The sequence below is a fragment of the Elgaria multicarinata genome, chromosome 9 (genome assembly GCF_023053635.1).
Source record: "Elgaria multicarinata webbii isolate HBS135686 ecotype San Diego chromosome 9, rElgMul1.1.pri, whole genome shotgun sequence".
Taxonomy (NCBI): Eukaryota; Metazoa; Chordata; class Lepidosauria; order Squamata; family Anguidae; genus Elgaria; species Elgaria multicarinata.
In genome coordinates this window covers 14,418,827-14,655,658 of record NC_086179.1, presented here as the reverse complement: position 1 = coordinate 14,655,658, position 236,832 = coordinate 14,418,827, and the positions used below count along the sequence as shown (strand labels likewise).

The following is a 236,832-nucleotide window of genomic DNA, read 5'->3' as shown; positions in this document are numbered from 1 at the left end:
TTGTCATGGTCCTACGATTTTGAGGGGGCCTACTCCAAGTCCCCCTGGTAGAGGCAAAGGGGGACCCCTTAGTAAAGATTTGATACAAAGTAGCTCAAATATTGAACTTGAAATTGGGCAATATTTTCCCAAATATCCTCATTGCGTTGCACATTTTTCTGTCATTGCCAGCAACAGTGGCCTCTAATGAGAGGAGCTTGAGTGTCCTAAAATGAATCAAGTCATACTTTTGGTCCGCAATGGTCCAAGAACGTTTGAATGGATTAGCAGTTTTGAACATTAACATTGACAAGGCAAAGCGGCTTGATTTTTCTGTTGTTGATGATGAATTTGCCCAAAGAAAAGCCCGTAAAGCATTTCTGAATGTGAAGAAGTGATGTCTTATATACATCTTGAATAAAAGTGCTTGCCATTACCTTTTTTTATATAAATTGTTCTAGTTCATATGTATTTAGAACTGATTTCAAATACTTAATGGGCAGTTTGAAATGGGGCCTACATTTCCCATCTGGCCTGGGCCTATTACCAGCTTGGCCCGGCCCTGCATGTGCCTATATTGGTTAGTGGTCCTTGACACAGATGAATGTTGATGTATTTACTGGGAGCGGCTCTGCTCTTTGGCATGGAAGTCTCTTTTGCTAGGGCTTTGGATTGGCCAATTTATACACACACACACACACACACACACACACACACACTTGGTTGAAAGAAGAGCTAGGCATAATTTGCATTTATCTGGAGTTCTCTTACCTCTTTATATTATGAGCTTCTCTAAACAAGTGGTCTATAGCATGCTCATGATTGGCCACTCACTGAAGTTTTCAGTAGGGCTGTGCACGAACTCCCCCGAACCACTTTGTGGCCCGATCCGGAACTTTCGGATCGAGCTGATCCACTTCGGGTCGATCCAACCCTTCCCCGCTCCACATGGGTGGATCGAGATTTTGTCTCCCTTCCCTGCTTACTTGCCTCCGTGGCGGGCGGCAGAGGCAGGTAAGTGGGGAAGGGGGGCAAAATGGGAGCCAAATAGGCCCTATCCCCACTTACCTGGCTTTGCCGCCATTGCCGCAGGTAAGCCCCCCTCCCTCCCCACCACTTACCTGCCTCCATCACAGCCCAGCGCTGGCTTCAACTGAGGGCCGGGCCTCAGTTGAAGCCAGAGCTGGACCACAACAGAGGCAGGTAAGCCCCCCTCCCTCATGCCCCCTTACCTGGCTCCATCGCCGTCGCCACACGGACTGTGGCAGCGCCGCCAGGTGAGCCCCCCTCCCCCCTTACATGCGTTTGGAGCTCAGGATGGAGGCAAAACACTTCGCTTCGATCCACAGCTCCCCTGACCTGATTCAGATCCGCCTTTGGCGTAGGTGGACCGGGTCGCTCTGCTCCGGATTCGCGATCCGAATTGGAGCGGAGCACAGCCCTAGTTTTCAGGTTCATTTCATGACATTGTCAGCATTCAGGGCCCTTCCTGTGCTATTCCCTGGAAACTGCGGGTTTAAAAAGCCCTGGGAATATCCAGGAAATTGCACAATTTCCCAGCGTGTAATCTCAGCCTTGTGCTATAATTATGCCAGCAGTTGGCGCTGTCTCATCAATGTGAATTGAGCACATGGAGAAAGCAGAGAGAGCAATTATTCAATTTCAAACCACATGGCTGCCCGTGTAGTGGTGCTGATCACATCCAAGAAAGGAGGCGGATGCAGAAAGCCACAGTAAGGCACTGAAATTAAAAAAAAATGTAGAGAATGCCTATGAGGGTAAGCCACCCTGGTGTACATAAGGTTGGGTAAGAAATTTGTTGGCTTTGCAGTTTTATGTGAGAAACCCAGTTTGTACCTCCGGACACTAAACATGGAACGGACGACATCTCACCAACGAAATTCATATTTTTTCTGAGTCTTGCAATGAGTTTCAGGGCTGGGGGGATATGTACATTTGAAATGTGCACACAAAGAATGTATACAGTTGAATATGTGCACAGAGCCACTATTCTCAACAAGGTAAAAATATGTACCCTTAAGAAATGCATACAAATAATGCCAACATTTTGAAAAATGGGCGTGGAAATACAGGCACATTTCCATACAGGGAGAAAAAAGGACTCACAATCCCATGCAGGCCCGAGTCAGAATGAGCTTGGAAGTGGAAAAACATGAACATCCATGAGATTGAAAGATTTGCCCATCCCTAAGGATAGTATACAATTGTGCTGGGCCAAATCCTGCCCCTATTTTTGGGAACTTTCTCTCTCCCTGCCAAAGGGGCATTGCTTTTTCTGCCTCTTTCACGGGAAGGGGATAAAATTCAGAGGAGGGAGACAGGGGACATGTCTAGACCAGCCCTATATCCCAGGGTAGCCCCTGGATCATCCCTGTACATCCAAATGATGCACAGGGGATCCCGGGGAAACCCAGGATGACTGAGGACTTTCCCCAGGATATCATGAACCGTGGAAAACCTATTTCCACAGTTCTAGGACCATCCCAGGAGTGTGGGCCATGTGGCCACTGCTCCCAGGTCATCCCATCCTCCCCATGAGTAGCAGGGCACTTGAAATGGGCACAGAGCTGCACAGTGACAGACCATACCCATAGGGGCTGGGGGTGGGGAATGGAGTTGGGTGTTGTTGTTGTTTTGAAAAAACTCACTTTTTGTGCTGGAGCGCAGGTGCATGCTTCCTTATTCCCACCCACCCAAATGGCGGCCATGACGTCCTTCTGGGATGTTGCACAACCATCAAGAAACCCAGGGAGGATGGTGGAATCTGGTAAGTCTGCGATCCTTCTCCCTCCTTCTGCTGGTTGCTGAAGGGCCCAGCATTTGGAGGAGACCAGCAGTTCTTAGTGAATGCCTTTTGGAGGCCATGTGACCTCTCCCACTCCAATAAGCATTCAGGAAGAACTCCTGGGCTCCTGAAAATGCCGGGGGTGTTTTTTAAAACAATAAAAAGAAAGAAAAAAGACCTCTCAACAACTGGCTACATTTAAAAATGTACACAGAAACCCTGTCCCCTCCCTAAGGAATTTCTCTCTCTCTAATTCTCACCTCTTCCAGCCTCTTTCATGCAAGTTTTCATTCCCCCCACGAAATGTCAAAAATGGAATGGTCAAAATTTTCGTCACAGCACTAGTATAAAATGAGGACAGGAAGTGATCTTGCCCTGGCTCAGGGCATAGCTATAGGTTACGGCTGATAAACAGGCAGTGGTTAGAATACGTACCATCTCTAGACTAAACATACCACTGAAATGAGTTTTTCTTCAGCATTTCCAGCCTCAAGACCCTCGATATGTTTTGTTGATTCTTCCTGAACCAAAGGTCATCACAAGCGGCTTTCTCTTTTGAAAGAAGCCCACTGATTTCATTTGTTCCTGATGCTGTTTTGTGTTCTTTAAAAAACACGAACAGGTGAATGTCTTCTGGTCTAGAAGTAAATGAAATTTGATATGACATTACAACGAATTTCTATTTTTAAATATTAGGAAACATCAAATGTTTTAGTCATCCTGGCAGCTTTCACAAGGAGTTGACATTTTCAACAACAAAAAAGTAAAAGTAAAGGGTGTACCCAGTTTTAGACAAAAAAAAGCTTGCATCTGTGTTCCACAAGATCTTCTGTTCTGAGGCACACTGTGTGTACTTTTAAAAAAAAGTTTCACGAACAAACATGCGTAAGTTTGACTGACAGTTCAAAGGCATCAGTGTTTCTCTTGAGTCCTCTTCTTCTCCTGAAAATGCCATTAAACTCTGATTCATCAATCAATGTTTTATATAATCTGATAACATTTCCATTTTGTTATCCACCAGGTCCCTCTTCTGAAAATGGGGGCATCAAGTCTTTTCATGGGCAGAAATTATCATTGGCATCTGGTGAAATTCTAAGTAACAGAAATGGGGACTGTTTTTCTTTAAAGTGGGGTGCAGACTAGGGCTGTGTTCCCGTCCGATTCGGATCGCGAATCCGGAGCGGAGTGACCTGATCCGCCTCCACCAAGGCAGATTTGGATCAGGTCGGGTGAGCTGCGGATCAAGGTGAAGCGGTTCAACTCCATCTGGAGCTCCGAATGCAGGTAAGGGGGGAGGTGGGCTCACCTGGCATCGGCACCTCCGCAGTCCGTGGCCTGCTCTTCTGGTTTGAGCCCTGGCCCTCAGTTGAAGCCAACGCGCTGGACTGCAATGGAGGCAGGTAAGTGGGGGGGCTTCCACCGCTGCTGCAGTCCATACAGCGATGGTGGTGGAGCCAGGTAAGGGGGCAGGGGGAGGGGGGCTTATTTGGGCCCCATTTTGCCCCGCCCCCCTTTCCAACATATCTGCCTCTACAGTCCACTGCAGAGGCAAGTAAGTAGGGAAGGGGGGCAAAGTCTTGATCCGTCCCTCTGGATCTCGCTCTGCAGAGCAGAGCGGGGGAGGATCAGATCGACCCGAAGTGGATCAACCCAATCCAAAAGTTGTGGGTCGGGCCACAAAGTGGTTCAGGGGGGTCTGTGCACAGCCCTAGTGCAGACTTCTCTAATTGGAAGCAAGCCAGAAGGTCTCATTACCTGTTACCTGTTCTATCAGCTGCCTTAACTACTGTTTTGGAAGGTTACAGGGGAGGCATAATTGGCTAAAATTAAGGATATCATGGGCTGGGGTTACGTTAGTGTACCAACCACCCCCACTGCCTAAGAGATGGATGGATCTATTAGTTTCACTCTATAATGTTTGCATTTTTTTTCAAGCACAAGTTCATTTGGTCCACTTTCTTTATCAATCTGCAAAGGTTATTTTTTTTAAAGTCCACATGAAAATTCATACACGTTTTTCAACACACAAAAATTCATATATGTTTTTGTATGCAATTTTTTAAAATGTACATAGTCTTTGCAAGCACCCCCACCCTAAAATATGCCTTCTTTCTAAACAGTTTCCTCTAACGTATGTATTTGTGTATGCATTTTTCCCCAATGGAAACATTTCTTGGTGAATTTTTTGAATTTTTTTATTGGAGATCCGGATTGCAAAATTTGGAATAGTGTGGAAACAAAAGGAGAATTGCATTCCTGTTCATGTCATTGTTCAGGAAGTATGAATTAGGTTGATTTCTATTAAAAGGTGAACCAAATTAATCTTGCTCCTATCTCTACACTCATTGTGAAGATACAATGAAGGTGAAGTAAGGTACAGGGTTATGGCGCTTCCAGTCCTCCCTGGAGGGTCTTTCCCAGATGATGGTGCTGGGGAAATGCCTGATTTTCCAAGCGAAACACCTGGAAAGTGGCAGGGATTAAACACGGGATCACCCATATGCAAAGCATACGTTCTACCGCTGAACTATGGGACATGGCTAGATGGGGTGATATCCTGGGGATCGCCCAGGGATCGTCCCTGTGCGTCCACATGATGCACAGGGGATCCTGGGAGCAAGGAGGGACGATTCCTCCCTTTCCCCAGGATACCACCCTACCCTTCTATCCCAGGTTTTCCTACGGTCTCAGGATGTGGCCCACCATCCCAGTTTGTCCCGGCGCCTCGTGAGGAGCCCGGTTCTGGGCACGGGGCACAGGGGGTCAGACTCGATGGCCTTATAGGCCCCTTCCAACTCTACTATTCTATGATTCTATGCCCATGGGGTGTGTGGTGGGGGGAAGTATGAGGTTGTTGTTTTTAAAAACAACAACAACAACCCAACAACTTACAGTTTCATTCGAGCGGTTGTGCACTCATTTTCCTTTTTAAAAAACCAAAAAATGGCTGCCGCAATGTCCTATGTTCTCTTGGGATGCTATGCCATGTGTAGACTGAGGGGGAGGATCTCGCGATCATCATATCGCAAGATCATCCCCCTCCACCCCCCTCGTCCAGCCATGCCCATGGTCTCGTCCCCAAACATGTCCTTCACATCCCCTTCTGTTCACTTGTGCTTTGCTTCAAATCCCACCCCCATGCTTTATAGCAGGATGGGAAACCCATAGCCCTCCAGAGGTTGTTGGACTACAACTCACACCATCTCTGACCATCAACCATGTTGGCTGGGGCTCATGGGAGCTGGAGTTCAGCAACATATGGAGGGACACAGGTTTCCCACCCATACATTCTAGGGCAGCGTTTCTCAACCTGTGGGTCGGGACCCCTTTGGGGGTCGAATGACCCTTTCACAGGGGTCGCCTAAGACCATCGGAAAACACATATTTCCAATGGTCTTAGGAAACTGTATTGACTGAACTATGTCATGTATCATCTTTTGTATTATTAAACCTATTGTTATGTATTATTTTCATTAGCAAACCATCCCATGACAATGGATCGTGTAGAGAAGAACGAAAATAATTTTATGGTTGGGGGTCACCACAACATGAGAAACTGTATTAAAGGGTCGCGGCATTAGGAAGGTTGAGAACCACTGTTCTAGGGATTTGCAATCTCATGATGACTTCCATTATAAACTGTTTATTTGCAAAGGTGCACCCGGCAGAAAACAAGCAGGTAGTACAAGGATGTACAAGAAAGTAATTCTCATCATCAACTTTATTACGGTCACTGGCATGTGAAAAAACAGCATGCAGGGAGTTAATTTAATAGAAAAATAGGAAGCAAGGGTTAAGCACCTTCTTCCCACTCACTAACATTCACTCTTGATTGAAGCCTTCCGTGGCTGCTTTTCATATATATTTTTAAAGAAATGCCTATGGGAAATTGACACGCAATGTGTAATATGCCCTTAAGTTCTATTGAAGTTTTCACTGACGTATATAACTTTCAATAGTCAGGATTCCTTTCCCTCCCCCAGAACGCACACAATTCCAAAATCTGAAAAAGAAGAAAATAAGAAAGAAAGAGAGAAAAAAAAGAATGACAACGTGTCTTTTTATAAGACGCTGCTGGGGGATTTTGGATGAAACTTCCTTGACACTTCTGCTATTAATAGTGTCATTTTCTCCGTGGTATGGGGTGAGGAGGAGGCAGGGAAAGAAAGCCGAACTACGAATCAAGAGATGTTCGTAACAGATTTCTGCCTGCAGTAAAGCAAGCAAGCAAATAAATAAATACGCAGTCGCTCATGTAGGTGGAATTACAATGCCAGGAAGGACTGTAATATTTTTTGCACTCTCTATTTCCCAGAGTAGAAGGAAGTTGGAACTATAGTGATGGCCACCAATTTGGGTGGCTTTAAAAGGGGGTTAGAGAAATTTCTGGAGGAGAAGGCTATTTATTTATTTATTGCATTTATATCCCACCTTTTTTCCTCCAAGGAACCCAAGGCAGCGCCAACCCTTGGGTTCATCACTAGCCCTGATGGTTGTGTGCTCCTCCAGTATTCAAGGCAGTAAGCCTGTGTGTACCAGTTGCTGGGGAACATGGGTGGGAGGGTGCTGTTGCACTACAGTTCCAACTTCCTTCTACTCTGGGAAATAGAGAGTGCAAAAATATTACAGTCCTCCTTTTCATATGGTCATCCTACCTTTGGGAGACTGACAGAACTTGGCCTACTTTGCTGTTAGTCATGCAAAACAAGTGAGGCTGAAGAGAAGTTATCTGTAATTTTCAGTCACAAGGGGCAGAGCTGCACGAAAAATGTGCATCCGTTTTATACTAGTTTAAATGTGACTTCCATATAGATTCTTGGTGATCTTTTTTATTTTTATTTTTATTTTTTTAATAAAAGAGAAATGGCTGTCATTCCCTTCTCAGTTAAAAAATAAATAAATAGCTAAAGTTGTCCATTTCAGTTTCTCGCTGTTTGTTCTGACCTATTTCTACATTATCTTTTGATTTATTTATTTATTTAGAAGTCCACATGGAAATTGATCAGGATTTTTGTATGCACTTTTGCCTACTACAGTAGGGTGATCATATGAAAAGGAGGACAGGGCTGCTGTATCTTTAACAATTGTATTGAAAAGGGAATTTCAGCAGGTGTCATTTGTATATATGGAGAACCTGGTGAAATGTCCTCTTCATCACCACAGGTAAAGCTGCAGGTGCCCTGCCCTCTTTTAAATCTGGTCACGGTATAGCTGCAGTATAGCTCCTGCAGCTTTAACTGTTGTGATGAAGAGGAACTTTCACTAGGTGTGACATGCATACAAATGACACCTGCTGAAATTCCCTTTTCTATGCAACTGTTAAAGATACATGAGCCCTGTCCTCCTTTTTGTATGGTCACCCTAACTACAGGCAATTCTTTTCAAGCAGTTTTCCCTTATTTAAAGGCACAATCCTGTCGGAATGGCCATACTCCTTTCACTTACGGCCATCCAATGCAGAGCAAGAAGAGCATTTTAGCTAGATGGGCTTTTTGCCCATCTAGCTGGGGTGTGTCAAAAGGACAGGGAAGGAAGCTGGAGCATCCTGGAGATAGAGCATAACCCGGCCTCTCCAGTCCCAACCTAGTTGAATACCCCTTTCTTTCAGTAAGAAGGGGGAGGAGGGAGGGAGTGTAGATCCCTGCCTCCAAGTTTGAAGCACTGAGTGCAAACTCAGATCTAGGAATCTGAAATATCCTATGGCCCCTCCAGATGCTGTTTAGGGAGGGGCATAGTATTGCTCTTTAAATCTTTCTCTCTTTTTTTGCTAAGTTTTTTTCACTAATATACACATGCTTGTATGCATTTCCCCCTAATATACACATTTTTGTATGATTTTTATGTTACAACAACTGCATTGCAAAATCAAGAGAAGTGCAAATATCAAAGGACAACCGCATCCCAGTCCGCATTATTGATTTGGGAGAAGTGTGAATCTGGTAAGTTTGCATCAATCTGTGAACTAAACAAAATTCTCCCCATCCTCGCTTCTCAGCGCAATCCTCACACTAACCTCAATCATACAACAACAGTAATATGACACCCACTGAAGATGAGATGTGATGTAAGAGATCCATGGATTGAAGGGCCCATCTTAAAAATATATACATGATTCGTGGCCATAGGGAACTCAGTTTAGATCTGTTCCATCTGGTTTGATGGTAGTGATTGGGGGGATTTAACCATTTCCTTTCATGCTGCTTTCTCAATCTGTAATCTGCGTCATCCTGGAGCTATTTGCCCAATGGCGTAACTGGCAGTTTTAGGAGGACAATTTTCCATTGTACAATTGTGTACAGGAGAAAAAACTACCTACCATCGCCCCAGCACTATGATCCTGATCCAAGTCACACGTGCACATCCCTGCATTGGCTTCTCCTAGTCAACGACCCAGTGAACCATCTCAAGGACAGCTGCTGTTCAGAGTGAGAGTATGTGGTGCATTGCTGTGAAGGAACACAAACCATGCATTATTGTTTTTTGTTTCTGGGGTGTTTAGGGGTGCTGCTCCCCAAACACCAAGAAGGTGTTTCAGGTAATCAATCAGAATCAGACTCTGAAGTAGAGGAGTTGGCGCCAGACACAAGCCAGCCTGTACCAGTGGGGGAGAAAGCTCTCACGGACTCTTCACCAGCCGGAAGCGAACCATCTCCAGAGCTTATCTCGTCAAGGGCAAATAATACACAGTCAGTGGGAAGACAACATTCTTCCAAAGGAGAGAACGCAGACAGGTTAGCCAATCCTAGAGTACGTCACAGGCTAAAACAGGCGGAGCGAAAAGAAGGTGAGAGAAAGACGGCCTGGCTCGCATCGCGTCAGAAACTGCCTCAGAACTAGTCTCTCTGAAGTTAACACATTTTGGGAAAAGGCTTTCCGTTCTTCTTGAAAGGACAATTATCTCACTTAGTTTTGCATAGTTTTGCCTAGGGGAAAGTTCCTAGAGATTAGACTCTCTTCAGATGGGAAGAGATGTTTATTACTTAAATAAAGCTTTGTGGATTACTTAGTAGGCCTCGTTATTGTCTCCCAAAAAGGCAGGAGGTTAAAGGGAAACACGACACCATGTTTGGTTTAGCAAGGGAAGCGTTCACCTTTTAAAGAACTAAAATGTGTTTTTTTCAATGGCTTTGAAGCCCTCCCCCAGAGATAGATTTAAGTGATGTAAGTGACACCGCACACTATCCAATGGATGGCCATGACACAGTTGAGCAACCACATTATATAGTATATAAACCTGAACTCCGAATCTCTCTCTCTTTCTCTCTCTCTCTCTTTCAGTCACTGTGCAGCTCCCCATCCTTGGACCGTAAGAAGCGTCTTCATAATGTGTGGGCCACAACACATAATATAGGGATAATCATATTGGCCCAGTGCACCTGGGCTTTGTCCCTCTCCTTGAACAGAAGCTCAGTATTTGGACATTCACCACTTGGGGCCTGTTCAAACAACACTCTAAGCCATGGTTAGGCCGCTAACCCTGTTGTGGCAAAGGGTTAGTGAGCGTGTTTAAACCGTGGTTATGTCGCCACCATGTTTAGGAATGGCTCAAATGACACACTAAGGCCGTAGCTAGACCTAAGGTTTATCCCAGGATTGTCCTGGAGTCAAACCTGTTCATCTAAGTGCCACACAGGGCATCCAGCGCTCAGGCAGGGACGAACCTGGGATGATCCTGGGATAAACCTTAGGTCTAGCTACGGCCTAAGTCATGGTTCACATGAGACGCTAAACCTTAATGTTTAGCTCAAAATGCTTAACTACTGTGGCTTAGCGTGTCGTCTGAACAGGGTCATTGAATCCTTATTGGACTGTTTGATGGGAGGAGCACCCTCCTTGTGTTCTAAATTGTTTTGTGTGTACTTTGTTCTCTGTGTGTGTGTGTGTACTTTTGCAAACCTTGGGATTCACTTGAGCATGCTGATACCTCCCTATTATTTCTCAGTGGCCACAATGCTGTCAGCACTCAACACCTCTTTTTGCAATTATATAGTGCGACGTGTGTGTGTGTGTGTGTATGTGTATCTATGTATCATACTTATTCATTGTTATTGTGGCCTTTTTTCTTTTCTTTTCCTTTTGTCCTTAGAGAATTTCCATCTATTTACATTTCATTATCTCTGTATCCTGCCTTTCATTTCCACTCGCTTCCTTCATAATTCCTAAAAATTCTGTTTTGTTACCTTATTTAGCTGTAGTCAACGCCCACAAGAACAGTTACCTCAGCTCTTCTCTTAGACGTGTCTTGAAATGCTCACATTGGTTCTGGTGTTGTGGTACCTTGGCTTATTAGCATCACTTCATGAGTACTTCCGGAATGGGCTTGACTAAAATTACTGATGTGTAAATGTAGCGGTGACCTATCATCCTTTGCTCTTCATTAGGGAACTTTCTATCTATAGGGATAGAAGTTAATGACAGAATATCTCTCTCTCTCTCTCTCTCTCTCTCTCTCTCTCTCTCTCTCTCTCTCTCTTCTGCCTGATGTCAGAGCTCAGAAAGAAATGAGGGGTATATAAGTGCTGTATTACATGCTAGCGAGGAAGGTGGAGACAAGGAATACTTCAGACTCAGAAGCAAGTGTGAGATTGTTCCTGCACTATTCCTTCTAATACAGACACTTGCTTGATTTCATCAGCTAATTCCTCAACCACCAAAAGGTAACTCAGCAATAAATGATTATTCATATAGAGGGGGGGGGGGGAGAAAGGGGTTACAGAAAACTCTAAAATAATGCAACTGATAAAAATTTGACCAGCTTGATTAGAAAACTCTTGCCTTCTCATTTTATATTAAAAATAAATGAATAAAACATTTGGGGAAAACAAAGAATATTATTTCTAATCCACTAGATTGGAAAGGGGGCATATTAAATTGTTTCATATAAGTTAGGACACTTCATTTTCCCTCTCTCTGTTCTCTCTGGATATTATTTCTATTCTCGCTGAATATTCATCGTGGCTTGTGGCTTCAGGTGCTGCTACAGTTATTGCTCAGTGTATAATGAAGAACGTATGTTTTAGGCTGAAGTTTTGTTTTTATTATTTTTTCTTGTGGTTCTCCCCACCCCACCCCCCCCCAGAAATGCCCAAAGGAGAGATGTGCAGCCTCAAGGGACCTTTTCTTTTCATCATATTGTCTATTACTTTAAGTACCCTGGAAGCAACGCCTGTTGAGAGGTCAGTAACCATCGAGTACATCCTACTTCTTCAAGGTCAAATGATTTATATTGTATAGATGCACGATTCATCTTTTGCTGTGTAGCTGTAAGAGACGTTAGCGGGGAAGGGTGAAATGGAGGGGAAATGTTAATGGGGGAAAAAGCCATTTTGCTTTTTGTTTTTGTTTAAAGACTTCTCACTTTGGCTGATGATTTATCTGATGGGACTCCCAACAGACAAGAGTGGTTCTTACCCATCCTGTCCAGAAGTACCGGTTACTTGGGAATTAATGGTGCACTACTGGGGGAAGAAGTGGCAAAGCCCAAAAGGTATAGATTGATTTTGATTCTAATGCAAAACATGCACAAAGAGACAACATGTTGTAATTTTGCTTTTGAGGTTTCCTTAGCTTGAATATCTTCAGTTCTGTTCAAATGCCTGCGATCATTCATTCATATCTCAAAACAGCGCTTGCAGTATTCTCAGGACTATGAATCTCCCATTGCAAATCCCCTAACTTCAATGGAATTACTCCGTATTCAATGGGTTTGGGGATCTCATTGCTTCTGTATTAGAGAAGACAAGCTAATAATAATAATAAAAAACAACTCAGTGTTTTCTAAGATTTTAACCCTCATTGCCTTTATTAAAAGTACTTTACTAATCAGATATTGGGATCAAATAGATTCCAGATTAAAAATAAGTAAGAAAATGAGATGCATTTAACACTGACTACGATGTAATGTCAATATAAAATAGTATTAAGGGTTTTTGTTTACACTACAAACGTAGAATTATACTATCAAATGTATCATGTTTCCCTTCAACTTAAAATCTCCTGAAGGTATGGATAAAAAAAATACAAATAACAAATCATTAAGAGTGGCTGTAATCTATATAAAATAGTTAATGTTAAGTGAAAAGATTCAGGGTATTGGGGTTATTTAGGCTCTAAAGTCTTGAGTATGGAGTACTTCATTCTCCCAATCCCAATCCACTTTAATTAGAGTCTAATTGATCCCAAGCCCATTTTAGACTGTAATCCTATGCACACTTACCTGGTGGTAGTTCCCATTGAACTCGATGGGATTTACTTCCAAAGAGATGTGCATAAATTGGCACTGTTAATGAAATAAAAAAAAGAGGAATGTTAGACATGCAGACATATTTATGGGAATATATATTTTTTTTATGAACCACCCAGAGAGCTTCGGCTATTGGGTGGTATAAAAATGTAATAAATAAATAAATAAATAAATAAATAAATATTAACCATCAGAAAAGTCATGAAATGAGACACAAAACTTTTGATATAATTTATTCGGTCTGTGGAAGGTTTTGTTTGGAGTGGAATTTCTCAGTTCTCTTGATTGTTGAAGGCTAATATTAAATAAGATTTTTCTTTCCTCCTTTGCTAAAGCAAAACATAAAGTCATTGTTCTGAGGAGGGTGCTTAACAGGCTTGGAAATAAGTATTCCTTGTTCTGTGAAATGTACAATTTCACAGAGAATCACTGTAAGCTGCAACAATTCACACAGAGTTCCGTACAGTTCCGAATCCGTGTGCATTTAAGGAACTATAAATGCCATTTTCTTGTGAGATTTTAAATTGCTATTAAAAAGCATTTTGAAAAGGTATTTGGAGTGATAAACAGAGATTGGCATGATAATGGGGGCGCCCTTAATAGGCTTGTTACATTTCAATCAGAGAATAGCAAACAGACTCAGGCCATGCCAGAGAACGGTTTTTTAAAATTTGCAAATGATTTAGGCAGCTGTAAATGCATTCAGATTTTTGAAATTATTCATAGCAAAACCCTCTTGATTTACAACAAAACAAACGGGTGAATGCAGATGGGTGTTCTTACAAGTGGTGACATTATTTATTCTATGTTATAGGGAAGAAAGAGACACAAGACTGCCATTTTTAGCAGCAGCAACATATTTTTTGTTTATCTAACTCACACATTTATTACATTGATATGTATGACATAGGGTGACCATATGAAAAGGAGGACAAGGCTCCTGTATCTTTAACAGTTGTATTGAAAAAGAAATTTCAGCAGGTGTCATTTGTATATATGGGGAACCTGGTGAAACTTCCACTTCATCACCACAGTTAAAGCTGCAGGTGACTTTTAAATCTGGTCACTCTAGTATAGCTCCTGCAGCTTTAACTGTGGTGATGAAGAGGGAATTTCACCAGGTTCTTCATATTTACAAATGACACCTGCTGAAATTCCCTTTTCTATGCAACTGTTAAAGATATAGGAGCCCTGTCCTCCTTTTCATATGGTCACCCTATATTACATTTGAGCTGTATTGTAGAACTTGATGTCATACAGGATTTTGGACTGTCTCTCATCCAGGGACTGATCAGACCCAGACCCACTTAGCTTCAGCAAGATGGAACTATAATGTACCTTGAGACATGTCTTTACTGTACCATAAGGGCTAGTACAAGGGACACTCCTATCAATTAGCAAAACTCCCTTGCCCACGTACATAAAAGGTTCTGTGTAGATTTCCTCTCAATGGGAACACAGAAAATGGGGATTGTGAACAAAACCCATTTTATATTACCAGCTTCCAACAGTCCAAAATTCAGCTCCTTAATTTTCCTCCTTTTGTTATCTATGAGCCCAAAAGCACTAGAATGGCCATATGTCCTTTACAGAGGGCAGTCCTCTATCTGAGGGACTGTTCAATCTAAATCTGGTTTAAGAAGGGAGAACAGGCGGAGGCCTTGAAGTTGTCCATCCAAAGTTAGCATGTGGGCAGGACACTGAATAAGCACATAGGTCATCCCAACTATTGTGAGAGGTATTATTATCTAGGGATGTATGAGAAATCTGTTTCAGTTCATTTTTGGACAGGATTTACCAGTTCATACCTTCCAAACTGAACACGGACTCGGACACAATCTCCGGCTGAAACCCATACATTTCTGATCTTGCAATGGGATTTGCAGACATTCGACATAGTGCATTCATTTGAAAAAGGTGCATGAAAAAATGTGTCCTTTTGAAAAATGCACACAAATGTGCTTTATTCAATGCGAGAAGAATGCGTACATTTCAAAAATGTGCACAATGGATGTGTGTGTTTGGGAAAATGCACATGCAGAAAGAAAGAAAAACCTAAGCTCACAGTCTGACACAGACTTGAGTCAGAACGAGCTTCGAGATGGAATTCGGAAAAATATATCTAATTTATAGGAATTATTTCTAAATTTGCACCCAGATATCTAGAGTAGCATATGCAACTTTTGTGCAAGTCTCTGTCCTCTTGCGTCCTTTTTCTCTTTTTTCTCTTTATAAATATCCCATGGCACAGCCCACCCTGAACTGTATCACTGCAGGCTGCAGGTGGGGATGACATGATCAAATCATCACCCACTTGTATTTTATTTATGTATGTATGACTCTCCTTTTGGCCTAAATTGAACCCCTGACGTGACTTACACTTTAATAAATGATGGTTTCACTTGAGGGTGGGGGGAAACATATGTAAATCAAATGACTGAGTGATTTTAGGTCTGCTGCTATATCCTGACAAATAATTTTTGAAAGGTGAATGTCAAAATACACACTGCCCTACCACTGAAGGCCTTGCTAGACCTACCAGATAATCCGGTCAGGAGTCGCCCCTAGCACGCGTGCTCCAGGTTTTTTTCTCTTAAAGGGCCATGTGCGCAGGAGCGCACCCATGAAAAAGGTAAGTGGTTTTTTAAAAAATAAAGGGTTCCCCGCTCCCCCTGATTTCCCCCCACGATGTCTGATGCCCCCCTGCCCGCTCGCTCACCCATCTTCCCCCCGTCCGCCATGCCCGTCCCCATCCTCCATGCCCTGTCCCCGCTCGCCCGTCCTCCCCCTGTCCACCATGCCTGTCCCCCGTCACCGTTCTTCTTCCCCCACCCCAGTCCGCCATGGCTGTCCCCCATCCCCGTCCCCGTTCTTCTTCCCCCGTGATTCCCCCCTCCGGCCTGATGGGCACAGCGCTCCTATGCAATGCTGTGCCCAGTCCGTGGCTTCTCCCAGCTACTCGTGAGCGAGCGAGCAGCCGGGAAAAGCCACAGACCCTGCTAGACCTTCCGCAGCCCCGGCCTCAGGCCGGGGCTGCGGAAAAGCCGGGCCATAAGTGGATCCGCTTATCCCAGTTCAAAGGAGGACTTAGCCCAGCCTGACCCCGGGATCCCCTGTGCGTCATCTGGATGCACAGGAGGGAGACCGGGCCTCACACCGGACTAACTCCTCGTCTAGCAACGGCCTGAGTCTGAAAGTCAATCAGCTTTTCCCAATCTGATACTTTGCAAATGTATTGGACTGTAACTCCCATTATCCACAGCCAGCATGGGGATATATATATATGGGGGATGCTGTCAGACAGGCCTGATCCCATCCCAGGTGTAACTGCTAGCACACTGGTCGGCAGCTCTGCTATTTTTTTATTGGATCAATTCTTGAAAGCAGCAGGCTGATAGGAAAGATTTTGTGGAGTTCTACTGCTTCAGAAGTAGCTGACAGGAGCAAAGGACTGATTGTCTTGCTAATCATTTGCATGATATCATCAAGTTCCTTAAATAGCCCTTAAAAGCATCTGAAAGCGAAACACTGAGTCATTGTTGTCACTTAGTGACTTAACTATACTATAATTATCCTTTTCTGGAGGTGCCATGGAAGCGCTACTTTGAAAAATCAAATCTAAGGTGTTTTGTATATAACCTGCTTGTATTATTATTAACACCTATCACTTTACAGTGTGTTTCTTCCTGAGAGTTTCCTGGCTGCTCTTTTTCTCTCTCCCTCTCTCTCTCTTTTCTTTCCAAGTATAACGTAGATGTTGAGTGAATGGTAGCATTCTCAGACTTGCTCAAGAATCAGAATTTCTTGACATGATCCCAAGTAAAAAGGAGAACATGGGAACTGCCCCACCACATAGACCTCCCTTTCCCAACCGGGTACCCTCTGGATGTATGGACTACAAGTCCCACCGTCCCCAGCCAGCACAGAAGACGTAGTCCAACACATCTGGAGGCCACCAGGTGGGGGAAGACTGAGATGAACTGAAGTTTCAGTTAGTCCAGTGTTCTCTTTCCAAATTTGCTCGAAGATGCTACAAAAATTCCATTGGAGCATTCCATGTCAGCCAACACATTTCAAACCTGTTCAACTCTCTGTCAAGGAATGTAGAGAGATACACTTCTTCTGCCTCTCTCAACTTACTGAGTATCTTACTCCCTGAATTTCCTCTTCAACAAGGCTTGCTAAATGCCTCTGGGAAGCTCACGGAGGCAAAGACCATCACTTGTTCTTTTACTTGGCGCCTTAGGGCCGGATCTACACCAAACAGGATATGACACTTTGAAAACAGTTTGAAAACTGTATATGCACTGTGTTCTGGGCCCCAACAGTTGTCACTACTATTATAAACCGTTTTAAAGCAATAGTGTAGATGCTACCCTGCTGGATATCTGTCGATGATATCCCTCACCTCTATACATTAGTCAAAGCCTTATCGAATTCTCTCATCCCAGCAAATATGGGGGCGGGGGGGATCACTGGAAATGTTTAAGAAACAACGGAAAATGTTCAGTCCGGTATATATTATTATTCATTGCTGCTGCTTTTAGTAATTGCTGTTGATGCTTTAGCTGCTGCCGCTCAATTTTAAGGGGGCGTAATGCGGTTTTAGTTGGATAATTATTTTATTGTAGAAGTTTTATGACTATTATTGAATTTTATGACATCTTGAATACCGCCTTGAAAGTGTGTGTGTGAATAATAATAATAATAATAATAATAATAATAATAATAATGCCAAGTAAGCCACCATGTTATGTGGCACCAAATGCCATAAGATGAGTTCTTAAACAGTCCATCTCAGATCTGAGGCCTTCTAAAATGAACACATAAAAAAATACATGGAGACTCTTTGAAAAGGCAAAACCTTCACAGGTTTTGTGGTTTTGGCATTTCAAGGGAACTAAAACATTATGGTCAACGTTTTGGAGAATGCTTTTAAAACTTGATGTTGTGCAGACTTCTACTGTTACTTTCTACTGTTAGTTTTTCCCTACCCTGTGCCTGCTTACCCTACCCTGTACCTGTTTGCATTCTCTTCCCCTCCTTATTGTTTTACTATGATTTTATTAGATTGTAAGCCTATGCGGCAGGGTCTTGCTATTTACTGTTTTACTCTGTACAGCACCATGTACATTGATGGTGCTATATAAATAAATAATAATAATAATAATAATAATAATAATAATAATGTGTGATATTGAGATCCTGTTGATCAAGGACCTAGGGAACTGCCTTATAGCAAGTCAGACCATTCATCCATCTAGCCCAGTATTGTCAGCACTGAAGGGCAACAAGTCTCTCGTGTCTTAGGCAGGGTTTTTCCTAAGCCCTACCTGGAGATGCCAGGGATTGAATTTGGGACAGGCAAAGCCTGTGCTTTACGACTGAGCTATCCCAAAAAGGCTAAATCAACTCTCCCTGGACTAGCGAACCATCCAACTGCAATGCCTCTGTCTTCTTTAGATTGAGGCCTTAGGTAGACCAGGCTATATCCCAGGGCAAACCCCGGGATGGTCCCTGTGCATCCAGATGATGCACAGGGGATCCCCGGATCAGGGAGGGATCATCCTTCCCTTGCCCCGGGATATAGCCCTTCCCTTGGGGCCCGCTTTTTCCGTGGTCTCAGGATGAGCCCGAGATCATGGAACATCTGGCCCGTTTCTGTGGCTTGACCCCGCTCCGCGCAGTTACTTGCGCGGAGCTGGGATCACTGCACTCATCGGGGTTAGGGTGGGGTGGGGGAGCAGGGAAACCAAATTAAATTTTTAAAAAAGACTTACCTTTAGCGCACGAGTGGTTGTGTGCTGCGTCCTCTTTAAGAAATAAAAAAATGGCGGGCGTGACACCTCTCTTCCTGAAGTCGTCGCACCTTACGTGTAAATGGGGCAGAGATCTCATGTTAATCCCAATGCGAGATCTCCCCTCCTCTGCCAAAAGGTAAGTCTAGCTAAGGCCTGAGTTTCCATTTATTAGCTCTCATCCAAACCATTACTGAGTTCAGTAAGCAATAGGCAGTGGCAATCCTCTTAAAATATAAAATAACCAAAAGGATGCAATCCCAGGCATGTTTAAACAGAAAAATGTCCTACAACTCCCAGCATTCTCCACCCAGCATGGGAGTTGTAGGACTTCTTTTCTATCTAAACATGCATAGAATTGCACCTTAGGGGTCATTTAGAGGGTGCTCACCCCCACAAAGTTATTCTTAACGATCTCCCATCAGGGCCAGATCTACATCTTGTGTCAAATCATTATGAATGTGGAACAAAAAGCAGGAAATAATACTATGAAAGCAGTATATGGAAAGTGAATTGTACCCCAGCAGTTATCAGTGCACTTCATTACCACTATAAAATAGTAGTGTAGATCCCTGGTCAATTTTAGCAATATAAAGAACTATATTTGAGTTTCTCTCTCTCTCTCTCTCTTATTATTTGAGAGTAAGAGAGAGCAACTCATTGGGTCTCTATTTAAGAGACCCAAATACTGTATGTAATGGGACCCATTTGAATTGCCAATTGTTAAATGTTTAGATGGGGATCCTGGTCCTTGCCCATGAAAGAAAGAGCAGAGCAAACGTTATTTGTTTTTAATATTGCTGATATTGTTTGTATAGAATCTCATGTTGTCTAATGGTACAAACTAGAACAGAGGTCTCCGTGGGCACGTTTTGAGTTTTGAGTCCATGGGCACATTTGGAGTTCTAGAAACCACCATGTTGGAGACCTCAACGCTAGTAGGGTTCAATAAATTCAAGTAGTAATAATAAATTTTATTCATGGCTACCCTGAATGGGTTTTAGCCGAACACATATTATCACATATTATTACATATAAAAAAAAATTAAAATGAGCCGAGCTCTGTACAGACATCACTGTCTAGTACCTCATTGTAGGTAAAATTACATTCTAGGTAAATAGGATCTGAATTAACCACATTCTTTCAGTGTGGGGCTAAATAAAAGGCACAATTTTGATCCACTTAATAAAATTTGTAAGAAAGGAATATTTTTTCTAATATACTGGAAATATCAATAAATATTATAAAATGCCTTTTCAGCATTGATCAAGATGGGTAAAGATAAGGTGACCATATGAAAAGGAGGACAGGGCTCCGGTATCTTTAACAGTTGCATAGAAAAGGGAATTTCAGCAGGTGGCATTTGTATGCATGCAGCACCTTGTGAAATTCCCTTTTCATCACAACAATTAAAGCTGCAGGAGCTATAGTATAGTAAAGACCACTTTTCATCTGCTCGGTTCCCAAAGCCAAGTTGACAAAGTGCCTTATACACGCTGGCCCTTTTTAGGAATGACACACATTAAATTTATGATTTTATTTTGTATATTTGTAAAAACAAAAACGACTGGGGGGAAGTCCCTTTGAATATATAATCCTGCCCAACTCTGCCTGTGATGATGCTTATTTTTCAGGCGGATGACGAATTACTTTGAAATGCCAGAGTGTAAACAAACATTATCATCTACAATCATTGATGACATTGACCCAAACCTGGAACAAGATAGAATGCCTTATCTGGCTTTAATACAGTAGAGATATTAGCTTCATAGACTGAGCTTCATACTTTGTTAACCTCTTCAGCGTCTTATTCACCTTTAAGAGGAAAAGGCATGAGAAAACCTTCCAAGGACTTATATCGCTGTGATGAAACTCCATCAGGTCTCAGAGTCTTTCCTCTTGATCATGCTCCTTCTATTGTTAGAAGAGTCTTTTGAAGATTGTATCTGGTGGAACAATCTTCTATTGAATCTTCTATAGAGATCTTAATAGAAAGATAAGGCAATCTTACATCTTTGAAAAGAAATACACCCCACAAATTCATATCTATCTAGGTTGGACTGATGTCAGGTTAATATACATCTGAACACAAATGTCCCCAAACCTGCACTGTAGATAAAAAATTATTTCATTTTGAACAATTCTCCCTTAATGGCACTGTTGTATCATTTTGTAGTTTTTCTAGCTGATGAATTAATTATTTCCAGATTCCAAAAATGTACTTTTCACAAATCAAAGTGTCATTTATTAACTTGGTATCATAATTTAACTCATCTGCCTTGTCCTGATGGAGAGGTAGCATTTCTAAGACTTAGGTAATCATCAATTATGTGTTAGTTCCTATAGCCGCCGTTTCTTTTTATTGGAAGTGAAATAATGTGACACAAAATTTCTTTTGGAGAGTTCCATTTAGATTGCCTTTACTATGAACTTTGCCATGGCCTATTGAAAGGTAAGGTGTTAGATCCAGAGAACTGTGAGCAAAGAGGATTTCACAGGTAATACTGTTCAGCAAATGCTTGTGCAAATCCTAACAGAAGAATCACACTGTGCTGCAATAGGTAGGCTCCTTACCAATTCTCATGCTTCCATTTGTGCAATAGCTTGCACAAACAAAAGAACATCTTGTTCAGAGTTCTGATGGAAAGTGTAAAACAGATCTTCTGTGACTGGAAGATATCTTCAGGTTACAGAAGGGCACCAGCCCATGATATTAGTGAATTTGTATTTTATCTCCATCTAAACCCTTTGGAATATCCTCCATCATGCGAATATTTAAAATAATAGGTACATGACCAGAAAGTATTATTGGACGTATATCACTGGCACACTGTAGAGAGGTCAAAGATGGTCTAATGAAAGGTAATCCAGCCTAAAGCAAGTTTAATATCTTTTAAAAGAATGCCTCACCCATCAAATTAAAAAGTCTTCCAGATATCCTTCAAACCCAGATCTTCCATAAAATCGTGATTTGTAGAACAGCGTTTAGACAGAGAAGAAAATATTTTGGAGTTTGTGTATTTTCCTAATATAAAGGGCCAAGGCGGAATCAAAGTGTCCTAAGAACTTTGGCTACTGGGTATATAGAAATGTAACAAATAAATAAATAGAGATAATTGAGAACCTTATGGGGAAATGGAGAATTGTCTTTACAACCAGGACTTGCAACAAAGTATTGCACCAGAAGTGCTCCTGTTCAGGATTCTAGACAGGCAGCCAAGCCCTTTTCCAGGCTACTTCATTCCATTCCCCACAATGTTTTTCTCCATTACTACAAATCTGAAGCATACATGTTTTCAGGATATGATTGCTGCTCCAAAGAGAAATATACTACCCCATCAGATTTATGTAAGAGGGGGGAATCTTTTATGTATTAGGATTGCAATACTCTGGGTTTCTTTAAACAGGCAATTTATAGCACGCTCGTGACTGGCCACTCACGAAGTTTGCAGGTCATTTTGATGACGCCGTGAGCCTCCTGCAAGTCTCCTGCTCATTCCCTCAGTTATTCCGCTTGGAAAACCTGATTCTTCTGAAATATCTCGGGATTTCCTGCCATGTGCTGTCGAAGTAACACTACAAAAACACCCACTAGGGGGGCGTTATCCCATTCAACTCTATGAACTGGGAAATTTTAACTTACAGACCATGTGGTCACTGCTCTCCTATGTAATTCAGCTCATTTCAAATGCAGAAGAGGAGCAGGAAGCAAAGCAACGGAAAGCAAACACGACTTCCCTTTAATCTAAAGGGCTTCTCTTGTCATTTTAGACAAAAGAAAAGAAGAACGAACATAGACACGAGTTGTGTAAATAGCTGTAAATAAATGTCAAGGGAATGAGGAATAATGGGCAAAACTCTTTAATATCTTGCGGCTTGCTTGATTCTTAAATCCACTTGTAGAATCTTGTGCAGTCCAAGATTGCATTCCAGCCATCGTTATGAAGGTTAATGAGCTTATGTGTTCCAGATAATATCTTTCTAGGTTAATAAATTAAACGTGAAAGTCCAAAGTCATTTCAAAGTGCAGCAGCATAGAGTCAACACAACACGCAAAATTTGTGTGTTTGTTTGAAGATGACAAATAGGGAGGAGGGACAGAGCTCTGTGCCCTAACCACCCCCACCCCTCAAAACTAGGAGGTCAATTTTAACTGAAATAGACAAGTCTCCGGTCTGATTCTCATGGATGATTGCAGAGCTTGGGCGTGCTGCTGCTGCAAATGTAGATGCCACTTTAGATATCAAAGGGATGAACATAAAATACAATGGCATGAAAACAGCAATAAATATGACAATAAAAACAATGCCGTACAAATTAATCAGTAATGAAATCGTAGGCGCTACTGTTTGTTTCACACTATAGCTGGCTGGGTCACACTTGAGGGAAAGCCTACGGAAAGAGATGGGTCTTAAGAAGACATCTCAATGTCAGGACTGTGGGGCCTGTCTAACGTCAATTGATAAAAGTGTTCCAGAGAAATGCGTCCAACATCTTCCTCCCTTAATGGAGCGTTCACAACTAAAGGCTATCATAGAATTGAGGGATTGGAAGGGACCACAAGGATCATCTAGGGTCATCAACCCTCTGCAATATGCAAGAAAACCAATTAAACCATGAGTGGTGGCAGTCCGTGTGCAGCAGACGGAGGTGGTAGAATTCTGTAGAGACAGAAATATGTGGAGGTCATTTTTTCCTTACTACTTCCTACTGTAAAAACAACTTTCTTCCAGTGGAAAACCAGAACAGCAAGGAATGGGCTAAAACCTTTCTGTTAGTTTCTCTCACGTAAGTGGACATTAAAAAAACAGAATTTGTACCTGCTGTCTGAAGTGGTGGAGTCCATTCTACCATCTCACGCTTCTGCTACCTCATTCTGCTGTACATCTAGACCAGACCTAAGATTTCTTTCATTGAATGTCAGCTCTAGAGTGTCATCAGACGAGCATTTTATAGCACGCTAGTTACTGGCCACGTATGGATATCCACGGGTCCTTTTGATGATGGTGTCCGCCTCCCATGCGTCTCCTGCAGCTTCTGCTCTTTTTTCCGTGACAAAAAAAGACCCAGAAAATCTGACTTTTGGGGGTTGAAGCAAAACGTACCGCCATTTCCTCCTGTGTGCAGGAAAAGCAGTGCAATAAAAATGCCCACTGAATGGGCCATGCATAGGGTGACCAACTGTCAGGATTTCCTCGGATTTGTCCTGGATTTTGTTCTTTCCATGGTGTCAGGGGGGATTTTCTATCATTTTCAATAATGTCCTGGAATGACACACCTTCCCCTTTAAGGCTGCCATTAGCATGGCAGGAGCGAATGACATGCTTTCTTGAGGCACATCATTCCCCCACTCCAAGCTCCAATTGAGGTCTTAAAGGGGAAAGTGGGTCATTCGTGGACATTATAGAAAAGGCCCCAATTGGAGTGGATGGTGGTGGTGCAGAATGAAATCCTTTCCCCTCCTCCACTCCAATCGGGTTCTTTAAGGTGGAGGGGGAATAACGTACTTTCTGCAGGACTCAGAAAGCTGCTTCCCCACACACACATTAGGTGTCCTCTTTTTTGGTTTCCCAAATATGGTCACCCTAGCCACGCAGTCATTGTATACTTCCTCTTTCTTCCCTGTGTGACGAAAGAGGAAGTATTGTGGGACAGAAGCTTGGGGGTGAAGTGACAGTGGGGACATGTGATTTCCCCCCATCTGATGACACTGCTACTCTTACAACACTGAACATGGCCCACTTCGAAAGCTAAGCAGGCCTGGATAGCATTACGATAGAGCCTGTATAGGAATCCCACATGCTATACTGAGTGCAAGGATTGTAGCTCAATGTTAGGAAAGATAATTTGCACACAGAAGGACCCATGTTTGCTTATTTAAGTATTTTTATCCTGCTCCTCAGCCCAAATGGCTCCTGGAGGGGCTCATAGACAATCAATCAAACATGACAATCCCTGCACACAGACCTACAATCTAAAAAGACACAACACGCAAGGAAAAAGGCATAGGGAGGGAAGAGGGAAAAATGCAATAGTCTTTCAATAGGGCTGGGGGATTGTCCCTACCTCCTTTCTCATCTCCTTCTGTACAGCTTGCTAAAATGTCTGCTCTTAATGACACCGGAGGGAGCATCTCCAGTTACAGGTGATAAGTGATAGGAAAGACCTCTTTGGAGACTGTGAAAAGCTGTTGTCATTCAGATAGATAATACTGGATAAGATGGATAAACAGCATGACCTGTTATGAGGCTGGTGGCTCCGGTGCCATGGAGTGGTGAATCCGCTCTGGGTTTCAGTCAGAACCAGCCAGAACTCTAAAAAAGCTGTTTACAATGCTGAACCCTATCCCCCAAATAGGTTCAGCACCTTGGATAACTCTTTCAGAGTTCTGACTGAAATCCAGAGCAGCTTCACTACCCCACTGACATCTGAGCCACCAGCCTCCACTGGCAAAAAGACCACATTGCATATGAGACTGAGGAGTATGAAACAGAAGAAATACCTTGCATTTTGTCTAATCGCCCTGAGGAACACCCCAAATGTCCAAAACCCGTCGGATTTTTATCATAATAAATAACATCCTTTGTTCTATCCCTTTGGCTTGGTTTGCATCTCTGGCCTTAGCTAGTCCTAAGGATTATCCCAGGCCTATGGAGGGGTCGTCCCTGCCTGCTCCCGGGATCCCCTGTGTGTCATTTGGATGCACAGGGATGATCCCGGGACAATCCCAGGATATAGGCCTGGCCTAGCCATGACCTCTGTTGGGATTTCCTTTTTTTTTTTTTTCGGTTCCTATGTTTCCCAAACAGTTTAGTCTTTCCTCTTTCAAGTGATGTTCTAACCCCTTGAGTTAAGCTATCCTTTTCCAGTTTTGGAAGTTCCCTTTGTGGTGTTGTCCAAAAGTCAAATTTGTACACACTTTTTCAAATGCAACCTCACCCTAGATTTATAGAAAGGTGTTATGATGCTGGCTGTTTGATTGTCAAACTCTTTCATAATAATCTCTGTCTTGGGATTTGCTTTTTTAGTGGTTGGTGCACACAATCATACGTCTAAGGTATTTATTGTTTAGTATTCATGTATATACCACCTTTTTAAAAATTAAAATTAAAATGCCAAGCGTTGTTCAGCAAAATCAAATTTTAAATTAGATTTCACTGTACATCACTTTGCATATATTTTATATTAAAAAGTATATACATACACAAACATGGCACCATAAATTTAGCTGATAGGCTGTGTAGTGACGGGGCGTACACATATATCTCATAACCAAGAATGCAAAAGAAATCCACCATAAATCAGAAGCGACGGTAATGGGGAAATGAAACTAAATAGGGAGGAAAAGCTCTCTCCAGAGGCAGGATTTCATTTATGAGATTTAAACCCCATTTCCCAACAAAACTACTTGCAAAAATAAAAATAAATACAAATTTCATGCAAAAGCATGCAATGGAATACACCACAAACAGCAAAGCAGTACATTGGACAATGACAGCAATCCATCCAGATCTACACCAAGCAGGATATAACACTTTGAAAACGGTATATATAATGTGTCCTGGGCCCAAACCATTGTCAAAACCGTTATAAACTGTTATCATAGAATCATAGAATAGTAGAGTTGGAAGGGGCCTACAAGGCCATCGAGTCCAACCCCCTGCTCAATGCAGGAATCCACCCTAAAGCATCCCTGACAGATGGTTGTCCAGCTGCCTCTTGAAGGCCTCTAGTGTGGAAGAGGCCACAACCTCACCAGGTTGTCGTACTGCTCTAACAGTCAGGAAGTTTTTCCTGATGTCCAGCTGGAATCTGGCTTCCTTTAACTTGAGCCTGTTATTCCGTGTCCTGCACTCTGGGAGGATCGAGAAGAGATCCTGGCCCTCCTCTGTGTGACAACCTTTTAAGTATTTGAAGAGTGCTATCATGTCTCCCCTCAATCTTCTCTTCTCCAGGCTAAACATGCCCAGTTCTTTCAGTCTCTCTTCATAGGGCTTTGTTTCCAGACCCCTGATTATCCTGGTTGCCCTCCTCTGAACACGCTCCAGCTTGTCTGCATTGAATTGTGGAGCCCAGAACTGGACGCAATACTCTAGATGAGGCCTAACCAGTGCCAAATGGAGGGGAACCAGTACCTCACGTGATTTTGAAGCTAGACTTCTATTAATGCAGCCCAAAATAGCATTTGCCTTTCTTGCAGCCATGTCGCACTGTTGGCTCATATTCAGCTTGCGATCTACAACAATTCCAAGATCCTTCTCGTTTGTAGTATTGCTGAGCCAAGTATCCCCCATCTTGTAACTGTGCATTTGGTTTGTTTTTCCTAGGTGTAGAACTTGGCATTTATCCCTATTAAATTTCATTCTGTTGTTTTCAGCCCAGCACTCCAGCCTATCAAGATCACTGTGAAGTTTATTATTATTATTATTATTATTATTATTATTATTTATTTATTTATTTATATAGCACCATCAATGTACATGGTGCTGTACAGATAACACAGTAAATAGCAGGACCCTGCCGCGTAGGCTTACAATCTAATAAGTTGTAGTAAACAATAAAGAGGGAAGGAGAATGCGAACAGGCACAGGGAAGTGTAAACAGGCACCGGGTAGGGTGAAGCTAAACAGAATAGAGTCAGAACAAACTCAATATTTGAAGGCTATAGGGAAAAGAAAAGTTTTTAGCTGAGTTTTAAAAGCAGTGATTGAGTTTGTAGTTCTCAAGTGTTCTGGAAGAGCGTTCCAGGCGTAAGGGGCAGCAGAAGAAAAAGGACGAAGCCGAGTAAGGGAAGTGGAGGTCCTTGGGCAGGCGAGAAGCATGGCATCAGAGGAGCGGAGAGCACGAGCGGGGCGATAGTGTGAGATGAGAGAGGAGAGATAGGCAGGAGCTAGACCGTGAAGAGCTTTGAAGGTCAGCAGGAGAAGTTTATATTGGATTCTGGAGTGAGTTGGAAGCCAGTGAAGAGATTTCAGAAGTGGAGTGACATGGTCAGAGCGGCGGGCCAAGAAGATGATCTTAGCGGCAGAGTGGTGGACAGAGACCAGCGGACTGATGTGAGACGAAGGAAGGCCAGAGAGAAGAAGGTTGCAGTAGTCCAACCGAGAGATAACCAGTGCGTGAACGAGAGTTTGTTTCTGTCTTCCAGGGTATTAGCTATCCCACCCAATTTGGTGACATCTGCAAATTTTATAAGCGTTCCCTGCACCTCCTCGTCCAAATCATTAATAAAAATGTTGAAGAGCACTGGGCCCAGGACTGGTCCCTGCGGTACCCCACTCGTTGCCTCTCCCCAGTTTGAGAAGGTTCCATTGAGAAGTACTCTTTGAGTCTGATTCTGTAGCCAACTGTGAATCCACCTAATAGTTGTTCCATCTAGCCCACTTTTAGCTAGTTTGTTAATCAGAATATGATGGGGCACTTTGTCAAAAGCTTTGCTGAAGTCAAGATATATGATGTCCACAGCATTCCCACAGTCCACAAGGGAGGTTACCCGATAAAAAAATGAGATCAAATTAGTCTGACAGGACTTGTTCCTGACAAATCCATGTTGGCTTCTAGTGATCACTGCATTGATTTCAAGGTGTTTACAGATTGACTTCTTTATAATCTGCTCCAGAATTTTCCCAGGGATGGAGGTCAGACTGTCTGTAGTTCCCAGGTTCCTCCTTTTTGCCCTTTTTGAAGATAGGGACAACGTTAGCCCTCCTCCAGTCGTCCAGCACCTCACCTGTCTTCCATGATTTTGCAAAGATAATAGACAAAGGTTCTGAGAGTTCTTCCGCTAGCTCCTTCATTACTCTAGGATGCAGTTCATCGGGCCCTGGAGATTTGAACTCATTCAAGGAAATTAGGTGTTCTTTGACCATTTGTTTATAATCTCAAATTGCAATCCTGCCCCCTCAACTTCTGCTTCACTTTCTCCAGGGGGGTCATAGAACCGCTTTTGGGAGAAGACCGAGGTAAAGTAGGAATTGAGCACTTCAGCCTTTTCTTTGTCATCTGTTATCAATTTGCCATCCTCATTAAGCAGTAGTGTAGATCCTGCCCATGTTTGGATGAGTGCCCGCTGCAAAGTTTTCATGGTGGTCTCTCTCTCTGTCTCTCCCTCCCTCCCTCTTTGTTTTGATGTCTCCAGCCACCGCTTGGAGAAACGGAAGTGCAACACCGCTACGTGCGTGACACAACGCCTGACTGACTTCTTGGTCCGGTCCAGCAACACCATTGGTACTATCTATTCACCGACCAATGTAGGATCCAACACCTATGGCAAGAGAGACCGAGAACCTCCCAACTATCTACAGCTTTAATGTCGCAAGAAGGTGATGGCTGCGGTCCTTCTTAGGAATTCCTCCTCCTCTCCTCTCCCTGGTTTTTATGTACAAGGCCCTAGTCCTCAACATTTGTCCATACAAATTCTCTTTGTTTTCATAAGGCCGCAACTTTGGCCGGTCATTTGAGGACTGGGCTGCCCACAAAACCCCTTTGGTCATTGACTACCTGTTTATTCTTAACAGTGCCTTGTTTTCCTTTGTGTGTGTGTTTTATGTACGTGACTTTTCATGGATTTGTCATGCTGCTACATGTGGGGGATGACCCGCATAGGGATTCCAAGTGGTGACGCTCCTGCAGTCAACGTGCTTGTGAAACTCCTCTGTTCAAAAGAAAATAAACCTCACACACCCCACGCCACAACGAATCTGAAATGTCTTAAGTGTCACAGGTGTTTGGGTTGTTTTTCTTTTTTTAATTAAAACTGTTAAAAGACAAAACACGTGAGGTGTACATCTTTGTAGTACCAGCTGGGTGGAGTAGTTTTCTGCCAGTGAAACCTGCCATTATATATGGAGATTAGACCCTTAGATTTGCAGCAGTTCAAAAATTGTTAGAAACCCCCCAGAGGGGGACAAAAAATATTTTAAAAAATCCCACGCTGAATGAGGACTGAGCATGCTCAGTAGGCACAGAATGCTAACTGGCCAATTGGAAATGGGAGAGAGAAATAAATTAGGGCAGTCAGAAAGGGGTGGGGCAAGGGGCGGGGGCCATTTGGCAAACCTCAGGGGGCCATAAATAAATAAATAAATTGGGATCCAGGATGAACTGGACTTGGCCCACAGGCCTGGGCTAGAGCGATGAGAAATTAAGCAAGGTTTAAGAGCACATGTTTTGCATGTTGAGAATTGCATGTGGCTCAATCCCCCGTAACTCCATCTACAAGGATCGAGTAGCAGGTGATGGAGAAGACGTCTGCAAAAGATTCTAGAACCAGAGTCCCAAACCCTTTTAGATCCATGGGCACATTTGCAGCCATTTTCTTCAGCCAAAAATGGTTCCCAGAGCAGCTTAGAAAGGTTAATAATGAGACCGTTCCTGCCCTCCTGGGCAGGATCTACACTATTCATTACACCGTTGTTTAAGTGCATTGTTGCGTCCTCCCTTGCTACGTTACAAAATGCAACTTGAGCCCAGTCAATCGAAATACCTTTTCTTCTATCGTTTTACCCCGGCACACTCTTCTTTAGAACGTTCTTCATTATGCTCATACCGGCTCTAAAGTAAACCTCCTTCTTCCGGTGACTCTGAGCTAGACCTGCCGGGATAAGCCAGCAGGGAGGCGGGGCGACGCGTAGGGACGAGGGAAGCCCTGCAGCGTCTTAAAGGGGCCACGTGCGCCCCGAAAGATAAGCGTTTTTTTTAAAAAAATTAAGCCTCTGTCCCCTCTTTCACCGCCCTCCCTCCCCCTCCCCCTCCCCCTCATCGCGTTGTGCCAGCTCTCGCTCCCCTCGTCTAGAAAAGCCCTCACTTGTCCTAATCAGGAAGCAAAGACCATGGTCATGAGACATGACTTTGAAAGACGGCATTGAATACAACGAAAGGTTGGGGCACATTATTAGTTTTAAAACGATTTTAACAGAAAGTGGAACGGTTTTAAAAGTCAGAAGAAACGTAACAACAACAGCATCACGTGACTGCTGACGTCATCTCTGCCAACTTGTTACGTTTCATCTAGACAAGTGTAGACGGGCTCCAGCTTACAACCTAAAAGACATGACACAAAAGGAAAAGGGATGAGAAGGGAGGAGGAAAAAAGGAAACCACAGGCAATCGTTCGTAAGGGTTGTTGCTTCCCAGCAAACAGAATTGAATGCTGTGCTTCCTCTGAAACCTGGAGCTTCTGTTGTACTTCAGAGTTCTGTCCTCAGGATGAAGAGGCACAGGTTGGCGATTACTCAGGAGTCAAATGAATCTATATGAAAATATTGTCTTCACTCCAAGATTTTCAGGGAGTAACAGCATGAACTAAGGGCTCTTCTTAGCTCCACCAATCAAAAGGCACTGTGCAGTTATTCAGTCTTTTCTTCTGTCACAGATTTTTTGTTTCCTGGTAAGGAAAAAGAGGAAAGGGGTGATGGAAGAATCGTAGAATAGTAGAGTTGGAAGGGGCCTGTAAGGCCATCAAATCCAACCCCCTGCTTAATGCAGGAATCCACCTTAAAGCATCCCTGACAGATAGGGTCTTCAAACTTGCTACTTTCATAGAATCATAGAATAGCAGAGTTGGAAGGCGCCTACAAGGCCATCGAGTCCAACCCCCTGCTCAATGCAGGAATCCACCTTAAAGCATCCCTGACAGATGGTTGTCCAGCTGCCTCTTGAAGGCCTCTAGTGTGGGAGAGCCCACAACTTCCCTAGGTAACTGGTTCCATCATCGTACTGCTCTAACAGTCAGGAAGTTTTTCCTGATATCCAGCTGGAATCTGGCTTCCTTTAACTTGAGCCCGTTATTCCGTGTCCTGCACTCTGGGAGGATTGAGAAGAGATCCTGGCCCTCCTCTGTGTGACAACCTTTCAAGTATTTGAAGAGTGCTATCATGTCTCCCCTCAGTCGTCTCTTCTCCAGGCTAAACATGCCCAGTTCTTTCAGTCTCTCCTCATAGGCCTTTGTTTCCAGACCCCTGATCATCCTGGTTGCCCTCCTCTGAAAAAGAGAGGGCTACAAATTGAAGCCAACATTCTTTGGAACCAGGGCTGACACACCCTTTCTTGGGGCCAGAACCAGGAGACAACTTGCTCCACTGTTGTCTCGCCGCTACAACCCCCCTCCCACCCTTGTGTCCCCATCCCTCACCCCCTCACCTTTGCTGCCGCACCATGCAGCTAGAAGAAACAGCCTCCCAGGTCTTGAGAGACCCAGCCAAGGTCCCATGAGACTTCATGAGAGCCTTGGTGAGATCTATTCCTCCAGCTGCATGGCTCTTGCTGGGAGCCACAGGTGGCCAGTGGGCGCTCCGGACAGCCCCACGCTGTGGGAGTGGCTGGTGGGGCTCTCAGGGGCACCTGCAGTGGTGGTGGCAGGCCTCTCTTGGCTCGGGTGGCAGGGGAGGAGTAGTGTGATTTGCCATTCTTCTAGCTCCACCGTCTGATCCAGGCACATGAACCCACAAAATGGTAGGCCCAGGCATGTCGGAGAAACCTACAATGGAATCAAATGAGTTTGGATGCCTACGAATACGGCCCATGGATTCTGCAGCAGATCAGCTTTTGCCGAGTCTCATGGATGCCACAGACTTGTGGATATGTGGGGGTTTTTTACCTTCTGGAATTTTACGTAAACTTAGTCGCAGAAAAACAAGTAAAGAAAAAAAAAAGGGGGGAAAGACTGCCAGCTGAAAAATGTGCATTTCCCCTGTAGGCTAAAGCATGGAAATGTACATGGGGGAATTTGCGCTTTTTTGCATGTGTGAATTTGCGCAAATTCAAGGAATTGGGGGGGGGATCTAATTGCACCAATGAGTGTATGGCCTTAGTTAGACGGGGCTTTATCCCGGGGCGAACCCCGTGATCGTCCCTGTGCATCCACATGACGCACAGGGGATCCCGGGATCAGGAGGGATGATCCCTCCTTTGCCCCAGGATATAGCCCTCCCCTTTGGGCCCGCTTTTTCCGTGGTCTTGGGCTGAGCCCGAGACCGCAGAACGTGTGGCCCGTTTCCGTGATTACTCACACGGAGCCAGGAGGAGCGCTGCGCCCATCGGGGTTAGAGTGGGGGGGGGAGCGGGGCAACGAAATTATTTTTAAAAAAGCACCTACCTTCAGTGCACGAGCGTTCATGCACTCCTCTTCCTTTAAAAATAAAAAATGGCGGGCGTGACACCTCTCTTCCTGAGGTCGTTCTGCCTCACGTGTAAACGCAGGAGGGATCTCGCGTTAATCACAATGTGAGATCTTCCCTCCTCCGTCGCGGACTATCAGGTAAGTCTAGCTAAGGTCTATGACAAAGTGAAAGGCACCTGAGAACAAAGTGAAAGGCACCTGACAATCTGCAAAATGCAGATGGAACGAATTCTACGAAATTCGTTCATGCCTAATCTGGACAACCTGCAACTTTCCATGAAAGAAGCACTGTGCTTGCACAATGAACGCCTCATCTGGAAGCACTCTAAATAACCAATTTCATTATACAGACCAAATACACTCTAACACGAAGGAAAGGAAGGAAGGAAAGGAACCTCTCGTGCAAGTACTGAGTCATTACTGACTCTTGGAGGGACGCCAGCTTTCACTGACGTTTTCTTGGCAGGCCTTATAGCGGGGTGGTTTGCCGTTGCCTTCCCCGGCCGTTATTACCTTTCCCCCAGCTAACTGGGTACTCATTTTACCGACCTTGGGAGGATGGAAGGCTGAGTCGACCCGAGCCGGCTGCCTGAAACCAGCTTCCGCTGGGATTGAACTCAGGCCGTGGGGACAGTTTCAGCTGCAGAAACTGCTGCTTTACCACTCTGCGCCACACGAGCCTCTCTCTAACACGAAACCATCATTAATTACAAATACAGAGTTACTGTTATTAGGACTGTGATTAATTTCTCATCTAGCTGGCTATATGCAGAGTAGCACCATCATACAATCGTTAAAACAAGCGGCAGGGTCTTGCTATTTACTGTTTTACTCTGTACAGCACCATGTACACTGATGGTGCTATATAAATAAATAATAATAATAATAACACAAAAAAGGGGAGTGTTGAGGAACTGTATAAATGGGCTGTTTTATCTGTGCCCACCCTGTTTTGATGTAAGCCCTTTCTATTAGAAATTAAGTTCTATAGCAATTTGATCCAGACTGTAACTGAAAATATATTGAGTTCTAAGACCAGAAAAACAATACATAGATGGGTATTGCAATCCTGGAACATCTGTTCCTTTGTGGTTACTACTCTTCCTGTCCTCGCTGGGAGGCTCACACTCTGACTAATGTGTCAACACTTCTTGTTGGTTGAGCAAGTGTTACTCAATATATTTTCAGTTACAGTCTGGATCAAATTGCTATAGAACTTAATTTCTAATAGAAAGGGCTTACATCAAAACAGCCCATTCACACAGTTCCTCGATAGGGGAAGAAAATCTCAGGATGCTGTAAACAAATTTCTTATAAAAATATAATAAATGCATAATAAAAAATAATAAATTTGTCTACAGCACCCTGAGACTTTCCTCCCCTTTTTTAGTGTTCATCTTGGACGCAGAGCAGTAAAGCAGCAGTTTCTGCAGCTGAAACTCCCCCCATGGCCTGAGTTCGATCCCAGCGGAAGCTGGTTTCAGGCAGCCGGCTTGGGTTGACTCAGCCTTCCATCCTCCCCAGGTTGGTAAAATGAGTACCCAGTTAGCTGGGGGAAAGGTAATAACGGCTGGGGAAGGCAACGGCAAACCACCCCGCTATAAGGCCTGCCAAGAAAACATCAGTGAAAGCTGGTGTCCCTCCAAGAGTCAGTAATGACTCAGTGCTTGCACGAGAGGTTCCTTTCCTTTCCTTGGACGCTTACCAGCCTTGTGCCATCAGTAAAGGATACTCAGGTAGTGCTTGACCTGGCTGCAAAGGAGGAGGATTCAGGATTGGATGGTTTTGTCCTGCCTGGACTTTCAATTGACCAGCTAAAGATTCCCTCGAGGGTTAAGGGGTAGCAGGGCAAACATTTGCATCTTTTCCTTGCTTGCAAGACACAACCTTTTAAAAAAAAGATCTAGGAAGAAGCAAATATATTCTTTGGATCCTGTGCCTCTGCAGCTGTGTCAGAACCTTAACAGCTTTCTTGGTATCTCTCTGGCTGTACTTTCTGGACCAAAATGGATTCTCGTGCCAAGGTGTCAGGATAATAAGGAGCAATCCTATGCCTGTTAGAAAGAAAAAAGTCCTACAATTCCCAGCAGTTGCAGGGAGTTGTAGGACTTTCTTTCTGTCTTAACAAGCATAGGATTGCACCTTATGTCCGTGGTGCACAATATACGTCTCACATCTGGAGTTCCTCTGTAATGAATAGTCATGGCAAAAGGATCTAGGAATAATGTGCCTTAGGAAGCCCTTTCCAGAAGCCCAGTTAGGCCTTCCACATAAATTGCCATGAACAATGGGAGGCCGCATTATAGCCAACTAAGCCAAAAGTATTCCTTTCATTGCAAACTGGTTTTGTCATCTTTTTTTCCCCTTTTGGAAAAAGGAAAAAAAAAACACCTGTTCTTCTCAGCCTGAGAACTCACATTATTATATTTCATGCACCACTCAAATCAGAGCGATCTCTCTCTTGAAAGTCATTACATAGTGTTTTAATCTGAAAAGCCAACAAAGACGGAGTCAAATCTCAGGGTGAGATAAACCATTTAAAATGCAAATCGTTGTGCATCTTTCTTCTCCTTTTGTAATGCTAAAAGTTCTCTAACAATAGAAGATATTAAATTATTTCGATCATGCATGTGGGCTTGTGTCACTATCGTGGCACAATGCTGAACTAATTTGCATTATCAGTTCCTGTTTAAATTCTCAAATTACAGATAAGAGTTCCGTTTTCCATTGGGAGTAATATTTTAATGAGTGTTAAGGGGAAAAATGCATACCGTTCAATAGTGTCCACTAGGGTGACCATATGAAATGGAGGACTGGGTTCCTCTATCTTTAACAGTTGTGTAGAAAGGTAATTTCAGCTGGTGTCATTTGAATGCATGCAGCACCTGGTGAAATGCCCTGTTTATCGCAACAGTTAAAGCTGCAGGAGCCCTACTGGAGCCTTCCCCAAATTGCTGCCCATCAGACATTTTGGACAGCAAGCACCAGCATTCCCGAACATTGGGCATGCTGGCTGGGGCTGCTGGGAGTGATAGTCCAAAACTTCTGGGAGGCACTATGCTGGAGAAGACTGACCTACTGAATTCAGAGCAGTGGGTTTCCACAGTAGTTGAACTAAGACGCCCAAGCAGGATGGGGGTGAGATATGGAATGTTATCCAGAATCCCCTTGGGTCAAACCACACCAGATGTACATTAAACAATCAGATTGATTAACAAGATATACAGAACATGGGACTGCAGTCACGTAGGCTGCCCTTAAGGCTGGTCCAGAATCTGGAGCTTCCTTTGCTGAAGGACCTGCACTGACGTGCCTATTTACTAATGGGCCAAGTTTAAGGTTTTGGTACTAGTGTATAAAGCCCGAAACTAAGGTAACCATATGAAAAGGAGGACAGGGCTCCTGTATCTTTAACAGTTGTATTGAAAAGGGAAGTTCAGCAGGAGACATTTGTATAAATGGAGAACTTGGTGAAATTCTCTCTTCATCACACCAGTTAAGGCTGCAGGTGCCCTGCCCTCTTTTAAATCTGGTCACTCTAGGATAGCTCCTGCAGCTTTAACTGTTATGATGAAGAGAAAATTTCACCAAGTTCTCCATATATACAAATGCCACCTGCTGAAATTCCCTTTTCTATGCAACTGTTTGTTTGTTTGTATATTTATTTATTTATTTATTACATTTCTACACCGCCCAATAGCTGAAGCTCTCTGGGCGGTTCACAAAAGTTAAAACCATAATAAAACAACCAACATGTTAAAAGCACAATTACAAAATACAGTATAAAAAGCACAACCAGGATAAAACCACGCAACAAAATTGATATAAGATTAAAATACAGAGTCAGAACAGTAAAATTTAAATTTAAGTTAAAACTAAGTGTTAAAATACTGAGAGAATAAAAAGGTCTTCAGCTGGCGACGAAAGCAGTACAGTGTAGGCGCCAGGCGGACCTCTCTGGTCCTGTTAAAGATACAGGAGCCCTGTCCTCCTTTTCATATGGTCACCCTACCTAAACAACTTGGGACCTGGATACTTGAGAGAGTACCTTCTCCTTTACCCACCGGCCCGGTGACTGAGGTCATCTGAGGGCATGCTCCTGAGGGTTCCGTATGGACCTACGGCCCAATTCGAGTATCCTGGAGAAGAACCTTCAGTGTGCTTCTCCCCTTTCTGTGGAAATCTCTAGTACTGTTCTGGGTGAACTGCTGAGAACATCTTAGTGACCCTGTTCAGACAACATGTTAAGCCACGATGGTTAAGCGTTTTGACCTAAACGTTTTGGCTTAGTGTGTCATGTGAACCATTCCTAACCATGGTGGCTGCATAATCATGGTTTGAACATGATCACTAACCATTTGCTGCAAAAGGGTTAGCAGCCTAAACGTGACTTAGCATGTCATCTGAACAGGGTCTATTTCAAGAAGACCACGGCAGGATCTACACTATTCATTACACCGTTGTTTAAGTGCATTGTTGCGTCCTCCCTTGCTACGTTACAAAATGCAACTTGAGCCCAGTCAATCGAAATACCTTTTCTTCTATCGTTTTACCCGGGCACACTCTTCTTTAGAACGTTCTTCATTAGCTCTGAAGTAAACCTCCTTCTTCCGGTGACTCTGAGCTAGACCTGCCGTGATAAGCTGGCAGGGAGGCGGGGCGACACGTAGAGACGAGGGAAGCCCTGCAGCATCTTAAAGGGGCCACGTGCGCCCCGAAAGATAAGCGTTTTTTTAAAAAAATTAAGCCTCTGTCCCCTCTTTCACCGCCCTCCCTCCCTCTCCCCCTCCCCCTTGTCGTGTTGTGCCAGCTCTCCCGTCCCTTGAAAAGCCCTCACTTGTCCTAATCAGGAAGCAAAGACCATGGTCACGAGACATGACTTTGAAAGACGGCATTGAATACAACGAAAGGTTGGGGCACATTGTTAGTTTTAAAACGATTTTAACAGAAAGTGGAACGGTTTTAAAAGTCAGAAGAAACGTAACAACAACAGCATCACGTGACTGCTGACGTCATCTCTGCCAACTTGTTACGTTTCATCTAGACAAGTGTAGACGGGCTCTTACTTGACTGACTAGCCATGGTTTTTATTGGCATTCTGTTTTGTTTTTTAACTTCTAATATGCTGCCTTATTCTTTTTATCTTTTATTGTTCACCACTCTGGAATCTGTTTAAATACAGAGTAGTATATAAATGTTGTAAAAAAGAAAAAACATAGGCAGGTAGCTTCCCTTACATTGTGCTGATGATTCCCTTTTGGCAACAATAGTTGAGTCTGGAACCAGTGGGCTTTCTTTCTGTCTTGGCAAATGAACAACATGGATTTCATGGAGCCTTTCCAACTCACTCTGACTCCCTGCACAAGACTTGGTTAAGCATTTATAGGTTTTTGCCTGTGAAATCGATGCACTGTCCTAATCTGCTTCCAGATGTTGGTAGGCGTGAGACCCAGGTCAACTCTGATTGCCCATTCAGGAAGGAACACGGCGTTCTGTTGCAGAAGGTCATCTTTTACATAGAAATAGACCTTGCTCCAGCAACTCTCTGCCAGAAAGTGAAAGCTTTTAAACCCGAGTATGCCAAGCCCCACCCAGAGCACAGCTGCAGGTCATCTAGAGTGACCACACGAAAAGGAGGACAGGGCTCGTGTATCTTTAGGAGTTGTATGTTGTTGTTTATTCGTTCAGTCGCTTCTGACTCTTCGTGACTTCATGGACCAGCCCACGCCAGAGCTTTCTGTCGGCCGTCGCTTGCCAGTGCCCAGTGGGGAGAACTGGAGAGTTGTGTATAGTGGCAGCAGCAACCAGAAGGGAGGGGAGTGCCACAGTTCCCCTGCTGAGCTGCCACCATCGCTGCCGTGCAAAGGTGGAAAATCTGCCACTTGCCTGACTCGCTGTAGACCAAATTGGGCCAACTGGCAGATGTTGGATCACAGTCCAGAGGCGGAGCTGGCAAAAACTCGCTGAGCTCCACCCTCCTCCAAACAGATTCCTCCAACATCCCTAAGAATGAGACAACAACATTTTAATCTATAACTCTGCAGGAGAGTGATCTCCTTCAGCTCTACTACCTGAATCCAATTTGAGGTCCTGTTGTTCCTTTTAAATTAGAATTAAAACACTGGGAAATCCTCCCACACACCTCCTACATCTCAGTTCTTTTAGCCCTCGGGATATGAAAGGCAGTAGCAAAGAATTAGGTTGACCCTATGAAAAGGAGGACAGGGCTCCTGTATCTTTAACAGTTGCATAGAAAAGGGAATTTCAGCAGGTGTCATTTGTATATATGGAGAACCTGGTGAAATTCCCTCTTCATCACCACAGTTAAAGCTGCAGGAGCTATACTAGAGTGACCAGATTTAAAAGAGGGCAGGGCACCTGCAGCTTTAACTGGTGTGATCAAGAGGGAATTTCACCAGGTTCCCCATATATACAAATGACACCTGCTGAAATTCCCTTTTCTATGCAACTGTTAAAGATACAGGAGCCCTGTCCTCCTTTTCATATGGTCACCCTAAAAGAATACACTTGAGGCGGGTGGAATGTGTAGAAAACTGGGGTTGTCATAAGAGCATAAGAAGAGACCTGCGGGATCAGCCGAAGGACCCATCTAGTCCAGTATTCTGTTCACACGGTGGCCAAAGATCTAGCTATTGCATGCTTCTGCGGAAGAAACAGGGGGATCTAAGGAGTCCCATTCTATAATTGCGGCCTCCCTCTCCCTCTCTGCCCACACCCCAGAGTTTATAGCCCCATATTCCAATGGAAGAAAGCAAACGCTCTATTTGACAGCGGCCCACTGAGTCATGTCAGTCCTGCTTCCATTAAATGTCAGCGAGGAGATTCTAGTTAGATCAAGAAAGGCCCATAAATGTGGCGTCGCCTCCATTACGTTAGATTTATTTCTGTGGCACCCCCGTTGCCTAAGGAGCAGCGAGATTGGGTAGCTCTGACTAATGCTACGCTTGTGAATTACTAAGAGACGAAATCACCTCCTTGTCAATCCGAAGCACTTTACGAACCCAGCACCTCGCTTTCCACCACCACCACCACCCCTGCATTTTCATCATCGGAATTGTAGTTTTAAGGCGGAGGGGAAGAAAGATACATTGCATTAAAAAAAATGAAAAGCTGTTACACTTTGCTGGTGCAGAACAGACTATCCACGTCACAGAATGGGCTCTCTTCGCTGTTTTTAGCATAATCGCCCTGAACTGTAACTACTCTTTTTATGTCATCTTTAGCTAAAGTTAGAGTTTGTCTTTGTTTGCTGCTGAAAAGTTAGAGAGCTATCATTTTCCTCTTTCAGCTTCGTTATCTTACTGTACCACTTTTATGAACAGCAAGGACTCAGCCTTTATTTATGTAAGGGAGACATGGGGCGTTGCTAGACGTACCGGGTGTTCCGTCGTTGAGGAGCGGTGAAAGCGGCTTTTCCCGTTCAGCCGTGACGCCTCATGATCCACACCTGCCTTCGATTTATGGCGGAAGTTTGCGCCGGTTGTGCTGCTGCCGCCGCGAGCACGGTTGCGCAGCCACACCGGCCTGATTGCCGCGGCTTTTTTTTTCGCTCGCTGCACGGTTTGCGCACGTCCGAAAGACCGCAAACTTGCGCAGCCGTCAGCGATGCCGCCGCCGGCCCTGGCGGCGGCAGCGGCGGCAGTGCCAGTGCCAGCTGAAGTGCTGCTGGTGCTGTTGAGGGTCAACATTGATGCGCTCACTTCCTGATGGGGGTCGTGGCGGGTGTCATATGACCCGAGGTCAATCGTCTGCATGGCCACTCTGTGCCTACATCTCCCATCATGCCTCTGAGGTGTCGGCGGCGATGACCGCCTCTGTGCCCTGTGCCCCATCCCAAGGAGCCAACCCACATCTGGCCGTAGCCATGGCAGCAGCCCACAAACAGCTCTGCCCTCTGCCAGCCTGGTACCCACACTAACAGGCAGCGTACAGCACCGCCATTATGCGGCCACGGTAGCTGCCCACCGCAAGGAGTCACCAGACACTTTTCCGGTCCTCCGTTCCTGCGCAAACTGTCACTGGGGAAATAAAAAAAAAAAGCCGCTCCGCCGCGCTGCCCCAGCTGCCGGACTGCGCGCAAATGGCGGAGGCGGCTTGACCGAAGCCGCTGACCACTCCCCCTTAGCACGCCTTTTCCTGACCAGTGCGGACCGCAGTGACCTCACATCCTCCCACACGTACTCCGAATTACCGCGGGACAGCAGGAAAAGGCGCACTACAACTCACTTTTTTAAAGTCGGGAGAAAGAGGCTTCACCGCGGGATAACGGCGGATCCTCGTGAACGTCATCTGGAAGCCTCGACGTGGCTGCGGAAGGTAACGCGCGCTACAGCCTCGTCTAGTAACGCCCATGGTAGCTTGTCGGATCTCCCCTTAAGGAAAAAGCCCCAAAACCAGTGCTGGCCCTACTGTGAGGCAGAGTGAAGCAGTAGCCTCAGGCGGAAGCTGCTGGGAAGCATCAGCAAGGTATACAGATCGGTGTGCCATGCAGCCTGCTGTGTGCTTCCTTAGTGAGCCTGGCTGCATTCAAGTGCAGTGGACAACGCTGTCCCATCACCTATGTTGAAGGGAGATTCAACTGCTGGTCCAGTTGGCTTTTGTAATGGAATGGGAGGGGGCGCCATCTTGTCCTTTGCCTCAGGCAGCAAAACGGTTTGGGCTGCCTCTGCCGAAAACCGTTCCAAATTGCACGTGTTTGTAAACTGATTCTCTGCTCTTCTAGCCATGATATCTTCTGTAGCAGGGCCTGTGGGTCAACTCCTCAGGCGGCCATGTTTTCTTCCTCTTTCCCCAATCACATTCCCATAACTGCCAGTACTTTGGTGGTTCCTCTGCCTTTGCAGGCTTTTTTCAAAAGAAATACCTCTCCTAAGGCTTAGTTATGAGCAGAAAGAGCTTTAAGGCAAAATATGCTGGTATTTTGGCCCTATTGCTTTGGTCTTTCACCTGCCCCTTTTCCCCCTCAGCGCCGCCCACCATGGGAATGTAGCCCAGAGAGCTTCCCTGAAATTGAATTCGGCCCACGGAAATGAGGTTCAATCAATTATTTATTATGGTTGCAGAACAGCAAAATCAATACAAAACATACCAAGGATAGATAAAAAGTGACAGAAAAACAAAATACAGCTCGGTGAAGTTCCTTCTCTCAGGAGGATTGCAACGTTGTTTTTCTAATTTGCATTGCGGTCATAAGAAACTTAGAGACCCTTTCAGTAATATGGGAGGACACATCCCTTAAACAAATTAATACCAAAGTTGTGGGGTTACATCCAGAAAAGGCTGTTAGTAATGGAAAGATTAGCTTCTTTCTCCGTTCCTCAGACACGTTCCAGTGCAAAACGACACGTTCCACAGATTCTATTGCTCCAAAGCCACAGGGACAGATCCGTTCATTCACCAGGATTTTACTAAATAGTCCTTACAGTAGTAGTTCAACACCCCCTATTCTGCAGCTCGCATCATGGTAAGAGTAGGGTGACCATATGGAAAGGAGGACAGGGCTCCTGTACCTTTAATGGTTGTATTGAAACGGGAATTTCAGCAGGTGTCATTTGTGTGCATGCAGCACCTGGTGAAATTCCCTTTTCATCCCAACAGTTGTATTTATTTATTTTATTTTATTTATTATTGCATTTATATCCTGCCTTTTTTCCTGTAAGGAACCCAAGGTAAGGAACCCAAGTACATAATCATCATCCTCTCTACTTTATCCTCACAACAACAACCCTGTGAGGTGGGTTGGGCTGAGAGTCTGTGACTGGCCCAAAGTCACCCAGTGGGTTTCCATGGCCAAGTGGGGACTAGAACCCGGACCTACCAACTCCCAGTCCAACACTCTAGCCACTACACCACACTGGCTCATCCCAACATTAAAATCTGCAGGAGCCCTGCCCTCTGTACTAGAGTGACCAGATACAAAAGAAGGCAGGGCTCCCACAGCTTAACTGTTGTGACGAAGAGGGATTTTCACCATACAAATGCATACAAATGACACGTGCTGAAATTCCCATTTTCCATGCAACTGTTAAAGATACAGGAGCCCTGTCCTCCTTTCCATAGGGTCACCCTCTAAGACAGCACATCTATGACTTCATCAGTTTTGACATGCACTCGACGTTTTGCTCTACAGTTCGGATCTCAGAATCTAACCCCACTCCAACCTGCGGTTAATAAGGCTGGATGACTAACCAGAATTATTCAAATTGCACTCATTTGCTCTTCACCATTTGACTCTTAACACTCACTGAAATTAATTTGTTTGAAGGAATAGATGGATTTGGGGCATTGGAGGTGGGGGTGGGGGATTAAATTCCATCTAACAGAGCCATAAGATTAAATGGTTGCTCTTTACACAACAAAGCCAGATCATTGATAACTGCACAGGTACATTTACATTCCACAGGTTGCTTTTGGTACACTATGCCAATCTTGAAGTATCTATGCCTTAGCTAGTCCAATCACACCACAAGCTAGACGTGCACCAGCATTTCCAGTCTTCAAGCTCTCTTCAGTTCCACCTTTCCCCAGATCATCTACTTTTTCATGAACCACCATAGTATGTCCAATAATTAAATGTGGTCCTGACAGAGAAATAATATGGTCCCGTATTGACACTTCTGCCACACCTGAATTATTTGCAGTCACATTTCCAAGATCACCAACATGCCTCTCTTTATCCTCTGGTCCACCATGGTTTTTGTGCTCAGGATTGAAGTGAGGGCCTGCACTGGTACATCCATTTGTATTGTCTCCAAATTCATGGCCATGGAACCCATGTTTCCCTGGAGCCAACCCTTCAATACGTCCTGAAAGAACTACTTCCCCACTACCCTCCTGCTCGAAGTGAATGACGCCCTTAACATTGCTCGTGGCGGCGGGGTCGGCGACCAGGATGTAAACGGCTTTCTGCACCGCCATCTTTCTCTCCTCAGCAAAGGTCCTCAAACGCAGGTCTCGCCTTCCAAGCGCTTGCGCCGGGTGGGGGATTAAAATTTAGCAGTAGGGGCAATACCTTCAGAAGGGCCAATTGAAATGTCAGGAACTATTGAGCAAGCTTTTGATTCCTCCAGAAAGTCAAATACAAAATGGTGTGAAAAACAGACAAATGGAGGGTGAGCTGGATATGATGGACAAGCCTCAAAGATGTCAGGACACAACACTTTAGATAGAGTGGAGAAGGTGTTGAGTAGGCTCAGGTAAGGCCGAGCTGGATGTAAAACAGGTTTCAGGTTGACAGGGTGACTATAGGAAAATGAGGACAGGGCTCCTGTATAGAAAAGGGAATTCCAGCAGGTGTCATTTGTATGCATGCAGCACCTGGAGAAATCCCCTCTTCATCACGACAGTTAAAGCTGCAGGAGTATAGCTAGAATGAGCTGATACCAAAGAGGGCAGGGCTCCTGCAGCTTTAACTGTTGTGATGAAGAGGGGATTTCTCCAGGTGCTGCATGCATACAAATGACACCTGTTGGAATTCCCTTTTCTACACAGGATCCCTGTCCTCCTTTCCATACGGTCACCCTAAAGTTGCATCAAAGCTTACTGGGACAAGGAAACACTATGGCTGTTCCTTATTTGAAAATATAAACACCAGCAGTTCTTAGGACATGCCTTGACTGCTGTGCAATACACATGAGCCACTTATAGGGCAGAAAACAGAAATAATAATAATTTTAAAAAATTGGTACTTCTTATATTACTAAAGTTGGAGATTAAGAAAAGTGTCAATAGAAGCCAAATTTGGGTAGTGTTACCTAGTGGGCAGATTTTTAAAATGATTGAAAAACTATACTTCCAGGAATAGTGACTGCATAATAGCTTGTACATCTTATTTTGTTTTGTTTTTTAGTTTTTGTTTTTTAATGCAATATTGTAGATCAGTGCTAACCAATTGCAGCCTGTGGTTGAATGGGGATCTGAACCCATTTCTCCCCAGCCCTAGTAAAAAAAAAATGCTGACTAAAACCTTCCCCACTCTTGTACCTTTCAGGTGTGTTGGGCTGCAATACCCATCATTCCCAGCAAGCATGGCCAAAGTTTCTAGGAAACTCAATTCATTCATTCCTCCCCCCCAAAAAAAACAATAAAACTATCGTGAAAATTGCTGCTATGTTCAGACAGAACACGAATGCCTGATGAAGGAGGCAGGTGATGTCATTGTTCCTGCTCATCAAAAAGTCCCCATGCTGTATCCTTGCAAGCCCTGGCCCTGCTACACCACTGACTCCAACACATCAAGAGGGCACCAGGGTGGTGAAGGCTGGGTGATCTTGATAGGCTGCAGCGCTGGGCTGAAAACAACACAATGACTTTTAATAGGGATCAATGCCAAGTTCTGCACCTAGGAAAAAGAAACCAGATGCACGGTTACAAGATGGGGGATACTTCGCTCAGCAATACTACAAGCGAGAAGGATCTCGGAATTGTTGTAGATCACAAAGGATGCAGACAAGCTGGAAGGGGTTCAGAGGAGGGCAACGAGGATGAACAGAGGTCTGGAAACAAAGCCCTATGAGGAGAGACTGAAAGAACTGGGAATGTTTAGCCTGGAGAAGAGAAGATTGAGGGGAGAAAGGATAGAACTCTTCAAATACTTAAAAGGTTGTCACACAGAAGAGGGCTAGGATCTCTTCTCGATCATCCCAGAGTGCAGGATATGGAATACTGGGCTAAAGTTACAGGAAGCCAGATTCCGGCTGGACATCAGAAAAAACTTCCTGACTGTTAGAGCAGTATGACAATGGAACCAATTCCCTAGGGAGATCAAACTTAAACTCCAAAGATAGCTGCAGTTAGCTATAGATCAAGACAATTTATGACAAAACCGGAAATGTGTTTAATAGCATTGGGCTCACTTTGCTTAATACAATTAGTCATGATTAGAGATAGCACAGTACTTTGAAAAGCTAGGAACTTCAGTGCTGTAAATTGAACAACTTGATTTGCTCATGCCTTATATATCCACTCATCACATAATATAAGCCATTGCTCACTAATGAGACTTTTCTTCAGACTCTTGATTTGGAAAGTTTAATGCAGTTCATCACCTTTTAGATGCGTTGAAACTTCACACATACCTGGTATGCTCTGGACTGATATTCCATTGGCTAGAGGTGACAATTCTTTAATGTACCAACCAAGTCTTATATGAAAGAAAAGGATAATGGACCACGGTCACTGTGACCGATAATTTGAGAGAAAATTGCCACCACACCCGTACTTAATATGACGTCATGTTACTATGGTATTTAAAATAAAATAAAATAAAGCTACATGACCTTTGAACTTCAGTGTTCATGGCACATTTTAACAGAGAACATAGTGAGCCAGAAAGGAACTGGAAGAAATTAATTGACACTTCCTTACTAATGGAAGGACAAACTGATCTGGAAGAGTTTGGATGAGACCGGAAGATTCAGTTTTAGATGTTGCTTCTCTTCTCCAGGCTAAACATGCCCAGTTCTTTCCGTCTCTCCTCATGGGCCTTTGTTTCCAGACTCCTGATCATCCTCGTTGCCCTCCTCTGAACCCCTTCCAGCTTGTCTGCATCCTTCTTGAAGTATGGTGCCCAGAATTGGATGTACTACTCAAGATGAGGCCTAGCCAGTGCTGAATAGAGGGGAATCAGTACCTCGTGCGATTTGGAAGCTATGCTTCTACTAATGCAGCCCAATAGCATTTGCCTTTTTTGCAGCCACATCACAGTGTTGGCTCACATTCAGCTTGTGATCTACAACAATTCCAAAATCTTTATCCCTCTGAGCAAGAAACCTCTCAAAAATGTAAGATAGCTTTTCTGTAGATTCAGCATTCTACCGGATTCCTCTATTAGCAAAGTGATTCAGCAAACGGGGAAAGCTGTTTTCACCTCAATCGTCTTTCCCAGAACTTTACGCACACTGGCTGGGTTCACACAATACACTAACTCACACTCAGTGGTTGGGTGTGGGTAGCTTAAAGACCTCCAATTAATCTTGGAGCTGGAAGAAGAAAGTTGAAATATCCATAAGGTCATATTTCCAGTTCAAAATAAAGAGGTATGGAATTGTTAAGGTTGTTGTCAACCTGCCAAAAGAGATTTTAATTTGAAATGGTGAGGGCCCATTATGGCTGGATTTTTACATTCCCCCCTCCCCAAGGTGAAGAGCAAGCTGACCTTTTCATATAAATCATACAACATTAGAGGAAACCGTTTCTGATAGCTCTATGCTGTCAAACAAACAGACCTTCACATATGCCTGCAAAGCTTGGGATCAAGTCATAACAGTCTGGCTCTTGTTGACCAGTAGCGATAGAGATTCAGGTAGGAGTGATTCATCCCTGTCACCTGAGCAGTGGAATAAAATACTTTAAATAAATAAATCCTTGCGTTGAGTCCAGCATGGCCATGTCTCTTTAAGCTCCATCACCCACAGAGGTCCCTGCAGGGCTTTCTTGCTCCACTTCTGGGGGTTTCTCTCATTCAGGCATCCAGAGGTATACTGAGAATGCTATTATTCTCGCAACTGCTTTCATTTCATAGGCCTTAGCTAGACCTACCTGTTAGCCTGCGACAGAGGAGGGAAGATCTCGTGTTTTATTTATAGTGAGATCCCTCCTCTGTTTACATGTGACGTGCGATGACCTCAGAAGGAGAGGTGTCGCGCCCGCCATTTTTTAAAACTTAAAGGGCAGCAGCGCACGAACGCTCGTGCGCAAATGCTAAGTATTTTTTAAAATTTAAATTACTTTCCTCGCTCCCCCCCACCCTACCCCAAATGGGCGCGGAGCCGTGTCAACCTGCGACACCTGGGACCACAGAAAAACCGGGGCCAAAGTAGAGGACGAGATCCTGGGGCAAGGGAGGGATCATCCCTCCCTGATCCCAGGATCCCCTGGGGATCACCCTGGGATAAAGCCCCGTCTAGCTATGGCCACAGCATCATAAGCGCTGAAATGGGGTGTTTAAGCCATCGAGTCCAATCCGCTGCTCAGTTGAGGGATCCAGTTTCAAGCATCCCTGACAAATGGCTGTCCTGTTTCTGTCTGAATACCTCTAGCAACGGAGAGCCCACCACCTTCCCCAGGCAGCTGGTTCCACTGCCTGACTGCTCTGACTCTCCAATAGGAAGTTTTTCCTGATGTTCAACTGAAATCTGCATTTATTAAATAATAAGGCCATTATTTCATGTCCTGTAGACTTGGATGGTAGAGAACAGGTTGCAATCCTCTTCTGCGGGACAGTCCTTTGGGTACTTCAAAAGTGCTACCATATCCTTTCTCAGACCTCTTCTCAAGGCTAAATATACCTAGTTCCTTCCATCTTTCCTCATAGGACTTAGTTTCTAGTCATCTTTGTTGCCCTTCCCTGAACTCGTTCCAATTCATCTGAATCGTTCTTAAAATGGGTGTCCAGAACTGGATACAGTATTTGAGGTGAGGTCTGACCAGCACAAAGTACAGCTATTCATTCCCATGATTTAGAAACTATACTGCTATTGATGCCATCTAAAATTACATCTGTCAAACAGTGAGTTTAGTTGCATGACAAGACAATATTAAGAGAACTAGAGAGCAAAAGAAATGGAAAAATACTACCAAAAAATACTATCAAAACTATTGGAATGACATGTGCATAAGGGGGAAAGGGATTTTTAAAGGGCTTCTTTTAATATTAAGCATATGCTATAAAATCAAAAGTAAAACATTGTAATATAGTCTTAAGAACAGAAGTGCCATGCTGGATCAGACCAAGGGTCCATCTAGTCCAGCACTCTGTCACACAGTGGCCAACCAGCTGTCGACCAGGGACCCACAAGCAGGACATGATGCAACAGCACCCTCCCACCCATGTTCCCCAGCAACTAGTACACACAACCATCAGGGCTTGTAGCCATTGGTACCGTTCTCAGCCAGGAATTTATCTAACCCCCTTTAAAAGCCATCCAAATTGGTGGCCATCATTACATCTTGTGGTAGTGAATTCCATAATTTAATTATGTGCTGTGTGAAGAAGTATTTCCTTTTATTTGTCCTGAATCTCCTACCAATCAGCTTCATGGGAGGACCCCAGTTTCTAATATTTTAAGAGGGAGAAAAATGTCTCCCTATCCACATTCTCCATGCCATGCATAATTTTGTACACCTCTATCATGTCTCCCCATAGCCTCCTATTTTCCAAGCTAAACAATCCCAGCTGTTTTAACCTTCCCTCATAGGGGAGATGCTCCACCCCTTAATCATTTTTGTTGCCCTTTTCTGCACTTTTTCCAGCTCTATATAGGGTGACCATATGACCATATGCCCGGATTTATCTGGGTTTTTGGGTGGCAAATCCGGGAGGGGGAGGGGAAATCCGGATTTTTTTTTCAAAGAACAGCTCTAATGGAAATTAACAAAAATGCTTATAACTCCGTCATTTTTTAAGATAAAGACATGAAACTTGGCACAATGGTAGCTCTTAGGAAGAGCTTTAGTCATACCAAATTTGAAACAGATCCGTTCATCCATTGATTTTTTAGGATTTTTTTAAAAATTGAGGTTTTAAAATTATTATTCTTTAAATCATTATTTTTAAAGATAAAGAGATGAAACTTTGCACCATGAAAGGATTTAGGTAGAGCTTTAGCCACACCAAATTTGAAACTGATCCGTTCATCCATTGATTTTTTAGGATTTTTTTTAAAAATGAAATTTTAAAATTATTATTTTTTAAACTGTCATTTTTAAAGATAAAGAGCTGAAAGTTGGCACCATGATAGCTTTTATTATTTATTTATTTATTTATTTATTTATTTATTTATTTATTAAACTTATATACCGCTCCCATAGCCAGAGCTCTCTGAGCGGTTTACAGAAATTCTAAAATTGAAGTAAAAACAAGTATACAAAATTTAAAACTCTAAAACACAGAACATACACACATAAAGCATTAAAAACTGATTAAAAACTAAACATGTGGGTAATTAGGATGTGCCGCCATATGCCTGGGCAAAGAGGAAAGTCTTAACCTGGCACCGGAAAGATAGCAGCGTTGGCGCCAGGCGAGCCTCGTCAGGGAGATCATTCCATAGTCTGGGGGCCACCACCGAAAAGGCCCTGTCCCTTGTTGCCACACTCCGAGCCTCTCTCGGAGTAGGCACCCGGAAGAGGACCTTAGATGTTGAACGTAGTGACCGGGTATATTCACGTCGGGAGAGGCGTTCCGTCAGGTATTGTGGTCCCAAGCCGTGTAAGGCTTTATAGGCCAAAACCAGCACCTTGAATTGGGCTCGGAAACATACAGGCAGCCAGTGCAAGCGGACCAGAGCAGGTGTTATATGGTCAAACCTTCTGGTTCCCGAAATCAATCTGGCCGCTGCATTTTGCACAAGGTAGAACTTTAGCCATACCAAACTTGAAACAGATCTGGGGCCAGTAGCAAACCCTGTTAACAACAACAGCAGCTTGCAATGAGTGAAGATACAGTCAGAAAAGATATTTGAGGGAAGGGGAGAATGTAACACACAGAGTATAGCAAAAGCTTCAAAGTACAGCAAAACCTACAAAAGTAGGAGTGAGTGAAGTTAATTTCAGATACATTGAATCTCTCACTTGTTCTTTATTTCAGTGATTTTAACATTAAGATGTTATGTAGAACAGATTTGTCTTAAATGTGTGCTGTAAAATCAGACATGTGACCAAGGCTATGTTCAGGTGGGCACGCCCCCTTGGTACTGGACACACCCCGTTGGGGGCGACCATGTTGTCCTCCTTTTTGGTTTCCAAAATATGGTCACCCTATATAATATTTTTTTTAGGTGTGGTGACCAGAACTGTACACAGAATTCTAAGTGTGGTTGCACAGCTGCCACACACTGGGTGGATATTTTCATCGAGCTGTCCATCACAACCCCAAGATCTCTTTCTTGTTCAGTCATTGCCAGCTCAGATCCCATCAGGTTATACTTGAAGTTGGTCCCCCCTCCAACGTGCATCACCTTACACTTACTTACATTGAACTGCATCTGCCATTTGGATGCCCACTCTCCCAGCTTGGAGAGATCCCTTTGGAGCTCTTCACAATCCCTTTGTGTTTTAACAACCTTGAATAATGTGGTGTCATCAGCAAACTTGGCCGCTTCACTGCTCAATCCTAATTCTAGATCATTTACAAACAAGTTGAAAAGTATTGGTCCCAATACCGATCCCTGTGGGACCCCACTATTTAGCTCCCTCCATCAGGAAAATTGACCATTTATTCCTACTCTCTGCTTTCTGTTCTTTAACCAGTTACTGACCATAAGAGGTCCTCTCCTCTTATTCCATGACTGCTAAATTTGTTCCGGAGTCTTTGGTGAGGGACTTTATCAAAAGCCTTTTGGAAGTCTAAGTAAACAATGTGCACCGGATCACACCTGTCTAAATGTTTGTTGACACTCTCAAAGAATTCTAGAAGATTAGTGAGGCAGGACTTGCCTTTGCATAAGCTGTGTTGATTCTTCTTCAGCAGGACATGCTCTTTTATATGCTTACCAATTGTGTCTTTAATAATGTTTTCAACCAATTTACTTGGAACGGATGTCAATTTTGGGGAGAAAATGGTGGATCTTCCAGTCCTCTGGTACAGAGGCTGAGCTTAGGGACATGTTGCATATTTTTGTTAGAAGGTCCACAATTTCAAAATTGAGAACTCTAGGTTGGATACCATCTGGGCCTGGTAATTTATTTGCTTTCAGTTTGTCAATAAGGCTGCAATATTTGGCCAATTAATTGATTTGATAAATCAATGAAAACACCTTTTTATTGATTAAAAAGGCACTTCTGATTAATCTGCACAAGATATGGAGAGATAGAACACGTATTTTTATAATTACTTACAAAAACCTGAGGTGGTCGGCACATCTTAAGAGGCATTCTGCCTCACAAATAAATAGATGCAACGGCTACGAAAATGGAAACAAATGAATATATAGCGGTTTGATTTTTCTCAAAAGAAAATATTTTTTCAGGGCTAGAATTACATGCTAGTCAATTTGTACTATAGGTTCTCTGCTTTGACATATTGCAGCTTAGTCGACCTACACCACCTGTGTAGGAATTAGAAGTGAGCGTCTGCGAAAGCACAGTGGTCTTGCAAGTTCCGCTGGCAGAACTAATTTGGGTTTCCGTGGACAGACAGAAGCAACGCTGAATGACACTGGTGCAGTTTGATAATGGGCAGCAAAATAGAACTGTCAAAAGCAGCCTCCTCATGGCATGACGAATGATGTCATCTCTGCTTCATCGGAAGGTCTCCGATGAAAGGGCCAAGAATCACAGACGGATAATGACAAGAGGAACTGATTACATCTGAGAATGGAAAAGGCGCTCAAGGTTGCCTGATTTGGTGCTTTAAAATATCAGGGGGAGATTCCCTTTGAACGCTGACAGTTGGGAGATTGCATCAAAGAAGGCGGCAAAATTCATTAAGGAACTGAAAAGACCAGCAGCAGCAACACAGTACTACAGCTACCACTCAGTAGTAGGCAAGAAAGCAACAAAAAGAATCGTAGAATCATAGAACAGTAGAGTTGGAAGGGGCCTATAAGGCCATCGAGTCCAACCCCCTATTTATGGACTGATGTTGGTTTCTTACAACACATTTATTTTATTCAGCCATTTGCTGAATTTATATGTCAGCTTGCTGCACAATCACAAATTAAAATACTTTAAAAACTAACAAGATGCAAAGGATAAAAAAAAGGTTCAATATCTGAATTCTCTTGGGCTATTGGTGGTCTCGTTAGGAGCTGATAGCATAAATGGGTTGGCCTAAGCTGGTTCCCTTCTAATGATGGAACAGTCTAAGCTAGCATTTTGGCCCAGCCTAAAGATACAACCAGACAGAGACCACAAAAGGGCAGAACAATGAAGAAGGCAAAAGGCAAGGAAGGTTTATTATCATTTTTTTCCATTGCTGACATTCAGACATAAGTGCCATGGTTTATGTAGCCACGATGGCTCTACCCACGCAGAAGTGGGAAGTTTTTGCAGACTTGGAGGAGATCCTGAGGTTTGCAGAAGTGCAAAAATATCCCCAAATCCTCCCCCAAACAGGCTAGTGAAGACTGAGCATGCTCAGTGGCCATGGAGTGCTGACAGACAGTTGAGGATAGGGGAATGGAAAACTAGCTGGGAAAAGGAGTTTTTTGAAGGAGGGCAGGCATTGAACAGGAACTCTCCACACTACAACATTTTAGAACATAAGAAGAGCCATGCTGGATCAGACCAAGGTCCATTTAATCCAACATTCTGTTCACAGAGAGACCAACCACTGACCACGAGAAATCCACAAGCAGAACATGAGTGCAACAGCACCCTCCTGTCCATGGTCCCCAGCAACTAATGTACATAAGCATATATAACTGTCTCCGGAGAGGCCACCAGTGAGGGAGGAAGCAGCAGCCGGGCACCTCTCCACCGTGCCTGTGTCCAGCTCCAGCTGAGAGCCCCCTCCCTCCTGCTACCAACTGTCTCCGGAGAGGCCACCAGTGAGGGAGGAAGCAGCAGCCAGGCACCTCTCCACCGTGCCTGGGTCCAGCTCCAGCTGAGAGCCCCCTCCCTCCTGCTACCAACTGTCTCCGGAGAGGCCACCAGTGAGGGAGGAAGCAACAGCCGGGCACCTCTCCACCGTGCCTGGGTCCAGCTCCAGCTGAGAGCCCCCTCCCTCCTGCTACCAACTGTCACTGCAGAGGCCACCAGTGAGGGAGGAAGCAGCAGCCAGGCACCTCTCCACCGTGCCTGGGTCCAGCTGAGAGCCCCCTCCCTCCTGCTACCAACTGTCTCCGGAGAGGCCACCAGTGAGGGAGGAAGCAGCAGCCAGGCACCTCTCCACCGTGCCTGGGTCCAGCTCCAGCTGAGAGCCCCCTCCCTCCTGCTGTCAACTGTCTCTGCAGAGGCCACCAGTGAGGGAGGAAGCAGCAGCCAGGCACCTCTCCACCGTGCCTGGGTCCAGCTCCAGCTGAGAGCCCCCTCCCTCCTGCTAACAACTGTCTCTGCAGAGGCCACCAGTGAGGGAGGAAGCAGCAGCCAGGCACCTCTCCACCGTGCCTGGGTCCAGCTCCAGCTGAGAGCCCCCTCCATCCTGCTGTCAACTGTCTCTGGAGAGGCCACCAGTGAGGGAGGAAGCAGCAGCCAGGCACCTCTCCACCGTGCCTGGGTCCAGCTCCAGCTCAGAGCCCCCTCCCTCCTGCTACCAACTGTCTCTGGAGAGGCCACCAGTGAGGGCGGAAGCAGCAGCCAGGCACCTCTACACCGTGCCTGGGTCCAGCTCCAGCTGAGAGCCCCCTCCCTCCTGCTGTCAACTGTCTCTGCAGAGGCCACCAGTGAGGGAGGAAGCAGCAGCCAGGCACCTCTCCACCGTGCCTGGGTCCAGCTCCAGCTGAGAGCCCCCTCTCTCCTGCTACCAACTGTCTCTGCAGAGGCCACCAGTGAGGGAGGAAGCAGCAGCCAGGCACCTCTCCACCGTGCCTGGGTCCAGCTCCAGCTGAGAGCCCCCTCCGTCCTGCTGTCACCTGTAACTGCTGAACTTTCCAACTAAGATTGTAGTGCCTGAATTTGCTTTCCTTTTCCCCCTCCTCCTCCTCCTCCCTCCCAATCCCCTTTCCTTTTGTGTCCTGTCTTTTAGATTGTAAGCCTGTGGGCAGGGACTGTCAAGAAATACTTTTGTAAGCCGCCGTGAGAGCCTTTTTTGGCTGAATGGCGGCATAAAAATCCTTAAATAAATAAATAAATATAAATAAATAAGCATACTGCTTCTGATACCCATGCCATCAGGACTAGTGGCCATTGATAATCCATGTCCAATCCCTTTTTAAAGCCATCCAAATTGATGGCTATTACTACATTTTGTGGAAGTGAGTTCCATAGCTTAACTATGCACTGTGTGAAGAACGTCCTTTTATTTGTCCTGAATCTCCCACCAATTAGCTTCATGGGATGACCCCTTTGGGTTCTAGTACTATGAGAGAGAGGGCGAAAAATGTCCACCTACTTTCTTCACTTGATGCGTAATTGTGTACACCTCTATCATGACTCCTTTTGCTCGCCTTTTTTCTAAGCTAAACAATCCCAGATGTTGTAACCTTTCCTTGCAGGGAAGTTGCTCTAGCCCCTTGATGATTTTAGTTGCCCTCTTCTGCATTTTTCCCAACTGATCCCCCTTTTAACATTGATTTCTCATGTCCTGACTTGTTTTGAACACACAGGTTCATACTCAGTGGAAGCTATTCACCATATAAATAGCCACCTCAGAAGTGTCTTGTTGAAAGGTAGGACAGAAAGATTTGAAGCAAATAAATAAATAAATAGATAAACTTACACTAAGAAAAAGAATACTATTAATTTCAATCTTCACCAGAAGGATCTGGATTTATTCAATACCTGGAAAGAAACAAAATTCCATTCAAGTTTACAAATCATTAAAATAGCTGCTCACCACATTTGACTAGCTTTTATACCTAGATTTTGTATGGATAATTATTTCTTTAAAACTGTACAGCACCTTTCACCAACCTGGGACCTTACAGATGTTTTGAACTATAGTTCCCATCCTTCCTAGACATCATAACAATGGAACAGAATCTATCTATCTAATGCTAAGGCAATGTGTGGCATGCTGGAGGTTCTGAGCTATGAGAAGAACTTTGTACACTGGAGCTTCTGAGCTTTGAGAAGAACTTTGTGTTGCTAAGTAACAGGATATCTAAACACAGCTGGGAGCGGCTGGGAGCGTGGAGGAGTGGCTGGGAGGGGGGAGCCCAGAGAGGAGGCCGGGTGGCTTGCCAGTGCTCGTGGAGGCCTCAGGTAAGACCCTGAATAGGCAGGGCAGTGGCCGGGAGTGAGGGGGAGCAGGGGGAACAGTGGCATTGAAACATATTGTTGCTGAAGTGGCTTGCATGGAGGCCACAGGCAAATCCGCAGGTCAGTGGGCAGGCAAGCAGTGGGACAGCAGCTGGAGGAGAGGCCAGAGAGGAGTCTGGATGGCTCACCGGCATGCACGGATGCCTCAGGTGAATCAGTAGGCAGGCAAGCATGAAGGAGCAGCTAGAATGGAGTGGGGGAGTCCAATGGACCCCGGTCAGCCTCACACCTGGCTTTTACATGCGCCCGCGGAAAAAAATGGAAAAGTATGATACTGAGCAATAAAGTACTGGCACGCAGATGCTCAGCGCAATTCAAGTTAGTATTGTTTATTCATTTTGGGAAAATGAATAGTATTATTATGCAATGAGAAGTTTCAAGGGCTCCGGAGCTTACCCAGGTTCAGTTTCATAGAAGGGAGTCACTGGAGACTTGTGGTGTTTACGATATAGAAGGTTTATTTGCACACATATACATGCGAAGCATAAGAGGGGGGTTCACAACATTAACACCCCAACAAATTCCCGCTCCCCATCAGATTCCTAGGGGAACCCATCCTGCAGAGAACAAAGTTAGCCGTCTGCCTCCTTTTTGGACTCACAGACTGCTTAAACTACAGGCTTGTATTGTTCTTGCACAAACCTCTGAATTAGCACATTCCTGAGGTAAGGTGGAGAGAAAGGTAAGCCAGCTTCTAGAACAACCAGCCTAAGGCCATCTCTGAGAACAGCTACCAGTCAGCTAACCACCATAACATGAGGGAATCTACCCCGGCTAAACTTGTGCAACTGGTTCCACCCATTCTAGCAGTCCGTTCTCACAACCACAGACTCAGGCGTTTGTGTGTGTAGTGGGGGAGGGGGAGCAGTCCTCAAAAAGTGGTTTAGACCAACCCTCCCAAAATGCATTCTATAATGTAAGGCTGAAAGCTGTTTTCTTATTGTAAGAAACTTAAAATTGTAATATACACAGCCAGAAAGGAAGAAAGTTGTATTTACCCAAACCTGATATAACTCTGTAAACTGAGAGCCAAAGGTTGATTTGAAGAGCTTAGCTACTCATGCATTTTAAAAAGTTGCCCGCCTGTTTATTTCCAAAGCACCGGTATCACTGCTTACAATTTTGTGGTGGTGCAGCTGGGACAGAGGGATTCTAAAACAGCTGAATGTGGATAGTTTTCAGCTCCAAAATTTCCCATAGAGCTGTCGATTCTTTACAAAACGATTTACTTGGATGAAGAAAGGCAAAATCTTTATCGACGTCATGGGTGGGAAACCTGCAAGCCTAATCCATCCCATGGAGTTTCCCCTTCTAGCTCGTGGAAGCTTCAAAGATTCTAAATCTAACAAATCAGGACAAAAAGAAAGAAAGCTATAAACACACTGGCTATTACATTGCAGAATATATTAACACATAAAATGGTTAGTAGAGCTCAGACATTAACTGCACAACAAAAGATAATTTGATGGCAACTGCAGATAGCTGAATAAGAAGCCAGAAGCAAGTTCCTATTTGCCCTTCTATTTATCGTCTTTAAAAGTGTACCATCTATCTGCTTATATGATCTGAAACAATGTCGTCTTAATACAGGCACACAGTATACATCTTTGTTTATATTCTTTTAATGTTCTTTTATATTAGACTATTTACACAAATTCCTTCCATTTCAAGGCTACCATCTGACAGAATTAGGCCTGTTTAAAGCCATGGATTTCAACAGGCTAAAAGCACATTTAACTCTGTGCTGGATTGTGAACGAAGAAACTGGTGCTTCTCATTTCAATAACGGAGGATGAGACCTTCCTAAACACTGCCAATACCGTCTGAAACAATCTCCATTCCTATCCGAGGACAGGAAAGGATAATGAAAAGAAGGTCTCTATTGTAGTGTGCTAAGTTTTAATACATAAAACAAATCTGAGGGTCAGGTTAAGACGTTGGCAATAGGATCAGCATTTGGGGTGGCTGAAAACAATTAACGTAGTTTATAGAGGTTAGGATGGCCACTTATGAATTGCCGAAACAAAAGAGGAATCACCAAAAAAGAGGACAAGGAGCTATCAATTTGCAGGTGCTAATTTATATGTATAGGTGCAAATCTAGAATTATTATTATTATTATTATTATTATTATTATTATTATTATTGAAATAGAAATGCAGTAAATCTCCCCACAGGTCACCATCTGCTTGTTCAGTCTGCTGTCCAGGTCCTATCTGGAGAAGGGCAATAGCTCTTACGGTTCTTTATCTTTAAACTGGAATTGTACAGGACAGCCCTTCAGCCAGAGGTCATTTTCAAACAGAGACGATCATTTGCCAGCCCTTCAAAACAGAGGACTATCCTCTGTAAAAGAGGACACATAGCCACCCTACCAGATGAAAAGGGGTGTAGACCAGTCCTCCTGTAAGGCAAACGGGGAATTTACAGCACTACTTTGAAGCAGATAGGAACAGCCCTGGCCTTATGGTGGCTTAGCAACCAAAGCCCCAATACTTCCCTTTCTTCATATCCACAAGACAGCCGGATTCTGGATTTCTGACTCTATCCAACCAGATTTTATTCATGTTTATACAGAAACAAGTCCCATGAGGCTTACTTCCAAGTTAGCATGCATAGAACTGCACCCCTTATGCTGTCAGGAGGCAGGCCCAGTACCCTTGGAGCAGCTGCCAAGGGCCTACTACTGCAACCACTACTGCCCCGGGACCTCCTTTTCCAACACCAGGCAGCTACCGTTGAATTTGCCCACAATGCTCTGCAAAGATGCTACATCCATCTCCCTTCACATCTGGCAAAGATACACAAGGGCATGGAAGGGCCATTTGCCTACCAAAATGGGGGATATACACACACCAACTTTGAACAGGTACTAAAGAAAGGCCCTGCTCCAAGTGCTTCAGCCAGCTGAAACTGGAAAGGGGACTACAGGGTGTGGCCCTCCAGATGTTGTAGGACAATTCCTACCAGTCTTAGCCAGCATATCCAATGGTGAGGGATGATGGGAGCTGAAATCCAACAACTTCTTGACAGCCACCAGTCCACCATTCCTGCCATAGCTGGTGGACTGGTGGTTATGTTTGCCCTACAGAGAGCTCTTGCTGAAATGTTTCGGAAAAAGTGAGACTTGGCTGATTGCGGATATTAAACCAAAAAGCCTACTTATTGTTAATCCTCATTTCTCTGCAGTCATAAAGTTGTATTCAGCTTTCATATTTGAAGTCTTGGATTCAGCCCTCATAAAAAGTTTAGGGGGGCACTCATTGACGCTCTTGTTACACTGTTGTGTCCAAGGAGGTCTGGTTTTGGTCCCTAGTAAAGGCTATACTTGTCCAAACTTAATATAACTGTGCAACCGGTTATCATAAAGGTTACTATGCAGGAGTGAAATGCATCAATTTACCCAAGTGGAGGAATTTCCTCATTTTCTTCTGAGCGTCCTATGCTGATGAGAAAAACCTCAGAGGTGTATTTCATTTCTTACAATGCACGCCTGTCCAATTTCTTGTGTTATTTAGGTTAGGTTGTTTGCATTGGCAGTAGGCGCCGTGAATGGGGAAGAATAATATTTATTTTATGGCCAAACTGTCTAGCAATTTCTTGGGACTGGGAAATTACATTTAGCCCTGGAAAGCAACGTTGCTTTTTAAACAGTAGTGAACAAAACAAAAGCCATTATGACTAACACAGTTTCTAGGACCATAACACATTTCTTGATATTGTTTTCTGCTTCCCCATCTTTGAAGAGTGAAACCTTTTCTTTGGAGAAAAAGTACACAGGAGACTTTGGGCAAATGCGTAATGACAAATATACAGGTTGAGCAGGTATTATGATGGGTGAGAATAAGCTCACAGGTAGGCAGTATCAGACCCAATGTAATTTTTGTTAAGTCCCTCCAAAATCTAAATCTGCCAACCACATGCAAAACTTTCTACAATCTTCCAGCTACGTATTAGCTATCCGGATACTCAGGCTGGATAAACTTATTTTAGTACACCCCAACCCAGAATATCACCCAAAATACACTCCATTGTGCATCCACATTGCCGGTTAAGGTTCCTGTCCCTGTCACCATGGCTTGCTGCTATGTTTTTTGTTACAGATGCTGTTCATCTTCATCCTTTTGTGTTTCTGTGTGTAGGGGGTTTGGAGGATGATATCACCTCCTAGGAGACATATTTAGATTATTTACACATTAGAAGATTCGGCATTAAAACACATGATTGTCCACCCTTATTTTGAAGGAGTACCATCTATGGGACAACCATATTATATACATAATAACACAAAATAATGAGCTCAAGTTACAGGAAGCCAGATTCCAGCTGAACATCAGGGGGAAAAAAACTTTCTGACTGTTAGAGCAATATGACAATGGAACCAATGACCTAAGGAGGTTGTGGGCTCTCCCACACTAGAGGCCTTCAAGATGCAGCTGGACAACATCTGTCAGGGGTGCTTTAAGGTGGATTCGTGCATTCAGCAGGGGGTGGGACCCGATGGCCTTATAGGCCCCTTCCATCTCTACTATTCTACGATTTCTAAGTATTTTACTCAGAAGGCTCTCCTATCCAAAAGTTGCACGAAGAGGCACATGTGTTCATATTTGGCTTCTCCTATAACTATAAATAGAAGTTGCAACTAGCTAACATCTGCTTTCTATGCAGGTCTTACAGCTCAATTGCATAGTGGTTAAAGTGCTACATTAAGATGAGAGAGATCTGGGTTCAAATCCCCATGAAGCTCCCTCAGTGGCCTTTAGTTAGTCATTCTGTCTTACCCTGAGCTACCTCACAGGGTTGCTGTGAGGATAGAATGAGAGGGGAAGAAGTCAACCTAAGAATATATGAGCCGTGTGTTACATCAGATCACAGTGTGAAGTTAAAATATGGAATTCACTACAAGATGTAGTGATGGCCACCAAAGGGGATTGGACATATTCCTGGAGAAGGCTATCAATGGCTATTAGTCCTGGCGTCTTGTGCTACCTCCAGTATCAGAGGCAGTAAGCCTACGTACACCAGTTGCTGGGGAACATGGGTGGGAGGGTGTGGCATCATGTCCCATGGGCAGCTGGTTGGTTGACCACTCTGTAAACAGAATCTGGGTCTACCTGGACTCTTGGTCTGATTGAGCATGGCTCTTCTTATGTTTTTATGATAATTCTGAGCATGAACGTTTCTGTTTAGCCACCATGGAAAACAGACTATTATTATTATTATTATTATTATTACATTTTTATACCACCCAATAGCCGAAGCTCTCTGGGCGGTTCACAAAAACTAAAACCATAATAAAACAACCAACAGGTTATTATTATTATTATTATTATTATTATTATTATTATTTATATAGCACCATCAATGTACATGGTGCTGTACAGATAACACAGTAAATAGCAAGACCCTGCCGCATAGGCTTACAATCTAATAAGTTGTAGTAAACAATAAAGAGGGAAGGAGAATGCAAACAGGCACAGGGAAGTGTAAACAGGCACCGGGTAGGGAGAAGCTAACAGTATAGAGTCAGAACAAACTCAATATTTGAAGGCTATAGGGAAAAGAAAAGTTTTTAGCTGAGTTAAAAACACAAATACAAAATACACTATAAAAAGCACAAGCAGGATAAAACCACGCAGCAAAATGGATATAAAATTAAAATACAGAGTTAGAACAGTAAAATTTAAATTTAACTTAAATTAACGTGTTAAAATACTGAGAGAATAAAAAGGTCTTCAGCTGGCGACGAAAAGAGTAGTGTAGGCGCCAGGCGGACGAATTTGTCTGATCCTCCTTGAAAGGCATCTAAGACAGCTGTGGAGCACTCGACCTGCGCTCAGAGGCACCTTTTAAAGTCATGACTTGCACGCATTCTGCAGCTGACTTTCGAAACAAGCGCTTTGAAGCCTCCCAAGAAAAAACCGCAGGCGCGCTCCAGAATTGTAATGTCAGCATCTGGCCGCGGGGTGGGGCGGGGCAGCAGAGAGTCGAGTGCCGGAGTCGGAAACGCCAAATGGAAAGGTATGAGCCTCGCGGAGACCCGTAGCCAGGGCGCCGCGCGACGCCGACGAAGGCGGTGAGGCGTCGCTCAGCCAAGCCGGCGACAGAAGCCTCCGGGACGGAAGGAGTCGGTCATGGCGGCCGACTCGGCTCCGCTCCTCGCCGCCGTTCACAGCCGGTTCATTGTGGTGGGAGGCGGCATCGCAGGAGTGACGTGCGCTGAGCTGGTAACGTATTGCCCCCTCGCTCTTAATAGTCTTTGCGCATGCGCCCTAGCCATTCCACACACCCCTCCCTTCTCCCCATAGACTGAGAATTCCATTCTCTAAAGACGGGAATTTCCTGGTTACTTCATAGACTTATAAGAGTAGACTCACACGCAGCGCTTAGCTTCCGGGTCGACTTCGGATGGTGTGATTTGGTCCCTCTTCCCATAGAAAGCAATGGAGAAACCCGGGGTTTTAATGTAACTGGGATTGGACAGCAGCCCCGCCCCCTCCCTAGATAAAAACTTACCTGCAAAGACAGCAATTCCTCCTCTAACTGAGGTCTTAATTCATGAGTTTGTTTGTATTTTAAACCATATAGTGTCATTCTTTTAAGGTGCAATCCTATGTATGGTTAGACAGTGGGGGAAAGCCCTACAATTCCCAGCTGCCCCCAGCCAGCCATGCTGGAACTTGTAGGATTGCACCCTTATTAGGGCAATTCAACAATCACATAAAATGTGCAACCTTTAAAGATCTCCAGATCTCTTCATCAGGAAAGATAAACATTGCTGGTACCTAATTTAGCTGTATGTATGTTTGTTTGTTTGTTTAATCTCGTCATTTAAGATTATGCGTGGCCCTGGGGCTTTATGATCCAGATTACATAGGGTGACCATATGAAAAGGAGGACAGGGCTCCTGTATCTTTAACAGTTGTATTGAAAAGGGAATTTCAGCAGGTGTCATTTGTATAAATGGATAACCTGGGGAAATTCCCTCTTCATCACAACAGTTAAAGCTGCAGGAGCCCTGCCCTCTTTTAAATCTGGTCACTCTAGTATAGCTCCTGCACCTTTAACTGTTGTGATGAAGAGGGAATTTCACCAGGCTCTCCATATATACAAATGACACCTGCTGAAATTCCCTTTTCTATGCAACTGTTAAATATACAGGAGCCCTGTCCTCTTTTTCATATGGCCACCCTTGATTACAAGGAACTATCATGTACAATTAATTGCATAACTTCATTTCACCTGGACCTTTTCATAGTATAGTATAGAAGCTCAAAGTTAGCCTATATGGAACCACCATGGCGAGAGCCAATCTGCTATGGAGTGCCAGTTATGGGTGAGCAATAGAAGATGATGTTAAAAGAATTGCTTGAGGGTCTTTAAGAACTTGGGCTTTGTGGGTGGTTTAACATGAACTGACATTGAAAAATAATCACATTCTTCCCCCCCCCCCTTCTCTTTTACAAGCTGGCTGCAGAGTTTCCTTCTGACTATATTTTATTAGTTACGGCGTCTCCTGTTATAAAAGCAGTAGTGAACTTCAGGCAGGTAAGACAGATTTAATGCTGCATATTAGGGGTTTAGGGCAGTGGTTCCCAATTGGTGGTCTGCGGACCCAGGGGGTCCTCGTAATACACCCAGGGGGTCCGTGGCACCATTCACATATTCACCATTCATTTATGGAGTCCACTGATGATGAATTCCTACCAGAAGTAAAATATAACATCACTGAGCACCTGCAACTAGCTTCAGCGATTATTTCCCTGCCACTAATCCTGAAAATTCATGCATAAGGAATCCTTTTGAATGTGGTGATGTACAACTAACAACTCTATCTGCGGAAGAGCAAGATGTGACTTGTTGATGTGACTTGTGATGGTTCATTGAAACCATTTTTCAAAGAATATAGACTGGACCAATTCTGGGTAAAGGTTTTTCCTGATTATAAGAAGTTAGGCGAAAAAGCTTTGAAACATCTAGTTCCCTTTTGTTCCACATATCTTTGTGAACAACATTTTTGACATTTTGTTATATGAAGAACAAGCACAGAAATCGGCTCAATGTTGATCCAGATTTGAGATTAAAAGTAGGAAATATTGAACCGGACGTGGAAGGGATTGTTCAGGACAAAAGGAGGCATGATTTCTCCCTTCACATTTAGGTTTAGTAGCTGCTAGACAAGTCATAATTTGTTCAATTGTAAACTAGACATTAGTAAAATTAAATTCATCTTTATATTCCTAAATAAATCATTGTCATTTTTGCGTGGTAATATCACAAATATCACAAATTTTATGGTCTGTTTTTTAGTATACCTAAAATCCTTTGCTTGTTAGGGGCTACCCCTTATTTTCTCCAAAAAATTGCTTCGCACAGATAACTACCATAGAGATAACATTTTTTTCAAAAGGAGGGGGTCCATGGCTTGGCATTTGAAAAACAAGGGGTCCGCAGTACTTAGCTAATTGGGAACCACTGGTCTAGGGTATGACGGCGTTACCTCCTGTGCTGATGCAATCCCCTCCCAGTTCCAGCATGTGCTGCCAAGCTCAGGCCTGTTGGAGATCTGGAGGTATTGCATGGGCCAGTTTCCCTGCAGCAACAGCTGCTGAGACTCCTTGCAAAAGGCTTGCCAGGTGAGCCAGAGGCTAAATTGGAATTGAGACTGGGGCAAGCCAGGCGGACCATTGGGCAAGTTCATTATAAACTTACAAAGCAGCTGTGAGTTTTGAGGTAAAATGTCTCAAGCAGTTAGTCCACAAGTCCATTTACTGGATCACAATAGCTTTGTTTTGTTTAAACATAGTGGAGGAGAGGCCATGAATGACAGAGTTTTGCATGTCTCTGATGGCTCATTTTGCTTTATGATGCCTTAAGTCCAGTCCCAATGGGAAGTTACACTCACACTATTAAAAAGGAATGCCTGTTAATAGATTCTGTAGCCAATCATTACTTTCAGCAGCAGCTTCCTAACATTTTACTTTTGGTTTGATCTTGGTACTGTCTTATTCAGTAAATATTCAATCTCCTGACATTGACCCTGTTCAGACGAAACACTAAACCAGAGCTTTCCAAATTTTTCATGTTGGTGACACACTTTTTAGACATGCATCATTTCGCGACACAGTAATTCAGTTTTACTAGCAATCTGGAGGTTAAACTAACCCCTTATAAGAGATACGGACACATACATAAATTGTAATAACGAAATGCATGGGGACACAACATGTCTCATAAAAACCTTTCATTGATATTTTTTAAAATATATGATTTGCAAGATAATAACATACATTTCCAAGACTTTTCACATTGAACCAATTTTGTCGAGCTGCGATCAAGCGGCGGTTGAGACGGTGTTCTATCAAAAAACTGGACCCATGGAATTTCTCGAATGCGTCACTTCAGGTGCAGCCGCATCACCGGAAGTGACGCAGAATCAGCTGTTTTGACCCGATTATGCATACTGCGCATGCACAGTACCCGTATGATCCCTCGACCGTGGTGCACATACACGGTGTATGGTGTGCATACACGTGGTGTGCAGACAGAAGGGGAATATACTAGTGCACCATACTAATCGGCACCTTTGCTGGGTAAAAATGCATGCTAGTTGGTATTGCTTATTTCACATAGACTCAGAGGTTTCTCGTTACGTTCGCGTGACACACCTACACACTACAGCCGACACACTAACGTGTTGCAACACACAGTTTGGAAAGCTCTGCACTAAACCATGGTGCTTAAGCATTTTGTGCTAAACATTTATTTATTTATTTATTTATTTTATTGCACTTATATACCGCTCCCATAGCCAAGGCTCTCTGGGCGGTTTACAGAAATTCTAAAATTGAGATAAAAACAAGTATACAAAATTTAAAATTCTAAAACATAGAACATACACACATAAAGCATTAAAAACCGTATTAAAACCGTATTAAAAACATAGCTTAACATCTCAAGGCCCAGTATTGGGCAAAAGGCAGGATACAAATAATAATAATAATTAATAATAATAAGTGAACCATGACTTAGCATGTCATGTGAACCATTCCTAACCATGGTGGCTACCTAATCATGGTTTAAACACACTCACTAGCCATTTGCTGCAAAAGAGTTAGTGACCTAACCATGGCTTAATGTGTTGTCTGAACAGACCCTTTGGTTAATGAAGCCTTTATGAAGATTATCTGGTGTGTTTGTACATTAAAAGATCCTGATTAGAAATGTGAAGTGATGTGTTCTACTTTTTTGACAGGTTTCCAGAACTTTAGAAGAATTTGATGTCGAGGAACAAGCAAGCAGTGTCTTAGAAAAGCGCTACCCTAACATTAAAGTTATACAGTCTGGAGTAAAATGGCTGAAAAGTGGAGAACATGTAAGAGAATCCCTCACCCTTTGGTCTTCATGTGGAATATGAAATGGCTTTCCCTTTCAAGAGAAGAAGAAGACAGAAAGATCTTGAATCTTGCACATCATTATCTTGTCAGTCCAAAAAAGCCTTTCCTAGCGAAATACTGAGCGCTGCTATTTAATGATCAGCTTAGATTTTAGGGGGATGTGAGAGTCAATTTAAACATGATGTGAGAGATATGTGATTGGATCATCAGACATCTTATAAAGCACAGGTAGGGAGGGCTGTTTGGTTTCGGGCCAGTTCAGATTAGTTTTGAATTAGAGGGAGAAATTCCTTTTACTGCATCGTATATGAGCTACTAAAAACTCTAGAGAATAATCTGGCACTTCTGTTCATGTTTTCACAAAGCCCCATACTGCCACCAAGAGGAAAGGTTTATAACTTATGTATTCTATTTGGTGGCTTCCTGCATGAATCGATCTCTTGCGCATTTATACATCCAGCTGCATGGCTCAGCTCTTGGGCTTGAAACCAGAAAACATGGTGCCTTTCTACTGAGAAAGTAGTTTCAGAGGAGAAAACTCAGATGGATTGTTAGTGAACTGCTAGAGGGATAATGCTAAATTGCAGATGAGAAGCAGTCACTCTCCTTTGTGGTGCATTTCAGAAAGTATTTAAAATGTGCAGACAACTTGCTTCCATATACATTTTCCTAGCATCTCTTATTCCACCCTTCTGTGTTGCTCAGCTGCTCAGTTTCACAGCAGGCCAGTCTAGACAGGATAGTGGCAGGTCAGTGTTGTTTTAAAGAAGAAACTGCTCCACTTGTGTAGAAGTCAGGGTGGATCCAATTATTTTTTAAAAGCGAAAGCACGTGAGTGAGGAGTGTAGAACCCTCCCATCACTGGTCTTTCTAGAGTCCGATACTGGAAGAGAGCTTAACTGAGAGAAAAGGCACTTGGGGAGAGCGACTGCGAGGAGGTAGATTTTGGAAGGGGGAGAGTTAGCCCCTCTCACATGCTTGCTTGCTCACCCTTTTTGCTTTTAATATTGAATCCCATGTTGACAATGTCAATTATACAACGAGTAAAAATATGTTAGTCCTTGGGCTTGCTGCCTCTTAAAAAGTGTCCTTTCTAGAGGCCTTGCTGAAGAAGTGTTAGGATCCCCATCGAGTAGACGTGTACTATTCTTGGTAATGCAAAAACCAAAATCAAAACCATTTCTGAATGGAGTTGGAATTTTAACTTGTGTGGTTTGATGAAGGCAAGAGCATTGGTCCTAGAATTCCTGCCAACACCCGTGCCAGGGGTGGGCAACTCGTGGTCCTTCACATGTTGTTGGATTGCATTGTTGGACACAATGGCCTTGTAGGCCCCTTCCAACTCTACTATTATATGATTCTATAAGGCCATTGTGTCCAACCCCCTGCTCAGTGCAGGAATCCACCCTACAGCATACTTGACAGATGGTTGTCCAGCTGCCTCTTCAATGCCTCTAGTGTGGGAGAGCCCACAACCTCCCTAGGTAACTGGTTCCATTGTCGTACTGCTCTAAGAGTCAGGAAGTTTTTCCTGATGTCCACTTTTTCCTCCTATCATCCTCACTGGCTAGGGGTGATGGGAGTTGCAGTACAATACAATCTGAAGGGTTACAAGTTGCTCACCCTGATCTAAAGAGATCCATGTGTATAAACAGGCCTCAATGCATGCCAGATTGGGAACCACGGGCATAAATCGCTTGCACATCCAAACCTGAATGTAACCTATCTGTATTGCACCATGTTCAACAGGATGCACATTCGTATTTTCACTCACATTTTGACACAACTAAATGAATTTTTAAAGCAACTGGAACAGGATTGGGATGATTGCAAATCAGTAACTTTACAAGCAAGTTCTGCGACAAAATGTTACAGAGTTTTGGGGGTTCTCACAATATGGGAAATCTGGGGGTTACTTTTACGTTGGTTGTTTCCCATGATGCTAATGCTCAGTTTGTAAGTGACTGCTGTTAATTCACTGTCATTTAATTCTTTTGCTTTTGATCCACCGTGACATAGGTTCAGTTCAAACAACACATATCTCTACGCAGTGGGAAAACTCCACTCAGCGGTGGAGTTTTTAGGGGGCACTCACCACGCAACATGTTCTAACTCCAACATTGTGTGACTGTGGGCTACCATGGAGTTGAGTAAAATCCATTGCAACGTTTGATTGGCAGTTCCTCCACCCTCTTTCCTCCCCTGTTCCTCCCAATGGTATCCCATCAGCCATTGCTGCAAGAAAAACCCAATCCCAGCAGCTCTCCTAGAGTGGCAGTCCCTCCTTTTGCCACTCTTGCCAGAGAAGTCTGTAGCCAGTGGGAAAAGTCCACTCAACACAGTGGGAAACTCCATGGAGCCCTCCATACAGCACAACGGTTGTGCAGGAACTCTCCTCTGCACAGCATAGATATTCTGCGTAGAGTGGTGTTGTTGTTGTTGTTTTTAAAAAAAACCACCTCCACGATGGGATGGAGTTTTCCCTCCAGACAACACATTTCTCAACAGTGATGTAAAAACTCCACCGTGGAGTTCTAAAACCACCGTAGAGAAACGTGTTGTCTGAACTGAGCCATAACCTTCTGCTGTCCTCTAGCTTAGGGGTGACTGCTGACGTCAAACCAACAACCTGCTTTGAGTAGACCGTGTGTACTTACCCTTCTCTCATTTGTTTCCCATTTTAAACCTGGTTACAGAAAATAATCACAGAAGCTGGCGAGGAGCATGCCTACGAAAAGCTTTGCCTCTGTGCTGGAGCAAAACCGAAACTGATTACTGAAGGAAACCCATTCGTGCTGGGAATCCGAGACACAGACAGTGCTGCGGTAATGCTGTTGGCCTGCATGCGTTGAACCATCAGGCTGCAATCCTATACGGGTTGTGCTCCCTATAGACCGAAGGCTCCAAGTTTGGAGCCCTCTATCTATCCCACCCCTCTCGGTGAGAGCCAGGCAGAGCAAGTGGAGGACAGAGGCCTATTTCACCTTCCCCTCTGTTTAAAATCATAATTAAAAAATAGCTTACTTATGGGGAGGGGGCGTGGCCATTAGATATTGCGCAACTTCTCCTCTCCCCTCTCGGCCGAACCCCACTCCCCGCTCTTCTCCGACTCCTCCTAAGTTGTGACCCCTTAAAAGAAGCTTTTACTGTGGCAGTTGGGAGGAGGGGAAGTGTGTGGGGGACGGAGGATCCATGATCAGATCTTCACCTCCGCGCTCTTAGCTCTGTCTACGGACACGGAGGAGGCGGTCTGCAGCATCCTGTGGCGTCCCAGACCCTGTCTAGGGGCCTTAGGATTGCTCTCCCCATTAATAGGTGTATCATGGCTGAGAACCCGTAGTCAAACATGGCTATGAAATATGGGCTGCTAACGTCTACTGTGTCCTATTTTGGTCACTCCCTCAGAAAATGATACTGTCGACTCTACGATCATGTTTTTGAGACGGAGTGACCAAAACGGTAGAGTTACTAGAAACGGCGCAGAGCTAGAAAATGCGCAGGAAGGGGCAACTGAAATGATTAAGGATGGGAGGACCTTACCTACGAGAGTAGAATCATAGAATAGCAGAGTTGGAAGGGGCCTACAAGGCCATCGAGTCCAACCCCCTGCTCAATGCAGGAATCCACCCTAAAGCATACCTGACAGATGGTTGTCCAGCTGCCTCTTGAATGCCTCTAGTATGGGAGAGGCCACAACCTCCCTAGGTAACTGGTTCCATTGTTGTACTGCTCTAACAGTCAGGAAGTTTTTCCTGATGTCCAGCCGGAATCTGACTTCCTGTCACTTGAGCCCGTTATTCCGTGTCCTGCAGGGAAGTCATTTGGGGCAGTGTGTGTGTGTGTGTGTGGGGGGGAATGACTAAAGAGGGAACATGATAGTAGAGGTTTATAAAATTATGAATGGAGTGGAGAAAGATATCTCTCCCCCACCCCCCGTTGAATATTTAGGGTCACTTGTTGAAATTAATTGGCAGGAGGATTATGATTGCCAAAAGGAAACTCAAGATACTACTTGCTCACACAACACATAATTTATTTGTGTAATTTGCTGCTGCAAGGCGATATTTATGCCCACTAATTTAAAAGGAGATTAGACTGCATAAATGGAAGATAGGCTGGTCAAGTGCTATTGACTAGCCCAGACATAGATTTTCTGGTTCTGTAAGAACTAAGCCTCAAACAGCCCCATAATCCAGCCTTCCCCAACTTGGTGCCCTCCAGATGTTTTGGAATGCAATTCCCCATTATCCCCAGCCACCATGGTAATGGCTGGAGATGGTGAAAGCTATAGTCAGACGTGCCTGGAGGGCACCAGGTTGGGGAATGCTGCCACAATACAAAGAGAGCCAGGATCATTCTCTGAAATCACTCCTAAACAAAGAGGTTTTGATTTGTTTTTTAAACCAGCCTGCCAAAAAGTCAAATGCATCTATAGCGGTGTTTAATGCAACTGAAAGATTAGAGACACGTGTTAAAACACAGAGAGGAAAATGGTAGCAAGAGGAAAAAGGAATTTTGCACATCCTGGCGGTCTAGAAAGGCACATCCTAGATAGCGCTGTTCAGAGGGCGCTTTCGTTCGGCTGTCGTCTTGCAGTGGGGCGGAAGAGAATAAACTGCATGTTGACCTGTTTATAACGATCACGCTCTCTTTAATATAGGAATTTCAGAAACGTCTAGGAAAAGCTAAAAGAATAACCATTGTAGGAAATGGTGGCATTGCACTGGAATTGGTGTAAGTTAAGATTATTATTATTATTATTATTATTATTATTATTATTATTATTATTATTAAAAAAAAAAAGATAAATGGAATTAACTCAAGTGATAACCTTGGCTGTAGATCCAATGGTCCTGTATAATACCTAGCTGCTTTAAGTGCTTAATAAATAAATATAAATACTTTTTTTATCTAGCTTCCACATCTTTGCTTGCCATAGCAAGTGTGCCAATGCCCTCTGATGAGTGCCGGCCTTACTCCCAAATTTGGAATTGCAAAGGTGGGCAGGGATCAGCCCTGAAGTTGTGCAGCCATCCCCGCCCCATCCCAGCGTTGGGAAGAGATTGTTTGGCTGCTGCATTGCAAAGAAACCCTGAGCACTTCTGCTCTGCAGTGTCAAATCACCCTTCCATTTCCACCCTTCCAGAGCAGGGAAGGGTGAATGGGCTTCCCCGGCCACTGTGTTGCCAAGGTATCGGAAGCACATCAGCCATTCAGGGCCAAACCAGCAAGCCCCTCCCACCCTTTCCAGCTGGAAAAGCACAGGGACCTGGAAAACAATGGCTCACTATCTGTGCCTTTGGGGGACACTGATGGGCGATGACCTGGTTCCCACATCATGGCAAGCCACCGTGGGTTAATGAACTCACAAGGCTTCACGATGCGTGTTGACCACCATTTTGAATATGCAAGCTGTGGCAGGCACGTGCCAAAGCTTGCTGTGTTGTACGAAGCTGGACAAACAAACCTTGAATAATCCTAACACAGTCCCTGGCATAACCCACGCTGCCTGGATTCACACGACACAACAAATTATGGCACGCACACACTGTGGCTTGTGTATTCAAAATGGCTGCCAGTACGCATTGCAAAGCCTCAAAGGTTTAATTTACCCATGATGTCTTGTGATGTTTAAAGAGGCCCAGTGTGAGAACTTACGATTTAATAAAGAAAGCAAAACCAGCTCATCATTAGAAGAAAAGGCTACTTGGACCTTTTCTTTTTTTTTAACTTCCTATCAAAGTAACAGACCAGAACCAAAATAGTTCTAAAGAAATAAACAAGCATGCCTTTAACGATTGTTCTCCCTGATTTAAAATTGGCCCTTTCCACTTGCCTGAGTGGATCTACTGACTACAATGTTCAGCCCTAAGTGTAGAAATTAGAGGCAAACGTGTGTGTGTGTGTGTGTGTTCTAAAAATCCTTTTCAGGTACGAAATTGAAGGTTGTGAAGTGATTTGGGCCATCAAAGACAAAGCGATTGGGAATACTTTTTTCGACGCGGGAGCAGCTGAATTCCTGATTCCGAAGCTGAGCGCTGAGAAACCAGAGCCCCCGCTTGCTTGTAAAAGAACAAAATATACAACCTCAGGAGGAACTCCCGGTATAGCACACAGCATTCTAATTGACTCTTACATGTACATTGAGATCTAAAACTGTATGAAAGCTGTGACATCAGCCCAATCCACATACTTTCATTATTATTTTTTAATTAACGGAGCCGCCGTAGTATAGCGGCTAAACCTATGAACTGGGAAGAGCTGGGTCACAAACAGAACGGCAAGGAGGAGAATCCCAATAAATAAATAAGCTACGTTGTTAACTCTCATCTTCGCTTAGGATATTCAATACTGGCCTACCTTGCAGGCCTGTTGTAAAAAGTCCGCTGTAAGAAAGCGTGCAGAGTTTCCTTTGACTATCCTAAAGTGTTTTTAAAACACTAAATAATGTCTTATTTTTTTATAACCACAATCTTAGTTTGTACACAGCGTAGTGAATATAACCATAGAGTCAGCGTAAAAACCACCCTGGGATAAATATTATGAAGGGTGATATATGAATGCCTTAAATAGAGACACTGAGATCTGAACTCTGTATAGCCTCTGAAGCAAATTTGCCAGCCTTCTGATAGCTTTATCACATTGAGGGTGCCATCCCATGCATACTGTATCTACACAGAAATAAGTCCTACAACTCCCATGCTTGCTGGGGGGATGCTGGGAATCGTAGGACCTATTCCTGTGTAGGTATGCACACTATTGTGCCCGAAGACTGCAATCCTATACTCACTCACTGAAAGGAAACTCTACTGAAAATGACACTTCTGAGTAGATATATGGGATTGCATGTGAAAGGTGTGTGGTTTTTAAATGCTTAAATTAAAAATTAATTAAATTAAATTAAAATCAAATTAAAAAGTTTAATTTGAAAGGGAAAGAAGCAGTAGAGCTCCATATATTCATTGGTAGCATCCACTTGCCTTTCCAGAATGCACATAAGGACATCAGAAGAGCCCTGCTGGATCAGACCAAGGGTCCATCTAGTCCAGCACTCTGTTCACACAGTGGCCACACAGCTGCCCACGGGGAAACCCACAAGCAGGACATGGTGCAACAGCACCCTCCCACCCATGTTCACCAGCAACTGGTTTATATCAGCTTACTGCCTCTGCTTCTGGAGATAGCACATAGCCATCAGGAAATGTATTAGCCCTCTGTCCCCAGCTAATGGGACCATCATGTCCATGTGCTCTATATCTGTGTCGCCCTTCTTTCAGGGATGGGGAACCTACAGCCCTCCAGATCTTGATGAACTACAGCTCCCATCATCCCTCACCATTGACCAAGCTGGCTAGGACTGATGGGAACTGGAGTCTATCAACATTTGAAAAGCTACAGTTCCCCCAGACCTGCCTGACAGTTAGACGATACCAGCGATATAAGCCCTGACCATCAGTGAGAGATCAGTTTGTTCCAGCCCATAGCATAGTACCTGGAGAATACAGAGTTGGGCCACCCCTGCTCTGCAATATACATTTTGATCTTTACCTTGATTTTTTTCTCTCCCCCAGAAAGTGAGATGGAAGAGGGAGCGGCAGCAAGCCCTGGGAAAATAGGCAGTGCCTTAGGCCCTGATTGGCACGAAGGGTTGCATCTCAAGGGAGCAAAAAAGGTATTGTTTGTTGTTATTTGGAATATATTTAGATCTCCCCTCTGCTCAATGAGTGCTTCAGGTGGTGGAGGTTGGTGGCTCCAATGTCAGTGGAGCTTTGAATCCACTCCGGGTTTCAGTCAGAACCGCCAGAATGCTAAAGGAGCTCTCCAAGGTGCTGATCCTATTTTGGGCTGGGATTAAGCACGTTGGATAGCTCCTTTAGAGTTCTGGCTGGTTCTGACTGAAAGCCAGAGTAGAGGCTCAGGGTGATGTAAAAATCAAAGCAAGGAAAAGAATACAAATACATAAACTGCAAAAAGCCAAACTTTTTTTTTTTGTACAATAAAAACAGATTAATAGTAAAGCCAGAGAGTGGGATCAACTATTGAAAGCTCAGGGGAGCACTTGTCTTCACCAATTGTGTGAAGGACAATAAAGAAGAAGCTAGTCTAGAATCGTAGAGTTGGAAGGGGCCTATAAGGCCATCAAGTCCAACCCCCTGCTCATTGCAGGAATCCACCTTAAAGCATTCTTGACAGATGGCTGTCCAGTTGCCTCTTGAAGGCCTCTAGCGTGGGAGAGCCCACGACCTCCCTTGGTCATTGGTTCCATTGCTGTACTGCTCTAACAGTCAAGACATTTTTCCAGATGTCCAGCTGGAATCTGGCTCCCCTGTAACTTTACCCCCTTATTCTGTGTCCTGTGCTCTGGGATGATCGAGAAGAGATCCTGACCCTCAGGAGGGAGTTCCTACAAAACTAGCCAATCATCCCTGGTGAGAAAATAATTTAAGGGTGGATGAACAGCTTGACAGTCTGGGGTATATTTGAGAGTTATTTCGTGTCCCAGAGTGCAAGACACAGAATAACGGGCTCAAGTTAAAGGAAGTCGGATTCCAGCTGGACATCAGGAAAAAATTCCTGACTGTTAGAGCAGTACGACAATGGAACCAGTAACCTAAGGAGGTTGTGGCCTCTCCCACACTAGAGGCCTTCAAGAGGCAGCTGGACAACCATCTGTCAGGGATGCTTTAGGGTGGATTCCTGCATTGAGCAGGGGGTTCGACTCAATGGCCTTATAGGCCCCCTTCCAACTCTGCTATTCTATGATTCTTTGCAAATAAAACTTTTGTGTTTGTGTATTAGTCTTCACATACATCCTGTCCATGTCATCTGTCCTCCAGAATGCTAGACTAGATGGACCTTGGTCTGATTTGGCAAGGCAAATCTTACAGTTTTAATGTGTCTGGGGGTGGGGGGAATCCTTTGTGTTATCCTGTAGGACAGCTTTTAAAGAATGTATTGCTGGTACGTATGGTACTAATGAATGTCATACTTAATTTTCAATGTTCCTTAGCTTTCCCATAAAGTTCATATTGAAAACCTGTGTGAAATAAAGAAGACATACCTCCAGGAAGAATTCCAGCAGTTACAAAAGAGGTCCCTGGCTTTCCCCAAAGCTCAGCAGGACAAGGGGGATGCAGAAACAGATGAAGGTAAATAGTATAGGTGTGGGGTTTTGAGAATGCCTCTGTGGTACACAAGGCAACGTGGCCTGATTCACACACCAGGCCTAAACAGGCCCTCCTTATGGTTGGAAGCCTCTCTGACTTCCGCAGCCATTGGAACTGCAGTCAGTTGGAGTGGATGGGGATTTTTCTTACAGAAACAGAAAGGAGCAGGGAAGTAATGATTGAATACATATACTGGGTTGTGGTATTTCAGATCATAGGTCATTGCCAGAAAAATGGAATTTCATGTCTTACCTGCTCTGTGAAATTTCATGACCTAAGATGCGGTGGCAGCCAATAATATAACTAGATTTGTGTGTGTGTTAGATCTGAGATTAGGAGAGTAAAAAATAGCCAAAGGCAAGGGTGGAACCAAGTAATCTTCTACAATAATATTATTAGTAAAAGTTTTATTAAAGTGCCAGGTGCCTACGCGTGTCGAACGTGGTTGCGTTCTTCCTCAGGGCTTTATAACGTTAGTGCAGTTGTCTGCAGAAGCTGCTAGGTTGCATTCAGATTTGGATGTGCAAGCGATTTATGCCCGTGGTTCCCAGTCTGGCATGCGGCACATGCATGGAGACCTGTTTATACACATGGATCTCTTTAGATCAGGGTGGGCAACTTGTAGCCCTTCAGATTGTGTTGGACTGCAACTCCCATCACCCCTAGCCAGCATAGCAGCTTCTGCAGACAACTGCACTAACATTATAAAGCCCTGAGGAAGAACGCAGGCATAGGCACCTGGCACTTTAATAAAACTTTTACTAATAATATTATTGTAGAAGATTACTTGGTTCCACCCTTGCCTTTGGCTATTTTTTACTCCCCTACAGGGTTTTCCTTGCTTTCGCACTTGAAGATCTGAGGTTAGGACTGATCTGAAAGGTCTCAGAGATGTCCTTGATCCCACCAACAGTTTTCTGTTCTTGTTATTTTATGATAGCATCAAGGGTTCGTCTATTCAGGAAGCATTGCCCTTGCTCTCAGTTGGCTTTGCTTGTCCTCAGTGGCTTTGACTATATGTACAGCGGTGGCCAAAATTATTTATTTATTTATTTTTATTTATTACATTTCTATACTGCCCAATAGCCGGAGCTCTCTGGGCGGTTCACAAAAATAGGCTGATAGGAAATTGTGGACACTTTTTGAAATTTTCATGTTTTGCAACTTTGCATGCTTATAGAAAATGTTCTGTTTCACGAAATTCAAATGTTTATATATCAATTGAAAGATAATTTAATGCTGAATTCAATACAAAAAAACAGAATGCAAATATACGCAGTACAATAAAAGTTGTTGTTACTTTAGTCTAAAAACAAACACAGGTGTGATTGAGTGAAGAAGCGGATTGGAACTGTAAACCCTACTGGCCAATCACAGTCCTTGTTCTGGGGACCAATCACATGGCAGTAGCTGCGATACATCATGTTTCAAGTTGGGGAAAGTCGGTTTTGCTGTTTGTTCTGTAACTGAAGTGCAATTGGGGATGGTGTGAATATTTGAAGTATTTCTTGTGAAGGAGCCTGCCACCTGCTCCTCTTCCCGGTCTGAGTCCAGCACCCAGGTATAACAGCCACACCACATAAAGGTCAAAATACTTTATTAATTACAACTAAACTCTGGTGGAATTCCCACGTCCCAGGGCTGGGACAACACATAAGGGGAAAAGACACAGCACAGAAACATTTAAGGCAGGAAGGACAACACAACACCCCCACAGTCATACACTCTACCCTCCCCCCCCGATGAACAAGCAACCACACTTTTCCCAAGACATCCAGCCCACACTAACTTTCACGGACTCCACCTCTGCGGGCTAAAAGGCTCGCAGACAAAAGAAAAGATTTCCCTCTCAGCCTAAGGCACCAGAATCCGAACTGCTGCAAGAAACCGGATTACTGGCGCTGCCGGGATCTTTTATCGGCTCGGCTGCACGTACATGAGATCATCCCCCAGGTGCAGAGCTGGACGGTTCGAGATAATCCGTGTTCAAGGGCCTTGGCAGAACGACCGCAAGTCTGCCCAGAGGCTAGCTTCTTGAGAACTCTTAAAGGGACCTTAAGCTCCCTCAAGCCCATCACATTTCTCAAACTAAAAGTGTACGTAAGTACATCATAAATAGAACAATGGCACCAAAGAAAATAGTTGGACTCCCAGGAAAAGAAGCAGGATTGTTGTATTACGTGAATCAGGTCTTTCCACTGATATATAAACATTTGAATTTTGTGAAACGGAACGTTTTCTATAAGCATGCAAAGTTGCAAAACGTGAAAAATTCAAAAAGCATCCACAATTTTGGCCACCACTGTATACTTGTGCTACTGTTACTTGTTCAAGTGATACCTGAGCGGCTGGAATTTCCCATGTGACAAATCCAGGAAGAAATGGATGCAGTTATTGGAAGAAAATAATGCCAGAGCATTAGCGGATATGGGAAACACTAGCAGTAAACAGTGGCTCAGTTCAGACAACACGTTTCTCAACGGTGGTTTTAGAACTCCATGGTGGAGTTTTTACACCACCATTGAGAAATGTGTTGTGTGGTGGGAAAACTCCACACAACGGTGGAAGTTTTTTGGGAAAACACTCCACACAGAATATCTACACTGTGCAGAGAGTTCCTGCACAACCGTAGTGTTGCATGGCTGGCTCTGTGGACTTTTCCCACTGGCTACAGAGTTCCCTAGCAAGAACAGCGAAAGGAGGGCATGTCGCTCTAGGAGAGCTGCCGGGGTTGTTTTTTTGCAGCAATGGCTGATAGGATACCATTGAGAGGACCAGGGGGAGGAGGGCAGAAGAACTGTCAATCAAACATCACAATGGATTTTATTCAACTCCACAGTAGCCCGCAGACACACAACGGTGGAGATAGAACATGTTTTGTGGGGAGTACGCCCTACAAACTCAACTGTTGAGTGGAGTTTTCACACTACGTTGATTAATGTGTTTTCTTAACTGAGCCAGTATCAAATAAAAGGTGAACAAACACTCTATTTAAGGATTTCCCCCCCAGAACTACCCACCACCATTCTAAGTACTGCATTTGGTTTGCAAAATGAAACAAGCACCTTGATATACACCTCTACTGAGTTAGACCAGTATTGGTGACATGTTCTAGGACAGTCCTAATGAAAGAGTAGAATAACGAATTCGGGGGCTTCTGAGATTCTGTGTCCTGCTGGGCTGAAGTCAGCAGGGCAGAAGGAGTGGTGGTGATCTTCACATCCCTGTCTTCCAGTTTCCTTTATTTTTGCTAGATGGGCTTTTCAGCCCATCTAGCGAGAGCACTTTGGAGGGAGAGGAGGATCAGGAGAAATCGTATCCTAGCCTCTCCAGTCTCCGCCCCTCTCTGTCCACCAGAGTACCACCTTTCCCCCCTTCCCCCAATTTTCTGACCTCTTTCCATGCGGCCTGTGAGGGCAGGGGGGATGGTCAGATCTCTGACTCCCCCTTCAGAGGTCGGAGTGCTGTCTCCAACCTTGGAAGGGTTTTTTTTAGCCAACCTTTGGACGCTCACTCAGATACCACAAGATTGCTGTATTAATGCCTAGAGACTTCTTGTTCCGTGCCCAGTTTCATGGCTGATTTTCACGTAACTTGCAGTGTGTATAATCTTATGATCTTTGAATCTTTCAGAGCCGTGGCCTGTATATGTGGAATTAACCAATGGGAAGATATATGGCTGTGACTTCATTGTTAGTGCAACTGGAGTTGTCCCAAATGTCCAGCCATTCCTTGACGGTAATAATGTAAGGGTTAAATGTTGAATGCGATTGCTAACACTGTTTTTCAAAATATAGCTTGAATTATTTTTCCATCTCCTAAGCTACATGGCTTTTAAGAATAGAGGGATCCAATTCCTTTAAAATTAGATAAATATTTTATTTTAGAAATGCCTGAAAATAAATTTAGCTGGGATGGATCACTAAAGCTGGACTGCATAATGTGGCAATTTCATTTTACTGGTGATTTAGTTGAACAGAACGATTGAAACGTCACAACAGAAAAGGATCTCTGCATAAGAGCCATTTTCTGGTACATGATATCTAACAGATCCCACATTGTAGGAAACTGGAAGGAATCTTCCAAGTCAGTATGTCTGATGCATCTAGACTTGCTTGCTCTTTTGAACTCTCAGTAGATTTGATGTTCAATGTATCTGTGATATCACAAGCACCTGCGACAGAGCATGCTCTGTGTCTTCCTGTTATTTGCCATACTGCTGTCTGAATAGTTGGGGGTGCGAAGGATGTAAAAACACCCACCTGGTTTGGAATGGGAGGTGGATTTCCAAGCCATTTAGCCCTATGGGTCTATAAACTGGGATAGTGGTAACTAAATTGGGACGTGTGGCTTTTTAAAATAATTGGTAAGATGCCTTTTTTAAAGGGGGAAAAACAACACTGACATTTCATTATTTAAAATATGAGCAAAGTCATGCCTTCTGCTTTTCTTCTTCTCTTTGTGGAAATGCACATTTACCTGTTCAATATTTAGTTTGCTTTAGGTGAAGATGGAGGTCTAAAGGTGGACAAATGCATGAACACGTCACTACCAGACATCTACGCAGCCGGTGATATCTGCACTACATCATGGGAACCCAGTCCAGTTTGGCAGCAGGTAAAGCCAACGTTGATTGTGCTCCTTGCCTGGGTTGAACCCACTGTTTCTTATGAATGCACAACGCTCCACCAACCACTAGCAAAAGAGAGGTGTCGTCAGGTTTGGGGGAACCCCATGGTTTGCAAAAGGATAGAAAACCTTTAGGAAAAAGACCCTGTATGGGAACCCCGAAAACAGCCCAATGAAGACAAAGCAGGCTCAGTGAGTTGTGGATGAAAAAGGCGCAGAGAAAGGAGAATGTAATGGAGTATCGTGGAAGAGGGCATGACTGATTCACTGGAAGCCTGAGCAGTTCTTAGTGTGAAGCTTTGCTTGCCATGTTTTTAGCATGGGACAGATTTTTAAAGTAGCTTCCCACCAAGCTGAATGCTTGAGCCTGAGCTTTAGGAACACATGGTCATAGACCCAAAACAGCTACCTGCATCTTGATGGCATTTATCTGCTTTGTTTTTTCAGATGAGGCTTTGGACCCAGGCAAGGCAAATGGGCTGGTATGCTGCAAAATGTATGGCCGCTGACACTTTGGGGGAACCCGTAGACATGGACTTCAGCTTTGAACTCTTCGCTCACGTTACAAAATTTTTCAATTACAAGGTAACGAACTGCATTGAAACCAGGGGAGAGCAACCTCCGTCCCTAATCTGGCCCACAGGGGCTTGGGTTTCTTAGCGGGGCCCTCCCTAAACTCTGCCCCCTGGCCTCAAGGTGGTTGAACCTTGGGAAGGGGGCTATGGGGGAGGAGACACCTTGTTATCACCAATATCAGTTCTGAGATAATATGGGAATCGGGGGAGCCGTGACCTCACCTGCCCAGGTTGAGATGATCCTCCCCATACAGCCGCCAAGAACCAATGATGTCGCAGTGTGTGGCCCTGTCCCTTTTCACCGCAAGAAAGAGGTCATGGCCCCTGACATCATACGGCCCACAGAGGGGTGGAGTGGGGAGTTATTCACCACAACGCCCAGATTATGGTGGCCTCTCCCTGATTTAAACTATTGCAACTGAAGAGGTGGGTGCGACGTTACACCTATACTAGGCCCGCCACATAAACCCTTCTCAGGCCAAGCATCACCACTTGAAAACCTGAGGGAAGGTTAAATAAAACCTTTCCCCTAGCTATGAGGGAAACAGGTTAAATATAGGATCTGTTTTTAAATGTACTGTGGGTATATTCTGGGTAACTGTGAGGCAAGTAAATAATGCCAAACTGACACATGGTAATTGGCAGCTAACAAAATAAGTGTATTATAATGTTAAAAGCTTCAAATGAAAATATAATGCTTCCAATCCTGCCTAATCCAAACTCACCACACACACCAACCACCTCTCTTCTCTCCACACCAATCCTAAATCCCTAGCAATTAATCTCCTCTCACCCACAAACAATTCCAACCTCCACTCCCAATTTATTTATTACATTTTTATACCGCCCAATAGCCGAAGCTCTCTGGGCAGTTCACAACCCAACACACTAAACACTACACCCCAGCAACAACCGTACTGCTGCTCCCCTCAATCACTCTTTATATACTCCTTCCCCCCCACGCTATTATGTCACAAACCACACCCACTCAGTTCTAACATTCCATACCCACCAGACATACTAATCTAGATGTATACAGGATACTCAATTGTGGGGTAACACCACAGCGGGCTCCCATTTTGGAATGGCTTACTTGCAAACGATTGCATTTCAATGCCGTAGGTCAGCTAGAAAAACTCGGGTTCACATCTTAGGGTGCGTTGAGACGCACCATGTTGCAATCCGGAACTATTTTGTTATTCCTCCAGGTGGTGCTGCTGGGAAAATACAATGCCCAAGGGTTGGGTTCAGACCATGAACTGATGTTGAGGTGCACCAAAGGGCTGGAGTACATCAAAGTGGTGATGCAGAATGGACGAATGCTGGGAGCAGTATTGATCGGAGAAACGGATCTGGAAGAAACCTTTGAAAACTTGATTCTAAATCAAATGGATCTTTCACGCTACGGCGAACATCTCTTGGATCCAAATATTGACATTGAGGATTACTTTGACTGAAGTTATGGAAAGATCAGTGTCTGTGGCTTCTTAAATGTTTGGGGTTTTCAGAAAAGGGTTCCCTAATGCGCAGTAGAGACAGAAGGGTATTCAACTGCAGTTAACCTAAATGCATGGTACGAGTGCTTTGAGGCGATGCTGGTCTATACTGTGTCCAATTGGAAGCACAATAAAGTTGGACACTGAACATTGGTAGAGAAAGTGTAAATATTTTATAACTCCGACTTTAATTGGAATTTACAATGCCTCCATTTACCTTCTCAGGTAGCTTACAAGCCAACTCCTGCTCTTGCACAATCTCCATTTCAGTGAGGCTTGTACATAAAATGATATCCAAGTGAATTAAATTCATTTTATTTATTTAAATCTACATGTGTCCTAGTTCTCATAGCATTCAAGGCAGAATACACCAAGAGAGAGTATTTTGTTCAAAGTCAGTTATTGTAATCCAGCAATGTTAAAACTACATACGTGATCCAGCCCAAGTTAAGTATTCTGAAATGCTTCAGAAGTGAATGCTGAAATCTCTCTCATTGAAACGGAGATCTGAACATGCTTAACTTAGGTTAGATCATGCCTTATTTATCTGAAGTGACTTGCTTAAGAAATACTCGCCTGCCCAAGGGCCTCTACTTCCCTTGCTCGGCTTCGTCCATTTTCTTCTGCTGCCCCTTACGCCTGGAACGCTCTTCCAGAACATTTGAGAACTACAAGTTCAATCGCAGCTTTTAAAGCTCAACTAAAAACTTTTCTTTTTCCTAAAGCTTTTAAAACTTGATGTTGTGCGGACTTTATACTGTTAGTTTTACCCTACCCTGTGCCTGCTTACCCTACCCTGTGTCTGTTGGCATTCTCTTCCCCTCCTTATTGTTTTACTATGATTTTATTAGATTGTAAGCCTATGCGGCAGGGCCTTGCTATTTACTGTTTTACTCTGTACAGCACCATGTACATTGATGGTGCTATATAAATTAATAATAATAATAATAATAATAATAATAATAATAATAATACTTTTAAATATGTGTGCTCTGGAGCGGACAATGGGCACTTTCACACTCCCACATAGCAGGATGCTGTCCTCCACCCGTGTAAAGGTGGTTACGGTGGCAAGTGTGTGAATACAGCAGCCAGAGGTGGATCCAAACATGTGGTTTTTTTGTACCTACTTACTACCTTTCCGGGAAATGTACAATTATAAGCGGTTAATTGGAGTTCTAATTTTTACTGTAATGAAGTTTCCTGACTAGTTAATCCTGGACATTAAATGACAGCACATTCTGAAAAAAAAATCCAGTTGTCTAGAATAGCATTCTGGGTTTATTAAATAGGAAAGGAACCTCTCGTGCAAGCACTGAGTCATTACTGACTCTTGGAGGGACACCAGCTTTTGCTGACGTTTTCTTGGCAGGCCTTATAGCGGGGTGGTTTGCCGTTGCCTTCCCTGGCCGTTATTACCTTTCCCCCAGCTAACTGGGTACTCATTTTACCGACCTCGGGAGGATGGAAGGCTGAGTTGACCTGAGCCGGCTGCCTGAAACCAGCTTCTGCTGGGATCGAACTAAGGCCGTGGGGAGAGTTTCAGCTGCAGAAACTGCTGCTTTACCGCTCTGCGCCACACAAGGCTCTTTTATTAAATAGCACCACATTTAATAAACCCAGATTTCTGCTTGGTTAGAAAGCTCCTTCTATGTGACTTGTTTCTATGCTGCATCCACATAACACAACAAAATCTGTTTAGGGCACAATCCTATTCATGGAGTGTATATATGTGGCTGGGAAATGCTGGCAGTTGTAGGACTTTTTTCCTGTGTAAGCATAAAATTGTGCCCTAAACGGAGTTTGAGCTACTCCCATAGGCAGCTATGTTGTGGTATGCGCAGGGAGCAGAGACAGATCTGTGTTTCACTTAACAATGCTCGTAGTTTCCACCCCTTTCTGCGCAACCCCAAGAGAAGTCACCTTTTCCTTTTGAATGTTGGGACAATCCTTTTCAGATTTCCAAGGAAGCCTCTGTGTAACTAATGTAATGTGTCAGTGTTCCCCACCTGAATCTGAGAATACAGAATGACTGTTCTATATGTAAAAAAAAAAAATGTAAAAAACGACACTCCTTTCAGATAGACTTTAAACAAATACCAAGACTCAAGCCATATGTAAATAAAACCTTTTATGGACAGTACTCTTTGTAGTAAACAAACTTCAACCACGGTGCCAACATGATTCACTACACTACGGAGAGGCATATTCTAAATCCTGAATGCACTTCTGACATGTAGTTGAGACTGAAAGACAATGAGGGGCTACCTCAATAGAGTCCTACCTATACAGCACAACTTCATCTTCCTGGAGCTGAAAACTATTTGTAAGTTCACATTTAACCAAAAGGGCCTTTTGTAGGTCTAAAAAGGAAACAGGGAAGCTTGTGCACCATCAGTCACATCTGGAACATAATGTGCAACAAGGATGATACACACAATCTTTCACTTCTCATATCTACAACTGGCACCTGTTATGTTGTAAGTATACCATGTTATACAAGCATGGAAGCTTTCACACATACAAGGAGTAGCTAATGGGTCCTCACACTTATTCACCATTTATAAAACACTGGGCCCATTTCACTTGAGGTTCCTCAACAGAAGCAACATCATCGTGTATAAATACACTCAGGTTCTTGTCTTTCTGAGAGATGTAAACCAGTGATCCCATAGTGACTTCCCAGTCAAACAACTATTCTCCCAAATTTAAGCTTTCTTCTAAAGCAGGGATGGGTGACATGTGGCCCTTCAGATGTTGGATTGCAACTCCCATCATCCCTCACAATGGGCTATGCTGGGGAGAGCCACACATACCCCACCCTTATTTTAAAGGCAATTGATCCACTGTCTCCCAAGCTCTGCATTACTTCCAAATCTGCTTCAAAATGTAGGTGAAGTGTCAAGACCATAGGAGAAGTCACTTTAAGCAAAGGGTAAGGAAAGGCAACCTGAAAGTCTGCGGGAATGTTCAAACCGTACATCTAGGGTACCTTTTTATTTGAGCAGCAAAGAAGAATATTGTATGAAAACGCTGAATTAAGCATTCCTGGAAAGCCAACACTTTTTTTTTAAAAAAAAAAATCTCCCCATGTTTTCAAAAGCCCTGGACAATGACTTAGTCTCTAGTTCCATTATGCAATAAATATTGTGCATTTTTAGAATTATACAGGTTACAAGAACCTTAATTAAAATCCAAAGGGTATCCTTTCCTGAAATGACTGTACAGGAGTGGAAGCAGCTCATGACAGGCAGTGGTCAACTTGTCACTGTTTTCTTCAGCCGCTTCTCCCTATAGTGTTCTTGTTTCCTTGGGTTTTCTTGCACATCGTTCATTTTTGGGTTTTTTTTTAAATGTCACCCACCCACCTGTTAATCCCTGGCCTGTCCTCCATATAGGCAGATAATACAAGACACTGAGAAATCCACCTTCTTAATCTTCTATTATCACTAGTTCATCTTCTTCATCTGCCTTAGTTCTAATCTTTTTTGCTTGGATAGGGTTTCCTGAATGAGGCCGCTTTTTGTGGGTAGCCACCAGTTTTTTTCCAGCTGAGCTTCCCCGACTGGATAATGGAGGCGATCTGACCTGTTGATCAAACACAGTTAACATGCTAACTGGCTCAGTTTAAACATCACCTGAAATTCATGGGCAATGCTGATCTGAATAGTTTCCTGTATCTTTTGGCAATGGGACACTTGACATTCGGTCTTTCCCTGTGCCATGCGGGCAGTGCTTTTATCTAGAACGATGTTACCAAGTGATGTGGGAAACAGATACATATCAGAGGTGACCACACCTTTCAAACATTTATTTTGCATTGGGCTGGCAGAGAGCCAATCTGAAAGGTTGTAAGATTCACTAAGTGTGAGAAACCCAGAAGTGTGCGCAGCCATAAACAGGCTGTGATGGTCAGAATCTACTACACATTCATTTAGCTGATGCAGAATTCTATGAATTTGTGTTGGGGCTGTTTAAAAAGTGAACTCCTTCCTACAATCATTCTCTAGCGTACTTCTGCTACTAGTCGCGCACACAAGTAATCTATCTTTGTGAGCAGGGCAACAGAGTTGAGATGTCATCTGGGCTCACAGCTACTACACTAACTCAAGTAGTCACTGAGCAGTTATTTGCACAAGGTAAGAGTTGGTCTGATGTTCATACGCATATATACCAAAGCAGCCGGGGGGGGGGGGGGGCGGTATACTGATCTAGAGGCCTGATACTGCCAGGTCTGAGTCAAATTAGATTCTTTTGGTTACCAAGATGAAATTAAGCCACTTGTGCAAAAGGATGACAGGCCATCGATAGAAAGTGGATGCAAAGTATCTAGGCAAAGAAAGCTAACGCCTTCCTTCAGCCGACAAACCAAGCAGCTGATACGTACTCAGCCCCCACAACAGAATATGAAACGCTGCTCCTCGGGCCATGTGTTTCTTCAGGCTGACTGTGCGCATTGCCCCCTGGAGCGAGACCAGGGACAACGTGTACAGTCAGCCTGAAGAAACACATGGCTTAAAGAACAGCATTTTATACACTACATTTTATTCCCACCTCCTCCTCCCTCCCAATCCCTTTTCCTTTTGTGTCATGTCTTTTAGATTGTAAGCCTGTGGGCAGGGACTGTCAAGAAATACTTTTGTAAGCCGCCGTGAGAGCCTTTTTTGGCTGAATGGCGGCATAAAAATCCTTAAATAAATAAATAAATAAATACACTTGTTAGGCATCTTCAGAATTAACCAGGTTAAAGACATAGCAGCAGCCTGAGTGCCTGTTTTGTTAACAAAACGAAGGTGTGAGCTTTTCGCACAAGTGGGCTTTGTTTCTTTTTGGTAATTAAAAAAAATCTAATTTAACAGGGCAGTATCAGGCCTCCACATCAATACAAAAAGTACAACGATTTAGCATTGAAACAGGCCATGTTCGCATTATAATTTCCGTGCTGAAAGTAAAATTCCTGCCACCGCAAAATTCACATTTAATCTGTTACCTCCTAGAAAATTCAACAGCAGGTTGAACCTTCTTGGGAAAATAGCACCAACACTGCCTATGCCAGAATTCAGAATTATTTCTTAGATACCTCTGGAAAAAAGGTTCAGCTGAAAGCCCATTTTATTATCCATGGAAGAACAACAATTAATTTGTCTCTTTATGACGTATTTATAAAGCATACAAAGTGAACACAGGAACAGGCAAATCACAGCAGATCACATAGAAATAAAATAGGTGATTACCATAAAATTGGAAGAAAGGGGAGGGGGATATCCCAGAGCTACGGCTATAGATACGATTAAAAATTACATAGAAAAACATCACTTTTAATGGCATATGATGGAGCACCTGTGTCAGCTGTCTGCTCATGTCTAGTATTTTATTGAAATTGTTTTTAGCTGTTTAAATTGTTTTAAATGTTGTGTACTTTAAATTTCTATCCTGTATGTTATCAGTGAAACGTTGTGAACTGCCCAGAGAGCTTTGGCTATTGGGTGGTATAGAAATGAAATTAATAACAATAACAACCATAATCATGTATAATGAAACCTTACCTTAGCAATACTGTTTTTGTTCAATATCACTTGCATAGTGATAATGTGAGCCTCGTTTTTCAGAAATTCCGCTCTGGGCCCTATCTTCACATACGATATTGTAGCAAATGCAGTAAAACTGAAGTCTTCCCTGAAAGAAAATTGGAAAAGGAAATAAAACACAGTCAAGTCAAGCAGAGCAGAAAGGAGAAGTCTTTATGGACCTCTGGCTTTGGCAATAAGTAGCAAAAAAGCTTGTACTCTGTTTTGGGTTTTCCTTTGAGGATGCACAAAGCATTAATATTGTGCTAAATGAAACATTCCTATGAGTAGGGCAAGATGGTAGACAAAGAGCTGTCCGATTCCGTACTTACTTCAGGTACTGCTGCAGGATCAAATGGGCAACGATTCTTTCCAGCGCATCACGGGGAAGCTTAGGAGCCACAACATCTACTCCCAGTTTTGACAAACCCTTCCCTAGCCAGGCGTCAATCAGTTTCAGAGGAGTGAATTTCTCTCTCATTTGGTCCACTTGCTTTAAAATCTTGATGAGGTCCCTGCAGTGCCCTGTCACATCCATCTTCTCAAACGCTGAGTGCCAGAGGAGGGCGGAGGTGGAAAAGGTGGGAACACAGAAGCACAAAATATTAGTTGCAAGTATCGAAATGTGTCGGCAATAATAAATCCTTTCAGACACACAACTCCTGGTTCCACCCCTTGCCTTTGGCTTTTTTTGCTCGTAAATATCGTAGGACCAAGAGGGATAAAAACAATGATCAAATTAAGAACGTAACACCAGAAGAGCCATGTTGGAACAGACCAAGGGTCCATCTAGTCCAGCACTCTGTTCCTACAGTGGCCAACCAGCTGTTGACCAGGGACCCATAAGCAGGACATGGTGCAACAGCAACCTCCTGCCCATGTTCCCCAGCAACTCTGTCCCAGACAGGATCTTCTACATATTAGCAGTAACACATATCGGCTCTGGTATGCCACAAGCAAAGAGCAAGGATAAAGGAAGTTCACCAAACCCAGGGGCCTGCACACTAAAAGTTGCAGGGTGGCAAGCTAACTGGCCTGCGGGCCATCACCTTCCAGACTCCCAATACAGAGCTCAGTTAAGAACATAACAGCCATGTTGGATCTGACTTAGGGTCCATCTAGTAAAGCCTTCTGTTCAGCCAGTGGCCAAACAACAGCCCACGGGAAACCCACAAGCAGAGAGTGAGTGTTCATTCACACGTGGGCACCCTCCTGCCCATGTTCCCCAGCAACTGATGCACGTAGGTATATTGCCTCTGATACTGGAGGTAGTATATAGCCATCAGGACTATTAGCCACTGATAGCCTAATCCTTCATGATTTCTTCAATCTCTTTTTAAAGCCATCCAAACTGGTGGCCATCACTACATCTTGCAGTAGCAAATTCCATAGCTTAACTACCGTATTTCTTCGATTCTAAGATGCACTTTTTCCCCTAAAGTAACAGCTCTAAAAATGGGCTGCGCCTTAGAATCGATGGCGCCTTAGAATCAAAGAAATACAGTAGATGCAAAAAGACTCTATTCCATTAAAAAGGGTCTGAAACATCCAGTCTCCTTAGCTTTATTGCTTTTAGAAAGCTGAGCAAGCAGGGCTTTCTAAAATTGCTTTGCTGGCTGATTGGAGCCTACAGCGCGCCCCGTGCAGCTCCGGCCCTCGTCAGGTGCACCGGGACGACACAAGAGGCTCCAAGAGTCAGGAGGCTCACCCCCCCCCCAAGCACCGGGTCCCCCCTCCAGCCGCCGCGCTGGGAAGCGTGCGTCCCGCCTGGAACCCCTCACGCCCGCGGAAAAACCTGTGCTGCTCCACCGAAGCTGCTCTCACGTGGCAGCTCCAGCTCCATCCGTCTCTCTCCTCCACGTGCAGGCAGGCAGCCAAAAGAGGAAGTTCCTGCAGCAGCCGCAAGCCGGGAGGAGGAGCTGGGCGGGTAAACGCCTGTTTTTTGCTTACCCCTAAGCCCCTCCCAGCCCAGTGGCGCCAAAATCCAGCTGCCCAATAAGAATTGGGCAGTCTCTCCCGTTGCTCTGCCTGCAATCACTTCCTCACACCCAGGCTATGCCGTAGTCCTTAAAGTGGAGCTTGCTCAGTGACAACTAGGGTTTTCTGTTGGTGGTACTGAAATTAGTGTGCATCTTTTTTTCCCAAATAAATAGGTCTAAAAATGAGGTGCGCCTTAGAATCGATGGCGCCTTAGAATCGAAGAAATACGGTATGTGCTGTATGAAGAAAAGTACTTCCTCTTATCAGGACTCAACGACATCTGCAAACCCAAATACATGGGTCAAACAGCAAACAAACACATTTTTTTGTTTGTTTTAATATTTGTGCCGTATGTTTTCAATGTATTGTGCACCGTCCAGAGAACTGTACAGTGGTCAGGTCTAACAGGAAGTACCACATTTTGCCACTTTGTTCACTTACGCTCCTCACGGCAGCAGTTATCACACATTTTATTACAGTTGGCGGAATCCCAGGCCTCGTCGAAGTGATGCGCTATCAGGACTCGACGGCATCTGCAAACACAAACGCGGGGTCAAGCAGGAAACGAAGGCATGCGGGTTTTATCCGTTGTTTTAATATTTGTACTGTAGGCTTTTAATGAATTGTACACCGTCCAGAGAAATTCAGTACAGTAAGTAAATAAAAGGAAGAAAGACTCTGATTAATAGGGCAAACATTGTCCATGGTTACCATCCTTACAGGTGTAATGCTAATCCACAGTTAAGGCTAGCAAGGAAAGGTGTCACCTCCACGGGAGACTTGCAGAATGGCCTTTATTATTATTATTATTATTATTATTATTATTATTTATTTATTTATTTAGCACCATCAATGTACATGGCCTTTCTCGGTGGCAGCCCACCAATTATGGAATGAACTCCCTAGCAAAGCCTGCCTGGTGCCAACTTTGTTATCTTTTTGGCACCAGGTTAAAGACTTTACTCCCAGGCATTTGGCAGCATAAGATAGGTTTTTAATCAGGTCACGGCTATTGTTGGGATATATGTGTGTGTGTGTGTGCTCTTTTTATATGACTGTAGCTAAACTGTTTTTATATTACCTGCTACCAACTGTCTCTGCAGAGGCCACCAGTGAGGGAGGAAGCAGCAGCCAGGCACCTCTCCACCGTGCCTGGGTCCAGCTCCAGCTGAGAGCCCCCTCCCTCCTGCTGCCAACTGTCTCTGCAGAGGCCACCAGTGAGGGAGGAAGCAGCAGCCAGGCACCTCTCCACCGTGCCTGGGTCCAGCTCCAGCTGAGAGCCCCCTCCCTCCTGCTGCCAACTGTCTCTGCAGAGGCCACCAGTGAGGGAGGAAGCAGCAGCCAGGCACCTCTCCACCGTGCCTGGGTCCAGCTCCAGCTGAGAGCCCCCTCCCTCCTGCTGCCAACTGTCACTGCAGAGGCCACCAGTGAGGGAGGAAGCAGCAGCCAGGCACCTCTCCACCGTGCCTGGGTCCAGCTCCAGCTGAGAGCCCCCTCCCTCCTGCTACCCACTGTCTCTGCAGAGGCCACCAGTGAGGGAGGAAGCAGCAGCCAGGCACCTCTCCACCGTGCCTGGGTCCAGCTCCAGCTGAGAGCCCCCTCCCTCCTGCTACCCACTGTCACTGCAGAGGCCACCAGTGAGGGAGGAAGCAGCAGCCAGGCACCTCTCCACCGTGCCTGGGTCCAGCTCCAGCTGAGAGCCCCCTCCCTCCTGCTACCAACTGTCTCTGCAGAGGCCACCAGTGAGGGAGGAAGCAGCAGCCAGGCACCTCTCCACCGTGCCTGGGTCCAGCTCCAGCTGAGAGCCCCCTCCCTCCTGCTACCAACTGTCTCTGCAGAGGCCACCAGTAAGGGAGGAAGCAGCAGCCAGGCACCTCTCCACCATGCCTGGGTCCAGCTCCAGCTGAGAGCCCCCTCCCTCCTGCTGCCAACTGTCTCTGCAGAGGCCACCAGTGAGGGAGGAAGCAGCAGCCAGGCACCTCTCCACCGTGCCTGGGTCCAGCTCCAGCTGAGGGCCCCCTCCCTCCTGCTGTCACCTGTAACTGCTGAACTTTGCAACTAAGATTGTAGTGCCTGAATTTGCTTTCTTTTTCCCCCTCCTCCTCCTCCTCCCTCCCAATCCCCTTTCCTTTTGTGTCATGTCTTTTAGATTGTAAGCCTGTGGGCAGGGACTGTCAAGAAATACTTTTGTAAGCCGCCGTGAGAGACTTTTTTGGCTGAATGGCGGCATAAAAATCCTTAAATAAATAAATAAATAAATATTATGCATACCACTGTATTCTTAAGGTTTTTAATCTTTGTAATCGCCTGAAGGGCCTTGGATATTGGGTGGTACAGATAGCTAATAAATGATATGAAATGAAAAAGGGGAAGGGGAGGAACCATGCATTTTAAGGCTAGCTTCCGATTTGCAAACCATGGTTTGCCTGGAGCAAGCAATACGTCAGCCTTGGATCAAATTGACCTAGAAAACACAATGCTCAGCAATGTTGGGTCCAGAACTTTTCCTTGGGAATTCGTTTGTGCTCAGAAACACAGCTCCCAGTGCAGGCCTTACTTAGCAGAGTAAGTTTATTAGCTTCAGACTTCTAAACAGTTCCGTGTCATTGTGCAGAGTGACAAAAGCAAGAGAAGCTATACACATATACATATATACACAGTTCTTATCTATATTACATACAGCTGTGATTAGGCTAACCCAGCCTCAAGGATCTTTAGTATATTCATATCATTAACACCATGCTATCTTACAGAATCCTGGCAAGGTTCCCAGTACAGCTTCTATCTCAAGGTAATTGCTCACAGATAGTCTTCCTCTGTTTAGCCTTGAGATAGCCACACACACAATTTTAATGACTACGCAAGCCTTTTACTTTCTTATACTTAACAGATCTTCCAGCTTTTAAAAAACGTTGAGACCATGACCTAGGTAGGCAGTGCAATATTTGTTTGGCACAGAAGGACCCATCACAAATTTCTGCAACCACTGAAACTATCTTAATAATTGGGAAATTAAAAATAAATGTAAACAAATAAATATTAAAGCCAAAATAAGTCACGATTCTACCGAGGATCACTCAAGGTGATCTTGGAGGCTTCGTGTGCCCTGCCCTGTAGGCCAGCCAATAAATCTGCAGTACATATATTTGAAATTAATACACCACCTCTCATACACAAACTTTGTCATACCCAAGACTCTAGTTGCCAGCACCATTTCTACAGTAAATTCAGCAACATGAAGTAGCAAATTTAGAATCTCTCTCTCTTTCACACACACACACAAATATAAATCACTTGCCTGGTCATGTTGTGGCAATAGGAAACCATATCATAAAGTTTCTTTTGCCCTACGTTTTCCATCACCACCATGGTGCTGATTCTGAATATGTCCCCAAAACCGTAATACAAAATGCAGTCAGCTTTCTGGTCATCCCGACCTGGAATGATATTTTTTTTTTTTAATTAGGTTTCCCCCACCACCGTTAGGAAGTACATAGAGATCAACACAGAATCCATCCTTCCTTAGGTTGAGCATACCTGCACGCCCACTCTCTTGGTAATAGTTCTCCATGGATTTGCTCATTGAATGATGTATTACAAACCTCACATCCGGTTTATCGATCCCCATGCCAAAGGCGACTGTGGCCACTACAACCTGAAACACAAAGGCAATAAAGATCAGGTCATGAGTGATCGAAGCTGAATAGAGAAAACTTATGAAGGAACACATAGTTCACCTGGATTTCATTAGCAGACCACCGCTTGTGAACTTTGCTCTTATCTCTGGGTTCCATATTTGCATGGTAAGTACCTGCTTTAATTCCCAGTTTTTGTAAATTCATAGTAACTTGTTCAGCATCCTTCTGTGAAAAGCAGTAGACAATTCCTGAATCGACAAAATGAGTAAGGCTAATGAGTCCAAACGACAGGCACTGTAGCCCATATGAAGCACAGCTGAACTTAAGCAGGGCTCAGCAAGACTCTGGAATGCGACCTTGCAAGGGTGGTCTCCTAGAGATGCTACTGTGCTTTTAATTATTTTCATTATAGAGTGTTCACCTGAAAGGCCTTTATATCTTCCATTGATGAGTTTAACAATATCCTCGATGAAGTTCTGAGCAGTTGATGGCTTTTGCCGAACCTGTAAATATTTTTTAAAAGGGAAGTAAGTAGTTTGAACCCACAAATTAATTTTATCTCCTTGGGCGTCTACCCACTTTAAAGTGATTTGAAATTAGAAACAGCCTCCTGGTATGGTTTGTTGAGCCCAGCTTAATGCAATGCTCTGCATGCACCAAATAAGAACAGTAATAACATAGAGGATAGAGGATAGAGAACATGTGTGTGTGTGTTGAAATACTCTCCCAGCCCTTCACAGGTCGGACAACATCAAGGGTACAATCTCTGGCTGAAGACATGACAGAGGTGTACAAAATTATGCACGATGTGGGGAATGTGGATAGGAGACACTTTTTTCCCTCTCTCAAAATACTAGAACCCAAAGGGGTCAATTCCATGAAGCTGACTGGTGGGAGATTCGGAACAAATAAAAGGAAGCACTTCTTCACACAGCACATAGTTAAATTATGGAATTTGCTGCCACAAGATATAGTGATGGCCACCCATTTGGATGGCTTTAAAAGGGGGTTGGATAAATTCCTGGAGGAGAAGGTTATCAATGGGTACTAGTCCTGATGGTTGTGTGCTATCTCTAGTATCTGAGGCAGTGAGCCTGTGTGCACCAGTTGCTGGGGAACATGGGTGGGAGGGTGGTGTTGCACCATGCCCTGCTTTGTTGGTTGGCCACTGTGTGAACAGAGTGCTGGACTAGATGGACCCTCGGTCTGATCCAGCAGGGCTCTTCTTATGTTAGGTTTCAGCTGGAACTCCAGCTGGTGTTCCAGCCAGAGATCAGATTTCCTGGGCATGGGCTTTCCCCAGCTGGGGAAAGTTCACAAGCAGCAATGCTGCCCTGACTGAGGCAGGAACTGGATTAACACTTCAGCCGCCCACTCGGCTGGGGCCACTTCCCCCATTGGGAGGGTGTCTACAGTCACCAGCAGACTTGCCTGCACTGCAACTTTCCCCATTGGGAAGAATGCGGCATGGGTGAAGGAACCGTGCTGGCGATCTCATCTCCGCTACTACGCCTGTGCTACATCCTCCCCAATGGGGGAAGTCACCGCAGGGCGAGTCCCTGGCTCCAGGCAGTGTGCAAAATGACTGAGCCTTTGCTGGGAAGAACAGCTCCGACACCCCTTTCCGTCCGCAGTCCCACTGTTACCTTCTGTTTCCCAAAGATAAAACAGACTTGACAGGGATACCTCATAATACAGGTTGGGGCGGTTGAACGATGCCGTGAAAGTGACGCACTTCTGAACGCAAAGGATCTTCTGAGCATCTTGCAGGACGTGGCTTGTCGCAGTCGCGGTCAATCCAATCAGGGGCGCATTGGGAAACTGCCGCTTTAAGATCCCAAGCAATTTGTAATCTGGACAGAGCGAAGGATGAAAGCAGAAATGTTATATATAAATTAAAAATCCCTAATACTTATCACCATTGTATTAAACTGCACTTAAGGATATTTGTAAGCAGAAACACAATGCTAGATTTCCAAACTGACCAAGTACAGCAGAAATGGGTGGATTTCAAAACTGGGTTCTGAAGGGGGGGGGGGGAAATCTCAATACAATCATTAATGGTTGACAAGTGGGGGTTTTCCCCCTGAAAGCGGGTGCAGGATACGGTCTAGGGCAAGAGTGGACAAAAAGTAGGATCTAGATGTTTTGGACTTCAATTCCCAGCATTCCTGACAAGTGGCCATGCTGGCAGGGGCTTCTGGTCTAGGGTTTACTCTTGGTTCATACAGGGGAATCGTGAGACCCAAACAGTATCCCAGAATCCTCTTAAATGTAGAGGGGTTTCTAGGGCAGACAGGCAGATGTGGAAAGGACCCTGTGAAAGGACCCAGACAAAGAACTGGGCATGTTTAGCCTGGAGAAGAGAAGACTGAGGGGAGACATGATAGCACTCTTCAAATACTTAAAAGGTTGTCACACAGAGGAGGGCCAGGATCTCTTCTCGATCCTCCCAGAGTGCAGGACACGGAATAATGGGCTCAAGTTACAGGAAGCCAGATTCCAGCTGGACATCAGGAAGAACTTCCTGACTGTTAGAGCAGTGCGACAATGGAATCAGTTACCTAGGGAGGTTGTGGGCTCTCCCACACTAGAGGCCTTCAAGAGGCAGCTGGACAACCATCTGTCGGGGATGCTTTAGGGTGGATTCCTGCATTGAGCAGGGGGTTGGACTCGATGGCCTTGTAGGCCCCCTCCAACTCTGCTATTCTATGATTCTATGAAAGTAGCAAGTTTGAAGACCCTATCCTAGAATGTAAGGTAGATAAATTCAGACAGCACCCTCTATACATATAACAGATTTGTGGTATAATTTAGAGAACATTTCCAGGGAGGGAGAAAGAACAGCAGTGGAACTGAATGTTGCTAGCGGAGCCAAGTAGAAGCTCTGCCTGCTCACACGGAGTGCTGTCTGGATAGACATACCAGGCCTGAAGTCGTGCCCCCACTGACTGCAGCAATGGACCTCATCCACGGCAACGCGCGTAAGCCTTCCTGCTTGGTAAGCTTTTTCCAGCTTTGACATGAACATCTTGCTTTTTGCAATCTTCTCTGGAGTCACGTAGATGAGTTTGAGCTGCGAACTGCGAGAGAGCATTTCGGCATGGACCCACTTCACGTGCTCCTAATTGCGAAGAAGGGAGGAAACACACTTGCCACACATTGGAGGGCATAAAAATGATGGCAGACCATAACGGCCTTCCCAAACCTGGTGCCTGCCTGGTGTTTTGGATTCCTTAACAACTAGCCATGCTGCATCGGGCTGATGGGAGTTGTAATCCAATACACCTGGAGGGCACCATGCTGGGGAAGGCCACATCATAATATTGACTGCTTCTCAAGTCAGTTAGAAAAATGCAGAGGCATTTTACTCTGCTAATTATGTGTCAAATCCAGAATCACGTTTCAGAAGACAACCTCTGTCAAAGGCAGGAAAACAACTTTCAAATATTTAAAGATGTAAACCAGCTCTAAATTAATGTATTCTGGTGTAGTTCACTGACCTACAACCACTGAGAATTAGCATCTGATCTGTTCGTATCATGAAGATGGCAGCCACATTTCTGCAAGCCTGCTCAAGTTCACCAACAGGCGAATATGGGAGGTATTATGAGAACACACATTACAAACTACTTCTAGTTCTTCTCTATTGAGATGCAAAAAAACTGTGTGTAGATTTAACATACATGCAGTTGCACATCAGTGATTTGTTAAACTGTGGCCCAGAGACCACCAGGGATAGATATTTTTCCAACCATGACAAAAATAGTTTTGCTTTTAATGAATCAAAAATATCTTTCAAAGGTGTGATCCCACTGATCCAGGCAGGCCTACCCAGTTGAATTTTAAATTTGCCTTTTAATAATGTGCTGCTTTTAATAATGTATTAGTTTTAAATGTTTTAATTAGTTATATGATGTTTGCATTCCTGTTGTACCCCGCCTCGATCCAGAGGGAGAGTTGGGTAACAACAATTATGATGATGATGCATGTTTAAACAGAAAAACGTCATTTAATTCCCTGCATCCTCCCAGCCATGCTGAAAATTGTACAACTTTTTCTTTTTCTAAACATGCATAAGAATGCACCCAAAACCACCAACTTGGGTTAGGGACTGCCAAGTCCAATTCTCTTGTCACTGGCTCTCATTACCGGGCCTACCAGCCTGTACTGCCCTTAAAATTATTACTCCTCACATGAGGTGTATCTAATGCCCAAGCACTCAGGACTAGCTATTCCCAATCCAAGATGGAAAATTATGGTGAAGACAAAGGTAGGGTGGGCCTTTTCTTCTTTAGTATGTGGGATGCTGAGAGCAGGAACAGTAAAATAGGGCTCAGCTTCCAAGTGGCCCATTTTAGAAATTAACCGCCAGACTCAACCCCATTTATTGCCACATGCAATTAAAAGCAAACCAAGACCAACCACTGTAGTAGATCACTTTAGTATCAATACCCAAAGAGGGTTTTCAAGAATATTCTTTTTCCTGTGCGACTCCAGTTTCACGGACAACTTGGGAAACTCATAAATAGAAGTCACCTAATCACATATGGCTGCAGTTTTCAAATAAGAGGCAGGATGCCAGCATCTCTGCTGAAGATGCCAAGAGCCAATGTCCACATTGGGCAGCTAGCCACTTGGCATTCGGCCCTACCTTGCTGCTTGAGGCGTTTAGCAAAGTTGCAGAAACTCCTAGCTGGTCCAACATCATTAGCTGATCCTCCATAAGTGAAATGAGAGGACAAATCACAAGCGTAAAGCCTGAAACAAATGAAAATTAATTGCCTTCGTCATTGGAACAGTTCAGTTACACTTCTTGCTACCTTCAGCACATCTTGAGACCAGTACTGCAGAATGAAAGCTAATTAAGAATTCCTTCAAAGAGCGTTCCATATTCTAGGATAGGGAAATGTCCAGAGCACTGATTAATATAGATACACAACATGCAGTCACCCTCTGGGGGCAGGTTGTGCTGCTGAAAGATGGTATTAGAAATAGTTGAACATGGCATGTTGCCTTAACTATAGTTAAGAACCCAACCATACAGTGCCCCTGTTCAGACAACACGCTAAGCCACGGTGGTTAAGCATTTTGAGCAAAACATTATGGCTTAGCGTGTCGTGTGAACCATTCCTAACCATGGTGGCTACATAACCACGGTTTAAACACACTCAATAACCATTTGCGGCAAAAGGGTTCTTGGCCTAACCATGGCTAGCGTGTTGTCTGAATAGGCCCAGTAAAACAATCATTTAGCTTCTTGAACAAGAGGCAGCAGGACAACCATCTGTCAGGGATGCTTTAAGGTGGATTCCTGCATTGAGCAGGGGGTTGGACTCGATGGCCTTGTAGGCCCCTTCCAGCTCTACTATTCTATGATTTTATGATTCTAACTACATCCCGCCCTCAAGGGGTTTGATCAGCTGGACGTCCTGCTCAGAAAAAATGTATTAGAATCATAGAATAGTAGAGTTGTAAGGGGCCTATAAGGCCATCGAGTCCAACCCCCTGCCATAATGGCACATGTAGTTTGCCATAATGGGACATGTTTACTGCATAATGAAATGAAGCCAACTTTATAGCTGCAATATTTTTGGCACACTGTTGCCACGTCCCCAGGATCTAGTATAAGCAGGTAAAGATTGTGCTGACCACACAGTGTACTTTTGTACTAGCCAAACGAATCATGCTTACTGATAAATTTGCTCCTTCCGCAAAACACGCAACAGCAACGACTCCCCAATTAATGAGAGCTATTTAACACTCAAAATTGTCATGCTGTATGTAACGCCACAGCGGTAAGACGCTAACGGCTTAACCATATGCATATATCTTAACTTTTCCATAGCAAGCGTGCAGAACGTCCCAGGTTCACTCCCTGGAAGCCTTTAAACCACTTGGCCATCTACTGTAGCTGGCAGCAACTTCCTAAGATCTTCTCCAGCCCTCCTCCCCAAGATCCTTTTCTAGATGTCGTTTCCATGGAGTGAACCTGGGACATTTTGCATGCAATGCATGGTGTGAATGTTTGAGGCCTACAGAGGCAAAGTAAAAAGGTCAGGCCTTAGAGGCCTGGTGTTACTCTGTTGGGAGGGGGTATCCCTGAGAAAAGTAGTTTCATTTCCCAGTTAAGTTTCATTTCTTTAAGGTTCAAGCAGTACTTTCTGTTTTAGGGGAAGAGTGTATAAAAAGAGAGGTGAGAAGCAGCCAGAGAGAGCTAGAAAAGAACAGAGCAGGAAAAGATGAGATCATGAGGAAGAAGCAGCTGGAAAGGCCTAAATGCAGCTAGGGTAAAGGACTTGGGTTTTTGCAACCTCAAGTGCCTGGTGTGTCATTCACCTGATTACAGTCTAAACCCCACGTTACTGGAAAGGAGAAGGTAAAGCAAGGAAGGTGGAGACTCTTGAGGAACAAAGATCCTGAAGAAGTTGCTCAGGGGGTCCAGGTCATTGAACGAACCCTGACACGTGCTCCACCACTGAGCTATGGACACACAGGTTTACCTTCCACTGGCTTCTTGCCCCATACCATCCCCTCACTGTAGTACTTTGCTTCCACTAATCTAAATCAGTAAAAGGAGGGGTGAAATCACTCATGAGAAACCCAAAATGGTCCCTGACATTTCTCCCTCCCCCAGCCTCCTTCTGTGCCTCACCGAAAGAATCTTTCAGCATTTCCCCAGAGCACGAGGGTGAGAGCTACTACAGCCCAAACCAAGGGAACAAACACAAAAGCACAGCGCTAAAGCAAAGGCATTAAGTGGGAACCCGGCACTTTATACCAAGCTTTGCTACATAGGAAAAAGAGCAAAGTTTACACATGTGCAAACTTAATTTATTTGCTATAGGAGTTCATATCCTGCTCTTCAAGTAGATTCCTGAGACAGCTTAAATACAACAATCAGGAGCACAGCTTGCACTATTAAAAGCCACGAATGCTGAAATAAAGTAAATCACACACAGACTATGAAAAGTTATGGAAGTGGGGAGAAGAGACCCTCAGCCCAATAAGCCAAATGAGGTTCTTTCCATTCTCCTTTTGGCCATGAACTATCCTCACTTAACTAAGGAAGATTAACTTGTGGAATTTCTAATGGACAAGAGAAGGATGTGACAGATGCTTTAGGGTGGATTCCTGCATTGAGCAAGGGGTTGGACTTGGTGGCCTTATAGGCCCCTTCCAACTGTACTATTCTATGATTCTATGAGTGGTAGTAGTAGTAGGTGACAAAAAGGAGGAGAGACTAGCTCTGGTGCTGGTGAGAAGGTTTTGTATTTTGTATTTTTCTTGTTAAAAAGTTTTCAAAACTTCACGGATAGCCCAACTTTTCGGATGATGACAATCCTTCTTCAGGGGCTGTTTTGAAAAGTTGGCTGATATCAATACTGCAGCTTGGAAAGGCAACTCCCTTGAAAGAAATCGCCAGCATAGTTTTTTTGGCAGAATATTTTACTGTGGACGCTTATCAGCCAACTTTTCAAAACAGCCCCTGAAGAAGGATTGTCATCATCCGAAACGTTGGGCTATCTGTGAAGTTTTGAAAACTTTTTAACAAGAAAAATACAAAATACAAAATCTTCTCACCAGCACCAGAGCTAGTCTCTCCTCCTTTTTGCACATACTTTTGGTGCTTCTCTCTCCCACCCATCTATAGTAGTAGGTGACAGTCAGTATGGTGCACTGTCCAACTTCAGCATGCCCCCCCCCCACCAATTTAAAAGAAATTCTCTATCACTGGTTTACACTATTTGTCATTGCCAATGTGAATGCATAATATATCTCACTTGGCTCACATACATATCTTCAAGATGGGACTTGAAGTCCTTCAAAGAAAAATAAATTTGTCACTGATGTGCAGGAATATTGACGCTGAGAAGGTGAAAATGAAACTCTTCTCTTACGAAAACATTACAGGTAATTCCCTAACAACAAAACCTCTTTAGCCAGCATTCTTTCGCTTATAAAGCACAAGCACATACCGTCAGAACATACTGCTGGTAGTTGGTAACACAGGCTTTTTCCACCCCCGGTAGGCATGACAAGGAACACATCTCTTCCTGCCATTGTTACATTGATCGTTTCCAGTTGCAAAGGCCTAAATTTTGCGAGCTTGAAGTTAGTTTGCAACACATCTCTGACCTTCGTGGACCACGAAAAATCTGTGAGAAGGAAGCAGTACAAACAAACCTGAGATTCATTTGAACTAAAAGGATCCCCCACCCCTTGCAAAGGAGCAACAGTGACCCAAGTCTTCCAAAGTAACTATTTATCCCCCAAATTGTAAGCAGTGACTGCATTTATTTATTTATTTATTACATTTTTATACCGCCCAATAGCCGAAGCTCTCTGGGCGGTTTACAAAAATTAAAACCATAATAAAACAACCAACATGTTAAAAGCACAATTACAAAATATAGTATAAAAAGCACAACCAGGATAAAACCACGCAACAAAATTGATATAAGATTAAAATACAGAGTTAGAACAGTAAAATTTAAATTTAAGTTAAAATTAAGTGTTAAAATACTGAGAGAATAAAAAGGTCTTCAGTTGGCGACGAAAGGAGTACAGTGTAGGCACCAGGCGGACCTCTCTGGGGAGATCGTTCCACAGCCGGGGTGCCACAGCGGAGAAGGCCCTCCTCCTAGTAGCCACCTGCCTCACTTCCTTTGGCAGGGGCTCACGGAGAAGGGCCCCTGTAGATGATCTCAAGGTCCGGGCAGGTACATATGGGTGGAGGCGTTCCTTCAAATAACCTGGCCCCAAACCGTTTAGGGCTTTAAATATCAATACCAGCACTTTGAATCGGGCCCGGACCTGGACTGGCAGCCAATGAAGTTGTAAAAGGACTGGCATAATGTGAATGCACACAGGTCCATGGTGGGCAACTGAATTAACCTTCAGGCCAGCCTTGGGGAGAAAAGAGATGGGGGTGGGGCCTATTTGTCTTTTTCCTTCCTTCTTCCATCCTCAACATGTTCACTGTGGGATGAATACAAGAACTTAAGGCCAGCAGGCTAAGCCTATCCTGAAAAGTCAACCAGAAATGCAGGAAAGATGCATTTCTGGTAGTTTCTTCACTAACCTGAAGTCAAATGTGAAGAGGGCAGCTAAAGCCAAGCATCTAGAAAGGCATAAATGATTGGAGGACAAACTGGTAGCCATTTGTGGGCAAACTTCATTGATAGATGCACTGGGGAAGAATATCTGCCCAAAATGCAGATTTATTTGAATATACGGGAGATAGAGCTACGTTAACTACATTTTTTTTCCTGTAGCTATGTTAATTGGACTTTTTTCCCCCTGCAGCTATAGTAGCTTTGGTGCTTTCACCTCATTTAAAGCAGAAGCACATAAAAGGCAATGAAACGTATCTTCACACACTTACACTTTTCAAATATGCTATAATTGTTACTTAGAAGGAACTAGCATCCATGCTGCCTGGGGAATGCTGGGAGATGTTTCGACAGAAAAAAAAGTCGTACGTGCACAGGACTGCACTGTATTTACTGTTTGACACCGGTTTCACTGAGCATATCTACACCAGCCATTTATCCCAGGGTCAGCTCGAGATCATCCTTGTGCATCCAAATGATGCACAGGGGATCCCGGGGTCAACTGGGGACAACCTGTCAGTTGTCCCAGAATAAAATGGACTGGATATATGATTTTTCCCACAGTCCCAGGACAACCCCGAGGACCACGGGCAGTGTGGCACGGGCTCCCAGGTCCTCTCTCCTCTCTGCAAGTAGGGCCTCAGCAAACAGGCACGGAGCTGTCCAAGGGGGCTCCATGCCCATCGGGGCGGGGGGGGGGAAGCAGTTTCGCCATCCCTTGGGTGGCTCTCAGCATCTTTGGTTGCTGAGGTTTGAGGTGCTTTTTTAAAAAAACTTACTGTGGCGCATGATTGCGCCCATGTTGCTGTGTAAACGTCTTTGTTTGGGGCAAAAAACGCTGCACAGGAATGTCCCTCCTCACTTCTGGGATGACATGCAGGCCTGTGCAGGCTTGGGGATGATCCCAGAAGCGGGAAAGCCCAAGATGCTCCCCTCACCCTTGTCCCAGAAAGCCCATAGGTGTAGACATACCCACTGACAGCACAACGACATAGTAATAATTGAACGTGACCTAACAGACCTTCCTTGTTCCAGTCTTCAGCTGCCAATTCAGCATCTTTGCTGCTCCCACTCTCCGTGTCAGAAAACTGTTTTATTTTCTTCTTCAGGACTGCCTTCTTCTGAAGAAGCTCCTGCTGATGTTCAAGGAGTTCTTGGACTTGGATCTCCAATGCCTGCAGCTCACTGTCAACAGAAGTCAGTTCCTCTTGCAACACTAAAGTAGGAAGGAAGTGCCATACATTCCAACATTTATTTTTTCACTTGTGCTGGGCCGTTAACGCAACCAGGAGTCCTCACACACCTCCCCCTGCCTGCCCGCCGGGTCTTTCCCTCTCCTGTCCTTGCTTTATTCAGGACAGGGAGTTTTCCTTGGCTGGCCTGCCTATCCCTCCTTCGTCCCACACTCCAGCTGCCTTTGAAGAAAAGGATGTTCCACATGGCTGAACCCGTTAGCCCTGATCTCTGACAAGACTTCCATGCCCAGTTTCCCCCCTGAAATTGCCAGCTGCTGCTGCAAGCCTCCTTAATCGCCTGCTTAAATTCAGGTTTTTACATGGAGTGGCTCCAAACCAAAAGAACAACCAAACAATCCATGCACACAGCCATTTCTTTCCCCATACCTTTTCTAGATAACAGAAAACCAAAAGGAGGTAAGCATCCAAAACCTGCCAGAAAGAAGAGAAACAGGTTCTCAGGATGCAAAATATTTCTCCTGATACTATGGGCCTGCCTGGAGGGAGCACTACTCCCTTGTGAGTTTTTGGCATACACAGGATGACAAACAGTTACTACGAGGGGAAATAAGAGTGAATTCTGAAATTTGAAACTTTGAATCCAAGTGGCCTAAATGAAGATCTCTGGATCACTAAAATTTAAGCACTCTGGGTGCAGTGGAGGATGTCTCGAGCAGATGTTCACGTTGCCAATGCTTGTCCAGTATTGGCTCCATTTCACATACTGGCAAGGTTTATTTTGAATGGCTGGTAAAAAATACCTTGTCCAAGCTCACACATAACGCTAAATCATGCTGTGGTTTGTTGAAATCTGCCTTGTCATTGTGTCTGGACCCATCCCTGCAAACCAATCATGATTTGTTAAGAAGCTGTAAACCACAAATAGAAGCCATGCTTTATTACTAGCTGACAAAGTCTGGTTTATTTAAAACGTGGCTTGTTGTAATGTGGCTTATGCCTGGCTTATTTCCACTGTTGCCTGGCCTGGAAAAGAGGCGCCCAGTAGAACGAAACTGCCCTGACTGCTGTCAAAATGAGCGGGAGTGAAACAAACTAGAAATATTGGATATTGTTGTTTTTATACTTTCAGTGCTTTTAAATTTTGTATATCTGTTTTTAATGTTCATTGTTTTTAACTTTTGTAAACCGCCCAGAGAGATTCGGCTATGGGGTGGTATATAAATGTAATAAATAAATAAATAAAGATCTGGAATTTTTACCACTGTGACTAAAGACCAATTTGCAGACACTCCCCTACAATCGCAGCCATGTCCCACTATGAGAGACCTTGGACTTATCACAACTATCACAGGGGGTTGGACTCGATGGCCTTTTAGGCATCTTCCAACTCTCCTATTCTATGATTCTACATGGAAACAACTGGCAGAGCACCACAAAAAAGAATTAAGAATATAAGGATGGATTTGAGGAATATTCTTTTCATTCACCATAGATTACCACTGGAGACAATTATTTTGCTAGAAGAAATTCTACAGACACTACCTTCTAACAAGTAAGGATTGATATATTACACTTCTGCTATAGAACAGTTTCATATGATTTTAAATACTATATATACATAGGCCCTATTGGCAATGTGCTTAATTAACCTAATAGCACAAACATATTTTTATTATGTGTTATTGTATTTTATTGTATTATTGTTACAGCCCCCTGAGGAAGGTCTTTGAATAAATAATAGGCCAAAACGCGTCAGGCTTCGTGACAATAAATATTTTGCATCCTGAGGACCTGTTTATCTTCCTAGATAATAGAAAGATATAGGCCATTACTGATGGTACCAAATAAACTGTAGTGGAAGATCCAGTTACCTGAAAGTGTTGTCGTCATCTTCAAATTCCAAAAGGTGACTTGCTTGATGAATGAGTATTGACCAAAACAATCCTTTAACAATTGCTACCTAAAAACTAATTTGAAAAGGACAGAAAGGTCAAAATCAAAGTCTGAAAGCGAGCAGAATAGCTTCTCCAGAGATACAAGCAATATTTAAATCTCTTTGGAACATTAGAAATGCCATGCAACAAAATACAGGGTTAGAAATGGACTGGAAAAGCTCAGGGTCAAATCCCCACTCAGCCATACAGCTCACTGGGGGCTGCAATGTTATGCACACTTACTTCTCAGTGAAGTCAGTGGGTTGACATGCATAGGATTGTATTCTTTGAGATCCTGGGCCAGTCACTATCTCTCAGCTTATCTCTCTCACAGGGTTAACAGTTTATGCTACTCCATGGAGAAAGTCCGAAATAAAATAAGCTGCTGTCATGTTGCCTTTTGCAGCTTTTAGCCTGTGGCCATCAGTTTTAGTCCACATATAGTTATTAGGACCAAACAAGATAGCATAAACTAGTGAGCAAGCTTCTGAATTCTCTAGAATCTTTCATCAGACAGGATATTAAGCACATCACAAGGGGAGAGGAGAAGAAAAAAGCCATCAAGTCTACATTGGTCACAGCCTTATGATAGGATGTAAGAAGAGGATGCAGACTTAGATGAATTAGGCCCTCCTAGGTGCTGTGCAGGTTTCAAATTATAGCTAGGGATGCTCCACCGTTTACCAGTTCTACTCGTAGGATATATTTCAGCCACTAGAGGGCATTACACACTCCCATGTCTCACCCATAGCAGCATCAAGGGTTACCTTAATCCAGAGCTTTCCAAACTTTTCATGTTGGTGACACACTTTTTAGAGATGCATCATTTCGCGACACAGTAATTCAGTTTTTCTAGCAAACCGGAGGTTAAACTAGCCCCTTATAAGAGATACAGACACATACATAAATTGTAATAACGAAATGTATGGGGACACACTGTATCTCATGAAAACCTTTCATTTATATTTTTTTAAAGTATATGATTTGCAAGATAATAACATACATTTCCAAGACTTTTCACACTGAACCAATTTTGTCGAGCTGCGATCGAGCAGTGGTTGAGACGGTGTTCTATTAAAAAATTGGACCTATGGAATTTCTCGAATGCGTCACTTCAGGTGCAGCTGACGCGGAATCAGCTGTTTCGACCCGATTATGCATACTGCGCATGCGCAGTACCTGTATGATCCCTCGACCGTGGTGTGCATACACGGATACAACGGAAGGGGAATATACTAGTGCACCATAGTAATCAGCACCTTTGCCGCGTAAAAATGCATGCAAGTTGGTATTGCTTATTTCACATAGACTCAGAGGTTTCTCGTTACGTTTGCATGACTCACCTACGCACTGCAGCTGACACACTAACGTGTTGCGTCACACAGTTTGGAAAGCTCTGCCTTAATCAATCATAAAAGGAATTGAGTAAGTGTCCATAGAACTGAAAAGTCTAAGGCACAGTACTGCTATGCCACTACATGGTGCAAAGTGCACTACTGAGATGGCAAAAGAGGAGCAACAAAATCTGGTTGTTTTTAAGAGCCAAGCACTAAAGGTGAAATACTTTGTTAGGCATTAGTTTGGGGGCTGGATAACTAGCCTCTTCAGCCATCAAAACTGTGAAAATGAGAAGATTTGTAATGCACTGTAGAGAGGATAATATTTGACAAAACCAAGGCAAACCTTGTGATATAAAAAGCGGGAACCTATCAAACTGGGCTATATTAATTAAGAGCAAAGCAGTGGAGATACCATCGTGAGGATACAGCAAAGGAACAAAAGCCCCACACTCCTCTTAAGAATTAAATGTTTAGAACAGAATGTCTCAAAATTCAGCTTCAAACTACAGGTAGGGCCTCACACACAAACCAGGCCAAAGCCTTCGTTCAGAGGCTCTCCTGCAAATCCAGCCAGAAGGCTTTCTCAGTTGTGGGACCCCATTTATGGAATGCTCTCCCAAGAATACACGACTACTCAGAAGTAAGCCACTGTGAGTAATTTAGCATAGGGCTGCAGCCCTAGTTGCCCAGTCCTTCCAGCATGTTAGTGCAGCTGATTTCTAAATTAACTGTTCTGCCTGATTTTATCATAATGTGCCTAGCTGCATTCTGCAGTTTTTAATACTGAGTTTTCATCACATTCATTGTTATTGTTTTAATTTGGGAGTGGTTCTGGGAGGTTTAAAACTAAATAAATAGACCAAATAAATGACTGAATGCTCCTCTGAACATCAAAATAAGAACATTGCTACCTATAGAAAATTAGCATCTCAAGGAGGTTAGGCCAGAATCATTCTCCCCAATATCTAGCTTTCTAGGTGGCGGAAATCATTAGTATAGAACAGTATTCAAGCATGAGAGACACCCCCACCCATCCATACAGACAGTCTGTAGTAGAACAGCTAAGACAATGGGTTTGCCACCTACATGAGAACTCGGTCTTAAGACAGGTAGAAATTCAAGAGGCAATGCTACTCATCACTGTATCTCCATCTGTTGAATTTGTGCTTGTTACGAAGCATTTAAAAGCACAGGAACCCAGCTAGAAAAAAAATAAACAATGTATTTTGCAATTTTCTGGATAGAGGCATGATTTTTCAAATCACTGCAATGAAAAGAAGCCTTGAGCCTGCCACTTTTATTTTAATGTCTGCATTAATACCTGTGTATTTGCAACTTTCTTGCCCGACTTTACAGTGGATTCTATTGAGTAGTGAGGAACCAGCTGTCTTGCAAGAAAAGGAAATGCCCACTCCCTTCTGTAATGCCTAGCTTGTGTCTGGTTCAGGGATTGGCATCAAAGACTCAAATCTCTAACCTAGTTCATATGCACACTTTCTTTTAGGCAGGTAAAGTCCCACACGTCTCAGAGGCATCCCTCTGCATGCAGTTCTGAGTGTGGCAACAAAACCAGCAATTGTACAGCTCTGATTTAAACCCAGAGAAAAAAGAAGCCACAACCTCCCTGCCCCCATTCTTCCCCCTTAGCAGAAACTTTGAATAGGTATGCTATCTCTGGATGTGGTGGCTGCATTTAGCTAGCAGTCAATCACATCTCCAACCTAAAATAATGTGTGCTGCACTGCAACACTGTCGTTTATAACATACACTCACTCTCTTTCACCTCCCCCTTAAGATGGACTAGGCTAACACTGGACGCCACTAGAAGGCTGTTATAAGACACTCTCCCCTTAGCAGTCCGCCCACCCACCCACCCCTGAACTATTGGGATGACAATGTCGGACTACTCTGCAAGGATATTGTAAGCCAAACTCTCTCAGCTTTCCCTGCAATGAGAAGATAATTCCAGGCTATATTGCAGGACTGTCATCAGCCCCTTTCTCTCCCTGTTCTCTTTACAAGGAAGAGATAATAACACTGAGGAAATAATAACTCCACATTACAGTACAGGACTCTCCACCTACCTCCCTTCTATGATGTGTGGATAATAACATCACCTACACTGCAGGACTGTTGTCAGCCACTTTCTTTCCTCCCTCCCTCTTAGGCTGTAGTAATAATAATGCCACACTACACTGCTGGCTCTTATCAACCTCTTTCACCCCCTCCTCTTATGAAGTGGAAATAATAACACTACACTACACTGCAAGATTGTTGTCAGCCACTTTCTTTCCTCCTTTCCACAATGTGTATAGATGTAAAATTTCTGGAAATTTTGAAGCAATGGGGGGGGGGGGGTTTTGGAAAAAAACCTGAAATTTTCAAGGGGGAAATAAATGCAATATTAGCACTTGCATGTCCTCGGTGCACAAAAATTGTAATAATCTGATACTGTACTTAGTTTTTAGAAATCATTTGGAGAAGTAAATATATGAACACCTTGTCTTAAATATTTTGTTCACCATGCAAAAATAAAACAGTCTATAATCCATTTTTCTTCATTTTTTCAAGGGAAAAACGTCATTCTTCCCCCCCCCCCCCAAATTTTTCCGGGCCTTCACACCTCTAATAATGTGGTGATAATAATGCCACATTACACTGCAGGATTGTTGTCAGGCATTTTCTTTCCTCCCCCTCATAATGTGGTAATAACAACACCGCCCTACACTGCAGGACTGTTGTCAGCCGCTTTCTCCTCCTCCACCCCTCTCTTTTATGATGTCGGTATAATAACATCACCCTACAGCACAGGATTCTTGTCAGCCGCTTTCTTTCCTCCCCCTTATAATGTGGTAATAACAACACCGCCCTACATTGCAGGACTGTTGTCAGCTGCTTTCTCCCCCTCTACCACCACCCCTCTATTTTATGATGTGAGTATAATAACATCACCCTACAGTGCAGGACTGTTGTCAGGCATTTTCTTTCCTCCCTCTTATAATGTGGTAATAACAAAACCGCCCTACACTGCAGGGTTGTTGTCAGCCGCTCCCTGGGGTGGAATAACACTAGACTACACTGCAAGGCTGTTACAGGCTATTCTCTCCCTCTCTTTCATCCCCATTAAGCCCTTTCCAGAGACTCCCTCAACCGCCACTTACCTGCGGCCCAGCGGCAGTACCACCCATCCTTCCCGGGACAACCTGACCGACTTCCTCACTTCCCCACACACATAAACACGCCAACCGGCATCCTTCGCCCGCCCCTTCCGCTTCCTGCCCTGCGCAGCCAATCCCCGGCAGGCCGTGCTCCTCCCGGATTGGCTGCTGCTGCTCCTCCGGCCACCTCAGCCCAACCAAGGGAGGCGTCTCCGGAGCCTAGACAGACATTCCTGCTGTCGAGGGAGCGACAGGAATAAGCCGGGTGCTGATTGGCTCTGCGCGCTCTGTCCAATGGGACGCCGCTTTGGTTAGTGGCGGCAGCGGCGGCAGGACGGCCGGCAGCCGGAGCCGGGGAGCGAAGGGGCTGCGTGTTTCCGGAAGACGTGGCGGCTGCTGCTGCTGCTGCTCCTGAGGCGGCTTCGTTCCTCCTCCTCCTGCCTCCTCAGAGAGCTCGAGCCGCGCGCTCGGCGCTGCCTTCGCCGTCATCATGATTTCCCTCACGGACACTCAGAGTGGGTGAATTCGGGGAGGGGGCGTGGGGAGGGGGAGGGGCGTGGGGGGGCTGTTGGGTTGGGGGGGCTGAGCCCCTCAGTAAATGGGTCGCCTGCTACTGTTGCTGTCATCTTATATTATCATCTCTCTCTCTCTCTCTCTCTATATATATATATATACATATAATTTTGTAATTGATTATAGCCATACTCTGAATTAACAAAGAATAATTGAGAGTTATTGAGTGTGGAATAAAAACATGGGAAGCTGCCTCACACCAAGTCAGACCATGGGTCCATCAAGCCCAGTATTGCCCACACTGACTGGCAGCAGTGGCTCTCCAGGGTTTCAGGCAGGAGCTTGAACCCTGTTGAACCAGGGACTTGCTGCATGGAAAGTCTGGGTTCAGTCACAACCCCTCACTTGGTGGGAGAACACTTTCTGAGCTTTTTATGGTAACACATTTATTTATTTATTTATTACCCGCCGCTTCTCCACTTTGGTCGAGGCAGGGAACAACAGCGAATATAAAACACATAAAAACTGATTAAAAGCATAGTATACATTATTAAAACATCCTTAAAACATTCTAAAATTCCACTGGATAGGCCTGCCAGAATAGATCAGTCTTTATTGCTTTTTTAAATGCTAAAAGACTGTCAAGTTGACAGTCTTTTAGTAGTAGATTTATAGTAATCATATTCAGGATTTTTTTTAAAAAAACCACAGTTTGGTTTTGTGGAATAGAGCAGTTCATGCAAAAGTAGAATTATTATTTTAATAATACCCTATTTCTTCGATTCTAAGACACATTTTTTTCCCCATATAAACATCTCTAAAAATGGGGTGCGTCTTAGAATCGCGGGTGGTGTTTTTTTTCTGTTGGTGGTACTGAAATTAGTGTGCGTCTTACAATCGATGGCGTCTTACAATCAAAGAAATATGGTAATAGCCATTTTTGTATGGGTTGCTCTGTTTCAAAAGCCCAACGTATGTTTGTATTAATAGTGAATATTGTTACTAAATAGAATAATAACGTGTTGCTTAAAAAATAATAATTAGAAATTGACTTCCCAACACATTTCATGTTTCACATTTCCGTTTTGGAACAATAGGTACATCACAATTGCCAAATTCATAAAAAAAAATATCCAAGGGACACATCAGGATGGTGCTAACAGGAAAACCATCTTTTTAAGTTGAACCAAAGGAAACCAGGGAAAGAACAACACAATGAGTGACTGTAAAGCCCCCCCCCATCTTTGTTTTTGTTTATGCAGCGTTGTAAATAAAACCCACAAAAGTTACATCTACTTACTAGCCTGCTGGCGCTGGCAGAGAGATTAAGGGTTGATCAGTAGTCAACTGCATTTCTCTGCTGTGTGTGGAGTTGCCTGTGGCTAGCAGGGATGTGTTTAAATACAAGGCTAATTGCATAATAATGCATAGTCCATACATAGAATCATAGAATAGCAGAGTTGGAAGGTGCCTACAAGGCCATGGAGTCCAACCCCCTGCTCAATGCAGGAATCCACCCTAAAGCATCCCTGACAGATGGTTGTCCAGCTTTCTCTTGAAGGCCTCTTGTGTGGGAGAGGCCACAACCTCCCTAAGTAACTGATTCCATTGTCGTACTGCTCTAACAGTCAGGAAGTTTTTCCTGATGTCCAGCTGGAATCTGGCTTCCTTTAACTTGAGCCCTTTATTCCGTGTCCTGCACTTTGGGAGGATCGAGAAGAGATCCTGGCCCTCCTCTGTGACAACCTTTTAAGTATTTGAAGAGTGCTATCATGTCTCCCCTCAATCTTCTCTTTTCCAGGCTAAACATGCCCAGTTCTTTCAGTCTCTCTTCATAGGCCTTTGTTTCCAGACCCCTGATCATCCTGGTTGCCCTCCTCTGAACACGCTCCAGCTTGTCTGCGTCCTTCTTGAATTGTGGAGCCCAGAACTGGATGCAATGAGGCCTAACCAGGGCCGAATAGAGAGGAACCAGTACCTCACATGATTTGGAAGCTATACTTCTATTAATGCAGCCCAAAATAGCATTTGCCTTTCTTGCAGCCATATCGCACTGTTGGCTCATATTCAGCTTGCGATCTACAACAATTCCAAGATCTTTCTCATTTGTAGTATTGCTGAGCCAAGTATCCCCCCATCTTGTAACTGTGCATTTGGTTTCTATTTCTTAAATGTAGAACTTGGCATTTATCCCTATTAAATTTCATTCTGTTGTTTTCAGCCCAGCACTCCAGCCTATCAAGATCACTTTGAAGTTTGTTCTTGATAAAACAATAAACATAAAACAATATTACTAATTTTATCATTTATATAGCATTTAATTTTTAATTTAAAAAGAAAATTAACTGTGGGTTCCTACCCAGGAGGAGATTTTATTGTCTAGAATAGACAGTGGGGGAAACTGGGAGAGGGTGGGAAGGGTGGGGGGATGAGTGTGAGCAAATGCCTCATTCATTTAGATCAGGTGGGCAACTTGTAGGCTAAAATATGAGGAGATCCTCAATTGTCATCATCCCTCACCATTGGCTTTAGTGGCGAGTACTGATGGGAATTTTAGGCCACAACATATGCAGGTGAAATTGTTTGGATATTGTATTGCAATTTCTGAAAATTGAGTTGCACTGGCTGGTTCTTGAGTGTGACATTTACTTGTCCAGGGCACAGTAATAATCCTGCTCTTTTCAAGTGAGCCCTCAGGCGCTAGTACCTTGACAACAAGATTTGAGGTAGCTTTTTTGTTTTTTAAAAAATCTTTTGTCTTTGAAGTTTTTGATACTAAAGACTCATGGTGGGATACATGTGTTAATCAGAACATCACTGTATGATATTCATTTTGGCAGATGTTCTTAGTTTCTAGATAAAATTTGATTCATCTACATTAGGGAAAGGGCTTAGATGACCAGTATTTCCATAATCCTAGCCTATTAATTCAGAACTTTCCCTGAGGCATTCCAAACTAGTATGATTAGGTTAGGTGTATTAGTCTCCAATCCTATACACACCAACCTGGGAGAAAACCCCATTGAACTCTTTGGGGTGTCCTAGACCTGCATAGGATTCGTGGAACAATATTTCCTCTGCAGTGCATGATATGCTCTCAATTAAACAAACCAGTCCTGCATTAGTTATTTCTTTATACTAAAATAAAACGAACCCATTATTACTCATCGAAGTTGCACAAGAAACACTTGGGAGGCTTACCCAATAAAAGTGGAAGTAAGAATTGTGCATGTGGTGCAGTGACACAGTTGGAACATGCCTGTAGGAGCAAGTTCATAAATGTGAAACTCATTTGCTATGTTATTCCTTAAAAAAAAAACACTGTGGTGTGCAAATCCATTATAGGGGACTTTGTATTCTCATTTGTTGTACAAATGTCTTGGATAATCATGAGGGAGAAAACTAGACTTGAAAACAGATCGGAAGTATTTGCATCTAACTGCACTATAAGCATAACAACTTTTCTTATATTATGGGTTTTTTAAACTAAGGAGACCATAAGTATTGAGGGGAGGGTGCAAGGGGCTGCAGGCGTTCCAGCCTTTTGAAAATCAGGGATCATACTAGTGTACAGAAACAGCACTGTTTGCCTTTAGTCTTTCCCTTTCAGTGCATTCTGAACTTGAATGCTTTGATGTAGCCTTTGGTTTACAGGTTTGGGTGAACATCCAAACCTGGGATTTCTTCAAATTGTTTGTTTTTCTATCACCTGTAGCAAAGCTTTTTCTATGGGAATGACAGACTAGGTGCAAGTTGATCTGAACGCAGTCACTCCTTACTCCAAGTCTCAGAAGTTCCGTGTCTTCTTTTTTTTTCCAGAATCACTGACCAAGTTAATCTAGCTTCTGCCTGGTTATCATGGGACAATTGCTTTTCAGCAATATATTGCTGGAACCCTACTAAGCAGAGTAGCTAATTTAATGGATTTTGTGTGAAAGTAACCTGAATACAATAATTTTAAATACAGATAAATTGTGTTGAAATAATAGGACCTCTTGGGGGCTGGCCAAGAAGGGCATAGAGCTCCATTTCTTTGCTGGGCATAGAGGACAGGCCTGACTTTCTTTAGCAACTCTCTTGGTTTCTAAGTGGGTTGTAGAGGAGGGACGGACTGCTCCATCCCACCTCTGCCAGTCTGTTCAGTCTGCATGGAGTTCCATGCACTCACCTGCATGCAATTCCAGGTGATCTATGGCTTCCAAGCCAGTGTTTAAATATAAGCCTGGTGTATGCAGAATCAGAAGAAGAACTACTTTCCTTGCAAATGAAAGATTTTTCCAGATTCCCGATTGGAAAAATCAGAGTATTGTTCATTGTGCTGGTCCACACCTTCAGTTAAGATAACTGGGTAACTTCCAACAGCGAAGACATGGTCCATCTCATTTCTGTTGCTATGCATAAAGCAGTTAATTAATGACAACTAGCAGTTCTTGCCAGTTTCATTGTGCAGCTGTTTAGATGAGATAGTGGCTTCAGCGGCTTTGAATCTGTACTCTAAAGCGTTTGGACTGAATGACACTTGCAAAAATAATCTGAAAATGAAATCCCTTTTCTTTTAAACAGAGATTTAGCATTCTGGTGAAACTGATGCTTCAGCTTTTTTATTAAGGACTATTTCTATTTTGCCGTGAGCAAGTACATGGTGCCCCCCATTTTTGTTTCTCTTCCTCACCGCAGTTAGTGGGGCTCTTAAAACGGGCATGGAGCTGCTCAGGGGCGGTCCGTGCCCATCGGGGGTGGGGGGGAACAGTTAAATGGGGTGGTCGTTGTTGGGGGTTTTTAAACTTACAGGCCCTGGATGTCCCTCTTCCCTTCGGGGATGTCGCATGGCCATCTAGATGCTGGGGGAGGTTTATTTATTATTTATTGCATTTCTATACCACCCAATAGCTGAAGCTCTCTGGGCGGTTTGTGGAAGCAGGTACGTCCTCAGTCCTCTCCTCTCCCTCCCTCTGCATCCTTAGATGGACCCTTAGTCTGATCCAGCAAAGAAATTCTTCCATTATGCAGTAGCATCATAGCACACATCCTACCCAAAAGAGGGCCACTGTCATGGATGGAGAAAATATATCAGTGAATGTTGTAACTGCAATTTAATACATAAGGACTTGCAAATTGGATAATTTCCACATGTGCTTGCTGGGGCTGCATTGTTATTAACACCCCTCTTTTTCTTTTTTTCCTTCTTTTTTTATTGCAGAAATTGGAATGGGACTTACAGGTTTTGGAGTGTTTTTCCTTTTCTTTGGAATGATTCTATTTTTTGACAAAGCACTTTTGGCTATTGGAAATGTAAGTGAATTCGCGGAAACACGTGTAGTATAAACTAAAGATGTGTTCCTCTGAATATAGAGTGATGGTGCTGGGTGGCCAAACAGGCAAAGAACCTGAGAAAAAGTTAAATCTTCAACAGTACCTACTCCAGAGCTTGCTGAACAAACATAGGCAACCTTGGCTAAATATACCTGAGAACACTTCTGATTGGCAGCTGGGGCACCAATTGAACCTTGCTGGATTCCCCTCTACAGCAAACTGTGGTATTAAAAGTAATGAAGAATCAGCAACTCCACAACCTCTATCTCTTTGGATTCCCTTCCTGTGAACATCCTTCAGTTTCCCCTCATAAAATCTCCACATTGGCTTCCCCTACCATATATAGTGCAAACTTCTTATCCTTACATTAGAAGCTCTCCTCAGCCTGCCCTCCCCCATTTTTCCTATACCGTCTTGATTTATCACTTTTATCACCTTTTTACTTTTAAAAGAAAAAAACTCACTTTGGTCTACAGTTTTCTAGAAACTTAAGTTACAACCCAGACAGTAATAAGCATGCTTAAGTCCCATCTGATTACATTATAAGAAATGTGTGTCCCACTGAAATCAGTGGGACTTAAAAGTGCTTAACCTTAGTGTGAGCAGGCCCTTTATGTACAGACGAGTCCATCTAAACACCTTTTTGTTGTTTAGGAGATGAGATAGAATAGGGTCGAAGTATTAATATATATATAGTAATGTGTGAGTTGACATGGACAGTACTTCTGATTTCACAAAAATGGAACCAGTGCTTCCCCTACAGAGTGCCAGTAAATTCCTCTTCCAAGTTAGATATTCATTACTGCTCTTGTAGTAGTAATAAACCTGATTTATTTACCCTTTTAGGCATGGTTAATTACCCATCTTCAGCTCATCTTGAAAACTTACAATGATGTTGTTCTGGATTAGGCTGAAAGCCTTGATAACGTCCAGATGCATCAATTTTGTTCTGTGGCCTATTAAGTTACACTTTTTCAGTGAAGGAAGCAATGGTTGCCCAGCACAAACTGTTCTTAAAAGGTCGTGCTGATATTACTCCAGGTTGTTGTTTTCTAATTACTTATGAATTAATTGATTTGCTCCAAACAAAGTCTGCTTTTGCATTGTGCCGATATTGTACCCAAACTGCTAAAGGTGTCTTCGACGTATTCATGTTTTTCCCCAAAAACAAATCAGTGTCATAGATGGAACAAGAAAATGGACTTTAGTTTTGGACACTGGTTTATTTATCTTCTATAAATACTTGAACTCAAATACTTCTTTCTTCATTGAGGGATCTTTTTTTTTTTTTTGGCTCTTACAGGTTTTATTTGTGGCTGGCCTGGCTTTTGTGATTGGCTTAGAAAGGACATTCAGATTCTTCTTCCAAAAACACAAAATGAAAGCCTCGGGCTTCTTTCTGGGAGGTGTACTTATCGTTCTTATCGGTTGGCCCCTGATAGGAATGGTCCTTGAAATTTATGGCTTTTTCCTCTTATTCAGGTAAGGCTTCTTCACTGGTCTATGCTTTTGTTTTGGTGGAGTAATACTTATTTCTGATGTGAAGTGCTTTTGATTAACAGCCGCTGAAAACTAGCTTATGTTAAGTACTGTCAAGTTCAATGCATATGTAACACTTAACTGTGGTTAAGACTAGCAAAAGGAGATTTGGACCTCAGGGCAGAAATATGTGGATCAACCTTGTTTGCATTATATCTCCACCAGCCCTTAAAGTCAATTGTTACATCTTTTTCTCCCCCAACAAGTGGTCTGTGTATGTGTTCAGTTTTTTTGTAGAATTCATCTTGTGAAACAATCCCGCTGTACTTTATATTCCCAAATGGATTATGAATTGGCAAGTCTCTGCTTTGAGACTTCCGTGGGTGCCAACCAAGCCTTGGGTCCTTAATGGGACCTAGGCTGGAACACATGCATGTTTCATTGCTAGTTGATTCAGCACCTGATGCCTCTTTTGAAAAACATGGGCTTAATTTAGACATTATGCTGAGACATGATTTGCACTAATCATAATTGCAAAGGCCTGATCTTGCAAATGAACAGACAATGATTTTAGAGCTGCCTGTCTGCTTTCATTTTTTTTATCTGCTCAGCACTTGGTCATTAGGTACAATGGACCTAACTGTGGTTTGTCACTTGAGACGTCACACCAAACCATAGTTAAGCTTCCTTAACCATTGACCTGTTTTGCATGTCACAGCCATTTATTCTTAGGTTAACTTTGGGTTGTTTAACCCATGAACAACCTAAAGTGTCCAGGTTTGGACACTTTGGGTTGTTCACGAATATATGAACGAGGTGTTTGTAGGTTGTTTCTGAAAGCCAGAAACAGCTCAGATGTGGCCCCGCAATTCATGGGTTAATTAATTAGCTGCTGAATTAGCTGCTGAATGCTGCAACAATGTGTGAACAGCCTCATTGTTTATCATGATGTCTAAATAATCTATTGTTTTTAAAGTTATCTGAATGTTACTTTAGCTGTGTTTGATCTGATGGCTCATTCACACAAGTTAATATTTGATGCTGTGTCCCTAACTGTATAGCACTGGCTTTGTTAGAAGTATTACTCAAATAGGTTTTCCGGTCCGAGTTGCAAGATATGCTTTTGTAACCATGCAAGAGTTTAAAATGCCACAAAATGAAACCTTAGTTTCTTGGGGGTCACACATTCATATGGTTTGGCTCTGAGAAAGTAAAATCTTCAATAATGAAGCATCTCGTCATTTTATTGCTCAAGTAGGAACATGGTTAACTATAAAAATATCCACAGGGTTCCATTGTTTGTTGCAGCAAAAATTTCCCAAGAATCTACAGCTCCTTCATAGTTTACAAATTATTCAGGGGGGCCGTGGCTCAGTGGTAGAGCAGCTGATTTGCATGCAGAAGGTCTGAGGTTTGATCCCTGGCATCCCCAGGTAGGGTAGGAAAAAAGCATGCCTGAAACCCTATAGAGCTGCTGCCCGTCAGTGTCAACAATACTGGGCTAGATGGACCAATGGTCTGACTCAGTATAAGGCAGATTCCTATGTTCAAAATGTAGAACAGCTAGGATAGGTTTCAGTTTGTAATTCCGAACTCCAATACATACGACAAGGTGAAAAGAAACATCCTCACATCCCCTATGTTAATTCGTGGGAGCAATTCATCATTTAGATTTTCTGCTTTAAGCATCAGCATAACTTGAGCCAGCCCTACTAGCTATTGATACTAAGGCTCCTTTCATACCCTTTACCTTTGGGTTGTGTGATATTTTTAAAGATGATATCTTTAAAAAATTATCTTGAGGTAAAAGGAATTTCAGTCTTAATAACAGGAAAGCATTTCATAATTTATTGGCATTCACATTTTGTTGGGAATTAAGTTTTGCGTATGGAATTATATTGCGAACAATTCATTTTTTGCAACCAGCAGCAAATTCTTTAGTGTGACATCTATTCAGATTTCCTATACAGAAAGTGTTTTTCCATGTAGAAAAACAACAACGTGAAGATTGCACGTGGACCGTCTGAGAAGCCACAGCCAGTCATGGCTTCGTAGTTATAAATGCTGCAAAATTAGATGAGTGTAATCTGCGTATGTCTGTCATGCTTTTTTTCTGCAAGAAACAATTTCCTTATGGAACATTTGTAACATTTGAATTGACCTGAAGTATGTAAGGATTTAGAGAAAGGTTGTTTGTTCATTCTGAAAGTTAAGGGGGGCGGGGAGCATATATCATATGAGGTGTTGTAAATTTATGAATACAAAAGCTGAGCAATTTTGGTGGTAATGCTGCCGTATCCTAGTCATATATAAAGTCTAGCAAACTCTTCTAACCTGTGGCATTTACTTTTCTTTAAAGGGGCTTTTTTCCTGTGGTGGTTGGTTTTATTAGAAGAGTGCCCGTTCTTGGATATCTCTTGAATTTACCTGGTATAAGCTCAGTAAGTATTGAAACTATTTTGCATAAACTCTGAAGCCTTGATCTTTCATGCTTCTGTTTATTGGATTATAGGACTTGGGGATAACTGCCTTTAAGTGTTTAGTCCTGTTAAAATGGAACTGCAGACTGTAGGAAGAGAAATGTAACACAGATAAAGTCATGTTTTCTGTTTGAAAACCTTTAATTTTGTGAGTGTGCAGTTCACAAATATTCTAATTTCTGCCCTAAAGAGAAAAATCTAAAGTTGAACAATTACTGGAAGAATCTGGACCAACAGAAGATGTATTCCTTTCCTTGAACAAAGACATGCATTCGAAATATGGATTACCAAATACCTGTATCTGCAGTTATACCTACATTGTTAGGTACCTAAAAGTAAGAGGAGGATTCTAAATTATGCCGGTTCAACATAGGCAAACTGAAGGAATTGTTAGCTATATCATCATGTTACGTTATGATTCCCAAACATTTTAAGAGGAGGGCGTACTAACAGTTTTGTCTTTACTTGGGTTCTACTGTTTGAGTTTCATCCCATGTTCCAGACAGAAATAGATTTCCTTTGCCTTCAGTATATGCTACCAACAGCTGCACCTACAAGTTTCTGAAATTCACTGCTTAAGAATTAGTGTGTAATATGGTGCACCAGAGGCCCAATAATGTATCATGATTTCTTGTACTGTGTTGTTTCGAGATCATTAGTTGAACATGAATTAGTAAAACTATCAAGGTATCTCTTTGTTACCTCACAGCTGCTCCAGAAGATGGAGCTTCACTTTTTGGTATAGGAATTGATTGGTTCCTTTTACTTCTAACGAGTAAGGCACCTGTAGTATTTATTCAGGTCACCTCTGTCAATACAAGATCTTTGCCATTTGCTAAGTCATGTTTATGTTTTAAAATGCTATTTGCTGGAAATTTGACTGAATAGTTATGCGAGCAGCATAGGGTTCCTCAGAACTTTATTGAGGAGTCCTCAATGAAAAGATAGGTAATAGTAGCGAAGAATTCCCTCTAAGACAACTTGCCCAACTGCTGATCTTCCCTTAAGGTGTCCATCCCCGAAGGAGTTTTGGGTGTGTTTTGGGGTGCACTATTCACCCAGGACAATGGAGAACCCCTAGAGTGCACTTTAGAACAATCTCTGGGATTCTCTGCAATGTGCAGGAAACCTGTGAAAGCTGTGCAGGAGTACTTTTGTAGACAGGGCCATGCAGAAAGGGATCTGTAAGGTTGTCCAAAAACCACTGGCTTCGGGCGGCTGGAGAAGATAAAAGCATTTCAAGAACGCATTGGTTTTCAGAGCCAGTCATTTTAATACCCTTAATTGACTTTTGAAAGCTAGTTTTGCATGTACACCAGGACATTGCACTGGAGTAAATGCCATGGTCCTTTGGTTCAGCGTTAATGAAATTGAAGAGAGGGTTCAGGTCCACCCCCTGACCAGCGGTTTAGAGCCATCCTCTTGTCTGGCTCACTTACTGTTCATGCAAGCCACTCAGTCCCAGTTTAGCCATGAAGTTTCCTTGCAGAAGTGGGTGGGTAGTTGGGGGCCCTATGCCAGTGGGCTTTGCTTGTGAAGGCTGAGCTGATAGGTAAAGCCAGGGCCTGCCCCCCCTACACACACACACTGATTCACTCCCACACAAACTCTTGCAGATATGCACATACACACTTTCACATATTAAGGGTGAGGATGCACATCAAGAGAGGAAAGGTTTAATCCTTGCGCCCCCATCCCCTTCCCTGGTGTGCTGACCTTCCTAGCTAAATCACACACCTGCCAGCACACCCAGCAACTATTCAGTGGGCTGTCAGGGGCATGGTTTACAGAGAGGAGGAATTCAACTGTGGGTGGAGGGAGGGACGTATCAGGGTTGCACGGAAGCCTCCAAGGCCTGTGGATTGCCCATACGTGATACAGAGCACATACTTTTTTCAAAAAAAATGGCCCATGCATGTAAACAAACATGGTGTCCTCCTTGTGGGTGCTGCCGTATTTGTTTGTGCCTGTGACTGCTGTTTGTTTGGTTTTTTTGCATTATGCATGCTTGAACACATGTGGTATTACAAACGTAACACCTGGAGCTGGGATTTGGGCAGCTCAGTTGTGTTACAGAACGCGAGGCGTATGGGATTGCACCATGATACCTGAATGTCGTGGCCACAATGCCTTTAGGGTAGGGCAGAGTCAGTTCCACCCTAGCCCTGTGATGCCTCTTCTTTGCCTAGTAGTGTGCCATGCCAGAGTTTTTGCTTCTAGCTTGTGCTGGCTGTAGTCGCTATACCCTAGCCTAAACACTTAACTTGCCAATGCCGTAATTTGTAGGATTGATCCAAAGCCTAGTTAATGCAGATGGATTTTCTTCTCACATTAAATCTATTTTAAGCATTGCTGTCTAAGTCCCTTTGTAATCAGGCTTGACATCTTGCTTATCATTGATCTGTACCAATATCATTTATAAATTGGTCTTTATGGAGTTAAATCCTATTTGAAAAGTTAATTGTTGATGTTTTCTTCAAAGCCTGCGTAGGCTCAGGAGACAATTCCAATAATGGTTAGTTGAAAATATCATCTTCAGTCTATTAATGCATGAATGGCTGATATGTATATATATTTAAAAAATCTTTTTCCTTTGGGTCATTGTATTTATACTTGTATTATTATTATTATTATTATTATTATTATTATTATTATTATTATTATTATTACATTTTCATTCTATTGCATCTTCATGTTGCTCTCTGTCAACATAAAAACATGCCATGCCTAAGCACAGTTGCAATGCAAATTGTGTTACTTTTGTATAATCCACATAAGGCCTTGGTGATTACTATTTGAGTATGCTCACACTCAGGCACTTACTTAAAAGCACAGCAATGCATACATATTGTTGAAATAGCATGTCAGTGTGTTTGGATCTTAAAATTACCATCTCTTCTCTTCCCCTTATCTCACTTTTTCTGACAGCTTGTAGATAAAGCCGGAGAAAGCAACAACATGGTATAATGACAAGTGTGCCGAAGACTGGTTCTAAACTTATGTTATTTATAAGGTCCTCTTGAAGAAAAGATCAGCACAAAGATTCTGTTGTATACAAAGGCAAAGTTTGTAATGGTCTTGACGTAAGTTTTTAATTTACACCATAGTCTACAAAATACATCCTTAGCAAAGAAAAATGGAGCAAGTGTGCGCCCAAGACATGCAGCACCAGGAATTCTGTGAACTAAATTGAAGAAAAGGTCATGGGAAAATCCATTATACTATTCAAGACATAAAGCTTTTGGAGTATGAGCTAAATGCAGCAAGCCCCAACCACCCACCCCTGGGAACTAACAGTGCCTGTAACTTTTACCTCCTCCTTTTGAAGGTGTAGTAGAGCAAACTGGGGTCAATTTGTAAAGCAGGACCCTTCTCTCTTCCCACCTGCCAAACTTCCTGTTTCGTCCCCTGTCTTGGAAGAAAGTAAATCTTTCTGTGTGTGTGTGTGGTTTCTTCTGTTTGAAAGCAAGAGACTCCCTTAAGTATGGTACGCCTGGCGTTTAAGATGGGTTTTCATCTTTAACTATACGCAAGTAGCAGAGGATTTCACTACACTGTTCTGCTGTATAAATCTCTTTGTAAAATGGCTAAAATAAACCTTTGTAGGAAAATGTTTAAAGCCAAATGTAAATTCTGATTAGGTGTGTCTTTACCTTTGGAATATGCAAAAAAGACTATCTTTTTCTTCTTCATTTCTTTTGGTACTAAACTAGTCTTAAACCAATCCTGGTTTTAATATCTGTTTTGTTTGGCAGGGACTGGAGAAACCAATTTTACACTCCTTTTTGGCTGGCTCCCTTGATCCACGTTACACATATGCTTTAGAAACAGGATGTAGCCCTAATTTTGTGCACATCATGTTTAGCTTCTGAAATTACCTGATTTGGTTCAAGGTGCTCGAACAGTTTATGAAATATGACCTACTCAGCTCACCAACCCTTTGAAAGGGCACTCCAGTCCTGGAAATCTTTGCTGCTTTTTCTGCAGGCAACACAATGTCCCTGCAGCATGTAACATGTTTTTACACTGGCATCGCACCCAGTATGCCATACAGAGACATTTAGTTGAAGCATCCTATTCTTATTCTAGGACAGCATGTTACAAATCTAACTTATTGTGTAAATAACTTTTTTTCCCCCTAACAATGAAGTTAAAAATATTAAGTCAGTTGTGTCCTGGGAAGTTTTGGGAAATTGTATTTTAGTAGTATTGATCAAGTGCCACATCTAAATACACATTTTATTCCTGTGGCTTGATTTGTTCTTATCCTGATGATTAGAAAGGGTGCCTATTTTACAAATGGCAAGTTTCAGTGCCACTTTGATTATTCCGATGAAGCAGCGAGAGAAGAAGTGTAAGTGACTTGATCAGGGAGAGGATTCGCACACCCCTTCCCCCCCCCCCCACCAAAGAAGATGCACAAGTGTTGCGGGAGGAATTGTAGGTCACTCATGCTCCCCCTCCCACCACTTCTGGGAAGCATTCTAGGTGGCTCTTGGGTGCATAACTGATCCAATTGGTCTTCAGCGAAGCTGCATATTAATGCAAGACCAGCCTATTTGCTTGGCTCTGAATGCCTAATAGAAGCCCCCATCAAAACAGGTAGAAGAACATTTATAATCTGACTTGGAGTGTGTGAGCATTTTCTGTTTATGCAAGCTGTTTTCTAAACACTAGTATAAACCACGTGTGTCTGCTAGTGCCTGACAGAAGGAGCCATCTAATAAATGGTTATTTAAATAGCTCTTTTTTTATTCGAGACAAGCCAATTTTAAAAGCTTTAAAAATCATTTTTGAATTACTGTTTCTGGTTGCAAATGTAACCTTTTGCACGAGTTTCCACATTTCTTTGATTTCCTCTTGGGGAAAGGAAAATGCCTCTTAAGGATCAGAACAGATTTTTCTTTCCCCAAAAAGGCCTGAAATTGGTGGTCTTCAGTCCTGAAGCCATGTGTGTACCTCATCTTGTCTCTGTGACACACATTGCTGTCTGTAAGATGTAAAAAAATATGGGGCTTTGGATACAACCCTAAAACAAAAAGTTTTTTTAAAAAGTAAATCCTATTGAATTGAGTGGGACATGCTTGTGAAATGAACCTTTGGCACCCGTGGTGCCTGCTTGCCAATTCCCACATGGTGTTTTTAACTACACAGGAGTGCTTTTGTGAATTGCTCCTATGTCTGAAACCGATTAACCCATGTTACAAGCTCCAAGAGAGATGCTTAAGGTTTGGAGCAACTGAGAAATGTCCATATCATTCCTAGAGCTGTAAAGGATCTCTTCAGATGATGCTGTGTCCTTGGGATTCTACCTAGGAGGAACTCAGGAGCAGACTACAGACTTGCATGTTCTCTCCCTTGCCACTCACCATAGGGAAAAGGAGCTGCATGATCTTGGGAGGTCTGTCCCTGATTCTGCAGCATATTACCCGGTTAGGGATAACCTGCATTCAGGTAAATGGAGCATCTCCCTGGTTCCTTATATTCTCGTGATGAGATGAACCAAGGAGGAAACTGCTCCCAATCATTCCTGGGAACAATGCCAAGGAGAAGCATCTTCTGAATGCACCCTGAGACGACTCATTCTCATGGCTCTATCTGGTTTACTTACATCTGGGAGGGACCTTTGTTGTTAAATAGTAAAGGTGGTAGCACTGTAGTCCTCTAGAAAGTAAAGCGAAGACAATTTGCTTCTTAAGTGATCTGGTTTGGTAGGGATCCTACTGTTTGTCTGGTGAGAATCACATTCATCTTCAAGCACCTCTGGGTTGTTGTTTTTTTAAAACAAGACATGGGCAAAGGTGGTGGTTTTTTACGTGAACATTCATTACAAAATGTGAACATTCATTACAATCCTTGTTTCGTCTTGCAACCCTATGTGATTAGAGTACTTTTGTGCACAAGAATTGTTGGGAGACTTTAAAAGAGTGGGTAGTACCTCTCTCTCACTGCCCTTTGATGAAATGGAAAGTTACACAAAACCTTGATTACCTTCAAACTAACATGCTTTGTTTTCAAAGCATTCTGAATGTTTATCTTAGGGCAGTGAATTTTCTCAAGGCTTTGACTTATAATTGGCAGCAGAGATAGAAAGGAGAGCAGCAGAGATAGAAACAAAGCATAACATCTGCAAGTTTCAGGGCAATACACCTTGGCAAATGCAAAATGTTGGGTTGTGTTGTTTTTTTGCAGCATTGGTATTATGATAGAAGAGGTCAGAAGGACTCCTTAGCCTCAAGGCTGCTATCCTACGCATACTTACTTGGGAGTGATTCACACTGAATTCATTGAGGCTTACTTCCAAGTCAACATGCATAGGATTGGGCTGCGTGTGTCGGAATCATTCGCAACAAAAAAGTACCTTCTGTAACAAAATAAGATTCTTCCCATTTAAATGTAATTCTTGATTTCTGCTTTAAGAATCACACAAGGATCTTATCCTGGAGAGAGAGAAAAATACTGTAAATACACTTGTCATACCTTGAATAAATGGGTACTTTTTCTATTAATGGTTGGTGTCATTTTTTTAAAAAAACCTTACTATTGAAATGTTCTGTACATTTTTTTGTTACTTATCTCAATAAGAGGTGTTTTTTTTCAAGTTGTGTGATTTTTGTAGGAAGGGATATTATAACTCCTTTTCCCTTATCCAAGAGAAATTGCCTTATCAGTCCTACCTGAGTAATTTTGGAAACAATATGAAGAATTTATAGAATCATAGAATAGCAGAGTTGGAAGGGGCCTACAAGGCCATTGAGTCCAACCCCCTGCTCAATGCAGGAATCCACCCTAAAGCATCCCTGACAGATGCTTGTCCAGCTGCCTCTTGAAGGCCTCTAGTGTGGGAGAGCCCACAACCTCCCTAGGTAACTGATTCCACCGTCGCACTGCTCTAACAGTTAGGAAGTTTTTCCTGATGTCCAGCCGGAATCTGGCTTCCTTTAACTTGAGCCCGTTATTCCGTGTCCTGCACTCTGGGAGGATCGAGAAGAGATCCTGGCCCTCCTCTGTGTGACAACCTTTTAAGTATTTGAAGAGTGCTATCATGTCTCCCCTCAATCTTCTCTTCTCCAGGCTAAACATGCCCAGTTCTTTCAGTCTCTCTTCATAGGGCTTTGTTTCAAGACCTCTGATCATCCTGGTTGCCCTCTTCTGAACATGCTCCAGCTTGTCTGCGTCCTTATCTGTGTCAGGCTAATCCAGAATCCTCATAGTGCTTGCCCATCACAGATGCTGATATTGCACATCTCTGTTCACTTTTGTGCTTGAAAAAGTCTCTGGGATCCGAGTTGTGTGCACTCCCGTAGTCAAACTTTAAAGACATAGACTGGGTTCAAACAATCATGGGCTATGTGTTGTCTGAATGCAACACATTTTTCTCAGAGTGGGTTAACATGTTGGCTGGACGCAGCATGTTTTTTACAGGGTGGCTTGTTAACCATGCAGTGTGGTTTATTTCTCTTGAACAAGCCACCTTGAGAACCCATGGCTTGTTGCTGGATTGTTCAGAGTCACACTGCCCGGCTAATAAACAACCCTGCAGAAAATGTGCTGCATTCAGACAACACAATAACCCATGGTTCAGCATCAACCCATACTAATAATAATAATATATTTATTTGTTACTCGCCTCTCCCTCTGGATCGAGGCGGGGTACAACACAAAAACACAATAAAATACTAGGTTGTATGAAGCCAGCCAAAGGTAGCAACTATGTCTTTTCCCCTTTACTCAAAAGTAAACCCAGATGGCTCGATTAATATCCTAGTATACATGTGTGATCGGTATAAAATGGGCTTTAATCTTTTGTCCCTTGCTGCAGTCCTAATTTGGATTGGTCCCCTTGCACCTGCAATTTGAATTGTCATTTGTTTTAATGGATCCTTTTTTCTTCTTTGGCAATGCAAACTGCAGGTGCAGGAGGCCTGCCTGGATTGAAAAAGCGGGGTGCAAAGGGTTAAAGCACCCCCACACTAGTTTCCCAATCCAGGCTGGGTCCACCATGCTTACTTTTGAGTAAGGGGAGAAAAAAGACATGGGGACAGGAAAACTCGGGTTCAAATACCCATACAGCCATGGGGCTCACTGTGTCGCTTCCACTGGGCCAGTCACACTCAGCCTAACCTACCTCACAGCGATGTTGCAAGTACACAATGGGGGCGAAGGGGAGAACCATGTGAGCTGCTCACAGCATCTTGAAGAAGGGCAAAATAACAATATAATTAAATTTAAAACTGAGAACTATGAACTTTTTTAAAAACAACAATAGGCAGTCTAATTTAATAATTTCCATAGTCTCCAGGGCCAGGCAGATTATGTTTGTTCATTATCAATATACTTCTATCCTCCACTCTTAAATCCAGGTCATGATGGCGAAGGGAAGTGTTCATTGACAAATCCTTCTCTCTTGATGCAACCCCCTAGATAACCCATTAGGCTCTATTTCCATTTTGTTTTGTTTTCAAAGGTTGTTAGGTCCTCATGTACCTTTACCTGTACCTTTAAATTTACCAAGGGGATACAGCTATTGCCCCTCAGCTCCTGTTTCTCCACCCCACCTACTGCAGCCGGCCGGGCTCTGTTCCGCTACAGAAGACTGGGCAAGGGGTTCATAGAGAAACCGAGCAGAAGATGCAGTGATTGTATCTGTTCTTGCCTCTTAAGTATTTATATGCAGTTGCCACAGCATTTCACCTACAGCCACAGTGTGAGGCACATCTTGACAATTTCATTATGAAATATAGAGGGAAGGCCAAAATATTTTGAGAAGATACAAGGGAGATCATTGGTGTAGAAGATGGGTGTATGGGTTGATTGGTTGTGTGCTTTTCTAGGATTGGCTCCGGAAAAGGGCCTGGCAACCATGCTTCCTTTACATCCTTGCTGCTCCCTCCTGTTCCAAAAAAGCTTTACCTTTAGAATTGGCACAAGAGTATTCCACTGAAGTTTTAAGAGGCCGTGTTTGAATGCTTGGCTGGGGCAATTTGGGCACCATTGTTACGGAAAGCAACAGGATTTATCCGAGGGAAGTGACCCTCCTTATAAGCGTCTGAAATTAGTTAGATTTTCCTTTATCTTAACTAATAATCAAGATTGCTTAATGCAGTGGAAGGTGATGTGGTGCCCACCAAGGTGCCATACCTCTCTGACTTCTTTTTAAAAAATGAACACATTTTCTTATTGCAGCTGGGATTGCTTCAAAACATAGGCTTTTCCGACTGCTCAGATCTTCATGGAATAGTAGAGTTGGAAGGGGCCTGTGCAGGAATCCACCCTATAGCATCCCTGACAGGTGGTTGTCCAGCTGCTTCTTGAATGCCTCTAGTGTGGGAGAGCCCACAACCTCCCTAGGTAACTGGTTCCATTGTCGTACTGCTCTAACAGCCAGGAAGTTTTTCCTGATGTCCAGCCAGAATCTGGCTTCCTGTAACTTGAGCCCATTTTTCTGTGTCCTGCACTCTGGGAGGATCAAGAAGAGATCCTGGCCCTCCTCTGTGAGACAACCTTTCAAATATTTGAAGAGTACTATCATGTCTCCCTTCAATCTCCTCTTATCCAGGCTAAACACACCCAGTTTCCCACAAATGCCCCTTGTCTCCACGATGGGGCTCAGAGACATGCTTACGAAATGAAGGAGAGAGAGAGTGGATGGCTGGGAGTGCAGTTGTGGGTGGTGAACCAGAGTGAGTGTGAAAAAGATGTGGGGAGGAATGAGCTGGCTGACAGAGGGAAAGGATTTGCTGCTGTTATGGTAGGTTCTGAACAGAAAAGTGTTCAAAGGAATTGTTTTCTGTGTGGTAGCTGAGGACCTTACCTCTGCATTGTACACCGTCCTTTGGATAGGTCCTTTGTGACTGCCTATGCCTCCCACGGCAGCCATTTTGTGGTGCTGCCCAAGGTAGGGTGACCATATGGAAAGGAGGATAGGGCTCCTGCATCTTTTAACAGTTGAATAGTAAAGGGAGTTTCAGCAGGTGTCATTTGTATGCATGCAGCACCTGGTGAAATCCCCTCTTCACCACAACAGTTAAAGCTGCAGGAGCCCTGCCCTCTTTGAGTGACCAAATATGAAAAAGAGCAGGGCTCCTGCAGCTTTAACTGTCGTGCTGAAGAGGGAAGTTCACCAGGTGCTGCATGCATACAAATAGCACCTGCTGAAATTCCCTTTTTTATTTAACTGTTAGAGATACAGGAGCCCTGTCCTCCTTTTCTAATAATCACCCTAGCCCACAGCACTTTCTCAAATTGCCAAGTGGGCCCACGGACCCAGAAGGGGCAGCCTACCTCTGGCTAAGTGGACTTTTTACAAAGGGACCCTCCTCCTGTAGCTACAAGGCAGCACTCTCAGGAGTATCGATGAGATTTCAAACAGAGCTTCTGAATGGATGCCAAGACCCCGACACCCAAGAGGGCTGACAGGCAGCATTTGAGGCATGACAAATCAAGCCCAACGTGCCCCTTCATTTCGTATTGACTTCAATGCCATAGTGGTCAATTTCAACAAGAGAGCTACTGCTAAAGAAGACTTTGCAACCATGGAGCTGGCTTCACTGAGCATCAGCAGCGGCCTGTCAGCATTATTTTAATGGCTGGTTATAAAGTGCATGCCAGTTTTCGTTGCGAGGTCTCAGTGATCAAGAAAGAGATTTCATTCATTCATTCGTTAGTTATTACAGAAGAACATAAATAGAGCCCTGCTGGATCAGACCGAGGGTCCATCTAGCCCAGCACTCTGTTCACACAGTGGCCAACCAGCTGTCGACCAGGGACCCACAAGCAGGACACTCTCCAACCCATGTTCCCCAGCAACTGGTATATATAGGTTACTGCCCAATAGCCGAAACTCTGGGCAGTCCACAACAATTAAAACCATAAAATACCAGACAATAAAATATGAATGAGATACAGTACAATATATATTTAAATATATAAATACATTTATTATTATTATTATTATTATTTATTACATTTATATACCGCCCCATAACTGAAGCTCTCTGGGTGGTTTACAAAAGTTAAAAACAGTAAACATTTAAAAAGTATACAAAATTTAAAACCATCAAAAACAACAGTATAAAAACAACAGTATCCATTTAAAAACAAAATTTCTGGTTAAAAAAGAAACTTAGCGTTGTTAAATGCCTGGGAGTTTACAACATAAAAATAACTAATAGAAGCTAGCCACAGTGCAAAACATTAAAATATAATACTAGATCAAAACAAACTGAAAAACTAAAATGCCTGGGAGAATGAAAAGGGTCTTAGAATCATAGAATAGCAGAGTTGGAAGGGGCCTATAAGGCCATCAAGTCCAACCCCCTGCTCAATGCAGGAATCCACCCTAAAGCATCCTTGACAGATGGTTGTCCTGCTGCCTCTTGAAGGCCTCTAGTGTGGGAGAGCCCACAACCTCCCTAGGTAACTGATTCCATTGCCGTATTGATTCCATTGTTTTGCACCTGATTCCATTGTTTTGCATCTGGTGCAAAACAAGTATATGGTAAGGCACCAGGCAAACCTTTCTGGGAAGCTCATTCTGTGTGTGACAGGGGTCCCACAGCAGAAAAGGCCCTGTTCTTAGTAGTCACCTCCCCTCACTTTCCTTGGCAGGGGTTCCTGGAGAAGGACTGCGGAAGCTGATCTTAGGCTCCGGGCAGGTGTAAATGGGAGGAGATGAGCCTTCAGGTAGCCTGGCCCCAAACTGTTTAGGGCTTTGAATGTTAGTATCGGGTTCAGAAATGGACTGGCAGTCAGTGCAGCTGAAAGAGTACTGGCATAATATGATCACATTGGTCAGTCCCCATTAATAGTCTCACTGCCCTAATTTAGACCAGCGGAAGTTTCCGGATCATTTTTAAAGGCAGCCCCATGTATAACACATTGCAGTAATCCAAATGAGAGGTTATCAGAGCATGGATAACTGTAGCTAGGCTATCTCTGGCCATATAAGAACATGACTGCTTTTCTGGTATGGAGGTCAGGTGGGTGTATGTATTTCAAAGAGAAGAATTTTGTAAAAATGTTCGTGGAAATTCACTGAAGTATGTTAAATGCAGTGAGTTTTTCATCTTTCCTAGCCTATCATACATAAGCTGCGTGGCAAACTGATGAATTAAACCACAGTAGGATTCCTCTTAAGTTCTTCTAAGGGGTGTTTGGGTGGGTGCATGCATGATAGACCGATAGACATGGAGATCATTCTCTCTCTCTCTCTCTCTCTCTCTCTCTCTCTCTCTCACACACACACACACACACACACACACACACACACACACTGCTAGAACTTGGGGGTCTCCCAATGAAATCATTTGGCAATCTATTCGGGACAAATAAAAGGTAGGATTTTTTCACACAAGTGTAGTTACTTATGGAATTCACTGCCAGAAGGTGTAGTGGTAGCTACTATCTTGGCTTTTAAATTATTTTAGATAAATCAATGGAAGATCAGTCTGTTACTTGTGAAGATGGGAGAAAACACCATCGTTGTAGGGCAGACCACTAGCAATGTATTGTCCATCTTATTTAGATGGAAAGGAAAGGAAAGGAAAGGAACTTCTCGTGCAAGCACTGAGTCATTACTGACTCTTGGAGGGACGCCAGCTTTCGCTGACGTTTTCTTGGCAGGCCTTATAGCGGGGTGGTTTGCCGTTGCCTTCCCTGGCCGTTATTACCTTTCCCCCAGCTAACTGGGTACTCATTTTACCGACCTCGGGAGGATGGAAGGCTGAGTCGACCCGAGCCGGCTGCCTGAGAACCAGCTTCCGCTGGGATCGAACTCAGGTCGTGGGGAGAGTTTCAGCTGCAAAAACCGCTGCTTTACCACTCTGCACCACACGAGGCTATTTAGATGGACGTACCTGATAATCCAGGATGGAGGAGGGAAGATCTCGCATTGCAATTAACGCAAGATCCCATCTCCATTTACACATGAGGCGTGACGACCTCAGGAAGAGAGGTGTCGTGCCTGCCATTTTTAAAATTATTTTTAAAGGAGAAGCAGTGCACAAACGCTCATGAGCTTGAGGTAGGTCTTTTTTTAAAAAAATTAACTTAATTTCCCTGCTCCCCTCACCCTACCCCTGATGCGCGCAGCGCGGCTCCTGGTGAGGAATCATGCGGAGCTGGGTCAAACTGTGGCAACGGGCCACACATTCCCGAGACTGCGGAAAAAGCAGGCCCAAAGTGGAGGGCTCTATCCCAGGGCAAGGGAGGGATGACCCCTCCCTGATCCCGGGATCCCCTGTGCGTCATGTGGATGCACAGGGACGATCCAGGGCTCGCCCCGTGATAAAGCCTGGTCTAGCTAAGGCCTGGGAATGGGGTGGCTGTGTGTCCTACATTACAGAGGGCAGTCCTCGATTCAAACAGATGGCCTTGAAGTTGCCTAACCACAGTGAGTACCTGGACAGCAAACTGAGACGGCACACAAATTCCCTGGTTACTGGTTTCCCCACTGTGGTGCACTGCCTTGCATTTCTATTAAAATTCCAGTAATTCTTTTTCAATTTGTATCTTTACTTATAAATCAGTATCTCCACATTGTAGTGCACTAAAGACGTTTTGGACCACAACTCCCAGCATTCCTGACCATTGGCTATGCTGGCTGGGTCTGATAGGATCAAAGTCTAAAACATCTGGAGGGCAGTAGGTTACCTACCCTTGCCTATTCTGAAATAATCTAGTGCTTTGCTAAGATTGCTGTTATCTTTAGAAGCTGGCCCAGCTGGTTGGCAAACAGATTCTAGCATCATCATTTACCGCTGGCTTATTATTTGAACGTTTCCATGGCAACCCTCCCTCTCTGCCTTCTGATCTTGTAAAGACTTACTTGCATGTTACTTTATGTGCTGTTAAGGCTTGGCTCATTAAAGAAAAGGGAGGGGGAACACAGATTTTGCTTAACGATGTTAAAGAGTTCAAAGCTGCAAATGGCTGCTGTGCAGAAGAGCCAAACTGCCCATTTTGCACCGATTCAACTATTTTAGAATTCCAATGAGACATCTTGGAATTGTGAACATTGTTTTATTTTATGATTTATTTTTATTTATTTTTGACCCTGCTTTTCCACTTTATCTGAGTGCATAGCAGCAGTGGCTACAAGCATTAAAAACAAAACAAAAAACAACGTATTTTTTTGTAAAACGGTAACATGCACAAAATGGAAAATAACAGGAGACACGGTGGCATAAAACACTAGAACAATGTTCAACTAAAAGAAATTAATAAATAAATAAATATGAAAAGTTCTGGGTGTGGAGGAGTTCTTTACCTGGCTTCAAAACAACATCGGCATAGGTGTTGGATAAGCCTAGCTGGGGAAAGCATTCCAAAGGCTACAGCTGAGAAAGTCCTATCCACAGGGCTACCTACCTCACCTCAGACAGCAGGAGCACCCAGCTGGCTCAGCTACTAGAACGAAACAAGCGCATTTAGCAGGAGTAGTAAAATATTATTCATCTTACATGTCATTCCCTCTAATAGTGTACACAGGTGGTGCGTGCCAACAGAAATGGAATGAAACAGGGGCCACTGAGAAACAAGGAGAAGTTTTCAATATACTCAGGGGAACTCTTGGGTTTAGAGAGGTAGAGGTTTTTTTTTAAGGGGAGGGAACTATGGGGGGGCACCCTTCCTCTTAAAAAACAAACAAACACAATGTAATGAACTCTGAGCATGTGCAGGTGCCATAGGATATTTGTAAGCTGGAAAAGAAAAGCAGAAAACCAAGGGGGTTGTAGAATGGAGTACCTATTGAAACCCTGAACAGGAGCAGTCCTTTTGCAGGGTTGATGTGAAGGAGAGCAGATAGACTGCGCTGGGCAGAGGACAAATAGGTGATGTAGTTGGGAAAAGGTAGTTTTAGTTTGGTATTATTATGCACCAGTTCTAAATGACAAAGGGCCTTGGTGCCAGGAAGATGCTTCTAATCTACTTCAATGCCATGAGTCATCTCAGAGGCCAAAGGAGGTGGGAGACGAAGGTAATAGGCTGAGGCTGAAGGGGGTGGGGGGTGGAGAGAGGAAACAGGAGAAAAGGATATAGTTGGGGACCAGCCCCATACTCCTTGTCTTGTCTTTGCCAAAAGATGTGGAGAGAACGATGGTGTGGGGTGGGAGAAGCAAGGCCCTGCTTATGAGCGAGTAGTCACAGTTAAGATGTAATTGTTTTATCTGTTACTGGGTTTTTATGCTATGCACGTTTCAAGCTACTTTTAGTTATTCTTCCCATGTATCTTGTATTTTATATTGTATCTTATATTGTATTTTATATTATGGTTTTATACTGTTGTTTTATACTTTGAATGGTTTTAATTTTTGTGAACAGCCCAGAGAGCTCCGGCTATTGGGCGGTATAGAAATGTAATAAATAAATAAATAAATAAATAAATAAATATCTACCCTACCTTTAATCTTAATAAAGTGTTCTACCTCACAATTTGTGAGCCCTTTTTGTCTTTGTCTGGGTCCTTGCTAAATCCGGTGGTACAGGTCACGGAAAGACTTGCTCAATCTTTACAATTATATCCTGCAATGTTTTGTTGAAGGTCATAATAATAGTTAATAATATTTTTTATTATTATTATTGAGCATGTATATAGCGCTTTTTGATTTCTCATCATTGTTCATATACATTAAATGTGATGTTGGGTGTACACCAAGTACGTTCCTGTGCAGGCTCATACGTACGTGATACGTACAGAGTTACCACATCCAAGATTTGTGGCCACACTGGCGTGTTAATACTTTATGTCTAAGAAACGTAACCTGCTTTTGACATAAGATATGCGGAGAATCACAGTTATGACTCAAAGAATCATCAAGTAAACAGCAAGAGGGGCAGGAACTTATGGGTCCCAAAACAAAGAGAAAATATTCCCAGGTGCCTAAAACCTCCCACAACCTTTTATTATGGCCAGTGCATTTCAGAAATTATTTCCTTCCTCAGCAACTAGAATTAAAATATTGTTGCAAAACATTATTAATGGTTTCAAACATTCCTAAAATCTGTAAACATGTCTAAACAGTTACACCAAATCATGTACTAAAATGCATCCACACTTATAAGACATAGCCATTAAAAACATGTATTTCCCCCCTTTAGGGTATATAGATAAAATTTATTGCCTTTACCTACTGATATGTTAAAGTGCAGCCATATGTTGAAATAAAAAAGTTTCCCTTTCACAAGACTACTTACATACACATCTAAAGTGAATCTGATACAGTAGGTTCCCTTGGCTGATAAAACAAATGGTTCCCTTGACAGAGAATCTCTATGGCCTTCTTAGCACATTCCTCTGCAGAAATATCTCCCTAGTCACCCTCTTATCTGCCCCCAGATGAGTTGCAAATAATTATTCCAACACTTCTGTCTCAAAATACTCAAATCACATGGGAGACTCACACTGATTTTATAGTCCTACATTGGCTGCAGATGAAATCAAGCCAATACTATTTTGTTCCAGGGGAGATTTCTTTCTAGCGTTTTTCTCCTCTACTCATGAGTAAATAGCAAGGTTCTTACCTAGGGTGACCATATGAAAAGGAGGACAGGGCTCCTGTATCTTTAACAGTTGCATAGAAAAGGGAATTTCAGCAGGTGTCATTGATATAAACGGAGAACCTGCTGAAATCCCCTCTTCATCACCACAGTTAAAGCTGCAGGAGCTATACTAGAGTGACCAGATTTAAAAGAGGGCAGGGCACCTGCAGCTTTAACTGTGGTGATGAAGAGGAAATTTCACCAGGTTCCCCATATATACAAATGACTCCTGCTGAAATTCCCTTTTCAATACAACTGTTAAAGATACAGGAGCCCTGTCCTCCTTTTCATATGGTCACCCTATCAGACCTAAGTTACGGTAATGGTAAGTTAGGACCCTTTCAAAAAAGTTTGTCCAGCTGCAGAGTTTAGAATATCTGTATTCTAAGAAGAAGTTTGGCATTAGGCTTATTTTTTTTTGTCTTTTGTGGCATTCACATATGATGAACAGTCTCCAGAGAAGTGTTTGCAATCACTGGTATTTAGTAGAGGACTCTTTGGCCTCAAACAACAGACCCTGCATGACTGTCGAACAAACCCAAAATATAAAGGCCTGGTTGGTACAATATTTATTTACAATATACTGATGCACCTTGATTGCTATATACCGACCAGCCTTTGAAAATTTTCGTTGCAGCAACAACATGTTATATAAGAATATGGTAGGCTAAGGCTTATTACTCAAGAGCAACCGTTTTGCTCATTTTTGTTTTAAACTAGGGTGACCATGTGAAAAGGAGGGCAGGGCTCCTGCATCCTGTTGTGATGAAGAGGGCTTTTCAGCAGGTGCTGTATTCATACAAATGACACCTGCTGAGATTCCGTTTTCAGTACAACTGTTAAAGATACAGGAGCCCTGTCCTCCTTTCCATATGGTCACCCTAGCCTTGGAAGTCATATAGTCCAACCCCTGTCAATGCAGGGAGTTTGTAACTACAGATATCTGTGCCTCCAGTGCAGGACAGCCCATGATCTCTTCAGGGGGCCTATTCTACTCTGGAACAGCTTTTATTGTTAGGGGGTTTGTGTTAACGTTTTGCTGAAAATCTGCTTCCCTGCAATTTCCTCTCTTTGTTTCTAGTCCTGCCCTCTGGAGCAACAGAGAACATGCTTGTTCCATAATCCATGTGATTATTCTGTGACCAGAAACAGAAAAGAAAACATTCTCAGGCACCTGGGGGGGAAATGCACACTTTTTTTTATTATGCCCAATGCATTTCGGAAAGGCCATACCTACTTCAGGGGCAGGAATTAAAATATGGCTGCAAAACTTTATTGTTTAAAACACTCCAAAAATCTGCAACCATGGGGCTGTCTACACATGGAGAAAGCCCCACGGTGGCTGTGGATCTGTGCCCTGTTGGTTAGACTATGCAAGCGCAGGTTCACAGCCATCAAGGGGCTTCCCTGCGACGCTGCGTTCTAAAAAAGTTGAGTACCCTGACTTTTTCAAAGGGAACAACATTAACACAGCACTTCCGCCATGTAATGTCGCTCCACGGCCAATCCAAGGCCAACCTGGGGGTGGAGCCTTGTGGAAGGCGACCAGCGATTGGTCGCCTTCCACCTGGAAGAGGGCGGGGGCAGTTCTGGGACCCGGATGGCTGTCCCAGCAACCCCACACTCCTTCCTCGACATCAGGATTATCCAACACCAGGGAAAGCACAGGGTTAAGGAGGGAGGCAACGCCAACCTGGTGCCGTGAAGACAGCCCCCATGTCTAAACCATTACATTAAATAATATACTAAAACGCATCTGCAATTTGCACTTATGAGACATAGCCAATTGTCCCCCTTTGGGTCATATTAGATAAAAGTTATAATTTATTGCCTTTACTGATATTTCAAAATGGAGATGTCCTCAGTTTATAGTTAGTGTTGTTATGCACCCAGGGCCAAGGCACAACAAGGAATTGTTCTGTAATCTCAGATACTGGTGTAAAGTCCATGTCACCATGGGCACTAGCAGTCCTTTCCCACTTTTTGCCCCTCAACACACAATAGCTCATGAATAGTGTAAATGTGGCTCATGCATAGTGAATCCCTCTCCCAAATTGGTATGTGGGTCAGCCCCTCTCCCTTTCATACACCGATTGGCTGCCTCTGTCCCCTTTCCCCTCCCTTCTGGCACTAACAGCCCAACCCTGGGCCTGCCTTCATGCCGAACTGATTGGCCAAACAGGGCAGTCCATCAGCCGCTGGTGGAGGGGCTGTCCTGCTTGTTTGGCGCAGGGGAAATTAATGTCTATCAAAGCTCGAGCTTTGAATTGTTTTCAGCTTTCAACATTTTCTGCACAGCTGCATTGCTCGAGCTTAAGGCACAATACTATGCATATTTAGCCTGAACTATGTCCTTCGATTATATTGCATTTTATTCTTTTAAGCATTTGCATATCATGTTATATTTTTAACTGTGTTTTGAAATGGTGATTTACTTTTAAAACTGGTTGCAATGTGCTCACAGAACATTCATTATTGGATTTGACCTGTATTAAATAAATAAAAATAACACAAATAAATACTTATTGTGCTGTCTGAACACACACTGGCGCCGTTCAGACAGCCCGCTGAACCATGCTGCTTAACCACAAAATGGTTAACGGAATGCAATGCATTCCGTTAACCATTTTGTGGTTAAGCAGCATGGTTTAGCATGTTGTCTGAACAGGGCCATAGCATTGCACCCTTCGTTGCCTCACTAAACTCGCAAGAAAGTATCCATCAGATTGCAGACTTAATCGGGAGAGGAAACGGCAGTGTGTTATTATTTCTATTTATTTATTTATTTATTTATTTTATTACATTTCTATACCGCCCAATAGCCGGAGCTCTCTGGGCGGTTAATTATTAATTAATACTTATATACTGCTTAATAAAATCCCTAAGGGGTTTACATATAATATGAAAATTGCCACTTAAAATACACTTTTAAAAACCACGGCTTAAAATGTACCACTAAAAGCCATTTCAGTTATTATTAGTATTATTATTGTTATTTACAGTTGTATACTGGCCCATAGCCAAGCTCTCTGGCCGGTTTACATAAGATGATGATGACGACAACAACAGCAGCAGCAATACAGAGACAGTAACAAGAAGCTGCAGAATGATTAATTTCCCTTAGGGAGAAATTGCACCAGTTGCTGGGGAACATGGGTGGGAGGGTGCTGTGGCACCATGTCCTGCCTTGTTGGTACCTGGCCGCTGGCCACTGTGTGAACAGAGTGCTGGACTAGATGGATGGACCCTTGGTCTGATCCAGCCGGGCTCTTCTTCTTATGTTCTATGCATGTTTATACAAGGGTGGGGGAAGTCCAATAATTCCCAGCATTTCCCAGCCAGCCATGCTGGGAATTGTAGGACTTTTTTTTCCTTTCGAAATATGCATAGGATTCGCTTTGAATTAAAACTGGTGCAGCACCATGGATCGCTCCTTTAGAGTTCTGGCTGGTTCTGACTCAAACCCGGAATGGATTCGGAGCCCCACCAAATTCGGAGCCACCCGCCTCCGATGGCTGGTTGGCCACTGTGTGAACATAGTGCTGGACTAGATGCACCCTTGGTCTGATCCAGCAGGGCTCTTCTTCTAATGTTCTATGCATGTCTATACAGGCAGGGGAGGGGGAGTCCTATAACTCCCAGCTTTCCCCAGCCAGACGTGCTGGGAATTGTAGGACTTTTTCCTCCCTGTGGAAATATGCATAGGATTCGCTTTGAATTAAAACTGCGAGCAAGCCCGCTTAAATAAATGTGTTTTCAGGAGGCGGGCGCAATGAGAAACATCCCATCTTTTGCAGCAGCTGCTGCTGAGTTCCAGGCCAGAGTAAAGGTGTTCGTCTTTCAGGTGCCACCAGAGAGGGCTCTTTTGCCGGTTTTGTTGCAAGCAGAGGAGGCTGGTGGCTCCGATGTCCGTGGGGCTGTGAATTTCCGTAAGAACCAGCCCGAACTCTAAAGGAGCGATCCAAGTTGCCGAACCTATTTGAGGTGAGGTTGAGTCCCGCACCTCAGATCGCTTCCCCAGAGTTCGGACGAGTTCGGACCCAAACCCAGAGCGGATGCACAACCCCACCGACGTCGGAGCCACCCGCCTCCACTGAAACAGATATCTAAGGTGCGGGACGGTAACAAGAAGCTGAGCCCTCTCTTGTGGCACCTGAAAGACGAACACCTTTATTCTGGCCTGGAACTCAGCAGCAGCAGCAGCTGCTGCAAAAGATGGGATGTTTCTCATTGCGCCCGCCTCCTGAAAACACACTTAATTTAAGCGGGCTTGCTCGCAGTTTTAATTCAAAGCGAATCCTATGCATATTTCCGCAGGGGGAAAAAAGTCCTACAATTCCCAGCACGTCTGGCTGGGGAACGCTGGGAGTTATAGGACTCCCCCCCCCCCCCGTATAGACATGCATAGAACATAAGAAGAAGAGCCCTGCTGGATCAGACCAAGGGTGCATCTAGTCCAGCACTATGTTCACACAGTGGCCAACCAGCCATCGGAGGCGGCTGGTTCCGAATTTGGTGGGGCTCCGAATCTATTCCGGGTTTGAGTCAGAACCAGCCAGAACTCTAAAGGAGCGATCCATGGTGTTGGGGGGGGGGGATTGGCTTCCGCCCCTGGGATAGCTCCTTTAGAGGCCTGACTGGTTTTGACTAAAACCCAGGGAGGATGCACGGCCCCACCAGAATCGGAGCCACCAGCCTCCACTGACGTAGGAAGCCCCCCCCCCCCGCGCCAAATCATACTGCCACCCCCCCTCCCTTCTCCCATTCCGGAGAATGTCCGAAATTTTTTCCCTCTGCGACTTCCCCCTAGCGGCGTCTGCGGGGAGCGCGCTTTCCTGGCTGTGATGCAATTGGAGGCAGGCAAGGAAGGAACCAGCCGCCTGCTGCCGCTGCTGCTGCTCAAGGAGCGCCTTTCATTCTAAGCTGTGCTGCAACGTGTCCCACCGGCGGCTGCTTTTTCTCCTGTCCTCCGGGGCTGCTTTTGTAGCGGGAGACCGTGCTCCGTTTTTGCAGCCGTGCAAGAGAGATCCGTAAAGGAAAGAAAGGCTCCCGGGCGATCCCCAGCTCTCTCTCTCTCTCTCTCTCTCTCTCCTTGGCTGCCTGCTTTTTTTTCTTTCTTTTGCTTTTCTTCTTCTTCTCCCTTTTGGAAATTGGGGACTGGATTTTGCCAGCATGATGAAGGTAAGAATCTGCGAGGAGCGATCATGCTATGCCTGCATGCATGCGTGCATGCATCGTGGCCAAGGGACCCGGCGGCCACGTTTGCAAGGCGGGGGTGGGGTGGGGGAAGCTGCCACTTTGAAAGCAATCCCGAATCGGGGGCGATATTGCCGCTCTGTTTCAGGGGTTCCTTTCTCAGCCAGCCGCTTCGACTGGAGTTCTGCCGCTCTGTGATAGCATCCATACGGACTAGCGTTGAAAATCAATAAGATCGCGTGCGTGTGGGGGTGGTGGGGAGGGGGGGTTGGACACGGAGGGACACAAGATCGAAGGTCAGCAATTTATTTATTTACCTGCAGAGAAGAATATTATTATTGCTTTTTGGGGGAGGGGGGGAAAGGAGAGGTTAGATTAAGGAGTTAAAAAAGGAGAGGATGTAGTGGTTAAATCTCTCCTCTTCCCCCCCCCCGCCTCATTGCATTAACTAAAAACCTGTACTTTATGCTTTTGCAGGCATCTTGTATTCTTCATTCTCCCCCCCACCCCACCCCCGGAATTTGGCAATAGAAATGCTAAAATGGAACAATAAATGACAAGAATGCCATTGCTAACTCTAGCTGGAGGATTCGAGAGGGTGTTTTTTGGGGGGCGGGGGCGGGGGAAGGATGTGTGTGTCTGTGTCGGGTAGTTTTCGCGTGTCCGGATTGTTGTTGTTTTTGGATGCTGCATTTAAAGGTTCCAGGCGTTTATTTATAGATCTCCGCTTTGCCATCAAATTTGCACGCCCCGAATCAGGTCAACAGGCAGCCCACGACTCGCTGGTGATGGTTTGGAGCCGCCGGTGATGGGCAGGGTTGGAGTTAATGGAAGATGTGAGTTCAGTTCCCCTCTTGACGTGAGATCCTGCAAGACTGTCACCCCCCCTCTCCTCCCCTTCTCTGCCAGCTAAGCTGTTCTAACAGATGCGCTCTAGATCCTGTTTCCTTTCACACATTTCCTCCAGTCGTCGAATCGGAGAGGGAGACATTCTCCCCTCAAAGCACCACTGTGTAGATTTTTTTTTAAAAAAAAAAAACCTTCCAGGGCAATGCTGATGTTGGGGGTTTGAGAGTGAGGAGAGGCGGTAACGTTATTCCCCACCAAACAGCTACTACAACCTAGGACGTCTCTTTGGGTGGGGCGGGGAGGCAGATTTCAGCGAAAGGGATGGAATTCACATGAGCGTGCTGAGATCCATGTTGGGACGGAGCGCTAGGGAAAAGGTCACGGCCAAGTTGCAGATTTCAGCTGCGTGTCCCCCGTGCTGTTCGTCATGCTACTGGCAAGAAGGGACAGGGTAGGAGTCCAGAGGCTAGCTGGGGGGCGTGATTGACTTTTTGTGGAATTGTTCGGTGCCCTCCGCTACTCAAGGGGAGTTATTTTGCCGCACCAGCTGGAAATGGGGGTGCCACTTAAACACACACACACACACACAGCTGTTTGGCAGGTATTAAAGAGCTCACTGCTACCCGTCCTACCGCTTCATCTCTGAGCCCAAAAATTCTAAACAACACCACCCTTACCTGCTCAATTTTGGCATGTCAGGCTGCTGCTGAGGGCCTCAGGAGCATGGGCAGAAGGAAAAGCTGGCACTGTGAAGTGCAATCTACATCCCATGCTTTGCAGAATTGGGACCTGCCGTGAAATGTTGCAGTTCAGGGTGCAAGCTGGCCAGGCATACCCACTTCCAGAATACTCCATTTCATCCCACCATCCTGGCTTTCTCAGTCCAACGTCTGCCCCAACATTGAGCGTCGCGTGTCCATTAAAACAGCCTCGTTGGGCTGTTTTATGGATATTTTCCCTACCTTAAAAGGGTGGGGGTTGTTCCTAAATATTTTTGTGTGTGCTTTTACAAACGTTGGGGTTCCCACGTTTTGGTGTAGTTTTACCTAAGGATTAACATTCAGAGAAATGTTAATCTATATTTTGTCTATATGAACTGAGCCCTGCTCAGAGTGGCCTGCAGTCTTCCATCGCTGGTCAAGACAGGGGCGGGGGAAGAGGATAGGACAGAGCCGGCCCTATCATTAGGCAGCGTGAGGCGGCTGCCTCAGGCAGCAGACTTTGGGTGTTATGAAAAGGGAGCAAATGATTCATTACTTAATTTGTTGTTTATTGGATTTTTACTGTCAATGTCAGGGAGAGACACTAGTGGGATTTTCTGTCATGTGCCACAGGAATTGGCCTGATTTTGGGTAATATGCACCTTGACTTGTGGTGTTGTTGGTGGAAACAACGCAATTTGCCACTCTACCTCAGGCTGCAAAATGTCTTGGGCCTGCCCTGTTGATGCATAGGGAGCAGAGATGGAGTAAGGGAGAGCCAGGAACCAGACGTATACTGCGTCAGACCCTGGGGCTAATTAGCCTGGTATCTAGCCTGGATGGCTTTTCCCATCACCAGCTACCTGGTCCTCAGGCCCCAGCCCAAAACATTTTGCTGCCTGAAGTAAGGGACAATGTGGCATCCCACTTCCATTCCATGCATGCAAGTTGACCGTACTGGTTGTCAAATCTTACTCCAACCCTTTCTGGGAGAGTGTCAGTCACCACACCAGCGCCTCACCCACCCAAAAAGTTATAAATAGCCAGAGCTGGCCCAAGATAGTTTGCTGCCTGAGGTGAAGGACAAGATGGCGCCCCCTTCCATTCCTTGTACAACGTCTGCCTGGACTGGCAGTTGACTTCCCTCAACACTGGTGATGGGACAACATCCTCTACAACACCTGAAGGCAGCAGGCTAGGTCAGGCCATGAGGCCCACAGCTCTCTCCTCGAACAATTTGCTGCCACTTCACAGCATCTGCCTGAGCTGACTGCCTCACACTGCCTAATGGTAGGGCCGGCCCTGTAAGTAGCTCCCTGGCTCACTCTGTTTCATGGTAAGACTAACCTTACTGGTCCTTTTTTTAACAGGAGATACAGGGGGTTGAATCCGGGATTTCCTGCCCGTGCACTACTTGACTTTGGACACAATCCTACGCATGTTTAGTCAGAAAAACGTCTACAACTCCCAGCATTCCCCTGGCTGAGGAATGCTGGGAGTTGTAGGACTTTTTTTCCTGCCTAAACATGCGTAGAATCGCACCCTTAATCATAGCATGGTTCAGACAAGGCTTCGCTAAGGCTTGGAGGGATAGTCGCGCCTTAACACCCCCTTGCCTGCACCACCGTCGTCTTGCTTCATCTTCTCCTTACGTGCCACCTTCCAGGGTGGGGGAAGGGGCCGTGGTTCAGTAGTAGAGCGCGTGCGGAAAATCCCCGCCCAACGCCTGTCATCTGCGTGCAATAAAACCACCAAGAGGACGTCTGTAGAAATCGTGGGCAGCGCTGCAGGAATTGGTTTGCAAAGCAAGGTCGAAAGTACGACAATGCGTTGCCGTGTGGCGTGCGTCTGTTCTGGGTTCCAGTCACTTATTCCATTTCCCCGCCCGCTCGGTTTTCCATCCCCTTTCTTCCAGTCAGTCGGTCTCCATTCTGTGGCCACCAAGAATACTCCGTCCTCTTTGAGCTGTTTCCTTGGTTCCCCCCCCCCTCCTCTCAGGGTTTTCACCCCTAAAGATATCTGTGTACTTCTGCAAACCGTGGGGTTTCCCCAAGCCAGCTAATACCTCCTTCCCTCTTGTGTGTGGGTGGTGTGGTTCAGCTATTTAAGCAACGGCACTCAGCACCTGAACATCAAAACTAAAGGGAATGATTAAATGGTACATTCGGAACGGAGAGGTGTCCTAGCCATACATGAAGGCAGAACTACGTGCCATTTGTAGTCCTTTGATTTGGAGGGTGTATGTGTGGTGTTCTGTTTTTAAAAAAATGTAATTTGAAGTGGAAGGCTGGCACAAAGAAGAGAATGCCTTAACATTGCATCTGTGCTGTTTTCCCCCCCTTTTTATTGAAAATTTATTTATTTATTGCACTTATATACCGCTCCCATAGCCAGGGCTCTCTGGGCGGTTTACAGAAATTCTAAAATTAAGATTAAAACGAGTATACAAAATTAAAAATTCTAAAATACAGAACATACACATTTATATCCCGCCTCTTTTCCTCCAAGGAACCCAAGGTGGCGTACATAATCCTCCTCCTTGCCATGTTTTCCTCACAACAACAACCCTGTGAGGTAGGTTGGGCTGAGAGTCTGTGACTGGCCCAAAGTCACCCAGTGGGTTTCCATGGCCGGGTGGGGACTAGACCCCGGATCTCCCGACTCCCAGTCCAACACTCTATCCACTACACCACACATTAATCTCTCTGTTACCCCATCCCCACTTTACCTATGCTGGGGAAAAGAGGAGATAAAAACATCTGATAGCCAGTGTGGTGTAGTGGTTAGGGTGTTAGACGGGGGCTTGGAAGAACCGAGTTCTAGTCCCCACATGGCCATGTAAGCTCCCCGGGTGACTTTGGGCCAGTCCCTGACTCTCAGACTAAGGCCTTACATGCCATTTATTCCGGGGTGGTCACGAGGTTGTCCCTGCGCCCCCATTTGATGCACTGATCCTGGGGTGAACCGGGCACGAGCACTCAGTTCTCCCGGGATATCTGGGACTGCTTTCCCCCCAGTTTTTTTCTGCTTTCTCAGGACCATCCTGAGCTCCGTGGATGGTGTAGCTCTCCCTCCCGGGGTTTGCCTCTTTGCCAAGAGTAGCGGGGCTCAGGAAATGGGCACGGAGCTGTTCAAGGGAAGATCGAGGGGGAGGGGGAGAGCATTTTCGCCATCTTTGGGATGGTGCTCGGCGTCTTCCAGCACCGAGTTTGCTGGTGATTTTAATGTACCTTCGCGCCGGATTGCGACCGTGCAGTTGCGCAAATGCTTCCTCTTTAAAAAAATAATGTCATTAGGGAATGTCCCTCCTTATTTTCGGGACAACTCACTGGCGTGTGGCCCCTGAGGGATGATCCCGGAAGTGGAAAACTCCGTGATCGTCCCTCCCCACTCCCCAAAGGGCTGCAGGTGTCGATGAGCCCTAACCTACCTCACAGGGTTATTGTGAGGATAAAATGGGGAGGAAGAAGACCATGTGAGCTACCTTGAGTTCCTTGCAAGAGGGAAAAAGGCGGGATATAAATGTAATGCGAAGTCCAAATAAAACAGTCGGAGATGAAGGTGGAGAATTAGTGAGAATTGTGAATGTTACAACTGGAGAGATCATATCCATCCAAACCATTGATTGCAGAAATAATAAATAAAGAAAAAAATAGCAGGCGGTGAGTCAGCAGTGGTAAAATGGCATGAGGAGAAACAGTTAAAATGCTCCCCCCCCCCCAAAAAAAATACTGTTCTTCCACTTAAAATTGTAGGTTTGGTAGTGTTGAAAAATCCCCAAAGAATTGTGGAGCCACATATAACTTGTAGTTGTGCTCTGAGTCTAGCAACGGAAGTGAATGAAGTTCTGTCATTCATGTCAAGAATCCAGGCGATGCTGCTTGGTCCAGCAATAACCAATCTTAACAGGTTGGTGTTTATATTTGCAGGACCTCATAGGTAAGAATCAATTGCTGTTTGTAGCGGCAATACCAACCTCGCTGTTGTGACTACAATCTTGTGATACCAACGATACCAAGAAATCATTTAGCCACTGCTTTTCGAAACTTCTTGGCGGAATGTCCTTCCCCTGAGGATTTTGGGGGAAGGGGAAATCATAGCAAGAAAAGGAAAAAAGCCAGACAGAAAATAAGATTTTGCCTTCTTCTGTTGTATTCCCTGGGATCAAACACTGCCATCGGTAAACTGGAGCGTTGACTTTGCAATGCTGTTAACACTGTTTTCCTTGTCGTGGTAAAGATGCATGGATGAAAAGGGATGTGAATGGATCTTCAGCAGGGTGGATTGTACATTTTATGAAAGGAGGCTAGAATGAAGAACAGAACAAGAAGGTCTGCACTGGAGCACACTGAAGGCCTATCTAAGCCAGCATTCTGTTTGCACAGTGATAGGGTGACCATATGAAAAGGAGGACAGGTCTCCTGTATCTTTAACAGTTGCATAGAAAAGGGAATTTCAGCAGGTGTCATTCATATGTATAGAGAGCCTGCTGAAATTTCCTCTGCATCACAACAGTTAAAGCTGCAGGTGCCCTGCCCTCTTTTAAATCTGGTCACTCTAGTATAGCTCCTGCACTTTAACTGTTGTTGAAATGACTCAATGGGTCTTTGCTCTGGGCAGTTCTATTAGGACAAATATTCTAATGGTAAGAGCTGTTTGATGGTGGGACACACAGCCATTGGAAAAGGTGGGCTGTCCTTCACTGGAAATATTTAGTGATGCCCATCTGTCAGGAATGCTGTAGGTACAAGATTCATGCATTGAATAAGGGGATGGACTAGGTGACCTCCAAGGTCTCCCCAACTCTACAGGTGTCTTTCCCAGCCCTATCTGTAGATGCTAGGGATCAAAGTCGGGGCCTTCTGCCTGCAGAGATTCTGTTTTGCTACTAAGCTGCAGCCCTTCTCCTAAATGAGATGGGTTCTGGGACTGGTGTTCATCCTGGGTGTGCTAAATTGCCAGGCCAGACAAGCTAGCATTACATCATCTTATGTATGCATTCAGCTAATTGTGACCTTGAGCATTCACGCGTGGTCATTATGGCCTTCAGCAAATATATCACTGAATGGCTCACGTGCCCAAAGAGGATTTGTCAAAGGATAGAATATCTTTGTGGTGGCATTAACGCCTGTCCAGATAGAGGTCAAAGAACGAGGCTGGGTAAATCTCATGTTGGATGTGAATAGATGCCCAATGGTGGTGGTTAATTTAGGGCCCTACTTGGAAGGGGAAGACTTATGCGTGCCATATTATGATGTAACCCAGAAGTCTGTGCCTTACCTGGAGGAGTTGGTTATTAAGGCACCATGAGGCCGGCATAAGGCACTAGTTCAAAAGCTTGCCACTAGGTGGCCTTGTTTTTTCCCCTATAGGGGGAAAAAATCTTACTTTTTTTCTACTGTGTACCTGTATTTTTTCCTCCCTGGAACAAATAAAAACTGAATGGGAGCTGATTTTAATTTGGAAAATGTATCCTTCCATTATGAGGGAGTCTACACCAGCTGTTTATTGCAGGACTGTATCACAGCCGTCACTAACAGGGCACATGATGTTCGCCTGCTCCTGCAGTGATCTCCGCTCCACCTCTAAGTTATACCTTAATATCTCTGATTGCTTTTGTCGTGCTTTTTCCGTCTCTCTCTTGTCCATTCCGAAGAACCTTTGCGGTGTGCTCCCCCCTTTGCGAGGTCATTGATGGTCACCGCGAGTCCCGGGCTCAGCGAACAGCCAATCAGCTGTGAAGGGTGTGTGCATGGCTATCGGAGGTGCGCGGGAGTGGACCTGTCTGCCATTTCCATGACATGTTTTGGATGGGTATCAGTGTGTTTCATTGCCGAGTATCTTTTTCTTTTCTTTTTTTAATGCAAACATACAGTATCTCTGTGCAGGAGTGCATATTTGATGGAGTTCCTATCCCCGAGTCATTAAAAAAATCGCCCTGTGAGTGGGGAAGTGGGGAACATTCAGAAGCATCCCTCTTCCGCAGCAAAAGGGCCGCAGGTGTGATTAGCCCTATCAGGAATATGGCAGGTGAGGACACTTGGAGGGCTTTTTCAGTTGTGGCACCGAATCTGTCTTCTTTGGGAGGCCCATTTGGCTTTCTCATAATAATGGAACCCAGGGTCACCCCATGAAGCCGATTGGTGGGAGATTCAGCACAGATGGATGAAGGACTACTTCACACAGCATGTAGTTAAACTATGGAATTTGCTACCACCAGATGCAGTGATGGCTACAAGGTTGGATGGCTTTAAAAGGGTGGTTAGAAAAATTCCTGGAGGAGAAGGATATCAATGGCTACTAGTACTGATGACTATGTGCAACCTCCAATATCAGAGGCAGTAAGCCTATGTGCCCCAGTTTTGCTGGGGAACATGGTTGGGAGGGTGCTGTTTATTATTTATTTATTTATTATTGCATTTATATCCCAAGGAACCCAAGACGGCATACATAATCCTCCTCCTCCTCTCCATTTTATCCCCATAGCAACAACCCTGTGAGATAAGTTGGGCTGAGAGTCTGTGACTGGCCCAAAGTCACCCCGTGGGTTTCTATGGCTGAGTGGGGGCTAGAACCCGGATCTTCTGACTCCCAGTCCAACACTTTAGCCACTACACTACACTGGCCGTTGCATTCATGCCATGCTTATGGATTTCCTGTGAGCAGCTGGATGGCCCCTGTGTGAACATAATGCTGGACTGGATGGATCCTTGGTCTGATCCAGCATGGCTTATATTTGTAAATCCACCTCTGCCCATCTTTTGCTGGGAGGCAAAGGCTTGGCTCTTCAGTAAGCCTTTGGGCTTAATCCTGTCTGATGGTGTGATTATTCCCCTTGCTGCTGCTGTTGCTGAACTATTTGTAATTTTAATGTGTAGTGCTGAGCCAAACTTTAGCCACTGTTAAAATTTGGGTGAGGGCATGGTGAAAGAGAGAAGCAAAACTGCCTCCCCCATTTCATGTTTGGTGCCAACTTGGCCTGTCATTTCCCTCCTGGAATACCTCTTAGAACGAGGCTGGATTGTGACATAGCACCATTCCAGAAGGCATTCTGGGAATTTTCAAAATGCGGAGAACAGCAGGAGAAGTACAGGGAGGGCCGGTGAGTTATGCCCTCAGAGGTTTCCCCCTGCAAATGGCTGAAATACGTCCCCCCTAGCTTTCAGGGCCTCTGAATGTGGGGTCCCTTTTCACCTCAACTGTAGTCTTTTATCTGTGGTGGGTTCTTTCTTGTTTTTTTTAAGAGTGTTATCTTATACATGTCTACTCAGAAGTAAGTCCTATTGAGTTCAGTGGGGCTTACTCCTAGGTAGGTGCGTATAGTGTTGCATCCTATGCTTGTTTTAGTTTTCTGACTGTGTGTATTGTGTTTTTTAACCACATTGTGGGTCTTCTGGCATGCTCCATTTTCATGCTGTGCTTAGGGTGACCAGGTGGCCTGCTTTACAGAGGACAGTCCTCTATTTTGGAGAGCTGGCAGATGGGCTGTCCAGTCCAACTCTGGTTTGAAGTCAAAGAATACTTAGAACGGAGAGTCAAGGTGGGAATCTTCACTGATGTTATTCTAACGTTTTGAATGGGTTACTGTGACGCATAGCGTCACGTTACCCTGGGTCTCCAACGTTGTAAATGAGTTGTACTTACCGGTTCTATTTCTTAGCTGCAGCGCGGCTACAGATTCATGTGCCTCGTTCTACCGGTAATTTTCCTCTCCCTCTTCTCTGAGAGTAGCAGAGCTGCTGGGTTTGCTCTGCCCACTTCCTGTTCTCCTTCCTTCGCCCCGTTTGCTATCTTATCTGCTGCAGCAGATAAATCACACCAGCGTTATACTGTGCAATCACTGACAATTGCATGCAAAGGACTCAGAAGTTTTCCACCTTAGAATCTGCTTTTATTGTGAAGTACTCCCATGCATCCTGCCTTAATTGTGCTCCTTTTGCAAAAGATTCACCCGAGCCGCTGCTGTGGGCACAGGAGCAGGATTTTAAACAAATGCTTACATCTGCATAAGCTTTATAGATAAAGACACCAAAATTGGTACAGTAATTCAAATACCAAATTTGAATCGAATTGGGTCATCGGTTGATTTTTTATGATTTTTTTTTAACATTTCCCCCCTCTTTGCAAAGGAGCTGAGGAGCGCTCAAAGGAGTGCTGTAGCTCCGTGCAGGAAAATAAACAAGGGTCTCTGGTCCCAGTCCAAAACTCATGACCAGCGGGGCTTAAATGGTGTGTTTGAAATAATCTCAACAGCTGGGGCTGCTGCTAAAACTTTTCAACTTGGTCACTCATCCAAACCCTGACCAGACCCAGCCCATCTTAGCTTCAGCAAAGTGGCTGGCTCGTATGCATTCAAGCTATTCCCAGGGACTTGTATTATGATGTTTTGGGAGGGAGTTTGTGTGTGCTTATGACTATTGCTGGCTAGGAACGAGGCAGGAAGTGGGCGGAGCAAACCGAGTAGCTCTGCTTACTCTCAGGGAAGAGGAAGAATGGAAAGGATTGAATAATGTGCCCCGAAGTACCGTTGCAGCTAAACGTAAGTAACGCTAGTGTGCCCCGTGATACAGAGAACCGATACAGATAACCACGTTAGAAAGGGACACTAGCAACGTTATAAGACTAGGGTAGATTCAGCCAAGGCCTGGAATTTGCTTATCAATTGTTTGCACCTGGACAACAGACAGGGCAGGCACACTAAATCTTCTCTACTATGGTGAGTGAACTTTATTTCTATAAAAATTATAGGGCAGGATCCAACAGTGACATTCCGCTGAATCTTTCCAATGCACAAGCTCTTGTCCATTACATTTGTGCAACCCGGTTGCACAAGCATAACTTTAGTTCGATTCTTCTCTTGCGCATAGTTCAGAACCTAGTTTCCGGTTGTGCAAGTGGTTGTGTCGGTGTAATAGTTGTGCAGGTGTAGTTAGCATAATTTCCTCTAATGGAATGACATGATTAGGGTGACCATATGGAAAAGAGGACAGGGCTGCTGTATCTTTAACAGTTGTATTGAAAGGGGAATTTCAGCAGGTGTCCTTTGTATGCATGTAGCACCTGGTGAAATTACCTCTTCATCATAACAGTTAAAGCTGCAGGAGCCCTGCCCTCTTTTGTATCTGGTCACTGTAGGCAGGGCTCCGCAGCTTTAACTGTTGTGCTGAAGAGGGGATTTCACCAGGTGTTGTACTGCATACAAAGGTAACCTTCTTAAATTCCTCTTTCAATACAAGCGTTAAAGATACAGGAGCCCTGACCTCCTTTGCATATGGTCACCCGAATACTGCCTTTAATTATTATTTCTAAACTTGCACCTCTACATTTAAATGTGCACATACAGATTTTATCCAGATTGGTGGCCTATTTTATTCTCTTTCTTTGGTGATGTCTTGGTGGTCACACCGGGCTTCCAAGAATTAGTGGCCCCCTCACTGGCATGACATGTGGGACATAGGGCCATTTTGAGTTCTACAGCCACTTTTCTTGGCTCGTTTTAAGGATTACTGACCTAATGCATGTGAGCAGGGTTTTGAACCGCTGTGTGAATGTGAAATGTTATCTCCCATCCAGAGATCCAAGGCTGCTAACAAAACAGATATGGCACACAGGTGTCCCCCCCCCCCTGAATTGTATTAAACAATGATTGATTAAAACAACAACAACCAAGATACAACTGTAGTTGTCAAACTGCAGTCCATGTCTATAATAAGAGAGAGGACTAAGTTGTTGTTATTATTTATTTATTTATATAGCACCAGCAATGTACTTGGTGCTATACAGTTGCCTTACTTGTCAGAATAGGGTTCTTTCCTCTCCCTCACTGGAAATCCACGATACTTATCTTTCTAGTTTCCTTGGAATTAATTGCTTTTCTCATAAAGCATCCATTAAGAAACTAGGTTACTGAGTTTTTTAAAAAAAGCAGGATGCTTGCCCTCTTAAATCAATCATTGTTATATTAGAGGTTAAATTAACTTTCCTCCTTTAGAAGGGCTTTGGCAAATATTGCCATATGCCAGTCCAAAGTGAAAATGTGTTGGCTTTGCTTATCTGAAAGAGCAGCGCTTCTGTTGTCAGAGAACCAGGGAAATTGTCCTTTAAGATAATCGATGGTTTTCACTACCTTGCCTTATCGGCAACTGATAAACCAAGTCTAGGGCGTCTGTTTCTTCCTGCGTTCGGTATCCTCCGTTTTCGAATCTCGGGAGTGGGGCTGTTTTGCCTTCCTTTGATGTTTACTGCTCATACACAGAATTTAAATGCCAGATCAATGGTTCTTGGAGTGTAAGATGGTTGCCTCGGTTACCAGGCCTGAGCCTTTTTTCTATTGGTGCATGATTTTTCATCCCTTTCTTTTTTTAAAACTTTACACACTCTGACTCACAGCTGAGATCCGGACTAGACAGCTAGATACTGAACTTGCCACAGGAATTGATCTGTGGAGAGGCCCTGGCAACTCAGATGTATCGTTTAGTACAGGGGTGTACAACCCGCAGTCCGGGGGCTTCATGTGGCCTTAACTGCACCCCACTGGGTGCCCTGATGCTCCCCAATCCTACCCTCACCCCAATTGCACCGTTGTAGTTCTATCGCCACTGGTTATTAATCTTTTCTCCACCTTCTCAAGGGTTCTGATTGAGATATAGAGATGTGTTGGGACCACAAACTCCCATAATCCCCAGCCAGCATGCTGAGTTGGAATTGTGGGTGTTGTGGTCCCGAAGTTGTATCGGAAAGAGAATTTCAGCAGGCGTCATTTGTAGGCATGCAAACTCACTGGCACATTGTTTTAACTGCTTTGACTGCTTTTAAATTATATATTGTTTTAACTTGGTTCATGGTTTAATTTGTTTTAACTGTGCATATTTATTGTTTTATACTGTATGCTTTTATCTGTACGCTGCTCTGAGATCTTAATGATATAGGGTGGGATATAAATGTTTTAAATAAATAAATAAATAGGCATGCAGCACCTGGTGAAATTCCCTCTTCATCTCAACCGTTAAAGCTGCAGGAGCCCTGCCCTCTTTTGTATCTGGTCACGTGGGCAGGGCTGTTGCAGCTTTAACGGTTGAGATGTACAGGGAATTTCACCAGGCGCTGCATGCATACAAATGACACTTGCTGAAATTCCCTTTCTTATGCAACTGTTAAAGATACAGGAGCCCTGTCCTCCTTTCCATATGGTCCACCCTATCCCAATGTAAAGGGTGGTGTAATGGTTTTTCCAGGGAATCGCACAGCTGTAGATTCTGGGTAGGAAATGCACTACGCATAAGCACAGACGCATGTGCTGAATTTTAATTAATGAGGCAGAGGAGAGATGGGAAATGGGCAGTAGGGACGGAGAACTCTGCGGTGAATATTTGTGTTCATTGCCCAGACATAAATGTTTGCACTCAGCCCAGTCCAAGGCATTGTGTTCAAGGTTCTATCAGAGCTGACTGATCTGTGATGGCTCATGCATCTGTGACACTCTAGTGATCAAATGATGAACATGCTCAAGCCAGTCCTTAGTGTTGGGGTTGCCACATGGAGGCCACTTCTTGATGTAGTCTCTACAGGTCAAACTATACCTTAAGTTACGAAACATGACAATGTCTGTCCCTAAGATCCCCTAAAAGTATGTAACTTGGACCAGAAGACTGGAGAATGGCCAATGTAACACCAATTTTTATGGTGTTTTAATTTTTGTAAGGTGTTTTATTATGAATGGGGAAGACATTTTTCTCCCTTTCTCATAATACTAGGACCCAAAGGGGTCATTCCATGAAGCTGATAAAATGAAGTACTTCTTCATACGGCACATCCCTAAAATATGGAACTCACTACCACAAGATGTGGTGATGGCCACCAATTTGGATGGTTATAAAAGGGGGTTGGATAAATCTCTGGAGGAGAAGGCTACCAATGGCTACTGATGGCTATATGCTAACACCAGGATCAGAGTCAGTATGCCTAAGTACACCAGTTGCTGGGAACATGGGCTGAACGGTGCTGTTGCATTCATGCAATGCTTATGGATTTGCCATGATCAGCTGGATGGTCAGAACAGAATGCTGAACACTTTGGTCTGATCTAGAATGGCTTTTTAATGTCCTTATGATTATTAGGACATCTAGAGTATTGTGTCCAGTTCTGGGCTCCACAATTCAAGAAGGATGCAGACAAGCTGGAGCGTGTTCAGAAGAGGGCAACCAGGATGATCAGAGGTCTAGAAACAAAGCCCTATGAAGAGAGACTGAAAGAACTGGGCATGTTTAGCCTGGAGAAGAGAAGATTGAGGGGAGACATGATAGCACTCTTCAAATACTTAAAAGGTTGTCACACAGAGGAGGGCCAGGATCTCTTCTCGATCCTCCCAGAGTGCAGGACATGGAATAACGGGCTCAAGTTAAAGGAAGCCAGATTCTGGCTGGACATCAGGAAAAACTTCCTGACTGTTAGAGCAGTGCGACGGTGGAATCAGTTACCTAGGGAGGTTGTGGGCTCTCCCACACTAGAGGCATTCAAGAGGCAGCTGGAGAACCATCTGTCAGGGATGCTTTAGGGTGGGTTCCTGCATTGAGCAGGGGGTTGGACTCGATGGCCTTGTAGGCCCCTTCCAACTCTGCTATTCTATGATTCTATGATTTATCAATTTTGTATAAATGCCCTCCTCTCAATCTCTGTGACCGACAACACCTACTTAACATTAGAAAATCCATGTTGCTATTATTTTCTTATTGCTCACTGCATAGAATTAGACCCGCTAAGGCAGGGGTGGAGAAAATGTGGCCCTCCAGAAGTTTCACTACAAGTTCTATCATCCCAGACTATTTGCTGTGCAGGCTTGGGCAGATGGGACTTGCTGCACAACAACAACTGGATTGCTCCATGTTTCTAAGCGCTTCCCATGCTGTGGTCATTTTTGCTGCTGTCATTGCTGAGCTGCCACAGTTGTGGTGGCAAAAAAAAAGGCAACAATTTTGCAGTGAAGGAAGGGATGTGGGGGGAGTTGCGCATCGTATTTGCAAGCAGAATGGCACACCCAGAAGCTGCCTGGGAGCTGCAGCAGTTTTAGGGCTGTGGCAATTTCAGCTTGGTGGTCTGCTTCTCCCAGTGTGTACTGGCCGATCAATGTGCATTCCCCCACCCACTGCCAACACCTAGAATTTGCTACCTCTGCTGTAACGCAACCTTTCCTAACTTAGGGCTCATCTACACCAAGCAGGATATTCCACTATGAAAGTGGTGTGAAAGCAGCATATAAAAGGCAGGAGCCACACGACTGCTTTATAGCGGTACTGAAGTGCACTGTAGGATCTACACTACTGCTTTATAGTGGTACTGAAGTGCACTGACAACTGTTGGGGCCCAGGACACCTCTACACCAAGCAGGATATAACACAATGAAAGTGGTATGAAAGCGGTATATGGCATGTGTCAATGGGCCCCAACAGTTGTCAGTGCATTTTAATACCGCTGTAAAGCAGTCGTGTGGCTCCTGCCTTTTATATACCTCTTTCATACTGCTTTCATAGTGGGATATCCTGCTTGGTGTAGATGAGTCCTTAGTGTCCACCAGATGTCTTGTGGGGAGTCTACACCAGCCATTTATTGCAGGATTGTAGCTCAATCATCACTAACAGGCTGCACGACGTTCACCTGCTGACGCAATAATCTTGGCTCCACCTCTCTGTTTTCCCGGAATATCCCTGACTGCTTTTGTCGCAGTTTTTTCAGCTCTCTCCCTTCCGTTCTAAAGAACGTTTGCGGTGTGCCCCCCCCCCTTTGTGAGGTTTTTGCGGTTCTCCACGAGTTCTGGGCTCAGCGAAAGGCCAATCAGCTGTGAGGGGTGCATGCATGGGTATCGGAGGTGTGCAGGAATGGACCGGTCCGCCATTGCCACATGTTTTGAATGGGTATTGCTGTGTTTTACTGCCGTGTGTGTGTTTTAATACAAATATATCTCTGCGCAGGAGCGCATATTCAATGGAGTTCCTATCCCCCCATGTGTTGCTGTGTGTCTGCACTCGTGCACATGCCTCATGAGTCATTAAAGAAACACCCTCTGCCCCGTAGCCGCGTCATCTGCCCAGCACCGCCCACTTCCGCTGATCGCCATGCGTGAGCGGCATAACGGGACACATGTGATCCCACAACAGCACTCCTGAAATTGTGGTACACATCAGTGCCGTGTGCCCCGTGAGTGCCAATCTCAGAAGCAGGGAACATTCAGAAGCAACCCTCTTCTGTGCCGAAATGCCTGCAGGTGTAGATTAGCCCTTGGTCTTCAACTCCCAGCCGGCATGGTCCCATGGTCAGGAATGGTGGGAATTGTAGTCCAAAACATCTGGAAGGAATGAAGAAGAAAACGAGAATGAAGAGTGTCAGCCCAATCCTGAGGCCCTTCCGGAAATCCCCTATTTGGATGTGACCAGAGCTGTAAAAACTGGGCCCTCTGAAGAGAAATTAGGTATGGTTGGTGTGTGGTCCATGGGATGGTGCTGCACTGCCCCCCATCCAGCTGGGTTCCTGTGCTGCTCCAAAGAGGCTTGGTTTGCATCCAGGATGGAAAAGACTTCTACCCCTTTCACCTGCTCCCATTCAACATCCCTGTCCCGGAGGGCCTGTCGGACAACTACATCTGCAGAGACTGTAGGCGTAGCTAGACCTAAGGTTTATCCCAGGATTGTCCTGGGGTCAAATCTGTTCATCTAAGTGCCACACAGGGCATCTAATGCTCAGGCAGGGATGAACCCAGGACGATTCTGGGATAAACCTTACGCCTAGCTACAGCCTGTGTGATCAGGAACCCAGAGAAACCCAAGCTATGTCTCCTGTGCCAGCAAGTACCAGGGAAACCCGCTGGTGCCCGCTTGTCCCAGAATGCCTCAAGGAGCCTGAGCCCTGTTCAGAACGGTGTGTCTCAGCCGTCGCTGCTTGCAACGGTTGCCTTTAAAGACAAAAGATGGACGACAGAGATTAGGAAATTGTACCAGCCCCAAGAAGACCAGGCTTATGCCCAGCAGGTAGATGGGATCCTTTCCCAGATGGCCTGTGGAGAGGTTGGAATGGACTGGGCTTTGCGTCCCCTCCAGTCTCTAGTTTTCTGTTCTCCAGAGCTCCTTTCGATAGATGAGATTTGCATGTAGAAAGTGGGTAGGAACTGGTAAAAGGACTGAGAGCGAAGAGCCAAGAGAAACGCTGTCTCATGTTTTAAATGGATATTTTTTTTTTATATATATATACTTTTGATTGTTTTTAAATTTTGTATGGTATATCTGTTTCTAATGTTCATTGTTTTTAAGTTTTGTAAACCGCCCAGAGAGCTTCGGCTATGGGGCGGAATACAAATGTAAAAAAATAAAATAAATAATAAAAGTTGGGGAAAGGGAAGGAGGAAAATGTTCTTGTTTGTTAGCCAGGCGTGGAACAAAGACAGAACTATCTGCAGATAGGAAACAAGCTTGATATGCCAACTAGATCCTGCCAGTAGCTTTAATATAGTTGTTGTTTTTGCACGTTGTCACCCTGGTAAACAATGCAGTTGTTGAGGAAATGAATTAATGCTGGTTCTGACAAGCAGGTCAACAAAAGAGACACTCAGATCTCGGGATCAGAAGAAGGGAAACAGCTTATTTGGCTATTCCGTTCTCTCTGCCACCTTCCCTCTGCCCAGCGGTTCCAGAGGAAGTGACACTGGGCTGGGATGTGACAACAACAACAGCAGCAGCAACAAATGGAAGAGTTGTTTAATTTTGGAAAATAAGCCCATGATCTAAGCATTAAGAGGTTTGTTTGAGCAGAAGACAATTGAGGTCCCTTTCTGGTCTCACACAGTGATCGAATTAAAATGAAACAAGAGAGAAAGAAGGAGCTGGATCTAGGCCTTTATGGGCAGTATCCAACGTTGCTCATGTATTAGTGGGAATACATGATTCTGGAAGCAATTGGAAATGAGTCGAGATGCTGCTTGTTGGAATGGAACAAGTCAGCAAAGCCCGCAAGAAGAAACTCTCCTGATCTGTCCAGTGTTTGGCCTCATTTTGGGGGGTTGCTTTAGCTTCCTCTTGCGCCAGCGGCAGGTCCCACTGGGGCAACACAACTGGCAGGGGTAGCACTGGATACTGCCCTATGTATCCAGGGCAAAGAAGAGCCTTGAGACGTCTAGTTCGTTGAGCAGGCTGGCAGATAGCACAGAATGCTGGCCCATGGATTGGCCAGACTGAGGGAGAGCAGCCGATCTGGAAGCCTCCTCACAAGCGATGATGTGGGATTGGCTCTCTGGGATCATCTGATTCCCAGGACCTGAGGAGATTCTGGGCCATCATTTGTTGCAGAGTGTGGCTGCCTGGCTTTGCAGTGGTGAGGAGGAGGCCTATTGCCTGGAGATGACATTACAAAGCATAAGTGGTTGGCTGCACAATGGTCTTGGCCCAGTGAAGGTAGCAGACATACAACTTCGTAGTGAGGGCAGGCCTGCTGAATAGTAAAGAGCTTATAGCAGGGGTGCACAGCCTGCGGCCCTCACATGGTCCTCCAAGACCTTAACTGTAGTCCCCTATGGTTGTCTTGACTCCCCTGCTGCTATCCCTAAACTCCACATGCTGCTTATTGCTAGCTTTCTCTCCAGGCCTTTCCCCAGCTGTCTGTATCCCTGCACATACATGGGATCCTCAAGCCAGTACCACAGGGAGCCCTCAGGGCTAAAAAGCTTGTGCACCCCTGGGCTTAAAGGGAGGTAGAGAAGACCAAGAGGGTAAGAACAGAGGAGATGGGAAAATCAGGTAGAAGGAAAGAAGAACCAGTGAAAGAGGCAGAGTAAAGAACCGGAGAGAGATGGAGGGGAAGGGGACCCCATGGCATGGAGAGGAAGAGTGAGTGAAAGCAAGAGGTGGAGGAAGGCCGGGTGTGGGAGCAGGAATGGAGGAGAATGGATGTGGAAGAGGAAGCTCAGGTGGGGCCCATCAAAAAAGCAATGGGAAGCGTTTCACTCTCCAGATGTTCTTGGACTGCAACTCGCATGTGCTGGCTAGAGATGATGGGAGTTTGGGTCCAAGACATGTTCCCCACCAACACTGTAGGCATGGAGAAGTTGGCCGTGCTGGCTGTTACGTCCTCTGTCTCACGGAAGACCTAGCATGGGGCTGGAAGGAAGAACCATGTGCAATTCCCTAGCATCCTGATCTTCCTCCTGATGCTATACCTCCAGAGTGGGCAAACTTTTTTTAGGTCAAGCGCTCCACTGCCTCTTGGGTAATCTACTAGGGGGCGCATGTTGGTGGCGAATGGGCTGAAGCCAGCTATGGGCAGGGCCAAAGTCAAAAAGTGGGTGGGTCAGCCCTTTTCTCTCCCTCCCTCTTCCTTCCCATGCAGCAGACTCCTCCCAAGGAGGGGACAAATCCTTCTTGCCAGATGTCTGAACTGATCACCTGCAGAGGGCATTTGAAAGTAAGTCGAGAGTTGCATGGAATTAGGCTGCAGGTTGCCTACCCCTGCTAAAACTAATAAACAAGCACAGTTCCAGGGTTATTTACCAAGCTGATGGTCCTATTCAGATTGCTTTATTGCCTTTTTAGCCACCCTTCTTCCAAGGAACTCAGGGAGGTATACTAGGTTTAGGCCACACGATGATCCATACTCAAGATTGAGTGTGGGTTATCATTGAACTATGGGTTGTTGAAACAAGGGTTATCATGTTGTCTGAACCCAGCTACAAATAATAGTGTGATAACCATGAACAACCCATGAGGGAAAAAAAGATAGTTTGTTGTTGGGTTGTGAACTGTGGGTTGTTCATGGTTAACAAACCATGGTTTTTTTTTATCATGACTGAGTTCAGACGACATGATAACTCACAGTTCAATGACAACCCATACTTAACCCATAGTCAACCCTTGAGTGTGGTTATCATGTTGTCGGAAGCTAGTTCCACCCCCCATTTTATCTTTACCACAGCCCATTGAGGTAGGTAGGGCTGAGAGATGTGATTAGCAGCTAGCAAGATTTATGACTGAGTGGGAATTTGCTCCTGCACCTCACTGGTCTTTGTCTTATCTCCCAGACAATATGCTCCTGTTTTGAACCTCACCCTCACCCCCATCCTAAATTATTCTTCTATCCCAAATGATCATCCAAGACATGCATTGCTGTAGCACAATGTAGTCCTGAGCAAATCTATCTCTATCGCACTAATCACAACCCCTATTCGCAACTAACACACAACAGACATATTATTTTCCACTAAGGCCTTCTTATTTTCTCGGCTAACCATCCCTGCCTGGTTAACCTAATTATTATGCTGAATAGTTGCTGCGACTGCTTTTAAAGATTTAGAACTTGTGTAATTCCATAATCCATTCTTGACATTATTAACTGAACAGGTGGAGGAGGAGGAAGAGGGCAGAAGAGAAGGAAGAAGCAACACAGGATGGAATCCTATGCATGTTTAGACAGAAAATGTCTTACAATTCCCAGCATCCCACAGCCAACTGGGAGCCATAGGATTTTTTCTGTCTAAACATGCATAGGATTGCATCTGAAGTCATTTATTGTTCATCTTGTCCTTTGCTCCTCAGCATCAGGTGGTGCATCATGAAACACTTCTAATCTCCATGCACATTTCAGGATAATAGTCTAATTCAGGAGTTGAGGACCAGTAGTTCTCCAGATCTTGAAGAACTCTAACTCCCATTAGCTCCAGCCATGGTTAAAGATGATGAAACTTGTAGTCCAACAGCATCAGGAGGCCGAAGGTTCCTCTCCCCTGGTCTAGACAGTGTTGCTGTCCAGTCCCATCTCAACAGGTGGAAGGGACAAATGCTGGCCATAGAGAGCAAGTAGAGTTTGCAAGTAGAATGTCTCAGGTTCAATCCCAGTGCCTTCAGCTCAAGGGATCTCAGGTTGCAGGGCTGGGAAGGAGCTTCTAACAGTCAGAGGACACCAGTTATGCGAGCTGGGAATGATGTGAGTTGCAGTCTGGCACATCTGGAAGGCACCAAGTTGAGGATGGCAGATGTGGGCTCCCGCAGTAGAGGCTGGTGGCTCCGATTTTGGTGAGGCTGTGGATCCTTTCCAAGTTTCAGTTGGAACCAGCCAGAACTCTAAAGGAGCTCTCCATAGTGTTGAACCTATTTGAGGGAAAGGTTTCAGCACCTTGAATAACTCCTTTAGAGTTCTGGCTGGTCCTAACTGAAACCCAAGGATACACAGCCCCACTGAAATCGAAGACACAAGCCCCCACTGGGTTCCTAGTATGATTTATGAACAAATGAAAAAGTTGCAGGTTCTAAATCGCATGGGGAGCCCACGTGGATACAAAAGGCTCCATGCTGCAGGGGTTCTCCCTGATCATGTGGAAAGTGCTGGTGTGCATGTGTGTGCATTTGTGTGGAGTTAGTGTACTCAGCTTTGCTTTCCTGCCTCATGTGTTCATTCTTCCCTAAAGTGGAACACCCAAATATGAGTATGGATGCTGTTGTTGCGCTTGGCCTAGGTTTGCAAGAGAATGAGATTATAGAAGGGACTGTACCACTTCATCGTGGGTGTGTGGATGTTAGAACTCTGAATTCTCTTCTACGTGAAAATTCCTTCCAATAATAATAATGGAAGGAGGGTAAGAGGAGACCTGAGAGAAGTGTATAAAATTACGCATGGTGTGAAGAATGTGGACAGAGAGACATTTTTCTCCCTCTCCTTTAATACTAGAACCCGGGATCATCCCATGAAGGTGATGGACAGGACGTTCAGGACAGATAAAAGGAAGTACTTCTTCACACAGTGCATAGTTAAATTAGGAATTCAAGATGGGATGGCCATGAATTTGGATGGCTTTAAAAGGGGGGTGGATACATTCCTGGAGGGGAAGGCTACTAGTCCTGATAGTTATATGCTACCTCCAGTATCCGAGGCAGTAAGCCTATGAATACACTAGTTGCTGGGGAATATGGGCTGGAGGGTGCTGTTGCACCTGTATCTTGCTTGTGTATCTTGCTACATACAGTAGCTGGTTGACTACTGTATGAACAGAGTGTTGGACTAGATGAACTCTTGGTCTGATCCAGCACGGCTCTTCTTATGTTCTTACGTTTTTATGTTAATAATAATCAGTGGAGGCTGATTGCTCCCAAATCCGCTCTGGTTTCTGTCAGGACCAGTCAGAACTCTAAAGGAGTTATTCAAGGTGCGGAAACTTGGGCCGTTTCTACACCTGCCTTTTCCCCTGGGATCAACCCTGTGCATCCAAATGACACACAGGGGATCCTGGGAGCAGGCAGGGACGACCCCTCCATTTTCTTGGGATAACCCTTAGATGTAGAAAGGACCATGGTGACTGGTTCTGACTTAAGCCTGGAACAGATTCACTGCCCCACTGACATTGGATCTAAATAATAATAATAATAATAATAATAATAATAATAATAATAATAATAATAATAATAATAATAATATCATCTAGCACATCAGGGAGAAAGGACCTAGCCCAACCTATCTCCTTGCAAGGCGGAGTTGTTTTTAATCTATGACAACATTTAAGAATACCATCCTCTCTTTTGCAATCTGAAGTGATACAAATAATTCAATCACCTTATTTAGATGCTCTTTTAAATTTTTAAACAGTATTTCTTTGGCACCATGTGTTAGCTGTGCAGCGGTGAGTGGGGAACGTACATAGCAAGCATTGAGCTTAATTAAATGAATCAATTAATGAATCAATTAATTAAATGAATCAATTTATTAGTTACTATATTTCTATATTAATGCATTGGAACAGTTATTTTGTGGCATGCAGTTCAGAAATTTACTGGAAGATACCTTTTAAAATTATTATTGTTTTGGCTGCTTCACCGTCTTATTTCTTACTGGGACTGGGTTCAATTCAGCATCAAATAAAATTAAAAATATCCGCTTCTAGCTTTTCCGGGAGCCTGGATGTATTCTTTCGCTTCTCCAGATCCCCTTCAAAAAGGTCATGAGGAGTTCCAAGCTTTATGAGCTGGAGTTAAAAATAAGCTGGAGTGACTCAGCATTTCAGCAACATCACTGACTCTGCTTGATGAAATTGTGGTAGTTTATTATTGTCCTGTTTCTCAGAACGCTCTTACTTTCTATGGGAGGCAAATGGTGAGGCTTGCTAAGTAATCTACAAAGCTTTTATTAACGTTTATTTAAATAAACGTCTCTTCTACCTGAATAGAGTCTAACCTCTTGGAAACGGCCCCCTAGGTAAAACTATGCAAACTAAGCAAGACAATTGTCTGTTCAAGAAGAATAGGAAGCCACTTCAGAGAGCCTGGTACGGAGGCAGGTTCTGGCGTAATCGAACCGACTTTCTCACGCCTTCCTTCCGCACCGTGCATTTGAGCTTCTGGTGGACCCTAGCATCAGCTAGCTTGTCGGGACGCTCACCTCCGGAAGAAACCTCACTTCCCACTGAGTGTGTAGGATTTGGCCTCGAGGAGATAAGCTCTGGAGAGGGCTGACTTCCAGCTGGGGAATCACCCGTGAGAGCTTCCTCCACCACTGGTAAAGGATGGCTGGTGTCTGGCGCTGCGTCTTCTAGTTCTGATTCTGATTGATTACCTGAAACATCTTCTCCCAAAACAGGGGCAGTAGGGTTAGACATGACAATTATTTGTGCAGGGTTTTTTTTTTAGCATTAATGTCATCATTTTCTTTTAGTCTTCCTCCGTAACTTCCTTTTTCAAAGTGCGGGTTCGCCAAGAGAGCAATGGAAACTCTTTTAAAAACAACAATAACTCTTTAAATGGTTCTGCCATAGCTTGCTGTTTTAAATTATTTCAAAAATTATTTTACTTTTGAAATTAATTTAAATCAGGGCTGGGGAAACTATGGCCCTCCATACATTATTGAACTCCTAGTCGTCCTGGCCAATGGTGAGGGGAAATGGGAGTCATAGTATGGCAACGTCTGGAGCGTCTCGGATTCTCTAGCTCTGATTTGAAAGGATGTTTCTATTCAAAATGGCGGCATGAATGAGGTTTTGAAAATGGCCGCTTTGGGGCTTTGCAGTTGAAGGTAACATTGCAAAATCATTGCCATGGGAGCTCTTTTCCGGTTTGCTTGCATGTTTTAGGTCAATGTGTCATCCGTATCATTAGCACACATTCGTATGAAGATGGGAGACGCAAAGGCACAGCTGCCGAACATCTTGATCATCTTGATTGTTGCAACAATTGGTTGGCCTGTGGTGGGAAAAATAGGTTGGCCGTGAGCATGGATCCATGGGCTCCCAGCTGCAGCCTCCTGCCATCTTGCTTCTTGGAGGAGAAGGCTGTCAATGGCTACTAGTCCTGATGGCTATATTGCTACCTGCACTTTCAGAGGCAGTACGCCTGTACATACAGTTACTGGGGAACTTGAGCAAGAGAATGCTGTTGCACTCATGTCCTGTTTAAGGTTTCCCATTGGTCATTGTGTGAATAGAATGCTGGACTAGATAGGCCCTTGGGCCAGATCTACACCAAGCAAGATATAGCACTATGAAAGCAGTATGAAAGAGGTATATAAAAGGCAAGAGCCACACCAAGCAGGGTATAGCACTATGAAAGCGGTATGTTTTGTAGGTGTCTTATGGGCCCCAACAGTTGTCGGTGCACTTCAATACCACTATAAAGCAGTAGTGCAAAACAGGACAGCCTGTTTATTAACAGGGACTGGCCGGTGAGATCACATTATGCCAGTCGTTTTACAACTTCATTGGCTGCCAGTCCAGGTCCGGGCCCAATTCAAAGTGCTGGTATTGACATTCAAAGCCCTGGGCGGCTTGGGGCCAGGTTATTTGAAGGAACACCTCCTCCCATATGTACCTGCCCGGACCTTAAGATCATCTACAGGGGCCCTTCTCCGTGAGCCCCTGCCAAAGGAAGTGAGGCAGGTGGCTACTAGGAGGAGGGCTTTCTCCGCTGTGGCACCCCGGCTGTGGAATGAGCTCCCCAGAGAGGTCCGCCTGGCGCCTACACTGTACTGCTTTCGTCGCCAGCTGAAGACCTTTTTATTCTCTCAGTATTTTAACACTTAATTTTAACTTAAATTTAAATTTTACTGTTCTAACTCTGTATTTTAATCTTATATCAATTTTGCTGTGTGGTTTTATCCTGGTTGTGCTTTTTATACTGTATTTTGTATTTGTATTTTTAACCTGTTGGTTGTTTTATTATGGTTTTAATTTTTGTGAACTGCCCAGAGAGCTTCGGCTATTGGGCGGTATAAAAATGCAATAAATAAATAAATAGTGCGGCTCCTGTCGTTTATATACTGTTTTCATACTGCTTTCATACTGCTATGTCCTGCTTGGTGTAGATCTAGCCTTGGTCTGTTCTAGCATGGCGCTTTTTATGTTCTTATGCTATTGTAGACATAGGAAACTGAGTTATACCAGGTCAGACAGTTTGGGCTTATCTACACTAAGCAGGATATTCCACTATGAAAGTGGTATGAAAGTGGTATATAAAAGGCAGGAGCCACGCTACTGCTTTATAGTGTTACTGAAGTGCACTGACAACTGTTGGGACCCATGACACATACCACTTTCATAGTGTTATATCCTGTTTGGTGTAGATGTTAGGGGTGTGCACAGACCCCCCGCTCCGCTTCACTTGCAGATCCGCCATTTTCCGGATCGGGCCGCTCCGCCCCGCCCCCGCTCCGCCCACTTCCGCTCCGCTCCGCCCGGAGCTCCGGATCCGGAGCTCCGTTTCCCCCCCCCCATAGGCTTGCATTGAAAGCTAAAAAATTATACAACTTTTTTTCTGTTCAAGTTAGAAACCTCATGTTTGGCACCATGACACCTCATGGGGATATACACACGCATGCCAAGTTTCAAAGCAATCCCATCATCCCCTGATTTTTGGCGAATTTTTGAAAATCGGGCACCCCACACACAACATCCCTGCGAGGTGGACAGGGGAGAAGGGAGGGAAGGCAGGCAGGCATGCAGCTGGCATTTCTGGGGGCATAAGGAAGTGAGCCAAGGATAAGCCAGTAATGCATATAAAATGGAATAAATCAATCAATAAACAAAGGAGGGGTGGAATTAAAAGCAACAGTGTTGCTCAATAAACAACAAGAAGAACTTTTTTTAAAAGGCTATATCTGTCTTTTACCAGCAATAGGGGGACGTGCCCGGGGGAGGGGGAAGTAGCTGCCAGTTCAAGACACTGACAGCCACAGCTCTGAGAAGAAGTAAAACGCTCACTTCGACTCAGAACAGGCATTGCTCCACCACTGAAAAGTGACCATTCACTTCAACTCATGATAGGCATTGCTCCACCGTTTTACTCTCTTTGGAAGGCTCTAATGGCCTTCCAGTGCAGGAGAGAGTGGGGGCACGTCCACGATGAGATGCCCTAGGGGAGCTCATCCGCTTGCACCACATCGATTCAGTTGTTCCCCAAGGTTAGGGTGGGGAGCAGTGCTGTGTTTCTATCTCTTATTCTTGGCTTAGTATATGATTTCAGGTTGTGTTTGTGCATTTGGTGGGGCTACTGTGTTAAAAAACACGGGGAAAAGCCCGTTCAGATGAAGAAAGAGAAGTTTCCCAGAATCCCAAGTTACCTGTTTTGCCTATGCCCTCCTCCAACTTTGGGATCATCATGACCGGGAGCTGACTCTGCCCCTCAGCCCTTTGAAAAAGGTATTTTTCCCGCCGATTTTTTAAAAACGTCTAGCCCGCGACCCGTACGATGCAGAAAGTTGAGAGTGGTCTCAAAATGACCCCCATCCACGACTCTCTGTGCACAAGAATTTTCAGAACGATAGCTTAACCCCCCCCCAGTTATCCCCGATTCTTTCCCTCAATGCAATCCTATGGGCGAAAAGCCGAAAACGCAGTTTGAGCCGCGCGGTTGACCCGATTTTCACAAAAATATAGCCCGCGACCCGTACGATGCAGAAAGTTGAGAGTGGTCTCAAAATGACCCCCATCCACGACTCTCTGTGCACAAGAATTTCCAGAACGATAGCTTAACCCCCCCCAGTTATCCCCGATTCTTTCCCTCAATGCAATCCTATGGGCGAAAAGCCGAAAACGCAGTTTGAGCCGCGCGGTTGACCCGATTTTCACAAAAATATAGCCCACGACCCAGACAACGCAGAAAGTTGAGAGTGGTCTCAAAATGACCCCCATCCACGACTCTCTGTGCACAAGAATTTCCAGAATGATAGCTTCAAAAACAACGTAGTTATGCGCGATTATTTGCCGCAATGCAATCCTATGGCGAAATGTTTTCAAGATGGCGACCGGAGCGCTCCGCCTGAACTCGGAGCTCCGAAAAATGGCCGCTTCTCTTCGCCTTGCTTCTAGGGGGTCCGCGGTCCGCTCCTACTCCGCCTCTGGGTAAGGCGGAGCAGGCCAATCCGCTACTGCTTCTACGCTCCTAATCGGAGCGGAGCACATCCCTAGTAGATGTGTTATGGGCCCCAACAGTTGTCAGTGCACTTCAATACCACTATAAAGCAGTAGTGTAGCTCCTGCAGTGCACTTCAATACAGCTATAAAGTACAAGTGTGGCTCCTGCCTTTTACATACTGCTTTCATACCACTTTCATAGTGGAATATCCTGCTTGGTGTAGATGAGCCCTCTGTCCATCTACACCAGCATTTGACTAGCAGTGGTTGTCTAGGGGGTCTTTCCCATTATTTGCTACCTGACTCTTTTAACTGTAAACCGCCCAGAGAGCTTTCTGTAAACAGCCCAGAGAGCTCTGGCTATGGGGGCGGTATATACGTGTAATAAATAAATAAATAAACTGAAGATGCCATGGATTATACCTGGAGTGATGGGTTTCATCAAACTCTGGTCTATCCCCAAACTTCCCCTTCCGTAGTTTATCAAGGAGCTGAGATAGAGTGTTCTACCCTTATTTACTTAAAATAATTTCAAATAAATAGGTGAAGCAGATGATCAATCTGGTGGTGCTCATCCTATGCTGAAGGCCATTAATGGCTTCTTTGCAATTTGTGACCCATGGCCTCCCAGGAACTTGGTAAACCTTCGATTTATTGCTTTCTGCAAAACTGGAGAGAGGGGACATTGTCTTTTTCAGACCCATCCTGATACTGCCTTTGTTTTCCATTGGGGCAGGTTAAAGGTGTGTGGGCGATAATCTCAATCGGTTTATAGGAGTCCCAAAGGACATTGGGTAGAGATTTTTATTTATATATATTTTTGGCAACATGTCTTGTCTCCTCCTGCATTTGAAATGATTGAGCTTCGCTCAGGAGTGGCATAGAATATAAAAGGAAGATGGAATGCCGGATCTGTCACGAGACGCAGGCATTGCGTTGCTTACCTCTGAATCATTTTGACCTCTGGTTGGCCTGCAGGCAATATATAAATCTGGAAGTGCAAGTAAATAACACACAGACGCAGGCATACTCCTAATAATACATGCACAGAGGAAACCAATTCCTTTGGCATGGTAATGTTAGCTTTCTTTTTGCAACAGTGGTTTGGCAGCTACTTATATAGATCTTTGATCTCGGAGGCTTCCAGGTATCCAGTGCCCAGTAGGATGGGCGAAGCAATGGAGGTGATTTTTGCCTCTCTGCCCTCTTTTTATAAAATTTCCCTTTAAATGGGCCTTTGTGCCCATCTAGAGAAGGCATACTTCCAGGGCTGGGCTGGGGCTAGAGAGGTCATAGGATTTTTTGTATCCCAGACTCAGCTCTCCCCTCCTCTCCCTGCCCACCAGTACTCCCCATTTCCCTTCCCTCCGAGGCTACATTTGCAATCTCGTGAACAGCCAGTGTGGTTCTTTCTGCGGCGGCAGCGAGGTGGTGGGGGATTGGAACTCAGAGTCCCCCTCCTGAGGTTGCGGCACTGTGTACGGCCTTGGGAGGGGACTCAGAACAAGCCTAAGTTCCCTAGGATGCTCTCCCAGGAACTATAGGATTGTTCTCTTCATTAGTTAGTGAGAATAACTACTGGTTTCATTGCAGGTTACTCATCTAGAGTGCTCTCATGAACACAGGGCTGCTCTTTGAGAAGGGCTGGAGTCTAATGGTGAAGCATCTTTTTTGCACACAGAAGTTCTCAAGTTCAATTCTTGGCATCTCCAGGTAGGACCTAGAAAGTGTCTTATAGGGAGCCCTGGAGAGTTTCTTCCAGTGACTATAGACAATACTGGGCTGAACACAGAAAGCTGCCTTATACTGAGTCAGATCATTGGTCCATCTAGCTCTGTATTGCCCACTCTAACTGGCAGGGGCTCTCCAGGGTTTCATATAGGAGTTTTTCCTGCCCTACCAGGAGATTATAGGGTTTGAACCAGGGGCCTTCTACATTCAAAGCAGGGGCTGTACCAATGAGCTACAACACTTCCCCATAGCTTTTATTGAAACAAGCCAACTTTAAACCATGGTTCATGGTTTGATTCAGTAAACCATAGTTAAGATTAACCACAATTTAGGATTGGACATAACACTAAACCATAGTTAGTTCAAAACAAGAAAGCTTTCCTATTTCCTTTTATTGGCCACCCTGGGAATGGAGGGTGGGGGGGAGAGAGAGGAAGCTGATGAGCCTGGGGCTTCTTTATATAACATTATATCATAGTTCAGCACTGCATCCGGACAAGGCCATTATAAGAGTTCGTTAAGACTACTGATTAAGAGAAAAAGTGTGTGGGTGTGAAACTAAGGAGAAGTTTCTTAGTAGCTTCAGAGAGACCTTAGATGTGCAAGCTTTACTTAGCCAAATCATGGTCAGAAAAAGCATCTGTATTTGAATAAAATGCGATCAGAAGCTTAAAGGGACTTCCATTGAGGAGATAAAAGGAAACCATGCCATCATGACATTTTTTAAAAAATTGGAGTCCCTTGTTTGCTGCACTTGCTGAGGACGTTTGTACATAATCATGGTCTCCCGATAGTGCTATTCAGGAAGTTGCTTGTGAGACTTCCAGTTACGTGCTAGACACGACTTTGCTGTTGCATCAAATTACTTTAACCAGGTCTTTATGCAGGAATCCAAGGTCATTGGGTTTAAAATGGTGAAGAAGTATTGTGGAACTTAGGAAGCTACCTTATACTGAGCCAGACCATTGATTCATCTACCCCAGTACTGTTGACACTGACTGGCAGCAGCAGGTCTTTCAGGGTTTCAGGCAGGATTGTTTCCTGGAAATGCTGGGGACCTTCTGCATGCGAAGCGGGTGCTCTACCATTGAGCTACGACATTTCCCCATAGTGTTCGGAGTTACCTAAACTTATAAATCTTCTGGCACTAATCAGCAACTCTGTTGGACATGCATTTATTTATTTTATTACATTTTTACTCCCCTGTGGCTGAAGTTCTCTGCGCAGCGCACAAATAAAAAACAGCCTGCCAATAAAGCAAATCAGATAAAGACAAGATAAAGCCACCAGCAGCGCATAAATAAAACCAAAATCTATAATGTCAAAGCCTATTATAATAAAAGAGGATGCGTGTCTATCTGTCCACCAGGGCTGTAGCACCAGGATCATGAAATATAGATACCTGAAAATTAGCATGCGTATTAGGGCCCCCTGAGGATGTGCATCTCTGTATTATTAAAAAAAAAATTAAAAAATATATATCACTAATTAACTTCAATCAGTGTGTACATATGGGTCGAAGCCTGCAGTAACATCTTCAGCCACTAGTGGCAGACTTCCCTAACTTTGCAGTTTGAAACCCATAGAGATTAGTAGGCTAAGGGACAAATTATACACCTGCCTCCTCCCCTCTGCTGCCCCCTGCAGGAGAATGGAGTGAGCACACCCCTCTCTCAGGGAGCTATAGGAATGCACCATGACAAGGGCTGTGCCTAGGGGTGCCAGTGGGCATGGCTTCATTTGTACAGGAGTGGGCACGGTATGTCTAACTCTGACAGCTTTACACATTTGTTTGAAGGCTTTGCTGTATCAAACGAAGGGCTCCTCCAACCCGTGCAAAGCTGGGTTCGTTCACTAGTAAATAAATAAGCATAGGATCCATTGACATGGTAGAATTGCATGGTGCTGCTGGCCCTGCCTTCAGCTTTTAATTCGGAAACAATTGTGTTCTTGTTCCCCTGAGTCTCGGGGTCCCAAGCGCTGGATAAAGTCGGATTTATCCAATCCTTTCATGAGCCCAGAAGTGTTGGAGGCACAAAGCAAGCTGTGTGCCACAAAATGGATCATGTAAACTGTAGCTCTCAGGTAGCGTTTTGGATTTTTCTGCAAGCGAAAATCACCTGATTTTGTCTTTGAGTCTGCAAAGCATTCACTGAACAGGTGTTAATCGCTCTGCAGCATACATCACATTCGTGTGTGTGTGTGTGTATGTATATGTGTGTTTCACTACTATCTTTTGCTCCTTGCAGGGTTGTCAAAATGACTGTGCAGCTGGATGTACGGGGGTGGCTGCCAAGCATGTGACCGAATCGTTCAAGGTACGTTGTTTGCTAAGGCAGAAGTGCCTGAAGCTGTTCTCTGCTCAGTGGGAAAACAGTGTCCTTCAGATTGCTAGAGATTGGTTTGGCGTCAGCCAGTGGAGTTATAGGCATGCACGGACACTTCAAGGCTTGAGCATTGGAGGAAACTGCTGGACATAATTCTGCATCAATTAAAGGTAGAGGCTTTTAAGGTTAAATGGAATCAGTGGAGGCTGGTGGGGTGGAAAATCTGCTCTGGGTTTCAGTCAGAACTCCAAAGCAGATATCCAAGGCACTTTGGATAGCTCCTTTAGAGTTCTAACTGGTTCTGGCTGAACCCCGGAGTGGATTCATCAATCCACGGACATCAGAGCCTCCACCTTCCACTGACCTGAAGTGGCAACTTCTTCAATTGCAGCCTCTCTTTCTCCCCCACCCTCCTTTTTTTACTTGGCAGTCCTCTTCATGGATGTTAAAAAGGTGAGACAAAATTGCATGTAGTCCTCATAAGTTCTGGAGTCGACGTCATCGTATATATTCAAGATGGAAGTTATCAGCAGGCTTGGAGGAATCTCAAGCTTTACAGAAGTACAAAACGAAAACAATACCCCTGCCCCCCCCAAAAAAAAACACCATTAGGAAAAACCCTAAGGTAGGAAACCCACAAATAGCTGAGTGAAGATGGCCTGTTCCCCTTGGTGTGGGGGAAGGAGTTTCAGGCTATCAATCAGAATCAGATTCTGAAGCTGAAGCTGAAGAAACAGGACTAGAAAGGTCCCGCTTTACACTGGAAATGGGGGAGGTGATTCTCCCAGGCTTTTCACCTGCCAGGGAGGAATTTTAACCAGGCGTTATCGATGAAAACATAACAACACACAGTCTGTGGGAACTCAGGAATCCTCCGACAGGGAAGGGACTTTAGAGCTGGTTGTTCCCAGGGTCCGCTAGCCTCTCCCAAAGGCTTCTTCAAAGGAATCCTCCTTGAAGTGATAGGGACTCAGGGAAAAGACCACCGTCTTTGTTGAAAGGACAATTGTCTCGCTTAGTTTAGCCAAGTGTTAGCCTAAAGGAAGCTGCAGCGATATTTGTTGCTATTTCCTACCATGTGCTGAAGTTGCACTATAAAACCCCCACTAGAGGGTGCTGTCCCATTCAGCTGTACTGAAGCTGTACAAGCTACGTGGGCGTTGCTCAGTTCCTGCTCTCTTCCTCGTATAATTACAGCTTGTTGCAGAAGTGGAAGAGATGCGGGAAGCACAGCCACGGTAAGGGAATGCAATTCCACCCCCCAACCCCGACTGAAGGAGCTCTAAGGCAGCTTCCAATATTCCTAAGTTAGAAATCTAAAAGCAACTCACAAAAAAAAGTTACTGAAGCTAAGCTGAGCCATTATTCCTTTCTTTACATGTTGACAAATTTGTCATCTGTGTGAATGACCTGTACAAGATTTGCAGGGAAACCTGGGAGGTGGTTGTTGGTGGCTGGGGGGAACTTTGTGAACCGCCCAGAGAGCTTCGGCTATTGGGCGGTATAAAAATGTAATAAATAAATAAAATAAATAAATAAATAGACAAGCTCACGCATTTTCCCCGCACAAACAGTCATTCCTCTGGGCATTGCAAAGAAGTGCCTCTCCCCATATCTGGCTAATAGTGCTTCCTGCATTTCTGAAGCTGGCATCTCTACCTGCCCATCTCTGCTGTGCCCTATGCTAGGATGTCTCATTGACCTCTCATGCTGCCATGTCGAAGATGGAGCTACTTCTGTTTCATCGCGTTCTTTTCCACAGATCCCCTCCATATGTGTCAACAACTTCACCGCTCTCAGCCTGTCGGCCAGACACATAGTCTTGGCTTTATCTTTGACTCGTCTCTCTCCTTTGCTGTGCGGTCGATCAGTTGCTAATTCAATTGCACATTCAATCAGTCTCCTTATGCAGCGTTTCTGAAAACTATCCATTTGTCTCTGTCCACTTGGCTGGAACTCTGCTTCTCGCTCTTGTCACCTCCTTTCTTGACTACTGCAATCTCCTCTCCTGGCTTCCTTTTTCACATCTCAAGGCCAAAGCATACATGACTGCTTTTTCTCTCTCTTTTACTCTAGAGTAAATGCAGGGTTCCTGATTCGAATCAGAAACCTAGCATGGTGAGTAGGGCGGCTTCAACCCTTCTCCCCCTGCTTTTGTCCCAATATGGATTGGGGACCTCATGGGAAGTATAATGCTGGTCCTATGTAGAGTAAACCCATGGAAATGAATGGGACCTAATTTAATTGTGGCTAAGTTAAGTCTCATTCATTTCAATGGGTCTATTCTATGGAGGACTAATATTAGATACTATCCCATGGCTGCAATTTGCTTTAAAAGATCAGTATTTGGACATAGAAAAACATTTTAACTACCCTAAAGGAGGCAGAATGCTGGTTTAAATTATTCTAGACTGTTTCTCTCTCTCTCTCTCTCTCTCTTTTGGTGCTGGAAGGTGGAGGAAGGCAGGGGTTAGAAAGAAGAGTCCCAGTAGAGGGACCAGATGGCCCCGCAGGAATAAATCCTAAAACACACACACACACACACATACACACACACACACAGAGCGCCAGGTCAATCTAAAGTCTTAGCAGTAAGTACTACCATGCCTTATGGCTCTGTTACTTAACTTCATATTAGATGCAGATTCTGGCAATAGCTGAGTTTGGCCTGTGATATATTGCCTGCCTTAGAGAGCCTGTCATTCCAAGTGATATCATAACATAAAGTTTCCTCCAAGCTTAGGCCCATGTTCTAGTAAGCTGATGTCTCTAAAAATGGCTCATTGATTTGAAGACGAAGATGATGATGATGATGATGATGAAGCAGTCATCCTTAAAAGTAGGCATCTGCTTTTACTTAAGACCCACTGGGCCCGTTCAGAAGACACCTTAAACCATGGCTTTAACCACAGTGGTTAAGCCAGAAAGCCAGACCATGTTCAGAAGACACCTTAAACCATGGCTTTAACCACAGCAAATAAAGCTTTTTGCTTTATTCACTATGGTTAAAGCTGTGGTTTAAGTTGTCTTCTGCACACAGCTTGGCTTTCTGGCTTAACCACTGTGGTTAAAGCCATGGTTTAAGGTGTCTTCTTAACGGGGTCACTATCATTTTGGGGCAACACGGTCTGGTTGAGGATGGGCAGCACAGGGATCCACAGTGCTGCATGTGTTCTATCCACCCTTAATTTTCCAACCCGCTATTTTCCAACCTGCTTGTGGGCTCCTCTTTGTCGGTAGCCCGTCAAATATTGTATTTCGGGCCTGTTTGCTTTCTGTGTAGCTCCACCTGCTTTCCGGAGGACAGCGCACCACTTCCTGCATATGATGCGGTTCTGTGCTGTGAAATGGGTGGCGGCAGGGCGATGTTGCTGTCCATCAATGGAGTCATGGGAAATTGTGCCAACTGTATTAACCTGCCTTATCAAATTGGGAGCTTATCTGGAGGTGTTCTGATGTTCAGCAGCCTTCTACAGAGTCGGACTATCGGATCTATCAGACCCCATACTGTTGGAGGAGCCCTTCTCCGCATCCCACCAACACGCGACATACGCTATGGTGGGGCGTGGGAGAGGGCTTTTTCTGTTGTGCCACCCCAGCTGTGGAATGCCCTCCCATGGAGGCCCGACTGGCGCCGGCACTGATTTCATTCCGGCGCCAAGTTAAGACATGGCTTTTTAGCAAAGCCTTTGGGGGCTAGTATTCACCAAGCCTATACATAGTTTGCATTGTTTTAATTGGTTCTACTGTTTTAAAATTTTGTACTGTTTTTAGCTTATGAATGGCTTCATTTGTTTTTAGCTGTGTATATTTGTTGTTTTATATTGGTTGTATGATTTTATCTGTACGCCGCCCTGAGATCTTTATGATGTAGGGCGGGATACAAATGTCATAAATAAATAAATAAATAAATAAATAAATATTGCCCGTTCTGGCTGGCAGCTGCTCTTGCATCGAAAGGTTTCTCCCAGCTTTGTTTCCTGAGATCTTCTCAAAACCATAGTACCTCAGCAGTGCCAGAGCCAGTGCTTTGAGGGCCTTGAGCAAGGCCCCCTCAGTGGGTCCCTCCCTTGATGACTACCTTCTCACTGCCATTGCCACCAGCTGCTGTTGTTTCTCCTCTTTCCTGTGGTTGCTACCACTTGTTTGGTTGGTAGCCAGAGTGAGCCAGGAGGCTGTGGCATCTACTGCTTCTCTTTCTCATCAGCACCATTGTCTGGGCCACAGCGAGAAGCAGTTGAACAAGAAGGTTGCAGCGGGGAAGAGGAAGTCTAGGGATGCTGTGGGGGGCTGACTGGGTCCAGGAGTCCATCCGCCTTCCCTGGACACAGTCAGACAGCCATGGCATGTTTTTGGACCTGCTGTTCAAGCGCCTGCAGAGCCCAACAAGCTCCTTGCACAGCCTTCCTCAACCTGGGGTGCTCCAGATGTGTTGGACTGCATCTCCCAGAATGCCCCAGCTGGCTGGGGCATTCTGGGAGTTGTAGTCCAACACATCTAGAGCGCTCCAGGTTGAGGAAGGCTGTCCTAGCAGCTGTCCGCCCTTGTCCGGAGCCTCCATCGCGCTCAACAAGGGAAGCTCCGGAAATTACATATTTTTGCTGTTGCGTCAATGGAGACTGTAAAGGCCCCATTTATGCAAGAGGGGGGAGGTGCCGGACGAGGGCGGACTGGTTCGCGTCGTCATCGGATGCTGGCTAAGTCTCAAAAGAAGCTCGCGCAGCGCCGCGAATGGGCGGATGGTGGAGGCAGAGGGGTGAGTGTCCGACAAATGTCCCTGCTTGTCAGTGGGCTGCTGCTGGAACATGGGGCCTTGGCTTGTGCCCAACCGTTCCTACTCTTGATGCCAGCTCTGTACCTGGCATCTATATTGACGCTTCCGCAGGAGATCGATTGCTGATAGCTGGGCTGTTCTGGTAGGAATTTAGTGACCCGAAGGTCCTGCCTTAATGCATGCAGTGCAGTTCTCCAATGGTATTTCCTTATTTCCCCAAATAATCGATACGCAGAGGCAGAGTTCACCCTCCGTTATCCACAGCTGCTTCTTGTTCACCAGTACACCTAGGGGTGACCACATTACACCAGTTTTAACATCTCTTCACTGGCTGCCAATTAGTTTCCGGGCGAAGTATAAAGTGTTGGTTATCACCTTTAAAGCCCTATATGGTTTGGGTCCCAGCAACCTGCGGGATCGCCTTCTCCTGTACAATCCGCCCTGCACAAACAGGTCCTCTGGGAAGAATCTACTTCAGTCAGCCAAAACTAGGCTGACAGGTATTACGCAGAGGACCTTCTCTTCTGCTGCTCCCAGACTGTGGAATGGCCTGCCGGAAGAGGTTCGTCAACTTGACAGTCTTTTAGCATTTAAAAAAGCAATAAAGAGTGATCTATCCTGGCAGGCCTATCCAGTGGAATTTTAGAATGTTTTTAGGATGTTTTTAGGATGTTTTAATCATGTATACTATGTTTTTAATCGGTTTTTATGTCCCGCCTTGATCCAAGTGGAGAGGTGGGTAAGAAAATTATTATTATTATTATTATTATTATTATTATTATTATTATTATTAGTCTCTGTATGGGGCTGCAGAGGGAGCAGGAGCAGGAGCAGGTGCAACTTCCCTTTCTCCACACTCCATGGGACAGGGTGGAGAACATTAGGAAGGCAGCAGCCAAAGAATTCTTCTTGTTTGCTTGAGGATTTTTACAATAGTTTTTTCTTTTCCTGGTGGTCTTTTGGTTTTCCAGTTGCAACTTGCTATCCTGGGTTCACACCATGATTGATTGCCTTCTTCAGGTGTTTCCTCTCTTTTTTGCCTCCCTGCGCAATAGGTCACGCCTTTAAAAGTGCCTGAATTGTATCAGCCAAGGTCTGTGGGCAACCCCACCGGATAAGAAACCGTTGCATATCTCGATTAAATGGAAGTTCACAAAAAACAAGCTCAGCGGGTGTTTGTGGCCAACCCCACTGCAGGGCTGCGGTTTTGTTCCTTCTACTCATGTTACTGAGTAGCGTCTGTAACGTCAGCCAGTTGTTTTGCACGTACTTAATGTAGGGTGACCATGTTTTGGAAACCAAAAAGGAGGACAACTTAGTTGGCCGCCAAGGGGGCGTGTCCAGCACCAAGGGGCCGTGCCCACCCGAACATAGAGTTGGTCACATGTCTGATTTTACAGCACACATTTAAGACAAATCTGTTCTACATTATTATTATTATTATTATTTATTTATATAGCACCATCAATGTACATGGTGCTGTACAGAGTACACAGTAAATAGCAAGACCCTGCCGCATAGGCTTACAATCTACGTCTTAATGTTAAAATCACTGAAATAAAGAACAAGTGAGAGATTCAATGTATCTGAAATTAACTTCACTCCTACTTTTGTAGGTTTTGCTGTACTTTGAAGCTTTTGCTATACTCTGTGAAGTGGAAGGGAAGTGGTAGCGAAGCAAAGCCATGATAAGCCAGGTTCCAACATTCGCAGCAACAGGACATCCGCAAAGAAGAGAGCTTCTCTCTCGACTGGCACCTTACTCTTGATCATGAGAGTTTTTCTCTAAAGATGGCCCTTCATCGCCCATGATGTGGAAATTTGAGAAAAAGGCCTCTGGCCCATTCTGTTTTGCCCTGTGGGCTGCTTTGACTGACCTCTCCTTTCCCACATTTTGGTTTGTGGATACCTTGCCTCTGCTGAGCTCCAGGTACCCGACTGCACACCAAATCTGCAACAGGAAAGGTGCCCTTCTTACCTAAAGACTGGAGATCCCCTTAATGCCAAGGGCTGAAACTGCTCAATGTGCAACACCCTAAAGAAGAGGTTTGACAACCTGAGTTTGAAGGATATGGCTCCAGCAGTTTTAAAAAACAATTTTAAAACTTTGAATTTTAAAAAAAATCCTAAAAAAAAATGGATGAACAGATCTGATTCAAACTTGGCATGACTAAATCTCTCCTTAAGAGCTATCATGGTGCCAACTTTCAGCCCTTTATCTTTAAAAATGCCATTTTTTAAAAATAATAATTTTAAAATCTCAAACTTTTTTAAAAAAATCCTAAACTCAATGGATGAGCAGATCTGTTTCAAACTTGGCATAGCTAAAGTCCTTGTTAAGAGCAATCATGGTGCCAGTTTCATCTCTTTATCTTTAAAAATAACATTTTTTAAAAAATAATAATTTTAAATCCTCAAATTTTAAAAAATTCTTAAAAATCAATGGATGAACGGATTTGTTTCAAATTTGGTATGGCTAAAGCTCTCCCTAAAACCTATCATGGTGCCAACTTTCAGCTCTTTATCTTTAAAAGTGATGGTTTTAAAAACAATTTTAAAACCTCAATTTTTAAAAAAATCCTAAAATATCAATGGATGAACAGATCTGTTTCAAATTTGGTGTGGCTAAAGCTCTACCTAAAATCTATCATGGTGTGAAGTTTCATGTCTTTATCTTTAAAAATGACGATTTTAAAAATAATAATTTTAAAACCTCAATTTTTTTAAAAATCCTAAAATATCAATGGATGTACGGATCTGTTTCAAATTTGGTGTGGCTAAAGCCCTACCTAAAACCTACCATCGTGCCAAGTTTCATGTCTTTATCTTTAAAAATGACGGAGTTATAAGCATTTTTGTTAATTCCCATTAGAGCTGCTCTTTGGCTGGGGAAGATTGGAAAAAAATCCAGATTTCTGCTCCCCCTCCCAGATTTGTCAACAAAAAACCGGGCAAATCCGGTCATATGGTCACCCTACTTAATGCACGCAGGGTGCTTGTGTATCCCACGATAGCACTGTGCATGTGTGGAATTTTGTATTGGGCACAGAAATGCAAAATGATGGAAATCTCGGTGAAAGAGGTGAAAGGGGGAGTTGTGGGCTGGGGGAAGAATATGTTCCTATCTGTTTTTCCTACGAAGTTGAACTTGAAAATGTAAAGGCAATGACAAGAAGAAACCAGTTAGAGGGCAGGAATTCCAAGCATGGGTTTTTTTGATAACCTTCTGCCCCAATAACTCCCTTTCCCTCCTCCTGCTAGAAAAACCTGTAGAATTGCATAAAATAAGCAAAGTTGGCATATCATTCTTGCTATTTCTGATGTTTAGGTCCTGAGTGCTGAGGCTTATGGAGCCCAAATGGCACCGCCCATGCGCAAGAGGGAATTATCAGGCTTGAGGGAACTTTGAAGTTTGCAGTAGTACAACAGATCTTCACAGGAAAAAAAGCCCAATGAGGACTGAGCAGCCTCAGTGGATACGCAATTGAAATTGACTCATGACTCATTAGGGAGGGGGGAATGGAAAGCCGGCGGGAGGGGAATGGGGTGGCACAGCTGGAATCTTCAACATTGAAGAGTCCGCACAGCATCATTTTCTGCAGATCCCACTTGTATTTGCTTAACTTGCATGAATGCTTACGAGCTGCAAAATTCAAACTGAAGACACATGCAACCGTTTTAGAGCAGTGTGGCCAAACTAGAAACCCCCTCGCTACATTCAGTGTAAATATACCTTTCCTCTCTGTCGTTGGCTTGGAAAAAAGCCCACTTCTACAAGTTTGAAATGGAATCTGGCTGTGTACAGTGCTGGTTGGCTGACCCTCTGTGATGTCACCAGGAAATCTCTCATACATGCACAGGTTGCCTGAGCTATTGTGCTATTGGGCAAGACTGCCACCTGAGTAAGCATTCAGTGCGCTGATACACATCTCTGTCTTTCAAGCCAGGAGGAAGCTGGGGGCAGTGCCCAATGGTGGGAGATTCAGGACATAAAAGCGCATAGTTAAAGTATGGAATTCACTACCACAAGATGTAGTGATGGCCACCAATTTGGATGGCTTTAAAAGGGGGTTGGATAAATTCCCGGAAGCGAAGGCTATCAATGGCTACTAGCCCTCGTGGTTGTGTGCTACCTCCGGTATGCGAGGCGGTAAGTGTCAGGTATAGGCCTTGTACCTAGTGGTTAGATGTATTAGGAAATGCTTTGGGAATGTCAGATGTTCCCTGCAAGCTTATCTCTGTAAGCAGTTCCCATGGGAGTAGCTGGCTGACTCCTTTGCTTCGGCCTTGAAGTAGCTGGTTCTCTGGGAACTTCAGAGTGTTTTGGAAAAGGTGGTGGATGCTCTTTGAAGCGGGTTGTAACGTCCTGCCCTCTTGGCACGTGGGCATGGTTTACAGGTCAGAGGACCTATCTGTCAAGTGACTTTGAATAGGCCTTAAAGGCTGGTGCAAAGCTGAAAAACTGTGCTAGGTTTCATCTCTCGACACAACGTCTGACTTCCCTCCTGCTTTGGATTCCATCTCCGCTTGGGACTTTGAAAGCGCTCTGCACATGGACGCTTTGCTATTTGGACTTTGGATAGCCAAGAACTGTGCCATGAAAAGTAGTGAGGCTTTTCATAGACTTGGACTTGCATATGCAGTGGATTCTGTGTTCGTGCCCAGACTCAGGTGGCAAGGAGTTCCCAGTCCTTAGCAGAAGGATGGGACTCCTGGGCCTGAGGCTTAACCTTTCCTGAAGTCATGGTAACGGGGTCATCTCAGTAGTGGTAGGCTGAGACTGACAAGTGCATGACGGATCTCTCTGCCCGGCTCTGGTGGCTCAGAGCAACCTTTCCTGGGACTTCGTTTTAGGAGATTGGCCATGGCCATGTCCCTTTGAGGAGCCAGCGTATGCGGCATCTAGAGAAGCTCAAAGCTGTTATTGGTGTCCCTATTCACCCACCCCCCTCTCCGAGTGTTTGCCTTAAGGATCGTTTCAGAAAGAGCCTAAAGCTTCCTAACCATTGTTCAGCTTTAAGTGTGTTTTGGAGACTCTGTAACCATTAAGCTTGTCTACCGTGTGATTTCCTCAATAAAAGAAGTCTCACTGATGTGAGTGTCTCGTGTCAGCTTGCCAGAACGTGTGATTGCCAGAGGGAACAGGCAAGAACACGACAGTAAGCCTGTGTGCACCAGTTGCTGTGGAACATGGGTGGGTGGGTGCTGTTGCACCAGGTCCTGCTTTGTTGGCCCCTGGTGGACAGCTGGTTGGCCACTGTGTGAACAGAGTGCTGGACCCTCGGTCTGATCCAGCATGGCACTTCTTATATTTTTATGTCATTCTGTCAGCGCAAATGATGTTGCCCTAGCAGAAACTCGTTTCTGATCAATGCCCAAGAAAAAAACCCAATTAATGTTATGTTGCGCAAGCGGTTCTGCTTTATCTTTGTGCCACCCAGTGTACAACCCGTTGCACATTCCGCTTGTGCAGACTGGTTGCTCGAGTCTAACGGGAGGCTGTTTTCTCCACGGAACGATTCAACGCAGCTCCGTTAGCCTTGGCTAAGTTTCCGGAATGGCACCGTTAAATACTGCCCTGGGCTTCCGCCTCAGCTGGAGAATTCGGATATTACTTCTGTTTTTTTGGGGACAGGAGTCCTGTGAATATCCTGCAGCCAGGAGGTTTATTAGTCTTATTTTTAAATGCAGAACAGCCAGAGCCCCCAGTGAAGTGGCTGTTGTGTGCTTTTTTAGGGTTCGTGTGACTTTTATTTTGTTTCAGCATTCTGATGTAAGCCTTGGAGTTCCCACCTGCCGAGGCCCTTCATGAGGGGCACTCGCCACATGGTATGTTGCTCTTGTCACATGTATCCACCATTTGTTGCTCAGTGGCAGCATCTAAAATGATTTCCTCCTTTTGTTTGTGCTTGAAAGTGCTGGTGCCAATTTTACATTTTGACAAGTCAGCGTTGAGGTTTCCTCAATAGAGGCCCCTTGTATCATCCTGTTTTCCTAAAATGTTTGGGACATTCATGCAAAATGAATGTTAATTTTGTCCTTGCTTACTCAGCGCACTGTGTGCACTGTGTTAAAAGGAAAAGGAAATCAGATGGTGCTATATAAATAAATAATAATAATAATTGTGTCCCAAAGAAAATTATTAAATTGTGTAGATCAGTTATGCAAATCCCAAACATTGTCATGCATTTGAACAAGAGACTTGCCTTTTGGATCGAGCCAAAGGACTACCAGGATGGCCACAGCTAAGGCTAGTCCAGAACTAACACAGCCCATGCAAATAACTATTTTACTACATGTTCTGCCCCACATTACACTATTCATCCTGTAACCCAGAAGTCCAGAACTTCGGGCCCTGGGGCTATCTGTGGCCTGCCCAGCAGCCAAATCCAAGGTTCCCCAAATGTCCTTGTTCCTTTCCTCTGGCCCCACCTTCTTTGCCTCAACCACTGATCATCTGGTGGTCTTTTGTATCTGGTCAAGAGTGCAGGGCTCCTGCAGCTTTAACTGTTGTGATGAAGAGGGAATTTCACCATGTGCTGCAGGCATACAAAGGCTACCTGCTGAAATTCCCTTTTCTATACAGCTGTCAAAGAATCAGGAGCCTTGTCCTCCTTTTCATATTGTCATTCTATCAAAAATGGAATCCGGCCTTTGGGCTAAAAGAGATTCTGTACCCCTGCTGTACCTATTCATATACCGCCCGATAGCCAAAGGATAAAACCATGAGGAACATAATAAAACAACCAACAATCTAAAAACCCAAATACAAAATACAATATAAAAAGCACAACCAGGATAAAACCACACAGCAGAAATTGATACATGATTAAAATACAGAATTAAAACAGCAAAATTTAAAATTTAAGTTAAATTAGGTGTTAAAATACTGAGAAAATAAAAAGGTATTCAGCTGGCGACGAAAAGAATACAGTATTATGAGCAGTACCTGCTGTGTTATAAAATACTGCATGTCGCTTTGCAGGATGATACAGGCAACCAAACTATCCTAGGCTGATAGAGCCAGGGGCAGCACTCATATCCCCATGCAGCTGCCAGGGCCCACAAACCCCAGCAGAATCAGCTGACAGTGATACGTGTCCTGGGCTGCCATTTTACTAGGGTGACCATATGAAAAGGAAGACAGGGCTCCTGTACCTTTAACAGTTGTATTGAAAAGGAAATTTCAGCAGGTGTCATTGGTATGCATGCAGCCCCTTGTGAAATTCCCTCTTCATCACAACAGTTAAAGCTGCAGGTGCTGTACCCTGCCCTCTTTTAAATCTGGTCACTCTAGTATAGCTCCTGCAGCTTTAACTGTTGTGATGAAGAGGGAATTTCACCAGGTTCCCCGTATATACAAATGACACCTGCTGAAATTCCCTTTTCTATGCAACTGCTAAAGATACAGGAGCCTTGTCCTCTTTTTCATATGGTCACCCTAATTTTACATTCCCTGCAATGCTCTGAGGCACCAGATAAAGCATCACTGCATGTACATGTGTTGGTCAGCTTCAAGTGACCGAGGCTTCCTGACGTGTCCTCAGTGGTTCAGTTCAGACTAGTTCTAAACCGTAGTTTTAAATAGGGTGACCATATGGAAAGGAGGACAGGGCTTCCCTCTTCATTGCAAGAGTTAAAGCTGCAGGAGCTCTGCTAGAGTGACCAGGTATAAAAGAGGGCAGGGCTCCTGCAGCTTTAACTGTTGTGATGAAGAGGGAATTTCACCAGGGGCTGCATGCATACCAATGACACCTGCTGAAATTTCCTTTTCTACACAGCTGTTAAAGATACAGAAGCCCTGTCCTCCTTCCCATATGATCACCCTACTATTACATATTCATAGTCTGCTCAGGCTTATACGCTCCCCACTCCGTTCCCCTCTTCTGTCCTGGCTGCATGGGGGAGATTAGAAGCATCCACTTCATATTTTAAACTAATCAGATTTTGTCATTGCAAGAGATACTCAAGAATTTTGTTTGCTCTCTAATTTCAAGTTACCTGTCCTGATTTTTACTTCCTGGAGACTAATGCAAGGATCAAAACAGAATTATCCTTCATTTTTCATACTCTATGAATTTTGTGATACAGTTCTCGGCTCAGAATTGCACCAAAATGCCTATGAAATGTGTATTTTAGGTTAAAATATAGACCAGAAAACCCCCATATGTCTAGGGAGAAAGCGCACGTTTTTTGTTTTTTAAAAAAATATTGCAGATATATGAGGAAATGGAACAGATCTATGAATGAAGACATGCAAAAGTGATCTGTCCAACCCTAGTCTGAATTAGAGAAATTCTGTTTATTTTTTTTACTTTGGTTTACTGCAGGGGTGGGCAACACACAGTCTGCAGGCCACATGTCCCCCCTGCTGCCCCCTGCTGTGGTGGCTGCTGTGTCAGTGAAATTCATGGCTGCAAGAGCTTGTCTCCAAGCTAATTTTAGACAGTGTAGCATTCTGTAGCACTGTGCTGCTAAAAACTGGTAAGTAATTCATCAGTTTATTTTTGTTGCCACTGCTGGTGTCCTATAGAAATCCTCAATGTAGCAGTGGCGGTACCACAGCCTGTGGGGGAGATTGGGGGTCAAAAATGCCCCCTGGGCTTCCTACAGCTGTCCACCCCTAATTTACTGAAACAAGCCAGGATCAAACCATAGTTTATGATCCTGGCTTATTCACTAACCATAGTTTAAACTAACCAGTGTTGTCCCATATCCCACCAGTTTGGAAGTAATAAGGAATTCTAATTAGTTATAACAGGAAGTGGATGCTTTCATCTTCTTGCTCCCATGCCAGAGAAGGAGAGGTTAGGAACATACAAGCTAGAGACGCATACAGGCTTGTACGCATTATGTCTGAACCAAGCCATAGTGTAATAGAGGTGTGTGTGAGGTGAGTGCAAGTGATATGCAGTTGGCACGCTTTCTTGAAAGTGTATTCTGATTGCACATGCTACAATATCGGTGCTGATGTCACACATGATGCTTTTCATGTAGTTAGCACACTTTTTAAAAATAAATAAATAAAATAAATCTATGCTGAAATGCTATTGATGATAGAGAGCTCTTTGTGTTTGGAGCATCCTGAAGAAAATGGAAAGCCAAAGCAAACGCTCCCATTACACCCAGAGATATTTACAGAAAAGCTCAGTGTATGAGCATTCAGGGCCTCTGCTTGGCAGACGATTCTTGGATGTGAATTAAAAAGGAGAAGTTTCTTATGGCTGCTGAGTTTGGAAGTTGAAACGTGAGAGATTAAGCACCTTTTCCAAGGTCACAGAGGAAATCTGAGCTTGCGCAGGAAACGTTAACCTTGGGCTGCTTCATGTTCGTTAGCCTTGCGTCATGAGAGCGGGACCGCCTTTCTTTACCCCTTTCCTGGGTCAAAAGGATCGGGCTCTTTTATCACAGAGCAATGCTCTAAACTTAGATTTTGCATTTGTTTTGGCATACCAGATAACAAGTTCTCATTGTTTGTTTCTAACTCTCCAGTAAGCAACTTAAGACACTGCACTGGTTTTAAGGTCTTCAGGAGATGCCCTTCTCTTATGTCCTGCTGATATCTAAGTCTTGTTTTTCAGTGGCATGGGGAAGGCTATTATAGGGTGACCATATGAAAAGGAGGACAGGGCTCCTGTATCTTTAACAATTGCATAGAAAAGGGAATTTCGGCAGGTGTCATTTGTCTATATGGAGAACCTGGTGAAATTCCCTCTTCATCACAGCAGTTAAAGCTGCAGGAGCTATCTTAGAGTGACCAGATTTAAAAGAGGGCAGGGCACCTTATCATCATCATCATATGGTGACCATATGAAAAGAGTTGTATTGAAAAGGAAATTTCAGCAGGTGTAATTCGTATATATGGGGAATCTGGGGAAATTTCCTCTTTATCACAACAGTTAAAGCTGCAGGAGCTCTGCCCTCTTTTAAATCTGGTCACTCTAGTATAGCTCCTGCACCTTTAACTGTTGTGATGAAGACAGAATTTCATCAGGTTCTCCATATATTCAAATGACACCTGCTGAAATTCCCTTTTCTAAGCAACTGTTAAAGATACAGGAGCCCTGTCCTCCTTTTCATATGGTCACCCTATCATCATCATCATCATCATCATCATCATTTCTTTTCTTGCTCGCAGCGGTATTTCTAGATGGACATGTCGGGCTTTGCCAAGTCATGCTGTTTTTTTTACTGATTTCCTAACAATTGAGCATATTTTGACTGCTTTTTGGATGTTGGTGTAGATGTATTTTGGTAGGCCCAGTTTTTGAAGGTTTTCTGTATAGTTTTTTGATGTGATGCTGGTGATTGATGTGACTAATGGAATAATTGTGACCTTTCCTATTATTATTATTATTATTATTAGTAGTACTTTTTTTCCTCTTCCAAGGAACTGAAGGCAGCTTACATTATCAGCCTCTTCTCCATTTCAGCTCACAACAACCCTCTGAAATTGGCTAGGCTGAAAGCCAGTGACCGGCCCAAAGTCACCCACTACATCACACTTCTCAGTAGCTGCACCTAGGCTTTGGAACGCCATCCCCATGGAGGCCCATCTAGCCTCCTCTCAGTTTGCATTTTATCAGGTAGAGAAGGCCTTCTTATTTAGATAGGCCTTTGGCCTACTGAGGTGATTCAGTCTTCGCTGTATTTGTTCTTTGGATTTATTTGTTCAATTACTCCTTTGAATTTTAACTTCATTGCTTTTCTCTGCTCTTGTTTTTTTTTTTTTAAATGTATGTTTTAATTGTGATTTTATTTAGTTTATACTGTCTTTGTCTATTATTATTGTTAACTACCTTGGATACCTGGTGCAGAAAGACAGAGCATAAATGTAAAACCATAAAATAAGAGCTGAAGTGGGAAATGGATTTCCCCTCCGTTTTTTCTTTTCTTGGCAAATGCTGCCTTTGTCAGGAAACTCTCTTCTTTTGCATACCTCTATCAGCTGGTTATGGGGAAGCGCTTCACAGGTGCTGCACATCTGATACCCTTTTTGGTGAAAAAACGTGGAATGATGGTGACTGACCAAACCCACAACAAAACACTTTTTAGCTTCTACATTTCTGCTCCTATCAGTGATTGAGAAGTGGAATAATGCTCATTTAATGTTGCAGTATTGTGGGTTGGATTCAGGGAAGTGACGCTTTTGTAAAAGGGTGATTTGTGCACCAGGCTAAAGAGACTCTGCATTCTTTTCTGATAAATTTTGGCCGAGCACTAGACCTCCCCACAGATTTTTCTGCGGGTGGCTGACAAGCAGCCAGCTAGAGTTTAGGGCACATGGGAAATGAAAGACTTCATGAAATGGTTTGGGTTGTGGGATGAAGACAGACAGGAAACAGCTGTCAAATTGCAGCCCTGAGACTCTCTTTTGTATAAGAAAATCTGGGACGCTGCAGAAATATTTACCATGTAAGCCTAACTGTTATTCGGCTGTCTAAAATGTGTAACAAAGAAGTGTGAGTTTGCAGCTTTTGTTTCTGTGGTGTCCATTTTACTTAGGGCCAACTACAAAGTTCGTGTTGGAAGGATTGATTTAGATGTGAAGGTAGGGTGACCATATGGGAAGGAGGACTGGGCTCCTGTATCTTTAACAGTTGCATAGAAAAGAGAATTTCAGCAGGTGTCATATAGAGAACCTGGTGAAATTCCCTCTTCATCACAACAGTGAAAGCTGCAGGAGCTATACTAGAGTGACCAGATTTAAAAGAGGGCAGGGCACCTGCAGCTTTAACTGGTGTGATGAAGAGGGAATTTTGCCAAGTGCTGCATGCATACAAATGACACCTGCTGAAATTCCCTTTTCTATGCAACAGTTAAAGATACAGGATCCTTGTCCTCCTTTTCATATGGTCACCCTAGTTTAAAAGATGTCACATTTTCTGCCTCCAGAGCTGCACGAGGGAGGGTTTTCAATGGGTGGGTGCCACTACTGAGAAGGCCTTCTGTCAAGGTATTGCCTGGCGACATTTCAGTAGTTTCGGAATGACCAGCTAGGCTCCTCTGATGATTTTAAGGGTTGCCTGGCTATGTGTGGGGGAAGGTGGTCTGCTAGTTAGTCCAACGCAGGGGCCAAGATAACAAGACTCGGAGTAGCTGGAAGCCAATGTGTTAGATCAACACATTGATCTAACAACAAATGTGTGATCAGAACCAGGCAGTGGTTAAGTTCTACAGAAGAATTAAGGACCAGGAGCAGACGCAAGTAGAGTGACTATATGGAAAGGAGGAAAGTGCTCCTGTATCTTTAACTGTTGTATTGAAGAGGGAATTTCATCAGGTATCATATGTATGCATGAAGCACCTGGTGAAATTCCCTCTTCATCACAGCAGTTAAAAGCTGCTGGAGTCCTTCCTTCCTTTGTATCTGGTCAAGAGGGCAGGGCTCCTGCAGCTTTCACTGTTGTGATGAAGACAGAATTTCACCCAGTGCTTCATGCATACAAATGACACCTGCTGAAATTCTCCTTTCTATTAAACCGTTAAAGATACAGGAGCCCTCTCCTCCTTTCCATATTGTCATCCTAGACACAGGCTGTGTTGCTAGGACTGAGGAGCAAGGTTTGAAGCCAGGGATTTGTAAGGCCTGTTGGACAGGGATTGGCCTTTTTGGGGTCAAGTGACTTGAGCGCTCAGGTAGGCTGGTACTTCTGCCTAGATGGCTCTTACCAGCACAAAGCTCAGTCTGCCTGATTGGTATAGGCACAGAACTCTGGTGCTGAAGGAGATAAGGAAGTCCCAGTTCAATATAAGACACCCCAGTGCCTTATACTGACTTTACATGGGCTATGATTGTGTCATGATTACATGTTGGGTTTTCCCCACAGCAAATGTCACATGCAAAACCTCCCCCCCCCTTTTTTTTTTGGTGTCCTCTGATTTTGGAATAGTTTCACTGTAACATAATCAATATATCTTTTGTTTTATTTATTTATGAGACCTGTATATCACCTAATATAATCAAATCTCTGAGTGGTTTACCTATATCTGTTCTATATCTGTTTTATGCTTCACTTTTCACTCTTCTCTCCCTGCAGGCTGCTGACCTAGTAATCAACCCGTCTACCACTTTCAAAGAAAAGCCAGACCCCAACGGCTTGGTGTTTGGAACTGTTTTCACAGACAACATGCTATTCATAGAATGGTCGTTAGCTTCTGGTTGGGAATCACCTCTTATTAAGCCCTTGGAGAACCTTTCTCTACATCCTGCTATTTCAGCTTTTCACTATGCCGTAGAAGTGAGTACAGCACAGGATGAAGTAGGGTACTTCATGTTTGTATTTTTTTAAAAAAATAATAATAATCATGACATGTTTTTACTTTTGTTTCAGTGGTTTAATGCAAGGTGCCCAAATCTACGTGGTGGTGGTGGTGGTGGTGGTGGTAGTTGTAGAGGAATGAAGAGTGAATGGGTCCCCAGACTTCACATTATCGAGAGACGTGTGGTTGTTGCTGAACTTTATCTCCCTGGCTATATGTAGTTAAGGGGAGAAATGCCAATGTGATGACATCAAATCAGCAGTTTATAATAGGTTGACTATATGAAAAGGAAGACAGGGCTACTGTGTCTTTAACAGTTGTGCTGAAAAAGGTATTTCAGCAGGTGTCATTTGCAGCACCTGGTGAAATTCCCTCTTCGTCACAACAGTTAGAGCTGCAGGAGCCCTGCCTAGCATGACCAAATACAAAAGAGGGCAGGGTTCCTGCAGCTTTAACTGTTGTGATGAAGAGGGAATTTCACCAGGTGCTGCATGCATACAAATGACACCTGCAGAAATTCCCCTTTTCAATATAACTGTTAAGTAGTAGTAGTAGTAGTTGTTGTTATTCTGCCTTTTCTCCAGTACTGGGACTAAAGCTGGTTAAAGATACAGGAGCCCTGTCCTCCTTTTCATATGGTCAGCCTGGTTTATAGAATGCATTTTACTGGGGAGAAAAATACAGTAGCACCCACACATCACCCCAAAATGTGTAGTATTAGTCTACAATCTTGCCTTGGGAACCTAGGTTCTGCTGGGCTACTCAATAGGTTTCCAGATAATCACATTTACTCTGCGGCTTGTCAACATGGCAGTAGGCTAATTTGTGATACACCAATGGCACCATCTCTTTATTTACGATGGCTGTCTTAAGACCTTTGCGGTTTACTGCTACTACTGTCATCACTTAACATTTGCTTAGTGGCCAAGAATGGGAGGTTGGAGGTATTGGGTATATCAGGTTTCCAGATGTCCCTTGTTGGCATGGTAGGCCTCTAGTCCTTCACAACTGATATGGAAGATCAATCATGGCAAGAATAACCAACCAGATAAGAAGGCTCCTGGAGTCAATATGGCATTGGATCAAACCCACAATTCTAGAGTTAACCCTGTATCATCCCTAATATGCAGTGATTTTGCATACATTTGGCGGGAAACCCCACCCTGTGTAATCACATGACTTACTAGTGTTTCCCATCACCCCTGCCTGCTTCTTATATATTTTTATTTATTTATTTATTACATTTTTATACCGCCCAATAGCCGACGCTCTCTGGGCGATTCACAAAAATTAAAACCATAATAAAACAACCAACAGGTTAAAACACAAATACAAAATACAGTAGTTAAAAAAACTACGAGAATTATTCTGGAGGTAAAATCAAAATGTTGAACACAACAGGTTAAAACACAAATACAAAATACAGTAGTTAAAAAAAACTACGAGAATTATTCTGGAGGTAAAATCAAAATATTGAACACTCCCCCCCCCCATGGCAAATTACACCCAAACATCTGAATACATCCCTACCCATGTTTTATGATATACTGTAAGGCCAGGTCACACACCTGTACACATATTATTTGATTACTCGAAACGGGATGACTTGAAGATGAAGCTGTCCACCAACTCTAGTGAAAGCGTTGCAGTTGAGATCGTATCAAAGTGCCACTTGTCATGTTTGGCCCATGATGGCTCATTTGCCCATACAGTCATCATTTGGTGCTCCGGGGACCAACTGATGAAGGTGCGTTGTGAAGACTATGCCAGTTGCCACCCTGCCAACTTCCCAATGGTTCAGTTCAGTGCCCATGGCTCTTGATTTTTCAGTGCCTGTAGACAAGACAGCTCCTCTGTCAGTGAGAATCTACCTTCTCATTGCCATAGTCACCAGCTGCTATTTCTCCTCATCCTCTTCCTAGAATAATAGACTCACAGAATAGTAGAGTTGGAACAGGCCTATAAGGCCATTGAGTCCAACCCCCTGCTCAATGCAGGAATCCACCTTAAAGCGTTCCTGACGGATGGTTGTCCAGCTGCCTCTTGAAGGCCTCCAGTGTGGGAGAGCCCACAACCTCCCTAGGTAATTAGTTCCATTGTTGTACTGTTCTAGCCGTCAGGAAGTTTTTCCTGATGTCCAGCTGTAATCTGGCTTCCTATAACTTGAGCCCATTATTCTGTGTCCTGCACTTCCTCATCATGGCTACCACCGCTTGCTTGCTTGACAGGCAGAGAGCCATTGTGGAAGCAGGCAGTGGCATCTTCTGCTTCTCTTCCTCCTCACCGCCATTGTCTGGGCCCAAGTGAGAAGCAGATGAACAGTGGTGGTGAAGGAGAGGGGCATCTCCAGGGTGTTCTTGCCAGTGAAGATGCTGGGGTGTGGCCCCATGACAGGTGCCCAACCAGGCCTACCCTTGCCGCCAGCCCTGATTCTGCTGTACTATGAACTCTTCCTTGGTGGCATAGCACGGATGAAGGTTTGAAACCAAAAATGACTTCCTACCTGGAGGACAATGAATTGGTAACCGCCAGAAGCCAGCGTGGTTGACAGTCGAGGCGTTTAGTGCCAAACTTTGCCGTTTCGGTGTCCATAAGAACAACATATGTTATACTTCCATTTGTGTCAGAGCCTCAGTTAAGGGCACGTTTTTGCTGCCAAGGAGCATGTGGAGAAAATGGGTGTTACATGTGGATTTTCTTTTTTAATCCTACTGCAAATTTTAAAAAGGTAAATTCATTTTGGCGTCACGGTACTCCCCGAGCTTTTCGGAGAGTGAGGTGGGAAAGAGAATCTGGCCCCTAACCCTTTCCCCACCAACCCTTTAAGCCCCCTGAGAAGACTCTGCTTGGGATCATTCTACTTTCTTGTCCCCTTTGTTTTTTAATCATTTTTCTAAAAACCTCTTGCCTCCCAAATGCCAGTCTTGTGATTTTTCCGCCCCATGTCTTTCTGGCTGAGGAGATGTAGATGCATTACAGCAGTCTTTCCCCACCTGATGCCCTCCAGGTGTACTGGATGGCAACTCCCATATTCCCCAGCCATTGATCACACTGGCTGGGGATTCTGGGAGTTGCAGTCCGACACTTCTGGGCGGTACCATGTTGGGAAAGGGTGCATTCTGGGCTCCCTGTTTTTAGGCAGAGCAAAGAACCACGCTGAGTCCTGGACGTTGGTCTCTCTCAAAGTAGCATTGTTGCTGTAACACCCAGTATCTGAACTCTTCATTGCTAATAATGAATATGTTCTTCTTCTTTTTATATATATATATCCCCCCCACATTGATTTTCTTTTTCTTTCCTTTTTTTTTTAAACCCTTTTTTGCATCACATTTCCTCTAGCCAAGAGGACTGACAGAGGCGAAACTGCTCCAAATGCTTTGGCTCAATGAATACACAGTGGGTATAACATCAGACGACACTTTTGCCATTCCCTATTCCACCCTCTTTCCATTTTCTGTGGTCTGTGTCTCCTTTGAAAACCCTGGTTCTGCCGGCTATCTACGTGGCCTAGCTTGTGTGTTGCAAACACGTGGCAGAAGCCTGATTGTCATTCGTTTTGTTTGTTTGTGCGGATCCATCCATAACAGCCCTACGTCAGCCTTACCAATAAAACGCGTAAAAACAAGCTGCTGTCCTATGCATGGTCACATGAATAAACATGGTAGGGTGGCCATTTGTCTTCTTTTACAGAGAGCGGTCCTCTATTTGAAGGCCTGCTCAGTCCCATTCCAATTTAAAGAACTGCTGTAGCCCATCAGCGCTTTGCACCTGGACAACAAACTGATCAGGTGGGCACTCATCTGGTCACAGTCTATTTATAATAACTATTTCTAAATTTGCATCTATGCATATAAGTTAGCACATGCAAATTTCATGCCAATGGATGTTATCTTTTGTCCTTTGGTGGTGCATTTCCTCTTTTGGGGCAATTCGTAAGTGGCCACCCTACTACATGCATGAGCTGTAAAAGAAGGAAAGTTATGACAGCTTGATCCTGTACGTGTGTCTACTCATACATAAATCCCATTGAATTCAATGGGGCTTACTCTCAGGAAAGTGGGTGTAGGATTACAGCCTGGGAGCTTTTCTGGCTCTTTGGCTAGGGCAGATCTACACTACTGCTTATAACAGTTTATAATGGTTATGACAACTGTTCAGGCCCAGGACACATTACATATACTGTTTTCAAAACGTTTTTAAAGTGTTATATCCTGCTTGGTGTAGATCGGGCCTAGGCAACCAGGCCCATAGCTGGTCTCAAACTGGCCTTAACGGGTTTGGCTCATCATAACTTTTTAAAGGCTGCCTCCTCCTGTATATTTATTTATTTATTTATTTATTTATTACATTTTTATACCGCCCAATAGCCGAAGCTCTCTGGGCGGTTCACAAAAATTAAAACCATAATAAAACAACCAACAGGTTAAAAGCACAAATACAAAATACAGTATAAAAAGCACAACCAGGATAAAACCACGCAGCAAAATGGATATAAGATTAAAATACAGAGTTAAAACAGTAAAATTTAAATTTAAGTTAAAATTAAGTGTTAAAATACTGAGAGGATAAAAAGGTCTTCAGCTGGCGATGAAAGGAGTACAGTGTAGGCAACTTTGAGATGTACCAAAATATCATGAAAAGGGAACCCTTTTCATGATATTTTATTCATTCATCCAATACTTAAAAAAAGAATCTTTAGTCCTGATGGCTGTATGCTACCTCCAGTATGAACTGCTGAGAGATTTTGCTATATTCACTGGTATATAAATGCCATGAATAAATAAATAAAAACGAATATCAGAGGCAGTATGTCCATGTACACCAGTTGCTGGGGAATATGGGTGAGAGGGTGCTGTTGCACCTGTGTCCTGATTTGTGGGTTTCTCATGGGCAGCTGATTGGCCACTGTGTGAAGAGAATAATGGCCTAGATGGACCCTTGGTCTGATCCAGCAGGGCTCTTCTTGCGTTTTTATGGCTGAAGTGAGATTTGAACCTGGGACTTCTAGCTCACACTCTTCACCCTTGCGCCACTCCACCTCCCATTCCCAGCTCTGTTTCTCTTTGCAGTGGGAAAATCCCTCCCACTAGTAATTGCAAGCAGCTGTTTTCAGTGCGGCCAGCGTGCCCGGAACTCCCCGCTGCTTTCCCCTTCGCTACTGAAAAGGCTGAGTTGGGCGGTGCAAGTTTTGAGAGACGCTTTCCACCCTTCCAGGAGCAGCTGGAAGAGGCCAGAGTAAGGCCTTTTTGTTCTTGGACAATGATTTCGTTCTTGGTTCCCCTCCAAACTCTGAGGCATATTTTAGTAACAGCTAGTAATAAGAATAAGGAACAGTCTGAGATGATGATGTATCTTCCATCAACTATGCAGCTGGGATAAGAAATAACTCTTCAGCTTCACCGAACTGTGTAAGAACCCCGGGGGAGCCATTTAAACCAGGGACACCAAGATGGTCCTAGTAGCAACTTCCTTTCCAATTGAAAGTTCAGCTTTTCTGTCTGTAGTAGGGTGATCTGGTGCAAAAGCAGGCAGGGCTCCTGAACTGTTGCAATGAAAAGGGAATTTCACCAGGTGCTGCATGTATACAAATGACACCTGCTGAAATTCCCTGTTCAATACAACTCTTAAAGATACAGGAGCCCTGTCCTCCTTTCCATACGGTCACCCTAGTCTGTAGCAGAGCTGTTGAACTTCTTTCTGCCTGAGGGGCAAATTCCATATTGGAGAAGCTGTTAGGGCCGTGGTGTCTGGGGCAAAAGGCAAAAGGAGCAGTGCCAAAATACCAGCATATAGTGTAAAGTTCTTTCTGCTGGTAACTAACCTTTAAGAGAGGCATTTTAACTTTTTGGAATGTATGTGGGGCAGGAGGAGAACATGCAAAAGCTGGTCAAGGGAAAGGGGTGGGGCCAGTGGAAGGGGGTGGGGCCTTTGGAGCAATCCCAGAGGGCCATATTGTCATGACCAGGCCTGTTCCCCTTGATGCGGGGAAGGAGTTTCAGGCTATAAATCAGAAACGTATTCGGAAGCTGAAGAAACCGGACTAGAAACGTCCCACCTTACACAGGCAATGGAGGAGGTGATTCTCCCAGGGAGGAATCTTCACAGGACCTTATCAGTGAGAACATTAACAACACACAGTCTGTGGGAACTCAGGAACCCTCCAACGGGGAAGGGACTTCAGAGCTGACCGATCCCAGAGTACAGCGAAGGTTCAAATGGGCGGAGCTAGAGGTAGGTGAGAGGCGGTCAGCTCAGCTAGTCTCTCGCCAAAGTCCTCTTCAAAGCCTCCTTGAAGTGATAGGGACTCAGGGAAAAGACCACCGCCTTTGTTGAAAGGACAGTTGTCTTGCTTAGTTTAGCCAAGTGTTAGCCTAGAGGAAGGTTCCTAGGTTTAAATTCTCTTGAGGTGCAAACAGATGTTTATTTACTGAATAAAGCTTTGTGGATTACTTGGCAGACCTCTTTATTGTCTCACACTCCAGCGAGAGAGCTTGGAACCGCAACACATTTTGGTACCACAGGAGAGCAAGTTCTGCATGCTTGTCTGTAGACTGGGGAGAACGGCATACAGCCTCCGAAGGCTGCGTGTGGTGCTGCTCACAGGCCCTTGTTAAAACCTTGAGGATTCCAACTTTGGTTTACAAATCAAGTAGGTTTCTAGTCCCCATGAATGCAAAGATAGTTTGCAGCTGTGGTGGCCAAAAAAAGGAAGAAAATGTCAAAGATCTGTTGGGATTTTGATACTGAGATACTTAAGGAATTCTGGGAATTTAATAAGCAAAGGTGGCAATTCCACCCTTACTAGGGAGTAAATCCCATTGAACACAGGGCGACTTGGTTCTAAATGATCATGCATAGGATTGCACTGAACATCTACCAGTCATGGTTAGAAAGAGAGTTTCTGTTCAATATATGCTGCTTCATTCTTTTATCGCAATAGTCTACAGGTGTTCACGGAGTGGTAGAGCCCTTGCTTTGCATTCTGAAGTTCCCAGGTTCAATCTCTGGCTTCTCCAGGTAGGGTGACGGTGGAATCCTGCCTGAACCGCTGGAGACAATATGTCAGTGTTGACAATATTGGGCTCGACAGACCAAGGGTCTGACTCATTGTAAAGTACCTTCCTAGGTTCCTAATGTGTGAAGAGGGGGAGTGGGGGGGGCATGTGTCACGTATGTTAGCCCCACCCCAACATCCTCATCCTTAGAAAGGGAGTTCCAGACCTTCGTGCCTTCTGTGCGAAGATCTAAAGGTGGCATCTACACATGGTCGGCTGAATGCATTTTGCCTCTGCTAGGAATTGGCAAACTAGCCCGTTCGAGATGATCGGGAATCTTTGGGCATCACCTTGCCGCTTGCCGTGTGCCCGATTCCGGTTTGAGATCGCTGCTCACTCTGCCCGAGTGGGACACGTGCACAAATCAAGTGGCGATCAAATGGACGGTCGGCAGGCGTTCCCCCTAATTGGCACAACTTTCTTCCAGAGACAAAAGTAGGGCTGATTCAGTCCATAGTGGAAATTTGTGAAAATTAGGAAATTTGCACAAATCGAACCGGGAGTTGGGAATGAGACAAATGCGAGCACGTGTTCGACCATATTTTCGTTGGAGACGAACTCACGTTCAGAGCTTCAGACGGGGCACACTCACTCATGATCAAGAACCATGATAAATGTTGGCTTCCTGATAGCTTGGGGGCTTCTGTGTGAGTTCAATCAAAACAGGCATAGAAATTATTTATTTATTTATTTTATTGCATTTCTATACTGCCCAATAGCCGAAGCTCTCTGGGCGGATTACAGAAGTCCCCTTCTAATCTGTCTCAAGCCTAGTCAGGCATGGGTGGGGCTTGCAGACGCGGTCCCAGTGCCCGCTTGACGTGTTCATTTTGAACACCTGAATGGGGCTAGGGACATACCAAAAACAAAGTAGAGCTTGTTTGGACAGAATAATATGTGAGCAAAAGCTCAAACTCCTTTCTGCCATTGCATGCTGCCTTTTGAATCTTCCTCTTTCGTGGCCAGCTATAGTTTGCCATTACATCTGAACCAAAGAAAAAATGGGTTAGCTCAATCGACATTTTCCTACAGATTAGAATTGGAAATCCTAGTGAGAAGGGGGTACAAGAGCTCCAGGATTGATGATGATGATGATGATGTTGATATCCTGCCTTTTGTCCAATGCTGGGCCTCAAGGCGGCATTACAAAATTTAAAACATATACATTTAAAAACTATAAATAGAAGTATACAGAGTTAAAAATATATTAAATATATTCCAATATTAAAACAGTTAAACATTTAAAATGACAGTTTTAATTGTTCAAATGATGACAAGCCTAGTTTGGTATTACCATTGAACTGGTGACCCATAGCATCAAAAATGGAACACGTGACCCCTAATTTACAGCTCGACTCATTTTAAATTTGCAGTTACGGGTTTAAAATGTACAGATTAACCATCTTAAGGTCTAGTAACATGCAGTGTGTGAAGCCAGAAACTTCCCAGTGTTGAGAGTCCATTCGTGTGTGGCATCTGTTTGCGTTCTTCCCAGAGTTTGTTGCATCTGTTCATGCATTGCCTTCACGTGGTGTTCAAAGCTGGGAACTCAGCCAGCATTAGGAAGCGCAGTTGCGTGTGTCACATGCCACCCAAATGGGGATGATGCACAGTGCGCTAAGTGGGGAGGCCTGGTCAGTGCCAGCCAACTCTCATACAATCAAAGAATCATAGAATAGTAGAGTTGGAAGAGGCCTATAAGGCCATCGAGTTCAACCCCCTGCTCATTGCAGGAATCTACCTTAAAGCATACCTGACAGATGGTTGTCCAGCTGCCTCCTGAATGCCTCTAGTATGGGAGAGCCCACCACCTCCCTAGGTTATTGGTTCCATTGTCATACTGCTCTAACAGTCAGAAAGTTTTTCCTGATATCCAGCTGGAATCTGGCTTCCTGTAACTTGAGTCCATTATTCCGTGTCTTGCACTCTGGGATGATCGAGGAGAGATCCTGGCCCTCCTCTGTGTGACAACCTTTCAAGTATTTGAAGAGTGCTACCATGTCTCCCCTCAATCTTCTCTTATCCAGGCTAAACATGCCCTCGTTCTCCAAGCTGAGAGAGGCACCATCTTAATATGGAGAAAGACAAAATGGGTAGGGTGATTATGTCAGTGGATGGAGAGCCCAGTGGGAGGCAATTTTGTCCCCCGCCCCCTAAACAGGTTACGTACCCAGGGTCTAGCTGATCCACCAATTAAATCTCACAGCCCTAAAGGGTCAAACAGAATGTCTGTATCAGGAAGTCCCGCCCCCTGAGAAATCGAACACATCATCAGACCCCCTTAATAAACTGTTAGGATTATATAGACGGATGGTTCTTTTGTAAAATTAGGCACGGGGAGAGTTGAATGCAATAATCCTTTTTTTTTAACCATGAGTGTAATAATGCAGGAGTTATTTAGCTGTCGTTTAATGCTTAATGTTTTGAACATGTACAACTATCAATCATCTTATTTTGAATTAGTGTGCATTTATTTTTAGAGCATTTTGAAAGGACGTGTATTTGTTTTAACGTTTGATTTAGTGTTTTATTTGGTCATCACTGGTAACGCCATTCGCAATTGTCATGTTCTTTTTTCCCCTTTAGCTTTTTGAAGGCATGAAGGCATACCGAGGAGTAGATGGGAAAATCCGCTTATTCCGACCAAGACTCAACATGGATAGGATGTTGCGGTCAGCTGTGCGTGCAACTTTGCCAGTGCGTAATGCAAACATTTTCTTTTTCTGTCTTCCCCTTCGGCTTAGGGTAGTATTTTTATCCTAGTCAGTGAAGCCTTTCACAGACGGATGGCAGCTGGTAATGCTAGTTAAATACCAGGAATGCTTCTCCTCCATGTTTACAACACTCCTTCCAGGGAACTTTCTCAGGGGTAGAATCAGTGAGAAGTCATCTTACTGTTGGATCAGCCTGTGGTTTAAAGAGGCTGCAAGACCGTGACTTACACAGAGCTCTCTTATCGTGCAAAATCAGAGCACAACGTGCGGAACAATCTCCTAATAGGACCATTATGGGGTAGACGGTAACACACCGCTGGTAGTGCGTATCGGATACGGAACATGGATTTCCCCTTTTGTCTAAAATCTGGGACGGTGAAGGTTGACTGAATGCCCAACAAGTGCTTAGTCTGGACTGGTCTTGCAGACACCCACCTTTGTACCAATTGGTTCAGGGTTGACCTCATGGGCTGGGTCAAGTGTGCAACGCAGCTGTTAAGGGGTGGCAAAAACATTTGTTCATATTTTCATTAGGGTGACCATATGGAAAGGAGGACAGGGCTCCTTGGGTATCTTTAACAGTTGCATAGAAAAGTATAGCTAGAGTGGCCAGATACAAAAGAGGGCAGGGCTCCTGCAGCTTTAACTGTGGTGACAAAGTGGGGATTTCAGCAGGTGCTGCATGCATATGAAGGACACCTGCTGAAATTCCTTTTTGTACACAACTGTTAAAGATACAGGAGCCAAACGATCACCCTGATTTTCATATAGATGTTCCTGCATTGCTTTCTCATGCACATTTCGAAAGGCATCTTCCAGATAGATGGGATCTTGCTCAGGAAGCACATTTGTTCCTCAGCACCCCGCTCTGAACGGATGCCCTCATGAGTTGCTGCATGGCCTCATTCCCATGCAGACATGACGGTGGGCCGTAAGGGCGGAAATGGATAGATTATAAGACAGGGCGAAGAAACAGAGTTGGGGCCTCCAAGGTGGTGCCCTCTCTTGGTGTCCACTAGGCTCCCTGCCCCCTCTTGATTTTTATTTTATTCTTTTCCATTTTTAAAAATAAATAAACTGGGAGACTGACATGCTGCAAAATGAGGCTCCATCCTCCGGGGCCATCTTTATTTCCCAGAATGCCTCTGGTCCCGATGTGATTGGTGGGAGATTCAGGACAAATAAAAGGAAGAACTTCTTCATACAGCGCTTAGTTAAACTATGGTATTCAGTACCACAGGATGGTACTGGACGGCTTTAAAAGGGGATTGGATAGATTCCTGGAGGAGGGGAAGGCTATCAATGACCACTAGCCCTGATAGTTATGTGCTACCTCCAGTATCCGAGGTAGTAAGTATACACTAGTTGCTGGGGAACATGGGTGGGAGGGTGCTGTTGTGCCATGTCCTGTTTGTGGGCTCCTGGTTGATAGCTGGTTGGCCACTGTATGAACAGAGAGCTGGACTAGAAGGACCTTTGGTCTGATCCAGCATGGCATGTCTTATGTTCTTATGTGGCACTTTCAGCCCAGTGAATTTTCTCTGAGCCTCATCTGTTTTCTTTCAGTGAAATAGGTGCTGAAGCAAACCGTGAGTTCAAAACAATAGTTTTGTGTTTTGGAGCTCTGGCTTGTACTTAAAGTGCTTGGGCGAGTTACTTTTCTGGGGCGAGTTACTTGACTGGCGTCAGCTACCATGACAACCATTTGTGTTAGTGGTTGCAAATGGGACATACTCAAATAATTTGCGAAATGGAAGGAAATTCTTGTACATCCTTATTCTCATCACAGCCAGCCGGGCAAATGGTTACTCACAGGCTTATTATAGTATTTCTCCCGGGTTTCTTGTACAACCACAACAGTAGGTGTTAACTATTTATTTATTATTTATTAAAACATTTATATCCCGCCCTAGATCACAAAGATCTCACAGATAAAATCATACATATAAAATAGAACAATAAATATACAATTCTAAAACAAATGATACCATTAATACGTTAAAAACCAGTATGAAATTTTAAAACAGTAAAAGCTAATTAAAACAAGACAGTGTGCAGGCTGGTGGATTTAGCCATCAAAGGTTTTGTTAAAAAGCCATGTCTTAACCTGGCACTGAAATGAAGCCAGTGCCGGTGCCAGTCGGGCCTCCAGGGGGAGAGTATTACATAGCCAGGGTGCCACAACAGAGAAAGCCCTCTCCCACGCCCCACCATAGCGTATAACTCACATTGGTGGGGGACAGAGAAGGGCTTCTCCGACAGTTCTCAGGTCTTGGGCAGGCAGATATGAATAATCTGGTGATAACTATAAAAAGTATCATGTGTAACTGGAAGCAATATACACCACACACACACACGTGTGTACACGTGTGTGTAATCTCTATTGTTATGCAGCAAAAGAAAAATATGGGATTGGAAAGGTATTCTGTTCCCATCCTTTTTCTTTGTGTTGAAATAATGCATACCTGGAATACAAGATTCTGGCTTCCTGTTCTTTCTGCACATTAAGCTCAAACGCAGGCAGGCAGACACATCCTGCTACAGGGCTGAATTACGTAACTGCCGTGAAATACTCTGTCTCTGGACAGCAACTGATTTTCAACTGAGCAAAGACTAAAGGGCCGGCAATGAAGGCTCTGCCTATATTGACACGTTCAAACATGAGAACCAAATTGCTGTCAAAGGGCTCTTGAATCCTTTCTCACTCAGTGTGAACTGCAGCAGACTGCGCAGGAATTCTCTCCTTTATGTATCTTAGCTTGCACACCCATTATTATTATTTTTAATTTTGGCTTGTGCACTTGTCATAGGGGGCTTTGTAGGTCATCCCGTCCAACTCCTTGGTGCAGGAAATCCCAAGTTAGAACAACCCCCAAGAGAGAGCTGTCAAACAGTTCCTCCTAATGTGCAACCAAAATTTACCCTCCTGTAACTCGAGTCCTTTTGATCTAGTCCTGTCCCCTTGGGCAGGAGCGAATGAATCTGTTCTGTCTTCTATGTGACAGCCCTTCTGGGATGTGTAGAGTGCCGCCATGTCATCTTTCCTCAGGCTAAACATACCAAGTTCCTTCAATCTTCCTTTGTAGGGTTCGTTTTCCATTCCCCTGACTGTCTCCATTGCCTTCCTCTGAACCCGTTCCAGGATCTGAACAGCACAATTTATTTAAGTGTTTTCGAGGCCTCCTTTTAGGGCACAAAACCTCACATGGTAGCTTAAGATGTCTATCAAATACGCTAGCGGCACAATCCTACACATGTCTACTCAGACAAAAGTCCAGTTGCGTTCAATGGGTCTCATTTGCATGTAGGTGAGTATAGGATTGCAGCCTAAAATACCAATAAAACGCAGGTGGGAAAAGTGCTCTAAAGCAAATCATTTAAAGCGCAGGAGACGACATTGAGAGAACCTTTGGTGCTATCCATGCTGGAGAATGGGTTTCAAGAGCCCTTTGCCAGGAGCTCTTGTCTGTGTCTTGGAAACTGTCTGAAGTGCATAATGAGGACATAAGACATAAGAAGAGCCAGGGCCGGTGCTACCATAGAGGCCACTCAGGCGGCTGCCTAGACCGCCAAGGTAAGAGGGGCGCCGTGCAGCGCAGCATTCACATGCGTTGTTGGCTGTGAGCTGGCTGGGCCAGCCTGAGGATTCAACTGGGCCTGGGTGGGCAAGATGGCGTCCCACGCCCGCCCAGCTGAAGCGAAGCCAGGGACGCTGGGGTGGGGTGGGGGCTCCACATTCGGACTTCCACCTGGAAGCCGCCCTCCCAGAGCCGCTCAAGCCGCCCTCCCAGAGCCGGGAGGCCGCAGCCAAAAGAAGAAAAAGCACGTGGCGAGCTCGACCCTGGCTCAAGCTAGCCTCTGCCTTACTCCCGAGGAAAGGGCACTGGGCCGCCTCGCCTCTCTCCTCAAACAGGCTGCGACGTCCAGGCAGGCGAGCAAGCAGGACTCCCTCTCCCTTCCCCCAAAAAAGCTAGGGACTTGTGGACTCCTCGCAAGGCAAACTCTCCTGCTTCCCGTTCCTGCACGCGTGGATCAATGGGACTTGCATCTGAGAAAGCGTTGCACAGGCAGGCACCAGTGTTGACCAATCCGCCTATGCCTCCTTACTCAGAAGCCTTATTTCCCCGAGTAAACGTGTGGAGGGGATCAGGACGCCAGGATGCGTAGCGGGTTGCGTTCGCATGGAAGTAAGTCCCAGTGAATTCCAGACGGCTTGGTCCCAAATCAAAGTAAGCCAGTCCCGGCTCTCCACTCGGTGTACACGTTCGGACTTCCATGCAATTTGGGGGTGGGGGTGGTGCAAGTAGCTCGCCTTGCCTAGGGCGCAAAATAGTCTGGTACCGGCCCTGAGAAGAGCCATGCTGGATCAGACCAAGGGTCTTTCTAGTCCAGCACTCTGTTTATACAGTGGCCAACCTGCTAGCAGAACATGGTGCAACAGCACCCTCCCACCCATGTTCCCCAGCAACTGGTGTACATAGGCTTACTGCCTCTACCACTGAAGGTAGCACATAACTATCAGGACTAGTAGCTGTTTGATAGCCTTCTCCTCCGGGAATTTGTCTAACCCCCTTTTTAAAGGCATCCAAATTAGTGGCCATCGCTACGTCTTGCAGTACTAAATTCCATAGTTTAACTATGCACTGTGTGAAGAAGTCCTTCCTTTTATTTGTCCTGAATCTCCCACCAATCAGCTTCATGGGATGACCCCATTGGGTTCTAGTATTATGAGAGGGGGAAAAATGTCTCCCTATCCACATTTTCCATACCACGCATAATTTTGTCCACCTCTCTCATGTCTCCCCTTAGCCTCCTTTTTTCCAAGCTAAACAATCCCAGCTTTTGTAACCTTCCCTTGTAGGGGAGGTGCTCCAGCCCCTTGATAATTTTAGTTGCATTTTCTGCACTTTTTCCAGCCCTACAACATCTTTTTTTGTGTGTATTAAGTATTCTCAGTGCGGTCGCACCATAGATTTGTATAAAGGCAGTATGATACCCTCAGCTTTATTCTCCATCACTTCTCTAATTATGCCCAACGTTGAGTTTGCCTTCTTTACAGCAGCCGCACACTGGGTTGTCACTTCCATTGAGATCTCCACCACAACCCCATGACCTTTTTCTTGGTTGGTCACTGCTAGGTCAGATCCCATCCGATTATACTTGAAGTTGGGGTGTGTTTTTTTACACTTGCTTACATTCAACTGTGTTGGCCATTTGGATGCCCATTCTCCCAGTTTGCAGAGATCTTCCATACTTGCCATAATAATTTCAGCATTGGGAGCTCTTCTAGGGCCTGGATGGGAAGCCTTCAAGCGTCAGATTTGGCCCCTACTTAACTAGGGTGACCATACGGAATGGAGGGCTCCTGTATCTATAACAATTGTATAGAAAAGGGAATTGCATCAGGTGCCATTTGTATGCATGCAGCACTGGGTGAAATTCCCTCTTCACAGCACTTAAAGCTGCACTAGCTATACTAGAGTGACCAGATACAAAGAAGGGCAGAGCTCCTGTACCTTTAACTGTTGTGATGAAGAAAGAATTTCAACAGGTGCTGCATGCATAGAAATGGCACCCGCTGAAATTCCCCTTTTCTACACAACCATTAAAGTCACAGGGGCCCTGCCCTCCTTTCCATATGGTCACCCTACTCAGTTACTTATCACCTCCTTTTGTACATCTCTGGGAGGAGAAAACCTATACTTAATGAGAGGACATCTTTTCCTTCCCTTGTTTTTCTCATCTGCAAGACTTTAAAATGTCCACCACAAATCCTTCTGTATTCGTGCTTTTGAAACGCATTTCACAACTGCAGTGTAATCGGTCAAGCCAGATCGTTCCTCGGATGATTGAAATCACAAGACATTTTGGCATCGTAGCTTTTGTTGCACACGAATGGCCGCGAGCTCAACGTCCCGGAGCATCACGGCCCCTGACTTAATAGCCTAATTAAATGTTCCCATTGGAGCGTGTTCCCATAAAAGTTGTGTCTAAACACCGTCTTCCTCTCCTCTTGGTTCCAGGGGTTTGACAAAGAAGAGCTTTTGGAGTGTATCCGGAAACTGGTGGACGTTGAAAAGGAGTGGGTGCCGTATTCCACCTCTGCTAGCTTGTACATTCGACCTACTTTAATTGGGACAGAGGTGGGGGAAAAATAACAATCATTTTGTTGTTGTTGTTGCTTTTGTTTTTGTTTGTTTTCTGTGCTGGGCACGATTCTAACTCGGGCCTGGTCTAAAAGTGGAATGGGGGAGCAAAATCTTGAGGTGGCAGAATGGATAGGACCACTTTAAGCCGTGGATGGCATTTCAGGAGTTTCACCCTTTGTTAGGATATTCTGTGTGTAGAAAAGAAAATAAGTTCTATCCAGCCTGTTCTGCTTGTTTTATACTTGCGTTTAGGATTTTTTTTTATTGCAAAGGAGCATTCAAACATAGCTCCACATCCATCCTGAAATACTCCAGTCCATCATAGAATCATAGAATAGTAGAGTTGGAAGGGGCCTATAAGGCCATCGAGTCTGCCTCAGAACTATGCCACCCCATTCTGATGCATTGATAGGCCAGGCCTCATTTTCTCCAACTGAAAAGGTTTGGCATTGTAGAATTGTTATTTAGGGTGACCATATGAAAAGGAGGACAGGGCTCCTGTATCTTTCTTTTAAAGAGAATTTCAGCAGGTGCCATTTGTATGCATGCAGAACCGTTGTGAAATTCCTTCTTCATCACAACAAGCTGCAGGTGCTCTGCCCTCTTTTGTATCTGGTCATTCTAGTATAGAGAGCAGGGCTCCTGCAGCTTTAACTGTTGTGATGAAGAGGGGATTTCACCAGGTGCTGCATGCCTACCAATGACACCTGCTGGAATTCCTTTTTCTATGCAACTGTTAAAGATACAGGAGCCCTCTCCTCCTTTCCATACGGTCACCCTGTTAAAGTTAAAGCTCTGGCCTCATGCATGCACAAATCCTTTTGATGGTTATACTAGGGTGACCATATGAAAAGGAGGACAGGGCTCCTGTATCTTTAACAGTTGCATAGAAAAGGGAATTTCAGCAAGTGTCATTTGTATATATAGAGAACCCGGTGAAATTCCCTCTTCATCACAACAGTTAAAGCTGCAGGAGCTATACTGAGGGGCCAGATTTAAAAGAGGGAAGGGCTCCTGCACCTTTAAACGCTTTGATGAAGAGGGAATTTCACCGGGTTCTCTATATATACAAATGACACCTGCTGAAATTCCCTTTTCTATGCGACTTTTAAAGATACAGGAGCCCTATCCTCCTTTTCATATGGTCACCCTAGCTTACCTGTCTTTAGTTTTTGCCACCAAACTTCAAAATTTCTCTCTTTAACCATGGTAGAAACCTATATTTAAGAGCTCTGGGATCCTTGGGATATCCCCAAGCTTAGGTGATGCAGAACTGCCTTTCTAACATGGGTGAACCTTAGAATTAGTTAGTTGACGTGAGGACCCATTGAAAGCAATGACCAGGACTTTGTTCCTATTGAAATCAAGATGACTTCAATGCATATAACTTGGATTGGATCCAAACCATTATTTAAACCTGCCAGGCCTCTTGTTATCCAGGCTTGGTGTAAACACCCCTTTATTTTTGAGATCAGAATGAATATGGCTTGCTTCAGAAACACTGATTTCCCCACGTAGATCTCCTTTTCATTTAGGGAAAAGTTACGCATTTATTTATTTATTGCATTTCTATACCACCCAATAGCCGAAGCTCTCTGAAAACCATAAAAACCTTTCAGAATACAAAACAAACAACAGTATAAAATCATAGTATAAAATACAGCATAAAAGCACAAGCCAGGATAAAACCAAGCAGCAATGCAGAAATTAATGCAGATTTAAAATACACATTTTAAACAGCAAAGTTTTTTAAAAAATAAGTTGATAAAACCGTTAAAATACTAAGAAAATAAAAAGGTCTTCACATGTGTCATGAGAGTGTATGGAAGAGACATCCATCCTTATAGGGAAATTGTCTTGTGTGATGTATCCCTAAGGGAGATAAAAGATAAAAGTGCTATATATTATGGGATGCACTTCTGCTGGTAAAGTAATATGGGAAGCTTTTGGATGAGGGGAAAAAAAAATCTGCTGCTTTTATATTTACAGTTGGTTATAGTACCACCTAGTGGACATGTTTTGCTATTTCATTCCACATGTGTAAATGTTATCCTTCATTCTTTTTTGTATGAACGTGCATGTTTCCCGTGCTGCGTAATATATTTCGGGTGGGCCAGCTCGACTGCAGAAGGAGCAGCCTGTGCAGTAGCAAGTCAAGAACACATCCCAGAATCCCTTGCCCTTGACTGGAGCATGCTTTTGTAACATGCTGGTATCCTGTTTGATGTTGTAGAAGATGTATTTGTGGTCCCCTCCTTCTTTTGATTCAAAATGAAATATGTGCAGCACATATAATATATTGTATGTGATATGAATTTCTTATTTTAATGAAAGGAGAGGCAATAATTTAGGGGTAAAAACATGTTGCCCATCCCACGTGCCTCACCTGAAACAGCCTGGGCTGCTCCTACCCCTTTAAGAGTGGCTTGATGGGCAGAAATCTACAACCATGGCAGAGAGGTAACTCAAGGTTATCATCTGTGCATTGCTGCAGGATTAAAAGCACAGGCACAAAAGTTGCTTCAAATGTTGGCAGCCCTACTGGGACCCTGACCAGAGAACTTTAATTAGGGTAACCATATGAAAGGAGGACAGAGCTCATATTTATTTATTTTCCAGAAAAGGAAATTTTAGCAGGTGTCATTTATAGGCACACAGCACCTGGTGAAATTCCCTCTTCATCACAACCGTTAAAGCTGCAGGAGCTATACTAGAGTGACCAAATACAAAAGAGAGCAGGGCTCCTGCAGCTTTAACGGTTGTGATGAAGAGGGAATTTCACCTGGTGCTGCGTGCCTACAAATGACACATGCGGAAATTCCCCTTTTCAATACAACGGTTAAAGATACAGGAGCCCTGTCCTCCTTTCCATACGGTCACACTAGTTTAATTAGCCAGAGCCTAATGCCACTTCATATGGGCAAGGTATCTGTGCCCCTCCTAGCACCCAAAGATCAATGGATCAATTGCTCAATCTGAGAGTGTTCGGGGCTCTCTTTTTATGTGCTTTCTGGTTCTGTTTAGTCCTTTCATCCCTATTAGGCGTTGTAAAGCAACAGTGTTGCCTTAACTGGACCTGAACTCACTGTTGAACCAGACTTGCCTTTATTTCCACTATTCAGCCTTCCCTGGGAGTCAAGAAGCCATCGAAAGCCCTCCTGTACGTGATACTGAGCCCCGTGGGCCCGTACTTCTCAAGTGGAAGTTTCAACCCCATATCCCTGTGGGCGGATCCGAAATATGTCCGAGCCTGGAAAGGAGGAACAGGGGACTGCAAACTGGGAGGGTAAGAAGCAAAACCATGTGCTTTAGATCATAGTGCATCGCTTTTTATTTGTGCCTTGCAGGTGTGAGAATGTTACATTCAATGTAGGGTGACCATATGGAAAGGAGGAGAGGGCTCCTGTATCTTTAACAGTTGTATTAAAAGGGGAATTTCAGCAGGTGTCATTTGTATGCATGCAGCACCAGGTGAAGTTCCCTCTTCATCACAACACTTATTTATTTTATTGCATTGCATTGCATTGCATTTGTGTACCGCCTCATAGCTGAAGCTCTCTGGGCAGTTTGCATAGGATAAAACTCTTAAAAACAAAGATTTACAGTTTACAAAGATTTAAAACCACAAAAAAACATACAATATACCCATACATTTAAAACTACCGTAACGACTTTTTTAGAACTCTGAGCTTAAAAAAACAGACCCAGGCTAATTTCATATTGCTAATGCCTGAGAGAAAAGTCTTGACCTGGCGCCGAAAAGATAACAATGTTGGTGCCAGGGGAGCCTCATCAAGGAGATTGTTCAACAGTTGGGGGGCCACCACACAGAAGGCCCTATCTCTTGTTACATGTAAAGCTGCAGGAGCCCTGCCCTCTTTTGTATCTGGTCATTCTAATATAACTCCTGCAGCTTTAACTGTTGTGAGGAAGGGGGAATGTCACCAGGTGCTGCATGCATACAAAGAGGAAAAAGGAAAGGAACCTCTCATGCAAGCACTGAGTCATTACTGACTCTTGGAGGGATGCCAGCTTTCGCTGACGTTTTCTTGGCAGGCCTTATAGCGGGGTGGTTTGCCATTGCCTTCCCTGGCCGTTATTACCTTTCCCCCAGCTAACTGGGTACTCATTTTACCGACCTCGGGAGGAAGGAAGGCTGAGTCGACCCGAGCCGGCTGCCTGAAACCAGCTTCCGCTGGGATCGAACTCAGGCCGTGGGGAGAGTTTCAGCTGCAGAAACTGCTGCTTTACCACTCTGCGCCACACGAGGCTCTGTATACAAATAGCACCTGCTGAAATTCCCCTTTTAATACAACTGTTAAAGATACAGGAGCCCTGTGCTCCTTTTCATATGGTCACCCTGGTCCAATGGAATTTGGTAGTGTCCCTGAAATGGCCCCCTGTGGTGTCAGAAGATTCAGTAACCTGCTGCCAAGTTGAAGGGATAGCCCTGGCTGCAGGGCTCTCCCTTCCTTGGCGCAGGGCAAAGACATCTGTGTGCGTCTAGTGAAATACCGGCATTTAGGGAATGTGTTTGATGGCTCTAGAGGCACGGCTGGCTGTGTAGCTGACTGCATCCCTTTTCAGCAGCCAGAAAAACTGAGGACTTTTACAGCTGTTGATTTAGATCATGCACTTACTGGAGCACAAGGGGGAAATTTTTCCTCCGGCAAAGGTGAGTTGATCTTTCTTCAAAATTTATGACAGGAGATCTGATGTGAATAATCAGTGGGGCTTACTTGTGAAACAAAGTCCAGATTCCATTTTTGAAGGTGTAGATGGGAGTGAATGGGCCATAACCTTGTGGCAGAACACGCACTTGCATGCAGAAGGACCCCAGTTCAATACCCGTCAGCTCCAGCTTTTAAGGGTAGCTGGACACCTATGCTTCTAGTCAGTGGAGATATTGCTGGACTGGGAGGGACCAATGATCCTCCTTCTCTATATTAAGCAAACCCCTAGCATCCTTACCAGAACTTTCTGCTTTCAGTTTATTTGCGGGATTATGATGGGCTCCTTTATGTGACGGACGTATGATCTGAATTGAGGAAAGTCCTTCCTCCACAAATTCTATATGTTTCTCTGTGTTTCAGTTTACAGCCATTAGATGGTGCTATCATTACAGTGCATTATAGCACAATGCTGGTATTTCACACAGTCGATAGAGCAGAATAACATCCCTTTTCATGTTATTTTCAATCTATTTGAAAGCAGGATAAAGGGAAAAAAGCACGGGAGATGTTCTGGAGGTTGAGGACATTATGTAAAGAACTTGCTAATGTCTGTGATCATGAGTGTGCAATACGTTGCTTGTGTAGAAAAGCTCTTTAAGTATAAGGCTATTCCTTACATCTTACATTGTATGTGATAAACAGTCAGTGGCTCAAGTTACCTTTTATTTACCCTAGTGTAAGCATGTGCAGCCCCAATTCGGATTCCCTACTACTGTGCACTGGGAGGGTAGGATTAAACCTCACTGTTTCCTGCCAAGACCTCCCCTCCATTGGGGGGAGGGGTTAAAAAAGAAATAAATGTCTCTGTTGGAGTCATAGAGGCTTCCTGGCCTTTTTAATGGGGGTGGGTTTTAGGAAAAAGGTGGTAGGAAGGGAAGGCTGGGTCCTACCCTCCTGGTGCATGGTTGCCCCCATCTGAATTGGAGCCTCACACGCTTACACTAGAGTAAATAAAAAAACGAACCTTCAGCTACGCAGCTAGTGTTACAATTTTTAATTAAGTTTTACGTTATAAATTCAACCCCCAAAATGGCATGTGGGTGGGTGGGGAGGAGAAGTTAGTATAAGATGTAGTTTGGCTCTAAGTTGTGACGTAAAATGCAACACTGTGGTAGGAGCCTGCTCAGCCAGCTCACCACCGCCTGCCCTTTCCCCTCTGTTTCCCAAAGGAACTACGGCTCTTCTATTTACGCCCAGCGTGAAGCTTTGGCATTAGGGTGCCAGCAGGTTCTCTGGCTCTATGGGGATGATCATCAGATTACGGAGGTCGGCACCATGAATCTCTTCCTGTATTGGCGAAATGAAGATGGAGGTACAGTGGCATGCCCTATTCGACTGCTGCCTGATGCTTTTTCCCCTTGACCTTGACAGCCATAGTTGTGGTAAACGTCTGAACAAAAGAGTTGCCTGCTCCGTGGAGCTCAAGCTCACATCACCTGCCTCTTTAAGAAACGCCGTTTCACCTTAAATAGGATGACCAAATGGAAAGGAGGACAGGGCTCCTGTGTCTTTAACAGTTGTATAGAAAAGGGGATTTCAGCAGGTGTCATTGGTAGGCAAGCAGCACCTGGTGAAGTTCCCTCTTCATCACAACAGTTAAAGCTGCAGGAGCCCTGCCCTCTATATTAGAGTGACCAGATATAAAAGAGGGCAGGGCTCCTGCATCTTTCACTGTTGCCATGAAGAGGGAGTTTCACCAGGTGTATGCATACAAATGACACCTGCTGAAATTCTCCTTTCAATGCAACTGTTAAAGATACAGGAGCCCCGTCCTTCTTTCCATATGGTCACCCTAACCTAAAATGAAACCTACAGCGCCACCTATGTACCAAAGGGAGGTTTCTGCTGAGATGTATGGAAATACCAACATTTTATTTCTTTATTTATTGCATTTTTATACCGCCCAATAGCTGGTATAAATAATAATAATAAAAAAACAAATTTAAAAAAAAATAGAAAAATATCTTAAGAAGGAGAAACACCCCTCCCCCCACCCCCAAATAACCTTCTCAATGAGGATTCCGGCCTCCTTTGAGCAAAGCTTGGCTTTCTAGGATCAGATAGACTTGATTGCAAACTAAAATAAAAATAAACTTTCTATCTTTCTCTGTCAGTGACAGATGCTAAGTGCAGTGGTGTACTCTTTCATCAATGAATGCTAACTGTGGCTTCTTTTGGAACAATAATGATCCCAATTTGGTTGTGTAGCTGTCTGGCCCGGCCACCTATACACACACACACACACACACACACACACACACTAATCCAATGCAAGTTGAAAATGTGCAAGGTCATCCAAATGGTTCCTCTCCTCTTCCTACATTTCTCAATTTCTAATGGCTCACCTGCTGTGATGCCACAATGGACCGGTGTTGTCAAGGCAGTCAGAGCTGCGATTGGCTTAGCTGCTCCGATGACACAGCAGGACCTGCCAGGCAGCTGAGTGCTCAGGAACGCTTTGGAGTCCTTCGAATCTGCACCATTGAGTTCATGAGCAAGACAAGTTCAATTGAACTTCCCCACAAAACCCAATTCGGCCTGGACTTTTGAATGACGGGCATCTTGGGAGAAGGGGCCAATTGGTCGAGCCTGTAGGCTTTCACCGAAAACAAACTAAGGCCCTTCCTACACCATTGTGTTTTGGAGGGATCATCCCTGTGTGTCCAAATGGAGATCCCGGGATCAGGGAGGGATGATCCCTCCTTTTCCCTGGGATAACTGAGACGTCAGTTATCCCTGCTTTACATGCACTCCCAGGACGATCTTGAGGACCGCAGGCAGTGTGGTCCCCCATCCCAGCTTCTTCCCTCTTCCCCGTGAGTAGCGGGGGTCATCAGAGAGAAGGAGCCGGGACGGGGGAGTCCAGGGCCCTCGGGGGTGGGTTGGGGAGTGGGGTCGGGGCTTTATTTATTCTTTTACCTTTTAATTTTCGCTGGAGTGCGAGGGCGCTCCAGCTCTGTCCCTTTAAAAAAAAAAAAAAGCCGGCTGCAACGGGCGTGACACCCGCGATGTCGCACATCCCGTTTAGACTGAGGGCGATGATCCCAGAAGCAGGTAAGTCTGGGATCGCCCCCTCTCCCTCCCTCTACACCCGTAGGTTTAGAAAGGGCCTAAGAATTGCTGCTTTTTAGTCTTTCCTTAGGCCTTTATGTTTTTCCAAGCAGTAAATGCATAAAGGAAACCCTTCAATCTGTTTTGTGATTTTTTTGGTGAATCAAGGCTGCTTGGAACTTCTGCCCAGCGTTTTCTCCATTGTGTAAAGTAGCACCAGGAGCCTTTGACTCGTCAAGCGCAAGCGGAACGTGAGTGGTTGTGTCTGCTTTCGGGGACGATGGAGCAGTCAAAACTATACAGGAGCCAGGTTTGGCTGCAGTTCAGAGGAAGAGCGAGTGTTTCTGGCTCGCCAGCCGTTGCACATTGCCATCTTCTCGGGCTGGTACCAAAGGAAGCAGATGTTGCTGCAGGCAACATGAGACTACTGGGCATGATTTGCCCACTCAGAGAAAATTGCCTATCAAACGGAGTTCACAGGTGTCCAGCTCTCTGGAAGCTGGCCTGGCCTCAACATAGCACAGACCACTTGCAAGCTGGTTTGTGACTGCGGCTGCGTTGGTAGGAGGGTAAGAAAGAGGCAAGGCAAGGCAAGTGGTCTCTGGATTGGCATCCGTCAAGGGAGGCCAGATAACCTGCTGTGCAAACCTGGAAAGAGCTGCGTTCCCACAGGCCCTTCTTTTTCTCAAGTGATGGAAAGCTGTAGCTCCTCTTTGCAATGCACTAAGAGTTTCTTTTGCACAACCCAGATTCAAAGGTTGTTATGCTGGAATTGTGGTCAGCTGTTGTTTTTGAGCATGCTTCTCTTTTGTATTTGGTCAAGAGGGCAGGGCTCCTGCAGCTTTAACTGTTGGGATGAAGAGGGAACTTCACCAGGTGCTGGATGCATACAAATGACGCCTGCTGACATTCCCTTTTCTATACCACTGTTAAACATACAGGAGCCCTGTCCTCCTTTCCATTTGGCCACCCTATCCATGGAAGAAGAGCGAGTTGTAAAATTCGACTTTCTAATTGGTAGTGCAGCCTTCTCCAAACTGGAGCCCACCAGATGTTTAGACTACAGCTCCCAGAATTCCTAGGCATTGACTGGAGCTGATGGGAGCAGATGTTCAAAACACCTGGAGTTCACCAGATTGGGAGAAAGCTGCAGTAGTGTCTGAACTCATCACATACCACCCATCCATATCAGAATCCCTCCAGCCATATTTGTTTCATGCATTGTCATATATTTTTAAAGGCAGTTTTGGAATCCTTTGTTTTTATGGGCTCATATGCTTTGTATTGACAGAGGAAGAACTAGCAACCCCACCGCTGGATGGCATCATTCTTCCTGGGGTGACGAGGCAGAGCATTTTGGACCTGGCTTACATGTGGGTAGGTGTCTGCTGGGCAGGGCTGGCCCAAGACATTTTGCTGCCTGAGCCAAAGGGCAAGACGGCACCCCTTCCCATTCCATGTACAAAAAGCCATCTAGAATGGCCGTTGAATCTGTCTTCCACACTGGTGATGGGACATCATCTTCCACCACACTTGAAGGCTAGCTTAGGGGCCCCAGGGCAGGCCCCATGGCACACAGCTCTGTCCTCTAACATCTTGCTGCCACCTCCCAAGATCTGGCGCCTGAGGCGACTGCTTCACTCTGCTGAATGGTAGGGCCGGCCCTGCTGCTGGGACTTCCCAAATGGCAGTTTTGACATCTGTATAGTAATGGATATTAGTCTAAGAGCCATTATACAAACTCTCTACTTTCAGGATCATCTTTAGAGCTGCTGCTGAAGCTATTCAGTGAGCAGGGTGGTGTTTCCATTGCAAACTGGTTCCAGTGAGCATCAAATGTAATAAAGCTACAGCCCTGTCAGTCTGCTCCCTTCTATAAGATCTCATTTCAAGTTCTGTATTGGAGAAGAAGTTCTTGGGTGTGTGTGTGTGTGTATGTTAAATTGACAACAGATTCACCTTTGCGTCCTGTGGAATTTGTTCAGAGGTCACTCATTCCCACCCAACCCCGATTACCTGAGATCAAGTGATTGAACACGATCCCTAGTTTCTCTCCCAAAGCCTCATCTGCCTTAGCTTGCAGTGAGAGCCCCTTCTGTGCAAGCCTTTGTATTGCAAAAGCTCTTAACTTAGGACAATGCACACCGCCAGACACCGTTCTTGGTACCCACCAAGGTGCCCTACCACTTCCTGGAGTGTGTTCAGAAGAGGGCAACCGGGATGATCAGAGGACTAGAAACAAAGCCCTATGAAGAGAGACTGAAAGAACTGGGCATGTTTAGCCTGGAGAAGAGAAGATGGAGGGGAGACATGATAGCACTCTTCAAAGACTTAAAAGGTTGTCACACAGAGGAGGGCCAGGATCTCTTCTCGATCCTCCCAGAGTGCAGGACACGGAATAACGGGCTCAAGTTAAAGGAAGCCAGATTCCGGCTGGACATCAGGAAAAACTTCCTGACTGTTAGAGTGGTACGACAATGGAATCAGTTCCCTAGGGAGGTTGTGGGCTCTCCCACACTAGAGGCCTTCAAGAGGCAGCTGGACAACCATCTGTCAGGGATGCTTTAGGGTGGATTCCTGCATTGAGCAGGGGGTTGGACTCGATGGCCTTGTAGGCCCCTTCCAACTCTGCTATTCTATGATTCTATGATTCCACTAAAAAGATTTTTTTTAAAAAACAATTTTCTTACAGATAGCTGGGACTGCTGTGAAACAGGTTTCTGTTGGTGCTGAAAACTGTGGGTTCAAAGGAATTGTTTATGTTGGGGCTCAACCCACCTCTGCCTTGCACTGCCTTGTCCTTTAGGCAGGGTACTTGTCTCCCATGGCAGCCATTTTGTAACAGTGCCCAGGACAGCTTCTTAGCTTGCCAAATGCACGCCTATGGGCCGAAATGGTTGCCGACCCATGACTTAGGCCACAGCTAGACCTAAGGCTTATCCTGGGATCATCCAGGGTTCACTCCTGCCTGAGCACTGGATCCTCTGTGTGTCACCTAGATGAACAGGTTTGTCCCCTGGACGATCCAGGGATAAACCTTAGGTCTAGCTATGGCCTTAGAAGCAGTGTTGAGAGTCCTGCAAGACCTGGTCCTTCTTGGTCTGTCTCGCTCACTTTCACCTGGCTTGGGACGATGACGCCCCGACTCCCAACTATAAAGACTGAAAGTGCCTGGAATCTGTCAGAGAGGGCCATTCTTTAGGTCTTTAGCTTGAGATGAGATGTATTATATTTCTTGCTATCTAGGGGCTCATCTACACCAAGCAGGATATTCCACTATGAAAGTGGTATGAAAGTGGTATATAAGAGGCAGGAGCCACACTACTGCTTTATAGTGGTACTGAAGTGCACTGACAACTGTTGGGGCCCATTGACACATATCATATACTGCTTTCATAGTGCTATATCCTGCTTGGTGTAGATGTCTCCTGGGCCCCAACAATTGTCAGTGCACTTCAGTACCACTATAAAGCAGTAGTGTAGATCCTGCAGTACACATCAATACCACTGTAAAGCAGTAGTGTGGCTCCTGCCTTTTATATACTGCTTTCATACCGCCTTAATAGTGGAATATCCTAGGGTGACCATATGAAAAGGAGGACAAGGCTCCTGTATCTTTAACAGTTGCATAGAAAAGGGAATTTCAGCAGGTGTCATTTGTATATATGGAGAACCTGGTGAAATTCCCTCTTCATCACCACAGTTAAAGTGCAGGAACTACACTAGAGTAACGAGATTTAAAAGAGGGCAGGGCACCTGCAACTTTAACTGTTGTGATGAAGAGGGAATTTCACCAGGTTCTCCATATATACAAATGAGACCTGCTGAAATTCCTTTTTCAATACAACTGTTAAAGATACAGGAGCCCTGTCCTCCTTTTCATATGGTCACCCTATGCTAGCCACTTTGAGCACCATTTGGTGGAAAGGTAGAACACAAATGTAACAAATAAATAAAAGTGTAGCTTTCCCCTATAACTGTATCTTGACTACATAAGATTGTTTGCTTTTTAAACAAAGAAAATGGATCTTAGTTATTTAGTTTTGCGTCTGTCTACCTTTTGCAGGGAGAATTTAAAGTGTCGGAGCGATACATTACCATGAGTGATCTGAATGCTGCCTTGAAGGACAACAGAGTGAAGGAAATGTTTGGTGCTGGAACGGCTTGTGTCGTGTGTCCTGTTTCTACAATATTGTATTTGAGCAAGGTGAGGACAAGAATTCTGTGCAGCAAAGTACAGATGTTACCGTGCAGTGGAGGTTTCACAATTAGGTCAGTAGAGGTATTCCTTATGCATCTTTGATAGGGTGACCAGATGAAAAGGAGGACAGGGCTCCTATATCTTTAACAGTTGTATTGAAAAGGAAATTTCAGCAGGTGTCATTTGTATATATGGGGAACCTGGTGAAATTCCCTCTTCATCACAACAGTTAAAGCTGCAGGAGCTATACTAGACTGACCAGATTTAAAAGAGGGCAGGGCACCTGCAACTTTAACTGTTGTGATGAAGAGGAAATTCCACAAATGACACCTGCTGAAATTTCCTTTTCAATACAACTGTTAAAGATACAGGAGCCCTGTCCTCCTTTTCATATGGTCACCTATCTTTGGAAGATCTGCTTATCAGGTTGGCATTTTTTACCGTAGTGTTTTGCAAAGAATTGAGAACTTTTTGGAACTGCTTATATTGCAATTGTAATGCAACTTAAAAGTTTTTATCTGAAAGGATAATAAATTAAAATGATCGGATCTATCAGTGGGGGAGACAGTGAACTTAACTTTCCTATTGCTGATTGATTACTGTTTTCTCCCCTGTTTTTCAGCTTTTACACCTTTTATGGTCCACAGGAACTGGATATTTTCTGAATAACTTTATATAATTTCACCCGTTTCCTCCCTTAGAATTTGCACATTCCGACCATGGAGAATGGACCTCAAATAGCTACCCGTTTCTTGAACCAGCTGAGTGATATCCAGGTAAGTGTCTCACTTCTTTTCAGTGCTAACTATGCAAGAGAAAGTTGGTTGAGTAGCACCATTCATTTCTAGCATCTTGATCTACGTGGAATACATGTAATGCGATAGCCATCGATTTGGATGGCCTAAAAGGGGATTATACAAATTCATGGAAGATAAGGCTATCAATGGCTACTAGTCATGATGTCTATATATAATCTTTCCAATGCCTCTTCATATCGGTTGCCCATTGATCGAACGGGAGGGTGCTACTGTGCTGCTGCTAGGCTTTCCATTGGTGTCTTGTTGACCACAGTGGGAACAGAATGCTGAACTAGCTAGGTTTTTGGTCTGATCCAGCATGGCTCTTCTTATGTTCTTTTATGGGCCATCTCAAAATGTGTACTTGGGGAGATCTCTGGTTTCAATGTACCGTACTTCATCTGCATGTGGGAAGCTGTCATATCAGAGGGAAGGCATAGCAGGAAACTGTCCTCACATGAGAGCTCCTCACATGTAGGGAGATTTTGGTATAGAGAGTCTATCAAACCAGGATTCCTCCATGTGTGTGTTTGGTCCTTTGAGGACTGTTGGCTTATTGCTTCTCTATTAAGATACTTAGGACTTTGGCCCTGTTTAAAAGTGATATTGGGTCTGTAAGAAAAGCCCCATGTCCCATGTGTCTGCTGCTTGGCAAAAGAATCTAGTGACAGGTGCATTTTGCTCTCCATGGCCACCATTGGCTGAGCAAAGCAACAATAACAAGAAGGCTGGGAGAGGACTCGCTACGTCATTGTCCCCCAATGCCTCCAAAGGCCACCAGTGTTCCATGAGGCAGAGAGTAGAACCTCAGGCTTGCAGGGCCAAATCCCACCCTTCAGAGTTCTCTGGGTGGCCACGCCCTTTCCTCTGGTCCCACCCCTTTTCTCCAAACACCAATCTTTTGATGGTTTCCTAGCTATTGTGTAGTTGGTTCCCCCATTCTAAAAAAGTTGAAACACCTCTCCTAAGGCTTAGTTACTGGAAGTAACAATGTTACATAAAATGGGCTGGTATTTGGGGTATTTTGGATGCACCCCTTCAGCCTTCAGCTCACCCCTTTTGCCTTCGCTCCATCCACTTCACTGGAATGCAGCCTCCGAGACCTTCTCCGAAATGAAATTCAGCTCTCAGGCTGAAAGAGCTCGGAGAAGAGAAGACTGAGGGGAGGCATGGTAGCACTCTTCAAGTACTTGAAAGGTTGTCACACAGAGGAGGGCCAGGATCTCTTCTCGATCCTCCCAGAGTGCAGGACACGGAATAATGGGCTCAAGTTACAGGAAGCCAGATTCCGATTGAAAATCAGGAAAAACGTCTTGACTGTTAGAGCAGTACGACAATGGAACCAATGACCCAGGGAGGTCATGGGCTGCCACACTAGAGGTCTTCAAGAGGCAGCTGGACAACCATCTGTCAGGGATGCTTTAATGTGGATTCCTGCATTGAGCAGGGGGTTGGACTCGATGGCCTTGTAAGCGCCTTCCAACTCTACTATTCTATAATTCTGTATCCCTGCTATAATACCATCTGCTCGTAATCTGGTGCTCTAAACACTGCACCGCACTGCCTTTCATAACACTAGCTCTTTGCTTCTGTTGCAGTATGGAAGAGAAGACAGCGAGTGGACAGTCGTGGTGTCGTGAGCGTGAAGGGCAGGGAAGGTTCAGACCATCTGGAAACACTTCAAGGCAGGACGAAGTAGCACCTGAACCATGTTCAGTTTTGCCGTAACTCTTGCGTAGAATAGCCTCTTTGTTATCACTCTGTTCCTGGGCTGGAGAGTGTGATTGTCTTCACATGCCAGGGAGTGTGAACACAATCGTGTTGATTTTTCTACTGTGATTTTGCTCTAGAATTAGAAACCTGTCTTCTGGTAGAGGTGCTAGATGTAAGCAATAGACACTTTCCTAACGGATTCATTGGTGCCCCTTGTGTCCTTGGTACAGTTGACAAGTGTGTCAAAAAGTTCTTCAACTGCTCTTCAGTGCAAGCCAAGTATTCGTTATTTTGCTTAACCTTTTAGCCACAGACCAGGGTTTTATGTTCAACACAATTGCCAAGTGATTCAGAGAAACCTTTCGCTATCTCTGAATCTTCCTTTCTTTTCCAACTTCGGAAGATAACATTTTATTTGTCTTACGATATATATTTCTCCTGCTGTCTCTGATAATTTTTGTGGGGCGTTTCTCCCAGATCTCCTTTTTTATGTCCCCCCACTTACGCTTTGGCCACTGAGGCCACATCTCATAGCCTTTCTAAAGATTGGATTGGATTCTCCTGTGCTGCTGGGTGACGCTATGCCATGGGCGGATTCAGGTTACCGATTTTTCCTCTCTCTCATTGCCACATTGTGGAATATTTCGTGGAAGTAGGTTGTCTGAAGGGAAGGAGGTTTCCATTGAGCAATGGTTTTCCCATTCCTCACATTTTGAGCAAGATTGATTTTGGAGATGTCTGGTGATCACACGGGCCGTCACGTTTTTTTTAAAGCCCTTTGGGGGATCTAGGTCTGTGTAGCTTTTACAACGCTGTGATGGCTCAGCTTGCTTCTTGGAGCCATTGGCTGTGGAGTCTCATCCTTCGTTGCATCTCCATCACACAGTCTAGTTGCACTTGTCACCCATTTTACTGCAAACGTCAAACACGTTGAAGAGCTAACCAGGCAGATTGGGTACAGCCTTCGTCTACTGGAAGAACCAATAAAGGCGCTACCTGCTTTCTGAGGCATGGAAACCAGGCATGGGCAGACATCAGGCTTGCCAAAGTCCATCAAGCAAAGCTGATCGCAAAGTAATAGCAGAAGCAGGGCCGGTGCTACCATTAGGCCAACTAGGCAGCCGCCTAGGGCGCAGACTTCAGAGGGGTGCAGTACTACCCTTTAAGGGTCACAGTTTCATACAAATTAGCTGTTTTAAGAAAAAAACATAAAAGGAAAATATAATCGTTCAGAAACTCTTCTTGAACAGCTGAATCGAAGTTGGCAATTTTGGGGTGTGTGTGCAAGTGGCTCGCCTTGCCTAGGGTGCAAAATAGTTTGGCACCAGCCCTGAGCAGAAGAGAGCAAAATGGCAGCAAAGCCAATTACCTTCTGCATCCTTGAGCCTTGTTGCAGGCTAACCTGCGTGCCCATTGTGCGTTGCTACAAATCAGGGATTCCAATTTAGAGTTAAAAAGCCATTTTGTTATTGCCAGTGTTCAAAAATTGAGTTGGAAACGCTCGTCCGTCTCCTGCAAAAGGATCCGATGATCGACTAGTAGATCCCAACCTGCCTTCTGCCCTCCATGAGCTGGATCATGTTGCCCTCATCCCAGACATATCATTGGTTTTTAGAAATCTGTTAAATGTAGATTTCAGGGAACTGGAGGGGATGTGATATTATTCACTCCCTGAGGTTCTTGTACCATCTATTCCCGTTCTTTAATGCCTTTCTCCTTTTCCACCAATCTCTCCAGCTTTGCCCCTATTCATGGCTCTGCAGCTGATCGCTTTGATTGCTCTTACCTTTCATCCCGTGTGAATTTTGCCATCTACTAAATAAGCTTGTAAGTTGTGGGTTTGCCCCCTTTTGAGATAGCTTTAAGACACCTCTTGCTCAAGAGGTTACTTACTACCGTATTCCGCACTCACAAATTCCGTGGGCCAGATCTTTATTGAGTTAACGTTATCGTAGCCTCATGGGGCAGCAAGTGGATGACGCTGGTAAGATAGCCGATGAAATAGTCTAGAGAACTGCTTCTCTGTGGCTTTGCTGTTGCACTAACGCAGAACGTTGGGAACTATAGACGTCTTTTATTAGGGAGGGTGAAATTTGGGGCAACCTTTAACTCTGTCACTTTTCTAACAGAGCCTACCTCTAACCGATGAGTTGCTGAATAACGAGGAATATGCGCAGCATCTCTCCCGTCTACCCCCATTCCTTCTGGTTTTGTAGACACCTAGAATTCTCAGAGGAATCACATGGCACAGCGCTTCTCAGGCTGTACGACTTCAGAATGCAGGGTAGCGGTGGTGGTGCGATGGCTTGTGTAAAATTCCACCGTATGTCTACAGCTACCTGAACAAGAAAAGTTCAAGGAACTTGCAGCTCACTCTGCTTTCTGACATGCTAGCTTTACATATGCAAGAGCTTTTGGATGCCTGGGCGAATTCAGACAGACACTTAGGGCATATCTACACCTTTAGGGTGTAGAGGGAAGGAGGGGGGAGTATCAGACTTACCTGCTTCCGCAATCCTCCCCTAGTGTCTTGACGGTCACGCGACATCCCAGAAGCAAAGAGGGATCTTTGCTTTTCTTCTTCTTCTTTGGAAGAGGAGGTGTGTGGCAAAAGATACGTGTGTTTTTTTTAAAAAAAGTGCCCAAACTCCCCCACGCCATCCCCAGGATGGCAGAATTGTTGCCCTCACTCTACCCCCAAAGGGCATGGAGCCCCCCTGAACAGCTCCATGCACGGCCCCGCTACTCGCGGGGAGGAAGGGAGAGGGTGGGATGGGCACCCACACAAGCTGCAGTCCTTGAGATGGTCCCAGGACTGTGGTGAAAATTGGGATAACTGCAGAAGTAGTTATCCCAGGAAAATGGAGGCGTCATCCCTGCCTGCCCTGAGGATCCCCTGTGCATCATTTGGACACACAGGGATGACCCTGGGAAAAAGCGTTGGTGTAGACATGCCCATAGTCTCCTACCTGCATCCTGAAGTGATACACTCCCAACTGGACTGTACCAAGTACGTCTTCTGTACCAAGTACATTTTAATCAGCTCATAAATGTATCCGTTGGATTAGATGGATCAACCCTTAGTTATAAGTCCAGGATCCAGTAGGCAGCTATTCCTATGGTTGCAGTGGGACCTCCACCACCCACCCCTTGCATCTCAACTGTGAATGTCCTGTCAACAGGATCAGCAATGGTACCAATTCGCACGTTAATATTTCTCTGCACAAATGCAAACCTGGTTAGGTCCAGGTCTGTTCACATGGAGAACCAAACGTGTTGTGTGACCTTGCTCTAGGTTGCTGAGCAAGGGACATCTAGACAGATTTCAGTCCCCTAAATTGTTAGGTCACTTTATTGAAGACTAGTTGAAGCTAATCGTGCCAAACTGTGTTCTGTTTCGAATACACACGTTCAAGCACAAACCATTGTGCCACTTACGGTAGAAGTAGCACCGTGTATTTCTTCTTCTTGCCACTTGAGTGTATGTTGTGCTCCAGTCATCGTTCGGTTGTATTCCAAGTATTACTAGCCAGTGGTGTGTGGGGTTCCCCTCTCCCCTCTCATTAGACTGGTGGCCACAGTATGAAACGGGACGCACCATGGTTTTGTCATCCAGTAGAGGAGTTCCTCAAATGAGGCCACTGTCATAACTGAAGAGTGCCTTTTTGACTAGAGAGAGCATGTCCACATCAACAGTTTCAACTTCGCTACCACCGAAACTACATATCTGATATATTTGGCAAAGACGGTGTGAAAATCCTGGTTCTACTGCAGAATGGCAGGAGGGGAGGGGATCCGTAGTGGATCAGCAAAGGTCAGGGGCATTTGCTTAACGCTGTGCTCAACCGCTACTTTCCCCTGCAACTTCTCCCCCCACTCCCCAAGTCAGTGCTCCCCCACACTGATTTGCCACCTCAAATCAGGCAGGGGAATTCTTGGGCAAGAGAGGTGCTTATTCGTTCTCCACTATGTCACCCACCCTGCCACTTTGCAGGGGGGAAAGTGGTGGCTTGGGGTCTCAGACTCCCCCCCCCTATGTGCCACTGAACATGTAGTTCCACCTAGGACATGTTCTCTCAAGCAAATCCATCACGCATATGAAATTCTTTGCTTGTGACAGAGTTGGAAGGAAATCGCTTTTACCTGAGGTGTGTGCTGGCGTTCTAGATGTTCTAGAAACTTCTGATTTGCCACTGCTGATGACTCCTTAATACATGTTCTTGGACAACTTACCCCAAGTAAGCTTCCTGCTTCATGGTTTGCAAGTCATTTGAATGCCTTCTTCTCCCCAGTTTTGAGCCTCACGAGAAGGCATAAGTGAAATGCCCAAATCCCTAGGAAGGCTCTCTTCCTAGGGATTCTCTCTCTTCTCTTCCTGCAAAATATTGATCGTTGTTGGTGCCGCTCTTGAGGTGGGAGTGCTTTTCCACTAGGCCCAGCTTCCCAGCACACAGAGAAAAGGAGAATTCTATTTATGTGAAGGAGAGATGGCAGTGTTCAATACCTTGAAGGGAAGGGGAAAGTTACTCTTACTCCAAGAGGCAATGCTTTTGCCATGCTGGTGTGAAGTTGTGTCTGGAAGAACCATTCCCAGGTACACGGGAGACAAAAACCGTTGGTTTTGCCACACTTCTGTGGAACCTCAAGGAACCTCTGAGGTTGGTGCAATGTAAATTCGATCGGATCGCCTTTGCATCCCACTCTCCACTGAGGATGACTGAAGGAATACTGTTAAATGGTTATTGTATATATGTTGTAATATAAAGGGTCAAAGTAAGTGATGTTGAATGAATGACACATTATATGGAGATGTCTGATATCAATGTGGGCCCTGAGTTGCTTTGGATTATGCTGTACTTGTGTAAGCTGGGAAGGTTCAGAGCACCACATTGGGGACATTTACCAAGAAGGACGAATTGTTTCTTAATAGTAAGCCAAAGCTACCTCTAGTGCACTCCTGTTATAATAATATATTTATTTCTTACCTGCCTCTCCCTTACAAATCAACACATCTTAAAAATTCTTGATTTCACATTCCCTTGGGTAGGCCTGCCGGAAAAGGCTAGTCTTTCAGAGAGAGAGAGAGAGAGAGAGTTAATTTTATGAATCTCCTTCGGCAGGCCATTCCACAGTCTGAGGGCGACAGAAGAAAAGGTCCTCTGGGAAACTGATGTCAGCCTAGTTTTAGCTGACTGAAGTAAGTTCTCTCCAGAGGGCCTGAGTGTGCAGGGCGGACTGTATGGGAGAAAGCGATCTCGCAGGTAACCTGGACCCAAACCATGTAGGGCTTTAAACACTTTGTACTTTGCCCAGAAACTAATTGGCAGCCAGCGGAGTGATTTTAATGTTGGGGTAATATGCTCACCCCTAGATGTACTGGTGACCAACCTGGCTGCCATATTTTGAACTAGTTAAAGTTATACCAGCTACTTGATGGGAATTCAGCTTAAGAGTTGGATTGTAGGACCACTTTGCAAGTATGGCTTTCTTTTCCTCTCCCATGAGCTTTTCTACATGATCAACTTATTGCAAGCTCGTGATTGGCCACTCACAGAAGTTTGTGAATTCTTTTCATGACAACATCAACCTCCAGGATGTCTCACACGCTTTCCCCTGCTTTAAAACACACACACACACACACACACACACACAGATAATACAGTGTTTAAAATATTGCGAGACGTCCTCAGCATGTAAAGTTGGCATAACATTCTAATTCCGCCACTAGATGGTGACATTTCATTGAACTTAATAGCATTAACGAGAGGGGAAGTTTTCAATTCAAAATCTATCTAAAGGAGCACATAGGAGCTAAAGGAGCTATCTAAAGGAGCACATAGTGAATGTGGAAATGTTCTGTTCTTTAATTGTTTCAGAATTTTTGGCCTGTTTTATAATCCACACTTCCTTGCTTCCAGTATAATTGGCAAATTTCTAGTGTTTCATTCTGGAAATGGAGCATGCACGGTTTGCAGCGACATTTATTTAAGCTGCATCTTTTCCTCCTATGTTACCAATGCGCCCTTGCAGTTTCTGAAGAAGTGCAAGAGTGCACATTATTATTTATTTATTATTTATTTCTATACCACCCATAGCTGAAACTCTCTGGGTGGTTTACAAACACATATAGAGACTCCACGTCAAAGTAATGTTGTAACTATAATGTAGATCTTCATTGAGAAAGATGGACCTCCCAGGAAAGAATCATATGTTACATATAATCTCTTCAGCTGTCAAGAGCAGTCTGTATCCGTCACGAGAAGTGGCCCTTATGCACACTAGAAACATATTTCGCTCGGTATAAAAAGCTGTAACTCTTGTAGTAAGTAGCTAAGATAACACAAAGATTCTAAACAGCTACTTGTCTATTTCACTGAACGTAGTTAGCGTATGGGTTGCGATTCTCAGGCACACACCTTTAAGTTCTGCGCATGCACCCAAGATTTCTCATCTGTCCTCTCTTCAGCCTTTTCCCACCAAATTTCCAAGCTGCTTTTAAACACAAGCAGTTCACAGGACCATGCGGGGAAGCTGCTGAACAAGGTCCAGAAGAGTTGTGTGCATGCATGCGTTACTTACCTCTTTGCCCTGTGGCCATAGAGTTTAACCGGAGTGCACTGTTGTGTCTTTGCAATGTGATACAGGAGCGTTCCATGCCCTGGAATTGTCTATGTAAATTGATACAACCTGTTTGAGGTGTGTTTTTGTTTGCTTGTTTTTCAGACTGTGAATGCTTTAAGGTCCTGGGTTTTCAATGGTATTTTCTTAAATGTAAAGGAGGTTATCAGATCACACTCAAACCAGCAGAGTATTTTGATATTGCGTGACAATCCTATGAGAAAAAATAAATAAAAACTATACCTTCACTTGTCTGATTTTTCTCTGTTTGCACAACGGCACAAAGGTTTCCACAAGCCAGAAGAAAGGAAATCCATGAGTAACAATAAAGTCCACCAGATGGGTCACACTTAAGCAGTCTGAATCACAAGACATCCTCAGCAAGCTCTTCTAGATGGGTTAATACGTGGACATCCACTGTCCTTTAGGGAGGTAGTGAACTCTCCCACACTAGAGGCCTTCAAGAGGCAGCTGGTCAGCCATCTGTCAGGAATGCTTTAATGTGGATTCCTGCATTGAGCAGTGGGTTGGACTTGATGGCCTTATAGGCCCCTTCCAACCCTACTATTCTATGATTCTATGACTTAAATCCTGTTTTCCCTTGGTCAGGGTGGCATACATAGTTCTAGCCCTTCATTTTATTCTTGCAACAACCCTATGAAGTAAGCTACACAGATTGAGCGACTAGTCCCAGGTGAGCTTCATGGATGAGTGGGTATTAGATCTCCCAGTCTAGTCCGATACTCTAAGGGGCAATCCTTTGCATGTTTAGGCAGGAAAGAGTCCTACAGCTCCTAGTATGCTCCAGCCAGCCATGCCGTCTGGATGAAGCTGGGAGTTGTGATACTTTTCTCTGTCTAAATATGCCTCTAGATTCTGCTGTAAACCAGACTTTCCCCAACCTGCTGCCCTCTAGGTGTGTTGGATTGCAATTCCCATCATCTCCAATCAGTGTGACTATTAGAGGGCACTATCTTTAGGGCAACTGGTTGGTGAAGGCTGTTCTAACCACTACACAACACTGTCTTTCCTAATGGAAGAGTGTGTTGATCTAAAAGCACCAACCAACAACAATGTCAATGATTCTTGTATCAAGCAACAAAATAGCTTTATCAGTCCATTATTTTTTAAAAAACAAAACAAAACTCAATCCCCAAATGGCTGTTGTTTCAAGTTCTCTGTTTCCCATTCTGTGACTGACAGCACAACCCTATGCATGGATGTATGTTCCATGATTACCAATTCTAAGAGGGTTTAGGAATGCAGCTATAGTCATTTTCATTGCTCTACCTGTTGGAAAGATGCCTTTATAGCTACCTCGGTTTCAATTATTGGGCCTGTTCAGACAACACACTAAGCCACGGTTAGGACATTAACACTTTTGCAGCCAATGGTTAGTGAGCATGTTTAAACTGTGGTTATGTAGCCACTATGGTTAGGAATGGTTCACATGACAGGCTAAGTCACAGTTCACATGACACACTAAGCCATAATGCTTAGCTCAAAATGCTTAATCGCTGTGGCTTAGCTTGTCTTCCGAACAGGGCCATTATATCCCTACAAGTGGGGCCTGTGAAAGGGTTGGGAGGTGTAAAGAGAGAGGGCACAAAGAGGAGAGGAATTTTCTTTCTCTATTTGATCTCAGTAGGTAAGATCACCGTCGCATCATCATGGCTGGACAGAAAGAAAACCCTCTGTGGAAGAACTTAAAACCTGGGCCGGCTCATATAGGAGGTCTTTCAAGTCCCAGGTCACTTAGGGTTTTCTAGATCGTAACTCGCCCTTTGAGTTGTGCCTGAAAACAGACCCACTGAAGCTGTTGCAACAGGGGAGTCACATGGGCCTGGTCAGTAGTGGGGTTGCAGTATTCTACGGATGGGGTGTGGCTAGGGGGGCTATCATGATGAGCTCCTGCACTTCCAACATTCATCACTACGCCACTGCTGGAGAGCTCTCAAGATGTGACAATGGCTCCCCATAGTCTCCTAGTGGCTGCTTGGATTGGATGAGTTGTGTGCTCTCCACCTTGGATCAAGAACTGTTGTCCCCTTCTCCTAAGAACATCAGAAGAACCATAATGGGTCCATCTAGTCCAGCATTCTATTCACTTAGTAGCCAGCCAAGTGTCAACCAGGAACCCACCAGCAGGACATGAGTGCAACAGCACCCTCCCACCCATGTTCCCCAGCAACTGGTGTACATAGGCTTACTGCTCCTTGAGCCCCAATGTATGTACAACTCTTATCCAGGTGCTAATCACCACCATCTTGGACTAACCTAATGGATGGGTTGAAAGAGGTTGCTTTGCTGGAGCGCTGTTTGTCTTTACTTTTTATTGTTTTAAATATCCTACTGCCCTCAAATTAGCTGCTGAATACTTCAGAATGGAACAGATTACAGCAGATAATTTTAGACTAGCTACGTGAGTGTTTTAAAAATATTTTTTCTTTTTCTTTTACTCTGATGGACTTGTGCTTGAAGTCTTATCGGTTCACAGTGAGAGTATACAGCTATCTAGTTCTTGCACATCTAGTTCTGGCAAATTTATTTTGTTGTTTGTGGTGACTGGCTGAGTTTGCGTATCTCTTGGTAGCTTGCTAATTTCTGCCAAACATATTTTTATTCTTATTTTTGCTGAAAATAACAACGAATAAAAACACCTGCGTTTTTGCTGGGGCTGAAGTCAAGAACCCGCTATTGGAAGTTCAACTGCTTGTAATTATCAATTTGATTACTGACTTGCTCCTTAAAGAGGAACAGTTTAGATAGCAGCCGAAGAACAGTAAGAATGAGAAGAGCGAAAAGACTTCGGTGTCCTGATAAGGATGGTGATGTGGAATCTTTAAATCTTTTCCAGGTTTCGTGGTGGTGGTGAGGGAGGGATTGCCTTGAACCTCTGAAGGAAGTGGTTATGGAGACATTTTTTTCTCCTTCTCTCATAATACTAGAACCCAATGGGGTCATACCATGCAGCTGGTTGATGGGAAATTTAAAATGGATAAAAGGAAGGACAACTTTACACAGTGGATTGTTAAACTATGTAATTCGCTAACACAAGGTGTAGTGATGGCCACTAAATGGCTTGGGTCCTTGATACTTGATGGACCGCCTCTCCCTATATCTGCCTGCCCAAGACCTGAGTTCTGTTGGAGCAGCTCTTCTCCGTGCCCCACCAATGCGAGATATACGCTACGGTGGGATGTGGGAGAGGGCTTTCTCTGTTGTGGCACCCTGGCTGTGGAATGCCCTCACACTGGAGGCCTGACTGGTGCAGACGCTGGCTTCATTTCAGCATCGGGTTAAGTCATGGCTTTTTAACAAAGCCTTTGATGGCTAAATCCACCAGCCGGCACACTGACTTGTTTTAATTGGCTTTTACTGTTTTAAAAATTCATATTGGTTTTAACATATTAATGGTTTAATTTGTTTTAGAATTGTATATTTATTGTTCTATTTTATATGTATGATTTTACCTGTATGCCACCCTGAGATCCCTGTGATATAGGGCGGGATATAAATGTTTTAATAAAATCATTTGGATAGCTGAAAAAGGGTGATTGGACAAATTCATAGAGGCCCTGTTAAGAAGACATCTTAAACCATGACTTTAACCATGGTGCTTAAGCCAGAAAGCCGGGCCGAGTTCAGAAGACACCTTAAACCACAGCTTTAACCACGGTGAATAAAGCTTTTTGCCTTGGTTACTGTGGTTAAAGCCATGGTTTAAGGTGTCTTCTGAACATGGGCCTTCGCTAGACCTAAGGATTATCCCAGGCAAATGGAGGGGTCGTCCCTGCCTGCTCCCGGGATCCCCTGTGTGTCATTTGGATGCTCAGGGATGATCCCTGGACAATCCTGGGATATAGGCCTGGTCTAGCCATGGCCATGGTCTGGCTTTCTGGCTTAAGCACTGTGGTTAAAGCTGTGGTTTAAGGTGCCTTCTGAACTGGGCTACTTTTGATGGCTACTAGCCCTGATGGCTGTATGCTACCTTCACTATCAGAAGCAGTAGTCCTATGAACACCGTTTGTTGGAAAAGACCAGGAGGGTGCTATTGCACTCATGACTGACTTGTGGGTTTCTCCTAGACAGCTGGTTTGCCACAGTGTGAACAAAATGCTGGACTTGATGGAGCCTTGGTCCGATCTTAAGATACTTTGCAAAGCTAGAGGGTCTCTTCCACTGAAAGTGGTGCTTTCCTGCCTCTAGGCCATTTCCACATCACTGCAGGTGGCAGGAAGATACACAGATGTTGAATGTATGAATCTGCCTTATGTTACATCAGACCATTGAGCCCAGTAGGATCGCTTACAGGTAACAGATCTCCAGGTCTTAAGCAGAAGTCTTTCCCAGCCTTCCTACCTGCTGTACTTTTAACTGGACTTGAACCTTGGGACCATTTGAATACAAACTATGGACTCTTATCACTGAGCTATGGGCCTTTGCTGGGGAGGCCTCTGCTGGAGAGCTGTGTATAGCTGGAAATAGGTTGAGTTCTCCAGATTCTAATTCTTGCCATAAATCTATTCCTATATAAATGACAATAACGCAATTTGAGATATTAGGTTCTATTGTTCCCCCACCCTTTCCTACTTAGGCAGAAACTGCACAATTCCCCAAGCTAATAATGGATTGTAAAAGAACATCTGTGCATCTTCACTTCCCCTGTGCACTATTTGTTTAATTGTGGCGGATTAACATAGCGAGGGGATGGTACATCATAACTAGGCAATTATCCATTCCTCATCGCTTAGTTATGGTTGTGCTAATTGGTCGTTTAACACGTAAGATAGGCTAACATTAGGAACGTTTGGGGCTGTTCAAAGAAGAAATCAACAAATTAATATTGTTGTGTGATATTTGCATAATTGGCTGCAATTATTTAATGTTTAATTGGGTTGATCAGACGCGATCCGGCCCTCTCACGAGTGTGTATGCATGTGTATCTGTATGATTTGCAAGTGGTGGGACTTTAAAATGATAATGATCCATTCCAGTGTGTGTGTGTGTGTGTGTGTGTGTGTGTGTGTGTGTGTGTGTCTTCTCCTGGCTTCATTCTTTGTTATTTTTAGTGACATGCTTCCACTGAGGTTTATGTCCACCAGCTCAGTAGGAAATAACTTCTTCAGATAATGCCTGAGGGCAGCCACAGGCTTGCAGATTTCTCAGATTTGAAGAGTCACAACGGTGGTTGGGACCATAAGCTAGTCACCTTTCCTTGCATTTGTCGTTTACATTTGCCCTGTTCAGATGTAACATGAGAAGCTGTTTTTCACTTGAGTCCGGCCGTTGGTCTTTTTAACTTAGTATTGCCTACAGACTGGCTGCAGCTCTTCAAAGTTTCAGACCAAAGGGTAGATTCCAACGTTAGTCCTATGTAGAGAAGACCCGTTAAAATGAATGGGACATAAGTTAGTCATGACTAACTTAAGTCCAATTCATATCATTGGATCTACTCTACCTAGGACTAACTTTGGATGCCACCCCATGTCTCTCCTATCCCTACCTTCATCTCTACCCACCATGGGCATATGCGCCCCGAGAGTTTCTCCAAAATGGAAGTCAGCCCTTGGACTGAAAAGGGGTTCTGCACCCCTGGTTTAGTGTGACTTGTGAACCTGGTATTACCTTGTTCAGATGACACTCTAAGTTATCTTAGAGTTAATCCTGAAACAAAGCCCTATGAAGGGAGACTGAAAGAACTGGGCATGTTTAGCCTGGAGAAAGAGTTATAGCACTCTTCAAATACTTGAAAAGCTGTCACATAGAGGAGGACCAGGATCTCTTCTCGATCCTCCCAGAGTGCAGGACATGGAATAACGGGCTCAAGTTATAGGAAGCCAGATTCTGGCTGGACATCAGGAAAAACATCCTGACCGTTAGAGCAGTATGACAATGGAACCAGTTACCTAGGAAGGTTGTGAGCTCTCCCACACGAGAGGCCTTCAAGAGGCAGCTGGACAACCACCTTTCAGGTACGCTTTAAGGTGGATTCCTGCATTGAGCAGGGGGTTGGACTCGATGGCTTTATAGGCCCCTTCCAACTCTACGATTCTATGATCATTTTGAGCTAAATATTGTGGCTTAGCATGTCATGTTGGCGCATCAAGTGAGCCATTCCTAATCATGGTGGCTACATTACTGCAGTTTATACACGCTCACCATTTGCTGCAAAAGGGTTAGCGGCTTAACCATGGCTTAGCGTGTTGTCTGAACAGGCCCTATGTGTAGTTTGGCCCTGGATGATCTCTGTAGCTGTGCAGTGATATGAAACTGCATCTCCCTGGCCTACTCCCTGGGGCAGCATTCTAACCACCAGAACACACCGGCTTCCATGCTGGAGAACCATCAGGATAGCTCAGTGTTACGATGTGGACTTCATGGACTTTTCTTCTGATACTCCAGAGCTGACTCAGTGGAGAAACCAACCCGTGGGGGGCCAAAACGTTTGAGAAGTGCTCCTTCAATTCATCTAGCTTGCAGAAGCATTACCGAGGCACTCTTGGTATCCCACAGAAGAAGAAAAGGCAGACAAAGAAATTCAGCTCTTTAGGAGGCTCCCTGCTTTTATAAATGTTTAAGTTAACAGGGTATTTTTACGAAGAGACGAACCCATAAAAATCATAAAGAAACAGATGGTTGAGAGAAATGGCTGGGTAAAGGAAAGGAAGCTCTACCTAATACTTCTTCTTAAAAAGTTTTGGAGAAGTACAATTAAATATCCCTAACAGGGTCGTTGCGCAGAAACCATCTGGCATACAAAGGAACCCTTTATATTTGCACGTCTAAAAGAGCTGTAATAATTGTGATGTGCTGGCAATGGCAACGTACACTGCCGTTTGCACTTTCCAAATCATATCTGTAATTATGCAGTGTTGTCCTGTCTCCAATGAAACAGTTTAATGGACACCTGTTCTGTGGCCTTGTGTGACATTAACATTGTGGAATGCATTTGTTATTTATGATGGTATTATTTTAGTATATTAATGATTTCTGCTGCGCTTGGCAACGTATTCAAGTGAAGCACAGCAACACTAGTTTATACACTCAAGAGAATATAGGAGCAGAATTCGCTTCAGGGGGGAGGGGGCCCTTCCTCCTCCTCCATTAGAACCCCCCCTCCAAAGCTGTGGATGTATGTGGTGGTAGCAGGCAGGCAGCTGGGTAGCTGCCCTTAAATTTCCCAAATGCTCTTGCCCACAATGCACTGAAACAATGCTGCATGCAGTACTTCAGGCATTGTGGGAAATTTAAAATGGCAGCTTCCCAATTTACCCCCACCCTTCACGGGCTGGGTAAATCTGGGAAGCCATTTTAATTACCCACAATGCCCCAGTGGGTCTTGCCAATACCAATCCTTCATGGTAGAATGGACTGCACCACATCAGACTGTAGGTGGAAGATTCCGTTTTTTAAATGCTTCTTCCCATATAAAACAGAACACTGGGCATAGAAAACTACCACAGCAGGGAGAAAGCTTTTATCCCAGCCCTTTGGCTGTGGGGCTGGTTGGCCTGAATTATAAATGCCAGAACCTGCTCCAAGCACCGTATGTAGCATTGCTGTGGGGCATTGTGGGTAACTGAAATGGCCACCTCCATGAGCATTTTGAGAAATTTAACAATAGCTCCCTGCCTGCTGCCACCACATAAACCCTTTTTCCCTGACCTCATGTTGTGTCTCCTAAATGTTACCCCTTTTCAGTTTGGTGTTAGAATCATAGAATCATAGCATAGCAGAGTTGGAAGGGGCGTACAAGGCCATCGAGTCCAACCCCCTGCTCAATGCAGGAATCCACCCTAAAGCATCCCTGACAGATGGTTGTCCAGCTGCCTCTTGAATGCCTCTAGTGTGGGAGAGCCCACAACCTTCCTAGGTAACTGATTCCATTGTCGTACTGCTCTAACAGTCAGGAACTTTTTCCTGATGTCCAGCTGGAATCTGGCTTCCTTTAACTTGAGCCCATTATTCCGTGTCCTGCACTCTGGGATGATCAAGAAGAGATCCTGGCCCTCCTCTGTGTGACAACCTTTTAAGTATTTGAAGAGTGCTATCATGTCTCCCCTCAATCTTCTCTTCTCCAGGCTAAACATGCCCAGTTCTTTCAGTCTCTCTTCATAGGGCTTTGTTTCCAGACCCCTGATCATCCTGGTTGCCCTCCTCTGAACACGCTCCAGCTTGTCTGCATCCTTCTTGAATTGTGGAGCCCATAACTGGATGCAATACTCTAGATGAGGCCTAACCAGGGCCGAATAGAGAGGAACCAGTACCTCACGTGATTTGGACGCTATACTTCTATTAATGCAGCCCAAAATAGCATTTGCCTTTCTTGCAGCCCTATTGCACTGTTGGCTCATATTCAGCTTATGTTCTACAACAATTCCAAGATCCTTCTCGTTTGTAGTATTGCTGAGCCAAGTATCCCCCATCTTGTAACTGTGCCTTTGGTTTCTATTTCCTAAATGTAGAACTTGGCATTTATCCCTATTAAATATCATCCTGTTGTTTTCAGCAGAACACTTGTCACAGGGTAGTAGAAATGGGATGGCCCTGTGTACCTCTTGGCCTGTTGGATAGTTGCAACTCCAACCACCAGGCAGTCTCAAAGAGAAGTCTCCGACATTTCCGTCCAACTCAGAGCCGGTGAGGGGTAATGAAGGAATGCTAGTTTTCTCTGCTCTTGTGCCTGTCGGGCTGTTGGAACTCCAATCGCTTGCTATGCTCAAAGAAAAGTGACTTCCCATTTTGGGGGCTGGGACTATCTCTGCATTTCTGCATCTCCAGCGACGCCAGTGCCTGTCTGTAGACAGAACAGCAAGTGAGATTGTTGAGCCCTGCATGTATGTATTTGTCCTTCGTGGTTGAATCTGACTTTACATGTAATGCATCTAAAATAGGAGTATAAAAGTACATCTTCAAGAAGGTTGGTAATTAACTCTGAACAAATAATCAGGGGTGGGGTGGGGAAACACTCAGACATTGACTCCACTCGTGGTACCTTGAAGGTCCTCTTCTCTTTAGTGGTTACGGCCTTGGAATCAGCAGTAAGTGCTTGAAAGCCTGTGAGATCTACCTCGCCCCTCTCAAAGATGAAACTTCCAAGTGAAGATCCTCCTTCCTAAGAACAGCCATTGAGGAACAATTCGCTGAGAAGGCGTGAGGACAAAGATGCCGTTCATCTTGTTTGCACTCAAGGAGAGGAGCGCCACAGTGTGCAGTAAATGCTGTCTGACCATAATTGGAACAGGGCACTTCTG

At 44.4% G+C, this 236,832-nt stretch overlaps 6 protein-coding genes across 11 annotated transcripts; 4 read left to right on the top strand and 2 right to left on the bottom strand.

Moving 5' to 3' along the window:
* The first annotated feature begins 11,255 nt into the window (after positions 1-11,255).
* IAPP (islet amyloid polypeptide) lies at positions 11,256-29,176 on the top strand. Its single transcript, XM_063134802.1, has 4 exons — positions 11,256-11,442; positions 11,865-11,961; positions 12,135-12,272; positions 28,966-29,176. Exons 2-4 carry the CDS (start codon positions 11,867-11,869, stop codon positions 29,135-29,137), a joined length of 405 nt encoding a protein of 134 aa, XP_062990872.1. The 5' UTR covers positions 11,256-11,442; positions 11,865-11,866; the 3' UTR covers positions 29,138-29,176.
* Positions 29,177-43,277: 14,101 nt separating this feature from the next.
* LOC134403839 (superoxide dismutase [Cu-Zn]-like) lies at positions 43,278-43,923 on the bottom strand. Its single transcript, XM_063134345.1, has one exon. It carries the CDS (start codon positions 43,882-43,884, stop codon positions 43,405-43,407), a length of 480 nt encoding a protein of 159 aa, XP_062990415.1. The 5' UTR covers positions 43,885-43,923; the 3' UTR covers positions 43,278-43,404.
* Positions 43,924-61,908: 17,985 nt separating this feature from the next.
* On the top strand, positions 61,909-82,668 carry PYROXD1 (pyridine nucleotide-disulphide oxidoreductase domain 1). Of its 2 annotated transcripts, XR_010025853.1 has the most exons (13): positions 61,909-62,053; positions 63,294-63,374; positions 66,082-66,201; positions 68,920-69,048; positions 70,884-70,957; positions 72,155-72,327; positions 73,795-73,895; positions 75,234-75,372; positions 79,024-79,136; positions 79,885-80,007; positions 80,467-80,604; positions 81,803-82,225; positions 82,538-82,664. XR_010025853.1 is itself a non-coding variant. In XM_063134799.1 (12 exons), the coding sequence occupies exons 1-12, from the start codon at positions 61,961-61,963 to the stop codon at positions 82,049-82,051; spliced, it is 1,533 nt and encodes a 510-aa protein (XP_062990869.1). In that variant the 5' UTR covers positions 61,909-61,960; the 3' UTR covers positions 82,052-82,668. The 2 variants fall into 2 exon arrangements, 1 of the variants encoding a protein (XP_062990869.1); XM_063134799.1 differs by having other exon boundaries at positions 81,803-82,668.
* A 1,536-nt stretch (positions 82,669-84,204) lies between these two features.
* RECQL (RecQ like helicase) lies at positions 84,205-110,101 on the bottom strand. Of its 3 annotated transcripts, XM_063134796.1 has the most exons (16): positions 110,023-110,101; positions 107,948-108,062; positions 105,459-105,554; positions 103,413-103,607; positions 101,255-101,434; positions 97,930-98,036; positions 96,201-96,399; positions 94,962-95,128; positions 93,697-93,778; positions 93,375-93,523; positions 93,175-93,292; positions 92,936-93,074; positions 90,079-90,170; positions 87,990-88,206; positions 87,637-87,766; positions 84,205-85,678 (listed from the first exon to the last, which is right to left on the bottom strand). In XM_063134796.1, the coding sequence occupies exons 3-16, from the start codon at positions 105,475-105,477 to the stop codon at positions 85,523-85,525; spliced, it is 1,950 nt and encodes a 649-aa protein (XP_062990866.1). In that variant the 5' UTR covers positions 105,478-105,554; positions 107,948-108,062; positions 110,023-110,101; the 3' UTR covers positions 84,205-85,522. The 3 variants fall into 3 exon arrangements, with proteins under 3 accessions (XP_062990866.1, XP_062990867.1, XP_062990868.1); XM_063134797.1 differs by lacking the exon at positions 107,948-108,062 and having other exon boundaries at positions 110,023-110,050; XM_063134798.1 differs by lacking the exons at positions 107,948-108,062; positions 110,023-110,101 and adding an exon at positions 106,865-106,903.
* A 256-nt stretch (positions 110,102-110,357) lies between these two features.
* Positions 110,358-126,313, top strand: GOLT1B (golgi transport 1B). The gene is made up of 5 exons (XM_063134770.1): positions 110,358-110,534; positions 115,733-115,824; positions 117,149-117,327; positions 119,684-119,765; positions 122,733-126,313. Exons 1-5 carry the CDS (start codon positions 110,510-110,512, stop codon positions 122,769-122,771), a joined length of 417 nt encoding a protein of 138 aa, XP_062990840.1. The 5' UTR covers positions 110,358-110,509; the 3' UTR covers positions 122,772-126,313.
* Positions 126,314-141,490: 15,177 nt separating this feature from the next.
* BCAT1 (branched chain amino acid transaminase 1) lies at positions 141,491-223,245 on the top strand. 3 transcript variants are annotated; one of them, XR_010025854.1, is made up of 13 exons: positions 141,491-141,527; positions 172,430-172,498; positions 190,322-190,522; positions 193,884-193,940; positions 200,186-200,296; positions 206,337-206,456; positions 209,585-209,748; positions 212,365-212,507; positions 215,538-215,623; positions 218,313-218,453; positions 219,149-219,223; positions 220,843-222,031; positions 222,286-223,245. XR_010025854.1 is itself a non-coding variant. In XM_063134800.1 (12 exons), exons 1-12 carry the CDS (start codon positions 141,519-141,521, stop codon positions 220,882-220,884), a joined length of 1,218 nt encoding a protein of 405 aa, XP_062990870.1. In that variant the 5' UTR covers positions 141,491-141,518; the 3' UTR covers positions 220,885-222,036. The 3 variants fall into 3 exon arrangements, 1 of the variants encoding a protein (XP_062990870.1); XR_010025855.1 differs by lacking the exon at positions 193,884-193,940; XM_063134800.1 differs by lacking the exon at positions 222,286-223,245 and having other exon boundaries at positions 220,843-222,036.
* Positions 223,246-236,832: the final 13,587 nt, after the last annotated feature.

What these genes read in the sequence shown, in the direction of transcription:
- IAPP (XM_063134802.1), top strand. Translation starts at nt 11,867, where the DNA reads ATGCCCAAAGGAGAGATGTGCAGCCTCAAGGGACCTTTTCTTTTCATC. An exon ending in GAAGCAACGCCTGTTGAGAG is followed by an intron (nt 11,962 to 12,134) that starts GTCAGTAACCAT and finishes TTTTGTTTAAAG; the next exon opens with ACTTCTCACTTTGGCTGATG. An exon ending in GAAGTGGCAAAGCCCAAAAG is followed by an intron (nt 12,273 to 28,965) that starts GTATAGATTGAT and finishes TGATGTCTCCAG; the next exon opens with CCACCGCTTGGAGAAACGGA.
- LOC134403839 (XM_063134345.1), bottom strand. Translation starts at nt 43,884, where the DNA reads ATGGCGGTGCAGAAAGCCGTTTACATCCTGGTCGCCGACCCCGCCGCC.
- PYROXD1 (XM_063134799.1), top strand. Translation starts at nt 61,961, where the DNA reads ATGGCGGCCGACTCGGCTCCGCTCCTCGCCGCCGTTCACAGCCGGTTC. An exon ending in GGCATTGCACTGGAATTGGT is followed by an intron (nt 70,958 to 72,154) that starts GTAAGTTAAGAT and finishes AATCCTTTTCAG; the next exon opens with GTACGAAATTGAAGGTTGTG. An exon ending in AACCTCAGGAGGAACTCCCG is followed by an intron (nt 72,328 to 73,794) that starts GTATAGCACACA and finishes TCTCTCCCCCAG; the next exon opens with AAAGTGAGATGGAAGAGGGA.
- RECQL (XM_063134796.1), bottom strand. An exon ending in TGAAGACTGGAACAAGGAAG is followed by an intron (nt 101,435 to 103,412) that starts GTCTGTTAGGTC and finishes TCCTTCTCACAG; the next exon opens with ATTTTTCGTGGTCCACGAAG. An exon ending in ACCAGCAGTATGTTCTGACG is followed by an intron (nt 98,037 to 101,254) that starts GTATGTGCTTGT and finishes CATTTGTTTCAG; the next exon opens with GCTTTACGCTTGTGATTTGT.
- GOLT1B (XM_063134770.1), top strand. Translation starts at nt 110,510, where the DNA reads ATGATTTCCCTCACGGACACTCAGA. An exon ending in TTCCCTCACGGACACTCAGA is followed by an intron (nt 110,535 to 115,732) that starts GTGGGTGAATTC and finishes TTTTTATTGCAG; the next exon opens with AAATTGGAATGGGACTTACA. An exon ending in GGCTTTTTCCTCTTATTCAG is followed by an intron (nt 117,328 to 119,683) that starts GTAAGGCTTCTT and finishes TTTTCTTTAAAG; the next exon opens with GGGCTTTTTTCCTGTGGTGG.
- BCAT1 (XM_063134800.1), top strand. An exon ending in TTGGCGAAATGAAGATGGAG is followed by an intron (nt 212,508 to 215,537) that starts GTACAGTGGCAT and finishes TTGTATTGACAG; the next exon opens with AGGAAGAACTAGCAACCCCA. An exon ending in TGGACCTGGCTTACATGTGG is followed by an intron (nt 215,624 to 218,312) that starts GTAGGTGTCTGC and finishes TACCTTTTGCAG; the next exon opens with GGAGAATTTAAAGTGTCGGA.